Source organism: Bufo gargarizans, chromosome 2, assembly GCF_014858855.1.
Source record: "Bufo gargarizans isolate SCDJY-AF-19 chromosome 2, ASM1485885v1, whole genome shotgun sequence".
NCBI classification, from domain to species: Eukaryota; Metazoa; Chordata; class Amphibia; order Anura; family Bufonidae; genus Bufo; species Bufo gargarizans.
In genome coordinates this window covers 533,499,018-533,787,375 of record NC_058081.1, presented here as the reverse complement: position 1 = coordinate 533,787,375, position 288,358 = coordinate 533,499,018, and the positions used below count along the sequence as shown (strand labels likewise).

The 288,358-nt window shown below is 45.7% G+C and overlaps 5 protein-coding genes across 7 annotated transcripts; 3 read left to right on the top strand and 2 right to left on the bottom strand.

The window, feature by feature from the left end:
• The first annotated feature begins 15,194 nt into the window (after positions 1-15,194).
• Positions 15,195-28,023, top strand: PYROXD1 (pyridine nucleotide-disulphide oxidoreductase domain 1). The gene is made up of 12 exons (XM_044278052.1): positions 15,195-15,307; positions 20,431-20,511; positions 20,594-20,713; positions 20,968-21,096; positions 21,176-21,249; positions 21,757-21,926; positions 22,003-22,079; positions 22,148-22,280; positions 24,143-24,255; positions 24,402-24,524; positions 25,107-25,244; positions 27,412-28,023. The coding sequence occupies exons 1-12, from the start codon at positions 15,233-15,235 to the stop codon at positions 27,658-27,660; spliced, it is 1,482 nt and encodes a 493-aa protein (XP_044133987.1). The 5' UTR covers positions 15,195-15,232; the 3' UTR covers positions 27,661-28,023.
• A 12,558-nt stretch (positions 28,024-40,581) lies between these two features.
• RECQL (RecQ like helicase) lies at positions 40,582-57,505 on the bottom strand. 2 transcript variants are annotated; one of them, XR_006387897.1, is made up of 16 exons: positions 57,299-57,505; positions 57,161-57,198; positions 55,098-55,295; positions 51,294-51,473; positions 49,376-49,482; positions 49,084-49,282; positions 48,845-49,011; positions 44,313-44,394; positions 44,078-44,226; positions 43,654-43,771; positions 42,722-42,860; positions 42,405-42,496; positions 42,068-42,287; positions 41,704-41,833; positions 40,959-41,211; positions 40,582-40,867 (listed from the first exon to the last, which is right to left on the bottom strand). XR_006387897.1 is itself a non-coding variant. In XM_044281525.1 (15 exons), the coding sequence occupies exons 2-15, from the start codon at positions 57,180-57,182 to the stop codon at positions 41,032-41,034; spliced, it is 1,983 nt and encodes a 660-aa protein (XP_044137460.1). In that variant the 5' UTR covers positions 57,183-57,198; positions 57,299-57,505; the 3' UTR covers positions 40,582-41,031. The 2 variants fall into 2 exon arrangements, 1 of the variants encoding a protein (XP_044137460.1); XM_044281525.1 differs by having other exon boundaries at positions 40,582-41,211.
• A 177-nt stretch (positions 57,506-57,682) lies between these two features.
• GOLT1B (golgi transport 1B) lies at positions 57,683-68,851 on the top strand. The gene is made up of 5 exons (XM_044281526.1): positions 57,683-57,818; positions 59,035-59,126; positions 65,370-65,548; positions 65,636-65,717; positions 68,366-68,851. The coding sequence occupies exons 1-5, from the start codon at positions 57,794-57,796 to the stop codon at positions 68,402-68,404; spliced, it is 417 nt and encodes a 138-aa protein (XP_044137461.1). The 5' UTR covers positions 57,683-57,793; the 3' UTR covers positions 68,405-68,851.
• Positions 68,852-99,118: 30,267 nt separating this feature from the next.
• On the top strand, positions 99,119-108,156 carry SPX (spexin hormone). Its single transcript, XM_044277504.1, has 6 exons — positions 99,119-99,124; positions 102,346-102,426; positions 102,515-102,572; positions 105,754-105,816; positions 106,573-106,659; positions 108,011-108,156. Exons 1-6 carry the CDS (start codon positions 99,119-99,121, stop codon positions 108,067-108,069), a joined length of 354 nt encoding a protein of 117 aa, XP_044133439.1. The 3' UTR covers positions 108,070-108,156.
• Positions 108,157-112,131: 3,975 nt separating this feature from the next.
• GYS2 (glycogen synthase 2) lies at positions 112,132-223,817 on the bottom strand. Of its 2 annotated transcripts, none has more exons than XM_044278050.1 (16): positions 223,521-223,817; positions 214,758-214,939; positions 213,343-213,534; positions 202,653-202,838; positions 198,774-198,918; positions 198,305-198,422; positions 191,221-191,341; positions 187,573-187,679; positions 187,419-187,478; positions 187,125-187,203; positions 164,495-164,608; positions 164,228-164,354; positions 137,163-137,258; positions 136,750-136,913; positions 115,566-115,646; positions 112,132-112,503 (listed from the first exon to the last, which is right to left on the bottom strand). In XM_044278050.1, the coding sequence occupies exons 1-16, from the start codon at positions 223,639-223,641 to the stop codon at positions 112,279-112,281; spliced, it is 2,118 nt and encodes a 705-aa protein (XP_044133985.1). In that variant the 5' UTR covers positions 223,642-223,817; the 3' UTR covers positions 112,132-112,278. The 2 variants fall into 2 exon arrangements, with proteins under 2 accessions (XP_044133985.1, XP_044133986.1); XM_044278051.1 differs by having other exon boundaries at positions 223,503-223,639.
• Between the last annotated feature and the right edge of the window lie 64,541 nt (positions 223,818-288,358).

Sequence of the window (288,358 nt, the reverse complement as noted above, 5' to 3'; positions counted from 1 at the left end):
ATTGATAATGCGAGGCTGCATTTTACAAACCTCACCCCCTAACCCAATAGACCTTTATCACATATAAGGGTTGTATGAGAAAAGGGGCGAAAATTTAAAAAAAATGAAAAATCCAATTTGCTCCTTGCTACATTTTGTCAATGTAGACTGTTCAGCTCACAGAGGACTAAGTACTGATTGGGGGCACCATACACCAGAGCTGCATATATAGCATATATCCTAGTATTCCCTGCCTGTTCAGGGTTTCTTGACCATTTCCAATTATAATTATCAGAATTGTAGTAATTTAAAAACTGTACATAATATGGTTGTAGCGGGTATAAAATTATCGATACCCAATTGATACTTTTGTACCGGTATCGATTCGATACCGGGATTTGACATTTACTGATACTAGGCTGCGCTACTGCACTGCGCTGATCGCAGCGCCCCGTCATAGAGGTCGGGTGCCGTCACCCACCTTCTGTATTTGTATTAAAAGGTTACTTATCTTCATTGGTGGCGCAGTGCGCACATCCCCCTTCCCCCAGTACTAAAAACATTGATGGCGCAGTGCGCCCCCCCCCCCCAGTATTATAATCATTGGTGGCAGTGGCCATAGGGTCCCCTCTCCCCTCCTCCTCAGTGGCAGTTCCGATCGGAGCCCCAGCAGTGTAATCCTGGGGCTCCAATCGGTTACCATGGCAGCCAGGACGCTACTGAAGCCCTGGCTGCCATAGTAATCTACCTGCTGCTGTGTGCACTATACACAGGGCAGCAGGGAGAGTGTCCTATTAACACTAATAGAGCTCTGTCGGGGTGATTAGGACAAGGGATGAAGAGATCCCAGGTTCTAGCCCCTAAGGGGGCTAATAGTTATTAAAAAAAATGTAAAACAAAACCCACCAAAATATTAAGTATTAATCACCCCCTTTCCCAATTTTACATATAAAATATATAAACAATAAATAAATAAACATATTCGAAACTATTATAATATAAAAAAAATCTCCTATGTAGCGAACGGCGTAACTATTATTATTTTTTTAAACGCGCAATTCGCCATTTTTTTGTCACCTTGTCCACCAAAAAATAGGATCGGACTGTTCGATTATGGGCCAGATGTTCCATAAAATGTAGAATGCACGCTGCTTTTTTGGTGTTTTATTTTTTTCGCGTGGTATCGAGTATCGCAATACTTTTTTATGGTATTGAAATCGAATAAAAATTTTGGTATCGCAACAACCCTAGTACACAATAACACCGTTCTATATGGAGATTGATTCCCAATAGGGATGAGCTACCACTTGAAACCGAACCTGAGTTCGGGAAATGTTATATTTTTTTTGCAGTAGAAATTAATTTTTGAAGTTATTAACCGAAGTCTCGCTAGACTTCGTGAAGTAATAACTTCGGCTCATAGGAGCCAATACATTCTAATACTGTACGGAGCACTTGCGCCGTACAGTATTGAAACTAAGTATTATGCAAATCGATTTTTCATCCAAAGTCGATTTGCTCATCCCTAATTCCCAATGTAAATTGTGAACTGTTCCATGTTATATCATCCTCCCATAGCAGTCTTACTTATAGAGGAGGATACAAAACTGCAAGGAGGCATCAGACAGCAACATATAGAGTGCCCACGGATCCAAAATACTCTAAACCTGGTCCAAGAGGTTAGAGAGCTGCATTTCATATATTAGTCATTTACTATCCACTGCCCTCACTGACTGACCTATTAGCCATGGGGCCAGCTTCAGTATGTTGCACTGGAGATCAGTAGAGACATTTAGTTCCCCTTCATACCCACTGTAAGGCCTCCTGCACACGAACGTGTGCTGCCCGTTGTCGTATTGCGGACCCGCAATACACGGGCGCCATTCCGTGAGCATTCTGCATCACAGATGGGGACCCATTCACTTCAATGGGTCCGCAAATCCGGAGATGCGGAACGGAAGCACGGAATGGAACCCTACGGAAGCATTAAGAAGTGCTTCCATGGGGTTTCATCCCGTACTTCCGTTCCGCAAAAATATAGAACATGTTCTATCTTTTTGCGGAACGGGCGGATCGCATTAAAGTCAATGGGTCCACGATCCGCTGCGGCTGCCCCACAGTCAGTGTCGTGACTTCTTGTCTCTAAAAAGTCGCGCAACATTTTTATAATGATAGTCAATGATGTCACGCTGCGACATGCTGCAAATGTGGCACAACAAAAAAGTTGGATTTCTGTGCGACTGTCGCATCGCAGCATGTCGCAGTGCGACACCATTGACTGTCATTGCAAAAAATTTTGCACGACACATTGCGCAGTATAGTTGTTCCCTTTTTGTCATTTCGACACCAGCCCTAGCCATAGGCTACATTCACACGACTGTGTTTTGCGGCTTGCAAATTACGGATACACAAAAACACGGATACCGGACTGCACATGGCTGGCGCTATATAGAAAATGCCTATTCTTATCGACAATTACGAAAGTAGTTTCGCGCCAGGGACTTAAGGCTGGGAGTGGAGGAGTTTTAGGTTAGTTTGAATCGTGGAGAGAAGTTGGCAGACTGACATGTCCTCCCTGGACCAACTGATTGAGCAGGGCCGCGGCGCGCAGACGATCCAGGAGACCATGCGGGCAGCATCACAAAGGGGGCAGGCAGGCGGAGATGGCCCCGGACGTTAGGGAGAGGGCGAGGAGATCTAGGCCCCCTGAGCGTTTAAGCCCCGATAATACCCCGCGTGTGCGGCGGTGCCTAAGGAGCCCCCTTAGGGACCCTCCAGCCGGCAGGCAATCGTACTTGTTCTATTCTGCTACACACGGTGGAGCACGTAGGTCCCGTTGGAGCCGGAGAAGACAGAAGGCCTGGCGACTTCTGTAAAATTCTTGGGCATAGTTATTGATACGGTGATGATGGAATGTCGTTTGCCTGAAGAAAAATTGTCTGACCTGGTAGCAGAAGTTGTGGGTTTGTGGAGGGTTAAGAAGGCACAGTTGCGTAAGATCCAGTCGGTCGGTATTGGGTAAGCTGTACTTAGCTTGCCGGATTCTGCCTGTGGGTACGGTTTTTGTCAGCGTTTGGCCAGGCCGACGGCGGTGGCAGCAGTTCCTTCCCATTACGTGAGATTGTCTGCGGAGGTGAGGGCAGATCTGGCAGATTGGGAGCAATTTTTATCACAATACAATGGAAGGTCGGTGTGGATGGGAGGGCAGATTTCTAATGTCGACTTGGAACTTTTCACTGATGCGTCAGGATCTTGCAGATATGGTGCGTTTTGTCAGGGAGAATGGAGTGCGGGGGGGGGTGGCCTGAAGAATGGCGGCGGGCGGGCTTCCTTTCTAATCTGGCACTACTGGAACTGTTTCCTATTGTTTTGGCGGTTGAATTATGGGGGATTTGCTACGGAATAAGCGGGTGTGATTTTGCTGTGACATGGGTGTAGTTCAGGCTATTGATTCACAATCTGTAGTTAACCGCCGGTGATTCGCTTGTTGCGACATTTGGTTTTGCAAGGTTTGTTTTTAAATGCGTGCTTTGTGGCGGTCCATGTGCCAGGTGTGGATAATTCGGTACCTGACACTCTCTCTCGTTTTCAGTGGGATCGTTTTTGCCAATTGGTGCCCGATGCGGTAGAGCAAGTGTGTCCTTGTCCTCAGTGGCTCTGAAGCGTGGCCTCGGGGTCTCAACAGCGTTTATTAGGGAATCCGTGAGTACCGGTACGTGGTTGGCTTACACCTCTGTGTGGTCCTTATGGGAGCGATTGATAGAGCAGGTTGGGGGTTGCAGTGCGGCAGATGTTTAGAGTGTCGGAATTGTTTGCGCTGAGTAAATTTGGGTCAGGCGGTTTGCAGCGCGGCAACGTTTTGTGGTGTGTGGATGTGTTACAGTGTTTCTTGCGGCAATCAAAAACGCATCCGGAGGGTAAAGGGACGCAGTTTGTATTGCGGTCACTTGGGGGGTCGGTTGTTTGTCCGGTCCGATGTGTTGATGATTTCTTGGCAGTAAGGCCGGATATTGCTGGGCCGTTGTTAATACATCAGAATGGGGCAGCCTTGTCTCGCTTTCAGTTTGTTGCAATATTTCGGAAATGCTTGGCGGACGAAGGCCTGGCGGCGGATGAGTTTGCTTCTCATTCATTCAGGATAGGGGCGGCCACTGAAGCATCCAGGTGGGGTCTGGGAGAAGATATGATTCGACGAATCACGACGAGCTCTATTAAGGTGAATAGGACTTTACACTCTCTCTGCTGCGCTGTGCTTTGTGCACACAACAGCAGGGAGCTGACCATGGCAGCCAGGGCCTCAGTAGCATCCTGGCTGCCATGGTAACCGATCGAAGCCCAGCGATTTCTCTGCTGGGGCTCTGATCGGAGGCTGCCACTGCCACCAATGAAGGGGGGGAGGGGACCACCAATAAATAAAATTAACCCATTAATTCAAGTGTAGGCAGTGGGTGCCGGCGGCAGTATTAGATACCTGGCCTCTATGACAGGGTATTTGATACCGCATCCTACACTTGAATTAATGTGTTAATTACATTTATTAGTGGTGCACACAGCCCCTCCCCTCCTCCTTAGTACTAACCTCCCATTGGTGGCAGCAGCGGCATAGCGGGGAGGGAGGGACTGCCTCCTTCTCCACTGTGCTGCTGAGGAGAACATGGTGCGCACTGAGAGCAGCGAGTGCCATGTTCTCTGATACTAGGCCGCGCAGCAGCACGGCCTAGTATTGTTAAATAGTAAAACCAGGCATCGTATCGATCTGGGTCTAAAATTATCGATTGGGTATCGCTACCTTGATACCCGGTGCAACTCTAATTGGTTACACTGTCTGGAATATGCCTCTCAGCAGCAGATGCCCTGGCGCTATTGAAGGTACAAGGAATCTGAGGGGCACAAGATCGATTTGTATAGAACAGGCCAGAAATCATACACAAAGTCATAATCAGATAATAGTATAAAAGAATGGAAGTGGGGCACTCACTAAAAGTATAGGGATCTTTAACTACATATATCACAACAATACACACAATATAATGTTGACAATACAATAAAAGGAGAGCAGATAAAAAATTGGTACTGGCAAAGATATAGATAATAAAATAAAACAGATAAAAAATAATTAAATTAAACAATATGAATAATTAATATAAAATAGGATCCCAATGTATACAATTGAGGATAGGATGGTAAATTCAAATGTAAAGCAATAGTGATATTCACTCGTTAAATTCTAATGAATAGTTCCATATGTGTGCAACACGCCAGACCTGCAGGGTATAGCGAAGTGAGGTCACGGTTATGGGCAAACGAGGGTTGCTCACTGTATTGGAGAAGCCTGGGCAGGCATGTGGCAGTGAAGGAGAGGTAGACACGGTTCCTCTGGGGCACACTCTGGATGTAGGGACCAGGCCTGATGGTGGATGAGGTGCCCTGGATGTTACGGGTATTTTGAGTGCCTGGGGCAAGGTCCCTTTAGGTTCGTGACGCCAGTGCCTGTGACGGTGGCACACCAGTTTTCAGTAGCAATAAGTGAGGTACACAGGTGGTATAGTGAACCAAACGTTGCTTTACTTAACAGTCCAACTTTATACATCAAGTACAGAAGGGGTTAATGCAGTCCTTTACAGTTCCAAGAGTACATCAGGTTGATATCACAGCAGATTGCAATCTTGCAAGATACTTGGAGGGTATATATAGTTAATGCTTTGCAGTGCAATGCTGCTCTATCCCCACAGCTATTCTAGCTGGCTGGATCCCAAGGCCCGGATGCCTATTCGCTGGCTTAAATCCTTGGTATGAATTCCTTCCTCCAGTATTGGCACTTGCTTAAGGTTACAGTACCTTCTTTTCCTAGCTGTCTCACTGCTGGATGGGAAAGGTGGCTGCAGGTTTCTCCCAGGAGGTGCTGTCCTACTACTGGGGTATCTCAACTGAGCTATCCTTAGCCTCAGGAGCTTCAGGCTGACGAGGTAACTCCTCTAGTCCCCTGGAATACACTCGGTCTCCAAGCAGGCTTACTTCTTCTAGCCTCTTGGTACAGCTAGGGACTAGGACTGTCCAGCTGCATGTCAGGAGGAGGCCCTCAGCATATCCTGGGCTGGTGCCTTCTCACTTCTGTCTCCACAGACTCCTGACTATGACCTGACCACTCCCTGTCTGGGCCTGGACATTTATACTAGGGGCTCCCTATCTCCCTCTAGTGTCTGGGAGGCTAAATTACACCCAACTAGGCCTGATAAACATATGACAGGGGAAACATAGCATGTAAAACACACAGTAATTTACATTAAATGCATAGATCAATACAATATCACTGTCCCTTGCGAGTAGAAGTACACGCTACCCAATTGACCCTTGTGTAGTGCCCACCCCTACCTAGTGGGATACTACATGTGGTGATCCACTCAGGCAACCAGTCCTTATAGCAGGTCTCTCATATATGATATAGTAGAGTCCCGGGCGTATGCAGCTGTAAGATTTTACTGAACAGTAGTTCAGCTGCTAATACGCGCAGCGGCGTCCCGCTGTATTAATAGGAAGCGATCGCTTTAGGTGGGATGTGCAAGGATCCTTTGCGCTGGATGATAGCCCCTCGACTCGGCGTATTGTGTCTAACTCCGGTCTCAAGGGTTGGTGTTCTGATTCAAATTTGGCGCCAGTGGAGATGTTTGCTATACGTGGTTGGATTGCCTTACGTGTAGTGACGTCGGTATACTCCGGTAATTTTCTGGCCCACAAAGTATGTTCTCCAGGCTTCCTCGGACTTGCAGTTCCACTCCTCTTGGTTGGGGGGATACTGGTAAAATCTTACAGCTGCATACGCCCGGGACTCTACTATATCATATATGAGAGACCTGCTATAAGGACTGGTTGCCGGAGTGGATCACCACATATGGAACTATTCATTAGAATTTAACGAGTGAATACCACTATTGCTTTACATTTGAATTTACCATCCTATCCTCAATTGTATACATTGGGATCCTATTTTATATTAATTATTCATATTGTTTAATTTTATTATTTTTTATCTGTTTTATTTTATTATCTATATCTTTGCCAGTACCAATTTTTGATCTGCTCTCCTTTTATTGTATTGTCAACATTATATTGTGTGTATTGTTGTGATATATGTAGTTAAAGATCCCTATACTTTTAGAGAGTGCCCCACTTCCATTCTTTTATACATTTATTTCTATCAGACTGGGTGTTGTCTGTTAGTGGGTGCACCTCTGTTGGATCCCCATCTCATTTTAGTGCGACATTCTCTATATTTATTATAATTAGATAATACATTGCATGAAAACACAAATAAAAGGAAGCGGCGAAACTTTCCAGCTTATGTACAGAAGACAGCACTTTAACCCAATGATCCTAATAACTGACATTACTAATGATGCCTCAGACCAAGGCCCAGGAAACGTAATAGCAGCGGGATCCCCCATTCCTGGCTGTCAGCAACATTGCCCTGCATGCTGCACGTTCTACAAATGGATCCTGACAGGGCCAAAGAAATTCAGTTTTGCTGGTGTGTAATTAACAAGGTGATAATCACACTTTAAATCCAGAGTGTCACTAATGATTAACTAGTGGCGGGAGTACACTGACACTCCAGGAAACTGGCAGGATGGAAAAGCCATCCACCCACACCTGGAATCCTATATCATCATATACTCAACGTTATGGGAGACAACAAGGGGTCTGGGGTCAGACTTAGGGCTCATTCAGACGGCCGTATGCTGTCTGCAAAAATGCAGGTCCGTTTTTTTGCTGATCCATAGACTTCAATAGGGCCATGTCCTGATTTTCATGTATAGGACAGGTTTCATTTTTTTGCTGAGCCGTGCAATGGAAGAAAAGGGCCCCATAGAAGTGAATGGGACAGAATCTAATCCGCAAAAAAAACGGATTAGCATTTTTGTGGACAGCATATGGCCGTCTGAATGAGCCCTTATACTACAGTAACAGCTATTCCATCTATTACTGCTGACAACCAGCCTCTATACCATGTCTGAGAGGTTGTCACAGCCCCGCCCCCTGTTACTGACATCACTGAATATAATAGTAATATAATTACACTGTGATCAGACATGAGATCCACACACCTTATACTACAGTAACAGCTATTCCATCTATTACTGCTGACAACCAGCCTCTATATCATGTCTGAGAGGTTGTCACAGCCCCGCCCCCTGTTACTGACATCACTGAATATAATAGTAATATAATTACATTGTGATCAGACATGAGATCACACACCTTATACTACAGTAACAGCTATTCCATCTATTACTGCTGACAACCAGCCTCTATACCATGTCTGAGAGGTTGTCACAGCCCCGCCCCCTGTTACTGACATCACTGAATATAATAGTAATATAATTACACTGTGATCAGACATGAGATCCACACACCTTATACTACAGTAACAGCTATTCCATCTATTACTGCTGACAACCAGCCTCTATATCATGTCTGAGAGGTTGTCACAGCCCCGCCCCCTGTTACTGACATCACTGAATATAATAGTAATATAATTACATTGTGATCAGACATGAGATCCACACACCTTATACTACAGTAACAGCTATTCCATCTATTACTGCTGACAACCAGCCTCTATATCATGTCTGAGAGGTTGTCACAGCCCCGCCCCCTGTTACTGACATCACTGAATATAATAGTAATATAATTACACTGTGATCAGACATGAGATCCACACACCTTATACTACAGTAACAGCTATTCCATCTATTACTGCTGACAACCAGCCTCTATATCATGTCTGAGAGGTTGTCACAGCCCCGCCCCCTGTTACTGACATCACTGAATATAATAGTAATATAATTACACTGTGATCAGACATGAGATCCACACACCTTATACTACAGTAACAGCTATTCCATCTATCACTGCTGACAACCAGCCTCTATATCATGTCTAAGAGGTTGTCACAGCCCCGCCCCCTGTTACTGACATCACTGAATATAATAGTAATATAATTACACTGTGATCAGACATGAGATCCACACACCTTATACTACAGTAACAGCTATTCCATCTATTACTGCTGACAACCAGCCTCTATACCATGTCTGAGAGGTTGTCACAGCCCCGCCCCTGTTACTGACATCACTGAATATAATAGTAATATAATTACACTGTGATCAGACATGAGATCCACACATCTTATACTACAGTAACAGCTATTCCATCTATTACCGCTGACAACCAGCCTCTATGTCATGTCTGAGAGGTTGTCACAGCCCCGCCCCTGTTACTGACATCACTGAATATAATAGTAATATAATTACACTGTGATCAGACATGAGATCCACACACCTTATACTATGGTAACATATATTCCATCTATTACTGCTGACAACCAGCCTCTATATCATGTCTGAGAGGTTGTCACAGCCCCGCCCCCTGTTACTGACATCACTGAATATAATAGTAATATAATTACACTGTGATCAGACATGAGATCACACACCTTATACTACAGTAACAGCTATTCCATCTATTACTGCTGACAACCAGCCTCTGTATCATGTCTGAGAGGTTGTCACAGCCCCGCCCCCTGTTACTGACATCACTGAATATAATAGTAATATAATTACACTGTGATCAGACATGAGATCCACACACCTTATACTACAGTAACAGCTATTCCATCTATTGCTGCTGACAACCAGCTTCTATACCATGTCTGAGAGGTTGTCACAGCCCCGCCCCCTGTTTACATGCAGCGATCACCTCCACAATGTGAGGACGAGGGATTCCTTCTGTGATCGCTCGTCCTCATACAGGTGCACTGTTTCCGGGCAGCCGATCACTGTTTAGACCGAACGATCTGCTGCCCAGAAACCATAATTTAGGTGCCTGCATGAACAACAGGATCACTTGATGAACCAGCGTTTAATTCATTGGGATCGTGGCCCCTTTACACGGGCAGATTGTCAGGAACAAGTGTTTGCAAAAACGTTAGTTCCTGATAATCTGCGCGATTATTGCCCCAAGTCCACCTTCACTGACATAACTAAATATAATTACACTGTAATCAGACATCCATTTGAGAACTAGATAGGAAAGTTGTAGAACGTCATTATACAAGGAGGCATGAAGGAGTGCGGTATGCAAAGTCTAGATAGGGTTGGGGTCATATAGCAGCACTATATAGCGGAGCAGTGACTGTTGTGATAAAACGTGGTGCCCGGGCTGTGATCTCCTTCTCTGCCAGAACAAATTGCCGGACATGTGTGAGATTAATTGTCCTGTCACTTCATGATGGGCACACCAACCACAAAATGTATCTCGCTGCCGTGACGCAAACCGTTAAACAATTCATTATGAGAGCAGTGATGGTGGGAGTCTGTGTGAACAGTAATAACAAGTGACCGGCCGCCTCTGCTGTGATGACAAATGCCATTTACTGCTGCGGGCCACATCGCCTTGGCTATTAAGATTTCACCGGCACTACCAGTTACACGCCATAGTTATTCTCCACCGGAACTGCCTGAAATAGGAAATATGTCTTCTGATTGCTGCTCGTGAGAAGCTGGAGGCCACACAGAGAGATGCCTAGAAATGACCGAGCACAAAGTAATGTATCAAACATATATTACAGATATAATGGGGAAGAGGATGATTGAGCCGCCAACATGGAGAAAAATAGGAATGCAGAAAAAAGAAAACAAAGCACATCCAAAATGTCCAATAAAATTTTAAATAAATACAAAAAAATATAAAATAAAATATAAAAACAAAATAAAGTTCAACAAAAATTTTTAAATGAAATAGAATAATACACTAGTGGAAAATGAAAAAAAATAAAAATAAAAAATCACACCTGGAAAACTTAAAGGGCTTTTGTTGCCACTTCAGCAAATAGCATTTATTATGCAGAGAAAGTTTCCATGGTTATGACCACCCTGCAATCCATCAGTGGTGGTCGTGCTTGTACACTATAGAAAAAAGCACCAGCCTACGTGAGCTCCCAAGGTCCCGGCCACCATTTTTTCTTATAGTGTGCAAGCACGGCCACCGCTGATAAATTGCAGAGTGGTCATAACCGTGTATAATGTGATAGAAAAATGAACCAAGCCAGCAAAAGAAGCATTATGGATAATAAAAATACATTAGTAAGTGCCTTGTATTAACTTTCTCTACATGATAAATGCCACTTGCTGAAGTAAGACAGCCCTTTAAGACCGCTCCCGGTCAACTGTCAGTGACTGAGAGCTATGTACATATGTATACACACTTAGGCCTCTTTCACACTTGCGTTGTCCGGATCCGGCGTGTACTCCACTTGCCGGAATTACACGCCGGATCCGGAAAAACGCAAGTGTACTGAAAGCATTTGAAGACGGATCCGTCTTCAAAATGCTTTCAGTGTTACTATGGCACCCAGGACGCTATTAAAGTCCTGGTTGCCATAGTAGGAGCGGGGAGCGGTATACTTACAGTCCGCGCGGCTCCCGGGGCGCTCCAGAATGACGTCAGAGCGCCCCATGCGCATGGATGACGTGCCATGCGTTTACGTCATCCATGCGCGTGGGGCGCCCTGACGTCACTCTGGAGCGCCCCGGGAGCCGCACGGATGGTAAGTATACTGCTCCCCCGCTCCACTTTACCATGGCTGCCAGGACTTTAGCATCCCGGCAGCCATGGTAACCATTCAGAAAAAGCTAAACGTCGGATCCTGCAATGCGCCGAAACGACGTTTAGCTTAAGGCCGGATCCGGATCAATGCCTTTCAATGGGCATTCATTCTGGATCCGGCCTTGCGGCAAGTCTTCAGTTTTTTGGGCCGGAGCAAAAAGCGCAGCATGCTGCGGTATTTTCTCCGGCCAAAAAACGTTCCGTTCCGGAACTGAAGACATCCTGATGCATCCTGAACCGATTTCACTCCATTCAGAATGCATTGGGATAATCCTCATCAGGATTCTTCCGGCATAGAGCCCCAACGACAGAACTCTATGCCGGAAGACAAGAACGCAGGTGTGAAAGAGCCCTTAGACCTCATGCACACAAACGTATTTTCGTTTTGCATTTTTTATGGATCAAATGCGGACCCATTCATTTCTATGGGGGTCGCAAAAAAATGTGGACAGCACACGAATGTTATATGTGTGCTGTCCGCATCCATTTATCATGTACAGAAAGTTAATACAAGGCACTTACTAATGTATTGTTAGTATCATTATTGCTTACTTTGCAAAACAAACCTCAATATGAGGCCTCATGCACACGACCGCGGATCCCCAAAAAATAGAAGCCACCAGTGTGCATTCCGCAATTTGCGGAACGGGCGACCCATTGTAAAAAAGCCTATTATTGTCCGCAAAATGGACAAGAATAGGACATGCTATATTTTTTTTGCGGGGCCACGGAACGGAGCAACGGATGCAGACAGCACACGGAGAGAAGGAGCACTAAACTATATGGCTTTTGGAGGGCAGATTTTGCTGTAATGGTTTTCGGCACCATGTCACATTTGAAGAGAACCTGAGGTACCCCAAAAAGGAAACTCCCCAAAATTGACCCAATTTTGCAAACTACAACCATTGAGGAATTTATCAAGGGGAAAAAAGGAGGCACTTTGACCTCACAGGCGTTTTATAGAATTTTGAAACACTTGGTTGCGCTCATTAGTACCGAAGGACCAGGAAGCGGTGAAGCCTCTGTACTCACCGCTTCCTGGTCCTCTGCTGTGCAGTGGCTGCACACAGCGTGAGGGCGCTCTGTGACCTCACGCTGTGTGCGCCAGTTCACAGCACAGCCGACGGCAGGATGAAGAGGATCGCGCTGGAGGAGAGGAGTGGCAGCGTCCAGGAGCAGGAGAGGTAAGTGGTTTATTTATTTTGTTATCTGAGGCTGGGGGCTGCTGAATAATGGCTGGGGGCTGATTATATATATGACTGGGGGCTAATTATATATGGCTGGGGACTAATATGAGGCATGGAGGACTGATATGAGGCATGGAGGTCTCATCTGAGGTCTGATTGGGGGTCTTCTTTATATTGGGCTCTGATCTGAGGTCTGATTGGGGGTCATTCACATTGGGGTCTAAGCTGAGGTCTTATTAACATTGGGGATCTGATTGGGGCTGTGAGCTGAGGTCTGATTAATATTGGGGGTCTGACCTGAAGTTTAATGAAAAAAATTTTTTTCTATTTATTGTCCTCCTTTAAAACCTTATGGGTCGGTGCTTGTTATAGGGCGAAAAATACGGTACATTTTTTCTAATAAAATTTTGCTTTAGCCCCAGATTTTTCATTTTCACAAGGAGTAACAGGAGAAAAAGCACCCCATAATATGTTGTGCATTTTTTCATGAATATGTGGTCGTAAACTACAGTACGGGCACACAGCAAGGCTCAGAAGGGAAGGAGTGCTATTTGACTTTTGTAGGGTAGATTTTGATGAAATGGTTCTCAAGTGGTTCTGAAGTGAGACAACCCCTTTAAATTGATAGACAGATTCTACTGAGTATGGACACAGCAAGGCTCAGAATGGAAGAAGCACCATTTGGCTTTTGGAGAGTCGATTTTGCTGGAATGATTTTCAGGTGCCATGTCACATTTGTAGAGACCCCAAGGTACTCCTACAAACGAAACCTCCAGTAAATGACCCCATTTTGTAAACAACGCCCCTCATGGTATTTATCAAGGGGTGAAGTGAGGATTTTGACATCACAGGTATTTTGCACAAATGAACGCGCAGTGGACTGTGGAAAGTGAAAATTCCAAGTCTTCCACAGATATGGCATTTCAGTGCCCAATATGTTGTGCAGAGCTTGTGCCATTTCAGAATCACAATTAAGTTGTAAGGCGAGTTCTTCTGGATACGGAAATGCCATGGCAAGCATAGGCTCCAAGCGATCGCATCAGATGGAGAGAGGGAGGCCCCTCCCTCTGCAAACTGCTTTTGCTGACTGTTGCATCTAAGGCAGGCATATCCAAACTGCGGCCCTCCAGCTGTTGCAAAACTACAACTCCCAGCATTCCCTAATAGCTGTAAGCTATCCAGGCATGCTGGGAGTTGTAGTTTTGGAACAGCTGGAGGGCTGCAGTTTGGACATGCCTGATCTAAGGGGTTAGGCCGCCGCCATTGGAGTTATCCCCCATGTCGGCAATTACACAGGTGCTTAGCTGTCAGTAACAGCAAGGCCCCTGTCCTGATCGAGCGAACACAACTCCTGAGCCCTGGCGATCTGTGTGCTGTACAAGACAAGGTACATTGGTGGTCAAGATGGTCGTACTGGTCTTCTATTAGAAGGTGTACACATTGCTTATACCCTGGACCATGCTCCGTTTGCAGTTTTCATTGGATTATGGTACTGCGGACCACCTGGTGGTTGATGGTAGTGAGAAGTTGTTTCTTCTAGGCTTTCTAGGTTGGTTCCCCTGAGGAGAATGGATTTTCAGTATCTCTAGTGGGACCCTATCAGTGAAGGGACTAGTTGTCCCTACCAATGCCAAACCATTCAGAACTCTGCAGAGACTGCCTGGCAGCCATACTGGTTGTTACTCACCTCTCTCTGAACCAGCTAAAAGTATGAAATGGCTCCCCTCTCCCATGAGCTAACAGGCTTGTCTGGGTATTACATGGCCTCCACAGCAGGGCTGCCCAACGGTTTTATATTGATGACCTAGCCTCAGGATAGGCCATCAACATGTGATCAGTGGGGGTCCAACTCCCAGCACCCATTTTTACTCCTCTTTTCCAGGCGTAAATGTTAGTAAATTTGCCATCAAGCCCCCGCCACTCACAAGTCACTACGTCTTGAAAATGTCTTAAAGCTAAAAACTGGCGCAGTAAAATTAGTAAGTGACCCCCAAGGACTCCAGGACATTTAGGAGCAGTTCACATGTGGAGGCTTGACAAGATGTAGCACCTGTTCCTCCACATTACCTCTCAGTGTGTTGCAATATTTGCTTTCAACCTGTCTGCTCCTATGATTTGCATTAGCAAACGCAGACCTGCTCTGCCTCCATCTCTGCCGCCCGAATTCACACATTTTATAACCAGGAACAAGTCAAGATAAAGTGGCCGCCATCTTCCCGAAGGTCATAGTCAGTGCTAGGTGCGACACGTTATATTACGGCTTTCCCTCTGGTGTCTGTAGCGTCCTCACTGCACCTGTTACCAGGGAAACCAGAGATAAACAATCAGCTGTAGACCAATGGGAGGGGTTTGACGGGAGGAGAGCGCGCCCTCTTGTGCCTGCGTCACCCAAAGACGGAAGTATGGCGGCGGCCGCTTTGAAGGGAAAGTTCGTGGTGGTGGGAGGTGGAATAGCTGGAGTCACCTGTGCAGAGCAAGTAAGACCCTGAGACAGGGACAGCACTGACCACATAGCATTGCCAAGATATACTGTCAACAGTGACGTCACTCATTACAGTCTAGGATGGTGACGTTAACTATAATCATTCTTCTGGCATGTCATTGTGGTATAACATAACTTGTAGAGAGGCGATTTCACCTCTTGGATAGTACAGTATATATCTGGAGAGTGATGATGTCACAACTATATAATATAACTGATATCTGGAGAGTTGTGACATCAGCACTTTTATAGTATAGCTTATATATTGAAAACAGTGGTGCCACTGATGAATTATATAACTTATCTGGAGAGCGGTGATGTCACCTCCTGTAGAATATAACTTCTATCTGGAGAGCGGTGATGTCACCTCCTGTAGAATATAACTTCTATCTGGAGAGCGGTGATGTCACCTCCTGTAGAATATAACTTCTATCTGGAGAGCGGTGATGTCACCTCCTGTAGAATATAACTTCTATCTGGAGAGCGGTGATGTCACCTCCTGTAGAATATAACTTCTATCTGGAGAGCGGTGATGTCACCTCCTGTATAATATTACATGTATCTGGAGAGCGGTGATGTCACCTCCTGTAGAATATAACTTCTATCTGGAGAGCGGTGATGTCACCTCCTGTATAATATTACATGTATCTGTAGAGCGGTGATGTCACCTCCTGTATAATATTACATGTATCTGGAGAGCGGTGATGTCACCTCCTGTATAATATTACATGTATCTGTAGAGCGGTGATGTCACCTCCTGTATAATATTACATGTATCTGGAGAGCGGTGATGTCACCTCCTGTATAATATTACATGTATCTGGAGAGCGGTGATGTCACCTCCTGTATAATATTACATGTATCTGGAGAGCGGTGATGTCACCTCCTGTATAATATTACATGTATCTGGAGAGCGGTGATGTCACCTCCTGTATAATATTACATGTATCTGGAGAGCGGTGATGTCACCTCCTGTATAATATTACATGTATCTGGAGAGCGGTGATGTCACCTCCTGTATAATATTACATGTATCTGGAGAGCGGTGATGTCACCTCCTGTATAATATTACATGTATCTGGAGAGCGGTGATGTCACCTCCTGTATAATATTACATGTATCTGGAGAGCGGTGATGTCACCTCCTGTATAATATTACATGTATCTGGAGAGCGGTGATGTCACCTCCTGTATAATATTACATGTATCTGGAGAGCGGTGATGTCACCTCCTGTATAATATTACATGTATCTGGAGAGCGGTGATGTCACCTCCTGTATAATATTACATGTATCTGGAGAGCGGTGATGTCACCTCCTGTATAATATTACATGTATCTGGAGAGCGGTGATGTCACCTCCTGTATAATATTACATGTATCTGGAGAGCGGTGATGTCACCTCCTGTATAATATTACATGTATCTGGAGAGCGGTGATGTCACCTCCTGTATAATATTACATGTATCTGGAGAGCGGTGATGTCACCTCCATTACATGTGATAAAGTTCATTATTTTCTGTAATGTACTGATAAACATTAGACTTTCATATATTTTTGATTCATTACACACCAACTGAAGTAGTTCAAGCCTTTTATTGTTTTAATATTGATGATTTTAGCATATTTCATCCGACCAATAAAAGAAAAGTGTTTTTAATACAAAAAAGTCATCCTTCAAATAATTATGTTCAGTTATGCACTCAATACTTGGTCGGGAATCCGTTTGCAGAAATGACTGCTTCAATGCGGCGTGGCATGGAGGCGATCAGCCTGTGGCACTGCTGAGGTGTTATGGAGGCCCAGGATGCTTCGATAGCGGCCTTAAAGGGTTTCTACCACTTGCATATGACATATTTGGTGATCAGACACTAGCGATCCGCTAGTGTCTGATGTAGCTTACAAGCTAATTATTACCGTAATCCGTTCGGCCCATACCTCAAAAAAAGCACTTATATCTTTATGCAAATGAGCCTCTAGGTGCTATGCAGGCGTTTTTCCAGCACCTAGAGGCTCCGTCTACCTTGCAGTTTGCCGCCCATCGCCTCGCTCCAGCACGCCCATCTCTTACCGTATTCGATCCTCCCCCTGCTTCAGCCTTCAGAAATCCCGCGCCTGCGCCGTTCGTCGCGGCATTCGGAGGCATTCGGCGCAGGCGCAGTCAATGTCTGACCGCTCCGTGCTCAGACATTTCCACTGCGCCTGCGCCGATGTCATCGGCGCAGGCGCAGTGGAAATGTCTGAGCACGGAGCGGTCAGACATTGACTGCGCCGAATGCCGCGACGAACGGCGCAGGCGCGAGATTTCGGAAGGCAGAAGCAGGGGGAGGATCGAATAGAGTTGAAGATGGGCGTGCTGGAGCGAGGAGCTGGGCGGCAAACTGCAAGGTAGACGGAGCCTCTAGGTGCTGGAAAAACGCCTGCATAGCACCTAGAGGCTCATTTGCATAAAGATATAAGTGCTTTTTTTGAGGTATGGGCCGAACGGATTACGGTAATAATTAGCTTGTAAGCTACATCAGACACTAGCGGATCGCTAGTGTCTGATCACCAAATATGTCATATGCAAGTGGTAGAAACCCTTTAAGCTCATCCAGAGTGTTGGGTCTTGAGTCTCTCAACTTTCTCTTCCCAATATCCCACAGATTCTCTATGGGGTTCAGGTCAGGAGAGTTGGCAGGCCAATTGAGCACAGTAATACCATGGTCAGTAAACCATTTACCAGTGGTTTTGCACTGTGAGCAGGTGCCAGGTCGTGCTGAAAAATGACATCTTCATCTCCATAAAGCTTTTCAGCAGATGGAAGCATGAAGTGCTCCAAAATCTCCTGATAGCTAGCTGCATTGACAAAACACAGTGGACCAACACCAGCAGCTGACATGGCACCCCAGACCACCACTGACTGTGGGGACTTGACACTGGACTTCAGGCATGTTGGCATTTCCCTCTCCCCAGTCTTCCTCCAGACTCTGGCACCTTGATTTCCGAATGACATGCAACAGTCCAGTGCTGCTTCTCTGTAGCCCAGGTCAGGCGCTTCTGCCGCTGTTTCTGGTTCAAAAGTGGCTTGACCTGGGGAATGCGGCTCCTGTAGCCCATTTCCTGCACACGTCTGTACACGGTGGCTCTGGATGTTTCTACTCCAGACTCAGTCCACTGCTTCCGCAGGTCCCCCAAGGTCTGGAATCGGTCCTTCTCCACAATCTTCCTTAGGGTCCGGTCACCTCTTCTCGTTGTGCAGCGTTTTCTGCCACACTTTTTCCTTCCCACAGACTTCCCACTGAGGTGCCTTGATACAGCACTCTGGGAACAGCCTATTCGTTCAGAAATTTCTTTCTGTGTCTGACCCTCTTGCTTGAGGGGTGTCAATGATGGCCTTCTGGACAGCAGTCAGGTCGGCAGTCTGAGGCCCCTTTCACACGGGCGAGTTTTTCGTGCGGGTGCGATCCGTGCGGCGAACGTATAGCACCCGCACTAAAATCTGACCCATTCATTTCTATGGGGCTGTGCACATGAGCGGTGTTTTTCACGCATCACTTGTGCGTTCAGTGGAAATCGCAGCATGCTCTATATTGTCCGATTTTGACGTGACGCAGGCCCCATAGAAGTGAATAGGGTGCGTGAAAATCGCATAGCATCCGCAAGCAAGTACGGATGTGGTGCGATTTTCACGCACGGTTGCTAGGAGACGATCGGGATGGAGACCCGATCATTATTATTTTCCCTTATAACATGGTTATAAGGGAAAATAATAGCATTCTGAATACAGAATGCATAGTAAATCAGCGCTAGAGGGGTTAAAAAAAAAAAGAAAAAATAATTTGACTTACCTTAGTCCACTTGATCACGAAGCCCGGCATCTCCTTGTGTCTCCTCTGCTGATGAACAGGACCTGGGGTGAGCTGCTCCATTAAATACCGGTTAAGGACCTTCGATGATGTCACTCCGGTCATCACATGGTCTTTTACCTAGGCGAATCACCATGGTAAAAGATCATGTGACGTACCATGTGATGACCGGAGTGACGTCATCGCAGGTCCTTAACCGGTATTTAATGGAGCAGCTCACCCCAGGTCCTGTTCATCAGCAGAGGAGACACAAGGAGATGCCGGGCTTCGTGATCAAGTGGACTAAGGTGAGTTAAATTATTATAATTATTTTTTTTAACCCCTCTAGCGCTGTTTTACTATGCATTCTGTATTCAGGATGCTATTATTTTCCCTTATAACCATGTTATAAGGGAAAATAATACAATCTTCAGAACATCAATCCCAAGCCCGAACTTCTGTGAAGAAGTTCGGGTTTGGGTACCAAACATGCATGATTTTTCTCACGCGAGTGCAACGCATGACAATGTTTTGCACTCGCACGGGAAAATCGCGCATTTTCCCGCAACGCACCCGGCTCTTATCCGGGCAAAAAAACTGACGCCCGTGTGAAAGAGGCCTTACCCATGATTGCGGTTTTGAGTAATGAACCAAGTTGGGAGTTTTTAAAAGCCTCAGGAATCTTTTGCAGGTGTTTGGAGTTAATTAGTTGATTCAGATGATTAGGTTAATAGCTCGTTTAGAGAACCTTTTCATGATATGCTAATTTTTTTAGATAGGAATTTTGGGTTTTCATGAGCTGTATGCCAAAATCATCAATATTAAAACAATAAAAGGCTTGAACTACTTCAGTTGGTGTGTAATGAATCTAAAATATATGAAAGTCTAATGTTTATCAGTACATTACAGAAAATAATGAACTTTATCACAATATGCTAATTTTTTTAGAAGGACCTGTATTACATGTATCTGTAGAGCAGTGATGTCACCTCCTGTATAATATTACATGTAACTGTAGAGCAGTGATGTCACTCCTGTATAATATTACATGTATCTGGAGAGCGGTGATGTCACCTCCTGTATAATATTACATGTATCTGTAGAGCAGTGATGTCACCTCCTGTATAATATTACATGTATCTGTAGAGCAGTGATGTCACCTCCTGTATGATATAACATATCGGGAGAGCAGTGATGTCACTCCTGTATAATATTACATGTAACTGGAGAGCGGTGATGTCGCCTCCTGTATCTGGAGAGCAGTTATTACATTTCCTTATTATCCGTTTTTCAGCTGTCGCTGCAGTGTCCCGCTGAGGTGGTGTACCTCTTGACGGCATCTCCGCTTGTTAAGGCTGTGACGAATATAAAGCAGGTAAGCAGCCCCCCCGTGTTGTATTTGATGTCACAGTTTTAATTGTGGGGTGTGATCCCTGTACACTTGTGTCATGTCTTAGGTCTCCCGGACCCTGGAGGAGTTTGATGTGGAGGAGCAGACGAGCAGCGCCCTGCAGTCTCAGTATCCGAATATCAAAGTTGTGCACTCAGCAGTGAAGGAGTTAAAGGCGGATAAACAGGTGAGCGCCATTAGCATGACCCTGAGATCGCGGTTTCTGGGGGGCGCTTATGTGGTAGCAGGGGGACCTCGTAGCCATGAAGTTACCACACATGGGGGTAGACACCATCCTGTGGTCCTCGTGTCACCCAGCTTTCCCAGACTCCTGGCGCTGTGTGGCTACATGAGTTGTGTCTCAGCCGCTGTGGTCGCCACCCAGCTTTCCTGGAGTCCTGCATGGTGACTGTGCTGGGTACATTGTGTGATGTTCTGCAGGTGCTGATCACAGAGGATGGCACATGTTACAGCTACGAGCAGCTGTGTGTGTGTGCTGGAGCCCGGCCCCGGCTCATTGTGGAGGAGAATCCATATGTGCTCGGTATCCGTGATACAGACAGCGCCCAGGTACGTACCTACCTTCCTGCCCCTTCCCTCCTCACCATGTTACTGGCTCACCCGGTGATCCTCTCTGTCCGTGTTACAGATGTTCCAGCAGCATCTGACCAAGGCGCGGCGGGTGCTGGTCGTGGGGAACGGCGGGATAGCGCTGGAGCTAGTGTAAGTAGAGACACCGCTATTGACTTCTATAGGAGTTCCAAGAACAGCCAAGCATGTTTGCTTGCTGGGAGTTGTAGTTTCACCACAGCTGGAGTGCCGGAGTTTGCTGATCCCTGCTCTAGAGTCTAGAGAGAATTGTGTGCGCTGATACATTGTAACAAACCCACAGCTATGAGGAGTATTAGGTCAGGAAAGGATTTCAGCCCCATATGAACAAGAATGCCCAAATTCACTGACAGCCAGCAGAGATCATGAAAATGCAGAGGGATAGTATATTGGAAAGCTGCAGAACTTGTCATTGTGTCCATTACTGCAGCAAGGAGATTGTATTTCGGACATTTCTCTGCGGCTTTGCCGATGTACAGAGGTAATAAGGAGGGCGCCCCCCAGTGGAGCAAGCTGCTTAGTAGAGGCTGGTCAACAGTCCTTCGCGGCTGAGCACATCAAGGCATCTTTATTGCGTTAGTCAGGGGGCGGTCTCATGGCTACCGATAAATGTCTCCTCAGCTACGAGATGGAAGGATGCGAAGTTGTCTGGGCCATTAAAGATAAATCCATCGGAAACACGTTCTTTGACGCCGGCGCCGCAGAGTTTCTCATTCCACAACTAAATTCTGAGAAACCGCAGACCCCCCTGACTTGCAGAAGAATGAAATACACCACGGAGGGGGGCGCAGGTGAGCGTTGGAGATGTGTACGTTTTCGGGCGAGGGGGCGCTCCGTGGCTGTGATCGGAACTGTTCTTGATTTCAGGGCAGGAGGACAGCTGGCTCGGCAGCGCTCTGGGTCCGGACTGGCATGAAGGGATGAATCTCAAAGCCTGTCAGGAGGTTGGTACCTGACTGAACCCTGGGGGGAGGTGTTTATACCGTGTGGTCACCTCTAATCTCCCCTTCAGATCTCGCGCTGCGTCCACATCGAGGCAGAATGCGAGGTTCAGAGGATCCTCCTTCACCAGGACTTCAAGGCCTTAAATATTCCATCATTACCTGTGTCTAGAGGCATGAAAGACGGCGCCACCTCTGACCCAGGTAAGTACTGCCTGCGGTAGGGGGAGGGTGCTGTCTGTGCTCTGTTAGCTCTACACCCACTTACTCAGGGCCGTCTTTAATATTGATTGGACCCCGGGCAAAAATTTACTTGGGCCCCCTGGATCCCGCCTTCCCACACCTTAGCAGGCAATCACGCCCTCCACCACAACACACCCACAAAAAATCCACACATCTGGTAGAGTCCAGTGAATGACTGTAAATACTTCTAGTTCTGAAGACTCCAGCGGCTCAGGAGCAGTGCTCTGGGCAGCTGGGCTCAGGCTGGCACCGCTCTGCAGGAAGAAGACCAGGGCTCGGCTCACCCTAGTGTTACAGTGCACCCCAGCACCCCACAGTATGCAGTATAGCACCCTATAGTATACAGCACCACACAGTATGCAGTTTGGCACCCCACACTATACAGTACCCCACAGTATATAGTAGAGCAGTATAGCAGCCCACAGTATACAACACCTCACTGTATACAGCACCCCAAACTATACACGATACAGCCCCCCACACTATACAGTACAGCAGTATAGCACTCCACACTATACCGCACCCACAGTATACAGACCCCCACAGTATACAGTACAGCAGTATAGCACTCCCCCCCCCCCCCCCCCACTATACAGGCCCCCCCACACAGTATACAGGCCACCCTCCCCCCCCCCCCCCACAGTATACAGCCCACCACACAATATATAGCCCATTACACAATATATAGCCCACCACACAATATACAGCCCACCACACAATATACAGCCCACCACACAATATACAGCACCCCACTATACAGTAGTTTACAGTATATTAACATAACAGCCCCTGTCACCTTTTTCTGATGTAATCTTTACACAAAAAAGCTCCACAGTTAACTTCTGTAGGACCTGTGATGACCTCATAGCCATGTGACCAGTAATTGCTAGGTTACTGGTCACATGGTAATGATGTCATTAAGGTCCTAAAGCAAAACTCATTAAGGTCCTAGAATTAAGATCATTAACACAGTACGATCATGATGCCTGTGTAGCCGACAGCCTGACACCCAGGGCAGTAGCTAGCAGGGCTCAAGAGGCAGCTGCCTTGGGCCCCCCAGGAGCAACTGGGCCCAGGGCAGCTGCCCCTTTTGCCCCTTGGTAAAGACGGCCCTGCACTTACTGGATCCTTTTATATGAAGTCTGTTCTCATCACATGCCTGGAATATTATACTCCAGAGCTGCATTCATAATTCTGCAGGCTTCGGGGCTGAATCCTTTTTATTCACCGGGCCTACATTCAGCCTTTCCCCATGGCTTAAGATGCGGCAATGTGCACCCAAATTTTGGCGCCAAGTGAGCCCCCTGATAGGTGGTACAAAGTCATATATAGGAGAGTCCAAAGGTGGTGGGATAAATCACTGTCTGAAAATTAGGATTAGTAAATGTGCCCGTGTCCGGCTGTAGAACAGGAGACTACAGTCTATTGCTCCCCGTTATCACCCATCTCCCACTTAGCCGCACCCTTTGTCGGAAGAAGTGGGGGGAAAAAAGTCTAAAACTGTGGTGGAGTTTTTTTGGGAGTAACTTGCCCCAGAATTCTGCAGCGTTTTGATAAGAAAGTCTCCGCCATAGCTGATAACAGAAAGAGATTGCATTGTGTCCCTGTTCTGCATATCTCATCAGTCTCTGGAGCCCTCTAGTGGTGCGTCCAGGAACTGTAGATGTCGGTCACTGCAGTGTGGAATTTGTGCAGTGTTGTTTAGACGATGAAGCTTTTGCTGGAAGTAGAATCTTCCAGATCACCTATTTCACTGTATCTACTGCCCCTCAGTGTGTTGCATTAGTTGACACACCCCTGTCCGATTTGTCTTTGTTTTTCAGCTGATTGGCCGGTATACGCTGAACTGACCAATGGTAAAATCTACGGTTGTGACTTCATCGTCAGCGCCACTGGGGTGTTCCCCAACGTTGAGGCGTTTGTCAGTGGAAATAATGTGAGAATGGAGATTATTAGGGTTTTACGCAATCTTCGCTGTTGGGTTTCTGAATCGCAGTGTGGCGATGTGGCAGCAGAATACAAGATGTCCGCCAGCAGTGAGACTGTAAATATTTCATGGCTGTAACAATGGCTGCTTTGCAGTTTGATTTAGGAGACGATGGAGGACTGAGGGTCGATGATCACATGAGGACATCGGTGAAGAACGTGTATGCAGCTGGGGATGTATGTACCGCTGGCTGGACGCCCAGCCCCCACTGGCAGCAGGTACAGCACCATCTGCATCCATTAGGGAAATGTGTCATCCAGAGGCACAATGTGCAGGAGATTATGTGATCACTGCCATCCAGGGTGCTGATCAGGCGGGTTACATGACCACGGCCACAGTGTTAGGGCTCATGCACATGAACGTTTTTTGCGTTCCGTATACGGGCCGTATTTTGATTCCGTATGTGGAACCTTCATTTCAATGGGTCCGCAAAAGATGCGGACAGCACTCTGTGTGCTGTCCGCATCCGTTGCTCCGTTCCGTGGCCCCACAAAAATGATGAGGCATGTCCTATTCCTGTCCGTTTTGCGGACAAGAATAGGCATTTCTATAATAGGCCTCCTGTTCTGTTCCGCAAATTGCAGAAGACACAGGGGCGGCATCCGTTTTTTGCGGATCCGCAATTTGCAAAGCGCAAAAAAAGGCACGGTCGTGTGTATGAGCCCTTAGGCTGTATTCACATGTTGCGGTGTGATTTCCTTTTCTTTTTTGCAGCAGCATTTTTCTGCAAAATAGCATTGAAATCCTTTAGATGTGTGAACACAGCCTAAATCACGGATCATATGATTGGTTTCTGACAGATGAGGCTCTGGACTCAGGCGCGGCAGATGGGCTGGTATGCCGCAAAGTGTATGGCGGCTGACCGACTGGACGAAGCTATCGACATGGATTTCTGCTTTGAACTCTTCGCCCACGTCACGAAATTCTTCAACTATAAGGTGCGTTATTATCCACCGTGCTCGACGGATAGCAGCGATAGGTCTCTGCAGAGCCTCACATAGCGCTGACATTTACTGATTACTAGGGGCCCCCCATAGATACAGCATAGCTGATTATATCACAGGGTTATTAAATATCATGGATACATTCTATCCTCATGTGCACACCCATCCTAAGGCGTCGCGGCCAAGGTCTCTGAGTAGTGGTGGTCCTAAAGAAATGAATGGAATCACCGCGACAGTTGCAAGAAATCCAGCCGTGTTGGATTTCTTGCGACTGTCGCAGCAACCCTATTGATTTCTATAGGATTGCCGCCACTCTGTGATCCTAGGCGCGACAGGTGTCGTCGTTGAGCCCTAGCCTAATAATCCGCATGTGACACGTTTTATTGTTCAGATTGGGGCGGATTGAGGTGCCAAATCATGCTGTCAGTACAATGCTGTACAGCCGAGGTCAGGCTGGAACACGCAGCATTAGAAATCATTATAATGCTGTGTGTTCGCGTCACAGAAACAGTGTTCAGTCCGGGAAATACCACATACGGTACTTCAGACTGAATACACTTGTGTGAAATTGCCCTTAGGGCTCATGTACGTAAACATATTAAAAAATTTTTTTCCTGTATTTGTTCCGTGTTTTTTTTCTTTTGTGTGGCTGCAAAAAAATATAAAAATGGAAATGACATATGCATTCTGTGTCCTTATGGCCGTTCTGCAAAAAAATAATTGAACATGTCCTATTATTGTCCGCGTTATGGACAAGGAAAGGACTGTTCTATTAGGGGCCGGAAGTTCCGTTTCACAAAATGCGGAATGCACACGGATGGAGTTTGTGTTTTGCGGATTGCAAAACGCATACGGTCGTATGAATGCACCATTAAAGGAAATCTGTCACCTGGATCATCGCTATTCATGAAAAAATATTACCTAATAGTGCACAGAACCCCATTTCCAAATGTACCTTTGTTTCTATGGTTCTTGTTTTTTATCTTGAGAAAAGCCACTTTGTTCGGTATGCAAATCGGCTAGTAAGGTGCCCAGAGGGGCGTTATTTTCTAATGAAGGAGCCATCTAGCGCCCAAGCCCGTCCTCATGCAGAGCCCAAGCACGCCTTCACTTTACTCAGATATGACACCCCTGCTGCACCATGTCCACCCACCCCGCCGCTCGGTCAGTCATATCATAACTGCGCCCACCTTCTCCTTGCATCATCTCTAACATATCTTGCGCATTTGCTCCTGCATTCCTCGTCTCCAACTGAGGGCATCTGCCTCAACTACGGAACTGGGCATATGCCAAGCAAGGAGATGGTAGGCGGGGTTATGGTCTGGTTGTGACATAGTAGCGGGGTGGGCGGGCATGGTGCAGCTGGGGCGTCATATCTAAGTGAGGAGAAGGCGTGCTTGGGCACTAGATGGAGGCATATCTGGGCACCTTACTAGCTGATTTGCATACCGAACAAAGTGGCTTTTCTGAAGATGGAAAGAAAGAAAGGTACATCTGGAAATGGGGTTCTGTGCACTATTAGGCAATATTTTTACATGAATAGCGATGATCTAGGTGACAGATTTCCTTTAAAGTGAAAACTGACAAATACCGTACACAGGCTGAATGTGATATGCCGATCAGTAAGGCTACTTTCACACCTGCGTTCAGTGAGTATTCATCTTGTATCTGCACAGACGATAATGCAAAAGCTTGTATCTGTTCATAACGGATCCGTTTGCATTATTCTTTCAAAACTGATCCGTTGCACCATATTGTGTCAGGGAAAACGGATCCATCCCCATTGACTTACATTGTAAGTCAGGACGGATCCGTTTGGCTCCGCATCGCTAGGCGGACACCAAAATGCTGCAAGCAGCGTTTTGGTGTCCGCCTCCAGAGCGGAATACAGGCACAACGGAGCCAATTTGTATTCTGAACGGATCCTTATCCATTCAGAATTCATTGGGGCTGAACTGATCCGTTTTGGGCCGCTTGTGAGAGCCCTGAAACGCCAGTGTGAAGGTAGCCTAAGCCGTTCAGGGTCTCTGGGAAGCTGGGGGATTCCTCCTCTTGGAGGAGAGGCGTATAGCTGCTGTCCTCTTGTGGGTCCAGTTATCAGTCTTTATTACACAGGTATATTCTTAGTATTTGCGGATACTGATTACTTTTTCCCTCGCAGGTGATCTTGTTAGGCAAGTACAATGCGCAGGGTCTGGGCACCGATCACGAGCTGCTGCTGCGCTGCACCAAGGGCCAGGAGTATGTGAAGGTGGTAATGCAGAACGGACGCATGATGGGAGCAGTGTTAATTGGAGAGACCGACCTGGAGGAAACGTTTGAGAACTTGATTCTGAATCAGATGGATCTGTCAGCGTACGGAGAGGATCTGCTGGATCCCAACATTGACATTGAAGACTACTTTGATTAGAAGAGACAGTGATGACACAGTCCATTGTTTACAGGTGTCCATTTGGGGGAAAGGGGAGGTTCATGTTTGTACTCCTCGCTCCTGGAGGGGGCGCCACTGCTCTGGTGAGCTATAGCCTGAGCCATATCAGCAGAGATTGATTGACCTGGACGGCCCCGATTTCTTCTTTCCCCGCCTGTGGTTCCTCCTTCATGTTTTATCTTGAGTGTACAATGACATCTCTCCTGGGAGGGAGAAGCTGTGAGCATCAGGGGTTCAAATGATGTGGCTAAACTGCGCAGGATATACTGCAGGTTTATGGTGTGGTTACGTGTCTAGTTTTTAGTTTTAACCGTGTACCTGATAAAGACATCACAAAACGGAGGCATTGTGTCGTTTTTCCACTTTAGGTGAGAGCCCAGCCTTCCATGTAAAAAGCTGATAATATTCATACATTTGAACCATGCGTTGATCTTAAAGGGAACCTGTCATCACCTTCATGCTGCCCATACTAACGGCAGAATAAAGTAGAGACAGGTGAGTTGATTTCAGCGGTCTGTCATTTATAAGTTAAATGTAAGTGGTTGCCGAGAACCAACATCACAATCATTGCAGACCGGGCCTGGAAAAGAGTCCGGCAACCTAAGAAGAGTCCTGGTTATTCATGACTTCCTGCTCTCCCGCCCACCTGCTGCTGATTGACAGTCTTCTATCTAGTTTTCTCCCTTCTCCTCTAGGAGACAACTGCCAATCATCAGCAGGTGGGCAGGAGAGCAGAGATTAGGAATAACCAGGACTCTTCTCAGGTAGATGTGACTCTTTTCAAGGCCTGGGCTGCAAGGATTATGATGCTGGTTCTCAACAACCTCTTACTTTTAGCTCATGAGTGACACACCGCTGAAATCTGCATTTCTGTCACTATTTTATACTGCCCTCACTGAGGTCAGCATAAAGTTGATGACAGGTTCCCTTTAAAGCAGTTCTCTTTTGCTATATTGATGTCTTATTCTCAGAATAAGTCATCAGTATTGGAACACCAGGGGCCTGACTGCGGCCACCCCTGCTGATCAGCTGTATGAAGAGAACGCAGCACTTGTACGAGCACTGCCTTCTCTTCACTGTTTACCTGCTTGCCATGAACACTGACCAATGTAATTACAGCTCTATCGTGCCATTCACTTCAATGGGCACTCGTACGAGCACTGCATTCTCTTCATACAGCTGATCGGCAGGGGTGTCGGAACCCTCCTTCTCCATAACTACCAATGTAAAGGATCCTTTAGGGTTCATACAGAGAATTTTCTGCCCGGATGTTACTCTGTATCCGCACGTGTTAGGGCCGCTTCACACGAGCGGATGCCGTGCGTGGCATCCGCTCCGTGAAAGAGTGCCAAGACCCGCTGCAGACTGCAGAGGCACGGAGCGGTAACATGACTGTTAATGCTCCGTGCCTCTCTGTGATCTCTTTACTACGAAATCACAGTTGTCACTGTGATTTCGTAGTAAAGAGATCACAGAGAGGCACGGAGCATTAACAGTCATGTTACCGCTCCGTGCCTCTGCAGTGGGTCTTGGCACTCTTTCACGGAGCGGATGCCACGCACGGCATCCGCTCGTGTGAAGCGGCCCTTACTATAAATTTTCCCTATATCTTTGCATTGCAAAGGGTAAAATTGCACTGAAAATCTGTACGAAGAAGAGACATGCTGCGGCTATGAAAATCTGAACCGCAGATCACTTTCTTTACGGTGTAGGTGAGATTTTGAAATTCATCTACTTAGCTGGTATTGTATTATGCCGCGGATTATCCACCCTGTGAGCAGGTGGCTTTAGGCTTACCTCATACACAATTTTTGTGTCAGTTTAACCCTTTCGCTACCAGCACCAAACAGTAATGTGCAAATATGGTGCCCACGTGCAGCGGACGTCATGGCCAGCAAGTCTCTGCTGTTTCAAACAGCAGAGACCTGCGGCTAATTACCGTGGCTGGAAATATTTTATCACGATCTCCTGTTTGTATGTTTCTTGTGCTACTGCCAGCACGGTAAAGCAGGGGGTTCAAGCTTGGGTAGCGCTGCAAACTGCTGCAGATCGCGGGTTGTGGTCTGCTAGTGGGTCTAGATGTGAATCTTATTGTCATTTATGTACCGATATGGCACTAGCAGGCAGGGAGGGGAGAAAAGAAAAAGGCGCCGCTCCGATCGCAGCATTGTATGTGGACGCGGCAATGTTCTAGTGCTTATCCTTAAAGGGAATGAATAATGTATCCTTTGGATTTGTTTTTTTGTTCGATCGGTACATTTTTGTTTTGTTTCTGATTTGTTTCAGGACCCATTGAAAATAAATGGGTCCAGATCTGTTCCGCAAAAAACGGAAGAGATCAGGAAAGAAAAAACGGACGTGTGAATGGACCCTTACAGACACTGTTCTAGTAACATTGGAAGGACCCGGGTGCTTGGCCGGAAGTTGACATGAGCGGATGCGTTTAGCAGAGCTCCAGCCCTCATACCCTAAGGCTGGGTTCACACCTGAGCATTTTACAGCACGTTCCTACGCACTGTAAAATGCTCAACAAGGAGAAACCAATGCTTCCCTATCGGCATGGTTCTCACCTGGGCGCGCTGTAAAACGCCCGACGCCCCAAGAAGTACATGAGCTTCTTTGGGGCGTCTTGTCGCGCGTTCCCGTACATAGACTTTCGGGAACGCGCGACAATGGGCGTTCGCTTGTCTCTGTATGCGCGATTGCAAACGCCGGTACAATCACGCATACAGAGTGCTCCATCGCGAACGCTCAGGTGTGAACCCAGCGTAACTTCTATATTATCCTGACAGTTACCGATCGCAAACATTTCTGTGCCGCCAGGAAGACCCCGAGCTCTGAAAATGTCCAGAAATAAGGCCTTATCGGCAGCGGAAAAACTCCAGGAGTTTGCCCGCTCAGATGGTAAAGATGGCGTCGTCGCGGGAGCGCATCCGCGCGCTCCATTTACCTCAAGTGAGTCACAGCCTGCGGCGGAGGACACGGCTGAGGATACCGAACCCTCGCTCAAACAAGTTACAGACCAGCTGTTACAGGCTATTGCGACCTGCCGCTCCTCTGTCGGGAAAGTTGGAGGCGGTGAAGGTGGACATAGGCCTTCTAAGAGCTGATATGCAGAATATGCGGGAGCGCATCAGGGAATCTGAACAAAGATTATCTGATATAGAGGACCGGGTTAACCCTATCGCTGCCCAAATATCTGAACTGGAGAAGAAAGTGGACAGAAATGTGACGACTATGAGAATCATACATGCCGCAATAACCTGCACATAGTAGGATTACCAGAACGGGCAGTACTGACCCCTGTGCTTTTATTACAACGTGGCTCACTTCCAGCTTCCCATTTGCCTTCATCGTGAAGAGGGCACACAGAGTCGCCGCCAAACTACTACCACCGGGAGCTCCTCCGCGACCGATGCTGGCTCGTCTGCTGAATTCCACCGATAGCGACCTTATCCCCCAGCTGGCTCGAGGCAAACAAAACCTATGCTTCGAAAACTCCCCGATTATGCTTTTCCCGGATTTCTCTGCGGAGTTACAAAAGCGCAGGGCTTCGTTCACTGCAGTGAAAAAGCGCCTCCGTGATCTGAATATACCTTACTCCATGGTGTACCCAGCGTGGCGGAGAATAACGGATGGAGAGAGCAGCAAGTTTTTCAACTCGCCAGGCGAGGCTGTCAACTGGCTAGGCAGCAAAAACTGTCCTGCTAGGGCCCCAAGATGAAGACCTCTACCAGAATAGACATTGTCCACAGCCCTATTGCGAGAAGTCAATGCTGTATCAAGGTCTCCAGTCATATTACTGGGACTTCTACTTCTGTCTCTATATTGCAGTTACTTGCCCCTTCTGGGATACTCTCTCATGGTTTTCGAGGTGCTTTAATGGGAGTGGGATCACCTTATTGGGTATTACCCTCTCATTAGAGGACTTTACCGCCTTTTATCTGCCTAGATTGGGCTCCTACATAGTGCTCATTTTGATGTTCAGAGGTTGGGTATGTGTTCATTGTTCATATATGTTTATACTGTAAAATTCTAGCATTAGCACACCCTGTTCTATTACTAGCCACAGGAACACCAACGCCGTTCTTGCTTTCAGTAGGGAACATTGAGATACCTGCCAAGTCTCGGTCCAAGGTCACCTACACTACATTATGTTTGCTGTTTATATGTTAACTGTTCTGTACTATGGTCTTGCTATGCAACAGCGGTCGCTGGGATGTGGGATGGTATCCGGGTGGGACTGTGAGGTATTGATACTCAGATTTCTAGGCTGGATCCGAGATATTTGGTTATATTTGCCAAGATGGCTGACATACGTGTGAGGTCGTGGAATATACAGGGTTTGGGGAGTGTCAGGAAACGTGACATGGTGTTCTCAGTGGTTAGAAAATTCAATCCACACATCATGTGCTTAAAGAAGACCCATCTGACTGCAGTGACCACCAAAAGGCTCCAAAAACCCTGGATACAATGGGCACAACATTCATGTCATACCAATATGTCCCGGGGTGTATCCTTATTGGTGCACAAATCTTTACGTTGGGAACGTGAGAAACTGCAGGTAGATCCTGCCGGACGGTACATATTTGTGGCGGCATACAGTCACTGTATCTTATATGTGCTTATTGGCATGTATATACCTCCTCCTTCCGCTCTACAAATTATTCATCAAGCCATAAAGCGAAAATTTACTTACCGAAATTTTTGTTTCCTGGAGTCCGTAAGCAGCACACACCAAAGCGTTAAGTCCCCTAGGTACAACCAGAATAGAGACCAATTAGCAAGCAGTAGATTGATTAATTACTTAGTACCTCCCAGTATAAAGCACCACAGAGCCATGTATTGTATGCAGCAATAATTTATTAAGGGTGGGCATATTGTGCTGCCTACGGACTCCAGGAAACAAAAATTTAGGTAAGTAAATTTTCGCTTTCCTGTTCGTCCTTGGCAGCACACACCAAAGGGATTTCTAAAGCAGTACTCAAAGGGGGGGGGGAGCACTGGCCGCCAACTGTAGCACTTGTTTGCCAAAAGAAGCCTCTTCTGCTGCCTGAATGTCTAGCCTGTAGTGTTTAATGAAGGTCGATGATGTAGACCATGTTGCGGCTCTGCAGATTTGTTCCAACGGGACTTGTGCCAGTTCAGCTCAGGACGAAGCTGTAGACCTTGTTGAATGGGCCTTTAATAATAATGGACATTGTAAATCAGCCATTGAGTAGGCTAACTCTATAGTTTGTTTGATCCACCTCGCTAAAGTTGCTTTACTGGCCCTTTTACCCTTACTAGGGCCCTGGTGCTGTAAAAAGAGACTTTCACATCCTCTGAATGATGAAGTGACTTGTAGGTAGAACAGAAGTACTCTTCTGACATCCAGGAGATGAGTTTATTCCTGGTGTTGGACTGGATTACTGGGAGTGTATCTCCTGGTTAATGTTGGTAGTCGAAGCAACCTTGGGCAAAAAACCTGGCATTGTGCGTAGAACTAAGGAGTGGCCTAAGTCCCTGAAATATGGTTCTCTGCAGGATAGAGCTTGTAGATCACTTATACGCCTTGCAGATGTGATTACTAGGAATAAGGCTTTTCCAGACAGATGTTTTATGGAAGCTTCTTCTAGGGGCTCGAACTGAGGTTTACACAAGGCAGACAACACCACCGACAGGTCCCATGATGGAATTGGCGAATGGAAGGAAGGATTAATATTCTTCAAGGCTTTGAAGAACGTGCGGATTAATGGATTGTTTGAAAACTTTCCTTGTTGCTGTGCATTTATTGCAGTAAAGTGAACCTTCAAAGTATTCGTTTTCAGACCTTTTTTGAAGCCCTCATGAAGAAAGCGAATTGTATTTAGTGATTCTGGGTCTTCTGAGTTACTTTGACATGATGTTTTAAAGATGCGCCAAACTCGATTGTAAACTTTCACTGTAGCCGGCTTTCGAGCAGCTAGGAGAGTATCGATCACTTCGTGGGAAGACCTAGATGAATTAAAGAATCCCGCTCAGTCTCCAAACCGATAACTTGAGGTTGTTTGGATTCGGATGAAAAAACCCGTTCTGACTGAGGAGGTCCCGTCTGGGTGGAATCTTCCAAATCCTCCCTTTGGATAGACTGAGAGCTAGGGAAAACCACGTTCTTCGTGGCCAATAAGGCAGGACCACAATTGCTTCTGCTTGGTCCTGCTGAATCTTCTTGAGTACCATTGAGATCATTGCAACTGGTGGAAAGACATACATCAGATCTTCCTTCCAGCTGACTAATAATCCGTTGATTGCAAATGCTTGACTGGAGCGGTAAATGGAACAGAATATTTTGGTCTTTCTGTTCTGTTCCGTTGCCATTACATCCATACGAGGTTCTCCCCACCGATTCTTGATCTCTGCAAAAACAGCCGGATCGAGACTCCATTCTCCCGGATGTATCTTCTTGCGACTGAGTAGGTCGGCCATGACATTCAATGCACCCTTTATATGGACTGCTGTTATTTCTCGTGTCCACACTTCGGCCCACGCCATCAGAAGACTGCATTCCCTGGAGAGACTGCTGTTTCTTGTCCCTCCCTGTTTATGTAGTACACCGTGGAGACGTTGTCTGACTGGATTAAGACCCTGCGGCTCCTTAGATGATCCTGGAAATGAACCAAGGCTAGGCGTACTGCCTTTAGTTCCCTTTTAGTTCTCCAGTGAGGAGAATCTGGGTTTGAGATTGCAGACTTCTGCCTTGTTGAAGGCGTTTGGGTGACATCCACCACCTGAGATGATGACACGTCGACACTGGTATTACAAACTTCCTGTCCAGGAAGTGATAACTCTTGTCCCACGCTGTGAGGATGGCATGTTGTAGCTCTCTGAAGTGAGCTCTTGCCCATGGAACTGCATCCACTGAGGAAGTTAACCGACCCAGTAGAGACATGGCCTGACGAAATGTTACCCTGGAGGCAGATATCAGGTGTGAAACATGTTTCTGGATAGCAATTATCCTTTCTGTGGATAGCCTGACATTCATTTTCTTTGAATTCAGTATGAATCCCAGAAACTGTATCTCCTGAGAAGGAACAAGTTGAGATTTTTTGTGGTTTTGTGGTATTTTTAAGAAAATTGCCAAAACCCACTTTATAAGGACCAGTTCAGGTCTGAAGTCACTTTGTGGGGCCTACATAGTGGATACCCCCATAAATGACCCCATTGTAGAAACTACACCCCTCAAGGTATTCAAAACCGATTTTACAAACTTTGTTAACCCTTTATGCGTTCCACAAGAATTAAAGGAAAATGGAGATCAAATTTTTAAATTTCACTTTTTTGGCAGATTTTCCATTTTAATCCAATTTTTTCTTTAACACATCGATGGTTAACAGCCAAACAAAACTTAATATTTATTACCCAGATTCTGCGGTTTACAGAAACACTCCACATGTGGTCATAAACTGCTGTATGGGCACACGGCAGGGCGCAGAAGAAAAGGAACTCCACGTGGTTTTTAGATGCCATGTCCCATTTGAAGCCCCCTGATGCACCCTTACAGTAGAAACTCCCAAGAAGTGACCCCATTTTGGAAATTAGGGGATAAGGTGCCAGTTTTATTAGTACTATTTTTGGGTACATATGATTTTTTGATCATTCATTATAACACTTTATGGGGCAAGGTGACCAAAAAAATTGGTTGTTTTAGCACAGTTTCTATTTATTTATTTTTACAGCGTTCACCTGAGGGGTTCAGTCAAGTGACATTTTTATAGAGCAGATTGTTACGGACGTGGCGATACCCAATATGTATACTTTTTCTCATTTATTAAAGTTTTACACAATAATAGCATTTTTGAAACAAAAAAATTATGTTTTAATGTGTCCATGTTCTGATAGCTATAGTTTTTTTATTTTTTGAGAGATTTTCTTATGTAGGGGCTCATTTTTTGCAGGATGAGTTGACTGTTTTATTGGTACCATTTTGTGGGACATACGCGTTTTTGATCACTTGGTGTTGCACCTTTTGTGATGCAAGGTGACAAATTGCTTGTTTTGACAGTTTTTTTTTAGCTCATGTGATATTTTTATAGAGCTGGTTTTTACGGACGCGGCAATACCAAATATGTCTATTTTATTTAATTTTTTCTATTTTTAATTTATTTTTTTTATTCCTTACTTGGGGACCTTTTTTTTTTTTTTACGTGTGAAACTTTTTTTAATTATTTTTTCAACCCTTTATTTTTTTTTACACTTTTCGTCCCCCATAAGGTCATACAAGACCTCTGGGGGACATTTGCTTCACTTTTTCACTGTTGATTTCTCCTGTAACTGGGGCTGACATAGTAGCCCCAGTTACAGAAGAAATGCACCCCCCAGAGAGGCTGTACAGCATGATTCTGCGCCGTACAGCCTCAGAGCAGGGCTGATCGAGGTCTCTGAAAGACCTCACAGCTCCTGCACTCTCTGGTCCCGGCGGTCATATGACCGCCGGGCCGGAACAGGAAGCGCACAGCGCTTCCTGCTCTGCATACACAGCGCTCAGTGAGCGCTGTGTCTGCAGCGATCCGGAAGGCAGGGACACCTGGGAACTGTCCCTGCCTTATCTCTGGGTTGCCCTGCTGTCACTGACAGCGGGCAACCCGATCAGCAGCTGCACGATTAGCGTGCAGCTGCTATTTCTGAAAGGACGTTTTAAAACGTGCTTTCAGAAATAGAGGTCCACCCATAGGACGTTTATATCCTATGGGCGGACTTAAAGTGGTTAAAAACAGAGGACAGCTGATCCTTAAACCAGTGCAGAAAGTAATTAGTCTGGGAGGGAGGAGACTCAGAATGTACAGAAGTGCAGCCCTGACACAGATCAGAAAGGGCATCATCTGGCATAGGTTGTTCACAATTCCTGCAGGAGCGGTGTCTGGATTTTCTTTTTCGCTTAAGAGTTTCCTCTGGGGAGGCAGACATCTAATAATAGATAAGGAGTATCAGTGAAAAAATTCATTCCTATACCCCAACACCACCGAGGAGTGTGCACAGAGGAAGGGACAGCCGCATCAAACCTATGTCAGATCTTGCCAACATGTTATCCCCGTACGCCAACCTTACTTACCTCGGTAAGCAGTGGGAGTAGCGTCCTGGCGAGCGCCCATAGTAACGGTACCACTGAGTTTAAATACTTCCGGGACGCACCAGCGCGAGACGTCGCGATTCCCCAGTATCATCTCGCGCGGGCGCCTCCGTCATAGCGCGCGTCTCTGCTGCCTCAACCCACATCCTGCAGAGGGAGGCGAGCAGAGAATGGAGCGAGGTGCTGCCGACTGCACTGGGGAAAAACACACTCGCAACCATCTTCAGGGTGAGGGACTTAAAAGTATCACTCCTGGGAGGGGATAACTGTGGGAGCCGGTCTCTTCAAGTTACCTAGAGAAAATAAAATACATGGCTCTGTGTGTTCTGTGGTGCTTTATACTGGGAGGTACTAAGTAATTAATCAATCTACTGCTTGCTAATTGGTCTCTATTCTGTTTGTACCTAGGGGACTTAACCCTTTGGTGTGTGCTGCCAAGGACGAACAGGAAACTTTGCTGCCTTATATCCAATGTCTAGAGTGTTGTGTATGGGAGATTACAATATGACTGTGTCGAGCCTCTTTGATAGGTTTCATCCGTTGGGGGCCGCAGGTGGCCCTGATTTGTCTGACTCCCTGCTAGCCAAATTAATGGATGAGATCGGGTGGACGGACTTATGGCGCCTTAAATACCCTAATGGTGAGACATACTCTTGTCATTCTGCCAGTTATAACACTCTCTCTGGGATAGATTATGCCATGGGGAATTCTGCTCTTTGCTCTACAAATTTTCAGATTAAATATGGAGCAAGAGGAGTTTCTGATCATTCACCATTGAACTTGACTTTTCTGTCCAGTTCCAGGAAGGATGGTTACTCAATTAAAATACATCCCTTTTGGCTTACCCTATTCACCCCCACTGATCGTACACCAGATCAACTGACAATATTCCTAGAGGGCCATGTTGATAATGCCGACACCTCGATGATGTGGAATACGTTAAAAGCATATTTACAAAGTTGTCCATTTCTTTGTGAAGCGGGCCTTGGCTAAATTAGAAGAAGACCTGGCATCTGACTGCTCTAGGTTAGAGAGGCTGTATGTTAATGACCCTACAGACCAGAATAAGCAGAATTGGCTTCTGAAAGGGAGTCAATATCTGAACCTTTTGAAAGAGAAAGCCCAACGCAAGTTATTTGTTATTAGACAAGCCTATTTTGAGCTGGGAAACCAATCTAGCAAACTTTTGGCTCACATAGTTCGGCAGAACCAGGCTTCTCCAGCGGTACTCCGTATCAGGGCTGTAGACGGAAGTTTATTAATGGAACCTGATGCTATTACGCATAGATTTTGAGAATTGTATCAGGAATTAGACACAGCTAGGGCAGAGTATACTTCAGAAGAAGTTCTTGCCTATCTGGCTGACATAGAGATGCCCAAGCTATCGCAGGAATCGGGGGACCTATTAGAAGCCCAAATTACTACCCAGGAAATTATAGATGCCATATCTCTTCTAGCGAAGGGGAAAAAAAATATTAAAAAAAAATCACCCTCCCCGGATGGGTTACCATTGGAAATATACTCCAAATATGCTGCTTCTCTGACTCCGCCTCTGTTACATATGTATACCGAGTCCTTTTTACTAGGTAGTCTACTACCGTCCTTGTACGAGATCACCATTGTGATCTTGCTGAAGCCAGGGAAAGAACCCACTGAGTGCACCTCTTATAGGCCAATATCTCTGCTAAATCTCGACTATAAAATATTGGCCAAAATACAAGCGTTACGATTGGGCAAAGTCATCAGTCCACTGGATCAATCTGTGTTCCTACCTGGCAGATCTATTTCCGATAATATTAGGAGGGTCCAGGTGATTACTCAGATAGGCCTGTCTACAAAACAAAAATGGGCCTTGGCTTCTTTAGATACGGCCAAAGCCTTCGACTCGGTGGAATGGCCGTACCTATTGGCGGCTCTCAGCTGTTTCGGGTTCGGTCCTAACTTCATTAAATGGGTCTCTATTTTATAGAAACACACAAAATCTAACATCTTGGTGAATGGCCTGTGCTCAGACAGTTTTAGACTAGGCAGGGGTGCCTGCTCTCTCCCCTACTCTTCGCCCTAGCCATAGAACCCCTAGCTCTACGTATTAGAAGCGACACGATCTTTAAGGGTGTGGGGCTGGGGCAAGACAAAGCAGGGTTATATGCAGACAACATGGTCCTCTTCATGTCAGAGGTGGAAATCACACTTCCCAGGGCCTTATCACTAATTGAGGAGTTTAGTCATTTTTCTGGCCTAAAAATCAACTGGTCCAAATTAGTACTTTTTCCATTATACACTGTGGATACCATGCACCTCAATGGAGAACTGCCTCTAGTGGCCAGTTTCAAGTATCTAGGTACCAAAGATGCAGATACCTTCCATGCCTCTAACATTCGGCCTCTTTTGGATTATAGCAGAGATAAGTTTAAGCTATGGGGCGATTTACTGCTTTCGGTATCTGGTTGTATCCATTTAATTAAGCTAATTGTATTACCTAAGTTCCTATATGTGCTGGAGCACGCTCCCTTCATCATACCTAAAAAGGGTTTTCAACAGTTCAATTCTATGCTGTCGCCATTTATCTGGGGATCCAAAAGGCATAAACTTTCCTTAGACAACCTATGTCGTCCGAGAGGTGCTGGGGGTATGCCCTTACCGGATTTATATATCTACCATCAGGCAGGACAGTTACGGTACCTGAACGCATGGGTGACACCAGATGGCCAGAACAGAGCAATATTTGGCTGTATCTCTGAATATAAAACCATTATGGCCTGTTCTTGAACAGCCACGTCTCTTTCCTGGACAACTGGTTACCATTACATAGGCTAGGTATACAAATATGGAGAGCTTGCAAAAATCTGCATAACTTTGAAGGCCACATTTCTGACACTCCTTTATGGGATAACCCTATGCTCCCTTCCCTGGAAGCAGCATAATGTCTGCATACTGGGGGATGTTTATAATGATAACATTTTCTGCACCTTTGACACCCCGCGTACTAGACATGATATGCCTAGAACCTCCTTCCATAAATACCTACAAATTCGACATGCCCTGCAGTCACATTATGGAACCAATCGAGTTGCTATTACCAATTTCCCCATGATTGGAGTGATCCGCTCTCAAGGCCCCAAAGGATTCATCTCTGCACTATATACCCATCTTCTGAATACAAAGCTTAAATCCAACCCATAAAAGATAGTCTCCAAGTGGAAGACCAGATCTCACTGACGAGGATATTGGAATCACCCTTGCTGGTATCTCCAGCTATAAATAATACATTCATACAGCTTTGTATAATACATCCAAAGTTATCTCTCTCCTTTTCGCCTATTTAAAATCACATTCTAGATGCCATAGGTGTACCGTGGAGGGAGCTGACCTTTGGCACCTAAAGTGGGCATGCCCACGCATTCAGGTGTTTTGGTTAAGTGTCACAGATTTCCTCTTCGATCTCCTGGGACATACAGTCCCTATGACTCCTAAATTTTGTCTTTCTGGTATTATTGACGAAGAAACCTGTGACCATTATGTCAGAATATTCTTGAGAGAAACCTTATTTTTGGCTTATTTTTTAGTTGCAATTAGATGGATGGGGGAGAGAGGTCCTTCGCTAAATCAATGGAAGACACTGGTGAACACTGTTAGTCCATATGAAAATATAGTATATAAGAATAGGGGTTGTGCCTCCAAGTTCTCGAAAATATGGGGAATGTGGCACTCTTCCCCACAGTCCATGTACTCACCTCGATTGTTAACAGACTCTCTTGCTGCCATGTCTCAGTGATTGTGATCTTGTATAATACAATGATACAAATATTATGTAGAAACATTGCTTAACTATAATGTGAACAGATTTTGACATAGTACGACTTGTTTTGGTTGTGCATGCTATTTCATGTGTACTTTGTATAAAACTTGTATACTTCATTCGTTCAATAAAACGAATAAAAAAAAAAAAACATTGGAAGGACCCTGAAATGGCAGCTGAATCCGTAGAGGACCATTCTGTGTTCATCCATCATCAGCAGACTGTGCCCTCTCCTCCGCCATGTGCCAGTCACGGGCTGAAAGTTCTGCTGCACTGACCACATGATCATGCGGTGATTCCTAAGATAAGAAGCAGCATGTACAGCGCCTCGCGTGACTGCAAGCTCCTGACCGGCACTTTGGGCTATTTAGTAAGTATAAATGTACTCACTATGTCATTAGAGATCATGGTGACACCAGCTGAACCCCCCCATAGTGAAGAGGGGTGACTTGTTACAAAGGCATTAGTCTATGACAATGGAAGCATCAGGGGACCTGCGACTCTTCTTGGCCTTGGTGCTGCTTGGTGGAGGAGGACGCTTGTGCTCGCCGCCTCCCTTTTTCGGCTGTGATTTTGTGTCACTTGCCGGGCTATTGTGCGTCGAGTTAGACTCCTTCGATGATGAAAACTTGGGAGATTTTACCTTTTGAGGACACAAAATACAAAATGAATGCTACAGAAGATAAACTTCTAAATCATACGTGATATATCACCATGTAGAAGATGCAGATACAAACAGCTGGTCGGCCTGAACCGCTCTCCAGCAGTGTTACCCAACCATTCCATCTTAAATATGTTAATTCCAGTGGCTTATGCCTCATTACAGCCAACGCGTTTCGATCATAGCTCCAATATTAGTGCCAAGGTCGAAACATACTGCCGTAATGTGACAAAAGCCACTGAAATTTTTAACATCATTAAGAAAGATGGAACGAGTTTGATCCGTACGCTGGACAAAATCACTCCCATCATCCTTGAGCTCATGCTTGGATCTCCCAATCTCACACGCTGGAGTTCCAGTTATTTTCAGTCGGGAGAATACATGACCTACATACCAGTGTGACCCCTGGTCGATTTGATCCCCCCCCAAGAGAACGTAATAAGGCGGGTGGAAGGATAGCACAATACTCGTCACCTTAGTCGCGGCGTTTCCTGCGCTTCTCATGTGGATGGGGATTGAGTGTTCCTCGCTCCGCAGTGCGCTCGCTTTGGGGCCCTCTTTGATGTAGGATATCGTGGCATAAGCAGTGAAGCTGAAATCTTCCCTGAGGAGAGAATATATTGACCATCCTGATACAACAGAATAAAAAGGGCCAGTCCAATAGAAATAACATCGATGGATAACGCTGTAGCTTTGTGTTTTAATTCCACACTATGTTCATGATCTCCGCTTGCTGTTGTAGTTTACATTCTACTTCTCACAGCTGAGGGTTTGCTACAGTGACTCAGTAAACACAGCAGCTGACGGAGCCTATGCACACTGGTAGGGTTTTCCTTACCTGATGTATTGCTGAAGCAGCAAGTGGGTAATGATTCTCTCCAGCTCAGTGCGGGGCAGTTTTGGGGGTAGGACTTGGGCAACACGCAGCTTGGAGGCACCTTTTCCAGTCCATGCATCGATGAGCTTCAGCGGTGTCAGCTTTTCATCCATCTGATCAGCTTGCCGCAGGATTTTCACAATGTCTCTGCCATAATCCGAGATGTCAACTTTTTCCCAGCCTGGAAACAATGTATAGAAGGTGACATCAGACCCGCTGGTGACATACAAACCTCGCTGGTGGTGATGAAACAAGCTCAGTCACATCCTTGGGGTGTAAGTGGCCCGCACAGACTTACTCTTCTTGCTGTGGCAGTTATCGCACATCTGATTACACTGCGTCGAATCCCAGACTTCATCAAAATGCTTAGCGATGAGGACACGTCGGCACCTGCACACGACATAAGAACACGCCTCACATGAAACGTGGGCAGTGACTCTTAAAAGACTGCTGGCAAATCATAGAAGTCAACAGTAGGCGACAATGACTTTGGGAGCAAGGATGGAAGCCATATTGGTTGTCTTCCTATTTAAGAAGCAATGATGTCACTGTGGTGGATGAGCCAATACTTCCCCCACCTCTAATACATTCCCATCCCTTACTGTAAGAACTGACCTTTCTAAGTCCTGGCAGTATCGGACCATCTCATAGAGCTTCTGCTGCCCAACGTTCTCCATAATGACCATCGAACTTATCCGGAAAATATCGCTGAACCCCGAATATAATATACAGTCTGCCCGCTGGTCATTCCGGCCTGTGAAAATATATACAGTCACTGTGTGCGGGTAACAACCACACGAGGGACTATGTAATTATATTACTATTATAATCAGTGATGTCAGTAACAGGGGGCGGGGCTGTGACAACCTCTCAGACATGATATAGAGGCTGGTTGTCAGCAGTGATAGATGGAATAGCTGTTACTGTAGTATAAGGTGTGTGGATCTCATGTCTGATCACAGTGTAATTATATTACTATTATATTCAGTGATGTCAGTAACAGGGGGCGGGGCTGTGACAACCTCTCAGACATGACATAGAGGCTGGTTGTCAGCAGTAATAGATGGAATAGCTGTTACTGTAGTATAAGTTGTGTGATCTCATGTCTGATCACAATGTAATTATATTACTATTATATTCAGTGATGTCAGTAACAGGGGGCGGGGCTGTGACAACCTCTCAGACATGATATAGAGGCTGGTTGTCAGCAGTGATAGATGGAATAGCTGTTACTGTAGTATAAGGTGTGTGGATCTCATGTCTGATCACAGTGTAATTATATTACTATTATAATCAGTGATGTCAGTAACAGGGGGCGGGGCTGTGACAACCTCTCAGACATGCTATAGAGGCTGGTTGTCAGCAGTAATAGATGGAATAGCTGTTACTGTAGTATAAGATGTGTGGATCTCATGTCTGATCACAATGTAATGATATTACTATTATATTCAGTGATGTCAGTAACAGGGGGCGGGGCTGTGACAACCTCTCAGACATGATATAGAGGCTGGTTGTCAGCAGTAAGATATAAGCATCAGGTTTGTTACCTGCTCGTCCACTCTCCTGGTAATAGTTTTCCATTGATTTACTCATTGTGTGATGAATTACAAATCGTACGTCTGGTTTATCGATTCCCATACCAAACGCCACAGTGGCCACAACAACCTGAGGAAGACACAGCCCCACGGTCAGCGAGGACATTATTATACGCACCCTCCCCACATGAAATCAGTCGTCAGCAGTTCTAGGTCTACAGTAAGTAATTATGTGCAGACAACAGCGCCACCTACAGGTCATAAAGCTAAAATCACTAAATATATAAAACTGACCGTGGAAAAACTGAGTGACAACCAATTGCTTCAGAAGGAACTGCCATCCAGCTTTCCCAGACTGCCAGTTCTGCCACCATCACCCAGCTTTTCTAGAGGCAGATAATGTAACGAGGGTCCAGATATATGAAAGTGAGCCCACCTGGATCTTGTTTTCAGTCCAGAGCGTGTGGACTTTGGTCTTGTCCCGTGCTTCCATGTTGGCATGATAGGTTCCAGCTTGAATGCCTAATTTCTGCAAACTCATTGTAACTTGTTCCGAGTCTTTCTGAGAAAAACAGTAAATAATTCCTGAAAAAGAATAAAAAGCGTCAATCAGGGAATTGTGTGTGAGGCTGCAGACTGTATGAGGGGCCACTGGGACCTGTACACCTCACCTGACTGCCCCTTGTATCTGCCATTAATCAGCTTCACGATGTCCTCTATAAAGTCATTGGAGGAGGATGGTTTCTGCCGAACCTGGAGGACAAAGCCCCGTGGTAGGTGATCTGAGGTTGTACTACCGAGAGCAGTATATTGAGCAGGCTGTACGTATCGATGGTATTCACACCCGAACTGCAGCTCACCGATGTCAGAGTTACCAGAATTTCACTAGTGCAGCCTCAGGCCTTGCGCCTGTAACTTCATATGGCCTCTTTCACACGGGCGTCATTTTTGGCCCGGATAAGAGGCGGGTGCGTTGCGGGAACATGCGCGATTTTTCTGCGCGAGTGCAAAACATTGTAATGCGTGAGAAAAATCGCGCATGTTTGGTACCCAAACCCAAACTTCTTCACAGAAGTTCGGGCTTAGGATCGGTGTTCTGTAGACTGTATTACTTTCCCTTATAACATGCTTATAAAGGGAAAATAATAGCATTCTGAATACAGAATGCATAGTAAAATAGCGCTGGAGGGGTTAAAAATAATAATAATTGAACTCACCTTAATCCACTTGCTCGCGTAGTCGGCATCTCTCCTGTCTTTCTTTGCTGATTGCAGTCAAAGGACCTGTGGTGACATCACTCCGGTCATCACATGGTCCGTCACATGATTTTTTACCATGGTGATGGATCATGTGATGACCGGAGTGACCGGAGTGCACCCGCGCGGAATACTCGCCCGTGTAAAAGGGGCCTATTTGTTGTACAGGAGATGATGGATATTTAGGGGGTACAATATCTGTGTTAGGCTGCTTTGATATCTGTGCTAATTATTTCTGTTCTGCTGCTGTGTTATAGGAGCAGAGGAACAAATAGAAGTGAAGTGTTATATTCGGCCCATAACTCAAGTAAACGAAGCCCGACAGAACCCTAATAGAATGACTATAGTGAGGCTTCTGTTCAGAACATGCATGCAGGGCTTCTCCCCACTATTTTAATGATGTCTGAGACGGAATCCCCGAACGCAGCTTCCGCTGCAGATGTGAAAGGAGCCTTAGGGTCCATTCACACGTCCGCAATTGCGGACCCTTTCATTTCTATGGGTAGGGCTGCAGCTAACGATTATTTGAATAATCGATTAGTTGCCGATTAATTTCTACGATTAATCGGGAAAAACGACTAAATTACAAAAACAGAGAGGTTTATATGATCTTACTTGAAAAATGATGTTCAAAGGCCATATTAAAACAAATTGTGGATGACACTATTATGGGGGATCTGTGGACGGCGTAGTTATGGAGAGGGGGATCTGTGGACGGCGTAGTTATGGAGAGGGGGATCTGTGGACGGCGTAGTTATGGAGAGGGGGATCTGTGGACGGCGTAGTTATGGAGAGGGGGATCTGTGGACGGCGTAGTTATGGAGAGGGGGATCTGTGGACGGCGTAGTTATGGAGAGGGGGATCTGTGGACGGCGTAGTTATGGAGAGGGGGATCTGTGGACGGCGTAGTTATGGAGAGGGGGATCTGTGGACGGCGTAGTTATGGAGAGGGGGATCTGTGGACGGCGTAGTTATGGAGAGGGGGATCTGTGGACGGCGTAGTTATGGAGAGGGGGATCTGTGGACGGCGTAGTTATGGAGAGGGGGATCTGTGGACGGCGTAGTTATGGAGAGGGGGATCTGTGGACGGCGTAGTTATGGAGAGGGGGATCTGTGGACGGCGTAGTTATGGAGAGGGGGATCTGTGGACGGCGTAGTTATGGAGAGGGGGATCTGTGGACGGCGTAGTTATGGAGAGGGGGATCTGTGGACGGCGTAGTTATGGAGAGGGGGATCTGTGGACGGCGTAGTTATGGAGAGGGGGATCTGTGGACGGCGTAGTTATGGAGAGGGGGATCTGTGGACGGCGTAGTTATGGAGAGGGGGATCTGTGGACGGCGTAGTTATGGAGAGGGGATCTGTGGACGGCGTAGTTATGGAGAGGGGGATCTGTGGACGGCGTAGTTATGGAGAGGGGGATCTGTGGACGGCGTAGTTATGGAGAGGGGGATCTGTGGACGGCGTAGTTATGGAGAGGGGGATCTGTGGACGGCGTAGTTATGGAGAGGGGGATCTGTGGAACGGCGTAGTTATGAAGAGGGGGATCTGTGGACGGCGTAGTTATGGAGAGGGGGATCTGTGGACGGCGTAGTTATGGAGAGGGGGATCTGTGGACGGCGTAGTTATGGAGAGGGGGATCTGTGGACGGCGTAGTTATGGAGAGGGGGATCTGTGGACGGCGTAGTTATGGAGAGGGGGATCTGTGGACGGCGTAGTTATGGAGAGGGGGATCTGTGGACGGCGTAGTTATGGAGAGGGGGATCTGTGGACGGCGTAGTTATGGAGAGGGGGATCTGTGGACGGCGTAGTTATGGAGAGGGGGATCTGTGGACGGCGCAGTTATGGAGAGGGGGATCTGTGGGCGGCGCAGTTATGGAGAGGGGGATCTGTGGGCGGCGCAGTTATGGAGAGGGGGAACTGTGGATGGCGCTGTTATGGAGAGGGGGATCTGTGGGTGGCGCTGTTATGGAGAGGGGGATATGTGCACTGTTATGGGCATAACAGTGCACAGATCCCTTTCCTCATAACAGTGCACAGATCCCCCTTCCCATAGCAGTGCCATACACAGACCCCCCCCTCCTCCCCATAGCAGTGCTATACACAGACCCCCCTCCCCATAGCAGTGCTATACACAGACCCCCCTCCCCATAGCAGTGCCATAGACAGATCCCCCCCCTCCCCATAGCAGTGCCATAGACAGATCCTCCCCCCTCCCCATAGCAGTGCCATAGACAGATCCTCCCCCCTCCCCATAGCAGTGCTATACACAGACCCCCCTCCCCATAACAGCCCCGGCCCCAATGCTTATAAGTCTGACTAATCACTGCATCTTTAGTTTACCTTTTTACAATGACGCTCCTGTAACAGCCAGGCAGAGCGGACGGCGGCGTAACGTCACTCACTCACGTGACGCACCTGCTCCGCCCACTTCATGAATGAAGGAGGCGGAGCAGGCGTGTCACGTGAGTGAGTGACGTTACGCCGCCGTCCGCTCTGCCTGGCTGTTACAGGAGCGTCATTGTAAAAAGGTAAAATAAAGATGCAGCGACCGCCCGCCCGCCCGCATAGCAACGAATCGGCGATTATTCGATAACTGGATTCGTCGACAACGAATCCAGTTATCGAATATAATCGATTACATCGATTAATCGTTGCAGCCCTATCTATGGGGCTCGCATGATGTGCTGACTGGATACGGATTTGAGGATCCTGCAATTCCGTTCACGAAAAAAAATAAAAAATAAAAATAGAACAATTGCGGACAAGATTAGGCATTTCCTTTTAAGCGCCGGCAATGTGCGGTCCGCAAAACACACACGGACGTGTCAATGGACCCTTAGGCCGAGTTCACACATTTCCGCGCGGGTGCAATGTGTGAGGTGAACGCATTGCACCCGCACTGAATCCGGACCCATTCATTTCTATGGGGCTGTGCACATGAGCTGCGATTTTCACGCATTACTTGTGCGTTGCGTGAAAATCGCAGCATGTTCTATATTGTGCGTTTTTCATGCAACGCAGGCTCCATAGAAGTGAATGGGGCTGCGTGAAAATCGCAAGCAAGTGCGGATACAGTGCGATTTTCACGCATGGTTGCTAAGATGAAAGTCTATTCACTGTATTATTTTCCCTTATAACATGGTTATAAGGGAAACTAATAGCATTCTTTAATACAGAATGCTTAGTAGAAGGTCAATTGAGGGTAAAAAAAAAATAATTAACTCACCTCCTCCAATTGATCGCGTAGCTGCCGGTCTCCTGTTCTTTCTTCAGGACCTGTCAAAGGACTTGTGGTCACCATGATGATGGACCATGTGATGAGCTCAGTGACGTCACCACAGGTCCTGAAGAAAGAACAGGAGACCGGCAGCTGCGCGATCAATTGGAGGAGGTGAGTTAATATTTTTTTTTATTTTTTAACCCTCAAATGACCTTCTACTAAGCAGTCTGTATTAAAGAATGCTATTATTTTCCCTTATATCATGGTTACAAAATAATTACATCTACACAACCTTGAACCCAAACCTGAACTTCAGTGAAGAAGTTCGGGTCTGGGTACCACATTCAGTTTTTTATCAGGCGTGTGCAAAACGCATTGCACCCGCGCGATAAAAAACTGAACAACGGAACGCAATCAAAACTGACTGAAATTGCGTACCTACTCGCGCGAGTTTGCCGCAATACACCCGGGACGCATCCTGAGCCAAAACGTGACGCCTGTGTGAACCCAGCCGTTATAGCGACTACATCCTCACTTATTGGTAGCTGGTGTATGGAGCAAACAGCAAGGGGGGTCCCTGATCTATGTACCAGAGGAGAAGACTCTGGAGGACTTTGTGCATCCATATATTACCCCCATTGACATCAGCAATGATGAGAAGTTCAGCAATATCCTGGCACTGACGATTGATCTTCAAGACAACCTGTAGCTAATAAACCTGATATACCTCATAGAACAGGTTGGGTCTATTGAAGGAGGCAGTGAATGTCAGTGGCCTTTGCACACAGAGGATTTTCTGAGCGTCCTTGAGAACATGACTGGTGGCTGTGGCGGTCAGTCCAATCAGCGGAGCATTGGGGAACTGGCGCTTCAGGATGCCCAATGTCTTATAATCTGGAGGGAGACAGACAGTCACATGATGATCATCATCACTACTGAGCTCCAGGGAGCCTATAGGGTGCTCACCAGGTCTGAAGTCATGTCCCCACTGGCTGCAGCAGTGAACCTCGTCAATGGCGATACGAGCCAGCCGCCCTGCCTGATACGCCTTTTCCAGCCGAGACATGAACAGTTTGCTCTTTGCGATTTTTTCTGGAGTTACGTAGAGTAATTTCAGTTGGGAATTCTTGTCAATCATCTCCCCATGCACCCACTTCACATGATCCTGCAGCGCAGACACAGAGGTAATGAGATATGCAGGGCTCTGCATGGGTTATGTCCTCCTAGGGACCTCTGCACCCATATCTTAGATACAGACCTTACTACTCGCAGCATTGAGGGAGGTGCCCGAGACTCCCAGGCGCTTAAGAACCATGTGCTGATCCTCCATAAGAGACACCAGGGGACAGATCACCAGTGTGAACCCTGAAAGAGAAATGGGGGACAATGTAGGTGACAAAAAGACCCTCGCCCAATACCTTTCCGATGAAGCCCACTAAATACGAATGTCGAATTGCTGTAAAACTTAGCATGCAGTTAGGTCTCAGACAAATATGTAAATGATTACAGGTGTGGTCCGATTAGAGATGAACAAGTCCTTCCCCCGCTGCCCTATAAAAAGTCTCTCAGAAGCCTCTTTTGGGTAGTGCACCACCACCCACTGTTAGACATGCCTGTATGATGCACTCAAAGATTTTGCCCAGTTGTAGACTTTGAGAGGAAACATCATTGGACTGAGAGAAGCAGGATGATCATTTCAACAAACTGCTAGCCACCTAGGCTGTTAGGAGGTACGCACACATGATGAACAAACGGACCAGACAGACCACCAGTAGAGAGGATTGTTTGATCCACTGACAAGCATGAGCAGCTCCCACAGTTTCATTGTCCACCATCCAGACACAGGTGACACCTTCATTACACGTCCTTGTCTCTGCCTGAACCCTTCCCAGAAGCTAAACAGAAAGAAGTTTGGTGTCACGGTGCCCATTAATAGTCCTGTTATTGACAGTCAACCACCGTTGTTTGCAGTGGCGTCGTGAACGAGAAACCTGTATCGTCTTTAGCAATGAATCCAGGTTCTGTTTGGAATCCGATGATGGTCAGGTTCAAGTATGGAGGCCTTGTGGTGAGCTCTCAAATCGTGTCTTGCTGTGGAGCAACACACTGCCCCACCTGCTGGTGTGATGATCAGAGGAGCGATCGCATATGACCCGGTCATCCCTAGTAGTGCTATGAGGGACACTAAGGCCAGACACCCACGAGCGAGTTGTATGTGAGGAACAGAATAGGTCAATGAGGGGTCCTGTTCTCACCTGTGCTCCTCTGACAGGATCACACAGCATTATACGGATTTATAATGCTGTGTGACCCAGAGAGTCCAGAAATCTATTGGCAGCATTATGCCAGTGTAATTCAGAAGATTTCAGATCTGTAACATTGTAATCTCTTACATATACCATTACATTCACATACAGAACATTTAATTCCATTCCAACAGCTCCTTCTTGGTGCATTACATTTTTGACAATGAGTGCACATACAGGTCTGGACCTCCCACAAAATTATATTATGTATTCACTGTAACAGGGGGCGGGGCTGTGACAACCTCTCAGACATGATATAGAGGCTGGTCGTCAGCAGTAATAGATGGAATAGCTGTTACTGTAGTATAAGGTGTGTGATCTCATGTCTGATCGCAGTGTAATTATATTACTATTATACTCAGTGATGTCAGTAATGGGGCGGGGCTGTGACAACCTCTCAGACATGATATAGAGGCTGGTTGTCAGCAGTAATATATGGAATAGCTGTTACTGTAGTATAAGGTGTGTGGATCTCATGTCTGATCACAATGTAATTATATTACTATTATACTCAGTGATGTCAGTAACAGGGGGCGGGGCTGTGACAACCTCTCAGACATGATATAGAGGCTGGTTGTCAGCAGTAATAGATGGAATAGCTGTTACTGTAGTATAAGGTGTGTGATCTCATGTCTGATCGCAGTGTAAGGCCTGTATTACACCAACAGATTATCTGACCAATATCTCTCCAATCTGACCAATAGTTGATGTGCATAACAAAAGATCTGTGCGTGTAATTGGCCATCTGACCAATGATAATCTGGTGCACTACAGGCCTTATTGTGTTATGTCAGCGACATCTCAGACATGATGGACAGGCTCATTTTCAGCAGTAATAGTTCTGTAAGCAGCAGGACTTTGGGGTCTCACCTTTCGAGCATACCGCCGGTAACTGGTAGCAGAGACTCTTTCCACCACCCGTTGGCATAATCAGGAAAACATCTTTGCCAGCCATTGTGGCATTGATAGTTTCTAGCTGTAAGTTCCGGAAGGTATCAAGCTGGAAAGAATTCTGCAGCTCCTCCTTCACCTTCTGTGACCATGAGAAGTCTAGAAGAGGACAACAACAAAAGAAGAGCACAATATAAAGGTTCAGGATGTACACGACCTCTGGTGTACAGAAGTTATGGTAGGGACCATGAGCAATACAATGATCTCTTCTAAGAGGACCTCTCCCCACAAGATGCAGTGCAATCTTAAAGCAGGAGGAGCCGCGTAGTATGATATATATTTTAGTGGGAAGAGATTCAGTAAAACTTGCAATGTATATCTTGGCTTTTTATTTACTTCTTGTGAATATCTCCTGGTACAAGAGGGAGGTGTTATCCGTGATTGATAGCACTGTGTGTATAGGTGTGCATAGAGCTAGCTGTCACTGATACCGCCTATGTGTACCGAGCCCTGTGAAAAGCTGAGATTTACGTGTATAAATTCCAGGCTTTGCTGAATCTTTTTCCACAAACCTATCGCCCTGATTTATCATAACTTCACTCCAGAAGTCAAAAAGTCACAAAATAGGGCTTTTGTGACTTTTTTGCACTCACTCGCGCAAATTTTTTGCACTTGTGCAATAATTTGCAACTTTCTACACTCACTTGGGCAATTTTTTTTTTTTTTTTACATCACTCACTCCAGTTTTGTAATATGGGTGGCAAAGTGGGTGCGGTAAGCTATGTTAAAAGGGTTCTGCAGTTTCCTCTAGATAGATCATCAGCATCTGATCGGCGGAGGTCCAACACCTGGGACCCCCGCCGATCAGCCTGTTTGAGAAGGCAGCGGCTCTGGCAGTAGTGCCGCGGCCCTCTCACTGTTTACCGCAGGCCCAGTGATGTCACAACTAGTATCAATGGCCTGGGCCGGGATAAGCTCCATTTAGATGACCAGAGCTTAGCCCTCCCAGGCCATTGATACTAGTTTTGACGTCACTGGGCCTGTGGTAAAAAGAGAGAAGGCCACAGTGCTACTGCCAGCGCCGCTGCCTTCTCAAGCAGCTGATCGGCAGGGATCCCGGGTGTCGGACCCCCGCCGATCAGATGCTGATGATCTATCCAGAGGATAGATCATCAGTTTAAAAAAACTGCAGAACCACTTTAAAGAGTTTCACTCCAGTCGCAATCTCACTCCAGGAGGGTGGAGTAGGAAAACTGGGGGAGCTTCTCTAGACAGAAGCGTTCGGTTTAAGAACAAGCCAAATTTATCAAACACGTGACAATTGATAAATGCCCCCCTATATATCTGCTCTGCTTCTCCTGCTCTATAACCTGCTTCTTTTATGTTGCGTTGCATTTTGCAGTGACACGTGCACAACCTTTTCTTGTCCGATTCCCTGTCAGATTATACAACTCCCTAGGGCCAAAATAAATATACCATATAAATACTAGGTCACACATCTTCAGGGGTTTCCACCTATTAGGTGAATGGGGGGTCCACTACTTCCCTGTTTGCCCCCCCATAGAAGAGCAGAGTGTGCATGTAGTTCAGAGATGCACACATGTGCAGTCTTCTGCTCCCTTGGGGACTGAATAGGGAACCAGGGACCCACATTCTCCTGGTCTATCCTGAGAATACACCATCAATTTCCTAAGACTGGAATACCCAAGGGGTGGAGCATGACAAAGGAATTCACAGATCCCCACACAGAATCTCTCTCCCCCTCTCAGGACTACACCAGGCAGGTAACAGTTTGGTCTGGATCTTTGACCGCCACCGGGACACAGACAGCAGTACAGGTTGTGTACCCCTGGTGTATAGGAATACTGCCATGCTGAAAAATCACCGTCTGGGACTAGACATCACATGACAACTGGCGCCCCGTAGGACTGTAGACTTTGTGTAGCCATCGACTCCCGTCACATTCAGATCAGCATCACTCAGTCTCCGTGCTCTAGGGTAAAGCTGGTGCTTTTCCATGTCTATTAGGGCTGCACGATATGGGAATTTTGTGCGATTGCGATTAGGGCCCTAAAAATTGCGATAACGATATGCGATGCAATATTTTAAAGGAATTGTGCTAGAGGTCTATTTGCTTGGATTTTCCCATATGAGCCGCTGACGCGGCTGGGTATGACATAGTTGTGGGGGACCCGTGGGGGACGCCGTTATGTGGGGGACGCGTGGGGGACGCCGTTATGTGGGGGACCCGTGGAGGACACTTATGGGGGACCCGTGGAGGACACTTATGGGGGACCCGTGGAGGACACTTATGGGGGACCCGTGGAGGACACTTATGGGGGACCCGTGGAGGACACTTATGGGGGACCCGTGGAGGACACTTATGGGGGACCCGTGGAGGACACTTATGGGGGACCCGTGGAGGACACTTATGGGGGACCCGTGGAGGACACTTATGGGGGACCCGTGGAGGACACTTATGGGGGACCCGTGGAGGACACTTATGGGGGACCCGTGGAGGACACATAGGGCCATGAGGGGGGCCAGCTTAAGACATATAGCATCTTATGCTGGTCCCCCTCATGTGTCCTAAATTGGGCACATAACTGCCCTTTGCGTGTAAAGTGTTTTACTAGTGTGTGTGTGGGTGAAACAATCTCTCTCCTAACAGGTCCGGCCTCTGTACTCACTATGAATGCAATGCACTGCAGCGAGGTGGCCGGCCGGCGCGTGACTGACGTCACTTAGTAACGCTCCTGCTTCCTGAAGTGGGAGGAGCGTTACTAAGTGACGTCAGTCACGCGCCGGCCGGCCACCTCGCTTCAGCTCGCTGCAGAGCATTGCATTCATAGTGAGTACAGAGGCCGGACCTGTTAGGAGAGAGATTGTTACACACACACACACACACACACACACACACACACACACACACACACACACACACACACACACACACACACACACACACACACACACACACACACACACACACACACACACACTAGTAAAACACTTTACACGCAAAAGGCAGTTATGTGCGCGGGGCCCCTTTTATATATAATCGTGGCATTTTCCGGTCGGCCAAATCGCCATATCGCATTTGCCGATTATCGCGATTCGATTATTTTTTCGCTTTATCGTGCAGCCCTAATGTCTATGTATCACAAGGGCTTTATCGACATAGCAAATACGTCAAAACTATATGATCTGTGATCAATAAGGGTTAACAAGCTCAGGCAACAGCATATATCCCCATCAAGCATAACTTTCTGACAGCAGCCTGTGCCATGTGGTGCCACAAATTACAGTGCATGGCGGCTGATCTTGTCTTCCTGAGTAGCCACTACAGGTGCCAGCAACTGGTGCTCCCAGGCTGTGGGCACAGACCTGCCCTACCTCCTGTGTTCTCTATGGTGCAGAGGTGAGGAGACCGCTGACCAGCATCCGAGTGTGTCAGGCCAGTATAAAGCAATGCGCCTGCAAAGGCTGGCACCAGCGATCTTTATGCTAAGACACAGCTGACTGCACAGGCTTGAGATCAACGTGCCAGCCCAGGAGGAGCCCGTGGGCTGCGCAACCTTGCTCTAAGGGCTATAGCTACGTGGCAGTGTTTTCTTAGATCAGTAAACCAGTCATGTTATACAATCAGGGCTCTCCTATTCTGAAGCATAACAAGCAGCATTACCCTTCAGTAGTGTAAGACAGCTGGGTTACGACCAATATGGCTGCATTGTCACCCAGCACATGACCCCTCACCCACCAATATGTGACTACAGGACGCACCTTGTCTGTTCCAGTTCTCAGAGGACGACTCTGCCTCAGCGCTGGTCCCGGCCTCTGCGTCCTCTGACAGCCTCTGGATTTTCTTCTTCAGCGCGCTCTTCCTCTGGGTCAGCTCCTGCTGTCTTTCCAGCAGCTCCTGGACCTGGACCTCTATGGCCTGCAGCTCTGTGGTCACATTCTCCAGTTCATCCACAAGCGCTGGGGCGGGAACAAGCAAGGAAATTCACCAACTGTCCAGTCATCCCTTCCATACGCGAATCTGCTTTAGGCCTCATGCACTTGAATGGGTCCGCAATCCGGAAGGTGCGGTGCGGCACCCCGTGGAAGCACTACGGAGTGCTTCAGCGGGTTTCCTGTCCGTGCCTCCGCACCGCAAAAAATAAGTGCATGCACTACTTTTTTGTAGGATGCGAATAGCGGACCCCATTTAAGTGGCAGGCACATGGACAGTGCCGGTGCATTGCGGACCACAATTTGCGGTCTGCAGCACGGGCACAGGCCAACGATGGCAGTGTGCATGAGGCCTTAAAGAAATCTTCACATCTACATAAAATGCGTAGTGCACTGCGCTCTATGAGGTTTTCTTCTATGTTGATATCTAAAGTGAAAGTCAAAACTTCGCTGGCTTCTTTTTCTTTGACCTAACACCGCTAAGGTTTTGTTCACACCTTCTTTCCGAGGTACGGGTCAGGATGACTCCCCACATATCTCTCTGTTTGGCATACAGATGCTATGCACGACTACATGTCATCCTCCGGTCCGTGCTCTGCGGGTACTAGGCTCCCTCCTCATCACTGTTGTGTCCTCTGGTTGGCCACCACCAACGTGTACATCAGGAGCTTTCGCTAAACGCAAATGAAAGCCCAGGGGTTCTTCAGGCTTTTCTAGAAAATCCCAGAGTTTTAGCACTCCTGGAAATAAGAATATTTCCTCAGTACTTACCCGCCATCTCCGTTGCTCTCACAATGGCTCTTCTGCTCAGGTCCCAATCAGAAGTGTTCCAGAGTCTTCCTGTTCAGCCGTATATACAGGATATGCAGCTGAACAGGAAGACTCAGGAACATATCCACAGCCAGTCTGAGTGCAGAGGAGACGGTGACACAACGGGCGGGTAAAATCCTGAACACTTGCCTGAATGCCGGATCCGGCATTAATTTCCATTGAAATGTATTAGTGTCGGATCTGGCATTAAAATTGCCACGGATCCGTTCTTCCGGTCCGTGCATGCGCAGACCTTTAAAAATGTGAAAAAATAATAATAATAAATATCGGATCAGTTTCTCCGGATGGCACCCGAGAGACGGATCCGGTATTGCAATGCATTTGTCAGACAGATCCGCCTCACAAATGCATTCGTTTGCGTCTGGATTGCGGGATCCGGCAGGCAGTTCCGGCGATGGAACTGCCTGCAGGAATCCTCTGCCGCAAGTGTGAAAATAACCTAAGAAGACTGGAATTTTCTAAAAAAAAAAAAAAAAAAAAGAAAAAAAAAAGCCTGAAGAACGTCTTTAAAGGGGTTGTCTCACTTCAGCAAATAGCATTTATCATGTAGAGAAAGTTATTATAAGGCACTTACTAATGTATTATGATCACCCATATTGCTTCCTTTGCTGGCTGGGTTCATTTTTCCATCACATAATACACTGATCGTTTCCATGGTTACGACCACTCTGCAATGCAACCGTGCTTGCACACTATTGGAAAAAGGTACGGGCCTCTCTGGTGGTCAGGTCCATGGGAGCACATAGGCTGGTGCTTTTTCCTATGTTGTGCAAGGACGGCCACCACTGCTGGATTGCAGCGTGGCCTGTAACCATGGAAACGTGCAGTGTATAACGTGATGGAAAAATGAATCCAGTCATGAAAGGAAGCAATATGGACAATAACAATACATTAGTAAGGGGCTTGTACATGATAAATACCACTTACTGAAGTGAGACCACCGCTATAACTTTCATAACGCACTGCTCTACGGAGACAGGAAACCAGCAGGACGGTGACTTTAGCTCTGTGTGTGAATGGAGAACAAGCCCAACAACATTCTCATGAGGAGCGGTACAAACCTGAAAGGTCTCCAGTCGCCATGTTCACCTATACGTCACTATAAATAAATCAGAAAAGAAGCAGTCAGCAAACCGTGCCCGAGGACACTGGCAGGGTGGGGGTGCAGGGGCGCTCCTGGGTGACTGGGAATGTCCTACCTAGTTAACAGGCCAGTCGTACTTAAAGGGGATTTCCACCAAGGAATACATCAGATCAGTGATGCGCTTGATGATGCAACCATTACTAAAGGGCACGATGTATGATAGGACCCAGACAACCAAGCCTAATGTGTACCGGACGTTAGCAGGAGAATATGACAGCCCTTCTCCACAGGTTCCAGCATCCGCAGGCAGCCGGCATCTTTCCTAATACTGACCAATCACAACACAAAGCGCGCTCTATTTACGCGTCACGAAAACTGCCGCTCCTGATTGGTCAGTCTGACAGAGCCGCTCCAATCTCCAATTGGCTGCTGCGACGCATTCTCTCTTCCCGCCGATGGGAGGGGCTTGTGACAAAGAGTCCTGATTGGTTGGCGGCTCGGCGCTGCTTTGCGTGTTTCCGGAAGACGTGGCTGTTGTGTCCAGCCGGTTTATTCCCCTGGTTCCCGGACACCCCGAGATTTTCCGGTCATCCCTCAGGACTCCGCCATCATGATCTCCCTTACCGACACCCAGAGTAAGAGATGCTTATCATTATGTTTGTATAGCGCCGCCTGATGGGCAGCATGGGGCTGACAGGCACTGCATCTTAGATGGAAAGAGGGTTCTATTCCCCAGAACTCCCTATTATATGTCTGTACTGTGATGGGGACCTGCGGCTCTACAGGAGAGGTGTAACTACAACTCCCAGCATGCAGTGATAGCCTTCAGCTCTGAGAACTTGCTGGGAATTATAGTTCTACCTCAGCAGCCCAGCAGCTCACCAATAAATGCACTCTGATGAGCCCCAGGATCACTGTGTACCTTGTCCCAGGAGCTGACCCTCTAAACTGGTCATTGTTGTATGAGGAGAGTCATGAGATTGGCTGGGAGTCATCATCAGACAAGTATGGCAGGAACCCTTATACTGCGCCTGTCGCCAGGGATTGTGTGCGCGAGCGGATGAGAGAGACTGGATATGATCAGTAGGTCCAGGGGCCACATATAAGTGTCAGGGGCCCATACACATTTAATGCTGGAATGACATATCTGGGACCCCTCCACCACATGACACAAGGTCTGTTCACTACGACTGAGCGATAAGGTGTGAGAATGTAGTGACGGTGTGACAGGTGTGAGTGGAACGCCCCTGACACAAACACGTGTCCAGTGAATATGGACCTGTCACTGCCGATTTCTAATAGACTTTGGGGGAGATTTATCAAAACTGATGTAAAGGAAAACCGGCTTAGGTGCCCACAGCAACCAATCAGATTCCACCTTTTTTCATTTTTCATCTGATTGGTTGCTGTGGGCACCTGTTTTCCTTTACACACATCTTGAAAATGGTGAGGAATAGAAATAAAAAGTCTAGACAGCCAGGAAAAGGAATTTGGCAATAACAAATTGGCGCTAAAAAAAATGTTGACAGCCTCATAAGTTGTAGCCGTTGACTGGTGTAAACGTTGGGGGGATCAGTATGTGATGTCATCAATATGACGGGTCAGTGTGTGACATCACAAATCCCTGTCCCATAGTGATTCCAGCGATGCTCAGGGTCCACGCCCTTCCCAATTCATTCAACTTGGCCCCTTTGCTCTGATTCTCATTGACTTCTCTGGGTCACACCCCTAATGACTGGTGCCTGCTCTGGCTTTGCTCAGAAGGCGGCGCCCACTAGTGATCAGCAGCGGGAGCACAGCCTGCATCATCATCATCACACAAGAAGTAATTGTTTTTCCCTCTTTCTGCAGAGATCGGGATGGGCCTAACCGGCTTCGGCGTCTTCTTCCTCTTCTTCGGGATGCTGCTCTTCTTTGACAAGGCTCTGCTTGCCATAGGAAACGTGAGTGTGGGGGAGGGGGGGATGTGGAGGAGACCGGACCAGAACCATTGAGAACGACACAGAACAAGATTTTGATCTGCTACACCAGAGATCAGAAACTACAACTCCCAGAATTCTTTATTCTCTTCTATGGGAGTTAGAACAACCATGCATGTTTGCATGTTGGGAGTTGTAGTTTCACAGCTGATCCCCATGCTACACATATAAATAGACGTCATTTTGCATAGAGCTTTCTCTCTGCAGCACTGCATTGTGGGAGAATTCATGTTTAACCCTCTCGCCAAATGCCCCTCCCCATACTGACATATTTTCTGAAAGTAGACACCTGGCACAATGCCAAAATGCCACTCAGTACTTTATACACATAGACACATTCATGCAATTCTGCGTCAAATTGGAATTTTCCTAGAATGTGCATAAAAGTTGATATTAGTGGGTAAAAGTGAGACCCAAGCGGAATGTTATATGGACCACACCTCCTACAACATAACATTTCAGCCTGTGCAGAGCTTATATATACCACTTGGGTGTAAAGTCGGGTCTAAATGACCAGAACTGGAGGACCAAAAATCTAATTTTAAGCTGAAAATTTTATTAAAGAGAACCTGTCACCGGGATTTTGTGTATAGAGCTGAGGACATGGGTTTCTAGATGGCCGCTAGCACATCCGCAATACCCAGTCCCCATAGCTCTGTGTGCTTCTATTGTGTAAAAAAACGATTTGATACATATGCAAATTAACCTGAGATGAGTCCTGTCCCTGACTGACTGAGGTTAATTTGCATATGTATCAAATCTGATTATTTTTATACAATAAAAGCACACAGAGCTATGGGGACTGGAAATTGCGGATGTGCTAGCGGCCATCTAGCAACCCATGTCCTCAGCTCTTTACACAAAATCCCGGTGACAGGTTCCCTTTAATAAAAGGAACAGCTTGTAAAATACAGGGATTACAGTCCTTGAAAAGTAAGTGCACCCCAAGACCTATGTACTTCCTGGAAGCAGACAACCTGATGATTGCAGGGGCCTTGATGACAACTATGACTACCTTCATGTAACTTTGTGGAAAGGAATTAATTTTTTTTTTTAATGCAGTGAACATTTTCATCTAAAACTAATACCCAGGCAGAAGGAACGCAATGTAAAAATAATAGGTGCGCAGACCTCATGTGTACCACAAGCATGTACATGCTTAAAGAAAACTGGAACAGCGGCCTTGTCATATATGGTCATCATGCACACATAATAAAAAAATAATAATATATATATATATATATATATATATATATATATATATATACAGTACAGACCAAAAGTTTGGACACACCTTCTCATTCAAAGAGTTTTCTTTATTTTCAGGACTATGAAAATTGTAGATTCACACTGAAGGCATCAAAACTATGAATTAACACATGTGGAATTATATACATAACAAAAAAGTGTGAAACAACTGAAAATATGTCATATTCTAGGTTCTTCAAAGTAGCCACCTTTTGCTTTGATTACTGCTTTGCACACTCTTGGCATTCTCTTGATGAGCTTCAAGAGGTAGTCACCTGAAATGGTCTTCCAACAGTCTTGAAGGAGTTCCCAGAGATGCTTAGCACTTATTGGCCCTTTTGCCTTCACTCTGTGGTCCAGCTCACCCCAAACCATCTCGATTGGGTTCAGGTCCGGTGAGTAGGGGTGGGCGATATGGCCTAAAATCTATATTGCGATATAATTTTAAGCATATGCGATATATTGTTTTCTATATTTGGGGGGGTGTTTAAACTTTTTTTTTTTACTTTTTATATTAACTATTGGCCTCCTTTAAGGGCTAGAACCCTTGTCATATTCACCCTAATAGAGCTCTATTAGGGTGAATAGGACTTTACACTCTCCCTGCTGCCCTGTGCACACAACAGCAGGGAGCTGACCATGGCGCCAGCCTCTCATGTGCCCCCCCCAGCCTCTGATCTGCTCCCCCAGCCTCTGATCTGCCCCCCCCCCCAGCCTCTGATCTGCCCCCCCCCCCCCAGCCTCTGATCTGCCCCCCCCCCCAGCCTCTGATCTGCCCCCCCCCAGCCTCTGATCTGCCCCCCCAGCCTCTGATCTGCCCCCCCCCCCGCCTCTGATCTGCCCCCCCCCCAAGCCTCTGATCTGCCCCCCCCCCCCCAAGCCTCTGATCTGCCCCCCCCCCCAAGCCTCTGATCTGCCCCCCCCCCCCAAGCCTCTGATCTGCCCCCCCCCCCCAAGCCTCTGATCTGCCCCCCCCCCCCCAAGCCTCTGATCTGCCTCCCCCAAGCCTCTGATCTGCCTCCCCCCAGCCTCTGATCTGCCTCCCCCAGCCTCTGATCTGCCCCCTCTGGTAACACAAACCCCCCCTCCCTCCCCAGTATTAATCATTGGTGGCAGTGGCCACAGGGTCCCCCCCGTCCCCCCCCCCATCATTGGTGGCAGTTTGCAGTTCTGATCGGAGCCCCAGCACTGCAATGCTGGGGCTCCGATCGGTTACCATGGCAGCCAGGAGTCACGCTACTGAAGTCCTGGCTGCCATGGTATGTTAGTGAGCAGAGAGCAGCGCATTATACTCGCGTGCGCCGTGGCCGCCGGTCGCTCCTTCTTCTCATAGGTCTGTGCGGCGCATTGCTAATGCTGTAAGCATTAGCAATCCCCGCACAGACAGAAGAAGGAGCGACCGCCGGCCACAGCGCACGTGAGTATAATGCGCTGCTCTCTGCTCACTAACATACCATGGCAGCCAGGACTTCAGTAGCGTGACTCCTGGCTGCCATGGTAACCGATCGGAGCCCCAGCATTACACTGCTGGGGCTCCGATCAGAACTGCAAACTGCCACCAATGATGGGGGGAGGGGGGGACCCTGTGGGATATGGCCGGCACATTCATTGGTGGCGCAGTGGCCACAGTCCCTCCCCTCCTTCTCCCACTCTGTCCTCATTGGTGTTCAGCGGCAGCCGCGCACAGTGGGGAGGGAGAGACTCCCTCCGCTGTGCCGGCCGGCTCAGGAGAAAATGGTGCGCGCGATCATATCGCGGTCCTGCGATATAGGCGATATGGCGAAAATCCATATCGTGGCCCAAATTCATATAGCCTATACCAGTGATGGCGAACCTATGGCACGGGTGCCAGAGGCGGCACTTAGAGCTCTCTTTGTGGGCACCCACGCCCTGGAAAAAGTCTTACTTTTCTATGGTGTACCAATATACTCTGGACTTTACCAGCCATTCATCAGCGCTGGGCACACTATGAACAGCACATTGAATGTAGGCAGGTCATTATACTTAAATGATAAAGTACATGGAAAATATACTATACTGGACTGTAGTATTCAGGATAAATTGCCGTGTTGGCGATAAATAAGTGGATTTTGGGCTGCAGTTTGGGCACCCGGTCTCTAACAGGTTCACCATCACTGGCCTATACCGCCCACCCCTACTGTGGAGGCCAGGTCATCTGGCGCAGCACCCCATCACTCTCCTTCATGGTCAAATAGCCCTTACACAGCCTGGAGGTGTGTTTGGGGTCATTGTCCTGTTGAAAAATAAATGATGGTCCAACTAAACGCAAACCGGATGGAATAGCATGCCGCTGCAAGATACTGTGGTAGCCATGCTGGTTCAGTATGCCTTCAATTTTGAATAAATCCCCAACAGTGTCACCAGCAAAGCACCATCACACCTCCTCCTCCATGCTTCACGGTGGGAACCAGGCATGTAGAGTCCATCCGTTCACCTTTCCTGCGTCGCACAAAGACACGGTGGTTGGAACCAAAGATCTCAAATTTGGACTCATCAGACCAAAGCACAGATTTCCACTGGTCTAATGTCCATTCCTTGTGTTCTTTAGCCCACACAAGTCTCTTCTGCTTGTTGCCTGTCCTTAGCAGTGGTTTCCTAGCAGATATTCTACCATGAAGGCCTGATTCACACAGTCTCCTCTTAACAGTTGTTCTAGAGATGTGTCTGCTGCTAGAACTCTGTGTGGCATTGACCTGGTCTCTAATCTGAGCTGCTGTTAACCTGTGATTTCTGAGGCTGGTGACTCGGAAGAACTTATCCTCCGCAGCAGAGGTGACTCTTGGTCTTCCTTTCCTGGGGCGGTCTGCATGTGAGCCAGTTTCTTTGTAGCGCTTGATGGTTTTTGTGACTGCACTTGGGGATACTTTCAAAGTTTTCCCAATTTTTCGGACTGACCTACCTTTATTTCTTAAAGTAATGATGGCCACTCGTTTTTCTCTACTTAGCTGCTTTTTTCTTGCCATAATACAAATTCTAACAGTCTATTCAGTAGGACTATCGGCTGTGAATCCACCTGACTTCTCCACAACGCAACTGATGGTCCCAACCCCCATTTATAAGGCAAGAAATCCCACTTATTAAACCTGACAGGGCACACCTGTGAAGTGAAAACCATTTCAGGTGACTACCTCTTGAAGCTCATCAAGAGAATGCCAAGAGTGTGCAAAGCAGTAATCAAAGCAAACGGTGGCTACTTTGAAGAACCTAGGATATGACATATTTTCAGTTGTTTCACACTTTTTGTTATGTATATAATTCCACATGTGTTAATTCATAGTTTTGATGCCTTCAGTGTGAGTCTACAATTTACATATATATATATATATATATATATATATATATATAAATACTGTACATGGCAAACGTCTTCTATGTTACCAAAATCTACACACGGCATGTATAAAAATATAAAATCTTTGCAGTGAACAATGATTAGCAAAAATTGGAGAATAATTCTAATTTGCATCTACAAGACATACTCTAGCAAATAAAATATAGTCTGTAAAAAAAACTGTAAGATGTGAGGATTTAATACATGTCGCACTGTAGGATGTGAGAAGGTCATACATGTCGCACTGTAGGATTTGAGAAGGTCATACATGTCGCACTGTAAGATGTGAGAAGGTCATGCATGTCACACTGTAAGATGGGAGGAGGTCAGACATGTCGCACTGTAGGATTTGAGAAGGTCATACATGTCGCACTGTAAGATGTGAGAAGGTCATGCATGTCACACTGTAAGATGGGAGGAGGTCAGACATGTCGCACTGTAAGATGGGAGGGGGTCATGCATGTCGCACTGTAAGATGGGAGGAGGTCATGCATGTCACACTGTAAGATGGGATGTCGCACTGTAAGATGGAGAGGTCATGCATGTCACACTGTAAGATGGGAGGAGGTCAGACATGTCGCACTGTAAGATGGGAGGGGGTCATGCATGTCGCACTGTAAGATGGGAGGAGGTCATGCATGCCGCACTGTAAGATGGGAGGAGGTCAGACATGCCGCACTGTAAGATGGGAGGAGGTCAGACATGTCGCACTGTAAGATGGGAGGGGGTCATGCATGTCGCACTGTAAGATGGGAGGGGGTCATGCATGTCGCACTGTAAGATGGGAGAGGGTCATGCGTGTCGCACTGTAAGATGGGAGGGGGTCACGCATGCCGCACTGTAAGATGGGAGGGGGTCATGCATGTCGCACTGTAAGATGGGAGGAGGTCATGCATGCCGCACTGTAAGATGGGAGGGGGTCACGCATGCCGCACTGTAAGCTGCTGTATAGCTATGAGCACCACCATCCCAGTATTGTTTTATAGCTTAGAGTTTCAGCTTTAAAGGGGTTGTCTAGGATTTTGACATTTAAGGCCTATCTTCAGGACACTTGGCACCCCCGCCGAATAGTGTTTACCTTGTAGTGTAGGTGCCGTCCGTGGCGTAGTGTACGGATCTGGTCATTGCCACGCAGGGGTTACCATCTCCGTCCAGTGCACAGAGCTGTGTAGTTCAGGTGCCAGAGCTACAAAATACCAGCCTGCAGGGTGGCGGATGACCGCCGATCTGATATTGATGGCTTATCTGGACTGCCCCATTGAAACAAGACCTGCTATGCAACCTGCGATACAGTCATCAACAGCAAGGATGTTCTTGGCTATTGACGTGGCACCTTGCAAGGATGTACGAGAAACGTCCCTGGCAGGGAAAGAGTTACACCAAGCACTGTTCATTACTCTGATCCAGATGTGGTTACCTGTCAGCACAGTGCAGGTGCAGCCTAATAGGACATAACTCTCAATGTAAATGTAAGTGCAGCTCTAGATGTGACAGGAGTATGACATGAAGGAACATCAGAACTGTGAGAGAATCTCTGGTTGTGATTGACGTATAACTGACGTGATGGGGACAGCTGGGCCTCACTCTCATGTGCCATCTTGTTCCAGGTTCTGTTTGTGGCTGGTCTGGCGTTTGTCATCGGGCTAGAGAGGACGTTCCGCTTCTTCTTCCAGAAACATAAAGTAAAAGCCACTGCGTTCTTCCTCGGGGGAGTGTTTGTGGTGCTTATTGGCTGGCCCCTTATTGGGATGGTCCTGGAGATCTACGGCTTCTTCCTGCTCTTCAGGTAACACTGAAGGGGTTGCCTCTCGGATGGTAGATGGGGAAGGGTCTGCTCTCTGGGAATTCATATCTGCTCTCTTTGTTTGTACAGGGGATTCTTCCCGGTGGTGATCGGCTTCATACGGAGAGTCCCCATCCTAGGATCCATCCTGAATCTACCTGGGATCAGCTCGGTGAGATCTCATATTCCTATGTCTCTATTGTGATAATAGTGATTTGCGGTTTATAAGAAGAGCGGCTGATAACAGGGAGCAACAGTTTATCTGCCCGCCTTTTTCAAGCCTGAAATGACTGCCTCCAAGGAGCAATGGATTGTAGTCATCTGTTCTACAGTCGGCTTTTCTACAGTCGGAATGGCTGATATCTGGGAGCAATAGATTTTATTCATCTGTCCTACAGTCGGCTTCTCTACAGCCAGAATGGCTGATAACTGGAAGCAATAGATTTTATTAATCTGTCCTACAGTCGGCTTCTCTACAGCCGGAATGGCTGATAACTGGGAGCAATAGATTGTATTCTCCTGTCCTACAGTCGGCTTCTCTACAGCCGGAATAGCTGATAACTGGGAGCAATAGATTGTATTCTCCTGTCCTACAGTCGGCTTCTCTACAGCCAGAATGGCTGATAACTGGGAGCAGTAGATTGTAGTCATCTGTCCTACAGTCGGCTTCTCTACAGCCAGAATGGCTGATAACTGGGAGCAATAGATTGTATTCTCCTGTCCTACAGTCGGCTTCTCCACAGCCAGAATGGCTGATAACTGGGAGCAATAGATTGTATTCTCCTGTCCTACAGTCGGCTTCTCTACAGCCGGAATAGCTGATAACTGGGAGCAATAGATTGTATTCTCCTGTCCTACAGTCGGCTTCTCCACAGCCGGAATGGCTGATAACTGGGAGCAATAGATTGTATTCATCTGTCCTACAGTCGGCTTCTCTACAGCCAGAATGGCTGATAACTGGGAGCAGTAGATTGTAGTCATCTGTCCTACAGTCGGCTTCTCTACAGCCAGAATGGCTGATAACTGGGAGCAGTAGATTGTATTCATCTGTCCTACAGTCGGCTTCTCTACAGTCGGAATGGCTGATAACTGGGAGCAATAGATTTTATTCATCTGTCTAACACATCAAGAGAAGGTGCTCGGCTATTTCTAGAACTCCTGTAGAGATAAATGGGACGGCAGTTCATGTTTCCGACCTGCTGCTCTGCATTGCAGAGGGCCCTGAGGGTTATGGGGTCCCTGTTCTTGTGATTGGGGGGTCATAAAGGTAGGACCCCCACCGATGGCCCCTAACCTGTGAATAGGAGATAACTTGTCACAACCAGTATGCCCTTTTAAGTTGGCTTCAGCACCACAAGGCTGAGTTTTCAGTTTGACAGCACGCAGATATCTTTAAGGGGCTCTGTTACCCTGATCAACCCTAAACAACCAAGCCTTGTAGGGTTGCTGACGCTGATGAAAACCATGCCTATCTTTTATCTGTAGGTAGTAGTGTGGTGGAGAAATGTGAACTTTAATAAATATGCTAATGAGCTATTGGAGCACCACGGGGCAGGCTTGAAGCTGACCATGTCGCCACTTCCGGGTTCAGTGATGTGAACAGCGCATGCGTTGTATGCATCTTCTCTCATCGGGATGAAGCCGAAGATGATGTGCACATGATCCGTTCTAGACAGCGGGTGTGCAGGCACGAGATCTCAATCTAAAGGGAGGGGGCGGGGTGTGAGTTGAAGGAGAGGGGCATCGGTATGGAGCACCAGGGGCATCGCTGGAGCGGTGGTCGAACCGCATAAGCCCGTCTCCTGGTGCTCCAGGTATTGTTTAAATCAGCGTCAGCAACCCTTCCAGGCTATAGGTTGGATAGGGTTGATCCAGGTGAAGGAGCCGCTTTAAATGTTGAGGAATTGACGAATCTATTACAATGTCTAGAGCAGGGATGGCCAACCTGCGGCTCTCCAGCTGTTGTAAAACTACAATCCCCACCATGCCCTGCTGTAAGCTGATAGCTGTAGGTTAGGCATGCCTACTGTAGGTAGTCTGGGCATGCTGGGAGTTGTAGTTTTGCAACAGCTGTGTGGTTGCTACCCATGTGATAATGATGCGGGAGTTGTCCTGTAGTTGAGCCCCTCTCACCCCTAGTAGTCAGGACAGAGTGTATAATAATAAATGGAGGGAAATATGAGGGGTCCCCCCACCCCATGGCTGGGGGTGTGTTGCCTGTTGACCGTACTAAGGGCGATGTAACACCGTTCTGCATATGGAGGAATTCTCAAAAAAAAAAAAAACATATTTTTTTCTCTCCCCTCGCTGGTAAAGCCCACCTAGAGTGATCCGGAGCGCAGTGCTGGTCAGTAACGTCATCTTCTATTATTGCTGCTGCATGGGAGCTGTGTACGTGTCATCACTATCTTGTCACTGGCTGAGGCTACAGTGAGGAGGCGACTTCTGCTGCGCAGCACCGCGTTCCACAGTCACGTACTGACCCTCACATCGGAAGCTATCTAGAAAGTGATGAAAATTACGCAGTCCTAACTTATATGGAGCTCGGTTTTCAATGACTAATTCTGTCATATGCAGACCGTTGCTGGTACTGGCGGCTGCTACATTGCGCAGTGTCACGTCTGGTACTTTCCCATGGAATATAGTGTTGCACGATGGCTCCTGCCGCATAACTGTCCACAGCAGAAGCCGTCCCAGACTGTAGCCCAGATCCCACCATTTTTTATGAGCTGCTGGATTAGAAATCTTTCTATTAGATGATGGCAGAATCATCGGATGGCGATTTCTATCACCTTATCTGTTTCTTCTCTTTTCTTTCAGCTTGCAGATAAAGCCGGAGAGAGTAACAACATGGTGTGAGTGAGCGGCGCTGAAGGCGGAGTCATCTGGACACCACACTAAATAGCCTGTTACGCTCGCTCGTAGCCATTTCTGAACTTTATTCATCATGTCCGGTGGGCGGAGCCAAAAAAGTCATTGAAGTTCATGGACAAATCTTTATTTACAAGATGCTGTGTTTTTCTTTTTTATTATTCGTACATGAGTCTGTCTGAGGCCGCAGAATCCGTGGCGCCTGCGCCGTCTGCTGTATCCTGCACGGAGGACCGAAAAGAAAAAAAAAAGGAATTTTTATTTATGGAAGAGCAGAAAAAAAATCTGCGACACTCCTGTTACTGCTGCTTCCCATGAAATGCAAGGACGCTGCGTTGTATTTGGACATTTTTAAGACTCGAAAGAAAATGGATTTATAGAAAAAAAAAAAAAATCAGGTCATTACTGTGGGAATAAACCGTTTTGTAAATATGATCCTAATCTAATGCTCTGGTCATCATAGTTTATAAGGCTGAGAAAGACATTTGTCCATCCAGTTCGGCCTGTTATCCTGCAAGTTGATCCATAGGAAGGCAAAAAAAAACTGTGAGGGAGAAGCCAATTTTCCTCACTTTAGGGGAAAAAAATTCCTTCCCGACTCCAATCAGGCAATCAGAATAACCCCTGGATCAACGACCCCTCTCTAGTAGCTATAACCTGTAATATTATTACGCTCCAGAAATGCATCCAGGCCCCTCTTGAATTCCTTTATTGTACTCACCATCACCACCTCCTCAGGCAGAGAGTTCCATAGTCTCACTGCTCTTACCGTAAAGAATCCTTCTCTGTTTGTGTCCAAACCTTCTTTCCTCCAGACGCAGAGGATGTCCCCTCGTCACAGTCACATTCCTGGGAATGAATAGATGATGGGATAGATCTCTGTACTGACCCCTGATATATTTATACATAGTTATTAGATCTCCCCTCAGTCGTCTTTTTTCTAAAGTGAATAACCCTAATTTTGATAATCTTTCAGGGTACTGTAGTTGCCCCATTCCAGTTATTACTTTAGTTGCCCTCCTCTGGACCTTCTCCAGCTCTGCTATGTCTGCCTTGTTCACAGGAGCCCAGAACTGTACACAGTACTCCACGTGTGGTCTGACTAGCGATTTGTAAAGTGGCAGGACTATGTTCTCATCACCCTTCTGATGCAACCCATTATCTTATTGGCCTTGGCAGCAGCTGCCTGACACTGGTTTCTACAGCTTAGTTTGCTGTTCACTAAAATTCCTAAGTCCTTTTCCATGTCAGTGTTACCCAGTGTTTAACCATTTAGTATGTACTGGTGACTTGCATTATTCCTTCCCATGTGCATAACCTTACATTTGTCAGTGTTAAACCTCATCTGCCACTTATCTGCCCAAGCCTCCAGTCTATCCAGATCCCTCTGTAGTAGTATACTGTCCTCATCAGTGTAAATTACTTTACACAGTTTAGTGTCATCTGCAAAAATTAATATTTTACTATGCAAGCCTTCTACAAGATCATTAATAAATATATTGAAGAGAATAGGGCCCAATACTGACCCCTGAGGTACCCCACTAGTAACAGTGACCCAATCTGAGTGTGTACCATTAATAACCTCCCTCTGTATTCTATCACTCACCAAGTTACTTACCCACATACAGACATTTTCTCCCAGTCCAAGCATTTTCATTTTATATACTAACCTTTTATGTGGTACAGCGCCAGATGCTTTGGAGAAGTCCATATATACGACATCCATTGATTCGCCGCTGTCAAGTCTAGAACTTACCTCCTCATAGAAACTGATTAAATTAATTTGACTTTTTTTTTTTTTTTTTGTGTGGTATCGAGTATCGCAATACTTTTTCATGGTATCGAAATCAAATCCAAATTTTGGTATTGTGATAAACCTAAACTGGCCCATAAAATTATCCTGCAAAAAGCAGGGGGAAGAACCATGTTCCCAATCTATGTTTGCATAGTTAAAATCTCCCATTATCACCAATGTGCCAGCCTACACCGCCCGCTCCATTTGCGCATACAGTTCGTCTTCTATCTCCTCAGTGATATTGGGGGGGGGGGGTCTTGAATCACACCAAGAATAATTTTTTCATTAATTTTGTTCCACCTGTAATTCCACCAACAAGGTTTCATCATCTACAACCGTCATCTACAATTGTTTCTTTCACACTTACCTTCATATCACTCCTGGCATACAGACATACACCAGCACCTTTGCGTTTAGCTCTATCATTTCCAAAGAGTGTATAACCTTGAAGATTTACAGCCCAGTCATGAGAAGAGTCCAGTCATGTCTCAGCAACACCAACTAAATCAATATGTTTCTCCAGTACCAAGGAATCAAGCTCTCCCATTTTGCTTGCTGGACTTCTGGCATTTGTGAACATACATTTTAAAGGGGTTGTGCAGACTTGTACTATTGATGACCTATCCTCAGGATAGGTCATCAATATCAAATCTGCAGTGGTCCAACACCTGGAACCCCCGCTGATCAGCTGTCTGAGACCGCGCAGTGTGCCGTCTCCTTTCTCTATGGCAAAGACCATAGAAAGCAGCAGCGGACAGGGAGAAGGGAGACGGCACGTGCACACCGCGCTCAATCTCCTCAGACAGATCGGCGGGGTGCCGTGTGTTGGACCCCTGTTGATCTGATATTGATGTTCTATCCTGAGGTTAGGTCATCAATAGTAAAAGCGCAGATAACCCCTTTAAGTTGGAATCAAATTTTACACAGAATTTTTTATATTTTTTTTGTATAATTTTTCCTCCTTTAAAGTTGGTTTGTAACTGACAGATCTCCTTATACACTTTTCTAATCCTCCCTGCACCATCCAATTCCCCCATTAATGTATTCTGACCCCCTCTCTAACCTGTCTACCTTTTTATATATACAGTACAGACCAAAAGTTTGGACACACCTTCTCATTCAAAGAGTTTTTCTTTATTTTCATGACTATGAAAATTGTAGATTCACACTGAAGGCATCAAAACTATGAATTAACACATGTGGAATTATATAGATAACAAAAAAGTGTGAAACAACTGAAAATATGTCATATTCTAGGTTCTTCAAAGTAGCCACCTTTTGCTTTGATTACTGCTTTGCACACTCTTGGCATTCTCTTGATGAGCTTCAAGAGGTAGTCACCTGAAATGGTTTTCACTTCACAGGTGTGCCCTGTCAGGTTTAATAAGTGGGATTTCTTGCCTTATAAATGGGGTTGGGACCATCAGTTAAGTTGTCGAGAAGTTAGGTGGATACACAGCTGATAGTCCTACTGAATAGACTGTTAGAATTTGTATTATGGCAAGAAAAAAGCAGCTAAGTAAAGAAAAACGAGTGGCCATCATTACTTTAAGAAATGAAGGTCAGTCCGAAAAATTGGGAAAACTTTGAAAGTAAGGGCTGTTTGACCATGAAGGAGAGTGATGGGGTGCTGTGCCAAATGACCTGGCCTCCACAGTCACCAGACCTGAACCCAATCGAGATGGTTTGGGGTGAGCTGGACCGCAGAGTGAAGGCAAAAGGGCCAACAAGTGCTAAGCATCTCTGGGAACTCCTTCAAGACTGTTGGAAGACCATTTCAGGTGACTACCTCTTGAAGCTCATCAAGAGAATGCCAAGAGTGTGCAAAGCAGTAATTAAAGCAAAAGGTGGCTACTTTGAAGAACCTAGAATATGACATATTTTCAGTTGTTTCACACTTTTTTGTTATCTATATAATTGCACGTGTTAATTCATAGTTTTGATGCCTTCAGTGTGAATCTACAATTTTCATAGTCATGAAAATAAAAAAACTCTTTGAATGAGAAGGTGTGTCCAAACTTTTCGTCTGTACTGTATATATATATATATAGCCATATCCTACCCATCTTGTCCCTAGTTTAAATGCACTAGCCCTGTACTAGCCCTACCTGCACTACCATCCCCCTGACTATTATCTAGGCTGTTAGGGAGAACAGTATCCGCTAGGGCTGCCATTTCTGAAACTGACACCCTTGATTCATCGCCCAACTTTGCAATTTTGCTTGGAAGAACAGATTGGCCTTCCTTTTCTGGGATCCCTTACTACTCCCTGTAACTACATTAACCCAGCTACTTGCCTCTTCCTGCTGAACCAGTACCTGATCTCCAACTTCCATATCTACCCCACTGACTGCTTGCTCAGTGAGCAGCATGCTCCTCTTATAATTGTCAACCACCCTCAGTGTTGCATTTTGCTCTTCACAATCTCTGTCCTCTATGTAATGACCAACAGTGTAGTAGTTATATTCTTGTACATAGGAGGCAGTATTATAGTAGTTATATTCTTGTACATAGGAGGTAGTATTATAGTAGTTATATTCTTGTACATAGGGGGCAGTATTATAGTAATTATATTCTTGTACATAGGGGGCAGTATTATAGTAGTTATATTCTTGTACATAGGTGGTAGTATTATAGTAGTTATATTTGTGTACATAGAAAGCAGTATTATAGTAGTTATATTTGTGTACATAGGAAGCATTATAATAGTAGTTATATTCTTGTACATAAGAGTAGTATTATAGTAGTTTTATTCTTTATCAAATTTCTTTTTATTTGAGAAAAATACACAGTCATGTAGAGAGTCATACATCTTGTGACCAGACGCAGCTGGATAAGTGCATAGTCAGCAAACACAATATATTCAAGATGATTGCATACACGACTTCAAATAATAAAGTGACATATGTAAACAAATATCTGACGAGGGGGGGGGGGCTATAATAAGACAAAGGAAGGTGGGCTGGGGGAGATAGAGGGGAGGGGGAGAGTTGGATGTCAATCAAAATCTTAAGTCAAGACATGTCTAAGCCTAGAATTTGCGATATAGCTTCCAAGGAGACCATAGTTTTACAAAAACTGCTCTAGAGTCATTTTCCCAGTGGGCATATTCTTCAAACCGATATAGTTGGTCAATTTTTTCCGTCCACATCAAGAACGAAGGGGCTGATTCATTTTTCCATAAAAGAGGGATCAGCAGTCGAGCTGCTGTAATAAGCATGGTTGGTAGGTTATACTTTGAAGGAGTGAGCGTGCTATTTGGGCACCAGAGCAGCAGGAGTTTTGCATCTAAGGTAATCTGGATATTACATATCCTGTTTATAGCTGCCTCTACTTCAACCCAGAACGGTTTCATTTTCTCGCAGCTCCACCAAATATGAGATAAAGAGCCAATGTCTCCTCCACACCTCCAGCAGCCGTTTGGGATAGCGGGATTGAGTTTGTGAAGGAATTCCGGCGTCTTATACCATCTTGTAAGTAATTTATAAGAGTTTGCCTGGATTTTAATACAACGGTTGAAACCATGTGAGTGTGTGAGGATGAACGCTTTTTCAGGTTCTGACAGAGTCAGAGACAGCTCCTTCCCCCAAGCTGCAAGGAACCACAGATCTGGAGGTGCGGAGGAGAGTAACTCCCTGTAGAATGTGGAGAGAGGTTTCTTGGGGCGAAGGGCGTTAGAGATTTTCCCCTCCAACCAAGAGGGATCTACCGTGGGCCTGGGCAAAGATTCCAAAAGCGCCAAATCTTTCTTAAAAGCCATAAGCGATAGGAAAGAGGCTCCTTGAACCCTCGGGATTTCATATATTTTACTCCAATTTAAGGCACCTGATACAGTTATGATGTCTTTCAGTTTAAAGTTGGCTAGTATAGCCCAAATTCCTGTTGCATCAGAGGTGGTAGGGTGCACATATGCCTGCAGCAGATCTAAGGGGAGACTCAAGCTTGGGAACCTAAGGGTCGAGGACCCATATAGTTTGGTCCATTCCAGTAACAGACCGTAGTAGTTTTATTCTTGTACATACGAGTAGTATTATAGTAGTTATATTCTTGTACATAGGAGGCAGTATTATAGTAGTTATATTTGTGTACGTAGGAAGCATTATTATAGTAGTTATATTCTTGTACATAAGAGTAGTATTATAGTAGTTATATTCTTGTACATAGGAGGCAGTTTTATAGTAGCTATATTCTTCTACATAGGAGGCAGTATTATAGTAGTTATAGTCTTGTACATAGGAGGCAGTATTATAGTAGTTATATTCTTGTACATAGGAGGTAGTACTTTAGTAGTTATATTCTTGTACATAGGAGGTAGTATTATAGTAGTTATATTCTTAATATTCTTGTACACCGGGACAGTATTATAGTAGTTGTATTCTTGTACATGGGGCAGTATTTTAGTAGTTATATTCTTGTACATAGGTGGTAGTATTATAGTAGTTATATTTGTGTACATAGGAAGCAGTATTATAGTAGTTATATTTGTGTACATAGCAAGCAGTATTATAGTAGTTATATTTGTGTACATAGGAAGCATTATAATAGTAGTTATATTCTTGTGCGTAAGAGTAGTATTATAGTAGTTTTATTCTTGTACATAGGAGGCAGTATTATAGTAGTTATATTCTTGTACATAGGAGGTAGTACTATAGTAGTTATATTCTTGTACATAGGAGGTAGTATTATAGTAGTTATATTCTTGTACACCGGGGCAGTATTATAGTAGTTGTATTCTTGTACATGGGGGCAGTAGTATAGTAGTTATATTTGTGTACGTAGGAAGCAGTATTATAGTAGTTATATTTGTGTACGTAGGAAGCATTATTATAGTAGTTATATTCTTGTACATAAGAGTAGTATTATAGTAGTTATATTCTTGTAAATAGAAGGCAGTATTATAGTAGTTATATTCTTGTACATAAGCGTAGTATTATAGTAGTTATATTCTTGTACATAGAAGGCAGTATTATAGTAGTTATATTATTGTACTTAGGAGGCAGTTTTATAGTAGTTACATTCTTGTACATAGGAAGCACCATTACAGTAGTTATATTCTTGTACATAGGGAGCAGTATTATAGTAGTTATATTCTTGTATGGTACATAGGAGGTAGTATTATAGTAGTTATATTCTTGTGCATAAGAGTAGTATTATAGTAGTTATATACTTTTAAATAGAAGGTAGTATTATATTAGTTATATTCTTGTACATAGGAGATAGTATTATAGTATTTATATTCTTGTACATCGGGCAGTATTATAGTAGTTATATTCTTGTATATAGGAAACAGTTGTATAGTAGTTATATTCTTGTACATAGAAGCCAGTATTCTACTAGTTATATTCTTGTATATAAGAAGCAGCATACAGTAGTTATATTTTTGTACATAGGGGGCAGTATTATAGTAATTATTTTCTTGTAAATAGGGGGCAATATTATCGTAGTTATATTCTTGTACATAGGTGTCATGTTCTAGGGGTCAACAGAACCTCTGAACATATCACAAGCATACAAAAACTAGTCAAACGGAACAGAGAAGACAAAATGAGACTTTATTAAACACCAAAAACTGTCACGGAAGGTGTACAGGAAACTAGAAGACACAAAATGAATATCCGACTCACTGGATCCAAAACTAATGAACAAAAGGGAGAGCCCTGCATCAGACCTGGCTCTCTCCCTGACTGCTCAGCCTATGCGAAAATCCCAATGGTAGATGATCGCATATCCTCGTACCTCGACTGTATAACACCTGAACACCCTATAATAGTGAGGGGACACGGCCACCGGCTCCCTACACTTGATACGGAGGGAGTCAGGGTCACCTGGGATCCAGCAAACAGAAAAACACAAATGAATGAACAAAACTTATCTGTAGAAGACTCAGACGTAGGATCAGCATGCACACACTCCAGGAAGGAATATAAACCGCAAAGTGAAGCAGTCTGGGAAGGAATTTAAAGGGATGTAATGAGTGCAACTACATAACAGCTGAGAGAGGCTAACGAGATGAGAAAATGAAAGCAAAACAAAAGGAAGCTCAAGGAGGAGGTTCTGAAAGACATCTGTCAGAGCTTCTCAGATGTCTGGTGGTGACAAAAACATAATCCTGGACAAACAGGCAAGGTAAACAGTGGCACCAGGGTCACATGATGGGGCACTTTCGTGGCATAAGTTGGTTGCTTGGACTCCTTGCGACACCCACTTTACACTGAACGCAGTTATTAATGTGATAAGTAGATAAGTTATACCAGAGATAAGTTTTTTGTTTTTTTACAGTTTATGATATTTTCGCTTTATCTTCTGGTATTTCAGTTGAAAAGCACTTCGACTCCTGCTGTGGGAGGTGCCATGCAGTCTTGGTATGCACTTTCTAAGGGCACTTTCTAAGGGCTCATTCACACAACCGTATGAATGTGTCCGCACCCTTTCCAAAGTTTTGCGGAACGGGTGCCGACCCATTCATTTCAATGGGGCAGCTGAAGATGCGGACAGCACACAGTGTGCATCTTTTGTTCCGTGGCCTTTCAAATAATATAGAGCATGTCTTATTCTTGTCCATTATCGCGGACAAGAATAGGCATTTTCTATATAGCGCCGGCCATGTGCGGTCCAGAAAATATATTTTTGTGCATAGAGGCAGTATTATAGTGGTTATATTCTTGTACATAGAGGCAATATTGTAGTAGTTATATTCTTGTATATAGGAGACAGTATTGTAGTAGTTATATTCTTGTACGTAGGGGCAGTATTATAGTAGGCATATTCTTGTACATAGGGGGGCAGTATTATAGCAGTTATATTCTTGTCAATAGGGGCAGTATTATAGTAGTTATATTCTTGTCCATAGGGGCAGTATTATAGTAGTTATATATTCTTTACCAATGTTCTTTTTATTAAAAAAATATAATCAACAGGGTACATTGAAATACAGTAACAGTCATGTCTTATGCATTGACGTGTGTAACACATTCAGGGCACTTGGTTTACAGGAGGTGACATTCAATACTTCTACCAGCAGCCCAAGGAGGCACTATAATGAGGTACAATCTTATCTGGGACACAACAGATCGACTGCTATACAATCTTAATAATAGTAGAGTGTTATGGTAGTAGACACATATGGACATAGACAGGAGGAGACAAGTGACGAATGGGGGAGGAATGGGGGGGTTGGGAAAGCCTCTAATGGTCACTTAAAGGTCAGAGAAGGTTACGGAACTGTTTCCAAGGCTTCCAAATCTCGATACATTTTTGGCGAGTACCAGTTTCCCATGCAGCTAATTCTTCCAGTCTGTACAACTGGTCAGACTTCTCCATCCAATCCTCCAGTGGTGGGGGGATGTCTGATTTCCACCTCAGAGGAATTAAAAGTCGTGCCGCGGTAATTAGCATCGTGGGAAGGTTCATTTTTGAGGGGGTAAGAGATTGGTTTGGGCACCACAGCAAGAGTAGTTTAGGGTCTAATTTTATTTGCTTCTGTGAGGCGCAAACCCAATTTATAGTAGATTCGATTTGGGACCAGAAGGAATGTATTTTGTGGCAGCTCCACCAAATGTGTGAAAGCGTACCCGGCTCTGTACCACACTTCCAACACATCTCTGAGACGTTCGGGTTTAGCTTATGTAAAAACACTGGTGTCTTATACCATCTAGTTGTGAGTTTATAAGAGTTCTCTTGAATTGTTATACAGCGCGAGAAGCCATGGGAGGTGGCTAGGATGGCTGCTTTTCCTGGTGCAGAAAGTTTAACCGAGAGTTCTTTCTCCCAGGCATCTAAGTGGGGCAAGATTGGTGGTGTGGAAGAGAGCAGCAGCTTATACATGATAGACAAGGCCTTATGGGTCAGGAGTTTGGATCCTATCTTTTCCTCTAGCCAAGTCGGAGGATTACTGGGAGTGGGGGGTAGTGTTATTTTACTAGTATCATTACGGAAGCTTAACACATGGAGAAACGAAGCATCTTTTGTTTGAGGTAACTCCAGAATGGAGGACCAGTCCAGGGCCCCATCAGGACCTCTAATGCTTCCTACTGAGTGTCCCCAAAGGGAAGCCCAAATGCCTCAAGGGGCTAGTATGTCCTTATGGAGATAAGCCTGTAAAAGGGGTAGAGGGAGATTGGCATTAGGGGATCTTAGTTCTCTGCTAGTGAACAATTTAGACCATTCTGTCAACATCGCTTTCCACATAGGGGATATATTAGTAGTGTTGAACGAGCAGGGGCGGATACCCCATAAGATAAGGTTCTTCCTATAAGTGAGAAGCGTAGCTTCAAGTTGGGATCACATTGACACTGGCTGATCCATGAGTAGGTCAAGTCCTCTAGTCACTTGAGAGGCTTTGTAGTACAAGTGGATATCAGGGAGTCCAAAGCCCCCGAATCTTTTCTCCCTAGTAAGGGTCGAGTAGGCTATTCTGGCCACTTTTCCATATAAAGGATGTAAACAATCTCTTTATACTGATGAAATATGAGTTAGGCAGCCATATTGGGAGTGTTTGTAGGAGGTATATAAATTTGAGGACAATGAACGTTTTCAGATAATTTTTCCTCCCCATCCAAGATATGAATGGTAGCTTCACCGTCTGTAAATGTCTCATTTCTTTGAGTAATGGGAGGTAGTTTAAGCTAAATAATTCGCTTAAGTCGGCTGAGATATGGATACCTAAGTATTGGATTGAGTGCGGGGCCCAAGAGAACGGGGTAGAGCGCTTTAACTCCTTAATAGTGTCCTAGGGGCAGGTGATATTAATAGCCTGAGATTTACTATAATTGATTTTAAAATTGGAGAGGGAGCCGAACTCCTCAAATATGGACACAAGCTTAGGGAAGGAGGCTAGAGGGTTAGAGATCATGATAAGTAAATCGTCTGCAAAAGCCGCCGTGACATGAGTTTGGTTGCTAAGGCCTCGTATCTCAGGGTCTTGGCGGATCCTGAATAAGACGACCTTTATAACCATGATGAACAGAGCTGGGGACAGGGGACACCCCTGCCTAGTGCCATTTGAGATCGAAAAGGGTGGGGAGAGGGAGCCATTGACCTTGACCCTGGCAGAGGGGGCCGAGTAAAGTATAGTAGTTATATTCTGGTATATAGGGGCAGTATTATAGTAGATATTCTTGTACATAGGGGCAGTATTATAGTAGTTATATTCTTGTACATAGGAGGCAGTATTATAGTAGTTATATTCTTGTACATAGGAGATATTATTGTAGTAGTTATATTCTTGTATATAGGAGGAAGTATTAAAGTAGTTATATTCTTGTACATAGGAGACAGTATTGTAGGAGGAGGAGCTATACTGTATATAGGAGGAAGTATTATAGTACAGTGGCCCCCCAAGTTACAATATGAATTGGTTCCAGTTTGGGAGTACATAGAAATCATTGACCCCATAGTAAGAATCTGAATTGGTTGCCCATGCCCCATCCTGGCCTCTCTCTTTGCTCTATGAATTGTGCTTGCTGCTGCTTATCATATAGTGACCCATCAGGGTCGCTCTGGGATTACAAAACAGCCATGTCACAGAAACCTTTTTTGCCTTCCTCTGGATCAACTTGCGGGATAACAGGCCGAACTGGATGGACAAATGTCTTTTTTCGGCCTTATGTACTATGTTACTACTATGTTACTATGTTACCTCACCAACCCACATACAGTGCTGCCCATAATTATTCATACCCCAGGCAAATTTTGACTTAAAGTTACTTTTATTCAACCAGCAAGTAATTTTTTGACGGGAAATGACATAGGTGTCTCCCAAAAGATAATAAGACGGTGTACAAGAGGCATTATTGTGGGGGAAAAAAATTTCTCAGCTTTTATTTACATTTGAGCAAAAAATACAAGATCTTCCGCACTGCGGAAAATCTCTGAGAATCTCTGCTGGTGAATCTGGACTCTGCTGGTGGTAATGTCCTAAGGTAGATAACAGACACTTCACATTGCTGGGTTCCACGGATGCAGACCAAGGAGGACGCCACTTCTCCAGATAAGGCACACAAAAGCTTGCTTGGCCTTTGCAAAAGCTCATCTAGACAAAGAAGAAGACTTCTGGTCTTCTGTGTTATGGTCAGATGAAACAAAAATTGAATTGTTTGGTCACAATGATGTTTCCTTCATTTGTGGTAAAAAAAAAGGAGAAGCCTTCAACCCAAAGAACACCATCCCCACTGTCAAACATGGTGGTGGGAACCTAATGCTTTGGGGGTGTTTTTCAGCCAATGGACCAGGGAATCTAATCACAGTAAACAGCACCATGAAAAAAGAGCAATACATGAGGATTCTCAACGACAACATCAGGCAGTCTGGAGAGAAACTTGGCCTTGGGCACCAGTGGACATTTCAGCATGACAATGACCCAAAACACACAGAAAAAGAGGTGAAGAAATGGTTAGCAGACAACTACATTAACGTTTTGGAGTGGCCCAGCCAGAGTCCAGACTTGTATCTAATTGAGAATCTGTGGAGGGAGCTAAAGATCAGGGTGATGGCAAGAAGACCCCCCAACCTGAAAGATTTGGAGCTCATTGCTAAAGATGAATGGGCAAAAATACCTGTGGAGACATGCAAAAAGCTGGTCTGCAATTATAGGAAGCATTTGATTGCTGTCTTAGCCAATAAAGGCTTTTCTATTGATTATTGAGAAGGGTATGAATAATTTTGGACTGGACACTTTTTGCTCAAATGTAAATAAAACCTGAGAAATGTTTTTTTTTTCCACAATAATGCCTCTTGTACATCGTCTCATTATCTTTTGGGAGACACCTATGTCATTTCCCGTCAAAAAAATTACTTGCTGGTTGAATAAAAGTAACTTTAAGTCAAAATTTGCCAGGGGTATGAATAATTATAGGGCAGCACTGAATGATATTGCATAAAAATAATGGTGCGCAATGCACCCTGCAGAGGTGAATTTTGCTTTACTTGGTCATGCCTCTATGTAAACCATCAATACAAGAAAGGAAATAAAAGTGAAACACAAAAATGCCTAATTAGGTGGTCATGGACATGTTACCCTCCCCAACAACAGCACATACCATGATAAAGTTCAAAATACCTCCCAGCAGCATCTGATACCAGCGTGCTTTCCAAAATACCTTCCGCATTACCTAAATACCACATCTCAGCACAAATTATCTCCCCAACAGCGCCAAATAAATATCTACATGAAGAACAAAATACCCAGCATAATTGTTCCCTGACAACCGTTCTACCACTGGCAGCATAACTCCCTGCCTGCCGCCGTTCTCTTAAAAGAAAGATTTTTTAAATATGCTAATGAGCCTCTAGGTGCTATTAGGGCGTTGTCTTAGCACCTAGAGGCTCGGTCTACGCACCCTTTGGCACGCCCATGTACACTTGATTGACTTTCGAGTTCTCAAATCCCGCGCCGCCCGTTTAGTATTCGGCGCAGTGAGTGAAGGACGTGCTTCTGCTGCCGGCTTCACTCACTGCATCTGCGCCGAATACTAAACGGGCGGCACAGGTGCGGGATTTACGGGACGATGAGGAGAACTCGAAAGTCAATCAAGTGTACATGGGCGTGGCAAAGGGTGCATAGACCGGACCTCTAGGTGCAGAAGCAATGCCCTAATAGCACCTAGAGGCTCATTAGCATATTTCAGTCTTTATTTTAAGAGAATAGCAGCAGGCAGGGAGTTATAAGGCATACTGTTATGTACTGCTGACATTAGCACATCGGCACAAGTACCAGGACATCAGGGCGTACCTGTGTCCTTAAGAGGTTAAAGGAGATGTGTCCACTATCAGAAATACACTGAAAGATGTTTATGGAAGGACAGCGCAAAGAAAGCCTCTGCTGTCCAAAACACAAGACCACCTGGAAGCTCCACAATACTATTGAATGCTATGTTCTTTGGACAGATGAGACAAAAATGGAACTTTTTAGCCCAATGCTATGCTTGAAAAAAAAAAAAAAAAAAACACTGCACATGAGAACCTCCTCCAACTGTGAAGCATGGTTGAGGGTCATCATGGTTTGGGGCTCCTTTTCTGCCTCAGGGCCTGGACATCTTGTGAGCATTGTGGGAGCAATGACTTTTAAGGTGTATGAAAATATTTTACAGGAGAATGTAAGTGTCAATGACCAGAAGCTGAAGAAACATTGAGTGATGCAACAAGATAACAAAAGTAGACAAGTCAATAAAAAAATGGTTGAATAAGAATTAAGATTTGATGAACAACACAAGACTGGCTCCGGCGATTGTAGTCCTAATGACATTTGTTGTATTAACCCATAGAGGACCTCCGCTGTACATGTACAGCGCTGGTGGACGTGACTTAAGAACCAGTTCTGTACATGTACATGCAGCTCCTGCACCCACCCGATCTGCGGCATGGTCCCTGCTGCATACTCCGGCCGACATCAGTCAAAACACTGATGCCGGCATTTTAAAGGGAGTCTTTCACCTAATCTGAGCGTTTTAGACCACTCAGGTCAGGTTATAGACTCTTTGACGCTCATTTTAATGGTGCGTTTGTTTACTGTGTCCCTCATCCAGATCATAAAAAAACACTTTTTAAACGTATTCAAATGAGCTTCTGAAGGTGCCTAGAGCCAGCGTTACTGGGCAATGTGCCCAGAAAAACACATCTCTTTCAGCCCTCTGGCCCGCCCTTCTGTCCTATTATTACCTCCTCCTCTGCCTCCAGCCGGCGGATGTCACAAGCAGCAAGAGAAGAAGTCAGGCTAGGAACTGGGCCGCACCTGTGCACTGCTCTGCCCATTATGGGCAGAGGAACAGCTTTTCATATTGCGCATGCGCCGGCCAACTATAGACAGCCGGCCGGCGCATGCGCCTGTGAGACCAAGGACGCTGCTGCTCCACTGGGAACTGCTAAACAACAAGCAGACATGGAGAAATTCCTAGACAGAGTGACGGCTCATAGTACCGGACACTTACCCAAGATGGGGCAGCTTCCCACCACAGACGCCCACGGCAATTCAGAAACTAAGCTTGACTCTGCAGGCAAGTGATTCTGAGCCTATTACTAAGGCATTCCTAAAGAAAATAATACTCCATGCTTTAAGCCCTATGCTACAAGAGCAAGAGATTCAAACAATCGGCCATAGAGTGGATCATGTAGAGAAAGTAGTCTCAGATTCCCTGAACTTTTGTGATATGGCGGGTCATATGATAAGAGCACAAGAAACGCAACTCAATAAAGCTTTCCCTCTGATAGAGGACATGGAAAATAGAAGCCGCCGTAAAAACATAAGAATAAAAGGCTTACCGGAAGCACATTCAAATGACACACTAGGAGCTGTGGCGCAGAAAATATCACCTGCAATCTTTCCTCTACCCAGCATCCAAGCTAAATTTAGCCACCTTGGCCACTGGATTTTGGCGGGAAACTATCAAGGCGGGAAAAATTCCCTGCAACAAACTCAATACCAGCCCTTGGGATAATCATAATCCCATGAAGATCCCTCCAAATGGGATTTTCGGGATCCTAATATTCATGCCGGAGGCTTTGTATACCTGTGTCTTTGCATCCTACCCCGGTTAGAAGGGCATTTTCGTAATGAGAGAACACCATGTCTGCCACACATATAAATAATTCGCCTATACATAACTACAGGTTCAAGACAAAATCACACTGTGAACCTACATATTCTTTCACAATAAGTAGGAGAAGTGATTGTGCTGGGTCACGGCTCAGGATGCTCTCTTTAACCCTTTCCTCTTCTTCTTCTCCCCATTTTCTTACTGTCTATCCTTCTACGTCTCACCCACTTTGTAGTATATGGGATCCATGGGAACATATCCCATTTCAAAACTTACCTCATGTAAAACATGTTCACAATCTCACTTCTGTTTGCTCTGTTATAGGTGACATGAGGCAGCACTCTTTTAAATGTCTACTCCTGTCGCTCTTGTTATGTTATCCCACTAAGTTTGGGTTGCCTTTTGCCAAGCCGGCACACTTCCTGGGTAAGAAGCATTGTTTTTTCATTTTCTCTGTTTTAAAATGGCTGACCTAGTAATCTGTACTTATAATGTTAGGGGGATAAACTCCCCCACTAAACGTATTCACCTATTATCATTGCTAAAAAGAGACAAAGTCTCAATCCTGATGTTACAAAAAATCTATTTCAAAACGCGTAAACTGCCAAAACTGCCCACCTATTATTTCTCTTTCTGGTTCCATCACACTAATGATACATCTGCATCAAAAGGGGCATCTATTGCCCTTCATAGGGATATACCTTTTAATTAGCTCGCAAGATACCAAGACTCAAATGGCAGGGCTTTATTTCTGAAGGGCAGAATTGGCACATCTGTATATACCTTTGCAAATATATAAGCACCCAACTCTTCACAAGTCTCTTGGATGGTGGAGAAGTTTGATGAGCTACAAGCCTTCGCAGAAGGACCTATTCTACTAGGAGGCGATTTTAATCTAGTACTCAATCCTTCAGTAGATGCATCCACAAAACACTTGGTACACCCCAGAAGCAGCCTTAATAGATTATGCAACCTCTTACAGTTACTGGGACTCTCGGACGCCTGGAGATCCCTATGTCCAACTGAAGTAGACTATACGTTTTATTTGGCGCCACATAAATCCCATCAGCATTTAGACTATATTTTTACTCATGATAGTATTCTCCCAGCTCTCCTATCAAGTCCACATTGGACCATCTATGTTGTCTGATCACTCACCAGTGTTAATACACGTATCAAGCAAAGATTTACCCAGGAGAGATTGGACTTGGCGTCTAAATGAAACCCTATTGCATAACAAAAATAATGTAGAATATCCAGTGAAACAACTCCAGTTTTTCTAATACCACCCCCAAAGTCTCGGTATAGTATGGGAAACTCATAAATTGTACATGAGGGGTATTTTGATAGCACTAGGTACAAAAGTTAAAAAAGAAAGAGAAAAATACATCCTAGATCTCCTTTTCCAAGATTAGGAATCAGGGAAAATTGCATAAAAAAACTCCTACACCACCAATATTAGCGGAATTATCCAAAATGCGGGAACACTTAAGACTACTGTTAAACAAAAAGCTGGTCAAGAATATATTATATTATCAACAAAAAGTATATGCCCACGGCGATAAGTGAGGCAAATTAATGTCAGCCTTAATCAAAAAGCGAAAAGAAAAATCCTTTATATCATCAATAACTACCCAGACAGGACACAAAGTAACCTGCACCTCAGAAATCGCATCAGCATTTAGCAACTATTACTCCGCACTGAATGACTTAGCTAGCTCAGACACATCAATCAGCGACTCAGATAGGCAAAAGAGTATGTCAACTTTTTTCACAGGATTGACCATTCCCACCATCTCAGAGGCGGATAGACAAACCTTAATGCAACTGCAGCATGCCAGGACTCCCTAAGGATTATTTCAGGCATGAGCATACTAGTGAATGAGGTGCCGAGGATAGTAGTACTCACGGTTTAGTGTTCCCTTGGGGCTGGCAGTGCAGTGGATGGGAAGACAGCACGAGATCTTCCGGGGCACTCTCTATTGCAGGGAAAACTAGCCAGATGTTGGTTGAGGTGCCCTTGATGGTGGTGAGGTTCTTGTGGCTGGGCCCCTGGTTCATGACGCCATTACCGTTAGGTGCAAATGTTGAGAGTAGTAGTTAAGATGATATTGAATAAAGAGACTAGAGTTTTAAATAAATTCCTGGTATTTTATTGAAGCTGATCCACAAGTTATCAATGTATGAAAGGTAATTTACATCAGAGCAGCTTTTACAAGGATTCCCATTTGTTCTCAGAAGTTGCATGGGGAATAGTCCTTTATGACAATCAGTCTCTCTCTCTCTCTCTCAGTGCTCCAAATTGGAGTTTAGTGCTGTTTATCTCGGTGGTACAAGACGCCTGAACTTCTATTTAAAATGGGCCTCTCAGATACAAACCTATGTTGGAGATGCCACAAGCATGTAGTGCTTTAAAGTCTCCAGATTTCATTCTCACGGAGGGTTTGGTGCTTTTGGCCCAACCCACCAAACAGTACCGGCCATCTCGCAGCTTGCTGCTGACACACTTACTAGCTCCGGCCAAATGTTTAATCCCCCTATTATGGTTGCAAACACTCCCCCCGTCTGAACAGCAATGGATACCAGCTGTGTTGTATGTAGGAACTGACTAACTGGCAGACCAATAAACATGACTCTTTTGTAAGAATATGGGAACCATGGCTATGTCATACCAATAATAATAATTGACCATTTGTACTTACCTTTATCTGTAATCTTTTATACTCCATGTACTTGGAGACATATAAAGCTACCTACTTTACCAGGTTACACCTTGTTGCAGGACAGATGGCTTGGCAAATACTAGTTCAACATTTTTCAAGTTTATTTGTTAACGGTTATTTAGTTGACCAAGGTCATAATGCACATGTATTATCATAATGTACCAATACTTCTGATATTCCAAATTCTATCTGCAAATGTACAATCTACATGGATGACATATCTCTGTACAATGCCTTAATGTTCTTGTACCATCCTTATGTCCATGTTATACTCATACTGGTACTGCTTAAAAATCCCTCTATATTGTAAAACGCAATTGATACATGTCACTGAAAAACTTAATAAAAACAGATTTGTCAAAAAAAAAGTATAAAACCAAGCGATCAAAAAGTCATACGCACCCCAAAATATTACCAAAAAAAACGTCATCGCATCCCGCAAAAAATGAGACCCTACCTAAGACAATCGCCCCAAAAGTGGCAACACTTAAACATGATTTGACGGTTTCTTTGTTTCAAAAATGAATTTATGTATAAAACGTAAATACATTTAAAAAAAAGTATACATATTAGGTATTACCGCGTCCTTAACAACCTGCTGTATAAAAATATCACATGATCTAACCCCTCAAGCGAACACTGTAAAAAAAAAACGGTGTCAAAAAAGCAATTTTTTGTCACTTTACATCACAAAAACTGAAATACCAAGTGATCAAAAAGTCGTACACACCCCAAAATATTACCAATCAAACCGTCATCTCATCCCACAAAAAATAAGTTCCTACCTAAGACAATTGGCCAAAAAATAAAAAAAAAACTATGGCGACACTTAAACATGATTTTTTTGTTTCAAAAATGCATTTATGTGTAAAACTTAAATAAATAAAAAAAAGTAAACGTATTAGGTATTGCCACGTCATTAAGAACCTGCTGTATAAAAATATTACATGATCTAACCCCTCAGGTGAATACTGTAAAAAAACAAAAACAAACTGTGTCAAAAAAGCCATTTTTTGTCACCTTGCATCACAAAAAGTGTAATACCAAGCGATCAAAAATTCACATGCACCCTAAAATAGTACCAATCAAACCTTCACCTCATACTGAAAAAATAAGCCCCTACATAAGACAGTCACCCCCCCAAAAAAAGGATGACTTTCAAAAAAAAAGGATGACCCAAAAAAAATCATTTTTTTCAAAAATGCTTTATTAAGTATAAGTTTATTATGTATAACAACCGAAAAAAGTAGTCAGATTTGGTATTGTCGCATCCGTAACAACCTGCTCTATAAAAATAGCACATGATCTAACTGGTCAGATGAACATTGTAAAAAAAAAAAAAATTAAAACAGTGCCAAAACAACTATTTTTTGTTACCTTGCCTCACAAAAAGTGTAATATAAAGCAACCAAAAATCACATGTACCCTAAAATAGTACCAACAAAACTGCCATCTTATTTTGTAGTTTCCAAAATGGGGTAACTTTTTCTGAGTTTCTACTCTAGAGGTGCATCAGGGGGTCTTAAAATGTGACATGGCAACTTAAAATTATCCCAGTGAAATCTGCCTTCCAAAAACCATATGGCGTTCCTTTTCTTCTGCGTCCTGCTATGTGCCCTTACAGCAGTTTATGACCACATATGGGGTGTTTCTGTAAACTACAGAATCAGGGTAATAAATATTGAGTTTCGTTTGGCTGTAAACCCTTGCTTTGTTACTGGGAAAAAAATAGATTAAATGAAAAATCTGCCAAAAAAGTGAAATTCTGAAATTTCATCTACATTTTCTTTAATTATTGTGGAACACCTAAAGGGTCAGCAAAGTTTATAAAATCAGTTTTGAATACCTTGAAGGATGTAGTTTCTAAAATGGGGCCATTCATGGGTGGTTTCTATTATGTAAGCCCCACAAAGTGACTTCAGACCTGAACTGGTCTTTAAGATTTGCTTCTTAACTTCTAAGCCTTCTAACGTCACAAAAAAGAAAATGTAATTTACAAAATAATCCAAACATGAAGTAGACATATGGGAAATGTAAAGTAATAACTATTTTAGGAGGTATCACTTTCTGTTTTAAAAGCAGAGAAATAGAAATTTTGAACATTTTTCAATACTTTTGGTAAATTTGGTATTTTTTAATAAAAAAAATGAAATATTTTGACTCAAATTTACCACTGTCATGAAGTACAATATGTGACGAGAAAACATTCTCAGAATGGCTTGGATAAGTAAAAGCGTTTTAAAGTTATCACCACATAAAGTGACGCATGTCAGATTTGCAAAAAATAGCTTGGTCCTTAAGGTAAAAAATGCCAGGGTCCTGAAGGGGTTAAAGAAATGCACATATGAATATAAATATAGGGGGGCGTTGCCAGAGATGGAAGAGTGAGAATGTGCTCGCTGTGAGCGCCGCTGCACCCCTGCTAAGAAGGAGCATCTACCTGCCTCCATGATGGGGAAAGTATCCAAGAAGGGTAGAGCTCGTCAATCTGCTCCCCTTGCGGCATCCCGGGGCGACCTGTGTTCATACTTTGCCGGCCGGCCCTGAAGAAAGAATGCCGACAGACCGGACCAGCTCCGTCCAAGATGGCGGCAGCTCCTTTGATTCACGACGTGCTGAGGCCTCCATCCGGCCCTCGGGGACGCGATCCCCACCCGCAAGACATTGGCGCTACTGCTCTGCGCCACCTGCCGCGAGATCTGACAATGGGATCTCCACCAGGACCAACATAAATCCCGGCCCACACCCGCCAGAACCAGCAGGAAACCACAGCACCTGCCAGCACTGTGGAAGAGGCGGACCACCTGGAGGATGAAGACAGCATAACCTCTCAGGCAAGCCTTCCAATACCCTCTCCCTCCTTGCTACCCTCCTCCATTGCCCCATTGCTTCCTTTTACCGCCTCTTACACCCCAGGCTCCATGATACGGCCTGGAGTGCAAATTTTCAAGCCGCACTCCTATGCTACATCACCCTCTCACTCCTATACCTCAGTGCTCCATGTTCCTCATACAACATGTCCGACTACCGGATCTCAAGAGCTGACACGCACTGAAACAGCCAATTGCCACCAGCGAGATCAATCCTTGGCCCCAGATGAACATGGGCAGCGTCCTAGGGGCCCTCTGTCTCCACCAAAATCATCTAATCACTCCCTGGTGGCTTCTCCACATTGGTCATCAGGATTCTCTTGGGATAATCCCCAGAGTATGGCACCAGATAAGTCTCCTAATATGCACATGTTAAGCCTCAAAACCCAGGGAGCTCCCCACATCCTCCCTCATTTGCAACTCCATACAAACCACTCAGCTGTGCAATCCAGGTCACCTTCTACAGCACCTGACGAAGACTCAAGACCACGAACTATAAGTGACTTGCGTGCTTTTCTCTGCTTTTACCATCTAAGGAGGACTTTTCCGAATTTGCTTTTACTTTGATAGCAGTTCATAAAGGTCAATCAGCTTCTCTTCACTGCAATGAAGATTTCCCTGGATTTCTCCAAAGTCTCCACCTACCATTTGTGGACATTGGCCCTTGGCCGACCTTCACCCCACCTAACTCTACTCCTCAGCAAGGACTCTCGAGTTCACAAACTTCAGGGCTCTCCACCCTGCTCCCTCAGAAGACGGAACCGTCGGCCCAACGGTCCACTGAGAAATTCGAGGGCGCCCATCCTGTCCTGAGGACATTCTGGAGATGTTACACAATTTGAGTTGTTTCTTTCCCCATTATTTGATGCCTGTCAGGTTTTTTCTTTTTAGTCCTATGTTAGAGGTGATGCTGTTCCATACTTCTATACAGTAGTTAGATTTGTCTATGGGGGTGGCAGATGGACCTCCTTCTCCTGACTGTCACTTTCCCCACATAGCCTGAGACACTCTCTTGAGAGGATTTTTCTCCTGAGTGACCGTCTCTTAGGACTAAGTGGTCTTTTTACGTTTATTTCCCCTTATCTTCTTTTCTAGGTTCCTCTCCCCTCCCTTCCTCGTCTTTCTTTTCCATCCCCCCATTTCCCCTTCCCCTCTGTTTGTCCTCTCTTGTCGTTACTATCTTTCTTACATTCTGCAGTTTTGTGTAGGATTTCTACGATGACGTCACTCAAAATCGCGTCATTCAATGCGAACAGCCTTAACTCACCTCAAAAACGACATCAGGTTCTTTATAATTTCCACCGCCAACAGGTACATATTGTTTGCTTTCAGGAAATGCATTTTAGGGAGGAGTCTGTGCCCGGCGTCCAGCTTCATGAATACACAACCTGGCATGTTGCAAATAATAAACTCAACAAGTACAAAGGAGTTGCCATAGCAATTCACAAATCCTTGACTTACCAATTGCTGGATTGTGTGGTCGACCCAGACGCCAGGTACCTGATCCTCTCCTTAGGTATCGGTGGCTGAGAATTCACTTTCTTAAACATACATTATAAGCCCCTAATCAAAATCAGGTTACCTTCCTAGGTGACCTTGTTGACAAGGTCCTCCCCAAGCTAAGAGGCACAGTTATCTTATGTGGAGACTTGAATCTCACCCTCCACCCCACCCTAGACAATTCCGCAGGACGTTCTGCCATTTCTTACCAGGCAATAAGGAAGGTTAAGAAGGCCTTTTTGCAATTGCAGCTTAGCGATCCCTGGCATATACAACACCCAACAGACAGGGACTACACCTTTTAGGCCTCTTTCACACGAGCGTGTCTGCATAAGGTCCGGATGCGATGCGGCAAACCCGCGCCAGTAGGTACCCAATTGCAGTCAGTTTTGACTGCGATTGCGTTCCGTTGCTCAGTTTTTATTGCACGGGTGCAATGCGTTTTGCATGCGCTTGATAAAAAACTGAATGTGGTACCCAGACCCAAACTTCTTCACAGAAGTTCAGGTTTGGGTTCAAGGTTGTGTAGATTGTATTATTTTCCCTTATAACATGGTTATAAGGGAAAATAATAGCATTCTGAATACAGAATGCATAGTACAATAGGGCTGGAGGGGTTTAAAAATAAAAATAAAAATTTAACTCACCTTAATCCTCTTGTTCGCGCAGCCGGCATCTCTTCTGTCTTCTTCTTTGAGGAATAGGACCTTTGATGACGTCACTGCACTCATCACATGGTCCATCACATGATCTTTTACCATGGTGATGGATCATGTGACGGACCATGTGATGATCGCAGTGATGTCATCAAAGGTCCTTTTCCTCACAGATGAAGACAAAAGAGATGCCGGCTGCGCGAACAAGTGGATTAAGGTGAGTTAAATTATTTTTTATTTTTTTAAACCCCTCCAGCCCTATTGTACTATGCATTCTGTATTAAGAATGCTATTATTCTCCCTTATAACCATGATCGTCTCCTAGCAACCGTGCGTAGAAATCGCACCGCATCCGCACTTGCTTGTGGATGCTTGCGATTTTCACACAGCCCCATTCACTTCTATGGGGCCTGCGTTGCATGAAAAAAGCACAAAATAGAGCTTGCTACGATTTTCACGCAATGCACAAGTGATGCGTGAAAATCACTGCTCATGTGCACAGCCGCATAGAAATGAATGGGTCCGGATTCAGTGCGGGTGCAATGTGTTCACTTCACGCATTGCACCAGCGTGCAAAACTCGCCCGTGTGAAAGGGACCTTACTCCTCGCCGCATTTGTTCTATAGTTGCATAGCTCTCACTTGGTTAGAATCTACACAAATAGGTTCCATTTTATGGTCAGATCGCGCCCCAATCTACTGTTCATTACAACTTCCCTTTCTATGTAAAACAGGTCGTGGAGGCTTAATGGAGTCCCTCCTTCTTGATTCAGTATGTGCCGCTGAGGTATCCCAGACAATCACTGATTTTCTGGCTGACCACCTGACAGATGCCACCCCTCTGCCTATGCAATAGGAGGCTCTCAAATGTGTGATGCGGGGTGTTTTGATCAAGCATGGGACTCGCATCAAGAGGGAGATGGCCCTACAAAAGGTCGCCTCTTTGGAGCTGGCTCACAGATGCGCACTTACTCTGGCTATTTTACGAGATCTCCAGGATGCTCGTCAAGAAGCTAAACGCTTACTAGAACTGTCACGGGTAGAGTCACGGGAATCAAGATAGAGCGGAGGTGCATTCCCTGAGCTGCCACCCGGTCCCCTGTCCCTGCCTACTTGCACCACCTGCCCTAGGTGACTGAGCGCAACTGGGCGACAGTCCCTAACCTACTAAGTGCAAGCAGAGAGAAAGAGACAGCAAGGAAGAGGACAGCCACTGAGAAGTTACAATAAGCGGACAAGAGGTAGAACAAACGGGTCAACTGGCCGAGGTCAGTCCAGGAGGTCACGTCAGAACAAGGGAAGAGACAAAGACAAATCCATAAACAAGCCGAGGTCAAAATCCGAGAGGTAGCGTCAAGGTACAGGGAGCAGGCAGAAGAGGTGTCAAGAGGCGGATCAAGGTTCAATTCCAGAGATAGCTTAATAACAATAAAGTACACAGCCTAAAGGACGAAAATCACAGGCAACCTGTAGCCAGCAAGCCGCCTGTATTTATAGTGGGGAGTGAGGGTCATGTGACGTGGCCAGTGTCACATGACCGACAGACAGACAAGTCGAGCACCGAGTGATCTACTCAGCGCTCAAGGCAGACCTAGGAGCAGGGAGCCTCCCAGCTAGCAAAGGCCAAACACAGACCCTCACTTCCGAAGCTAAGCAGCAGGTCTGCGGCTGATGGGAGACCGAGTGCGCCTTCGGCGCCCCGTTACAAGAATGCTCATACCAAAAAATGATCCAAACTTGCCGTAGCAAAATCTACGAATTTGGTAACAAAAGTGGGCGCATTTTGGCCAGAGCCCTCAGGGGTCAAATGGCATTTTTTCACATCCCGGTCATTAAGACCCCGCAGGGTGTACCGATACATACTACCCCAGACATTGCATCCACTTTCCATTCTTTTTATTCTGCTTTGTATGACTTGCCATCCTCGTCTGAGCCAGGGGATTTGCCCCTATCTTCTACCGCCAAGTTGACGGCGGAGCAATCGGCCAGCCTCAAGGCTCCCTTTACTGTTGGAGAGCTTCAGGAATCTCTTCCGGGGGGTAAGAGTCCGGGCCCGGATGGGTTTACGGCAAGGTTCTACAAGGTATTCTCAGAAAAAGTAACCCCTTTTTTTCTCCGGGTCTTCAATATGGTGTCGCCTGGGCTTCCCTTTCTGGCACAGTCCACTGCAGCTCATATAGCGGTCATTCCCAAACCTGATAAGGACCCCCAGGTGTATGCGAGTTATCGCCCGATTTCTCTTTTAACCGTGGATCTTAAAATATACGCTAAACTTTTGGCTAATCGCTTGAAGGAGTTTTTACAATCTCTGGTTCACTCGAACCAGGTGGGGTTTGTGCCGGGAAGGGAGGCAAGGGACAACACCCTCAAGACATTGGACATTATATATTATGCTAAAACTCACAATATACCCCTTATGGTCCTATCTCTCGATGCAGAGAAGGCCTTTGACTGCATCTCATGGCCCTCCCTGCGCTCTACCCTTACACACATTGGCTTAGGACCCTGGTTCATGTCTAAGATACTTACCTTATACCAAACACCGTCAGCAAGGATAAAAATCAATGGGACTCTCTCTCCCTCTTTCTCCATCCATAATGGCACATGCTAAGGTTGCCCACTGTCTCCTTTATTATATGTCTTGGTTATGGAACATCTAATGGCAACAATTCGTGATAACCCCGATATTCAGGGTATCCGGATAAGTAACCAGGAGTACAAGTGTGTGGTCTTTGCGGATGACCTACAGTTGTAGGTCACCAACCCCCGCATCTCTCTTCCATGCCTACAGTTGGAATTGTCTCAATTTGGGACGTGGTCTAATTTTAAGATCAACATGTCCAAATTCCATGCCTTGAATATCTCTCTAGGACAGGATTTAGTTGCTGCACTCAAGGCCTCTTTTCCTTTCTCTTGGCCTACGAAAGGCCTTACATTTCTGTTTAATGACAACTTTGCCCCACTTCTGGCTCATTTCCAAAAAGACCTGGAGTCATGGCACCGGAAAGATTTTTCCTGGTTCGGACGGATTAGTTTATTAAAAATAAACCTTCTGCCCAGACTTCTTTACCTCCTACAGACCATCCCTATTCGGATCCCTCTCTCCTTTTGGACCCAGATTCGTAAATGTTTCTTGAAATTTGTATGGTTCCCTGGTAGACCACGAATACGTTGGGAAACTTTGACCCGAGCTAAGGATTTGGGTGGGGCTGGTCTCCCGGACTGTAGGTTATATTTCCATTCCACAGCATACGCCAGGCTTTTTGACATGCTCCGACTTTCTTCCCAGAAAGCATGGGTATGGGTTAACATAGCAAGGGACTTGTCACCCCCAGCATTGACCTCTCTCCCGTGGCTGTGGAGTGTTCTAAAGACAGAGTGATTTGCTCTTTCCTTTATTTCGAACCATACATTTGCCATTCTTGGGGGTATCAGCTCAGAGCTTTCTCTCATAGATCCGCAGGGACCCCTCACTCCCATTACTGATCACCAACTATTCCCTCCCCCCGGAGCATCCCCTAATCCTTTTCTTACAGGCACAAAAACCTCCCCTCTTCGATTCTGCCAGGTTCTCACGGGGACTTCCCTGAAACCTTTAACCTCTATATTAGGTAATACACCCCCCACACCAAAACATATCTTTGAATATCTGCAACTTCGACACTTTTTCACTTCCTTAAGCACTTCGCAGAATTTTACAAGGAATTTGACAGTCTTCGGACAAGCCTGTCTAAGCCCTCAACTGTGTCTCGAAACATATCCTTTATATATAAACTACTCCTACAGCAGAGGTCCTCCCTACCTCCTCCATTCTGTGCAGCGTAGGACAGCGTAGAACAGGTTTTAGGCATCCAGTTGTCCTCTTCTCATTTGCTCAGATGTTAAATGTTCTCACACAAAGCACTGTTAGCCACAATAGACTTGCTACAAGATCCCGTCCCGGTGATACAGAGTACTGACACTGCTTCATAAATTGTATCCCTCTGTCACAGACAGATGTTGGAAGTGTGGGACAGCTGAGGGCACGATTCTACATATTTAGTGGCAATGCCCGGCCCTTCGAGCGTTTTGGCATTCAGTCCACAAGGCTATACTCGAAATAACAGGTTTCCCATTGCCAAACACACCAGAAGCCTTTCTCCTATATGCTTTCGACCTTACTATCCCTGCATATAAAAATTCACTGCTCAAATTTCTCATCTAAGCGGCCAAGGCAGTGATTCCTGGACATTGGAAATCGGCGGTCTCCCCAACGCTCGAGGAATGGTTTAAGGAAGTAATGTTATATCAAGGAATGGAGGAACTGATAGCCCATACCCCCCAGAAACACACACGATTCCTGAAGACTTGGGGCTTGTTCCCTTCCACTTGTCTCCCCCCCCCCCCCCATACAATTATCTTATTTTTATTTTCTTTCTCCCTTTTCAATTGTTGTAGTTTCTTTTTCGAATTCTAAGGTTATGTCAATTTACAATATTGTACCTGCAATTACCTATGTGAATCAGTCATCATACTTTTGTAACCTGTACAATTCTCTATTTAAAAAAGTGTAAAACCCAATAAAGGCTTTAATGATAAAAATTAAAATATATAATGAAAAAAAATAAAAACATTCTCAGTCTCTCTGGATAGCCGCATGTGGGGCCCACACTTTTATGGCTCCATCTTTCTGATTATGTACTTATATAGTGTGACTGCTGTAATCAGCCTATGGCTATAACAGTGCAAAATATCCATCCAAATTCAGGCTTATTTGTGTTCCCACCACACGTATTGTAACTTTCCCCGTTTGTGTTAGATCAGGCCACAAACTTATTAGTCAAATGGTGGTATTTTGTATTCTTAAAAATAGTTCTGTCATATTGTAGTGTCCCACTACGTAAAGGTGGGCACTACTCAAGGGTCAATTGGGTTATGTTGTTCTCCACCTCCTGTGGAACATGGTCATGGTATTTTGTATTGCATTATAATGTATATTGTCATGTTATCTCCTGTGTACCAGGCCTGGTAGGGGTGTAGTTCCTCCTCCTAAGCTGTAGAGGGAGCTAGGGTACCCCCTAGTATATATAGACAGGTCCAGTCCAGAGAGAAGAAAGTGTGTGGTTAGAAGCCAGTGTTGACTTTAGCCAGGTAGTAGCACTAGATAGCCCCGGTTCCTAGCTTGCATCCAGGAGAAGAAGTTTCCTCCTGAAGTTATCCTGCATCTTGCAAAGTACAGAGCAGTGCTAATTTTATCCAGCCAAGTAGAAAGCTGAAGGGCAGAAGTTTATTTACAGCAAGAGGATTTATACCAGAGGAGGTTTCCCTACCCAAGGATAAAGCTAGCTATTAGGCATACGGGCCTTGGAGAAAGCCAGACAGGATTCTGCAGAAAGTACAGCCTGATCTGTGAGTTTATTCCCTCTGAGTTATCTTGCTAGGATTCTACCTGCCATTGATGTAAAGCCTGCCTGTTACCAATATCCTTCATATGGAACTGTCTGAAGCTTGTACATAGTTGAACTGTTCAGTAAAGAGGAATCCTAGTTCACTACAATCGTGTGTACCTTCATTATTCCTCCTAACAATCGGTGTGCCACCGTTACCGGCACTGGCGTCACGAATTGTAAGGGATCTTGCCACCGGCACGCTAAACCTTCAACACCCAGGGCACCTCACCTATCACCCGGCCTGGTCCCTATATCTAGAGAGTGCCCCAGAAGATCTACGTGCCAGCCTCTTCATCACTGCTGTATGCCTGCCCAGGGTATACTACAAACTGTGACTCCTAAGAGCAACCCTCGGTCTGTTAACTGACCCCCATGACCTCACATTCGCTCACCCCGAAGGACTGGCGTACTGCAATATACACATTAGTCAGGGGGGCACCTAGCCTTTCTGCTGCCTAATTGAAAACTGAAACGGCACCCCCAAATGCCAATTTCGTAACCTAAACCGTTTACCACAATGAAAGCACTCATTGCCCATGCCCATTCCGCTGCCCCCCCCCTTGCCCATACCTGGTGCTCACCTGGCCTCATTGGTGGTGCACCCCTGACATTATTTATAGTGCTAGGAAGCCCATCTCACCCTCCTCAAAGGTCTTCAGGCGATGCTGCACCCTGTAGTACCACACAGCACTGTTCTTGATTTTATCTACTCTGAAAGATTGAACTTTCTAGCGCTTGCACTCTGCAGGAACACAAATTGCTGCGACTGCCTTTCCATGAGCAAATGGAGCAAATGGGTAAGTATGTTTTTGTTTTGTTTTTACCGCCATTTCAGGAAAAAACGATTCGCTACCACGAAGCGCGAGTAAATTCGGCTTCGTGGCAAATCAAATTTTTCTTGAAATTCGGATCAAAGTCAATTAGTTTGACTTCAGTTCGCTCAACTCTACATACAGTAATACAATAAATGTAATTTAGACTACAATCTCTGGAACCAGCCTTGTGTTGTTCATATATAGATGTTATTAGGGATAGGGTAGTAGCTGACTGCTCGTAGTTGTAGCTATACTGTAGTGGTTTTTATTTTAGAATAGCCAAGTGAGAATCCTGAACTTAAGGGCTCATGCCTATGACTGTTGTTTTATTGCGGTCCGCAAATTACAGATCCGCAAAAGACGGATACCGGCTGTGCATTCAGTATTTGGTGGAACGGAACAGCTGGCCCCTAATAGAACAGTCCTATCTTTGTCCATAATGCGGACAATAATAGGACATGTTCTATTTTTTTGTGGAACGGATATACAGACACGGAATGCACATGGAATCAATTCCGCAAAATAGAATGGACACTGACAAAAATTACGTTCGTGTGCATGAGCCCTAACCCTTATTACCTGATGCCTGATTTTAGGCTTCACATAATAAGAACCTGTGCCTAAGGCCTCTTACACACAAACGTATTTTCTTTCCGTTCCGTTTTTTTTTTTGCGGACTGTATGCGGAACCATTCATTTCAATGGGTCTGCAAAAAGAATTGAAGTTACTATGTGTGCATTCTGTTTCCGTATGTCCGTTCCGGAAAAAAATATAAGAACTTGTCCTATTATTGTCCGTGTTACGGACAAGGATAATACTGTTCTATTAGGGAGGGGCCAGCTGTTCCGTTCCGCAAAATACCGAATGCACCCGAATGTCATCCGTATTTTTTGTAGATCATAAAATACATACGATCTAGAAGATTTATAAGCTCCATGGATATCTGTATTTGGGGAGCAGATCATTCCATCTCCAGGTCTGAATCACACTTGGGGAACGTCAGGGCATCTCCTGCATCTCTACTGATTATCTTTGACATCTTGATATACAATCACTGACCATGTCGACCCTCATTACAGCTGTCACCTTTAGCTTCCAGCTGTGGATATTGATCCCCGCACTCAGCAGTGACGTGATGATCGGAGAGACGATGAGGTTGATCTCTTCAAAATATGGAACATTTCCTCCTGTCCATCCCTCAATTACTTCTCGCAGTGCAGTGAGAACCCCCCGAGGAGGCTCCGTCCCAACGTCGAGTCCATCACCATAGCTGACAAGATCAATCCCTGGGACAGTGGAAGGAGGAGACTCCACCCACAGAACATTTAAAACCCTGACCGAAGTAGCGGTGTCACACAGAAAGAGTGGTCACACTGCCAGGGAACATGAAGGTGAGTGTCCTCTAAGATCCTAAACTCTGCTCCATCTCCACAAAATGCACAGAGACAGCGACCTTTAGACTTCTAATTTCTAGGACACAATGTGACAACGTACAGCAGGAAACAGAGGAAGAGGAGGAAAGTCACAGAATGTTCTTCCAGATCTTATGTATTTTTTCTGCCTTTTTCTTTTTCTTGATCTGGACTGATTCCCATCAGAATATGGATGCTTTCACACAGTGTTTGGTCAGTGATCTCCATCAGCGATTTTAAACCAGGAGTGAAGACTATACATAGATAAAATATTTTCTCCTGTTCTGTATTTTTTAACATGGTTTTGGCTCACAATCGCTGATGGAAATCACTGACCACACACTGATCAAACCCTGACAGTGTGAAGTCAGCCTAAGGCTACATGCACACAAACGTTGTTTGTTTCCGTGTCCGTTCTGTTTTTTTTTTTGCGGATAGGATGCGCACCCATTCATTTCAATGGGTCCTCAAAAAATGCGGACAGCACACCGTGTGCTGTCCGCATCAGTATGTCCGTTCCGTAGCCCACGCAAAAAAAATAGAACATGTCCTATTGTTGTACGTTTTAGGGATTGTTACAATGGATCCGCAAAAAACGGATGGCATACGGATGCGGACCGCAAAACACATACGGTCATGTGCATGTAGCCTAACTCTGCAGGTGGAGATGGATGTCTTGTCACATTAGTTTATAATATCACAATTTCTTTTTGGTCTTGGTCAGGACTCAGGAGCTGAAGGTGACGCAGAGTGAACGCTGTGTGCAGGAGGAGATAAGAGTGTATTTGGAGTCATTTATATGTCTCACTGATTTGCGCTGGGTACATTGGTTTACTTTATTTGGTGAAGGGGGATTCATTGGGGGAGATTTATCAAACTGGTGTAAAGTAGAACAGGCTTAGTTTCCCATAGCAACCAATCAAATTCCACCTTTCATTTTTCAGAGCTCCTTTGGAAAATGAAAGGTGGAATCTGATTGGTTTCTATGGGCAACTAAGCCAGCCATTGTTCTGCCTGGGGGAAGTACATTTATGACTTTATAAAGCTGCTCTATATTTTACTTCAGATACATCGCAGCAATAATATTGGTTGTACAGATGGAGATGACCACAGTGACCCGACCTCTGTGATATTCTAGAGGCTGCGGGTTGGGTGACCTGTCAGGGGGGTTAGTTAGAGTAGACCAGAGGACCAAGATTTGGCTTCCTTCTTTATAATTACAGCTGTCAACAATTTAATAGACATAATGATTAACCCCTCGTCTCCTGTTGCATGAGATGTTCTTCCCTTTGTCAATGATTCTGTCATTACAGGACATAAAGTTAAATACCTGACTTAGGGCCCATTTACACGGGCATATTATAGGGACAATGATCATGGATGAATCTTCGCTCGTTCCTGATAATTGCCCCATGTAATGCCTTATTCACACGTCAGTGTCTATGTGTGTGTTTGTCTGCCAGTGAGTGAGTGAGTGTCTGTCAGTGAGTTTCTGTGTGTGTGTTTCAGTGGGTATATATATGTCTGTAAGTGAGTGTCTGAATAAGTGTCTGTCTGTCAGTGAGTGAGTGTGTGTCAGTGAGTGTCTGAATGAGTGTATGTCTGTCTGTCAGTGAGTGAGTGTGTGTCTGTCAGTGAGTGTCTGAATGAGTGTCTGTCTGTCTGTCAGTGAGTGAGTGTGTGTCTGTCAGTGAGTGTCTGAATGAGTGTCTGTCTGTCAGTGAGTGAGTGTGTGTCTGTCAGTGAGTGTCTGAATGAGTGTCTGTCTGTCTGTCAGTGAGTGAGTGTGTGTCTGTCAGTGAGTGTCTGAATGAGTGTATGTGTGTCTGTCAGTGAGTGTCTGAATAAGTGTGTGTCTGTCAGTGAGTGTCTGAATGAGTGCATGTCTGTCTGTCAGTGAGTGTATGTGTGTCTGTCAGTAAGTATATCTGTCAGTGAGTTTCTGTGTACGTCATTCAGTGAGTGTCTGAGTGTGTTTCTGTCTGTCAGTGTGTGTGTGTCTGTTAGCCTAGGGCGGCAAAAATCCTTGCACCGGCCCTGATACAACATGTCCTATTCTTGTCCGCAAATCATGGTGCTTGGCTCGATTCAAGTCAATGGGTCCTCCAAAAAACTGAACACGTACGGAAATGCATCCGTATGTCTTCCGTATCCGTTCCGTTTTTGCTGAACCATCTATTGAAAATGTTATGCCCAGCCCAATTTTTTCTATGTAATTACTGTATATTGTACATGGCATACGGAAAAACGGAACGGAAAAATGGAAATGAAACACAACGGAAACAAAAAACGGAACAACGGATCCGTAAAAATTTTTTTACTGCAAAACACTGAAAAAGCCATAGGGTCGTGTGCATGAGCACTTAGGGCTCATGCACACGACCGTATGAATTTTGCGGTCCTCAAAACACGGATCCCCAAAAGATACGGATGACGTCCGTGTGCATTACGTATTTTGCAGCCCCTAGTAGAACAGTACTATCCTAGTCCGTAATGCGGACAATGATAGGACTTTTTTTTTTGTGCAGAATAGACATACGAAAAACGGAATATACACGGAGTGACTTCAGTTTTTTTGTGGGCCTATTGAAATGAATGGTTCTGCATATGGTCTGCAAAAAAAAGGAACAGACACAGAAAGAAATTACGTTTGAGTCCATGAGCCCTTAAGCGTGCCACCAATCACCCGACAAATGGACAAAAGGCTGGTTTGTTGGGTGATCTGTCGTTTACGCAGTACATAAAATCCTCGTTTGTCGGTAATATATTGTCCTGTGTAAAGAGGAATGTGCTACTGGCAAACAATAACCGTTCATTTCCATACAGAGAGGAAGATTATGCATGTTAATGCCGTTCACAGGGAGATTAGATGGTGAGGTACGATAGGAATAACGGTCAGCCGCCCCCCTGTACTGATGCATGCTCAGCTTGGCCAAGTGTGTATGTGTTTTCAATGGTGAGAGAAAGGAAAGCATGAGCTTCAGCTGCCAGGCAGCTCTTATCCCCTGAGAGAACAAAAAGATCAGTCGAAAAAAATTCAGTTTGTCCGATCCTTCTCTTCCCCGACATCATCTGTCAGGGGAGAGTCGGGAGCTCCCCACACACATTAGCCAATGATATTGAGATGATACGGACTAATAACACAATATGTCATATCCTTGGCTTGCATTGCTTATTCATCTCATCTGTGATTCTTCCAGGACTCTGGTCCCATCACTGCCTGCACCCTGATCCTGCTGATGAGCAGCTCCGTCATCCCCTGCTCCGGGGGTCTCCCGCAGGTAGGAGGACACTCTACATCCATTGCTCAGCTCCTTCTGCCACTGCAACTTCCTAATTTCTTTCCATATTTCTTTTCTCTGTGACAAGAGTCATTTCCAGAGACGAAATTGGACCCCGCAGGCCATGCTGTACTTAAAGGGGGCACGTGAGTGACGCTTCTCCACTTATAATAAAGAGCACTTATCTACTATATAGGGAGACAGAAAATGCCCCGGGCCCTCACACTCACAACTGTGTGTTAGTGATGTATGAAGAGTGGGCAGGTGCTGCTACCTATCCCAGATAGTCCTTTATACCAGATTTATTAAAAATAAAATGAATAGACACTAGAGGATGAGCCTCTGTAACGTACAACATAAAAAACAGCCCAAAGGCCTAGACTGAACACACAAAAACAGTACGGGAACGGTGGTATGGAAAAACAAAAGGAACGTTCTCACCCGGTTGTAGATGTAGACCAGGGGCTCTCTCGGAGGTTGTTGAGGATAGAAACGGACCTGTGTTGTTGGATCACCGTACTGGATGGTAACAGGCGTAAATGCCCCTTTAAGTAATGGGGTGACGGGGTAGGTTAACCCTAGACATTCCTAAATGGGGGACAGGGGCTAATACGCCCTACCTACCTACACGAGGATCTTGCCCCGCAAGGGGCGTCCCCGCCCGGATGCCTGACCCTGTAAGGGCAGAATCCCTAATATACCCTATAGGGAGCACCCTTATAGGGTATATTAGGGATTCTGCCCTTACAGGGTCAGGCATCCGGACGGGGACGCCCCTTGCGGGGCAAGATCCTCGTGTAGGTAGGTAGGGCGTATTAGCCCCTGTCCCCCATTTAGGGATGTCTAGGGTTAACCTACCCCGTCACCCCATTACTTAAAGGGGCATTTACGCCTGTTACCATCCAGTACGGTGATCCAACAACACAGGTCCGTTTCTATCCTCAACAACCTCCGAGAGAACCCTTGGTCTACATCTACAACCGGGTGAGAACGTTCCTTTTTGTTTTTCCATACCACCGTTCCCGTACTGTTTTTGTGTGTTCAGTCTAGGCCTTTGGGCTGTTTTTTATGTTGTACGTTACAGAGGCTCATCCTCTAGTGTCTATTTATTTTAGAATTGGCCTTATTAAATGTTAAGTCTTACCCCTCTGTCCCCTAGGGGATCAGTACATATATCAAATTAATTCTTGGGAGTAAATAGGTCCGGTCGTCAAACCTGGCCTTCTTGTGTTTTCAGATTTATTAAAAGCCTGTGATCATTTATACATAACAATATTTTTGTCTAGATGTTTTACTCCATTTTTTGTCACACTGCTGTAGGATTCCACCTTTTTTGTAAGTTTTTAAAAAGTCGCAGTTGATAAATCTGGAATAGCCTAATTGATATAGTTATGCACGACCGCTTTTCAAAAGTGTTGAGATTGGGGTATTTGCCTAAAAATGGTGTACACTAAAATTTGCAACCTTTTTCTGCCAGAATTCTGGTAGAATGGGAATGATCATTTCCCCCTGAATATATGAAGTTCACTTTAAATTGCCCTGATCATCATCACCACCACCATCATCAGAATCCCCATTATAATCATACAGTACATGGACGATCATTGCACAGCTTCCAGGTTTCCGGAAGAAGATAGGAGATTAGGTTACAGAAGCACATTTTTCACACTACGTATTGATCCTGCTCAGTGCCATATAGTAACCAGATGTATAATACATACTGTGTTGCCAAACTGTGTCTGGATTTCATTTAGTGCCCAGCTAACAAACTAGTCGTCATATAGTGTCATATTTTCCACAAAGGGTCATAAAGCGCCTAGATGTAGCCCATATAGAGCTACACTGTGTCCACAGAGCCATGCAGTTTCTACATTGTGCTAAACAGTGCCCAGAGTACCATGGTAGATTCCTAACCACTTTGTCTGGATCAGTAATGGGATCGAAGTTCTAAGAGTACGGCTGGTGCTACATGGCAATTTTGGCTGTGGCACCTGTCACATGACCAAAGATCACTGTGTACATTCACGCGATCATATGTATTTTGCAGTCTGCAAAATATGAATGGCGTCCGTGTTGCATCTGTTTTTTTGTTGCACACCAATTGATCTCAGTGGGTCAGTGAACCGCATTTTGCAGCCAAGTGTAGGACATGCTCTATCTTTTTTTTGCAGAATGGACACATGGATGCGGAAAGCACACGAGTGATCACGGATCACTGGTTACACAAGAAAAACAGATGCCACACGGACAGCATTTAGCGGATCCAGGTTTTGCGGACCGCGAAATACATACGTCGTGTGAATGTACCGTAACAGTGCAGCCATTGAACTGAATGGGTTCGCAGAGCGACTCACAAGTTGCCGCAATCCCAGCAGTGTTGGATATTTTGTGGTTCTAGGGTTGCAGGTGTTACAATCTGTGAGTGAGGCTACATGCACACGACCGTTGTGTGTTTTGCGGTTCGCAAAACACGGATGGTGTCCGTGTGCGTTCTGCAATTTTGGAATGTCACGGACAGCCTTTAATATAACTGCCTATTCTTGTCCGCAAAGTGCGGACAAGAAGAGGACAGGTTATATTTTTTTTCCGCTGACCACGGAACGGAGCAACGGAAGCGGACAGCACACGGAGTGCTGTCCGATTCTTTTGCAGCCCCATTGAAGTGAATGGGTCTGCATCCGAGACACCAAAACTGCGGCTCGGAAGCGTACCAAAACAACGGCCTTGTGCATGAGGCCTAACTATTTGACCCCGTTGATTTCAGTGGCTGCACTGCTGCACATCAATCTTTGGTCATGGAATGGGTGTTGTGGCCAAGGTACTCGTGTAGCCGTGGTCTTACCCCTCTCTGATATTTATCCATGTACTCTCCCCTGCTTGAATTTAATGAGCACATGCCTCCACCATACTACAGTAAGTAAGTGAACAATATCAGTTTTGTGCCAAACAGTGTCATATAGAGCAAATATATAGACATACTGTGCTCACATATAGCCATAGAGTGCCATTCAGAGTCCACACATAAAGTGCTAATATGGTGCTAATAACAAATGTTATAGTGTGATATAAATGTTATAAAGTAATATCAATGTTATGAAGTGATATAAATGTTATAATGTGATATAAATGTTATAAAGTGATATAAATGTTATAAAGTGATATCAATGTTATAAAGTGATATCAATGTTATAAAGTGATATAAATGTTATAATGTGATATAAATGTTATAAAGTGACATAAATGTTATAAAGTGATATAAATGTTATAATGTGATATAAATGTTATATCATGATATAAATATTATAATTCACTCCTTGTGTTCTGCAGAAGGTCGCCGCTTCATCTCAGATGAGAGTCAGAGGAAAGACTTGTACGACCGGCTGCAGCTCGGTAATGACCGGGTCTTCTACGTTTTGTTCCAGAAAGCTCCCTAAAAGAATAAAATATCCGTAGCAATCATTTCTGCCACTCAGTGTTGGCTTCTTCTAGAGGCGGACCACCAAACAGTAGTACAAATAGTAATGTGTGGTAACAATGTATACCGCACCAAACTAACCAAACCACACATATAGTTGAAATGCATACTACGTTGGGGTGGTGCCCCCCCCCCCCCCCCCCCCCGGGCACTCGGTCTGTATTTTACTTATCCAGTATGTATCTGGTTACCCACTTTTCTGCCTGTGTTTGGTGAACATACTATGGCTGTGCACTTTTATGCCCCTGTTGGTTCATATTTGTATGTGTTTTTTTATGTGATTGAATCCATTACAGGGGCTGCATATAAGATCCCATATCAGGATCATGTGGATATGATATAGACTGTTATCTGCATAACTTATTGCCCATGTGTATCACTACCCCATTAATGTATGCAAGGGGATTTCGTTTTTGGGCTTGTACAGACCTAGAGTCTGGTTGGGGCACCATTTTACATAGCACTCATCTGCACTGCAATTTGTAATTGATTTTATCTAATCACTGTATGTCTAATTTTGATATAATTCAATAAAGTATGCATTTCAACTATATGTGTGGTTTTGTTAGTTTCTTCTAGAGGTGGCAAATACTGGGCAGTATAGGGTGACTATTGTACTTGTGATTCTCTATACATTCAGCTGATATTCTATAAACCATGTTGTTTTCCAGAGACCCGGAGCCGGAATTCCAGCCCAATCACAATATCGGAGGCAGCTGCCATGTTCCTCAGCTCTCTGCAAAAAGCTCAGGAGGAAGGTATAGTGATTTCTGCACTGTATGTCATGTGACTACCTCACCTGGAGGGGGGAGCAGTGCAAGTTTTGGGAGTAGTTAGAGACATATTGAGTAAATATTAGCATATTAGTGACACTCCAACACATGTGATAAAAGAGTTTTCACAGCCTGTAGTATACTCCAGAGCTGCACTCACTATTCTACTGGTGGAGTCACTGTACATACATTATTGATAATGTACTCATCCTAAGTTTCATCTGGTATTATACTCTAGAGCTGCACTCACTGTTCTGCTGATGGAGTTACTGTGTACATACATTACATTACTTATCTTGTACTGATCCTGAGTTACATCAGTATGTGCTGATCCTAGGTTACATTAGCATTATAATCCAGAACTGCAATCACTATTCTACATTTTATTACTGGCCCTGCGTTACATCCTGTATTGTACTCCAGAGCTGCCCTCACTATTCTGCTGGTGAAGACAATTATATATCCTATACTAATCCTGAGTTACACCTGTACTGTACTCCAGAGCTGCACTCACTGTTTGGCTGACGGAGTCTGTTAGTAGTTCGATTACATTACTTACTTATTCTGTACTAATCCTGGGATATATCTTGTAATACACTCAATAACTCAATAACATATTTAACATATGTACACAGTGAACCCACCAGCAGAATAGTGAGTGCAGCTCTGCAGTATAATACAGGATGTAACTAGAGATCAGTACAGGATAATGTATGTACACAGTGACTCCACCAGCAGAATAGTGAGTAAAGCTCTGGAGTATAATATAGGATGTAACTCAGGATCAGTACATGATAAGGCCGCATTCACACATACGTGGATTTTCGTGGACCACGGTCCATGAAAACCTGGCCTGCCGTCCTGCTGAGTGCAGGAGCGCACGGCATCATTGATTGCTATGACGCCGTGCGCTGTCGCTGTACAAGTAATACACTCGTATAGATCATTTGAGTGTATTACTGTACAGTGGCGGCGGCACGGAGAGCACAGCGTCATAGTAATCAATAACGCCGTGCGCTCCTGCACTCAGCAGGACGGGTTTTCATGGACCGTGGTCTGTGAAAATCCACAAATGTGTGAATGCTGCCTTAGGAAGTCAACCAGAAGTATAGTGAGTGCAGCTCTGGAGTATAATGCAGAATGTAACTTAGGATAAGTGATGTGATATATGTTCACAATGACTCCACCAGCAGAATAGTGAGTGCAGCTCTGGAGTATTAACATGTTAACAATTTCTCTATAAGTTAGCACAAGGAAGCTGCTGATAACATTGTTATGGATGTGAATCATATCCGGATAATTAAGTCATGTTACATTTACTGGTGTTTCTCTTTAGCTGAAGATGGCGCCATGGACCACGAGGGATACCTGCCAGAGCCTTTATTCAGCTGGTGATGGTGCCACTTGTCCTCTTCTCTGGTGACAGGCAGTTCCCATATGTTATCTGTTTTATCATGGTCCTCGCATGCCAGGATCGAGGCAACATTACCGCTCTGCCGTGATCATGTCACTGGACTCTGCAGTCTTTCGTTTTGTTCATTGACACTTTGCTTCCTTTTTACTTTCTCTGAAGATCAGCAGACAGCATCAATATAATAAGGACAATGTACAAAGTGTAATATTTTCTATCCACAGATCTCAAACAATAAAGTTCATGTGAAATATTTTGGTTACATTTTGGGGACTGATTGTTACTAATATGTGAGACACCTATAGATAGGACCCTGCTGGAAAACAGTAGATAGGACCCTGCCGGAAACCAGTAGATTAGGACCATGCCACACACCTGTAGATAGGACCCTGCCACACACCTGCAAATAGGACCCTGCAGGACACCAGTAGATAGGACTCTGCCGCTCACCTGTAGATAGGACACTGCCGAACACCTGTACATAGGACACTGCCGATCACCTGTAGATAGGACCTTGCCACACACCTGTAGATAGGACCCTGCCGCACACCTGTAGACAGGACCCTGCCGATCACTTGTAGATAGTACTCTGCCGGAAACTAGTAGGTAGGATCCTGCCGGACACCAGTAGATAGGATCATGGCGGACACCAGTAGATAGGACCTTGCTGGTCACTTGTACGTAGGACCCTGCTGGACGCCTGTAGACAGGACCCTGCCGGACACCAGTAGACAGGACCCTGCCGCACACCTGTAGAAAGGACCCTGCCGATCACTTGTAGATAGTACTCTGCTGGAAACTAGTAGATAGGACCCTGCCGGTCACCAGTAGATAGGACCCTGCCGCGCACCTGTAGATAGGACACTGCCAATCACCTATTCATAGAGCCTTGCCACACACCTGCAGATAGGACCCTGCCGCACACCTGCAGATAGGACCCTGCCGCACACCTGCAGACAGGACCCTGTTGCACACCTGTAGACAGGACCCTGTTGCACACCTGTAGACAGGACCCTGCCGGACACCAGTACATAGGACCCTTCCGGACACCAGTAGATAGGACCATGGCGGACAGCAGCACATAGGACCCTGCCGGACGCCTGTAGACAGGACCCTGCCGCACGCCTGTAGAAAGGACTCTGCAAATCACTTGTAGATAGGACTCTGCAGGAAACTAGCAGATAGGACCCTGCCGGACACCAGTAGATAGGACCCTGACGGACACCAGTAGATAGGACCCTGACGAACGCCTGTAGACAGGACCCTGCCGGACACCTGTAGACAGGACCCTGCCGAACACCTGTAGACAGAACCCTGCCGCACACCTGTAGAAAGGACCCTGCCGATCACTTGAAGATAGGACTCTGCTGGAAACTAGTAGAAAGGACCCTGCTGGACACCTGTAGACAGGACCCTGCGGATCACTTATAGATAGGACTCTGCCGGACACCAGTACATAGGACCATGGCTGGCACCTGTAGATAGGACCCTGCTGGTCACTTGTACGTAGGACCCTGCCGGACGCCTGTAGACAGGACCTTGCCGGACACCAGTAGACAGGACCCTGCCGCACACCAGTAGATAGGACTCTGCCGGAAACTAGTAGATAGGACCCTGCCGGACACCAGTAGATAGGACCCTGACGAACGCCTGTAGACAGGATCCTGACGGACACCTGTAGACAGGACCCTGCAGGACACCAGTAGATAGGACACTGCCGATCACCTGTAGATAGGACCCTGCCACACACCTGCAGATAGGACCCTGCCGCACACCTGTAGACAGGACCCTGCCGATCACTTGTAGATAGGAGTCTGCCGGACACCTGTAGATAGGGCACTGCCGGACACCTGTAGATATGACAGTGCAGACACCTGTTGATAGGACCCTGCCACATACCTGTAGATATCTGGAAACCTGTATATAGACCTCTGCTAGACAATTGTAGATAGAACCCTGCCAGAAACCTGTAGATTGTACTGTGCTAGACACTTGTACATAGGATCCTGCCTAACACCTGTAGACAGAATAAGCCAGACATATGTAGATGAGGACATCTATAGAGAAGACCTTACCAGAAACCTATAAATAGGACCCTACTAAATACTTGTATATAACACCCTGCCATACATCTGTTACCTAGCCAGCAGGGGCGTAACTACGACTGCTATGGGACCCAGGGCAAGAGGGGTGCCAGTCTTAGTTGGGATTATCTCCTCTTCTACTGGAGGTGAAAACATGGTCAGAACTCTACCCTAAAGGAACAACTTTTAGCAAATGAAGCAGTAAAAAAATGGCCCAAAGGTCATTGAAAAGGTTTTAGGCAGAAACCCTTCTGTCCTGTGTGGGGGGCCTGGTTTGATCCTTGCTGTGGGGCCCTTACTTCTCTATGTACGCCACTGCTAGCCAGACAACTGTAAATAGAACCCTGCAGGCACCTACAGATAGGACCCCACTGTCAGAAACCAGTAGATGGGTTCCTTGTACTCCATTCACATCCAGAGCTGCAGTCACAAATCTAACTCTCGGACATCTACGTCTTCCTGCTGCCACTGTGTTCTATGTGTGTCCAGAGGATATTGTGCTGTTGCACTTTGTAGGAGAAAACTACTGTATATGTCCTGCTATGAAGAATGGAATCTCATAAAATAATAGAATTGCGACCACATCCCTGGATATTACTGGAGTATAGGTCAATGCAATAGAAAAAGTGTGACCACAGCTCTGGATACCACTGGAGTATAAGACATAATGTAATTGAAGAATTCTGACTGCAGAACTGGATGTGACGCCGTGCGCTTTGTGCTGCCGCTGTACAGTAATACACATAAAATTTATACGAGTGTATTACTGTACAGCGGCAGTGCACGGCGTCATAGCAACCAATGACGCTGTGCGCTCCTGCACTCAGGTTTTCATGGACCATACTGATCCTGAGTTACATCCTGTATTATACTCCAGAGCTGTACTCACTATTCTGCTGGTGGAGTCACTGTGTATCTAGATTACTTATCCTGTACTGATCCTGAGTTACATCCTGTATTATACTAGAGCTTCACTCACTATTCTGCTGGTGGAGTCACTGTGTACATACATTACATTACTTATCCTGTACTGTTCCAGAGTTACATCCTGTATTATACTCCAGAGCTGCACTCACTATTCTACTGGTGAAGTCACTGTGTACATACATTACTTATCCTGTACTGATCCTGAGTTACATCCTGTATTATACTCCAGAGCTGCACTTACTATTCTGCTGGTGGAGTCACTCTGTACATACATTACTTATCCTGTACTGATCCTGAGTTACATCCTGTATTATACTCCAGAGCTGCACTCACTATTCTGCTGGTGGAGTCACTGTGTAATACAGTGATATAGAAAGATAAAAACAAGCTGAGTGCTGATTCCAAGGAACAACCAGCAGAGTTAGAACCAAATCGTAACAGTAAAACATATGATGTAACAGCAGAATTGTGATTGCAGCTCTGGATTTGACTGGAAGACATGATATCACAGCACAGCTTTGAGTACAGATTTGTATGTGAGTGAATTATAAGAAGTGATGTAACAAAAGAACTGTGATTGCAACTCTGAATATAAAAGGAAGAACCACAGAATTGTGATTGAAGCTCGTGATGGGACTGGAGTATACGGCATAAAATAATAGAATTGTGATCACATCCCTGGATATGACTGGAGTATAAGTCAATTTAATAGAAAAAGTGTGACCACAGCTCTGGATACCACTGGAGTATATGACATAATCGAATTGAAGAATTCTGACTGCAGAACTGGATGTGACTAGAGTGTAAGAGCGGCAGAATTGTAACAGTAGCTATGGATATGACTGGAGTATAAGACAATGTAACTGCAAAATTCTTACTGCCAAATAGGATGTGAGTGGAGTATTAGAACAGCAGAACTGAGACTGCAGCTCTGGGTGTAACTGAAGTAGACAGCATGATAGAACAGCAGAATCACGTTCTAATGATGTCTGAGCCTCGGCCTCCGATCCCCAGAATAACAGAGACACAGCGCAATGAAAGCAGTCAAGGGTTTAACTATTTCACTACCACATATACATCAGATATGAGTCACATCTATATCCCACATGAGGCAGTAGCAGCCCTGCCACAGGGGGGCGCTGGTACATTATACAGCAGAATTGCACTAGAACACATAAGACATCAGTTCTTGTATTCTCCATGTTTCTTCTTCTTCCCCTGAGACACTGGGCCAAGGGCAAATGTGGACTTGATGTTCTGGCGATCCCTCTCTGCCTCCTCATCCTCATCATACCTCTCTTCATCGTCCTCCTCTTCTTCATCGTCACTTCCACGGGGGCTGGAGGGTTGGGATACTGATGGAGATGGTGGTACAGAAGATGGCCTGGGGTACCGGAATCCATCTGTCTATAAAAAGGAACCAAAGAGTATATTATTATTTAAAGTGCCGGTGACCCTATAGGGAAAGGATCAGCAACCTTTGGTACTGAGTGTGCATGCTGGCATGTACACTTAGCTATTCTTGTAACTCCCATATACAGTCAGGTCCATAAATATTCTAACATTTTTGGCTCCATACACCGGCACAATGGATTTGAAATGAAACAAACAAGATGTGCTTTAACTGCAGACTGTCAGCTTCAATTTGAGGGTATTTACATCCAAATCAGGTGAACGGTGTAGGAATTACAACAGTTTGCGTATGTGCCTCCCACTTGTTAAGGGACCAAAAGTAATGGGACAGAATAATAATCATAAATAAAACTTTCACTTTTAATACTTGGTTGCAAATCCTTTGCAGTCAATTGCAGCCTGAAGTCTGGAACGCATAAACATCACCAGATGCTGGGTTTCATCCCTGGTGATGCTCTACCAGGCCTCTACTGCAACTGTCTTCAGTTCCTGCTTGTTCTTGGGGCATTTTCCCTTCAGTTTTGTCTTCAGCAATTGAAATGCATGCTCAATCGGATTCAGGTCAGGTGATGGACTTGGCCATTGCATAACATTCCACTTCTTGCTCTTAAAAAACTCTTTGGTTGCTTTTGCAGTATGCTTTGGGTCATTGTCCATCTGCACTGTGAAGCGCCATCCAATGAGTTCTGAACCATTTGGCTGAATATGAGCAGATAATATTGCCCGAAACACTTCAGAATTCATCCTGCTGCTTTTGTCAGCAGTCACATCATCAATAAATACAATGGAACCAGTTCCATTGGCAGCCATACATGCCCACGCCATGACACTACCACCACCATGCTTCACTCATGAGGTGGTATGCTTAGGATCATGAGCAGTTCCTTTCCTTCTCCATACTCTTCTCTTCCCATCACTCTGGTACAAGTAGATCTTGGTCTCATCTGTCCATAGGATGTTGTTCCAGAACTGTGAATACTTTTTTTAGATGTTATTTGGCAAACACTAATCTGGCTTCCTGTTTTTGAGGCTCACCAATGGTTTACATCTTGTGGGGAACCCTCTGTATTCACTGTGGTGAAGTCTTCTTTTGATTGTTGACTTTGACACACATACACCTACCTCCTGGAGAGTGTTCTTGATCTGGCAAACTGTTGTGAAGGGTGTTTTCTTCACCAGAAAAGAATTCTTCGGTCATCCGCCACAGTTGTTTTCCGTGGTCTTCCGGGTCTTTTGGTGTTGCTGAGCTCACTGGTGCGTTCCTTATTTTTAAGAATGTTCCAAACAGTTGTTTCGGCCACGCCTAATGTTTTTGCTATCTCTCTGATGGGTTTGTTGTGTTTTTTCAGCCTAATGATGGCTTGCTTCACTGATAGTGACAGCTCTTTGGATCTCATCTTGAGAGTTGACAGCAACAAATTCCAAATGCAAATAGCACATTTGAAATGAACTCTGGACCTTTTATCTGCTCATTGTAATTGGGATAATGAGGGAATAACACACACCTGGCCATGGAACAGCTGAGAAGCCAATTGTCCCATTACTTTTGGTTCCTTAACAAGTGGGAGGCACATATGCAAACTGTTGTGATTCCTACACCGTTCACCTGATTTGGATGTAAATACCCTCAAATTAAAGCTGACAGTGTGCAATTAAAGCACATCTTGTTCGTCTCTTTTTAAATCCATTGTGGTGGTGTACAGAGCAAAATTTTTTAGAATTGTGTCGATGTCCCAAAATGTATGGACCTGACTGTATGTGAAAGGAGAATTCTGGAAGTTGTAGTTTCAGAACAGCTGGAGTACCGAAGGTTGCTGATCCCTGCAATAGTGTGAGGCGATGATAATAGCGCTGGAGCATACTGTGGGGAGTGGCTGATATCTGTCACACATATGGGCTGAAAAGTCTGGAAGTTTCAAGCACTAGCAATATGTGAAATAAGGGGGGGGGGGGGCGGAGGTGAAGGGCAGGCAGCATTCTGCACATCTTGTCCCTCTTCTGGTTGAAGAACACTAAGGCCATCTTCTCCCCAGCTTGAAATGGCTGATAACAGAAATATAACACAAAATAGACTGTATTCACATGTCCAGTCAGCCTGTCTGTAACATGAAATTACTGATAAAAAAAAGAGACAGACTGTATTCACCTGTATAGACAGACAGCAAACTGTGGGTGCACTGCCCCTTTAATCTTGGGTTATAATAATTAAAAAATAAATTGGAATTTCTGAGGTTGCCAAGTCAGAAGAATTTAGAGAACATTGTCACCCCATGAGAAGAACACTCCAGACCCATATGGAAGTGTGCCACCAAGTACAATACATTGTCACATATGCTTGTTCAGTATCCGTAAAGAGCACATTCTGGTCACCTACATTCTGTATAGTCTGTCCACTAGCTTACTGACCATTTCTAATAACAACCAGAAGAGTGGTGAGTGCAGCTCTGGAGTTTAATGCAGACAATTGATACTTATAGAACATGTAATGTGGGGTTCATGGTGCCAACATCTGTGATGTGGCTGATCTTCTGTGATGCAAGAGGAAATGTCTGAAACCTGAAATTGTCGGTGATATAAATAAGAAAGAATGTGAGGGATTGTAGTTGGTGACTAGAAGGAGATGACTTTGCAGCCCAGACACTCCCATCACCATTTATCACTTTTATTGTCGGATTTTGGGCTGAATTATGGTCTTGTGTTCTCACTGTGCTCAGTGCAGATTTTATGATATTATTGATCATAGACAATAAAATGTTATTAACTGAGAGAAGAGAAATCTGAGGAATCAGAGCGGAGATGATTTACTCCACCTAAGACCAAGGAATCCCCAAGAAGACTTACCCTCCCTTCCCCCGAGTCAATTCCTGGAGTCTCACGTTCAACTGATTTTAAGTCTCCTATAGAGTAACAGTAACTGATACCCGTTAATACACTCCTGTACCCCAGCTTTCAACACACTCTATAGGGAAGACCCCTGCTTTGTATAACATATCATTCCTCCTTGTCTCAAGCAAGAAACCTACAAGGATGTTGTCTTATTGATGCAAGATTCTCACCTTTGGAGGCGCGTTCGGCTCCATCTCAAACTTGTCTGGAAACATTCTACAGAGAGCCAAGTGTCTCCCGTGCATATAAAACTGTGGAGAAGAAGAAAGGAAAAATGAAGAGCCACATACATGAACCTCCACCAGAAAGTACTACTGTGCAGATACATCTACTTTTCTAGAAGAAAAGGATTACACATACAGCAGACACTTGGGACTGTGCACTGCCCATACACACAGAATAATATACTGAGAAGTGATACTGTGCAGTGCCAATATATACAGAATAAGAGCAGATACTGAGAATTACACCGATTATACAGGACAAGAGAAGTGGTACTGTGCAGTGTCCATACATACTGAATAAGAGCAGATACTGATAATTACATCCAGTATACAGGACAAGAGAAGTGGTACTGTGCAGTGTCCATATATACTGAATAAGAGCAGATACTGAGAATTACACCGAGTATACAGGACAAGAGAAGTGGTACTGTGCAGTGTCCATATATACAGAATAAGAGCAGATACTGAGAATTACACACAGTATACAGGACAGGAGAAGTGGTACTGTGCAGTGTCCATATATACAGAATAAGAGCAGATACTGAGAATTACACCGAGTATACAGGACAAGAGAAGTGGTACTGTGCAGTGCCAATATATACAGAATAAGAGCAGATACTGAGAATTACACCGAGTATACAGGACAAGAGAAGTGGTACTGTGCAGTGTCCATATATACAGAATAGGAGCAGATACTGAGGATTACACCCAGTATACAGGACAGGAGAAGTGGTACTGTGCAGTGTCCTTATATACAGAATAAGAGCAGATACTGATAATTAAACCCAGAACACAGAACACAGGACAGGAGAAGTGGTGGGAGGAGCTGCTGTTCCTTCCTGTTCCTGTTTCCTGTTGTTTGTGGGTGTGTGAGGTCCGGGAGGCTTACCAGCGCTTTGTTTGCCGGGGGAATTGCTACCCTTTCCCAAGGGGGTGGTGGTTTCTCCCGGTATGGATCCCCGGGCCTCCGGCTGCCGGCGTTCATCACCACGTGTCGGCAGCTGCGGCGGAGATGCGCGAGTGGAGAGGAGGGCCTCCAGGACTGGAGACCTGGGCTTAGATACCTCGGCGCTACTGGAGGTGGACGACGACGCGGATATGAAGACTCCGCAGCAAGCGGCCGCAAGGTCGCAAGTAATGGAGGGCAGCCCCGCAAGTGCCGCGGGCAGGAGGGGCCCTGCTACTAGGAGCGGCTGCGATCCCTGCAGTGAGCCCAATGGAGTACCAGGTGAGGTCCGGAGGGGTCCCAGGAGAGCAGCCAGCTTGGGATCCTCTCTGGACAATTTGAGTCAGCACCCAAGAAAGCAGGATGCTATGGAAAGGCCCACTGCTGCACAAGCAGCGGGTGAAAACATGAAAAGTACAGTGGCTGGACAAGCTGCCGGATGGACTGTGGGAAGGGATACAGGGAAGGCCGTGGAGAAGGTGACGAGGCCAGAGGCTGAGGTAGGTGATTCAGCATGTGGTGTGTCTGTGTCGGTGCCTCAGCTCGGCAACAAAGTTCCTGTAAAGAAGCCTGGTGTCGGGGGTCCTTCCTGCCCAGAGGCTGAGAGACTGCACAATTGGGGTACTTTGGGCCCTAAGGAGTCTTCAAAAACCTTTTCCTCCCGGGTAGCATATTTTTTGAACATGCATGAGGAGGTCAAGAGGGAATTAAAAAGACTAAATGTGGAAAATAAAAATGTACAAATGCAAGTTAAAATGGCGCCTAAAACAAAGAAGGCAATCCTCTCCTCCAGACTGGTGAAGTTGGATGAGATAATCGCGGTTTTGGAGGAGAAGAGGGCCGCCATTGAGGAAAATGGCGGCCCTTTCTTGGAGAAATTCAGGAATGACTGCAGGTTTGAGGCCATGTCTGGACTGTCCGGTACGCCTGGCCCCAGTCTGTCAGGGCAGCAGGCTGGGAGCCAGGGGAAGGTGCTTCCTGGAACACAGGATTCAGAGGCGGACTCTCTGCCTTGTGGCCAGGGGGACCCCTCAGACCTGATTGCGGCCGCCTCCGGGGATGAAAGCGGGTCTGGGGGAAGGCTAATGCTGGAAGTCAGGCAGCTGGAGTCCCCGGTGGGCAGACTGTATTTTGGGGATGAGGAGGTCCCTGAGGATGAGATGGTGAAAATCACAAAGGAGAAAAATAAAACTGTAATGGAAGAAGTGCTTCGATTTGTGCCTTTTGAATCCGCTGCTGTGCCCAGCCCGGTTCCTGTAGTGGAATCGGGTCAAACAGTGTGGGAGATTAATTCTAAGATGGTGACGGGTGGTGCCCCCCCTTCCTGTAGTGGTAGGGTGGTCACAAGAAGTGCAGGGGGTAAAACCCCAAACAGTGTGGCGGACAAGGATGTGATGATTGTGGACAAAGTTCAAGGTGGTGGTGCTGAGAAAGAGGAGAAGAAAGCATTAGAAACTGATAAAACTGTCAAAATTGCGAAAAGACCATTAGAATCAGTGGAATGTGTAAAGACTTTGGAACCTGGGGAGAACACTTTGGTCGAGTATCCCAGGACTGTGCGGGCCATGGAGGCAGTGGGGGGTGCGGGAGGTGGGGAGTCCCCTGCGGGTTTTGCGGGGGGCTCCTCAGGGCCTGCCCCCACCCAATGATACTGCGGTCTCTTTAGGGAACCCGACCAGTCCAGGGGGAGTGAAAGGTGATGCAAAAACAAATATGGATGCAAATGTGGTTGTGAATGGGATTGTGGGTAATGATGTGCAGGTGGCTGTGGGGGTGAATGAGGACGTAAACGAGGTTATAAATGAGGATAAAAATGAACTGGTGAATGGGATTGTGGATGAGGAAGAAATTGAGATGGTGGATGAGGAAGCTTTGATTGATGAGTATATTGCGGATACGGAAGTGGATGAGGAGGAGGAAGTTATGCGGAAGGAAGCAATGAGGAAGGATGTGAGAGAGAGGATGGCAAAAACAAAGAAGTATGCGGGTGTTGTTTCGGGTGACTCTTTGCCCAAGGTTTCGGGCGAGGGTGACTTGCAACGACGCCTCCTGGAGGCCCTAAAAAAAGGACCGGGGACTTCCATACAGGTAGAGGGAGGGTCGGTTGACCTAGCTTTTTGGACAGAAAGGCATGGTTTTAGGGCCTTCCGAGAACAAAGGAGGGGTGAGATCGTATGGACTCACCCCACACCGGGGAGGGACAGTAGGAATGTGGCCCGTCTCTATTGGAGGAGTAAGGAAGCAGCAGTTCCTTCTAGGAAGACTGTTGTGGAACTTCTCCTGGGGGCGGGGTTTGTCGCAAATGACATCTTTGCGCTCATACATCCCTACGGCACCGCTATGTTCGACGTCAGCTTTGTTAGGCCGGAGGGTTTGGAGCTCTTCTGGTCTAAATATGAGCTGATGAAGAACACCCCGGGGTGGCAGGGTTTTGGCGTCGAGGCCATCACCCGCCAATCGACTGTGAAGACAGTGACCGTTTTGACCTGTAATTAATCACTGTCTAGTGTAGACATCATGACTTGGCTTAGTCGATATGGTAGGGTGGGGCAGTTCCCCGCCAAGGTGCTCGATGAGCATGGCATCTGGTCAGGTGCATGGACCTTCAGCGTGGAGCTGTTTGATCGGGGCAATTCTGTTGCTCATATTCCCTCCTCTGCATTCATAGGAAGGGATAGGATTATGGTGTTCTATAGGGGCCAGCCAAAGGTCTGTCACAAGTGCGGCAGTTCCACCCACTTCAGCGCACAATGCGATGTTCGCATGTGTGCGAAGTGTGGCGACACTGGTGATCTTGCTGCATCTTGTAGGCGGATCCGGTGCAACCTCTGTGGGGACCTAGGTCACCCGTTTAGTCGCTGTCCGCTTGTCTTCGCGAACAGGGTTCAGGGCCAGGCTCAAGATCAGGCAGGCACTAGCCGCGAGGCTGGGTCTGTGGTTGGAGAGGAGCCTGCTGCCGGGACTGAATCAGTTGGTGAGGGGACGAGCGCTGGAACTACTAGCGCTGGAAGAAGCAGGCAGGATCCGAAGAAGCAAAGGCCATCCAAGATCAGGCTGCTAGAACAACGCCGCAAGGATAGGGAACAGGTGGCAGCTGACCCTTCAGCTGGTCTTTCGGCTGGTCTGGCTGAGGATCCCGGTTGTAGTGACCCGGGGTACAGTGAAGATGGGGAACCAGAGGCCCAACCTGTGGAGGCTAACCCATCAGCCAATCCTGTCTCCTCGTACGGCGAAAGCTTGGACGAGGGTGGCAGAGCGTGGTTGGAGGGTAGGAGGAACAAGCGGAGTAAGAAGAAGAAGAAAGGAGAGGGTCGTAAGCCCTCTCTGGAGTGGGACCCATCTGTCCCACTCATCCTTGACCAGAGGCCTAAGGAAGGATCAACTGGGTCCCCTCTGGTGGAAGTCTCTAATCAGTACCAGGCCCTTGACGAGGATCCCCCAACTGCTTTAGCTGGGGGGGGAGGAGGGTGTGGTGCTGGAGGGCGCGGGGGCCTCCTCGCAGGCTGCCGGGCCCTGTCCTTCAGGGGGTAAATTACCTTCTGAGGGGGGGGGGGAAAGCCTGGAACCTTGGGCAAAAAGGATGGTATGGATGTCTCTGTACAGGGAGTGCAGAATTATTAGGCAAATTAGTATTTTGACCACATCATCCTCTTTATGCATGTTGTCTTACTCCAAGCTGTATAGGCTCGAAAGCCTACTACCAATTAAGTATATTAGGTGATGTGCATCTCTGTAATGAGAAGGGGTGTGGTCTAATGACATCAACACCCTATATCAGGTGTGCATAATTATTAGGCAACTTCCTTTCCTTTGGCAAAATGGGTCAAAAGAAGGACTTGACAGGCTCAGAAAAGTCAAAAATAGTGGGATATCTTGCAGAGGGATGCAGCACTCTTAAAATTGCAAAGCTTCTGAAGCGTGATCATCAAACAATCAAGCGTTTCATTCAAAATAGTCCACAGGGTCGCAAGAAGCTTGTGGAAAAACCAAGGCGCAAAATAACTGCCCATGAACTGAGAAAGGTCAAGCGTGCAGCTGCCAAGATGCCACTTGCCACCAGTTTGGCCATATTTCAGAGCTGCAACATCACTGGAGTGCCCAAAAGCACAAGGTGTGCAATACTCAGAGACATGGCCAAGGTAAGGAAGGCTGAAAGACGACCACCACTGAACAAGACACACAAGCTGAAACGTCAAGACTGGGCCAAGAAATATCTCAAGACTGATTTTTCTAAGGTTTTATGGACTGATGAAATGAGAGCGAGTCTTGATGGGCCAGATGGATGGGCCCGTGGCTGGATTGGTAAAGGGCAGAGAGCTCCAGTCCGACTCCAAGCTCAACTCCCAGTCCTACTGCCAGTTTCTGGAAGACACCTTCTTCAAGCAGTGGTACAGGAAGAAGTCTGCATCCTTCAAGAAAAACATGATTTTCATGCAGGACAATGCTCCATCACACGCGTCCAAGTACTCCACAGCGTGGCTGGCAAGAAAGGGTATAAAAGAAGAAAATCTAATGACATGGCCTCCTTGTTCACCTGATCTGAACCCCATTGAGAACCTGTGGTCCATCATCAAATGTGAGATTTACAAGGAGGGAAAACAGTACACCTCTCTGAACAGTGTCTGGGAGGCTGTGGTTGCTGCTGCACGCAATGTTGATGGTGAACAGATCAAAACACTGACAGAATCCATGGATGGCAGGCTTTTGAGTGTCCTTGCAAAGAAAGGTGGCTATATTGGTCACTGATTTGTTTTTGTTTTGTTTTTGAATGTCAGAAATGTATATTTGTGAATGTTGAGATGTTATATTGGTTTCACTGGTAAAAATAAATAATTGAAATGGGTATATATTTGTTTTTTGTTAAGTTGCCTAATAATTATGCACAGTAATAGTCACCTGCACACACAGATATCCCCCTAAAATAGCTAAAACTAAAAACAAACTAAAAACTACTTCCAAAAATATTCAGCTTTGATATTAATGAGTTTTTTGGGTTCATTGAGAACATGGTTGTTGTTCAATAATAAAATTAATCCTCAAAAATACAACTTGCCTAATAATTCTGCACTCCCTGTATGTTTGAAAAGACAGAAGGAGTGTGATGGTTCAGATGAAAATGCTGATGGTGGTGGGATGGGGAAAAAGAAGGCTATCTAACTCGATCATCAATGATAGCGGAACTCACCCCGTTGACACTGGCAAGCATTAACGTTGCCAGTATTAAGTCTGACGCAGCTCGTTTCCTGGCCTTTGATTTTTTCAGCCGTATTGAAGCTGATATTTTGTTTTTGCAAGAGACCTGGATAACGAGTACGACTCTGCTGGCGAAAGCCAAGCGAGAATGCCGGCTAGGTCCGTCTTTCTGGTCTATTGCGGCCGAGCCACGTAGCGGGGTGGCGGTACTTTTTAAGACCGCCGAAAGAGTGGAATGCAGGAGGATAATCGAGTTAGAAATGGGAAGGTGCCTGATTTTAGATGTCCTCATGGGGAGACAAGAATTGAGACTAATAAACATCTACGGCCCTCAGAGTAAGTGGGACCGCAAGTGTCTCCTCATGAGGATTAAGCCTTTTCTTTTTACCAGCCAGCAAGTGATCTTTGGAGGGGGACTTCAACAATGTGACGAGGTCCTGTGATAGGGGAGGCTCCAAAGGTGGGCTGGATGCTGATAGCGTTGTGTTGTCTAGGATAGTTGAGGATACTCGTCTGGTGGATGCCCATTTACGGCATAAGCCAGACCACGTGGATTTCACCTTTCATCAGGGAAATCATAGGTCTAGAATATATAGATTTTATTTAAAGGAGGAGGCTGTCTTCTCAGCTTTAGAAGCCGTGGAAGTGGAATTCTCCGACCACTGTTTGATTATTTTCTCTTTGAATGTTGCAGAGACTCCCTGTATGGGCAGAGGAATGTGGAAGCTGAATTCGTCTCTCCTGGAAGAAGTGACAATAAGACAGTCCTTTAAGGATTTTCTTCAGAGCCAGGAACCCTTGGTGGACCTCTGCAACAGTAAGTCGGAGTGGTGGGAGATATTCAAAAAAAGGACGTCAAGGTTTTTCCGCGAGCTTTCTAACCTCAGGAGCTGGAACAGATACTGTCTGTACCAGGAACTGAGGAAGAAACTTGAAAGGCTGGTTTCGATGGGGGGTAGCCGTGAGGATATCTCTCGTGTGAAATCTTTGCTCAAGAGGTGTCAGTACGATAGATACGCCTCTTTGGTTGCTGAAAGGGATTTCGGGAAGTACCGCTCACCCGACCCCTTTGGAAACTGTAAGATGTCAGTAAAAAGTAAATTCGTGGTAGGCCTAGTCGACAGTACTGGTTCCCTGAATAGGTCCAAATCAGGGATCCTGGAGGTCGTCAGGTCTTTCTACTCTCACCTCTTGGGTAGGAAAGAACTAAATCGGGACAGTTTTTCAGCTTTCTTGGCTGAAGCTATTCCCAAGGCAGGAATAGACCCCTCTCTTGATGTTTTGGCAGAACCTATCAGGCAAGAGGAAATGGGACTGGCCATTGATGGGCTTAGGCCCAAGAAATCGCCAGGTCTGGATGGCTTAACATCCGAGTGGTACAAGGCTTTCAAGGAACAATTAGTTCCTCTTTTGGCCGAGGTGTTTAACGAGTGTCTTTCCTCGGGCACTCTGCCAAAGTCAATGGGTAAGTCAGCCCTGGTTATCCTGTCAAAGTGTAAAGATCCATCCCGCATTTAGAACTGGAGACCCATATCGCTTCTCAATATGGACAGGAAGATTCTGGCAAAAAAACTTTTCTGCAGATTGGTGAAGTTTGCACCGAGACTTCTTTCTGAGGCTCAGCACTGTTCTGTTCCCGGTCGGAGCGCTTTTAGCGCCGTTCTCGGTGTCCGAGAAGCTGTGGAGCGGGGCAGGGCGGGTCTTTGGAAAGGGTTTCTGTTATCTTTGGACCAGGCGAAGGCTTTTGACCGGGTGAACCATGAGTACCTGTGGTCCGTTCTCTTGTGGTATGGTCTACCCGGGAGGTTTGTAGACTGGTTAAACACTTTGTACAAAGGGAGGGAGAGTTTTCCGTTGATTAACGGTTGGTCGGGTTGACCTTTTGAGGTGGCTTCTGGTGTCCGCCAGGGATGTCCTTTAAGCCCTTTGCTGTATGTGTTTGGGTTTGATCCCTTCATTAGAAGGGTAGGTCGTGGACCATTGGCGGGGGTGGGGATGGAACTGGCGGTGCGGGGGCCATCTCTGAAGGTGGTGGCGTACGGCGATGATGTCTCCATTCTTGCCTCTTCAGAAGAGGAGGTGAGCTGGGTTATGTCGGAGGTGGACCGCTAATCAGAGGTTTCTGGGTCTCAGATCAACCGGGACAAATGTGAGACTCTCTGGCTGGGGGAAGGGGATCCTGTCTTCTATCTTCAGGGCACTCTTCCAGAACCCCAGAAGTTTGTAAAGATCTTAGGCATCAATTTTGGCCAGGATGGAGATTATCATCAGCAAAATTGGGAGAGTAGACTAAAAGATGTCGCCCAAAAGATGGACCGTTGGAAGGGATGGTCTTTATCCCTCAGGGAAAGGGTTCACCTGTGCAAAGCCTACCTGATTCCCGTGCTTTTGTATCTAAGCAGTGTTTGTGTTTTGCCTGGGTCTCTCTGGGGTACGGTCTACAGCCTCTTTTTCCAGATGTTGTGGGGAAACAGGCTGAACCTAATCAGGAGAGAGGTTACTTACCGCACAAGGATACTAGGTGGGTTGGATATGGTCAACCCGGTGGTATTCTTAACAAATACCTTTTTGAAAATTAATATTGCAAACCTCTGGAAAGAGAGGGCTCCTTTGTGGGTAATTTCCTGTAGGGAGTGGTTTCGGCCTTTCTTCCAGGAGACAGGAGGGCGAGTGAAAGACCTACGTGCGTCACATGGATATCTCCCGGCTTATGTTGCCCCGGTTCTGAGAATCCTGAGACGGTGGGGTCTGGGGAAGGGAGAGGTGGAGACCATGTCGAGGTATTCCCTTGACAGGAAGGTTCTATCTTACCTTTTTCGGGCCCCACTGGCCTTGAGGGACTGCCCAAGTCAGGATCTGGAGGGTGGGCTGTCTTTGTTGAATTCAGAAAGGATCCCTAAGAAAGTTTGGGATGTGACTTGGCGCTGCTTCCACGGTAAGCTATATGTAAGGGACAATGTGAAGTGTAGAAACTCAGAGGAAAGGGGTTGTCCCCGGGAGGAGTGTGGTAAGCTGCTGGAAACCATGGACCACTTCTTACTTCATTGTCTCTTTAATATAGAGGTATACAAAAGGGTGGGAGCTTCCATCGGTTGGCCTAGGCTGGCTCCCCTGTCCTATGTGGAGTGGGCCTATGGGGCTTTCAAAGACCTTGGTGGGAGGGACCGTCGCACTTTATTCATAGTTAGTGCAGTGGTTAGGCACCACATCTGGTGTGCACGGTGTCTAGTGTCAACGAACAGTCACAAAATCCTCCCGGTGGAGACGGTATATAGGAACATCATGGGTGACCTGGTGAAGCCCCTCGTCTGTGAAGGGGCTTCTGTTTTGGGGTTCCTTAGTTTAGTAGTACTCTTTTCCTGGTGGTGGGCTGATATAGCACACTTATAGGTTTTTGTTTTGTTTTGTAATAATGTAAGTATGGAAAGGCTTACGGGTACCGAACCATAGCTGGTTTAGGTGTAATAGTATTACGGTGTCTATATTGTATCTATATGGTATTTATAGTGTATTATATAGGTATGTTTTGTATTAAGTTAGTATTGTGATAATATATTATTATATTAGTATTATATTAGTATTGTTAAGTTCATAGTGGGGTTTAGTTAGGTTGGGAGGGAGGAGGGAGTGTATATATTTTTTCTTTTCTATTATATGTTATGTACATATATATATATATATATATATATATATATATATAAAAAATATATATATAAAATTATAAAAATAAAAAAAGGGTGTTTTTGTTTGTTGCAAACTGACTGACCCCAGTCCGACTGGGGAAAGACTAGGACTTCTCAAAGCTCGGGGTTTATCCCCTTGGAACTTTGGGGGTTATCAGTTTGCATATTTGCTGTGGACTGGTGGTGGGTTAGTTAGATTTAGTTCTATAAGTTGTATATAATTTGTATATAGTCTGTGTATAGTTTATGTATATTGTGTATATATTTTATGGATTTTATATATACGTGTAAGATCCAAATATGTAAATATGTATAGTATGGGGTTATGAAAGTGTTTTAAGTGTGAATAGTATTGTAGGTTCTAGTGGGGTGGTGGACTGGTCGGGGTGGGTTTAGTAATGTGTTTTGTTTCTGTGTATAGATATTGTTATGGCCTTTTGTTATTTATTTATTTTTCAAATTAAAAGAGTTCATATATACAGAATAAGAGCAGGTACTAAGAATTTAACACCCAGCATACAGGACAGGAGTAGTGGTACTGTGCCGTGTTAATATATACACAATAAGATCAGATACTGGAGAAGACCTGGCCACAGGAGAAGATGCAAGGCAGAGAGGATGGGAGTGGAGACTATAGCCCTGAGATGGGTAGTAGTAATCACAGTTCCCGGTGGCTGTCCTCACCTTGGTGCTACCTGGGCCGTGCACAATGAATTGAGGGTGGATCTATTCTTCCCATGGGGCACTCCCTGACTTTCTGCAGTTCATGCCTGATGGTAGTGGGGGTGACCCTAAAGTTAGGTGGTTGGCAGGGTGCAGGTTAGGAGTATGGATGCAAGGCTAGTGGATAATTGATGGAGTCAATAATCAGACCTGTTGGTTGCAATAAATAAAGTCTTTTTTTACTAAATCGATGAGAATAGTTTTACGTATAGCAGTAAAAAGCTCAGTTCCAAAGTATATCACAGTATCATCTCCTCTCAAAAGCTACAATGATGGTATTAGTATTGCTCCCCGACTTCTTAGGAAACTGGAGTTTCTCCACAGGTCCACAGGTCTGCTATTCTGTTCCTGTTAACTCTTTCTCCAATTCCCAAACTGAGGGGTGCAGATCTAGATCCAGATGGCCAATCCCATTTGATTATGTGTTGAGAGCCAGAGATAATGAACCCTTTCCACAGCATTAAAGTCTCTTGCCATAAATGATTGAATACCTTACTGATGTTATCTTTTATGGCCTTAATGGTTCCGGACCTTCTAAGTTGGCTGATCTCTTTCCTTCAGGGGTACTCTAATGATAAAAGATCTTCTCTGGCAGCTGTAGCCTCAGACATAAAGGTTCTCTGGACTTTAGCTTAGTTTGCAGGAGCTTACACATGTACAGTCATGTGAAAAAATTAGGACACCCTTTGAAAGCATGTGGTTTTTTGTAACATTTTTAATAAAAGGTTATTTCATCTCCGTTTCAACAATACAGAGAGATTAAAGTAATCCAACTAAACAAAGAAAACTGAAGAAAAGTCTTTTCAAGATCTTCTGTAAATGTCATTCTACAAAAATGCCTATTCTAACTGAGGAAAAAGATAGGACACCCTTGCCCCTAATAGCGAGTGTTACCTCCTTTGGCTGAAATAACTGCAGTGAGACGGTTCTTGTAGCCATCTACCAGTCTTCGACATCGGTCTGAGGAAATTTTACCCCACTCCTCAATGCAGAACTTTTTCAGCTGTGAGATGTTTGTATCACGATCGGCGTAACTGTCACATACGTGACACGGAGGGAGGAACAGAGGGAGGCCCTGCCCTAGTGAGAGGGAAGGTGGTGACCCCTGACTCACCTTGCGTTTGGCACCTGGCTGCCCTGTCGTCCCTAGACGGGTTCCTCACCCGTACGCCGATCACGTGCCTAAAACCCTGGCTTTCCCTAGGATGAGCCCTGGATAGTGAACAGGGCGGTGGGAACACTAGTCCGCACCACTAGCTCTAGAGGAAAACACCAAGGGGAGGACAGACAATACAAACTAAACATATAATCCCAGGTGGGCAACAACAGGAGACAACAAAAGCCCAACAGGGATCCGGAGGGTATCACTCTGGAACAACAACCAGATTCTCAGCTCCAGTGGGTCAGTATAGATGTCCAGGCAGGAAGCTCTATAACTGGCAACAAGAGAAGTGTGAGAGGAGAATATAAGGAGTTTGGGAGTGGCAGACAAGAAACAGCTGAGGAGGAGAAGCTACGGATCCCTGAGTGAGACAAAAAGGATAGCAAGGCAAACACAGAAAACAAACACTAAGAAACACCGTGATCTTTAGACATAGAGCGCGCAGCCACCCGCTGCGACTTCCTGACCCCGGGTATAACAGAGTCAGACGTGGCTCTTGACACCCTCGTGACAGTACCCCCCCTTTCACGAGGGGCCTCCGGACACTCAGGACCAGGTCTCTCCGGATGAGAGACATGGAAAGCCTGAATCAACCTGTTGGCGTTTACCTCTGACGCTGGAACCCACATTCTTTCCTCGGGACCGTAACCCCTCCAATGCACCAGATACTGAAGAGAGCGGCGGACCCGACGAGAATCAACAATTCTGGATATTTGAAACTCCAGATTACCATCCACAACAACAGGAGGAGGTGGCAGCGGTGATGGTTCTAGAGGTGGAACATACTTCTTGAGCAACGACTTATGGAAGACGTTATGGATCTTAAAAGTCTGAGGTAGCTCCAGGCGAAAAGCCACAGGGTTAATGACGGCTACAATTTTATAAGGACCAATGAACCTAGGACCCAGTTTCCAAGAGGGAACCTTCAACTTAATATTCCTAGTAGACAACCACACATAGTCATTCACTCCTAGGTCCGGACCTGGCGACCGTTTCTTATCGGCCATGCATTTGTATTTACCACTCATATTTTTCAAGTTAGCTTGCACCTTCTGCCATACCGATGAAAGAGATGAAGAAAACCGTTCCTCTTCGGGAACCCCAGAAGACCCCCCCTCTTTGAAAGTACAAAATTGGGGATGAAAACCGTATGCACCAAGAAATGGTGACTTGCCAGTGGATTCCTGACGGCGATTATTTATGGCAAACTCGGCTAACGGTAAATATGATGACCACACCTCTTGGTTTTCAGACGCAAAACACCTTAAATATGTTTCTAGGTTTTGGTTGGTACGCTCAGTCTGTCCATTCGACTGAGGATGGAAAGCTGAGGAAAAGGATAAGTGTACCCCTAAACGGGTACAAAAAGCTTTCCAAAACTTAGAAATAAACTGGGTTCCCCGATCCGAAACCACATCGGAAGGGACCCCGTGAAGCTTCACGATTTCACTGATAAACACCTGAGCAAGAGTCTTAGCATTAGGAAGTGCGGGTAGCGCAATAAAGTGTACCATTTTGCTAAACCTGTCTACTACTACCAAGATAACTGTTTTACCCGCAGACAAAGGTAAGTCAGTGATGAAATCCATTGATAGATGTGTCCATGGTCTATTGGGGATGAAAAGTGGCAATAAAGACCCTGCTGGACGTGTATGAGAGACTTTCGCGCGTGCACAAGTAGAACAAGTAGACACAAAATCTATTACATCCTGACGCAACCTTGGCCACCAAAAACGACGAGACAATAGCTCCAAGGTTGCTTTACTACCTGGGTGCCCAGCAAGTGCCGAATTATGATGTTCCTTCAATAACTCAAGACGCAGGTTTAACGGTACAAACAATTTCTCTGAGGGGCAAGAGGCCGGGGCGTCCCCCTGGGCCTCTAACACCTTTCCCTCTAGAACAGAGTGTACAGCCGAGACAACCACTCCTCTTTGTAAAATAGGTACCGGATCACTAACATTACCCCCTCCAGGGAAACTACGAGACAATGCGTCTGCCTTGGTATTTTTTGCCCCAGGACGATAGGTGATTACAAAGTTAAATCTGGTAAAGAATAGCGACCACCTAGCTTGTCTAGGGGTGAGACGCTTAGCCGATTCTAGGTACAGAAGGTTTTTGTGATCCGTAATTACCGTGACGGGGTGGATTGCTCCCTCTAAGAAGTGACGCCACTCTTCAAACGCCAGTTTAATCGCCAACAGTTCCCTATTTCCAATATCATAGTTCTTTTCTGCTGCAGATAATTTTTTGGAAAAGAAAGCGCAAGGACGCCATTTGCCAGGAGACGGACCCTGAGACAATACAGCCCCCACTCCCACCTCCGACGCATCAACTTCAACAATAAAAGGCTGGGAGACATCAGGTTGAATTAGAACAGGTGCCGAGGTAAATCTCTCTTTTAGAGAGGAAAATGCAATTTTAGCGGCGTCAGACCATTTAGAAAAATCAGTCCCCTTCCTAGTCATGTCAGTAAGGGGTTTAACGATCACTGAATAATTTTTAATAAACTTTCTGTAGAAATTTGCGAAACCCAAAAACCGTTGTAGAGCTTTAAGGTTCTCAGGAAGATCCCAATCTAAAATTGCCTGGACCTTCCCAGGATCCATACGGAAACCTGAAGCAGATAATAGATATCCCAGGAATTGTATTTCCTGAACGGCGAAGACACATTTTTCAATTTTCGCATATAATTTATTCGTCCGTAGGACCTGCAGTACTTGCCTGACATGTACTTCATGTGTTTTCAGATCAGCCGAATAAATTAAGATATCATCTAGGTATATGACTACAAACCTGCCGATGAGATGACTAAAAATATCATTAACGAAATGTTGGAAGACAGCAGGGGCATTGGTCAGACCGAAAGGCATGACTAAATTTTCGTAATGCCCCTCAGGGGTGTTAAAAGCTGTCTTCCACTCATCCCCTTCCTTGATACGAATCAGATTGTAGGCCCCCCTAAGATCAAGTTTGGAGAACCACCTAGCACCCGCAATCTGATTAAAAAGGTCAGGAATGAGAGGAAGAGGGTATGGGTCTCGGACGGTTATCCGGTTTAGCTCACGGAAATCTAGGCAAGGACGCAGGCCCCCATCTTTCTTTTTAACAAAGAAAAACCCTGCAGCCACGGGTGAAGAAGAGGGTCTGATGTGTCCCTTGGCCAGACTCTCGGAGATATAATCTTTCATGGCTTGTCTCTCTGGACCCGAAAGATTATACAACCTGGACTTGGGTAATTTTGCACCGGGAATCAGGTTAACCGGGCAATCATAAGGACGATGAGGTGGTAGCTTCTGACAACCCTTTTCAGAAAAAACGTCCTCAAAGTCCGAAATAAATGTAGGTAGGGAAGCTATGGAGGCGATTAAGCAATTGTTATTTAAGCAATTCTCTCTGCAATGCTCACTCCACTCCAATATCTCCCTGGCCTGCCAATCCACCACTGGATTGTGCGCTACCAACCAGGGAAGACCCAATACCACAGGAGAGGGAAGGCCCTCCAGAACGTAACATGAAAGACGCTCCTTATGGTGGTCCCCTACCCGAAGATGTAAGTTATGGACAACGTGAGTGAGGTTTCTCTGAGACAGAGGAGCAGAGTCAATAGCGAATATGGGAATGGGTCTCTGCAGCGTACAGAGAGACAAACCCATAGTGCGGGCAAAATGGGCATCTATCAAATTTACCCCTGCACCACTGTCTAGAAAAAAAGAAATAGACTCCGTCTTAACACCAAAAACAATAACCGCTGGCAACACAAATTGAGATGTTCGTATGGAGGAAACGTATACCCCCCGGCTGACATCCTCCGCACAGCCTGGGGTTAGTAGTTTTCCGACGGTCTTTTGTTTTTGGGAAAGGAGGGACAGACATTAATGAAATGACCCTTCCCCCCACAGAAAAAACAAGCCCCCCACCTACGGCGAACCTCAGGAGGACGGACCTGACGAGAAGTTCCTCCTAGCTGCATAGGCTCATCCAAGTCCGTACAGACTAACTGCTGCTTGGGAGAGGTTACCGATTGCTCAGGAATTTTCGATCTCTCCCTAAGACGTCTATCTATCCTGATAGAGAGGGACATAACAGCATCAAGGGAAAGGGGGGTCTCATACAGCGCCAGCGCATCCTTAACCCTTTCAGATAACCCAGAGCAGAACTGACTCCTGAGAGCCGGGTCGTTCCACTGAGTATCCGTAGCCCACCTGCGGAACTCTGAGCAATATTCCTCTGCTGGCCGATCTCCCTGTAGGAGTCTCCGTAACTTCGACTCAGCCAGGGCGACACGGTCAGGGTCATCATATATGAGACCCAAAGCCCCAAAAAATCCCTCCACTGACCGGAGAGCCTGGGAACCAGGGGGTAACGAGAACGCCCAGGATTGCGGGTCCCCCTGAAGCAGGGAAATAACAATCCCCACCCGCTGTTCTTCATTACCTGAGGAGTAAGGGCGCAGCTTAAAATATAATTTGCAGGCCTCACGGAACAACACAAATTTGTCCCTTCCCCCAGAGAATCTGTCAGGAAGAACAACCTTGGGTTCTGTAACAACCTGGTTACCCATAGCAACCGCTGGGCTTACGGTCTGCTGCATTTGCTGCTGCTGTTGGAGGACAGACGCCTTCAATCCTGCCACCTCCAAAGACAGGCCTTGAAGCTGTTTTGCCAAAGCAGCAATAGGATCCATATTGGATTCTAAGTAGAGAAAAAAAAAATTTAAATAAATTTATTTTATTTTTTTTCTCAAAAAATAAGGGCCAGTTATAATATCACGATCGGCGTAACTGTCACATACGTGACACGGAGGGAGGAACAGAGGGAGGCCCTGCCCTAGTGAGAGGGAAGGTGGTGACCCCTGACTCACCTTGCGTTTGGCACCTGGCTGCCCTGTCGTCCCTAGACGGGTTCCTCACCCGTACGCCGATCACGTGCCTAAAACCCTGGCTTTCCCTAGGATGAGCCCTGGATAGTGAACAGGGCGGTGGGAACACTAGTCCGCACCACTAGCTCTAGAGGAAAACACCAAGGGGAGGACAGACAATACAAACTAAACATATAATCCCAGGTGGGCAACAACAGGAGACAACAAAAGCCCAACAGGGATCCGGAGGGTATCACTCTGGAACAACAACCAGATTCTCAGCTCCAGTGGGTCAGTATAGATGTCCAGGCAGGAAGCTCTATAACTGGCAACAAGAGAAGTGTGAGAGGAGAATATAAGGAGTTTGGGAGTGGCAGACAAGAAACAGCTGAGGAGGAGAAGCTACGGATCCCTGAGTGAGACAAAAAGGATAGCAAGGCAAACACAGAAAACAAACACTAAGAAACACCGTGATCTTTAGACATAGAGCGCGCAGCCACCCGCTGCGACTTCCTGACCCCGGGTATAACAGAGTCAGACGTGGCTCTTGACACCCTCGTGACAGTTTGAGGGGTTTCTTGCACGTACAGCCCTTTTCAAGTCACCCCACAGCATCTCAATGGTATTCAAATCTGGACTTTGACTTGGCCATTCCAGGACTCTCCATTTCTTCTTTTTCAGCCAATCTTTGGTTGATTTACTAGTATGTTTTGGGTCATTGTCATGTTGCATGGTCCAGTTCCGCTTCAGCTTTAATTTTCTAACTGATGGTCTCACATGTTCTTCAAGCACCTTCTGATACACAGTAGAATTCATCGTGGATTCTATGATGGTGAGCTGACCAGGTCCTGCTGCAGCAAAGCAGCCCCAAACCATGACACTTCCACCTCCATGCTTCACAGTTGGTATGAGGTTCTTTTCTTGGAATGCTGTGTTTGGTTTACGCCAAACATGTCCTCTGCTGTTGTGTCCAAATAATTCAATTTTGGACTCATCTGTCCAAAGAACATTATTCCAGAAGTCCTGGTCTTTGTCAACTTTATCTCTGGCAAATGTCAGTCTGGCCTCGATGTTTCTCTTGGAAAGCAAAGGTTTCCTCCTTGCACACCTCCCATGCAAGTTAAACTTGTACAGTCTCTTTCTGATTGTAGAGGCATGTACTTCTACATCAACAGTAGCCAGAGCCTGCTGTAGTTCTCGAGATGACACTTTAGGGTTTTTGGAGACCTCTTTTAGCATCTTGCGGTCTGCTCTTGGGGTGAACTTGCTGGGGCGACCAGTCCTGGGCATGTTGGCAGTTGTTTTGAAAGCCCTCCACTTGTAGACTATCTTCCGGACAGTGGAATGGCTGATTTCAAAATCTTTTGAGATCTTTTTAAATCCCTTCCCAGACTCATAGGCTGCTACAATCTTTTTTCTGAAGTCCTCTGACAGCTCTTTTGCTCTCACCATGGTGCTCACTCTCACTTCAACAGTCAGGAGCACACCAAACTAAATGTCTGAGGTTTAAATAGGGCAAGCCTCATTCAACATGCAGAGTAACGATCTACTAATTATGTGCACCTGGTGTGATATACATGTGTGAGATCTGAGCCAATTTAAGAGGGAATACATGTGAGGGTGTCCTATCTTTTTCCTCAGTTAGAATAGGCATTTTTGTAGAATGACATTTACAGAAGATCTTGAAAAGACTTTTCTTCAGTTTTCTTTGTTTAGTTGGATTACTTTAATCTCTCTGTATTGTTGAAACGGAGATGAAATAACCTTTTATTAAAAATGTTACAAAAAACCACATGCTTTCAAAGGGTGTCCTAATTTTTTCACATGACTGTAGGTCTTGTTGGTAGTTTTGCTTAGTGCTAACTAACTAACTAACTAACTAACCAGGGGAGGGGCTAAGTCCATCACCCTGGGAACCTAACCAATCTACCAACGATAACCGTTTGGTATAAAGAAATAAGTGATTTAACAATAAATCACAACATTTAACTCAGCTACATTAAATCAACCCTTTTAACAGTTGTTAACCCTTTTCGTGTTCCTCCGGGGCACAGCACTTACATAAAAAGAGAAGTAGTACTATGCAGTGTTCATACGTATAGAATCAGGCCATAGAAGTGATGTGATACTGTGGAGTAACTTAACACACATAATAGCAGATACTGGGAAGTTGTACCATAGAGCATCTGTATATATTTTGGCCTAACGTTATGCAGTGACCATTATGCAGGGATCAGGGGCGTAGCTATAGGAGAAGCAGGAGATATGGCTACTTTGGGGATCAGACCCACATGGGGCCCCCTCAGAAGGAAGACTAAAAGATTTTATTGTCAGGGCCCCCTTAACAGTATTAGGCTACTTTCACATCAGTGTTTTCCTTTCCAGTATTGAGATCCATCATAGGATCTCAAAACCGGAGAAAAAAGCTTCAGTTTTGTCAACATTCATTGTCAATGGGGACAAAACTGAACTGAATGGGATCCACCAGAATGCATTCCGTTCCATTTGGTTGTGCTCCCATGCTGGACACAAAAGCGCTGCAAGCAGCGTTTTTGTGTGTGTCATGGGATACGGAGCAAGACGGATCCGGCATGAAACACAATGTAAGTCAATGGTGCCGGATCTGTTTTCTCGGACACAAAACAAAACTCATCCGGCGCCCTCGACTTACAATGGTTTAGAGATGGATTCGTCATGGGTATTTTACAAATAATACAACCCGATCCGTTCATAATGGATGCAGCCGGTTGCATTATCCTTTTTTTGCTGATCCCCTATGGCAGATGTGAAAGTAGCCTTATACAATGACATTATATACAGTGACACTGTAGGAAACGGATGGAGCGACTGCCAGGTCTTGTCTGAGAGCTTTATTTTTACTTGAAACAGGAGTGAGTGTTGCACGTGAGTTGGGGGTTGCAAAAAAGTTGCTGGGGGGTGGGGGGCCTGTTCAAAAATTTTCTGCGGGGCCTAGTCAGTTGTAGTTTCGCCACTGTAATGGATCATTGCTAAAAATCTAAATTGATTGTAAAAAAAAAGTTAACGCCTTAGTTATCATGCCCTACTCATCAGGAGGAAGACTGGACTTGCCCCGTCTGAGGGAGGAGCTGTGCAGTCTGATTGTATCAGCCAGTGAGTCTGGCCTAGGCAGCTGAGGTGTGAGGAGCTACATGGGTCTGTGCAGTGTGAGGCCTACTACAGGGGTTCTCCATCCCTACATGCAGAGGACAGTGTCAAGCATCTGTGGAAAGAAGTAAAGAACTTTCACAGACTGGAACCAGATGAGTGCAGATCCAAGACAGTAAAGATAACTTGCTTTTTGTTCCATGTGAAACGGGTTGTAGCTTCTGGTACCTACCATATTTTTGAGAGCCTTATGTGCTCAGAGACTCAGAGTAAGGCCCCTTTCACGCGGGTGAGTATTCCGCGCGGATGCGATGCGCGAGTTGAACGCATTGCACCCGCACTGAATCCTAACCCATTCATTTCTATGGGGCTGTGCACACGAGCAGTGATTTTCACGCATCACTTGTGCGTTGCGTGAAAATCGCAGCATGCTCCTTTTTGTGCGTTTTTCACGAAACGTAGGCCCCATAGAAATGAATGGGGTTGCGTGAAAATCTCAAGCATCCGCAAGCAAGTGCACATGCGGTGCGATTTTCACGCACGGTTGCTAGGAGACGATCGGGATGGGGACCCGATCATTATTATTTTCACTTATAACATGGTTATAAGGGAAAATAATAGCATTCTGAATACAGAATGCATAAGTACAATAGGGCTGGAGGGGTAAAAATAATAATAATAATAATTATACTCACCTTAATCCACTTGCTCGCGCAGCCCGGCTTCTCTTTTGCTGTGTGCAGGAAAAGGACCATGGTGATGGATCATGTGATGACCGGAGTGACATCACCACAGGTCCGGTTACTGCACACAGCTAAGATGAAGACAGAAGGAGATGCCGGCTGCGCGATCAAGTGGATTAAGGTGAGTAAAAATTTTTTATATTTTTTTTTAACCCCTCCAGCGCTATTTTACTAAGCATTCTGTATTCAGAATTCTATTATTTTCCCTTATAACCATGTTATAAGGGAAAATAATAGCAATCTACAGAACACCGATCCCAAGCCCGAACTTCTGTGAAGAAGTTCGGGTACCAAACATGCGCGATTTTTCTCACGCGAGTGCAAAACGCATTACAATGTTTTGCACTCGCGCTGAAAAATTGCGCGTTTTCCCGCAACGCACCCGCACATTTTCCCGCAACGCCCGTGTGAAAGAGGCCTTACACATCCGTGGTTGGCTTACTTTACACCAGAATTTTGCATAACAATATTGGCACATGCTGGCAATACAGTATCTTGATCCAAAACCAGTTTCCAGTGAAGCCACTTCCTTCTCCCAGTATGTCACGCTACTGAAAGAGGTGCAAACAATCTCTAAAACACGTAAATAAACATTTTGCAAAGCTCGTTCACCAATTTTTTGGGTACAAATTCAGTATAACTGTGGTACATTTAGCTTAGTGAATCCCCCCCAATGATGGTAAAGTAGCTTACACGACCCAGGTATCTCCAGTCCAGCAGATCTGACAGTCGTTCTGTTCGGTTCCGCTGGATGATTCTTTGTCGCCGTGATTGCTGGCAGAATGAATACAGGAACTGGGTCAGCTGATTGCACGATTCATCAGCAGAGCGGAATCTACGATCCACAATGTAAATTCCTAAAACACATAAGCAAAAAAATAATATAAAACCTCTTAAAATGAGCCTTAATAAATTTGGTGCAATCTGGGCCTCACTATCTCCACTAAACCATATCTACTTTTTCCAATTTTGGAGAGCATGATATATAAAAAAAAAAAAAAAGGTAATTTTTTTTCCTGCAAATAGGGACTTTTTTAAGTCAAGACAATGCCTCATAGGGAGGTCCACAGCATCACAGAGTACCTAATGAAGGCTGGATCTTTTACCATAAGCAGTCGGGTCTGCCACATGTTCTTGCATGAAGCAGCCAAATCCAGAGAGGTTGGTGGTGATGCTCGGGATTCCCATCACTGTGCATTCAGCTGGAAGAAATCAATACAATCTCGAGTAATTAATAAGTAACAGAGGCAGCGGGATCCAGGCAGATTGATCAGCGGGACATTAGCGTCAATCCATCATCCACTCATTAAACTCATTTCACTTTTGTCTGTGTAGGACACAAGTAACATAACATATATCAGCTGTGTATGAACCAAAGCTCTCATGTATCGCAGGGATTCAACTAAGGCCGAATTCACACTTCAGTTATTTTCATTAGTTATTGTGAGCCAGGTGCCGGTCAAAAACAAAACAGGAGGACATCTTTCCATTATACCTTATCTCTGTGTAGGCTTCACTACTGGTTAAGGCCTCATGCACACGACCGTTCCGTTTTTTGCGGTCCACAAATTGTGGATCCGCAAAACACGGATGGCGCCTGTGTGCATTCCGCAATTTGCGTAACGGCACGGACAGCCTTTAATATAACTGCCTATTATTGTCCGCAAAGTGCATTGGGTTTTTAGCCTTTACATGTAAGGGCTCTTTCACACTTGCATTGTCCGGATCCGGCGTGTACTCCACTTGCCGGAATTACACGCCGGATCCGGAAAAACACAAGTGTACTGAAAGCATTTGAAGACGGATCCGTCTTCAAAATGCGTTCAGTGTTACTATGGCAGCCAGGACGCTATTAAAGTCCTGGTTGCCATAGTAGTAGTGGGGAGCGGGGGAGCAGTATACTTACAGTCCGTGTGGCTCCCGGGGCGCTCCAGAATGACGTCAGAGCGCCCCATGCGCATGCATGACGTGCCATGCTAAAGTCCTGGCAGCCATGGTAACCATTCAGAAAAAGCTAAACGTCGGATCCGGCAATGCGCCGAAACGACGTTTAGCTTAAGGCTGGATCTGGATTAATGCCTTTCAATGGGCATTAATTCCGGATCCGGCCTTGCGGCAAGTGTTCAGGATTTTTGGCCGGAGCAAAAAGTACAGCATGCTGCAGTATTTTCTCCGGTCAAAAAACGTTCCGTTCCGGAACTGAAGACATCCTGATGCATCCTGAACGGATTTCACTCCATTCAGAATGCATTAGGATAAAACTGATCAGGATTCTTCCGGCATAGAGCCCCGACGACGGAACTCTATGCCGGAAGAAAAGAACGCAAGTGTGAAAGAGCCCTAAACTGGGTCACTTGTGTGATATTGTCTGCTAAACTGCTGCATCTAATCCTATCATATGTGATACTGTTTGATGTGCCTTGTATCTAATTCTTTCATGTGTGATACTGTCTGTTGAGCTGTATAGCTAATCTTATCATATGTGATATCTGCTAAGCTGTTGTATCATTTCCTATAGGGAGGTAGAGAAACTGGAGGAGAGGAGGTCGGGAAAAGAAAACTGGAGGTACATGAGGTAGGGGAGTCATCATCTGAGGGTGGTTATACAAGGAACTCCTCTACCTCTTCTGAAGACTCTGACCAGGAGGAAAACAGCATGGATGAAGGCGTTCAGAACAAAAGGAGCTGACCCAGGAGGAGGAGAGCTTGGAGAGTGTGAAGCTGAGACCGGGCAGGTGTGCCTGCCAATTAGCACCTCTGATAAAGAAGAAGACCATCCACTAGGAATAAATTGTGTATGTTTGAGACAGGCACTCTACACTTGAAACCACCCAGAAAAAGTATTCCCTTAAATAAAGTATTTAATGTTATACTACTACACTCACAGTAGATAAGTATTTGATATTACACATCCACATTCACAATAAATAAAAACCTGTTCTAGAACATGATTGAATACAAAATGATGCCTTAAAATAAACACAAAGACAAAAATGATATTATAAAAATAATAAAAGTGTGTAACATATAGTGCCAATATTGTTCTAGGAGCTGTATGTATGGTAGGTCCACTGGTATCTTGTAACAGTTGGTTAGTATCGTTATACACTAGCCATCTATTGTTTGTGTCATTGGTAACCACCACCCGCACAGCTACACTAAATTGCCACAATAGGTATCACATTTGCATAGGATGATATTGGTTATAACTAATAACACATTTGTATATGCTGGTATATAACAAATATCACAATTAGTTTCTGATTAGACCCACAATTTGTGGATCCGCAAAACACATACAGACGTGTGAATGGACCCTAAGTCGATATTGTATTACCAGCCGTGGCGTCCCACGTGGTAATCAGCACATTGGCCTCTACCCCCACCTCCTTTGGCTGGTTCGGGTAGTGTTACCTTTGTTCTCGGCTGCGTTCTCCGCAATTTTTAAAGTTAATACTTGGCATGCCACGTGTCTCAATGTGCCGTAACTTGGCGTCCCAAATGTCTTTATGTGCCGGTCTCAAACTTCCCAAACCTCTTGGCGAGATGGAGTATTATGGAAGGAAGATTGAGCCGTCCGTGAAGCGATTCACATAGCTTAATAATAAAGAGATGATTTTCTCATAAATACATTTATTTTAACAAGAAGTTTCGGAACTTGCAAATTTATCAGTCGCCAGACGCGTTTCAGAGTTCAGACTAACTCCTTCCTCAGTGGTTGCATACACCTGAATATCCTACTCACTTTTATAGCCATCTTTTCAGTCACCATAAAAACCCAGACTGGATTTCTTGGTTCCCTCCTTTTTTTTTGTCATCTTAATTTCTCCAAATTTTATTTATACCTTTCCAAGTGTCTCAATCATCTTCTTCTTTATTAATATATTGCTGTACCATCTCCAAAAACACATTGTGTTTACCATGCATTTCCAATGTGTTTTTTTATGTACTAATGCGTTTTTTGTATATAATTGCTTTTTGTCCTCAATTGTGGCTGTTCATAATTATTTTAGAATTATAAGACTGCATAGCCATAAATAGCATTAAAAAAATATAGAAATGAGAATAAAAATATCTAGAAATAAGAATAAAAATATCGAAAAAGTCTAAGAAATATAAATACATCCCCATTAATGCCCTGATTCCAAATGCAACCCCATGGTATTGTGTTGAATTATTATTATTCTACAATCCAAAATTGCTTATTGCACCCATTCTACACATCCATCTGTTATGATCCTCAAGGTCCAGGAAGAAAAGAAACCTAGAACAGAGTGCATTTAAAAACAAAAATAAAAATAAAATTGATAAACTGTGAACAAATATATATTAGTGACTATACCACAGTAAGATAGGTAGTAGTCAACATAAAAATAGAATAAGCAATTTTGGATTGTAGAATAATAATAAATCAACCCCAATACCATGTTTTTTTTAATATGCATTTTAAATCAGGGCATTAAAGGGGATGTATTTATATTTCTTGTACTTTTTTGATATTTTTATTCTCATTTCTATGTTTTTTATGCTTTTTTATGGCTATGCAGTCTTATAATTAAAAAATAATTATGAACAGCCACAATTAAGGACAAAAAGCAACAACAAAAAACGCATTAGTACATAAAAAAAACGCATTGAAAATGCATGGTAAACGCAATGTGTTTTTGGAGATGGTACAGCAATATAATAATAAAGAAGAAGATAATTGGGACATTTGGAAAGGTATAAATACAATTTGGAGAAATTAAGATGACAAAAAAAGGAGGGAACCAAGAAATCCAGTCTGGGTTTTTATGGTGACTGAAAAGATGTTAAATTCATTGTTAAAATCAATGAATTTATGAGAAAATCATCTCTTTATTATTAAGCTATGTGAAGCGCTTCATGGACAGCTCAATCCTCCTTCCATAATCCTCCATCTTGCCAAGAGGTTTGGGAAGTTTGAGACCGGCACATCAACACACGTGGGATGCCAAGCACCGACACATTGAAAAACGTAGAATGCCAAGTATTAACTTGGAAAATTGCGGAGAACGCAGCCAGGAACAAAGGTAACACTACCCGAACCAACCAAAGGGAGGTGGGGGTAGAGGCCAATGTGCTGATTGCCACGTGGGACGCGGCTGGTAATACAATATAAACTAACAGTGAGTATTTAACGCTGATCACTGTTAGGACAGCACCTCTACTAACATAGCTGAATGATATAAAATGGAGACATAATTATACAATGGATACAATATAAAATAGGAGACATTCAAATGTATCATTCCTGTATCTAATATGATTAACTAATCAACAGACTTTTTATTACCATTGGTGGACTATTTTTAAAGGAGGCAGCACTTCTAAAAGAGACAGAATTTTTGTGGGCCTAATCAGAAACTAATTGTGATATTTTTTATATACCAGCATATACAAATGTGTTATTAGTTATAACCAATATCATCCTATGCAAATGTGATACTGTCACGGATGGTGTTACAGAAAACTAGAAGACACAAATGAAGATCCGACTGACTTGATCCAAAACTAAGGAACAGGAGGGTAAGCCCTGTAAGAGCCCTAGCTCTCTCCCTTACTGCTCAGCCTATGCAAAAATCTCAATGGTAGAAAATTGCATATCCTCGTTCCTCGACTGTATGCACCTGAACACCCTATAATAGTGAGGGGACACGACCACCGGCTCCCTACACTAAATAGGGAGGGAGTCAGGGTCACCTAGGATCAAGCCCACAGGCAAACATAAATAAAGAAAACAGACTTATCTTGTGGATGCAGTAGTAACAGCTTCTAGCATCAGCACACTCCAGGAAGTTGTATAAACCGCAAAGTGATGCAGTATGGGAAGGGATTTAAAGGGATGCAATCAGTGCAACTACATGACAGCTGAGAGAGGCTAACAAGATGAGAAAACGAAAGCAAAACAAAAGGAACCTCAAGCAGGAGGTTCTGAAGAACATCTGTCAGAGCTTCTCAGATGTCTGGTGGTGACAGATACATATTGTGGCAATTTATTGTAGCTGTGCGGGTGGTTGTTACCAATGACACAAACAATAGATGGCTAGTGTATAACAATACTAACCAACTGTTGCAAGATACTAGTGGACCTACCATACATACAGCTCCTAGAACAATATTGCCACTATATGTTACACACTTTTATTATTTTTATAATATCATTTTTGTCTTTGTGTTTATTTTAAGGCATAATTTTGTATTCAATCATGTTCTAGAACAGGTTTTTATTTATTGTGGATGTGTAATATCAAATACTTATCTACTGTGAGTGTAGTAGTATAACATTAAATACTTGTTTAAGGGAAACCCTCCCCTATGACGGCACCCATGCGAGGAGGACCTCCTATCCGGGACAGGAAACCTGAGGATATAAAAATGTTCACACCCCCACCAGACCTCAGTTCAGGTTTCCTGTCCTCCGGATGGGAAATCCTGAGGATCCTTACCAAGTTCACATCCCAGGAGCTGGGGAGGTCCAGGTCCGTGCACCGCAATGGACGCATCCCGGGCAGTGTAAGACTCCTGGGGGAGCAACTGCCAAAGACTGCTTCCCTCCTGGCCTCTGGAGGAACCGCTGTGGCCGTGTTCAGGTGGTCCCTGGTCCTGGGCGGGGGTCCGGCGTGCAGCAGTTGCCGAGCACTATCCAGAGGCAGCACGGCCCTTCTCCAAGATGGCGGGCGGAGCTGCCGGTGGTCACTGCGCATGCGCGGACCACGCAACTTCCGGCACGTCACTTTCGGTGACGTCACAAACCCGGAAGTACCGGGATTAGGCGCTGAATTTAAAAAATCTGACAGGAAGAGGCCGAGACGCGCTACAAATGCGGCAGCAGGAGGGGACAGCCAGCCTACAAGCAAGAATCCGAACAGAAGATGTCAGAACCTATGGATTCAGGTCGTGCCGACCCCAGTGAAGCCTCAAGGCCTTCTAGTCCGGTACTGGTCCTGAGGAGTGGGGGACAGCCGCTCGGGGTAAGATCCATCCGTATTTCCCCTAATTTATTGGCGGTTTGTGTTATTGTTTACTGCAGATTCCCAAGGTTCCTAAAAAGGCATCAGGGAAGTCCAAGCACAAGGAGTGTGGGGGATGCAGGGTCCCGTTACGCCAAACCTCTTTGCCAGTCATGCATTGGAAAATTGGTAATGGAGGAATCACAGAGCCTGTCCAAATCTTTTAAGGCTTTGGTCAAATCGGAGGTCAGATCTTCATTAAAGGCGTTAAGGCATTCGCATCGCAAATCCCCTGTTAAACAATCCGCAGCCTGGGAATCCGACTCAGATCTGTCCAACATAGAAGAAGTTATAGAATCAGGGGAGCTCTCCTCTGACATCTCTTCCTCTGACCAAGATGTGGCAGGAAAGTCCTTTTTTCCCCTAGAAGACGTGGAACCCCTGTTGAAAGCTGTTAAGTCCACGATGCAGCTAGAGGACATAAAGAAACCCAAATCCATGGCTGATCAAGCCTTTGAAGGTTTAGGACCCAGATGTCATAGAGCGTTCCCTGTTCACACAAATATCGAGGCTCTGATCAAAAAAGAATGGAAGAACCCCGATAGGACATTTTTCATCCCTAATTCGGTTAAACGTAAATATCCATTTAAAGATTCAATTAACAGCGTCTGGGATAAAGCCCCTTTAGTATATGCTCCTGTGGCTAAAATAGCAAAAAGAGAGGATCTCCCCTTTGAGGATCTGGGGGGCCTGAATGACCCGCTAGACAAAAAGCGGATGTGTACCTCAGGAGATCTTGGGAAAGAGCGCCCACCAGCCTCAGACCCGCCATTGCAGCCTCATGGGTTTCTAGATCCCTAAAACTTTGGTTGGGCCAATTGGAATCCCATATTAGGGATAAAACCCCTAGGGAGGATTTATTAGCTTCCCTCACGACTTTCCACAAAGCAGCGGACTTTCTGGCCGACGCCTCCACAGATGTTGTCCGATTTTCCGCTAGGGCTGCCGCCCTTTCAAATGCTGCCAGGCGGCTGCCAGGCATACAGTTTGGTTAAGACCCTGGAAGGGGGATCAAGGGTCTAAAGCCCGCCTTTGCTTCCTCCCTTGCGAAGGTCTTAGGCTGTTTGGGTCTTCGCTAGATGATATTCTAGAGAAGGCCTCAGACAATAAAAAGAGGTTCCCTACTCTACAAAAAATACCTTTTTTTCAATGGCGCCAATCAGGATTTAAAAATCTAAAAAGTAAACAGAGGTCCAGGGGAGAGAGAGAGAGAGATTTCCCAGAAAGTCGGGAGGTTTTCTCTTCAAATCCAGTGACAATAAAGGAAAGGATAAGTCCCAATGACGCCAGAAGCCAGATAGGAGGAAGACTTGCCTATTTCCTGCCGGCCTGGAGCACAATCTCAAAAAATGGTTGGATTCTGAATGTGATAAAGAGTGGGTTCTGGCTAGAATTCCAGTCCTTACCGGCATATTTTTTTTGTTTGGACCATCTGCCCCCAAAACAAAGAAAAAAGAGAAGCTCTGGATAAGGAAGCACTTACCCTCCTGGAGAAAGGAGTAATGGAAGTGGTACCCAGTGCAGAAAGAGGCAAGGGATTTTATTCCCCCTTGTTTCTTGTAAGGAAACTCAATGGTTCCTTCAGGGTCATCCTAAATCTCAAGTCTCTGAACAAATCTCTGAGATACAAGAGATTCAGGGTGAAGACATTAAAATCCACGGTGAATCTCCTTTCCCAGGGGTGTTGGATGGCGACCTTGGATTTGGAGGACGCTTATTACCACGTCCCTATACATGCAAACTCCTGGAAATTTCTACGAACAGCAGTTTGGGAAAAAGGGGAATGGTGGCATCTCCAATACAAGGAGTTTCTCAAGGAGTTTCTCAAGTCCAAGGGTCTTTACCAAGATCGTGGCAGAGGTAGCTGCATTTCTAAGAATGAACAAGATCTCTCTAGTACCATATTTGGACGACTTTTTGATTCTTTCCCATTCAGAAGAACAACTCAGGAAAGACATTTTATTTGTCTGCAACACTCTACAGGGTCTGGGGTGGAAAATACACTGGAAAAAGTAATGTCTAACCCCCTCTCAGACCTGTGTATTTTTGGGAATACAGTTAAACTCCAGACTTCAGAGAAGCTTCCTACCTCCAGACAAAGTGGCCAAGACAATAGAGGTGGTGAGGGATCTCTTCCTATCCTACCAATGTTCTTTCAGGGAGGCTATGGCAGTTCTAGGTCGACTGACGTCGGCCATTCCAGCAGTTCCCTATGCACAATTCCATTCTCGAGAGCTGCAGACAGACATTTTGTACAAATGGGACTGGTCTCAGGAATCACTAGATCAGTGTCACAACCAGACAGCTGAGAAGCTCTGACAGAAGCCTTTCAGAACCTCCTCCTTGAGTTTTCTTTGTTGTGGTGTTCAGTTCCTCATCTCGTTAGCCTCTCTCAGCTGTCATGTAGTTGGACTGATTGCATCCCTTTAAATTCCGCCCCATAATGCATTACTGGGCGGCTTATACTTCTTCCTGGAGTGTGTGTGCATACTGATCCTGTTTCCCAGTCTGCTACAAAGTTAAGTGTTGTACATTTATCTGTTATTTTCTGTTTGCTGGATCCCAGGTGACCCTGACTCCCTCCGTGTCTGGTGTAGGGAGCCGGTGGTCGTGTCCCCTCACTATTGTAGGGTGTTCAGGGGTTATATAGTCGAGGTACGTGGATATGCAACCATCCACCTTTGGGATTTTTGCATAGGCTGAGCAGCCAGGGAAAGTGCCAGGTCTTGTGCAGGGGTCTCCCTTTTGGTTCCTTAGCTTTGGATCCAGTGAGTCATATATGCATGTTGCATTGTCTTGTTTCCTGTACACCATCCGTGACAATCAGTATTTCCATCTGTCCTCAAGAGCAAGAGCGTCTCATTTGTCGATAGGGAACCCGTGGGTTTATCAGACACAGACCATTCTATCGACAGATGCCAGTCCCTGGGGATGGGGCGTACATTCAGACAACAGATGTTGGCAGGGGAGATGGGATCTAACGGCCAGAAGACAGTCTTCTAATTTCAAGAAGTTGAAGGCAGTTCAGATGGCCCTATCCAGAGCTCTTCCCCATCTAAGAAACCAAAAGTTGCTCCTTTACTCAGACAATTGTGAACATTTTTATATCCTAAGGGTTCCTGTCCCGGATGGGAGGTCCTCCTGGGTATCGAGAAAAACAATTACCGGTAAGCAATTATTGTTTTCCGGTGATTTCAACTGTAGAGTGCTTGGCTCAAACATACACAATTTATTAATCGTTTTGACAGGGTAAGTCAAATTGACAAGAGCACCATTTCTTTAGCAACAAGAGGGTGAACCAATAAAACCCTTTTATTCCATCCACCAGGAATGTTGACTCAGATCTGCGCCTTGAAATCACCAGCCAGAGTGGGGAAGCTGTATTTTGGGTCAGAGTTAGGCCTTATTCACACACTCAGTGTTTGGTCAGTGATTTCCATCAGTAATTGTGAGCCAAAAACAGGAGTGGGTCCTCTACCAAGATAAGTTATAATGGAAGCATTTACAATTCTGAGTTTTTGGCCCGCACCTGGTTTTGGCTCATAATCACTGATGGAAAACACTGACCCAAAACTGTCATGTGAATAAGAGTAGTAAAGGGAGGGATGTGTTGTCAAATCAAAAGTGACAGGTAAACACGCCCCTTTTCCCACCCATAACCCACAACCCCTCCCAGTCCCTCCCAAAGCGTCAACCATCGCACGCCCCAAACCATGCCTAAACACCGCCCATTCAACACCCCTTATTCTGTTAGATCTGATATTACATCAGTAATTTAATTAAGTTTTAATATTTTTAAAAATAAAATGTTATTAAGCTTGTATTAACCACTTTCTAAACCATTATAAATATTGACAATGGCTAATTGATCCGTCTATTTTTCTAAAGCTAAAGGATCTTTAATGATGTCACCACAAGTCCTGGAAGTGAATATTTATAAAACTTTGATTATGTTTAATTATATACGATCGTATATTGTTAGATCTGATATACTGTCAGTAATTCAATAAAGTTTTAATATCTTTAAAAATAAAATGATACTAAGCTTGTATTAACCTCTTACTAAGGGTACGTTCACACTTGAGGCAGAGGAATCCGGCAGGCAGTTCCGTCGCCGGAACTGCCTGCTGGATCCGTCAAAACGTATGCCAACTGATGGCATTTGTAAGACGGATCAGGATCCTGATCCGTCTTACGAATGCATTGAAATGCCGGATACGTCTTTCTGGTGTCATCCAGAAAAATGGATCCGGCACTAATTACTTTTTTTTCCAGTCTGCGCATGTGCAGACCGGAAGGACGGATCCGGCATTGCGGTATTTTGAATGCCATATCCGGCACTAATACATTCCTATGGAAAAAAAGGCAGGATCCGGCAAGTGTTCCGGATTTTTGGCCGGAGATAAAACCGTTGCATGCTGCGGTATTATCTCCATCCTGAACAGTCAAAAAGACTGAACTGAAGTCTCTCCATTCAGAATGCATGGGGATAAAACTGATCAGTTCTTTTCCGGTATAGAGCCCCTAGGACTGAACTCAATGCTGGAAAAAAAAAAACTATATTTTGAAAGTACCCTAAACCATTATAATTAATTGCGGCACCCATTTTTCCCGGGTGCTGATAACACGTTGAAGCCATATTCGTCCTTAGCGTCTTTCTTGTCTAGTCACAGCCACAGCCACAGCATCTGCGGCAGAAACATCAGAAGTTGTGTCAGCCGCAGCACCCAACTTTCCCGGGTGCCAATTCTGTCTTCCCATTTTGTCCTATTTCACAGCCGCATCTATCACAGATATTCAACATATCTATCTAACGTAGATATGTATCATTTATAAATATTAACAATAGCTAATTGTGGCACCCAACTTTCCCGGGTGCTGATAACCCTTAGCTATTTTCTAATACGACAGCTGTTGATCAATTTGTACAAACACGTACCAAATTTAGAAGTACACAATGTTTGTACATGTGTTACGAGACATAGTCAGCCTAACGTACGAGCAGCTCTGACAATAGCAAACAGTTGTCAAAACATGCCCCTGACACGTCCTAATATCTTTAAAAATAAAATGATATTAAAGGGGTTGTCCGAGTTATGAAAAAAAAATATATAGCACTGAAAATCTGATGGGCAGCAATACATAACTAAGCTAAGCAAGTTTTATGCAAAAAATAAATAAATATATATATATATATTTCCTCATTTCCCTGGTTCTTTTCTGGCCCTTTGTTTACATGCAATAAAAACAACCTCTGCCCCTCCCCCTGCACTGCTAAGGGAGTGGCTACAAGAGCTGCTCTAAATGATATGTCTGCCTGCTGGAAGACTCTGCAGCATGTTGTATGTGTAGGACTACAAGTCCCAGCTGTATAATGACACTGCTAAGGGAGTGAATACAAGAGACATAGAAACATAGAATGTGTCGGCAGATAAGAACCATTTGGCCCATCTAGTCTGCCCAATATACTGAATACTATGAATAGCCCCTGGCCCTATCTTATATGAAGGATGGCCTTATGCCTATCCCATGCATGCTTAAACTCCTCCACTGTATTTGCAGCTACCACTTCTGCAGGAAGGCTATTCCATGCATCCACTACTCTCTCAGTAAAGTAATACTTCCTGATATTACTTTTAAACCTTTGCCCCTCTAATTTAAAACTATGTCCTCTTGTAGCAGTTTTTCTTCTTTTAAATATTCTCTCCTCCTTTACCGAGTTGGTTCCCTTTATGTATTTAAAAGTTTATATCATATCCCCTCTGTCTCGTCTTTCTTCCAAGCTATACATGTTAAGTTCCTTTAATCTTTCCTGGTAAGTTTTATCCTGCAATCCATGTACTAGTTTAGTAGCTCTTCTCTGAACTCTCTCCAAAGTATCAATATCCTTCTGGAGATATGGTCTCCAGTACTGAGCACAATACTCCAAATGAGGTCTCACTAGTGCTCTGTAGAGCGGCATGAGCTCCTCCCTCTTTCTACTGGTAATTCCTCTCCCTATACACCCAAGCATTCTGCTAGCATTTCCTGCTGCTCTATGACATTGTCTGCCTACCTTTAAGTCTTCTGAAATAATGACCCCTAAATCCCTTTCCTCAGATACTGAGGTTAGGACTGTATCACTGATTTTATATTCTGCTCTTGGGTTTTTACGCCCCAGGTGCATTATGTTGCACTTATCAACATTAAATTTTAGTTGCCAGATTTTTGACCATTCCTCTAGTTTTCCTAAATCCTTTTCCATTTGGTGTATTCCTCCAGGAACATCAACCCTGTTACAAATCTTTGTATCATCAGCAAAAAGACACACCTTACCATTGAGGCCTTCTGCAATTTCGCTGATAAAGATATTAAACAATATGGGTCCCAGAACAGATCCCTGAGGTACTCCACCGGTAACAAGACCTTGGTCTGAATATACTCCATTGACTACAACCCTCTGTTGCCTGTCCCTCAGCCACTGCCTAATCCATTCAACAATATGGGAGTCCAAGCCCAAAGACTGCACTTTATTGATAAGCCTTCTATGTGGGACAGTATTAAAAGCCTTACTAAAGTCTAGATAAGCGATGTCTACTGCACCTCCTCCATCTATTATTTTAGTCACCCAATCAAAAAAGTCAATAAGATTAGTTTGACATGATCTCCCTGAAGTAAACCCATGCTGTTTTTCATCTTTCAATCCATGGGATTCATGGAAGAGCTGCCTTGAGTGACATGTCTGCCTGCTGGGAGACTCTGCAGCATGTTGTATGTGTAGGACTACAAGTCCCAGCTGTATAATGACACTGCTAATACACACAGGATCTTCCCCCTGCCTTCTTGTGCAATGCTCTCTCTAGTCCTTCAGCTCCTGTGCCCAGAATTGTCACTGCCTGCAGCTACCCAGTCTGTGTAGCTGAAGGTGTTAAGAATCCTAGGAACAAGCAGACAGCCCGGCAGTGAAGGGGGCGTGGCGAGCACGGTGTCAGGCTTGTGCAACGAACTTTATCAGAGCAGGGAGAGAAGCTGACATCACAGGTCATGTGACCCTCAGTGAAATCTGAGAAACCAGCCACTGGAGATAAAGTGAGTTAATTGGAAAGCTGTTATATTTGCCCAGTTAGGAACATAGAAAGAACAAAAAAAATAACTCGGACAACCCCTTTAAAGATCTATTAACCTCTTTATCAGGCTGTTGTAATTCTATTCATCTCTCCTATGAATCTTTTGAAAACCTAATCTATCTATCTATCAATCTATCTATCTATCTATCTATCAATCACATATCTATCTTTCTATCTATCTACCCATTTATCTTTCTATATACCAGTTATTTATCTAGTTACCTATCTATCTAGCCCAAATCTATCATTTAATAGATACAAATGTTATCTATTATCTAATCAAGCTATCTAGCTATCACATATCTATCTATCTATTAATTTATCTATCTAGATAAATATTGTATCTATTATCTATCAAGCTATCTAGCTATCACATATCTATCAATTTATCTATCTAGAGAAATATTTTATACAGTGGCGTACATACAAAAGTAAGGGCCCCATAGCAAGGATCAAACCAAGCGCCACACACAGGACAGACTCTTGGGCCATTTTTTCCACTGCTTTTTTTGCTAAAAGTTCTTTCTTTAGAGGGTACAGTTCTATCTATCCATCTATCTTCTAATATCTATCAATTTATCGCCCAAATCTATCATTTAATAGATAAATATTTTATCTATTAGCTATCTAGCTATCACATATCTATCTATCTATCTATGTATTTAATAGATAAATATTTTATCTATTATCTATCTACCCATTTATCTTTCTATATACCGGTTATTTATCTAGGTACCTATCTATCTAGCCCAAATCTATCATTTAATAGCAATTTTCTTTTTATCTATTATCTATCAAACTATATAGGTATCACATATCTATCTATCTATCTATCTATCTATCTATCTATCTATCTATCTATCTATCACATATCTATCTTTCCATCTATATATCTATCTATCTACCCATTTATCTTTCTATATACCGATTATTTATCTAGTTACCTATCTATCTAGCCCAAATCTATCATTTAATAGATAAATATTTTATCTATTATCTACCAAGCTATCTAGCTAACACATATCTATCTATCTATCTATCTATCTATCTATCTATCTATCTATCTTCCTAACTAACTAACACATATCTATCTATCTAACTAACTAACACATATCTATCTATCTATTATCTATTTATCTATAAAATAATACTATAAATATTTTATCTGTTATCTATCTATCTTTTATCTATCTATAAGCCGGCATAATAAAATAATACTATAAATATTTTATCTATCTATATATCTAGCTGTTATCTATCTAGATATCATGTTTAATAAAATAGTATTATAAATATTTCATCTATTATCTATCTATCTATTTAATTAAAGGGGCCTAGTCACCATGAAAAAAACTGATTGATATATAGTTTACTGGGTAAAGATACAGTAAAGCTTATCATTTATGATGGGCTGGGGGTTATCACTGATAGCAGGCGCACTGTATACAGAGATAGCTGTCAGGCACTGCTATGGGTGTCTGTCTATACACCCTTTAAATAAATGTAAATACTAATAATAATTTGTGTTAAAGAGGCCTTGTTATCTCTCATGAAGTGTCTTTTTTTACTAAATACTCATGAAATAACAAGGCTGTTTCCTTTTTTCTTAGAACTCTATATTGTTTCTCTGTTATTCATCCTAGAAATTAAGATATAAATGAATAACTGACACATTAATATTTATGTCAGCTGTGTGGCCCCTACAATTACATATTTATAAATAACTAGACGTTATGTCCCGTTACAAAAACTTGCGCTAGAATTGGCCGGCGCGAAGACTAATCAGATCTAACAGAATTAGGGGCATTGAATGGGCACTGTTTGGCCGTGGTTTGGGGCATGTGATGGGCGGCGCTTTGGGAGGGACCGGGAGGGGTTGTGGGTGGAGTGGGTGGGGTTATGAGCAGAAAAGGGGCGTGCACACCTGTCACTTTTGATTTGACGAAACTTCCCTCCCTATACTACTAATAAGGCCTTACCTGCAGAAGAAAGAGCCAAGAAAAACAAAACGTGCAAGAAAAACAAGAAATAGAAGAATACATAAAGGTCAGGTGAGACTATGCTATATATCACAGTCTTCCCCGTGCTCTGAACCAACTGAAAAGTCAGTTCAGGGTACAAGTTACATTTTCCCCCCAAGTTCTGACTCTGAAGTGAGGCTTGAATGTAGGAGTGGGAAGAGCAGAGCGAGTGAGGCCAAGATGGTGCCGGAAGCTGTCCTCAACAGTGAGGGTTGTGCAGCTTGTGCAGAAGGCACAGACCGTTAATCGGCATATGGCATTCGCCGTAAGTCAGCTGATGGGGTAACCCTGAAGTTGGTTGATGGCGTGGGCGGTAGGTCGACAGACGGGAACTTAGGGGTCGACTGAACAATCGCATAAGCAGCGTGGCAGAAGCGTGGGTAAGAAAGTGGGAGGCTCTGTTGCTGTTGGCCATTCCTCAGTGGAAGTGTGGACCTGCGTGGGAAGTGGCTCCGGTGACCTCAGAAGCCCTATTGTTTAAACTACCGCATAGTAGTATTGCATTACATGCAGGCAGAGGGGTCACTGGGGTTGTGGGTTGAGGTACCCCTTCTCCCAAACAGCCCATTTCACAGCCTGGACCTATGTCAAAGAGAAACAGATTAAGTGCCAGTCTGGACAGCATTACAACAGTGCCAGTGGTAAAAACACTGGGCCAGGGCAATAAACAAACCTAAAAGCGGAGGGTGCTGTCAGAGGCACTGAGGCACCACCCATGACATCTGGTAATTCCTCTGTACAAGCACCCAAGGATGTCAAGGTTTCATTAAAAATAAGGTCAGGAACATCTGGATGACCAGCCCAGCCAGTGTGAGTGATGGTGAGATGTCCAGGCTTGAGAGTGTGGAGATAAATGCTAATGTTAATGCTGCTGCTGGTAATAATGCTTCTGATGTGAATGCCGCTGTTGCTATCGGTGATGTTGGTAATGAAATACGGGCATCTGTAGTTCCTTCTGGTCCGGTTGCTGCTCTTCGTATGCTAGTGTTGCAGCAGGAGGACCACAAGGCCCCCCTCCTCATCTTTAGGCTCCAGCGATGGCATTTTGCAACAACGCCTACAGGGTGCTCTACGGGCTGGGGAACAGTCCATATCAGTAGGGGGTCAGCAGAGAAACTTGTCCTTCTGAATTAGCAGACATGGACTAGGAGCTTTCCGAGAAAAAAGGGTGAGATTAGTGGTCGCTCCCAACAGCTGGGCCACCTGGTACCAAGAGGAATGTAGTCCATCTCCGGTGGCGTAGCAATGATGCATGCCCTCCAAGAAAGAGGGTGGTGGAACTGCGGCCGGAAATGGGCTTCAAGGCAAGTGACATCTTTGCCTTGATACATCTTTATGGTACGGCTGAGTTTGACACCAGCTTTGTTCACTCAGGAGGCCTTGATGTCTTCTGGGGGTATTATAAGATGATGAAGCCTGCCAAAATGGGGTCAAGAAAAGTAACTGTTTTGACCTGTAATGAGTGACTTGGTTAGGAAGATATGGTGATGTTACGGAGATGCCAAGGAAAAATCTGGATGAGTTTGGCGTCTGCTCAGGGGCAGGGACCTTAATGGTCATACTTAAACATCTAGGCAACTCTGTGTCCCACATTCCTTCTTATCGCCTCGTCCAGTATCTCATCCCCAAGAGCCTCAGCAGTAGAAGCTATATCCAGGGTCGAGCCAGTCGTCTCCTCAGCAACTTGGGGTTTACTTCAACATCAAGGCAACTCTGTGTCCCACATTCCATCGTCAGCCTTCCTCGGTAGGGATCCTATCCTTGTCTTCTACCAAGGGCAGCCAAGGCTGTGTCATAACTGTGGCAATCCCTCACATCTAAGCGCCAAGTGCAGAAGTGCACTGTGTTTGTGTGTGGGGGGGGGGGAGGATCCAGAGGGAGAAGAGGGCAGATTACTCTCATTCCTCCCACTATGAATACATGGATGATGAGGAGATGTCAAGGCCCAAATTTAAGGCTGGGACAGGGAGTAAGTAGAAGGGCTCAAACAATTCTGGCCTGACCCTGGCCAAGACCAAGGAATGCAGTACTAGCAGCCTTCTGGTGCTGTCCCCTAACCGGTACCAAGTCCTGAGGATAGGGAACAAAATAAGAAGAAGACGAGGATATGGATTCCTCCATATCCGAAAAACAAAATAAAGATGGTTCCTAATCAGACTCTGGGAGGGATGGGAAGAATCACGCCATTTAACTTAATTATGCATGATGGCAGCACAAACTTCGTTGACCCTGGCATCCATTAACATCGCCAGCTTTAAGTCTGATGCGGCTAGGTTTACAGCCTTTCATTTTCTCATCCAGGTTGATGCTAATATTTAGTTTTTTTCAGGAGACTAGACTGTCACTTTTGGCAGAAGTCATAAAAACCAGGAGGGAATGGCGACGAGGGCCCTCCTACTGGTCTCTTGTGGCTGAGCCAAATAGCGGAGTGGCAGTTCTTTTTACTGCACCGGTAGAATACCGATGGATAATCGAGTTAATAATGGGAAGGTGTTTAATCTTAGATATTCTCATGAAGGGACAAGAGTTTAGACTCATTAACATATATGGTCCCCAGAAAAATTGGGACTGTAAAAGTATTTTCATAAAATATAAGCCTTTCCTTTTTACAGGTTGACAAGTTGTCTTTAACACTGTCATTAGGCCCCAAGATAGAAGAGGTTCCAGAGACAAATTTACGTATGATGGTATGAATTTTAAATAGAATATCTAGGGAGGCTGGGATATCCACATCTGGCATACCCCAGGCCACTTGGGTGCAACCTATCACAGAGGTAATTGTAGTTCTAGAATAGAAAGGTTTTATTTGAAGGAGGAAGCTATCACTTCGCCAGTGTCCGTAGTTGAGGTACAAATTCTCAGATCACTGTATGATTATATTTTGTCTGAATGTTGCAGAATCTCTTTGAATAGGAAGAGGTATATGGGGGCTGAATTCATCTCTCCTGGAAGAAGCAGCGATAAGACAGGCTATTGATTATTTTCTTCAAAGCCAGGTACCTTTATTGGATCTTGGAGGCACTAACGCAGAGTGGTGGGAACTGTTCAAAGTACGGGTGGCAAAGTATTTCCGCCAGCTCTTGTGCCTCTGGTCTCTGAATAGGTACCACCTATACCAGGGCCTGAGGAGGAAACTCAAGCATTTAGTCTAGACCGGAGGTAGCTGAGAGGAGATCTCTGGAGTGAAATCTTTGCTAAAAAGGTGCCAGTATCAGTAAAGGGGTCACAGGACTGGTTGATAGTACAGGCTCCTTGAAGACATCCAAATCAGGGATCCTGGAGGTTATCAGATCCTTCTACTTGCACCTTTTGGGAAAGAAGGCTAAAAATCGAAAAAAAAAGTGTCAGCTTTCCTAGCTGAAGCTGTCCCTGAACCAGGAGAAAACCCCTCTCTTAATGTTTTGATCAAGGAAGAAGAAGTCAGACTTGCGATTGAAGGGCTTGCCCCCAAGAAATCGCCAGGTCCATCTGAATTCTATAAGACCTTTAAAGGAACCTCAATTCCCCTCTTGAGTGTTTTTCCTCAGGCACTTTGCCAAATTCAATGATGAGGTCTGCCTTGCTCATTCTGTCGAAGGGTAAGAATTCAACCCGTATTGAGAACTGGCATCCCATAGTGTTCCTCAACACAGACAGAAAGATTCTGGCAAAAGTACTGTTTAATTGGCTGGTGAAGTTTGCACCCTGGCTTCTTTCGTCGTCCCAGCATTGCTCTGTGCCAGGCTGCAGTACTTTTAGTACTGTGCTCGGTGTCCGAGAGGCAGTGGAGTAGAGTAATGCAAGCTGCCTGAAGGGATACATGCTGTCCTTAGACCAGGCTAAAGCTTTCAACCAGGTAAACCATGAGTGTCTTCTGAGGTATGGCCTACCTGGGGAGTTTGTGAATTGGCTTCAGACCTTGTATGCTGGGACAGAGACTTTCTCATCACTATCTTTGTGTCCGCAAGAGGGGAGGCAGAGTGGGTCATATCTGAAGTGGAACATTACTCAGAAGCATCTGGGTCCAAGATTAATAGGGATAAATGTGAAAGTCTGTGGCTGGGATGAGGAAATTCTCCCAGACACCCTTCCAGAGCCTCAAGAGTCTCTACTAAAATCCTAGGCATTGAATTTTAATGAAAAACTGGGAGGGTAGGCTGAAAATAGCTGCTCAGAAGGTAGGCCAGTGGAAAGTTTAATCTTTGACCCTTCAGTAAAGGGTTCACTTGGCCAAACATTACCTATTACCATTGTTAATATACTTGGGCACTGTATATATTTTACCAGAACATTCCTGGACTTGAGTATATAGCCTGTTGGGGGAATAGGGTTAATCTAATCAAGAGGGAGGTTACTTACCTACCAAGGAGACTAGTAGTGTTAGGTATAGTTACACTATGGTGTTCCTTGTGAACACCTTTGTCAAGATGAATCTGGCAAACCTCTAGCAAGAGAGGGCTGCTCTGTGGATATCCTCTTGTAGGAGATGGATTCAGCCTTTCTTCCAAGAATGGAAGAATGGAGGGCAAGTGAAAGATTTGCATGCAAGTTAGACATACAAGTTACTTGACAGTAGAGTTTTTATGACCCATTTGCAGAATCCGCTGGCCCTCAGAGACTGCACAAGTCCTCGAGTTAGGAATAAAACTTTTTAATTAAGTGAGGAACCCCCAGAAGTACTGGGATCTGGCTTGGCGTGGCATCCATGGGAGGCTGTATGTAAGGGGCAACTTGAAGTACAGGAACTCTGATGAAAGAGTTTGTCCTCGGGAGGACTGTGGCAACATGCTGGAAAGCATGGAGCCCTTCCTGCTTCATTGCCCTTTTAATACAGAGGTGTACAAACGGGTTGGTTCCTCCATCGGCTGACCTGGTCTAGCCGGCCTCTCTTATGCGGAATGGACCTATGGTTCTTTCAGAGGTCTGGGTGGTAGGAATTGGTGCACTTCTTTTCTACTCAGAAAAAAATCCTCCTGGTGATTAGGTTTGTAGCAACATCTTGGGTGACCTGGTGATGATCTGCTCTATGGAGATTGAAAGGTTGGGTGCATCCAAAGCCTCTCGCCTTTGGAGGGGTTTTTCCTTTGAGGTGCCTTGACTGAGTAGTTCTCCTTGAGAGGGGTTGGGGGTTCCTCCTGCAGGGTCTGCGGTTGCCTCACCTCACCTATTTGGAGGTGTGGCCCTGTAGATAAGTGGATGGCGGCAGCAGGGTCGAGGGAAATGAGCACTTCCATTGTGGGTACTATATGGGGAAGGGGCAGAGGAGCACTATGGGGGCATCTACTGGGGGCACTATATAGGGGAATTTATTCTGCCACATATTATGGGGGGCACTATGAGGAAGGGGTCATTGGCACATGTTATGCGAGTACTATGGGGACATTGGCTCTACTAGGGGCACTAAAAAGGGGTATTTTTTGCACTGGCACACAACGGGAGCATTTTCTGTACTGGCACACAACAGGGACAATTTTTGTACTGGTACACAACGGGGGTCATTATGGAGTCCGTTTTTTGCACTGGCACATATTATAAGGGACACTTTTTGTACTGGTGCACTTTATAAGGGGGGCATTTTTGTACTGACTCACATCGGGTGCCATTTTTCTACTGTCACACATTATAAGGAGAATTATTACTTCTGGGGGTCATTATGGTGAGCTTTACTACTTTTGGGGTCTATGGGAAACATGATAACTATAGTATGGGCACTATGGGAGCATTATTACTTCTGGGGCTCACTACTACTACTGAGTGCACTCTGGCAGAGAATTATTATTATTGGTGGGACATTGGGGAACACTCTTACTGTGGGGGGCACCTTGGCACAGTATCATCTTAGCACTACTATTTTGGGGGGGCATTATGTTTACACCTTTAGTGTCAGGGGCACTATTTGCTGGGCAAAGTTATTTTTTAGGGCACTGCTTGTCAATAATTATTGAAGGGGCACTATCTGTGTTCTACTAGTATTTTCAGGGGGACTGTTTCTGCAGTATAATTTTGGGGAGCACAGTGGGCACAGTATTGGGGATGGAAGGATGGGGTGTTCAGAAGGTGGGAGGATGCTGGAAAAGTAGAAAAACTAAGATGTCTGTCAGTCTCTGCATAGAAAGAGTAAAGAGAATATCTATATCAGAGGAGACATCACTGGATGTAAGAGGCATGAGGCAATGTATTGCCCTGTATGTTTTGTAGTGTTTTATATAATGTTAGGAGGGAAGAGGTAAGGTTAGGAATTTAGCATAGGGATGGGGGCATTTCACCTCAGGCAGCGGAAAGGCTAGGTGCACCCCAGGGATGTGTATTGGAGGGGTTTCCCTTTTCCCTTTTTCTGGGGGTGGGCTGATTTGATGCCACTATTAGAATTTTTTGTTTTGTTTTGTTTTATTGAAAATTAAAGGCAGAATAAAGGCTTATAAGTACCAAAGTTGTTGGTAGTCAAATGTTTTCTATGGTTTTGTTATAAATTTGATGTTTATGTTGATATTGTTTTTATAATTTTATGTTGTTTTGATCTTATTGGGGGTTTAGATTAGGTTGAGTGAGGGTATAAAGGGGAGGGGGGATTTTTTTTCGGGATGTGTGTGCTCCCGGGCCCAACCCTGGACTATGCAGACATGCTGCAGACATGAGGGGAGGGGTTGTGCTTGGATTTTGGGTTGTGGTGGTGGGGGCTAGTATCTGGAATATGCGGACATGAGAGGACATGAGGCGAGATACTGGCCGGGGTATGGTGGTGATTTACATTAGGATGCATTTTGTTTGTTGTGGATAAAAAAATTCATTTAGTATTTATATTTTTTTCAAAACTCTTTATTGAGTCTTAAAATTATATAGACATTCTGAACAATATTCAATGCAAAACACATGTATCGCAAGTTTACAAGTGTAAATAAAAGCGATATGTGTAACGCCATATAATAGAATGTTATTATATCCTGTTTCATCTTTTAAGAATGGCAGTCAGACCTCCCTTAACCCCTTAGTGACCAGCCTGTTTTGGGTCTTACTGATTAAGCGTTTTTCTCCCTTTTTTCATCGTCGCCTTCCAAGAGCCATCTCTTTTTAATTTTCTGTCTATATCGCTGTATGAATGGCTTGTGTTTTGCAGGACAAGTTGTAGTTTTAATGGCGCCATTTTGAGGTACACATAACTTTCTGATTAACTTTCACTTATGGACATACCTCCATTTTCACCCTGGCAGCCCTCCGGGCAAAGGCATTTTTTTTAGATCCAGTGACGTACCGGGGCTCTCCATGGGGCTGCCAGGAACCCCGGTGACGTCACCGGCTCTGATGGGCGGGCTTTAGCGCTGCCCTAGCCATTTTACTGTCTGCTCAGCTGTGCATTAAATCTTATCATGTGTGATACTGTCTTCTTAGCTGGGTATCTAATCCTTTTATGTGTAATACTGCCTGTTTGGTTGTTGTATCAAATCATATAATATATAATACTGTCTGCTTAACTATATATCTCATCCTATTATGTGTAATACTCTGCTTATTTTCTGTATCTAATCCTATCATGTGATGTTATCTGCTGAGCTGTGTATCTAATCCTGTTATGTGTAAAACTGTCTGCTGGGTTTTTGTATCTAATTATATCATGAGTGATACGGTTTGCTGGGCTTTGGTGTCTAATTCTAACCTGTGTGATACTGTCTACTGTCCCATGTATCTGATGTGTAATACTGTCTGCTGAGCTGTGTAGCATTTATCTAATTCATAGGCGTGCGCAAGCTTGTGTGTGTATATATATATATATATATATATATATAGCCTTTATGCCTCATTAGCCCAAATTATCAGCCCTTATGCCTCATTAGTCCCCATTATGCCTATCATTAGCCCCCATTATGCCTATCATTAGCCCCCATTATGCCTCTCATTAGCCCCCCATTATGCCTCTCATTAGCCCCCCATTATGCCTCTCATTAGCCCCCATATGCCTCATTAGCCTCCATTATGCCTCTCATTTGCCCCCATTATGCCTCTCATTAGCCTCAATTATGCCTCTTATTAGCCCCCATTATGCAACTTATTAGCCCCCATTATGCCTTTCATTAGCCCCCATTATGCCTCATTAGCCCCCATTATACCTTTCATTAGCCCCCATTATGCCCCCAGCAACCTAATTTTTTTATAAAATAAAAAAACACCTACCTCTCTGCTCCTAGACGCCGCCGCTCCTCGCCGCCCGCAATTTTCTTCCTCCTGATGTCAGCTCTCAGCTGTGTGCTCTGAACTGGTGCGCACAGTGTGACGTCACAAAGCTCCTCACGCTGTGCGCAGCCCTGCATAGCCGAGGACCAGGAAGCGGTAAGTACAGAGCGTTCACTGCTTCCTGGTCCTACGGTACTAATGAGCACTTTCAAAATGGAAGAGCTTCATTAGGATTCGCCATCCAGCATGCTTGATTAGGGTTTGTATCATCTGTAACATAGCCAAGACGGATCCGTCATGAACAATGAAAGTCAATTGGAGATGGATCCATTTTCTATTGTGCCGTTTGGCTCAGTTTCGTCAAGCGGACAGCAAAACGCTGCAGGCAACGTTTTGGTGCCCGCCTCCAGAGCGGAATGGAGACTGAACGGAGGCAAACTGATGCATTCTGAGCGGATCCTTATCCATTCAGAATGCATTAGGGCAAAACTGATCCGTTTTGGACCGCTTGTCAGTGACGGATCTCAGAAACGGAAAGCCAAAACACGAGTGTTGAAGTAGCCTAAGCTGTGTATCTAATCATATTATTTGTGATACTGTGTGGTGTAGCATATATCTAATTCCTTTGTGCGTGATACTGCCTGCTGAGCAGTGTATCTAATCATATCATGTGTGTTACTGTGTGGTGTATCCCAGTGGTTGCAGCCTCTGCAGAGTTTAGATAAGGCTACTTTCACATCTGCTCTTTCCCTTTCCGCTATTGATATCTGTCATAGGATCTCAATAGCGGAGAAAACGCTTCTGTTTTGTCCCCATTCATTGTCAATGGGGAAAAAAACGGACCTGAACGAAACTGAATGTTCCAGAATGCATTCCATTCCATTTGGTTGCGTCCCCATTGCGGACAGAATAACGCTGCAAACAGATGGTTGTATTATCAGTAACGGAAGCGTTTTTGCTGGACCCTGCTGGATCCAGCAAAAACACTAGTATGAAAGTAGCCTTAGCTGCGTTTTCCGTTTCCGCTATTAAGATCCGTCAAAGGATCTTAATAGTGGGGGAAAACGCTTCTGTTTTGTCCCCATTCATTGTCAATGGGGACAAAACTGAACAAAACGGAATGCACCAGAATGCATTCTGCAAGCAGCGTTTTTCTGTCTGCGATTTGATGCAGAACAAAATGGATCCGTCATGACACACAATGACACACACTATTACATGCAGCGATCTCCTCCCCAGCATGAGGAGGAGCGACCGCTATGCCATAGCTCGTCCCCATGCTGTCTAGTGGTTTGCTATGTTATTAGACACCACGCTCTGCCGCCTGCAAATTATGATTTTTAACATGTCAAAAGATTTGGATTGCCTAATAATCATGCGTTTGCTCGTTCCTAGGGCAATTGGTGGCAGTATTTCACTGCAAGATGATCGCTAACGAGCATTCATGCGAACGGTTATCCGATGAAAAATCGGGCAGTGTGAGGCTAGGTCTACACGACGACATTTGTCGCGCAACATTTTGTTGCACTAATCGCAGAATCCATTCGAGATGGATTTTTCAGCCACAGTCGCAGCATGTCGCATGTTACAGTGCGACACCATAGACTGCCATTATAAAAATTGTCACGCGGTCGCCCGACAAATGTCGTCATGTAGACCTAGCCTAATACTGGCTTTACAGAGAATGGAACAGCAAAAGCTGCATCACAGACTGAACATCGCTGGCTGGCTAAATTATATATAAAGGAAAATGATGTTAATGATACTGATGATGGGAGTGATAGTGAAGATAATAATCATCCTCATCTTCCTTTGCGTTCATGTTGATAGATCAAAAGAAAATCTGAAATATACTTCTGAACTACTGAATAAGCAGCACAGATATGCTGGTGGTTGTAGTGCTACTGTCTGACTGATGAGATCACATCCTTTGGATCTATCATGTGGGGGAGTATATGCTGGGCTCATATTTCAGGTGTATACTGCACTTGCTCATGGCTGTGAATTCGTCACTGTGGACACCTTTGATTATCATGTGGGTGTTTAATTCCTGGATATGCTGGATATAATGTGAGATGAGCAGGTCAATAATGTGATAGATTTAATGACCTGTGACTGATTGTATCATATGAAGCTCTGCAGATGTAATGAATCTAAGTGCAAATTCCAGGGTCACTGACCAAGGACCATCAGGTGTATACACCCAGGACCACCACTCACCAGCAGTGTATACCTAGGACTACACTCACAGGTGTATATAAGCCAGGACTAACACTCACCAGCAGTGTACACTTAGGACTACAGTCACAGGTGTATACATCCAGGACTACCACTTACCAGCAGTGTATACCTAGGACTACAGTCACAGGTGTATATAAGCCAGGACTAGCACTCACCAGCAGTGTATACCTAGGACTACACTCACAGGTGTATATAAGCCAGGACTAACACTCACCAGCAGTGTATACCTAGGACTACACTCACAGGTGTATATAAGCCAGGACTACCACTCACCAGCAGTGTACACCTAGGACTACAGTCACAGGTGTATACACCCAGGACTACCACTTACCAGCAGTGTATACCTAGGACTACACTCACAGGTGTATATAAGTCAGGACTAACACTCACCAGCAGTGTACACCTAGGACTACACTCACAGGTGTATATAAGCCAGGACTAACACTCACCAGCAGTGTATACCTAGGACTACAGTCACAGGTCTATATAAGCCAGGACTAACACTCACCAGCAGTGTATACCTAGGACTACACTCACAGGTGTATATAAGCCAGGACTAACACTCACCAGCAGTGTATACCTAGGACTACACTCACAGGTGTATATAAGCCAGGACTAACACTCACCAGCAGTGTACACCTAGGACTACAGTCACAGGTGTATACACCCAGGACTACCACTTACCAGCAGTGTATACCTAGGACTACACTCACAGGTGTATATAAGTCAGGACTAACACTCACCAGCAGTGTACACCTAGGACTACAGTCACAGGTGTATATAAGCCAGGACTAACACTCACTAGCAGTGTATACCTAGGACTACACTCATAGGTGTATATAAGCCAGGACTAACACTCACCAGCAGTGTATACCTAGGACTACACTCACAGGTGTATATAAGCCAGGACTAACACTCACCAGCAGTGTACACCTAGGACTACAGTCACAGGTGTATACACCTAGGACTACCACTTACCAGCAGTGTATACCTAGGACTACACTCACAGGTGTATATAAGTCAGGACTAACACTCCCCAGCAGTGTACACCTAGGACTACAGTCACAGGTGTATATAAGCCAGGACTAACACTCACTAGCAGTGTATACCTAGGACTACACTCATAGGTGTATATAAGCAAGGACTAACACTCACCAGCAGTGTATACCTAGGACTACACTCACAGGTGTATATAAGCCAGGACTAACACTCACCAGCAGTGTACACCTAGGACTACAGTCACAGGTGTATATAAGCCAGGACTAACACTCACTAGCAGTGTATACCTAGGACTACACTCACAGGTGTATATAAGCCAGAACTAATACTCACCAGCAGTGTATACCTAGGACTACACTCACAGGTGTATATAAGTCAGGACTAACACTCACCAGCAGTGTACACCTAGGACTACACTCACAGGTGTATATAAGCCAGGACTAACACTCACTAGCAGTGTATACATAGGACTACACTCACAGGTGTATATAAGCCAGGACTAATACTCACCAGCAGTGTACACCTAGGACTACAGTCACAGGTGTAGCTAGACAGGACTATCACTCACAAGGCATATATACATATTACTACCACTCACCAGGTGTATAAATCAAGGACTAATACTTACCAGGTGTGTACCCCCAGGGCTCATAGTATGATGGGAAGACTCCCAGGTGACAACCTCGTACAAATTCCTCATAGTCTAGTGGAAGGAGTGGGCTTGTGGAGGACAGGAACTCCGGGTGCAGGATCACCTGTGAGACATAACTAGATTCACTGTAGTGGACCCCACCATGGAGCCTCATCATTCCACATAGGCCACATGATCATGAATCTTTATAATCCAAGACCCCAACAGGCAAGTTTTAGGGTTATGTTAGGACAAGTAACCAACCTTCACTCTGTCCGTCCGGCTGTTGAAGAGACCGATGCGCCGGACTGTGTTTAGAATGGGATCTGCGGAGTCGTCCACCATGTTGTGTGTGGTTACTGGAGGAAGTGACTGGCGCTGAAATTAAAGTAAAATTACGCTGATTTAAAGCGATACAGTCTGGGTCAGGCTCATCAGCTAAGCTGTGTCCTAAATGGTATCCAAAAGCCAGCCTGCCATATATATTATGTCCCAATGGTCAAAGGTCACCATAGATATGGAGATGGTTATATCTATACAGATCAGAAGGCGAGCTTCACTGCTTGGTTAGCTATTGTATTACGTTGCTACATTGGTACTGCTTGGCTCTGTTAGGGCCCATTCAGACGGCCATATGAACGGGTCCGCATTCATTCTGCAATATGCGGAACAGGTGCGGACCCATTCATTTCAATGAAGCCGCAAAAGTTGCGGACAGCACACCATGTGCTGTCCGCATCCGAGGTTCCGTTCTGCGGCTTCGCGGAAAGGATAGTGTGTCCGCGGACACGAATAGGCATTTTCTAATATGGTTGCAGCCATATTAGAGATCCGCAATACACTGCGGCTGTCTGAATGAGGCCTTATTTTGTCCCCATATAGCGCTGTTAGGTGAGTACTTTATGGAACTGTTTGATAGGCACTGTCTGGCTCTTTTTTACGTGTACTGTATGGCACATATATATTGTTTAGCACTATTATATAGATACTGTGAAACCATTTAAGGTGCAGTACAGCATTGTTACTTGAACACTGTAAGGAGCTATTACATAGAAACTGAATGGCTCTTCTTTATGGGAAACATACGGTGGTGTTATTGGCCATTATTTGCTTTATCTGCACTGTATGGTAGTGATATATATACACCTATTCATGAGCACTATGTGGATACTGTATATGCAGTACCCCAGAATAGGGTATTTGCAAAATTGTTTCTTTTTATGTAATGTTATTTGATGCATTGGATCGTACACATACAGTATATGGTCTCATTGATCAAACTAGTGTAAAGTAGCACTGGCTTAGCTTCCTATAGCAACCAATCAGATTCCACCTTTCATTGTTGACAGCCCCTTTGGAAAATGAAAGGTGGAATCTGATTTGTTGCTATGGGCAACGAAGCCAGTTCTATTTTACACCAGTTTGATAAATCATCCCAATAGTTCTGTATGGATAAGTCAGAGTTAACTATCCTAATTCTGCCCTGGAGGCTAGGAGATGGATTTAGGTCCGCCCCTAGTTTAGTGTCGGTTTAGTGTTAAAGGGAGTCTGTCACCACAATTTGCCCTTATAGACCACTTACATAGCACTGTAGCATAACTATAGATCAGTCAAATGGTACCTTTGTCTTTTTGTTTAGATGTTCACCAGGGGCAAAAACAGAGTTTTATTCATATGTAAATGAGGGCTCGCAAGTGCCCAGGGGCGGCGTTCGGGCGGTAAGTGCCCAGGCCGCTCTTCCTTCTTCTCACATAACCCCTGCCCAGCCTGTTGTTTGGCCCGCCCTGTAAGCCTCTTATGTCATCCAGTGTACTGGCCGATATCCCGCCGGCGCATGCGCACTGTAATGATAGTGGGCACAGAAGGGATACTGAATGCCCACCATGGTGACATTGAGCATCATGGTAAGGGTATTTTAATTCATAGTTCTCTCATTTTCCCGCCTTTTGTATTTCTAATAAATGTTCATTTTACATTTTCTGAGGTGATTGTAACCCTGCGTTTTGATTGGTACCTGGTTGCCTACCTGTTGCTGAGGTACCTGTTTCTGCCCGTTTCCTGATTGGTGTTTAAGATGGCTTGGGCGGGAAATTTGAATATTTAAGAAGGGTCGCAGCAGGTCCGGAGCTTGTCCGCCGCGGAGCCTGGAAGAAGAGGACGTCGTCGTCTGAAGCCCTAGGAGGTGCCGGCGTAGCTGCAAAAGAGCTATTTGGCTTCGCCGTCACTACTAGGCAGAATTCGGAGAAGCGGCAGCGAAGCAGCGGCGGTGACGAAGCCGGCGTTTGAGCGGGGAAGCAGCGCTGCTGTGAAGAGGTAGCGGCGGTGTAGAATCGGCGGCGTGGGAGCGGCAGTGAAACCCGGCAAGCAGAACCGGCGTCGGAGCAGAGGGTCAGCGCTGCTGTGTGAAGGACGGCGCGGAGTTCCGGAGGTTCGTGCCGCCCTAAGGCTGTGGAGGGGAAGATTTGCTGCGCTAAGGCTGAATTGGGAAAGAATCGACGAAAGAACTTACCGGTCGAATGGAGGAGCTCCTGAAGAAGTTGATCCAGCGCGCCGAGTCAAGAGGAGGGGAGGCGTGGCTACAGCGTTGTCTGGCAGAGGGCTTGGCTGGCGAAGAGGAAGAGGCGGAGCCACGTGACGTCGCTCGGTGTGATGACGTCACGGAACATGCGACGGCGTCGGGCACGTCATCAGGAGGCGCTCCTACTAGCGCTGAAGTGAGGAGTTCAAAGAGGATGAAGAGGCCGAGGAGGGCGTATTCACCTGCAGAATCCAGAAGCCGGAAAGGTGGTAGTGTGCGCTCCTCCCCTAGGTGTGCGGTATCGCAGCCTGGGGTTTTGAGTAGAGCGCAACTGCCGGCCTCCAGTACCCCCAGCATGGACCATGGACCGGAGACTGGTGAGGAGACATGTGGGCAGAGCTTGTCTCTGCCTACCAACATGGGTAGTCAGGATAATAAGTTATTGCTTAGTTTAGCTAAGTTATTTTCAGAATGGGCTTCAGCTAGTGTGCCTGTGTCTGTAGATCAGCCTGCATCAGTGTGGAAGGATGTGCCAGCTGATGCAGGAGCTGATATTATGAGTGTTAACAAGTCAGTGAATTCATTAGCTTTAGATAGAGGTATTGGTATAAGTGAAACTTGTTTAAAGGAAGCGTTAACGTGTGACGGCTCCCCTTTAGGGTTTCATTTGTCTCAATCCGTTAAAGAAAAAATTTGGAGAAGGGAGTATATTGATATTTTATCATTGCTCCCTTCTGCCAAAGAACCTTTTAAAAGCGATAAAAAAGTAGTTGAAAAAGAGGAAGAAAGGAAAAGGTTGGCGCCAAGATCATTTAATAATTGGCTGCAAGTAGAGTTGAGCGAACACCTGGATGTTCGGGTTCGAGAAGTTCGGCCGAACATCCCGGAAATGTTCGGGTTCGGGATCCGAACCCGATCCGAACTTCGTCCCGAACCCGAACCCCATTGAAGTCAATGGGGACCCGAACTTTTCGGCACTAAAAAGGCTGTAAAACAGCCCAGGAAAGAGCTAGAGGGCTGCAAAAGGCAGCAACATGTAGGTAAATCCCCTGCAAACAAATGTGGATAGGGAAATGAATTAAATTAAAAATTAAATAAATAAAAATTAACCAAAATCAATTGGAGAGAGGTTCCATAGCAGAGAATCTGGCTTCCCGTCACCCACCACTGGAACAGTCCATTCTCAGATATTTAGGCCCCGGCACCCAGGCAGAGGAGAGAGGTCCCGTAACAGAGAATCTGTCTTCATGTCAGCAGAGAATTAGTCTGCATGTCATAGCAGAGAATGAGGCTTCACGTCAGCCACCACTGCAACAGTCCATTGGCATATATTTAGGCCCAGCACCCAGGCAGAGGAGGGAGGTCCCGTAACAGAGAATCTGTCTTCATGTCAGCAGAGAATTAGTCTGCATGTCATAGCAGAGAATGAGGCTTCACGTCAGCCACCACTGCAACAGTCCATTGGCATATATTTAGGCCCAGCACACACACAGGCAGAGGAGAGAGGTCCCGTAACAGAGAATCTGGCTTCATGTCAGCAGAGAATCAGTCTGCATGTCATAGCAGAGAATGAGGCTTCACGTCAGCCACCACTGCAACAGTCCATTGGCATATATTTAGGCCCAGCACACACACAGGCAGAGGAGAGAGGTCCCGTAACAGAGGATCTGGCTTCATGTCAGCAGAGAATCAGTCTGCATGTCATAGCAGAGAATCAGGCTTCACGTCAGCCACCACTGCAACAGTCCATTGTCATAAATTTAGGCCCAGCACCCAGGCAGAGGAGAGAGGTCCCGTAACAGACAATCTGGCTTCATGTCAGCAGAGAATTAGTCTGCATGTCATAGCAGAGAATGAGGCTTCACGTCAGCCACCACTGCAACAGTCCATTGGCATATATTTAGGCCTAGCACACAGGCAGAGGAGAGAGGTCCCGTAACAGACAATCTGGCTTCATGTCAGCAGAGAATTAGTCTGCATGTCATAGCAGAGAATGAGGCTTCACGTCACCCACCACTGCAACAGTCCATTGGCATATATTTAGGCCCAGCACCCAGGCAGAGGAGGGAGGTCCCGTAACAGAGAATCTGTCTTCATGTCAGCAGAGAATTAGTCTGCATGTCATAGCAGAGAATGAGGCTTCACGTCACCCACCACTGCAACAGTCCATTGGCATATATTTAGGCCTAGCACACAGGCAGAGCAGAGAGGTCCCGTAACAGACAATCTGGCTTCATGACAGCAGAGAATCAGTCTGCATGTCATAGCAGAGAATGAGGCTTCACGTCACCCACCACTGCAACAGTCCATTGGCATATATTTAGGCCTAGCACACAGGCAGAGCAGAGAGGTCCCGTAACAGACGATCTGGCTTCATGTCAGCAGAGAATCAGTCTGCATGTCATAGCAGAGAATGAGGCTTCACGTCAGCCACCACTGCAACAGTCCATTGGCATATATTTAGGCCCAGCACCCAGGCAGAGGAGGGAGGTCCCGTAACAGAGAATCTGTCTTCATGTCAGCAGAGAATTAGTCTGCATGTCATAGCAGAGAATGAGGCTTCACGTCAGCCACCACTGCAACAGTCCATTGGCATATATTTAGGCCCAGCACACACACAGGCAGAGGAGAGAGGTCCCGTAACAGAGAATCTGTCTTCATGTCAGCAGAGAATTAGTCTGCATGTCATAGCAGAGAATCAGGCTTCACGTCACCCACCACTGCAACAGTCCATTGGCATATATTTAGGCCCAGCACCCAGGCAGAGGAGGGAGGTCCCGTAACAGAGAATCTGTCTTCATGTCAGCAGAGAATTAGTCTGCATGTCATAGCAGAGAATGAGGCTTCACGTCAGCCACCACTGCAACAGTCCATTGGCATATATTTAGGCCCAGCACACACACAGGCAGAGGAGAGAGGTCCCGTAACAGAGAATCTGTCTTCATGTCAGCAGAGAATTAGTCTGCATGTCATAGCAGAGAATGAGGCTTCACGTCAGCCACCACTGCAACAGTCCATTGGCATATATTTAGGCCCAGCACACACACAGGCAGAGGAGAGAGGTCCCGTAACAGACAATCTGGCTTCATGTCAGCAGAGAATTAGTCTGCATGTCATAGCAGAGAATGAGGCTTCACGTCACCCACCACTGCAACAGTCCATTGGCATATATTTAGGCCCAGCACCCAGGCAGAGGAGGGAGGTCCCGTAACAGAGAATCTGTCTTCATGTCAGCAGAGAATTAGTCTGCATGTCATAGCAGAGAATGAGGCTTCACGTCAGCCACCACTGCAACAGTCCATTGGCATATATTTAGGCCCAGCACACACACAGGCAGAGGAGAGAGGTCCCGTAACAGAGGATCTGGCTTCATGTCAGCAGAGAATCAGTCTGCATGTCATAGCAGAGAATCAGGCTTCACGTCAGCCACCACTGCAACAGTCCATTGGCATATATTTAGGCCTAGCACACAGGCAGAGGAGAGAGGTCCCGTAACAGACAATCTGGCTTCATGTCAGCAGAGAATCAGTCTGCATGTCATAGCAGAGAATGAGGCTTCACGTCAGCCACCACTGCAACAGTCCATTGTCATAAATTTAGGCCCAGCACCCAGGCAGAGGAGAGAGGTCCCGTAACAGACAATCTGGCTTCATGTCAGCAGAGAATTAGTCTGCATGTCATAGCAGAGAATCAGGCTTCATGTCAGCCACCACTGCAACAGTCCATTGGCATATATTTAGGCCTAGCACACAGGCAGAGGAGAGGTTCATTCAACTTTGGGTAGCATCGCAATATAATGGTAAAATGAAAATAAAAATAGGATTGAATGAGGAAGTGCCCTGGAGTCCAATAATATATGGTTATGGGGAGGTAGTTAATGTCTAATCTGGACAAGGGACGGACAGGTCCTGTGGGATCCATGCCTGGTTCATTTTTATGAACGTCAGCTTGTCCACATTGGCTGTAGACAGGCGGCTGCGTTTGTCTGTAATGACGCCCCCTGCCGTGCTGAATACACGTTCAGACAAAACGCTGGCTGCCGGGCAGGCCAGCACCTCCAAGGCATAAAAGGCTAGCTCTGGCCACGTGGACAATTTAGAGACCCAGAAGTTGAATGGGGCCGAACCATCAGTCAGTACGTGGAGGGGTGTGCACACGTACTGTTCCACCATGTTAGTGAAATGTTGCCTCCTGCTAACACGTTGCGTATCAGGTGGTGGTGCAGTTAGCTGTGGCGTGTTGACAAAAGTTTTCCACATCTCTGCCATGCTAACCCTGCCCTCAGAGGAGCTGGCCGTGACACAGCTGCCTTGGCGACCTCTTGCTCCTCCTCTGCCTTGGCCTTGGGCTTCCACTTGTTCCCCTGTGACATTTGGGAATGCTCTCAGTAGCGCGTCTACCAACGTGCGCTTGTACTCGCGCATCTTCCTATCACGCTCCAGTGCAGGAAGTAAGGTGGGCACATTGTCTTTGTAGCGTGGATCCAGCAGGGTGGCAACCCAGTAGTCCGCACAGGTTAAAATGTGGGCAACTCTGCTGTCGTTGCGCAGGCACTGCAGCATGTAGTCGCTCATGTGTGCCAGGCTGCCCAGGGATAAGGACAAGCTGTCCTCTGTGGGAGGCGTATCGTCATCGTCCTGCCTTTCCCCCCAGCCACGCACCAGTGATGGACCCGAGCTGCGTTGGGTGCCACCCCGCTGTGACCATGCTTCATCCTCATCCTCCTCCACCTCCTCCTCATCCTCGTCCTCCTCGTCCTCCAGTAGTGGGCCCTGGCTGGCCACATTTGTACCTGGCCTCTGCTGTTGCCAAAAACCTCCCTCTGAGTCACTTCGAAGAGACTGGCCTGAAAGTGCTAAAAATGACCCCTCTTCCTCCTCCTCCTCCTCCTCCTCCTGGGCCACCTCCTCTTCCATCATCGCCCTAAGTGTTTTCTCAAGGAGACATAGAAGTGGTATTGTAACGCTGATAACGGTGTCATCGCCACTGGCCATGTTGGTGGAGTACTCGAAACAGCGCAACAGGGCACACAGGTCTCGCATGGAGGCCCAGTCATTGGTGGTGAAGTGGTGCTGTTCTGTAGTGCGACTGACCCGTGCGTGCTGCAGCTGAAACTCCACTATGGCCTGCTGCTGCTCGCACAGTCTGTCCAGCATGTGCAAGGTGGAGTTCCACCTGGTGGGCACGTCGCATATGAGGCGGTGAGCGGGAAGGCCGAAGTTACGCTGTAGCGCAGACAGGCGAGCAGCAGCAGGATGTGAACGCCGGAAGCGCGAACAGACGGCCCGCACTTTATGCAGCAGCTCTGACATGTCGGGGTAGTTGTGAATGAACTTCTGCACCACCAAATTCAGCACATGCGCCAAGCATGGGATGTGCGTCAAATTGGCTAGTCCCAGAGCTGCAACGAGATTTCGCCCATTATCACACACCACCAGGCCGGGCTTGAGGCTCACCGGCAGCAACCACTCGTCGGTCTGTTGTTCTATACCCCGCCACAACTCCTGTGCGGTGTGGGGCCTGTCCCCCAAACATATGAGTTTCAGAATGGCCTGCTGACGTTTACCCCGGGCTGTGCTGAAGTTGGTGGTGAAGGTGTGTGGCTGACTGGATGAGCAGGTGGAAGAAGAGGAGGAGGAAGCCGAGAAGGAGGAGGTGGCAACAGGAGGCAAAGAATGTTGCCCTGCGATCCTTGGCGGCGGAAGGACGTGCGCCAAACAGCTCTCCGCCTGGGGCCCAGCTGCCACTACATTTACCCAGTGTGCAGTTAGGGAGATATAGCGTCCCTGGCCGTGCTTACTGGTCCACGTATCTGTGGTTAGGTGGACCTTGCCACAGATGGCGTTGCGCAGTGCACACTTGATTTTATCGGATACTTGGTTGTGCAGGGAAGGCACGGCTCTCTTGGAGAAGTAGTGCCGGCTGGGAACAACATACTGTGGGACAGCAAGCGACATGAGCTGTTTGAAGCTGTCTGTGTCCACCAGCCTAAATTACAGCATTTCATAGGCCAGTAGTTTAGAAATGCTGGCATTCAGGGCCAGGGATCGAGGGTGGCTAGGTGGGAATTTACGCTTTCTATCAAATGTTTGTGAGATGGAGAGCTGAACGCTGGCGTGTGACATGGTTGAGACGCTTGGTGACGGAGGTGGTGGTGGTGGTGTTGGTGGTACATCCCCTGTTTGCTGGGCGGCAGGTGCCAACGTTCCTCCAGAGGCGGAGGAAGAGGCCGAGGCGGCAGCAGCAGAATAGGCCGAGGCGGCAGCAGCAGAAGAGGTAGCAGGGGGAGCCTGAGTGACTTCCTTGGTTTTAAGGTGTTTACTCCACTGCAGTTCATGCTTTGCATGCAGGTGCCTGGTCATGCAGGTTGTGCTCAGGTTCAGAACGTTAATGCCTCGCTTCAGGCTCTGATGGCACAGCGTGCAAACCACTCGGGTCTTGTCGTCAGCACATTGTTTGAAGAAGTGCCATGCCAGGGAACTCCTTGAAGCTGCCTTTGGGGTGCTCGGTCCCAGATGGCGGCGGTCAGTAGCAGGCGGAGTCTCTTGGCGGCGGGTGTTCTGCTTTTGCCCACTGCTCCCTCTTTTGCTACGCTGTTGGCTCGGTCTCACCACTGCCTCTTCCTCCGAACTGTGAAAGTCAGTGGCACGACCTTCATTCCATGTGGGGTCTAGGACCTCATCGTCCCCTGCATCGTCTTCCACCCAGTCTTGATCCCTGACCTCCTGTTCAGTCTGCACACTGCAGAAAGACGCAGCAGTTGGCACCTGTGTTTCGTCATCATCAGAGACATGCTGAGGTGGTATTCCCATGTCCTCATCATCAGGAAACATAAGTGGTTGTGCGTCAGTGCATTCTATGTCTTTCACCGCTGGGGAAGGGCTAGGTGGATGCCCTTGGGAAACCCTGCCAGCGGAGTCTTCAAACAGCATAAGAGACTGCTGCATAACTTGAGGCTGAGACAGTTTCCCTGGTATGCATGGGGGTGATGTGACAGACTGATGGGGTTGGTTTTCAGGCGCCATCTGTGCGCTTTCTGCAGAAGACTGGGTGGGAGATAATGTGAACGTGCTGGATCCACTGTCGGCCACCCAATTGACTAATGCCTGTACCTGCTCAGGCCTTACCATCCTTAGAACGGCATTGGGCCCCACCATATATCGCTGTAAATTCTGGCGGCTACTGGGACCTGAGGTAGTTGGTACACTAGGACGTGTGGATGTGGCAGAACGGCCACGTCCTCTCCCAGCACCAGAGGGTCCACTAACACCACCACGACCATGTCCACGTCCGCGTCCCTTACTAGATGTTTTTCTCATTGTTATGGTTCACCACAACAACAAATATATTATTTGGCCCAATGTATTGTATTCAAATTCAGCGGGATATAAATTTGAGGCCTAGTATTTAGGCGCTGGGTGACCGGTATGGATTTAGTGACAGAATTAGACTTGGAAATGCACAGAAGCGTGTGTGTGAAGTTATTCTGAATGACCCTATGTGCACCTTCAATATGATCTACCCTTTTAGGGATAGATTTCAAATAGCTCTGATATAGCAGAAACGACTAAATTATGAAATTGCTAAATTGGGAATTGTATTTCAACCCAGAACAAAAAATGTGCTTTGACGGACACTAAATAACTTTCCCAGCCACAACAGGACAGCGGTAACGAGAGATTTAGCGGGATATAAATTTGAGGCCTAGTATTTAGGCGCTGGGTGACAGGTATGGGTTTAGTGACAGAATTAGATTTGGAAATGCACAGTAGCGGGTGTGTGAAGTTATTCTGAATGACCCTATGTGCACCTTGAATATTATATACCCTTTTAGGGATAGATTTCAAATAGCTCTGATATAGCAGAAACCACTAAATTATGAAATTGCTAAATTGGGAATTGTATTTCAACCCAGAACAAGAAATGTGCTTGAACGGACACTAAATAACTCGCCCAGCTACAGCACTAGGGACAGATTTAGCTGGATATAAATTTGAGGCCTAGTATTTAGGCGCTGGGTGACCGGTATGGATTTAGTGACAGAATTAGACTTGGAAATGCACAGAAGCGTGTGTGTGAAGTTATTCTGAATGACCCTATGTGCACCTTGAATATTATATACCCTTTTAGGGATAGATTTCAAATAGCTCTGATATAGCAGAAACCACTAAATTATGAAATTGCTAAATTGGGAATTGTATTTCAACCCAGAACAAGAAATGTGCTTGAACGGACACTAAATAACTCGCCCAGCTACAGCACTAAGGACAGATTTAGCGGGATATAAATTTGAGGCCTAGTATTTAGGCGCTGGGTGACAGGTATGGGTTTAGTGCCAGAATTAGACTTGGAAATACACAGTAGCGGGTGTGTGTGAAGTTATTCTGAATGACCCAATGTGCACCTTGAATATTATATACCCTTTTAGGGATAGATTTCAAATAGCTCTGATATAGCAGAAACCACTAAATTATGAAATTGCTAAATTGGGAATTGTATTTCAACCCAGAACAAGAAATGTGCTTGAACGGACACTAAATAACTCGCCCAGCTACAGCACTAGGGACAGATTTAGCTGGATATAAATTTGAGGCCTAGTATTTAGGCGCTGGGTGACCGCTATGGATTTAGTGACAGAATTAGACTTGGAAATGCACAGAAGCGTGTGTGTGAAGTTATTCTGAATGACCCTATGTGCACCTTGAATATTATATACCCTTTTAGGGATAGATTTCAAATAGCTCTGATATAGCAGAAACCACTAAATTATGAAATTGCTAAATTGGGAATTGTATTTCAACCCAGAACAAGAAATGTGCTTGAACGGACACTAAATAACTCGCCCAGCTACAGCACTAAGGACAGATTTAGCGGGATATAAATTTGAGGCCTAGTATTTAGGCGCTGGGTGACAGGTATGGGTTTAGTGCCAGAATTAGACTTGGAAATACACAGTAGCGGGTGTGTGTGAAGTTATTCTGAATGACCCAATGTGCACCTTGAATATTATATACCCTTTTAGGGATAGATTTCAAATAGCTCTGATATAGCAGAAACCACTAAATTATGAAATTGCTAAATTGGGAATTGTATTTCAACCCAGAACAAGAAATGTGCTTGAACGGACACTAAATAACTCGCCCAGCTACAGCACTAAGGACAGATTTAGCGGGATATAAATTTGAGGCCTAGTATTTAGGCGCTGGGTGACAGGTATGGGTTTAGTGCCAGAATTAGACTTGGAAATACACAGTAGCGGGTGTGTGTGAAGTTATTCTGAATGACCCAATGTGCACCTTGAATATTATATACCCTTTTAGGGATAGATTTCAAATAGCTCTGATATAGCAGAAACCACTAAATTATGAAATTGCTAAATTGGGAATTGTATTTCAACCCAGAACAAGAAATGTGCTTGAACGGACACTAAATAACTCGCCCAGCTACAGCACTAAGGACAGATTTAGCGGGATATAAATTTGAGGCCTAGTATTTAGGCGCTGGGTGACAGGTATGGGTTTAGTGCCAGAATTAGACTTGGAAATACACAGTAGCGGGTGTGTGTGAAGTTATTCTGAATGACCCAATGTGCACCTTGAATATTATATACCCTTTTAGGGATAGATTTCAAATAGCTCTGATATAGCAGAAACCACTAAATTATGAAATTGCTAAATTGGGAATTGTATTTCAACCCAGAACAAGAAATGTGCTTGAACGGACACTAAATAACTCGCCCAGCTACAGCACTAGGGACAGATTTAGCTGGATATAAATTTGAGGCCTAGTATTTAGGCGCTGGGTGACCGGTATGGATTTAGTGACAGAATTAGACTTGGAAATACACAGTAGCGGGTGTGTGTGAAGTTATTCTGAATGACCCAATGTGCACCTTGAATATTATATACCCTTTTAGGGATAGATTTCAAATAGCTCTGATATAGCAGAAACCACTAAATTATGAAATTGCTAAATTGGGAATTGTATTTCAACCCAGAACAAGAAATGTGCTTGAACGGACACTAAATAACTCGCCCAGCTACAGCACTAAGGACAGATTTAGCGGGATATAAATTTGAGGCCTAGTATTTAGGCGCTGGGTGACAGGTATGGGTTTAGTGCCAGAATTAGACTTGGAAATACACAGTAGCGGGTGTGTGTGAAGTTATTCTGAATGACCCAATGTGCACCTTGAATATTATATACCCTTTTAGGGATAGATTTCAAATAGCTCTGATATAGCAGAAACCACTAAATTATGAAATTGCTAAATTGGGAATTGTATTTCAACCCAGAACAAGAAATGTGCTTGAACGGACACTAAATAACTCGCCCAGCTACAGCACTAGGGACAGATTTAGCTGGATATAAATTTGAGGCCTAGTATTTAGGCGCTGCGTGACAGGTATGGGTTTAGTGACAGAATTAGACTTGGAAATACACAGTAGCGGGTGTGTGTGAAGTTATTCTGAATGACCCAATGTGCACCTTGAATATTATATACCCTTTTAGGGATAGATTTCAAATAGCTCTGATATAGCAGAAACCACTAAATTATGAAATTGCTAAATTGGGAATTGTATTTCAACCCAGAACAAGAAATGTGCTTGAACGGACACTAAATAACTCGCCCAGCTACAGCACTAGGGACAGATTTAGCTGGATATAAATTTGAGGCCTAGTATTTAGGCGCTGGGTGACCGGTATGGATTTAGTGACAGAATTAGACTGGGATATGGCCAAAAAATAAACAGACTATTGCTGGTTAAATGCACTTGGTGTGACAGCTTCACCCTGATGTAGGCTTTAGCCAAAAAACAACCACACCATTGAGGGTTAAATGCACTTGGTGACAGGCGCAGCTTGCCCCTGATTTAGTATATGGCCATAAAATGAACAGACTATTGCTGGTTAAATGCACTTGGTGTGACAGCTTCACCCTGATGTAGGCTTTAGCCAAAAAACAACCACACCATTGAGGGTTAAATGCACTTGGTGACAGGCGCAGCTTGCCCCTGATTTTGTATATGGCCAAAAAATGAACAGACTATTGCTGGTTAAATGCACTTGGTGTGACAGCTTCACCCTGATGTAGGCTTTAGCCAAAAAACAACCACACCATTGAGGGTTAAATGCACTTGGTCGCAGCTTGTGCTGGCGCACCACAAGACACAAAATGGCCGCCGATCACCCCAGAAAAATGTGACTGACAAACGGTCTGTGCAGCCTAAAAACAGTGAGCAATTGAGGATCAGCAGCTCAATGATCCACAGCTGCAGATCGATCAGTTAATCAAGTCCTTTGGAGGAGTTAATCTGCCTAATCTCGCCCTACTGTCGCAGCCGCAACCTCTCCCTACGCTAATCAGAGCAGAGTGACGGGCGGCGCTATGTGACTCCAGCTTAAATAGAGGCTGGGTCACATGGTGCTCTGGCCAATCACAGCCATGCCAATAGTAGGCATGGCTGTGATGGCCTCTTGGGGCAAGTAGTATGACGCTTGTTGATTGGCTGCTTTGCAGCCTTTCAAAAAGCGCCAAGAAAGCGTCACAAAAGCGCGAAGAAAGCGACGAACACCGAACCCGAACCCGGACTTTTACGAAAATGTCCGGGTTCGGGTCCGTGTCACGGACACCCCAAAATTCGGTACGAACCCGAACTATACAGTTCGAGTTCGCTCATCCCTAGCTGCAAGCCTTTTTTATTTATGCTTCTGTGTTTTGTGCGAAACATCCTCAGAGTTCTGTTGGCTTGTTTCAGCATATGGATTCCATTCTGGAGGCTTACCGTAATTTTGGTGGCTTCGCATGGTTTACATATGATGAGACTTTTCGTCAAAAGTTAGCGGTACATAGTAATATGAATTGGGGTTCTAAAGATGTGGGTCTTTGGCTTAGCTTGATGTTGCCGCAAAAAAGTGGTTTTCAAGCTAGGCCAATTAATTCAATGGTGTCTGGAGCTACTATTAAAAAAGGGTTTTGCTTTGCATATAATGAGTCGGCATGCAGATGGCTGAGCAATTGTAGGTATAAACACGAATGTTCTTTTTGTTCGGGTGCGCACCCTATGTTTCGGTGTTTTAAAAAATCTAACCAGTCCTTTCTGCAAAATCAATCCAATAGGGATTTTTCAAAAAGCTCAGACACCAGTGAATTGGGTAAGAATGCTTCCATGGCTAGGTTTATTTCCAGACCGTCTGAAGGCGGAGCTAATCCTTAGAGGTTTTGTGGAAGGTTTTTATGTTCCAAAATTTAATGGAAAGGGTTGTTTAGTACATGATAACTTGCCATCTGTGAATAAGCATTTGTATATTGTTGAAGCTAAGATTTTGAAGGAATTGCAGGAAGGCAGGGTAGCTGGCCCTTTTCCTTATCCACCTTTTTCGGATTTTAGGGTCTCTCCTTTGGGGATTGTTCCAAAGAAGAATCCTAATGAATTCAGATTGATCCATCATTTATCATATCGGGCTAAAGAGTCGCTGAACGATTCTTTGGATAAGGAAATAGCGTCGGTTGTGTATACTTCTTTTGATGATGCGGTTTCTTTAATACGTTCGGTAGGGAATGGGTGTTTTATGGCAAAGGCAGACATTAAGGCTGCGTTTCGTTTGTTACCAGTGGATCCGGCAGGATTTAACTCATTAGGTTTTCAGTTTAATAGTCAATTTTTCTTTGATAAATGTTTGCCGATGGGATTTTCTTGGTCATGTTTTTATTTTGAGTCGTTTTCTTCATTTCTGAATTGGGTTGTAGTTAGGGAGTTAGGTTCTGTGAATGTGTTACATTATTTAGATGATTTCCTATTTGTTGGTTCTTTTGATGAGTGTTCTAGTTTAGTAGAAGGTTTCACACAGATTTGCAGGTATTTTGGTATTCCTTTGGCACAAGAGAAATCAGTTGGTCCGTGTCAGGTTATTGAATTTTTAGGTATTATAATTGACTCGGTGAATATGGAAGTCAGGTTACCCATGGAAAAAGTGGAGAAGGCAATATCATTGATTAGGAGATTTGGGGCTGTTAAGAAAGCTCAGTTGCGTGAAATACAGAGTTTATTGGGTGTTTTAGCTTTTGCATCAAGGGTCATTCCTGTGGGTCGTGTTTTTTCTAGGAGATTGTATATGGCCACAAAAGGGTTAAAATCTCCGTATGCGCATGTTAGAATCACAAAAGTGCTCAGAGATGATTTAGCGGTGTGGGAAGAATTTTTAACAAATTTTAATGGTCGTTGTGCTTGGCAGGAGGAATTTCAGGAAGCAGGTGCAATAGGTTTATTTACAGACGCTTCAGGGTCTTGGGGTTATGGTGCATTTTTTAATGGACAGTGGTCTGCTGAGCCATGGCCGGAGTGGTGGGTTAAGCTGGGTTTAAATAAGAATTTAGTGTTATTAGAGTTGTTTCCTATAGTAGTTTCATTAGTGATTTGGGGTGAGGTTTTTAGGAATAAAAGACTATTAGTTTTTTCTGATAATAAAGGAGTGCTATTTGCGATTAATTGTTTATCATCACATTATGAAATTCCATGTCCAGAACAGGTTTGGAATCTTATCCGGAGATAATCAGCAAGTTTATTCAGGAGTCTTTAGCACCCCGCACATGGGATGGATAGTCATTGGCTTGGAAGAGGTGGTATCAATTTTGCTTAGTGAGGAATGTGTCGTGTTTTGTGTTTGATTTAGATGTATTTTTTCAATTTCTTTGTTCATTATTAGATGAGGGTTTGGGTTACTCAGTCCTACACTTGACTGTGTCAGGTGTGTCATTCTTTTATAAACTAGCTGGTTGTCAGTCATTTTCTAATCAATTCGTAGTGAAACAGTTTTTGAAAGGGGTTAAAAGATCACTTAAGAGTGTTGATTCCAGAAGACCAATCACTTTTGAGTTGCTTGGTTCTTTGGTATCAGTTTTGGAAACGTGTACATTTTCTAAATTTGAGGCAATTCTTTTTAAGGTAGCTTTTGTTATAACATTTTTTGGGGCACTTAGGATAGGAGAGCTAGCCGCGGCTAATAGAGAATCTTTGTCGCCCCTGGGAGTCAGTGATATTAGTTTATATAGTAATTCAGTAGGAATTTTTATAAAAAAATCAAAAACAGATCAGCTTGCGAAAGGGTCTTGGATTAGGTTAGCAATGTTAACTGATTCATCATTGTGCCCGGTTAAGACGGTTAAGGAATATTTTGACATTAGACCTCAGAAGGAGGGTTCATTTTTAATTCATGAAGATGGTTCGGTATTAACAAAATATCAATTTAATGCGATTTTAAGAAAGTGTTTGGGATTATTAAACTTATCTAAAGAAAAATTTTAGTCTCATTCCTTTCGGATTGGTGCTGCAACTGTTGCCGCTAGTTTGGGACTGAATGAGGCGGTAATTAAGAGAATCGGTCGCTGGGAATCTGACAGATTTAAATTGTACATTAGACCTAATTTGGTGCTCTAATTTTATTTGATCTTTTTCAGGTTCTGAGCAAATGGTCATATGGATTCTGGGCCATTCTTTCGTGTTTTGGGCAGAAAGAAGGGCTGCGGAGCGTAACTATTTTAAAAAAAGTTTTATTGGTTCTATTTCTGTTACTATTGTTTGGTTAGGTTTTAGGGGTTTAAAATGGTATCAGATCATTCCGATCCTGAAAGGTGAGCTGAGGTCTTTAACACATCCTGATGTATTAATAATTCATGCTGGTGGTAATGATTTGGGGAAAATTAAAACGTTAGATTTATTGGAGCATATGAAATCAGACCTGTTTCATATTAAATCTTTAATCCCGCAGGTAACCTTAATTTTTTCTGAAATTATTCCAAGATTAATTTGGAAGAGTGAACAGTATGGGTTTATGGAGAAAATTAGGAAGAGGGTGAATAGAAGTTTAGAAAAATTCCTTCCTAGTCTAAATGGATGGTCTATTAGGCATACCGAGCTGGAAGGCTTTATTTCTGGTCTTTATCGGAATGATTTGATCCATTTGTCTGATATAGGGCTAGATATTTTTAATTCAGGAATGCAGGATATGATTGAGAAGGCCGTGGTTTTTAGGGGGGGACATGTGGGATAATTCCCTCATGTCTGGTGGGTTAGTCACCCAGCTTTGCTGGGGGGACAATTGTGGACTCTATGAATTTTAAATGAGTATTTATTTATTGATTATTTATTTATTTAATTATTATGGTGATTTATCATTAATATTATATTTATGTAACCCTTAATAAAAGACCACGGCCAATTTTCTACCACAATATTGTTTTGTGTTCATTTCAATTAGTTAGGAGTTAAGTTAATTTAATCAATACGAGTAATTGCTCATATGGCACCATGATAGTGGGCACAGAAGGGATACTGAATGCCCACCATGGTGACATTGAGCATCATGGTAAGGGTATTTTAATTCATAGTTCTCTCATTTTCCCGCCTTTTGTATTTCTAATAAATGTTCATTTTACATTTTTTGAGGTGATTGTAACCCTGCGTTTTGATTGGTACCTGGTTGCCTACCTGTTGCTGAGGTACCTGTTTCTGCCCGTTTCCTGATTGGTGTTTAAGATGGCTTGGGCGGGAAATTTGAATATTTAAGAAGGGTCGCAGCAGGTCCGGAGCTTGTCCGCCGCGGAGCCTGGAAGAAGAGGACGTCGTCCCGCCCGCCCTCCCCCTTTTTTAATAAAAGTCGTGGTCTGATATTGAAGGGGGGTTAGTCACCCAGCTTTGCTGGGGGGACAATTGTGGACTCTATGAATTTTAAATGAGTATTTATTTATTGATTATTTATTTATTTAATTATTATGGTGATTTATCATTAATATTATATTTATGTAACCCTTAATAAAAGACCACGGCCAATTTTCTACCACAATATTGTTTTGTGTTCACTTCAATTAGTTAGGAGTTAAGTTAATTTAATCAATACGAGTAATTGCTCATATGGCACCATGACCATTGTGGGCAGCAGCATCATTCCATGCAGTGCGCATGCGCCGGCGGGATATCGGCCAGTACACTGGATGACGTAAGAGGCTTACAGGGCGGGCCAAGCAATAAGCTGGGGAGGGATTATGTGAGAAGAAGGAAGAGCAGCCTGGTGAACATCCAAACAAAAAAACAAAGGTACCGTTTGGCTGATCTATAGTTATGCTACAGTGCTATGTAAGGGGTCTATAGGGGAAAATTGTGGTGACAGACTCTCTTTAACTGAGGATGAGTGAGGAGTTACATGTGCTCATTTTTCAGAGGACTAGGCTTAAGTCCCAGGGAATCTTTATTTCTCAGAATATGTGTATCAAGAAAGCCATCTCAACTCTACAGTACTCCAGATAATGAAAGAACTAGAAGGTCCAGAATCTGCATGGACAAGCATTGGAGTCAGTCTGTATGGTATAAATTATTTAAAAGGGTTCTCCAGGAAATAAGAACATGAAAATACATAAATATTACTTTATTATAAATATATTCCCAAATACCTTTCATTAGTATTTAGGGGAAATAAAATGGCCGCCATCCTATTAGTACACAGAAAACCTGTCCTAATCATACAGGAGGACAAGTTACTTCACAACACTGAGGTAAAGAGCTGCCTCATCTGCTCCACTTATCAGGGATTATGATGTTAAATACAGTTTAATATGATCTTAAACTGAATCTCTGTGGTAATGGAGTTCATGATGAGACATGAAGTACAGAGAGGTGGGTGTGTGTGACTGATGAGCAGCAGCACTTGTATGCTGTCTCCATTACCACAGTCTATCCTGTCCGTCATGTCTGTACTTCATGTCTCCTCATGAACTCCAGTCCTACCGAGATTCAGCTCAAGATCTAATCAGCTATATTTAGGATCATAATTCCTGACAAGCAGAGAGGAGAATGAGGTAGCTCTTTAGCTCAATGCTCTGAAGTAAGTTGTCCAACTGTGTGATTAAGACAGGTTTTGTGTGTACTAATAGGACGGCTGCCATTTTATTTTTCCTAACAATTGCTCCCTAGACAAAATGAGCCACTATAACTAATCAAAGGTATTTGGGAATATACTTATGTAACACCCCAGAGTTGTGTAACGAAACTCCTTTAACCCGCTACAAACTGTTAAGAGATTTTATCTTGTCATCTGATATGATTTTTATGTCATTCACAAATGTGCATAAACCATGTTAAATGTAAATTATTGTTGTAAATTTCCATGTTCACCAGCAGGTGGTAGCAATGTGTTGGTAAGGATCTAGGTTCAGTTTAGTACATCTAAGCTGGAATAGCTCATTCCAGCTTAGCTCCCCCTCTGTGGAGGTGTGGACTATTCCCACAGCCTACACCCTGGGTGAAGGAAGTTAGTGAGGAGTGTAGACCATCCCCTGATTGGGGTAGGGTGTGTGTGTTAGGAGCTCCCCGATATAGGGAAGAAAGCCAGGATCTTGTCTCGGCTGAGACATTGATCACATCCCCAGCCTGAGCCCTGCAGCCTCAGCTGGATGAAGCAAGCAGACAAACTCCAGTTCCAGGAAGAAAGCATCCCCCGAGAGTCTAACTGTGAGTAATGTCCAGAGACCAAGGGGAAGCCATATTCCTCTTCAGCTAGTCAGTCCCCATACAGCAGATGGTACATTTTAGAGCAGAAGATAAATTCCTGCCTTAGTTACAGAGCTGCTAAGCAGACATCTTTTCCTGCAAGCTCCAGATTGACAGTGCAGAAGATTCATTCCTGCTAACCATTGCCAATACCTGCTGGGACCCAAGACCAAAGCTGTATTCCGCTTGGATGAAAGTTGCCTTCAGTAAAGACAAGTTTGAACTTCACCTAAAGGTCTGGACCTCAATTTCTGCAGCAAAATTCCTCTATTACTCCTACTATCACTGCACTCAATTTCTAACCTGGGATGTGCATCATAACACCTTGGGAGGGCCCTGTGATAGTACCCTGCGCACGCTGCAATTGGCGTCACGACAAATACTGAGCATTTTAACAACCCGTTCCTGGCCACTGCCCTTATAATAAATAAAAAGATTTTCCTGCAGTGAGAGGGACATTGCTAATACACCCTTCACACTTTGACACTGTCCTGGCCAGCTATATCTGAATCCTGTACCTCTCAGCCTGGGGATTACAGCTACGTTTCGCAAGAACCTTATTGCCAGCCTTAAATTCTGCAGAAAGAGATTTTGAAAAGATAGAGAAGGAATACAATACAACCCTATCCGTGCTCATATCCATACACTGCTATTTGGGAAAATTTGCACTGTGAATTCTATGGAAATGTGTTTTGATACTGTTGGATGTACTACAACTGCCATTCTGCACTTTAGTAAATAGAGACTTCATAATATCAAGGGCACCCCAACTACCATCAGACAGGAGCCCCAACATCAGGATGTGCCCTGAGGGAAGAAAGGATGCTCCATCCTATCACTGCCCAGCCCTAGGGAGCATCAGTGTGAGGATTGCAACTGTGATGTATGTGAATTGGTGTTGCAGCCAGAGCCACTACCACCCCCATCCTCCCACTCCACTCATCCTGGGCTACGGCATATAAAACCATTATATAAGCATTACTTTATATAGCACTTTTATTTGGGAACAGTGTTGTATCAGGAGAAACAACCCCAGATATATACATAAGGGCTCATGCACATGAACGTATTTTCTTTCTGCTTCCGTTCCGTTTTTTTTTTGTGGACCGTAAGCGGTCCGCAAAAACAACGGAAGGTACTCCGTGTGCATTCCGTTTCCATATTTCCGTTCCGTGAAAAAAAAAGTACTGCGTGTCCTATTATTGTCCGCAAATCACGGTCCGAGGCCCCATTCAAGTTAATGAGTCTGCAAAAAATATGGAAAACACACGGAACACATCCGTATGTCATCCGTATTTTGCAGGATCCATACTGTAGAAATGCTATGCCCAGCCCATATTGCTCATGTGTTTGGTGATTAATAAGTTATTGTTTCCGTTCCGCAAAAAATGGATCGCATACGGAAACAATACGGATATACTGTATTTTGTGGAATAACGGAACGGAAGAGGACTTAAATCAGAGAAAAGAAAAACTCAGATATGGAACAACGGATCCGTGAAAATGGACCGCAAAACAACAGCGGTTGTGTGCATGAACCCTGAGGCTGAGTTCACACTTCAGTTAGGCCTCATGCACACGACCGTTGTTGTTTTGCGGTCCATTTTCACGGATCCGTTTTCCTTTTTTTTTTCGCGGACTCATTGACTTTCAATGGGTCCGTGGAAAAATCGGAAAATGCACCGTTTTGCAGCCGCATCCGTGATCCGTGTATCCTGTCCGTCAAAAACGAATCACTGTGCTACCAACGAATTATTACAATAGAGGGAGGAAGGGTGGGGCGGGGGGGGCGCACACTGTGCCACCAACCTATTATTACAATAGAGGGAGGAAGGGGGGGGGGGCAGGGGGGCCGCACACTGTGCCACCAACCTATTATTACAATAGAGGGGGGGGGGGCGCACTGGCCACCAATGATATTCAAACTGGGGAGGGGGGGGGGGGTCTGCCCCCTGCTGCCTGGCAGCCCTGATCTCTTACAGGGGGATATGATACGTACAATTAACACCTTCAGGTGCGGCACCTGAGGGGTTAATTGGGCTGATCAAGGCCCCCTGTAAGAGATCGGGTGCTGCCAGGCAGCAGGGGGCAGTCATGTACACAGTTTGTAGTATATTCTAACTAGAAGCGTCCCCATCACCATGCGAACGCCTCTGTGTTAGAATATACTGTCGGAAATGAGTTTTCACGATCTAACTCATATCCGACAGTATATTCTAACATAGAGGCGTTCCCATGGTGATGGGGACGCTTCAAGTTAAAATATATCATCGGATTGGAGAAAACTCTGATCCGATGGCATAAAAGGGACTCCTGACTTTACATTGAAAGTCAATTGGAACGGATCCGTTTGAAATTGCACCATATTGTGTCAACGTCAAACAGATCCGTCCCCATTGACTTGCATTGTAATTCAGGACGGATCCGTTTGGCTCCGCACGGCCAGGCGGACACCAAAACGACTTTTTTTTCATGTCCGTGGATCCTCCAAAAATCAAGGAAGACCCACGGACGGAAAAACGGTCACGGATCACGGACCTACGGACCCCGTTTTTGCAGACCGTAAAAATAAAACGGTCGTGTGCATGAGGCCTTATTTGGTCAGTTATTTCCATCAGTTATTGTGGGCCAAAAGCAGTAGTGAAGCCTCCACAGAGATAAGGTATAATGCTCAGGAAAGATTTGCTCCTGTTCTGTGTTTTTGACCCACACCTGGTTTGGGCTCACAATAACTGATGGAAATAACTGATCTAATAATTCAAGTGTGAACTTAGCCTGACACTTAGGTGCTCTTGCCCCTGGCATGGTAAGTTACAGTAAGAACTTCTTGTACCTGTGTGGAAAATATTGCCCTCTTCATGATGGTCAGGTCATCCCGGTCCAGAATCTTGTTGAGATCAGGTATTTGCCCCCTGATGAGAGACATATTGTAAGATATTATATATCACCCCCCCCCCCCCCCCACACACACACACACAGCACAGATAATGTCCACATGATGAATGTTATGTGAAAAAGCACTAGATTTAAATGAGGAATGGCAGCCATAACTCATCACTCAGCTTCCCTAGACACAGATATTTGGTGGGGTTTCTGGAAGAATGCACCAAATTAATGAAAGACTTACCTTAACAAAGCTTCATATAACTTTTTTCCAAATTTTTCCTTCACAGTGTGGGCAGTGTCCCTGAAACCAACACATGAAGTCTTAGAACATCTTACAATTGGTGCCCCCTCCCCGCGCGCCCGACAGGCGGCACAGTGCAGGAACGTGGACTCACCACAGCTGCTTCCTGACTGCTTGACCCTTCAGCGTCTCCACATTAAAGTTATTTGTTTTGGCCGGCATAATGAAAAACACCACAACAGTAACGTCACTGCGATGGACCTGCAGAGAGCAGACAATTATAATGTATAGGATGTTATAAGAGATGTAAAACAATGTACAATCCCCCTATTTCATTGTTATCCCTGATGCTGACTGTCAAGAGATCCACACACCCTATTCTACAGTAAAACCTATTCTCCATCTTACTGTGAAGTTGTCACAGCCCCGCCCCCTGTTACTGAAATCGCTGAGTATAATAGTAATATAATTACACTGTGATCAGACATGAGATCCACACACCTTATACTACAGTAACAGCTATTCCATCTATTACTGCTGACAACCAGCTTCTATATCATGTCTGAGAGGTTGTCACAGCCCCGCCCCCTGTTACTGACATCACTGAGTATAATAGTAATATAATTACACTGTGATCAGACATGAGATCCACACACCTTATACTACAGTAACAGCTATTCCATCTATTACATCTGACAACCAGCCTCTATATCAGTGATGGAGAACCTTTTACAGACTGAGTGCCGAAACTGCAACCCAAAACCCACTTATTTATCGCAAAGTGTCAACACGGCAATTTAACCTGAATACCAACAGGGCCGGTGCAAGGATTTTTGTCAACACAAGCGAATCTACATTTTTCATGTCCATTTCTTGCCTCCCCCCATCATTCACATTTCTGCCCCTCATAATTCATGTCCATTTCTTGCCTCCCCCCATCATTTCACATTTCTGCCCCTCATGATTCATGTCCATTTCTTGCCCCCCCCCCCCATCATTTCACATTTCTGCCCCTCATGATTTATGTCCATTTCTTGCCCCCCCCCCCCCCCCCCATCATTTCACATTTCTGCCCCTCATGATTTATGTCCATTTCTTGCCCCCCCATCATTTCACATTTCTGCCTCTCATAATTCATGTCCATTTCTTGCCTCCCCCCATCATTCACATTTCTGCCCCTCATAATTCATGTCCATTTCTTGCCTCCCCCCCCATCATTTCACATATCTGCCCCTCATGATTCATGTCCATTTCTTGCCCCCCCCATCATTTCACATATCTGCCCCTCATGATTCATGTCCATTTCTTGCCCCCCCCCCCATCATTTCACATTTCTGCCCCTCATGATTCATGTCCATTTCTTGCCCCCCCCCCATCATCTCACATTTCTGCCCCTCATAATTCATGTCCATTTCTTGCCTCCCCCCATCATTTCACATTTCTGCCCCTCATGATTCATGTCCATTTCCGACGGCTGGTCTGTGTGGCACACAGGCTCAGCGGGGCAAGTGCAAGTTAGCAAGTTAATTGTTGCGCCGCCCCCCCCCCCGTCTCTGTGGGCCCTGCATACCAATACAGTATATCTTCCATGTACTTTATCATTTAGCTATAATAGCCTGCCTACATTCAGTTTGCTGCCTGTGCTGTCCCTGCGCTGATGAATGGTAGGAAAAGTCAAAGGCATACTGGTACACCATAGACTTTTTCCAGAGTGTGGGTGCCCACAGTCAGGGCTCCGAGTGCCACCTCTGGCACCAGTGCCATAGGTTCGCCACCACTGCTCTATATCATGTATGAGAGGTTGTCACAGCCCCGCCCCCTGTTACTGACATCACTGAATATAATAGTAATATAATTACACTGTGATCAGATATGAGATCCACACACCTTATACTACAGTAACAGCTATTCCATATATTACTGCTGACAACCAGCCTCTATACCATGTCTGAGAGGTTGTCACAGCCCCGCCCCCTGTTACTGACATCACTGAATATAATAGTAATATAATTACACTGTGATCAGACATGAGATCCACACACCTTATACTACAGTAACAGCTATTCCATCTATTACTGCTGACAACCAGCCTCTATATCATGTCTGAGAGGTTGTCACAGCCCCGCCACCTGTTACGGACATCACTAAATATAATAGTAATATAATTACACTGTGATCAGACATGAGATCCACACACCTTATACTACAGTAACAGCTATTCCATCTATTACTGCTGACAACCAGCCTCTATATCATGTCTGAGAGGTTGTCACAGCCCCGCCCCCTGTTACTGACATCACTGAATATAATAGTAATATAATTACACTGTGATCAGACATGAGATCCACACACCTTATACTACAGTAACAGCTTTTCCATCTATTACTGCTGACAACCAGCCTCTATCTGATGTCTGAGAGGTTGTCACAGCCCCGCCCCTGTTACTGACATCACTGAATATAATAGTAATATCATTACATTGTGATCAGACATGAGATCCACACACCTTATACTACAGTAACAGCTATTCCATCTATTACTGCTGACAACCAGCCTCTATCTGATGTCTGAGAGGTTGTCACAGCCCCGCCACCTGTTACGGACATCACTGAATATAATAGTAATATAATTACACTGTGATCAGACATGAGATCCACACACCTTATACTACAGTAACATAGAAACATAGAAACATAGAATGTGTCGGCAGATAAGAACCATTTGGCCCATCTAGTCTGCCCAATATATCTGAATCCTATGAATAGCCCCTGGCCCTATCTTATATGAAGGATGGCCTTATGCCTATCCCATGCATGCTTAAACTCCTCCACTGTATTTGCAGCTACCACTTCTGCAGGAAGGCTATTCCATGCATCCACTACTCTCTCAGTAAAGTAATACTTCCTGATATTACTTTTAAACCTTTGCCCCTCTAATTTAAAACTGTGTCCTCTTGTGGTAGTTTTTCTTCTTTTAAATATGCTCTCCTCTTTTACCGAGTTGATTCCCTTTATGTATTTAAAAGTTTCTATCATATCCCCTCTGTCTCTTCTTTCTTCCAAGCTATACATATTAAGGTCCTTTAACCTTTCCTGGTAAGTTTTATCCTGCAATCCATGTACTAGTTTAGTAGCTCTTCTCTGAACTCTCTCTACAGTAACAGCTATTCCATCTATTACTGCTGACAACCAGCCTCTATATCATGTATGAGAGGTTGTCACAGCCCCGCCCCCTGTTACTGACATCACTGAATATAATAGTAATATAATTACACTGTGATCAGACATGAGATCCACACACCTTATACTACAGTAACAGCTATTCCATCTATTCCATCTGACAACCAGCCTCTATATCATGTATGAGAGGTTGTCACAGCCCCGCCCCCTGTTACTGACATCACTGAATATAATAGTAATATAATTACACTGTGATCAGACATGAGATCCACACACCTTATACTACAGTAACAGCTATTCCATCTATTACTGCTGACAACCAGCCTCTATCTCATGTCTGAGAGGTTGTCACAGCCCCGCCCCCTGTTACTGACATCACTGAATATAATAGTAATATAATTACACTGTGATCAGACATGAGATCCACACACCTTATACTACAGTAACAGCTATTCCATCTATTACTGCTGACAACCAGCCTCTATATCTGAGAGTTTGTCAGAGGGCCAACCTCCTGTTCCACACATCGCTGAAATTAATATGATCTTTTTAAGGTCCTGACTTGTAGTAATGTATGATTACATTTTTATGCTGACATGTCATGATTCTAATAGCATACATACCCGAAGCAGGAAATTTAATCTAGACAGAGACTCTAGGAATATGTCAGCCCCTTTATTTGAATATTCGTAGCGACCAGCAATGAAGAAAAACAGTGTCTTGTCCAGGTTAAAATCCAGGTGTCTGAATGAGGAGATCACAAAGCAGAGGTAAAAGTTAAAGGAGTCTTTCTGCTGCAGATATTCAGCATATATCCAAATAACCCTCATAGGTTTATGAAAAATTCCATTTAGTCTTCTGTCAGACCTCAGAGGCCTCCCAGTCCTCTCCACAAATACAGTAGATGGGGGGGGGGGGGGGGGGGCAGGGCAGGCTGGTCTTGTCCCCCAGAAGATGTTTAGGATCGCCCTGCACCAGGATTTTCACACTGTCTGAGGGCATACTTTTTGTTTTCGACATTTTGTGGTTCTGCCTTGAATGTGGCTTGCGCTTCCAATGTGGCAGTGTAAATTACAGCAAAACCACTGGATTTTTGCACTGGTTTGTTGAAATCACAGCACCTGAAACTAGTAGAGGTGCAGGACCTTTGGTGATATTATAGTCACATGATTAAGGTCCTGCACCACAGAGGAAGATGAGGTAACACCATAAAGGAGGTAGCACCACAGAGGAAGAGGAAGTAGATGCTGCGGTGGAAGATAATGAAGGCACTGAGCAGTCTGTATGAGATAAGGGGAGGTATGAGATAAGGAGACATGCGGATCAGTTTATTAGACGGGGCATGGAGAGTAGTGAGAAAGGTGCACATGGGGAACAGTCTGTAAGAAAGAAGCATTAGGAGCACTCTGTGTGATAAATGGAGGAACCAGGGGCGCAATCTGTGTGAGACAGAGGGTGGCATCGGCAGTTAGTCTATTTAAAAAAGAAGTTTGCAATGGCAGCAGCTTTTGCCAGAAATTAGTCAGTATGGGAAATTATATTTGTAATAAAGGGGGCAGCCATCTAATATACACTCACCTAAAGAATTATTAGGAACACCATACTAATACGGTGTTGGACCCCCTTTTGCCTTCAAAACTGCCTTAATTCTACGTGGCATTGATTCAACAAGGTGCTGATAGCATTCTTTAGAAATGTTGGCCCATATTGATAGGATAGCATCTTGCAGTTGATGGAGATTTGAGGGATGCACATCCAGGGCAGGAAGCTCCCGTTCCACACATCCAAAGATGCTCTATTGGGTTGAGATCTGGTGACTGTGCGGGCCATTTTAGTACAGTGAACTCATTGTCATGTTCAAGAAACCAATTTGAAATGATTCGAGCTTTGTGACATGGTGCATTATCCTGCTGGAAGTAGCTATCAGAGGATGGGTACATGGTGGTCATGAAGGGATGGACATGGTCAGAAACAATGCTCAGGTAGCCCGTGGCATTTAAACGATGGCCAATTGGCACTAAGGGGCCTAAAGTGTGCCCAGAAAACATCCCCCACACCATTACACCACCACCACCAGCCTGCACAGTGGTAACAAGGCATGATGGATACATGTTCTCATTCTGTTTACGCCAAATTCGGACTTTACCATTTGAATGTCTCAACAGAAATCGAGACTCATCAGACCAGGCAACATTTTTCCAGTCTTCAACAGTCCAATTTTGGTGAGCTCGTGCAAATTGTAGCCTCTTTTTCCTATTTGTAGTGGAGATGAGTGGTACCCGGTGGGGTCTTCTGCTGTAGTAGCCCACCTTTCTTTCCCATTCTGACATTCAGTTTGGAGTTCAGGATATTGTCTTGACCAGGACCACAACCCTACATGCATTGAAGCAACTGCCATGTGATTGGTTGACTAGATAACCGCATTAATGAGAAATAGAACAGGTGTTCCTAATAATTCTTTAGGTGAGTGTATAAAGCTGAGTGTATGTATGTGTGTGTGTATGTATGTCCACTAAAAGAAATCTGCAATGTCGCATTTACAATCACAAAATTTGGCACACATCACATCAGGTGTCCGGGAAGGTTTTAGACCAGTTCTCAGCTCTCTAGCATGTACCGTTCCTGATATATTCCCCAAAAATGCTAATATGGCACATCACATGACCTACATTAGCCAATAGAAGTGTCACGAATAATGGGGAGGGACACCAGAACAACAACAGAAGGGGAAAGACAAAGAACTAGGCCTCAATGCTAGGGAGAGGGGTACGGTCACCCCCTAAACCTGGCCCTGACTCCTATGTATGTATAGACCCTGAAGGTGGGAAAATACATACGTCGCAACCTAGGCCCTTGGAGCCCTGAAATTCCCTAAAGGTAGTGAGAGGGAGAGAGACAACTGGTTCCTTCACTGGTGAATGGACCAGCATCTCCCTGAGGCCTAGTAAACAACAAGAACAAGGGAACAACCCAGTAGAAAGAGCAGGACAACTTATCTTATAGAAAATGAATGAGCAGGAACACAGGAAAGGTCCACACACCAACTCTTCCAAATCCAAGCAGAGAATATCACCCGCATGGAATAAAGTGTGAGACCAAACTAAATAGGGAATGCAGTAATGACCACAAGCTGCACCTGACAAGAGGTGTGGTCATTACCAAACATACAACACTGAGATTCAAGAGACTGTCAGTTAACCCCACGTGCAGCCAGCCTCCCAGATCTTCTAACCTCTAAAATGGGAGGTACCATGACAGTACCCCCCTTCTACGAGTGACCTCCGGACACCCAGGACCGACCTTATACTATGTGGAAGGCTTTCACAAGGCGACTGGCATTAACGTCGGCCGCTGGAACCCTAATTATCTCTACTGGACCATAACCCCTCCAGTAAACAAGATACTGGAGGGATCTACGAAGAATTTGGGAGTTCTCTATCCTGGCGACCTGAAATTCCAGATTACCGTCCACCATGACAGGAGGGGGTGGCAGGGAGGACGGTTCAGCAGATGAGACATATCTCTTCAGTAATGATTTGTGGAAAACATTATGAATCTTTAAAGCCTGCGGAAGGTCAAGACGAAAGGCTAACGGGTTAATAATGGTAGAGATCTTATATGGACCAATAAACCTTGGGCCCAACTTCCAAGAAGGTACTTTCAACTTAATGTTTCTTGTGGACAGCCACCCAGAATCACCCACTCTCAGGTCCGGACCATTCATACATCTCTTGTCAGCCATTCATTTATACTTTTTGCCCATCTTTTTCAGATTATTTAGAATTTTCCACCAAATAAATGACAAAGAAGAGGAAAATCTTTACTCTTCAGGTATACCAGAAGTCTCAGAACCAGAAAATGTGCCAAACTGCGGATGGAACCCATATGCCCCCAAAAAACTGCGACTTATCAGTGGACTCCTGCCTACAGTTATTTATGGCAAACTCAGCCAAAGACAAAAAAGAAGACCACTCCTCCTGATTCTCTGAGACAAAACATCTCAGATAAGTCTCCAGATTCTGGTTAATGCGCTCAGTCTGTCCGTTCGACTGAGGGTGAAAGGCCGAAGAGAAGGACAATTGTACCCCCAAGAAAGTCTTCCAGAATCTGGAAAAAAAACTGAGTCCCCCTATCAGACACCACTTCACAGTGGTACCATGTAGCTTCACGATGTTGTCAACAAACACTTGTGCGAGAGTTTTAGCATTAGGTAGCCCTGGTAATGCTATAAAGTCCGACATCCTCCTGAAGCGATCAACTACTACCAGAATCACAGTTTTTCCTGAGGAATTCGGCAAATCTGTGATAAAATCCATGGACAAATGAATCCAAGGTCTGGACGGGATGGACAATGGAAGTAGAGATCCTGAAGGCCGAGTATGTGTCACCTTAGCACGTGCACAGGTACTACAGGCTGACACATAGCCCTCCACACATTTACACAACCCCGGCCACCATAATCTACGAGAGATGAGATTGACCGTGGATCTGCTTCCAGGGTGTCCTGTAAGAACTGTCCAGTGATGCTCCTCGAACACCTTGTGCCATAATTCAGAAGGAACAAACGACTTCCCCGGAGGACAAGAGTCCGGTGCATCTCCCTGGGCCTCCAACACCTCTGCCTCAAGGTCGGGATATAGGGCGGAAATTACTACCCCTTCAGGACCAGGATCTTCCGAATCCCCCCCCCCCTTAGGAAAGCTACGCGACAAGGCATTCGCCTTGACGTGATTATTCCCAGGGCAATAGGTGACAATGAAATTAAAACTGGTAAAAAACAATGACCATCTGGCCTGCCTAGGGTTCAGACGTTTAGCCTACTCCAGGTAAGCCAGATTTTTGTGATCGGTAATTACAGTAATAGGATGAATCGCTCCTTCCAACCAATGACGCCATTCCTCAAAAGCCAACTTAATGGCCAGCAATTCTCTATTGCCTGCGTCATTATTTCTTTAAGCAGCCGAGAGTTTCTTAGAGGAGAAAGCACATGAGTGCTATTTACTAGGTGAAGGACCTTGCAACAAGACTACTCCTACCCCTACCTCGGATGCGTCAACCTCCACAATAAATGGTTGTGACACATCCGGCTGCACCAAAATAGGAGCAGAAGCAAAACACTTCTTCACTGCTAAAAAGGCTTGCAATGCCACATCAGACCAAACTGAGACATCCGAACCTTTCCTAGTCATATCCATTAAAGGTTTAACCACAATCGAGTAGTTCAAAATACATTTACGGTAATAGTCGGTGAACCCCAAAAATTGCATAAGCGCTTTCAGATTTTTGGGTCGATCCCAGTCCAACACAGCACAGACCGTTTCAGGATCCATATGAAAATCTGAAGATGAGAGTAGGTAACCCAGGAATTGTACTTCCGTAACTGCAAATACACACTTTTCCATCTTAGCATACAACTTATTCTCTCTTAGGATCTGTAACACTTGTCTCACGTGATACTGATGAGTTTCCATGTCTGGAGAATAAATTAGTATATCATCCAGATATACCACAACAAACCTGCCCACCAGATAATGAAAGATTTCATTAATCAAATGTTGAAAAACCGCAGGGGCATTGGTTAACCTAAAAGGCATGACCAGATTTTCAAAATGACCCTCAGGGGTATTAAAGGCCCTATTCCATTCATTCCCCTACTTGATCCTTACCAGATTATATGCCCCCCTCAAATCCAGTTTAGAGAACACCTTGGCACCAACAATCTGATTGAACTAATCAGGGACCAAGGGAAGGGGGTAAGGGTCACGGACAGTGATACAATTAAGCTCACGGAAATCCAGACATGGCCTAAGCGTTCCATCCTTTTTCTTAACAAAGAAAAACCCTGCATCAACTGGGGATTTGGACGGTCTAATATGTCCCTTAGCCAAACTCTCGGTACTTACTCTTGCATGGCTGCTCTTTCGGGTTCAGAAAGATTATACAACCGAGATTTGGGCAATTTTGCTCCGGGAATAAGGTTGATGGGGCAATCATACTCACGATGTGGGGGTAACTCCTGGTCTCCACTTTCAGAGAATACATCAGCAAAATCAGAAATAAAACGAAGGTACACCTTTAGTGGTTACAACAGAAAGCGGTGTGCTAAGACAGTTGTCTATGCAATAATCACTCCAATCAAGAATCTGTCTCGCTTGCCAATTGATGGTAGAATTATGTTTACATAACCTTGGTAAACCTAGCACCAATGGAGCAGGCAGACCCTCCAGCACAAAACATGAGACAGATTCTTTATGAAAATCACCCACTTTTAAACGGATGTCCTGCACAATTTGTGATAAAATTTTTTGAGTGAGTGGAGCGGAATCAATTGAAAACACCAAAATATTTTTGTCTAATGCACTTGCTGTCAAACCATGCATACGAACAAAATGACCATCAACTAGGTTAACCCCTGCCCAACTGTCAATAAACACCTCAATTCAGGGAGTCTGAAAGCCGGACATTAATAAAGAGCGCAGGCTGCTGTGGAGGTCACTGTTAAATGGACGGGATGCTGTGGAGGTCACTGTTAAAGGGGTGGGCGCTGTGGAGGTCTCTGTTACGGGGACAAGGAACTGTGGAGGTCACAGTTCAGGGGCGGGGTGTTGTGGAGGTCACATTTTAAGGGAACAGAGCTCCATAGAGGTCACTGTTAAGGGCGCGGGTTATTGTGGAAATCACTGTTAACGAGACGGGGTACTGTGGAGGTCACTAATAAAGGGGCGGCCGCTGTGGAGGTCACTGTTAAAAGGGGCGGGGTTCTGTAGATGTCACTGTTATAGTAGATACTGTCGATATCTTTTAACGACACACACACAAACATTAAATGAAATAGATGAAATATACACTTGCGAAGCCGGGTCCTTCTGCTAGTTTAATTAGAAAATGTAGCCTCACATATCAGCCTAAATCTGGGCTGTATAGCTCACAAAGCTTTACAGCCCTAGACTGGATAATATTGTAACAAACCCTTAGCTGTGAGAAGTATTAGGTCCTCACAAGTTTTCAATTCTAGATATTCATTAATAGCAAACCAGGGTCTTAGAATTGGGGAAAAGGTGAAAAAAAAAAACTAATGTATCAAGATGCATGTCATACGCCAGTCTTGATGTAGTTTGTTATGGAGTGATATGCACCTATTAAGAAGAAGGCCTCCTAATAAATTAGGTACATCTCTGGCCCTCTGCCTGCAGAAAGTCAAATAAAGCCAGATTTTGGCGTAAATTATAGTACATGTGCTGGGCCGCGAGCAGCCATGCTCCCCTGAGAAGACCAACTCACTTTTTGGAAAAGTGCCATGAGCAGAGTAAATGCACAAAAAGTTGCACATTTTTGTGCAAATAGATTTGCGCCAAAATATACAACTTTTTAATGCCACAAATTCGGCTAAAGTCATTTCTTTAATTTCCACTGGTGTCTTTTAGTAAATTGTTAAATGTTACACTATTTTACACAATGTTTAAGATTTGTGGAAGAACCCTTTAGGACATTAACACATCTCTTGTACTGCTCCTGAGTGATATCATATCTTATACTCCATTTGCCTCCAGATCTGCACTTACAATCCTTCTGTCAGATCACATCTTATTTTTTGGAGTATGACCAGAGTATACAACATGATGTAACAGCCGAACTGTGACTGCAGCTCAGGTTGTCACTGAAGGATGTGATAAATATAACATGAAGCTGTGACTGATTTATCTGTACCCGTAGAAATGTCCACGGACGAATTCTTGAATCCTGGACTTGTAAAGAGAATGCAGGTTCTGAAACTCGTGCGTCGCAGAGAACTTCTTAATATTTAATCCATTTGGAGTAATTACATCTGTAAGAAATCAGAAAAGGGGAATAATGTACTATTATCACCATTATCACCATTAGCATCAACATCACTATAATCAATCATTGTCATCATCACTGTCATCACCATCTGCATCATCATCATCATCATATCTTCATCAACATCACCATTGTCATCATCATATTCATTATCTCCATCAACTTAACTATCATTATTATTATCATCATCATCAGATCATAGACTTGTTGGAGGATGACACTGATGAGTCGGTCATTTCTGCAGAACACTTAGTTGCCCGACTTTCACCAAATTAAATTTGGTAAAATCTCTATCACATCGTTCTATTGCGCTTCTAGGTACATTTCCCTTTTATACCTGCTTTCTTCTTCAGCATGTGCTCTGCCTCGATGCCAGTGATCTGTGAGACTGTGGTAAAGACATGGGCACAGTGGGCAGAGGCGCGCTCCATGCAGTAACGGTGATAGATCTGGCGCTCTCCAGCTTCTTTATCTATATCAAACTAAAACAAATGGTAACTTAGTTATAATCAGCCTATAGACAAATGTGAGGCACAAAGAAACTCATACCTCAGTCATATCACTGGTTCCAATTGAATCAATGGAAAAACACCCCACAAATTATATATTTTCCTAGAAAGGACATGAAAAAGCTGCATCCACAGTGATTACTACAAGACATGGGGCCTCGTGCTTATTTTTCATCGGTGGTAGCGCTTACTTTTCTCAGGACGTACAGTAACCTGATATTTTTGATGGGGTTTGACATTTCCAATGTAATAATAGGTGCAGTGATTGTGTTCCTCTATTTGTCAGGTAACTTTCTGACAGTTGTTAACATTTTCTATGTGATCAGATGTCCTAATGAGGGGAGTCCAGGGCTGAGGAAAGGTCAACATAGCCCAAAGGCCATGGAGTGAGCGAGCGCTGTGGCTGAACCGGAGAGAGAGTGATGGGGAGGGCAGTCTGCACGGCATCGTCACCTGCGAAGGTCAGACAAGTCATCTACTTCATGTGAGCTATGAACCGCCGCCCGGACTGCTCCATATTTAACCTTTAAAGGCCGAAAACCTACAAAGGGCAAAATCCTCTCATTTCTGATATGACTAATTTCATGTTTGTGAAGCTGATCCACCCACGGAGAGCGGGGTCCATGACACCGCAAGTGATGCTGAAAAATAACAATGATGGCAGATGAACACGAACAGGATACATAATAACATCACTGCGTCCAAATGTGGAGAAATTGTACCTTCAAACATTTTAATTCCCAATTGTGCGATTACCACTCCCATTTTGTGTCACATTTGCATAATCCCAAATAATTCTGAGGTGCAACCACTTGGGCCATTGTGAATTAAGGATGCAAATTACAATGCATACTCTGTGACTACGTTCATATAAACATAACTGAAGGAAGAGTAACCCACAACAGCCAATCAGGTTCCAGCTTTCAACTGTTTTGAGTATGCTTGAAAATGAAAGCAGTAATCCAATTGGCGCTGTAGGTCACTTCTCCACTTATGTCTGCTTCAGTAACATAAGGCCTGGTATAGAATGTTCTGTGCCCTAGGCCTATACAATAACCTTTATTAATAAAATGCTTGAACTACAAACACATAGACTATGTTCAAACGGCAAATTACATGTGCTGAATAGCCAGTGGCAGATCAGAAACTAATCTGCTTCTGAGAACACAGTAGAGGAGATTTATCAAACTGGTGTGAAGAAAAACTGGCTTACTTGCCCATGGTAACCAATCAGATTCCACCTTTCATTTTTCAGAGCTCCTCTGGAAAATGAAATAATTAATCTGATTGGTTGCAATGGGCAACTGAGCCAGTTTTCCTTGCACCAGTTTTGATAAATCTCCCCATAGTTTTTTGGTGCCAAACACATGTCTAAAACATATGAGTATACTTTATTACATATCCGTTGAATTGAATGCGAAATGCAGCATCAAAAGTGCTTCAAAGAATTAGCAATACTTTTCTGAAGCATAAAAATACCCATGTGCACTAAAGCATGTCTAAGTCAATGAGAAGCTGTTTGGTAGCATCTTGAACGCGTTTATGAGGTGGAATACAAAGTGTTTCTTTGCCATGTGAACATAGCCTTAAAGGGGTTGTCCAGCTGTTAGTATTGATGATCTATTGTCAGGATAGGTTGTCAATATCTTATTCGTGGGGGCCTGACACCCCCGCTAATCAGCTGTGAGATGAGGAGACGGAGCTCCATGCGAGCGCTGCTTCCTGGTCTTCACAATACCCCTCATCTCCTGTGGAGCGGTGGTGGAATGTAATTACAAGCACTCACTCCATTTACGTGAAAGGAACGAGCACTTGTATTACACCACACTTCAGAGACGACGTGCAGGGTAATGAAGAGGAAGTGGTGCTCAGATGGAGTGCCGCCTCCAATTAAAACAGCTGATCGGCGGGGGTGACGGGTGTCGGACCCCCACCGATCTGAGATTGATGACCTATCCTGATGATAGGTCACCAATATTAACGGCTGGACAACCCATTTGAGATGCTGCTTTTCTGTTAGCCCTCAGGCTGCAGGACCTAACAGCTCACTGCTGTCCCCTGCTGATTTTGAATCAATACAGGGCTTTCTCTGTTGTTTTGCATTGTGGTAGATTTTTTTTCCACAGAAAATAAAAAAAAATTAAGTTTTCGCCCTATATCCTATACTTCATAACAAGAAAGTGAAAACAGAATTTTAGAAATGTTTTATAAAATAAGAATAACATTTTTTTTTGCGTGGTCATAAGTTTTCAGACCCTTTGCTATAACACTTGAGATTTAGCTCTGGGGCCTTCTATTTCTCTGCATCATCTTTGAGATATTTACACATTGATTGGAGTCCACCAGTGGTAAATTTGGTTGATTGGACATGCTTTGAAAAGACACATCCCTATCTATATAATGTCTTGCAGCTGACAATGCATATTAGAACTAAAACTAAGTTGTGAGGAAGAAACAACTGCCTATAGAGCCCAGAGATAGGATTTTGTGTGGAGGCACAGATCTGGAGAAGGGTACAAAAAAATTCAGCTTCACTGAAAGTTCCCAAGAGCACATTGACCTCCATAATTCTTAAAAGGAAGATGTTTAGAACTACCAGAACTGTTCCCAGAGCTGGCCGCCTTTTCAAGTTAAGTATTTAAAGAAGGGCATGGGAATATAGGTGACCAAGAAACTGATGGTCACTCTGGCTGAGCTCCAAAGACCCTGTGTGCAGAGACACTTCCAGATAGGCAATCATCACTGCAGCACCCCACCAAATTGTTTTATGGCAGAGTGGCTAAAAGAAGCCTCTTCTCAGTAAAAAGACATATGAAAGTCCACCTAGAGCTTGCAAAATAGCACATAAAGGACTCTCAGAATGTGAGAAACAAGATTATCTGGTCTGATGAAATAAGATTGAATGTTCTGGCTTCAATTCTAAATGTCATGTCTGGAAGAAACCATTACCTGCCCAGTACCATCCCTACAGTGAAGCATGATGGTGGCAGCATCTTGCTGTGGGGGTATTTCTCAGCGTCTGGGACGGGGAGACTGGTCAGGGTTGAAGGAAGGCTGAATGGAGCAAAATATAGAGATATTAATAATGAAAACCTGATCTACAGCAGTCTAGACCAGTGTTTCCCAACCAGTGTGCCTCCAGCTGTTGCAAAACTACAACTCCCAGCATGTGCGCACAGCCAAAGGCTGTAGTTTTGCAACAGCTGGGGACACACTGGTTGGGAAACACTGGTCTAGACATCAGACTGGGCTGAAGGTTCATCTTCCAACAAGACAATGACCCTAAGCACACAGCCAAGACAACACAGGAGTGGTTTAGGAACAACTCTGTCAATGTCCTTGAGTAACCCAACCAAAGCCCTCACTTGATTCCAATTGAACATCTCTGAAGAGAACTGAAAATGGCTGTCCACCAATCGTCCCCCACAACCTGACACAGCTTGAGAGGCTCTGCAGAGAAGAATGGCAAAAAATCTTCATCATACACAAGAAGACTCAAGGCTGTAATCTCTGACAAAGGTGCTTCAACTAAGTCCTAAGTAATACTTATGTCAATGTAATATTTTCATTTTTACCTGTCAATAAATTAGCTAAGATTTTGAACATTCTTTTTTCACTTTCTTATTATGGAGTATTGAGTGCAGAATGATGGGAAAAAAGCGAGAGGATCTGAAGACTTATAGGGAATGCATTGTAGGCAGCCTTACCTGATCAAGCCTGTTGTAGAAGTCTACACTGGCCGCACACAAGTACCGCCCCAGCAGGGTGGCGTGGGTGGTGAATATCGTAGCCACAGGCAGTTTGCGGAACCTTGATAGTATTAGCCCAGCGCTGGCTTGCCACTCATGGAAATGAGCGATAATATTCGGCTTGTCATGGAACTGATCGGTCAGCTGAAAGAAACAGCCCAGATATGAATGCCTGTGTGACTGGTCCTAAAGTGGTCATTATGGCTGGAGAGCTTGTTACGGTAGGGATAGCAGGATGTGAGCATATTATTATTATTTGTATAGCACCATCATATTCTGTGGTGATATACAATGGGCCCCATACAAGCAAACTATGTAGGCTTCCCTCAGCCTTTCTTCCTACAACCTTAGCTATAACAGCCATAACTTTATTTTTTAGGTTAGGCCATTTTGCCATACAAGTAAGTAACGTTTTAATTTCTGCCAACTTTTATTATGAGCTAAATGGGGAAATGGGGAAAAAAGTTTGTTTTAGTTATATAATGTTTACCACTCACCATACATAATGTGCTCACTATATTGTATAGGTCAGGGATCAACAACCACCGGCACTCCAGCTGTTCTGAACTACAACTCCCAGAATCTTCTTTTCACTTCTATGTCAGTTATAAAACAGCTGAGTAAGTGTACATGTAGGGAGTTGTAGTTTCACAGCATCTGGAAAGCCAAAGGTTGCTGGTCCCTGGTGTAGGTTATTATAATTACAGGGATGAGAAATACAGTTTTTCTATATTTAATTGTAAGTATGTTACAAAAATGTCTTCGTTGTTAAGGGTTTGCTCTGTTATTTTTTAGTAACAATAAATTTGAAGAAAAATGTACTTTCTACCATAAAATAAAAAGTTCAATTTTTCTGCCATAGCATTTAGTAAAGAAATTATTTCACAGGTTTCTGCTGGGAATTGAACCGCACATATCCTGTACAGGCCGCAGATTTACCATGTGTACCATACTGTACATAGAACAGCTACGTTGTACAGGTAGGGCCTGTGCCTATCTGACACTGGCGGCATATCCTAGCGATATTTCACCAATGTCTGACATGGGAATATGCCTTTAATATTATGACTGTAATACTTTTTAGGCACAGAAAATCCTTCTATAGAGTATTGTGTGTGCATGTTGTATTTGTGTGTATGCTGTGTATGTGCGTGCATGCCTGTTCCTGGCTGTCTGTATGGCATGCACTCAGCTTCCACCATCCTAGTCATAGACCAGTGACTTGGGCAGACAGCGCTGGAGCCTAAAGGTACCTTTACAGGAGCTGATTATCGCGTAAATTAGCAAAAAACTGCACGATTATCGAGTAGTGTAAATCAATAAACGATAACGTTTACGATTAACGATTGTATGTGTGTACTCTGAGTGCCATTCACCTAATGATATGCACTCAGACTTGAGCTATCTGGGAATATGTTAAATGTCTGTGTTTGCTGGGAGGGTGTGACATTGTGTGTTTGGGTGGTGATTCCTGTCCTGCTGTTCCCACATGTGTATTGGTGATTTCCCTCTGTCCTGAGAGATAATTGAATTACTCTTCGGGTGTCCCCAGGGCAGAGAGGAGGAAACCATGATGCATTGTGGGGATGTGTTGTGTCTGTGTATCCTGAGTGCTACGTATCTGTCCTGTGTCACAGTCTCCCTTCTGGGCCCCTAGGGGCGTGTACACCAGATGGGGACCTGCATAAATACGGGCGGGTAGCCCTCAATAAAGTGTTCGTGTTTTACCCTCAAGGTGGAGCTTGGTCTCGTTATTGGAGCATTAGGGATCGGTCTAGACGTCAGACGATACTAACCTTCCTTACTTCTCAGGTTGCCGACGTTTACATGTTGCAGGAGTGTGCTTTGCCCCCCTCTAGGTCCTACAACCACCTGGCCAGGCAGTGGTCCCAGGGCCCCTCCTACTGGTCCGGTGGCGGCAGCTGTAAGTCGGCTGGGGTTGCCATCCTCCTCAGGGGAAACGCGTTCACACTTGACTCCGTCCAGGAGCTCGTCTGCGGCAGGCTTCTTGTCGTAGACGGCTCCTGGGCGGGAGAGCCGGTTAGGCTCATCAACGTGTACGCCTCCCCTGACAAGGGTGAGCGACTGGAGTTATTCCAGGCCCTACGACCGCAGCTCGCTACCACCAGGGCTGTAGTGATGGCCGGGGATTTCAACTGCCCGATAGAAGGGGACGGACGCAGCTCCGGGACCTCAAGCAAGCTAGACGTCACTTCCAAACTGCTTATCGAGATGGTGACCGAAGCGTCCTTGCAGGATGTTGTGGGATCCATGGGGAATGGCTCCATTAATTATACATGGTGCCGGCCCGATGGCTCACTCCGTTCTCGGATCGACTTTGTGTTTACCTCTCGGGCAGTCAGGCGGTGTGGGCACTCTATGGTCCCCTGCTTCTTCTCCGACCACAGGGCCATTCAGGTCCAGTGCACCCTAGGCACCGGGTTTCCCCCGGGCCGTGGGTCCTGGAAGCTGAACAGCGCTCTGCTGAGTCGGGAAAATGTGCTGGCGGAACTTAGAGAGGTCTACATAGCCTGGCGGAACGACAAATGCTTGTTTAAATGTACTAGTGACTGGTGGGAGTATGTTAAAGTCCAGTTTCGTTGTTTCTTTCAGGCCAAGCAACAACATCAGGCGTGTGAGAAAAAGAAGGCCTTCAGAGCACTGCAGCGTGAGTTGCGGTCCCTGCAAGATCTTCATCGGTGCGGCTGGGACGTGAGAGAGGACCTGGATAAGACCAAAAAGAGCCTGAAAAGGCACTTTGAGGAGGAATCCAGACGAATCGTCTTCCGTTCCAAAGTGGAAAACCTGGACAAGGATGAGAAGTGTAACTCGTTCTTTTTCAGGAAACTCCACGCCGGCCACACGCCCTTGAATGAACTCCGAGACAAAGACGGCAACATGCGTTCAGGGAAGGAGGAAGTAATTGGAGTCGTCACAGACTTCTACAGCGACCTCTACTCCCTGAAGAACACCGACTGGAAGACCACCGATAAATTCCTGTCAGGTATCACTAACCACCTTGATCCGGCAGGTGCGGAGGCCATGGATGACCCTCTGACGGTGGGGGAGGTGCTCTCTGCCGCTAGATCCTTTAGGTCCGGCAGGACCCCGGGCAGTGACGGCCTCCCAGCGGAGCTCTATGTAGCTCTGGGGGACCTGATCTGTCCGGACCTGTTGGAACTCTATGAGGAGATGGTGGTGGAGGGTACAATGCCCCCATCCCTGAGGGAAGGAATGATCACGATCCTGTATAAGCGGAAGGGGGAGAGATGTGACCTGAAATACTGGCGTCCCATCTCTCTCCTGAACGTGGACTACAAGATCCTCGCCAAGGTACTGGCCAACCGGCTGAAGGTCGTCATCAGCGGAATCATCCACCCGGACCAAACCTGTGGCATTCCAAACCGCAGGATCGCAGACAGCCTTGCTCTTGTGAGAGACACGGTGCACTACATCCAAGACCGCCGTGTTCATGCCGCTCTGGTTAGCCTGGACCAGGAGAAGGCATTCGACCGGGTCTCTCACGAGTTTATGGGCAAGGCGTTGCGCAGGCTAGGTCTAGGCAGGAGGTTCTGTTCTTTTGTTGACCTAATGTACCTTGATATTTGCAGCACGGTGCTGGTGAACGGTTGGGAGACTGACCCCTTCCCTGTCCTCTCTGGGGTCAGGCAGGGCTGCCCTCTTTCACCTCTCCTTTTTGTTTGTGTTATAGAATCCTTCGCGGAGGCTATCCGGCAGAATGGGGAGATCAGAGGGTGCACCGCACCAGGACCTGGACACTACGAGGTCAAGTGCTCGCTGTACATGGACGACGTGACCGTCTTCTGCGCTGACCAGCGTTCGGTGTCTGCACTCGTCCAGACCTGCGAGGAGTTCGGACAAGCTTCAGGGGCCAAAGTCAACTGCGGCAAGTCAGAAGCCATGCTCTTCGGGGACTGGCAACTGACCTCTTCTGCCCCCTTCCCATTCAACATCAAACCAAACTTCATCAAAATCCTTGGAGTCTGGTTCGGGAAGGAAGGCGCAGCCCTCAAGTCTTGGGAAGAACGCTTGGCCAAAGTCAATCAAAGAATCGGACTGTGGAGCCTTAGACACCTCACGATTGAAGGGAAAGCACTCGTCCTGCGCAACGAAGTTTTGCCTGTGCTCCAGTACACCGCACAGGCATGGCCCCCTCTCGCCACCGTTTCCAGGGCCATCACCAGGACAGTCTTTAGCTTCGTCTGGGGATCTAAGATGGACAGAGTGAAATGAGCCATCGTGTACAAAGAGCCCCGCAAGGGCGGAAAGGGCATTCCGGACCTGCCCACTTTACTGCGGTTCGCCTTTGTTTGTGACAGCGTTCGTCGGACTCTAAGAACTGCTAACGGCTCTGCGGGCAAGGCTATGTCTCGCTTTTTCCTCCTACCCCTCTGGAGGGGTCTGGGCTGGGACAAGTGGGACAGCTCCATCCCTTACAACTGGCATGCTCCCTGGTTCTACGGGGACGCTGTCAGGTTTGTGAGGGAACATCAGCTGGAGGGCCTCAAGCCCGACCTGTGGAAGCCAAAAACTATCCACAAACTCATCAGAGCAAAGGATGTGGTGGAGTCAATTCCAGGGATCCACGACGACACCGTAGAGACAGTTTGGACTAATGTGTCGTCAAACAGGTTGACCAACGGGCATAAGGACTTGTCATGGATGGCCATACAGGGAGGACTGCCAATTCGGTCATTCATGCATGCCCGCAACCTGTGCAAAACCCGGTACTGCCCCAGGTGCCCTTTCGCGGAGGAAACAACTTACCACATGTTTTGGGAGTGCCGCTTTGCACAGCGCCTGTTGGACGCGCTGGAACATGAACTCAAAGACTCGGTGCCCAGGAACAGCCTGCAATGCACTTCGGTGCTGTATGGACTATTTCCTGGGATTCATACGGTTGAGGCCATCCAGGAGGCCTGGCGGCTTATGAACTGTTTTAAGGACGCTATTTGGGTCTCCAGGAACCGGCTCGTACTGAGGAGGGAGAACATGTCCGTCCTTGACTGCCGCAGACTTATCCATAGCCTGCTGCAGGATTACAACATCTCCGAGGACGTCGAAGAAGAAGAGGACTGAACCCCTCTCCACCCCCCCCCCCCTCTCCCTCCGTGTGTTTTTATGTCAATAAAGCTTCAGGCACGTGATTTCCCCCTCCCTACCCCCTTCTTCCCACCTCCCCACCCACCCACATCACTGTCTGAATGCCTTATTGTAAGGTTTATTGTGATTGAATAGGTGTGATAGTGTAGCATGCATTGCGATGTACAGCGTAGGTTAGCCTATGTCCTTATATAACAATGCCATGCTCGCAAAGACGAATACTTGTAATTTATTGAGTGCTGTGCTGCGTCACAGTACCAAAGTATGTATGTATGACGACTGATTGTAATAAAGACGTTTCAATCAAAATTGGGGGGGGGGGGAGGGGGGGTGCAGGTACCGTAACAACTGGTGGCTAGCGACGGGATGATCCTCAGCGCCCAAAGAGACCACTACAACCAGGATCAAATGGAATTACAATACCAAAACCTGAGAAGAGCTACCCTAAAAGATTTATTAGAGCAAAGAGGCGGACAGGCAAGTAACCTCAGGAAGAGGCACATTATTGCGTTATTGCTGGAAATGGATGGAGTACCAGCGGCAGAGGGAACCAATGGACCCAGCACAGCTGACAGAACCCCCGAGGAGGCAAGCTTTGACCGGGCGGTAAGAATCAGGCTGGCCCATTATGGTCCCAACCCATCTGCAGAGATCATCACCCAGGTCATGGCCGCTGTGGAGGCCAACCTGCTACGCCAAAACGGGCACACCCGGGGGAAAGAAAGAAAGTGCCGTTTACCGCATTTAAACCCTTCAGTGAGACAGAAGGAGAGATTGATGGGTACCTTGCTGATTTTGAGAGGCAATGTGCCCTGCACAAGGTAGCCCTGGAAGACTGGGTTACTATATTGTCCGGCAAGTTATCTGGCCGGGCCAGCGAGGCTTTTCGGGCCATCCCTGATGAGGAGATCGGGGTTTATGTGCCCGTCAGGGAAGCTTTACTCTCCCGGTATGCCGTTACACCCGAAGCATACCGGAGGAGGTTCCGAGACACTGTTAAAACAGCTGGGGACTCTTTTGTTGAATGGGCCTGTAAGGTGCACCGCACAGCTGCCCACTGGATGGCGGGGTGCCAGGCTGGGTCCGGAGAAGAGGTGCTACAGATGTTTCTATTGGAACATTGTTTTGACAAATTACCAGCAGGGGTCAGATAGTGGGTACGGACCGTAAACCCTCCACTCTACATGAAGCAGCTCGCTTGGCGGATGAGTATACAGATGCCCGCAAACTGGACAGTTCCATCAGCAAGGCTCCCGCCAGAGTGGAATACAGGCCAGCAGCTACCATCTATCAGCCTCCAATGAATCGGCCATCAGCACCCCCTTCGTCTGCCCAGTATCAACAGCCACCCCAGTTTAACTCACGGGAGTACTCCCAACCCATTCGGTGCTACCTATGCAAGCAGCTAGGGCACAAGCGACCGGAGTGCCCGATGAACAGTGCCAACCAGAACCAGTCCTGGAGGAGACCCGCAGGGGGCAATCCACGACCACCTCTCCCAGCAGCTCACTGTGTAGAGGAAGAGGAGTGCTGGGGCATCCTGCATGAGGCAGACCCCATTCAGGCTGCCCACCGGGATAACAGACAGCACCACCGGCAATGTGTAAAGGTCAACGGGAAGGAAGTCAGTGGTATCCGAAGCCCAACATACCGGGGACACGGTCGCAGTGCGAGTAGCCGGGGGTGCTGTGTTTCGTCTACCCGTTGCCCGGGTACATTTGGATTGGGGAGTGGGCGCTGGACATGTAAATGTGGGGGTCATGAAGGATTTACCTGCAGATGTCCTCCTTGGCAATGACTTGGCGCCCCTCGTTTCAGCCTTCGCTCCCATGGGTCCCGCTGAAGTGGACGCGGTCACGACCCGTGCCGCCGAGGCCGGCCCACCTGCTGCTGAGACCCAGGTAAGACTCTCTACCCCGACTTGTACCTTAGATCAGGCCCCTTTAGGCTGGGATACCCCAGAGATGTACGGGAAGGTAACTAGGGAAGACCCGACGTTAGCGAAGTACAGGGCCAGAGCCGACTCTGGGGGAGAAGGAGTAGATGGGGAGCACTACGAGTGGGTGGGGGATAGGCTGTACAGGATCCCGAAACCGTCCCAGAAACCGAGTACCCCTCCGCAGAATCGACAGCTAGTGGTACCTGCAAAGTACCGGCAGGAGATTCTGCGGATTGGGCATGATGTGCCGTTAGCGGGCCATCTAGGTTCCCGCCGCACAGCTCATAGATTTACCCAAAACTTTTTCTGGCCCAATTTTAACCGAGATGTGCGGGTTTATTGTAGCACGTGTGACACCTGTCAACGGGTAGGTAAGCGGGGGGATCACCCAAAGGCTAGGCTTCAGTCGATGCCTATCATTGGAGAACCCTTTTCCCGCATAGCCGTTGACATTGTGGGTCCACTGGCCAGGGCTAGCCCATCAGGTAAGAAATACATTCTTACCGTGGAGGACTATGCCACACGTTATCCAGAGGCAGTAGCGCTGTCTAATATAGAGGCAGAGATGGTTGCTGATGCCCTGGTTAAAATTTTCACTAGGGTCGGGTTCCCTCAGGAGATCCTCTCTGAACAGGGAACTCAGTTTACCGCTGTGCTTACCCAGCAGCTGTGGAAGGTGTGCTGCATTAAACCGCTGCTGAGCTCACCTTACCACCCACAGACAAACGTTCTCTGCGAACGATTTAACGGCACCCTCAAACAGATGCTGAGGACCTTTACTGACACTTGCAGAGACTGGGGATGATTCCTGCCTCATCTGCTATTTGCATACAGAGAGGTGCCACAGGAATCTACTGGGTTCTCCCCCTTTGAGTTACTCTATGGGAGAAGGGTCCGTGGACCCCTAGATCTCATTAGAGGACACTGGGAGGGGGAGACAGAGCAAGAAAGGACCCCCATAGTGCCATATGTCCTGGAACTCCGGGACCGCATGGAGAGACTATCCTTGATGGTAAGGGAGAATCTCCAGGCGGCCCAGGGGAGACAGAAGCGGTGGTACGATCGGGGTGCCTGACAGCGGGTCTTCCAGGTTGGGCAGAAGGTTCTAGTGCTCAAGCCTGTGAAGGCAAACAAGATGTAAGAATCTTGGCAGGGCCTGTATAAAGTGTTAGCTCAGGTATGTGATACTACCTATCTTATAGCCAGCTGTGCAGATGAGAGGATTCAGCGATCCTTTCATGTGAACATGCTGAAGGAGTATCAGAAGAGACCAGAGGATGTTGCGGCAGTATGTGCCCCAGCTACTGACAACCCCGAGAACTTACCTTTACCTGACTTGTTAGAGAAGGATCCCCAGACTGACCTTACTAGTCTTGTGCAGCTAGGGGACCGGCTAAACCCGGCAGAGAAGGTACAGGCAAGACAGCTTCTGTGGGAGAAGCAGGCGACAATCTCCCAAGAACCCGGGTACACCACCCTAGCTGTGCACAAGGTCGAGACACCCGGACAGAACCCCCTACGACAACCCCCATACCGTATCCCTGAAGCAGTCCGAGAAGGAATGCGGAAGGAGATACAAGAGATGAGCAGGCTGGGGGTTATCGAGCACTCAGACAGCCCTTGGGCCTCGCCTGTAGTCCTGGTGCCTAAGAAAGATGGGACCACCCGGTTCTGTGTGGATTACAGGCGGCTCAACGAGCGGACCACCACTGACGCCTACCCGATGCCCCGGGTAGACGAGTTATTAGACCACATTGCCAGGGTGCGATATCTGACCACCATTGACCCGTGCAAAGGTTATTGGCAGATCCCCCTGGCCGAGGATGCTATCCCTAAGTCGGCATTCGTCACCCCATTTGGCCTGTACCAGTTTAAGGTTATGCCATTTGGGATGAAGAATGCTCTGGCTACCTTCCAGCGTATGGTGGATAGGCTCCTCGATGGCTTCAAGGAATTTGCATGTGCATACCTGGATGACATTGCGGTCTACAGTGAGTCCTGGGAAGACCATTTAGTACACGTGGGGGTGGTGCTGGACAAGATTCGGGCCGCCGGCCTGACCTTGAAGCCAGACAAGTGCCATTTAGGCATGGCAGAAGTGCAGTACTTGGGTCACAGGGTAGGATGTGGGAGCCAGCCAAGGTAGAGGCTGTAGCTAACTGGCCCACACCTATCGCCAAGACCCAAGAGCTGGCCTTCCTGGGGACGGCAGGGTATTACTGACGTTTTGTCCCCGACTACAGTACGGTTGCCCAGCCCTTGACTGACCTGACTAAGAAGAATTTACCTAAGCAGGTCCTGTGGTCTCCAGCTTGTGAAGCCGCGTTTCAGGCCCTGAAGCAAGCTCTTGTGAATGTCCCTGTCCTGGCTGCCCCAGTCCCGAACAAACGTTTTCTTGTGCATACAGATGCTTCCATGTATGGACTGGGGGCTGTGCTGAGCAAGGTCGGGGAAGATGGAGGAGAGCACGCTGTCGCATATCTCAGCAGAAAGTTACTACCTCAGGAAGTGAGTTATGCGGCAGTGGAGAAAGAGTGTTTAGCCCTGGTCTGGGCACTGAAGAAGTTGAGCCCTTATTTATACATACAAGAATTTTCCCTCATTACAGACCACAATCCCCTTGTCTGGCTTAACTGGGTCTCCGGAGACAATGGCAGACTGCTGAGATGGAGTCTGGCACTGCAGCCTTACAACTTCACCATCAGCTACCGACCCGGTAAGCAGAATGGGAATGCGGATGGGTTATCCCAGCAAACAGACGTCCCTACTCCGTCCCAGTCCGGTCATCCCCAAGTTGACCTGCCAAAGGGTCAAGCCGGGTCTGCCGGAGTGTTCCACAAGGGGGGAGCCGTGTGACAGACCCATCTGTATGGACTAAAAAATGGTACCCAGATAGCTAATTTTATTGTATGTGTGTACTCTGAGTGCCATTCACCTAATGATATGCACTCAGCCTTGAGCTATCTGGGAATATGTTAAATGTCTGTGTTTGCTGGGAGGGTGTGACATTGTGTGTTTGGGTGGTGATTCCTGTCCTGTTGTTCCCACATGTGTATTGGTGATTTCCCTCTGTCCTGAGAGATAATTGAATTACTCTTCGGGTGTCCCCAGGGCAGAGAGGAGGAAACCATGATGCATTGTGGGGATGTGTTGTGTCTGTGTATCCTGAGTGCTACGTATCTGTCCTGTGTCACAGTCTCCCTTCTGGGCCCCTAGGGGCGTGTACACCAGATGGGGACCTGCATAAATATGGGCGGGTAGCCCTCAATAAAGTGTTCGTGTTTTACCCTCAAGGTGGAGCTTAGTCTCATTATTGGGGGAGAGGGGGGGCAGGTACCGTAACCCTTGGGTTTTGCCATTAAATTTTCTAAGAATCTGACCATGGATTTTACCCTTAGCATTTCAAAGTGCCAGACTGGCAGCAGCCTTCTACTAGAACATCTAAAAAAGATCTATAGAAGTCCTATCCTCCTGTGTGAAATGAGTTTCTGACATGTCAATTGTCTATTGGCAGTCTGCATCATTAGAGTTCACTTTTCACTTCAGGCATCAGAAAGGGTAGGTACGTTCATGAGCAGGACTCACCTCCTTTAGGAACCAGGCTGTCAGAGACCCAAACAGTAATGCATCATTAGCCTCTCGGTCATTGAAGGGGATCCCCACATTACAGGCCTCCCAAAATTCTCCTTTCCATCTGTCAAGATTCCAAGCAGCTGAGCCAATGTCGAACAGCAGGACGTATGGACTGCCCTCAATCAGCCAGCGGCCAAAGTACACCTGGGAGAGAGCCAATCACAGGTGAGATTACATGTTGCCCGCTTTATATCATGGCACAGACCCTTCCTAGTTGATGAACCAGAGGATTCTCATGCCAGGGCCTTCACAGGATGACTGCATCTATACACCCTATATACCCCAAATACCAATAGGAGCTGTGTAATGCTAAATCTCTTCTGCAACAAAATGGAGTATTCTCCTACTCAGCTATAGACAGAAAGTTCTGCACTAATTCACCCTCATAATGTTCAACGTCACTTCTTGGTGTAAATACATTATTTCAGAAGTTTAAAGGGAACCTGTCACCATGAAACTGCTAATTAATATGAAAGCAGCATGTTATAGAGCAGGAGGAGCTGAGCAGACTGATATATAGTTTTATGGGAAAAGATTCAGCAGAACTTGTATTTTATTCATTTAAATTCCTGCAGACTCTTGGCTTTGAAGTCCAGGAGGCGGTCCTATCAGTGATTGACAGCTGTCTCTGTATACACAGTCATAGGACCGCCTCCTTCACTTCACAGCCGAGAATGAGCAGGAATATAAATGAATGAAATACACGTTATACTGAATCTTTTCCTATAAAACTATATATTAATCTGCTCAGCTCCTCCTGCTCTATAACCTGCTGCCTGCAGCTCAGATACTGTGTTCAAGATGACAGTTTCCCTTTAAATTGCTAGTCCTGCGCACACATCTGATTGGAAGGACTGTTTTAAAATGTTGAACCCAGTAAGGTTTAAACTTGTCCTTCTCCTTTCCTTACCCCTCAGCATTTAAAAATGTCTACACTGAGACACTCTGAGGAACCCTCAGCTGTTTGAGTAGGAAGGGTTATCAGATTTGACTTTAAAAAAAGGAAAATGTTTCAATTCACTGAAAACAAGCAGAAATGTAAGAAATTGGGTGCAATTGAAACAGAAATTTGGGCCTTATTTATAAAAAAAAAAACACAGTGCTCCTCTGCTTCTCTCTTGCTCCAGATCATCAAGACGGCACACATTATGAATGGTGGAGTGTCGCTTTAAGCACCTGCTCACAGAGCACACACATAATTGCAGATTCGCTGCCGGTCAGCTTTGTATGTAATTGGATACTTGTCAGGAAAATAAATCTCTAATAGGATCTGCGGACGTTTGATTTAATTTATCTGCTGAAAATAAAAAAAGATTCCCAATTGTTAAGACCCCAAGTAATCCTCTGTAATGAAGAGATTACTGTACCTGACATCCCTGAGACTGCAGCGCGTCCATGGCTTTCTTGAGTGCTGGCAACGGAGGGTCACAGATTTCAACCTGCGTCCTCACATTTTGCTCATAGTATGGACCCATCATAAAGTAGTTGTCTCCCCACTCATCCACAGTTATTTTAGCTTTAGTTTGGATCACTGTGTAGATGCCTCCAACTGAGAGTAAAAGAGTTATAATAAGCATACTATATATGCAGACATAGATCATATTACTTATCCTGTACTAATCCTGAGTTACATCCTGTATTATACTGCAGAGCTGCACTCACTATTCTGCTGGTGATGTCACTGTGTGCATACATTACTTATCCTGTACTAATCCTGAGTTACATCCTGTATTATACTGCAGAGCTGCACTCACTATTCTGCTGGTGTAGTCACTGTGTACATACATTACTTATCCTGTACTGATCCTGAGTTACATCCTGTATTATACTTCAGAGCTGCACTCACTATTCTGCTGGTGTAGTCACTGTGTGCATACATTACTTATCCTGTACTGATCCTGAGTAACATCCTGTATTATACTTCAGAGCTGCACTCGCTATTCTGCTGGTGGAGTCACTGTGTGCATACATTACTTATCCTGTACTAATCCTGAGTTACATCCTGTATTATACTCCAGAGCTGCACTCACTATTCTGCTGGTGGAGTCACTGTGTGCATACGTTACTTATCCTGTACTAATCCTGAGTTACATCCTGTATTATACTCCAGAGCTGCACTCACTATTCTGCTGGTGGAGTCACTGTGTACATACATTACTTATCCTATACTGATCCTGAGTTACATCCTGTACTATACTCCAGAGCTGCGCTCGCTATTCTGCTGGTGGAGTCACAGTGTACATACATTACTTATCCTGTACTAATCTGGAGTTACATGCTGAATTATACTACAGAGCTGCACTTGTTATTCTGCTGGTACATATCCTGTACTGATCTTGAGTTACAACCTGCTTTGCGTCACCCTCTCCATAAATCACATCTTTGCCTCCCTTCCATTCACAGCCATGCCTCAACCTACACAGTAGTGACATCAGCGCCTCTCTGTGGTCACAGCAGGGTTTCACTATTCTACAGTAATCAAAGCAGTTCATCACCTTCTCCAGATGTGACATCAGTGCCTCCCTTTCCCCCTGTAATCATAACAGGGCCTCACTCTTCCACAGTAATCAAAGTAGTGCCTCACCTTCTCCAGTAATCACATCAGCATCTTCCCTTCCTCCTGTAATCACAACAGTGACTCACTGTCCCCCATTAATCAGAGCAGCTCCTCACTTTTTCCAGTAGTCACATCAGTGCCTCCCCACCCCCAGTAGTCACAGAAATGCCTTCCCCTTCCCCAGTTATCATAGCTGTGCCTCAACTGCCCTGGTAGTCACATCAGTGTCCCCCCAAGTCACTCTGTAATCCCTGCAGAGACTCCCCAGTACTCACGGCACACAGAGCTATACTTATGCAGCATCCTGCTCCTAAAGGTCGCTGTATACTGCAAACTGCAGAATTAATAAAATGTATATGCTTTAATATGTAATATCTGCATATGTATGTATTTGTACAAGGTAACCACAGGCTATATTAATAGCCACCATTAGATTGGGCTGGTGTCACCCTCCATGTAAGAGGGCAGAACATGGAGAAGCCCCCACCACCACCCCACCCGCAGCTCACTCTACGCTCTTCCTGTACTTTTTTCCCTTCGCCGGCAGGACGCGTGGCTTAGCGGAGTCGGGGGTGTGGCTAGAATGTCTGGCTTTTGGGGGTGAACCAAGTGGTCATCCTATGGTACCTCAACCGCCAAGAACCAGAGTGTGCCCCAAAGGGAACAATCAGTGCACCCTTCCAGTCACCGCATGTTGGTCCAGGGAGCTTCAGAACTGTGAGTACTGCTACTACACCTATCTGGCCATTTCTGCACTCACTCACACCACTGCGGCCTGGTCGCTGCACTTATCTGATAAAAAAAGGTCTGGAACCAGAGCTGCCATAGGCACATAAATCTTCTATCTAATGGAAACTCCAGCCTAGGTGAGATGCCCTGACCATTGTAGTTGGTTGACAATATTATAGCTGAACATTTTATTCACAAGACAAGACGTTATTGTTAGACTATTTGCAATTGCTTATATTGATTGCTTGTGCGTGACTTTTCTAATCTGTGGTTTAAGATTGTAATAGTTGTAAGTGCTCATCTCCTGGCTGACAGTGCTGCATAGTTTTTACTCTATGACTGTACTAGTTTCATGCAGTCATCTGCTGGTGGTCGTTGCCCATTGGTTAACTCTGTGGTTGTAGGTTGTCATCACCTTTTGGGTCATTGCCCTGTGGTTCTAGTAATGTAAGTGGTCATCAACTGGTGATCATTTTTCTTTGGTTGTAGTAGTTGCTAGTGGTCAACCTGATGGTCTTCAATTTGTGTCTATCATTCTATGGTTGTAGTAGTTGTACAGTAGGTGGTCATTACTTGGTTGTTATTGCTCAGTGATTGTCCCTCTGTGATTGCAGTACTTGTAAGCGGTCTTAACTCCATGGCTGTACCTCTGTGTTTTTACGTGATCATCACCAGGTGGTCCTCATTCAGTATTTCTTTGTTCATGACTGTCCATCTGTGGTTATTATACTTTTATGTGGTTAGCACCTATAGGTTCTCGTCCAGTATTTGTTGGTTCATATGGATATCCCTCACTGAATGCATTAGTTGTACGTAGGTGGACATCTTCTGGTAGTCATTGGCTGTTCCTCTGTAAATGTAGTTGTATGTGGTCACCACCTGGTGGACCTCACTCTATGGCTGTTCCTTGGTGAATTTAGTACATGAAGATGGTCATCACCTGGTTGTCAATGCTCATTGATTGTCCCTCTGTGAATGTATTAGTTGATTGTGGTCACCACCTGATGGTTGTCACTCTGTGGCTGTTCCTCTGTGGATGTTGTATTTTATTACTACTTCGTGGTCCTTACACCATGGCTTTTCCTCTATATTTGTAGTAGTCATAGGTGATCATCATCTAATGTGTAGTTTTGAACCTTACCAACTATATCATCTCTTAGTGATTGTGGTTCTGTGGATGCAAAACCTGTGGTTGCTCCTTGTATTTCTGTAATACTTGTAGTTTTCTTCCCTAGGTTTTCCTCAGTGGTGTTTATTCCTCTGTGGGTGTAGTAATTTCATGTGGTCTTAACCTGGTTATTATAACTCCAAAATTCTCTCTCTTTGGTCATAGTAGTTGTAGGAGGTTATCACCTGGTGGTCACCGGCTAGCTTTGTGGTTGTCCTTCTGTGGCTGTAATACTTGTAGGAACTCATCACCTATTGGTCATAGCTCAGTGGTAGATGCTTTGAAGTTGTAATAGTTGTAGGTGGCCATCACATGGTGGTCACTGCTCCATGCCTGTCCCTCTTTGGCTGTATTAGCTGTAAAGTCAAGGAGTCACCTGGTGGTCGCTCCATGGTTTTCCATGTTTTGTTGCAGTAGTTGTTGGTGGTCATCACCTGCTTTTTCTCAGTGGTTATGTAACGCCCCAAAGGTTCATTACCACCTTTGCACCCCGTGACTATCTCCTATGGTTAACCAAATGTCATTCTGTGTATTTATTTCTAGGTCCTATATAATGTGCATATCTCTTTCCGTGTAAGGCCTCTTTCCGTGTAAAACTTGAAGCGTCCCCATCACCATGGGAACGCCTCTATGTTAGAATATACCATCGAATTTGAGTTACATCGTGAAAACTCATATTCGACAGTATATTCTAACACAGAGGCCTTCCCATGGTGCCGCACCTGAAGGGGTTAATTATGCGTATCATATCCCCCTGTAAGAAATCAGGGGCTGCCAGGCAGCAGGGGGCAGACCCCCCTCCCTCCCCAGTTTGAATATCATTGGTGGCCAGTGTGCGGCCCCCCCCGGCCCCCCCTCCCTCCTTCTATTGTATTTAACTCATTGGTTGCACAGTGTGCGGCCCCTCCCTCTATTGTATTTAACTCATTGGTTGCACAGTGTGCGGCCCCCCCTGGCCCCCCCTCCCTCCCTCTATTGTATTTAACTCATTGGTGGCACAGTGTGCGGCCTCCCCCCCCCCCCCCATCATTGGTGGCAGCGCAGAGTTCCGATCGGAGTCCCAGTTAAATCCCTGGGGCTCTGATCGGTAACCATGGCAACCAGGACACTACTGCAGTCCTGGTTGCCATGGTTACTTAGCAATATTAGAAGCATCATACTTACCTGCTGGCTGCTGCGATGTCTGTGACCGGCCGGGAGCTCCTCCTACTAGTAAGTGACAGGTCTGTGCGGCGCATTGCTTAATGATCTGTCACTTACCAGTAGGAGGAGCTCCCGGCCGGTCACAGACAGCGCAGCAGCCAGCAGGTAAGTATGATGCTTCTCCGCTGCCACCAATGATCGGGGTGGTGGGGAAGCCGCACACTGTGCCACCAATGAGTTAAATACAATAGAGGGAGGGGGGGGCGGGGGGGGGGCGCACACTGTGCCAGCAATGAGTTAAATACAATAGAGGGAGGGAGGGGGGGCCGCACACTGTGCCACCAATGAGTTAAATACAATAGAGGGAGGGAGGGAGTTGGGGCCGGGGGGGGGGGGCACACACTGTGCCACCAATTAGTTAAATACAGTACATGGAGGGATGGGGGGGCCGGGGGGGTATATCAGTGATATAAATACAATAGAGGGAGGGGGGGCCGCACTGGCCACCAATGAAATTGAAACTGGGGAGGGAGGGGGGTCTGCCCCCTGCTGCCTGGCAGCCCCGGATCTCTTACAGGGGGCTATGATACGCACAATTAACCCCTTCAGGTGCGGCACTCGAGGGGTTAATTGTACGGATCACAGCCCCCTGTAAGAGATTGGGTGCTGCCAGGCAGCAGGGGGCAGTCATGTACACAGTTCTCAGTATATTCTAACTAGAAGCGTCCCCATCACCATGGGAACGCCTCTGTGTTAGAATATACTGTCGGATCTGAGTTTTCACGGATCCGTCTGTATGAAAGTAACCTACAGTCATGGATCACGGACATGGATGCCAATCTTGTGTGCATCTGTGTTTTTTCACGGACCCATTGACTTGAATGGGTCCGTGAACCGCTGTCCGTCAAAAAAATAGGACAGATCATATTTTTTTGACGCAAGAGAAAATAGTCGGCACTCACTCTGTTTTGCACGTTGCACGGGATAGGAATAAATCCACGTATATTCAAGGAAGAGTCCCAGCAGTCGTGTCTTCAATCAATCAATAGGATATTTATTTCAACAAAGAAATGTCCACAATCCTGGACGCGTTTCAGCTAGCATGCCTTCATCAACGATGAAGGCATGCTAGCCGAAACGCGTCCAGGATTGTGGACATTTCTTTGTTGAAATAAATATCCTATTGATTGATTGAAGACACAACTGCTGGGACTCTTCCTTGAATATTTTTTTGACGGACAGGATAGAGTCAGACTACACAGAGAAGTTTCAGAACCCAGAGAAAGCTAAGTTATTAACCTATCCTGTCAGCACAGCAGAGCCTGAGAGCAGCAGATGTAGCAGAGAGGAGTTTGCCTGCAACAGTTAATGCCAAAGCCTGCTGGAACCAAGATAAAGCCTGAAACTGTTTGGAGAAACATTTATGCCAAGTAAAGCTGTTATCGACTCTATCACAAGGTCTGGACTCAATTTTATTCCTCATCCCCTTCATCAACTACCCCCTTTTCATTGCTGCAGACCCAACGCCTAGGGTCCAGCGTATCCAGGTAGGAGCACCGTGATACATGCACCAACATTAAGGGACATTATAGGCTACCCTACACCACTGCTTCACTGCAACTGGCGTCACGAAAAACAAGTACTCTTTTTCTCTCTTAAAGGGCCCTGGGGGGAGGCGCCCGCCGCAGTTATGACTGTGTGGCATGGCAGGTGCTTAGTTGTAACTTAATCACAGGATTTATGAAGTAAAAGCTTCCTCAGCAGTTGTCTCCAAACCAAGGGAAGGAAATTATGAGAGGATTTTCTATTCCCTGAAGTGGGGGTAGGGGAGAGTAGGGATTTCCACACAATACTATAAGAAGAATATTGCACAATGCACAGGTGTTTGAGTGCATCTGGTGCCTACAATGGGCTTCTAAGTGTTCAAACTGAACCACAGAGCAATGAAAGAAAGTGGCCTGCTCTGATTCTTTTACAGTATGTGGACAGTTAGATGCGTGTGTGTCACTAGGGGCTCGTTCACATTGTCATACATCTGCTTACCAGTTCTGCTGTTCTGTTCCATCATAGGAGAAACACAATAAAAATGATGGCAGTCCCAAATCTGTCAGATGATGAACTGCAACGGCCCTTGAAGGACCCCACTAACTACAAAGAGGTCCATCAGATTTCTATCATGGTGTCCAGCATTTTACTGGACAAAATAACGTGGCTTACTGCACTATTTTGTCCTGTCTTTTTTTAAGCAGGATCTGCAATGGAGCCACCATTGTAGATCTAAACACACCTTAGGCCTCCTGCACACGAATGTGTGCACCACATGGCCGTGCAGCGGGCCGCAATGCACGAACAACGACCGCGGGGCAGCCGCAGTGGATCGCGGACCCATTCACTTTAATGGGTCTGCAATACGACCGTTCCGCAAAAACATGTTCTATCATTTTGCGGAACGGAGGTACAGGACGAAACCCCACGTAGGGTTCCGTTCCGTGCTTCCGTTCCGCACCATTCCGCATCTCCGGATTTGCGGACACATTGAAGTGAATGGGTCCACATACGTGTGCAGGAGGCCTTAACCTGGGGATGAAGACAAGCAGGTGGTGTAGTCGCATGATGCTTTGGGCAATGCTCTGCTGGGAAACTTTGGGCTCTGGCTTTCAGGTGAATGTTACTTTAACACATACTACCTACCTAAACATTGTTGCAGACCAAATATGCCCTATCATGATGGCAGTGTTCCCTAATGGCAGTGGCCTCTTCCAGCAGGTTAATGCTCCCTTGCCACACTACAAAAACTGTTCCAGAATGGTTTGAGTTCAAGTTGATGGCTTGGACTCCAAATTCCTAGATTTGAATCTGATCAAGGATCTATGAAATATACTAGAAAAATAAGTCAGATGCATGGAGGCCTTGCCTCACATTTTACAGGAATTACAGGGCATCTGTACCTATTGTATGACACCGACTGAGCCATTGTATGCACGCTTGGCAGCTGAAGGCATCTCTGTTGGTCCCCTGCTCATATGTGCCAGCATTGCAAAAGAAATTATGTTTTAATATATGCAAATGAGCCTCTAGGAGCAACGGGGGTGTTGCTGTTACACCTAGAGGTGCTGCTCTCTGTGCAACTGATTGACAGGGCCAGGCCGTGTAAATGTCATCATTAGTGAAAAGAGGGGTAGCCGTGCATGCGCTATGTCTTTGCCTTTTTACTGCTATGGCACTTCCCATGCGTGCTCGGCTATTTTTTAAAGTCCCATAGCAAGAATGGAAAAGATACTGCGCAAGCATAGTGTGCTCGTCATTCACATTAGGGCCCCATTCTTATATAGGAGAGGGTCCCAGCACACATCAGCCATTTATGGCAAATCATATCGGTACCCAGACGGGATGACCCCTTTAAAGGATCTCCTGCTAACATCTTTGTGACAGATACCACAGGACACCTTAATGGGTCAGAGATATTTCGGTAGCACAGTGGGGACCTACATGATGTTAGGCAGGTGGTTATAATGTTGTGGCGGACTGGTATATACATGATAGGTAGGTAAATATATTACTTAGTGATAACTCCTTCTCTCATACACAGTGTTTTGGCGCCACCTAGTGTCAGGGACTAGGTCATACATGTGATGAGCAGGAGTCCCTGGCTCAGATCCCTGTCCTTCTGTGTCACCTCTTCTCCTCTATTCTCATAACCTTTCATCCTTCACTTCAACATTTCTGTCAATAATCACGTATTTAAATCATTAACCAGAGGAGACAGCGCTGCCCTGCTCAACCACCGCTCCCGATGACGAGGAGGAAGATGAGGACCATTGTTCACCCTTTATACAATACAGATATTTCACTTTATATTGTGTATTCACACATCCTACGTAGGACATAGTGAGCCAAGGCTTGTCACAAAAGCTCACAATCTAAATCTAATGGGATCCTATGGGATCAGTCTTCTCTCCATATCCACCAGACATTTCACTGTAGGACAAACTCATTCTGTATATTGATCCCCGATATCAGGCAAGTAAAGCTGGCCATACACATTAGCTGATTTTGGTGGGTTCGGCCAACCATCTAATGTGTATGGGGCCACCTGACTCACTCATCCAACAGTTAGTTATCCTATGTCTATGTCTGTAGGCTGGGGTCAGCCTGACTGTAGGACAGGAGAATGCAATCTATTGCTCCCTGTTATCAGCCATTTCGGGCTGGGGAGAAGTTGACAGTAGGATGGGTGAATACAATTTACTGGTTTCTGTTATCAGCCATTTCTGGTTACAGACAGGCTGACTGTAGGACAGGAGAATACAATCCATTTCTCCCTGTTATCAGCCATGTCAAGCTGGGAAGAGGCTGACTGTAGTTCCCCTAAATGGGATGAGTGACAAAAAATGCAGAAACCTCCCCGCCCGCCATGATCACTATTTTCTGTCTTGATATCTCCAGTGCTGTCATTTAGATGGAGCGCCCCTTTCACCCTTACAGTTACAATAGGATTGACCCCTCCTTTCTCACCTTGAGATGCTTACAAACCTTTATTGGTGATTTCCCATGATATCTCAAAGAGCAGGAGGTCTTCTATAGGCAGATCCTCCTCATCCCATTGAGGGAGGCCATTGAGGGACGTGACGGAGAGGGACCTGGTGAGTGGCATGGTGTCCTGGAGGTTCTGGCCAGAGAGGAGCAGCCTGTGCCTGGGTTCTTGGCCTTTCTAAGACATAAGAGATTGAGGAGAGTCCTTTTCCTAGTTAATCCACGGCTTAGAGCTTCACGAGCTGACACCACGCATTACACACACAACCAAATCCGACATGGACCTGTTAAGTGGACAGATCCCCCCCCCCCCCCAAGCTGATCAGAGGTCGTTGTTCAGTCAGTTCCCAAATCCTTTCCTGGACATTGTCCAAGCACACAGACCTTGAATTGTATGAACCCAAGTGGTGGCCAATGTCCTGGGGCGATCAATAACCAATCATGAGCGGTGTCAGGTGGCGATATGTAACTATTTGTTTGATGTGACAGAAACCGCACAGAGCAAATAGACAGAAGAGCTGGCAATCATTAACCGGGAACTTGTTATATAATAGGGCGCAACTGCACAAAATTCTGGCAGCTTACGAGGCCCCTGGTTCATACACATCTAAAGGAAACGGGACAGTGTCAGGGTCATTTTCCTGACATATGTCAATATCTGATACTATGAATGTATCCCAGCAGATATAGATGTGAAGAGCACTCCCCATCCCCCTTTATTGCTATCCTAGACTCCACTGATTTATACCTTGTCTCAAACGGCAGACTTCTTACTGTGGCACCTTCATCCAAAATATGTGATAACATTCAGCAGTCATCACTAGAAGGAGCTGAAGAGCTCGCTGTATATTGTTTATCCCTAGAAGCCAATAATAAATCTGTAAACATTGAGCTCCCTCTAGTGGTAACTGCAGGCAGCTGAATGTTATCATTTAACTTTATCCCTGTGCAAGGAATTTGAAGAAACAGAAAAGCAGATCTGACCACTATAAAGCAGATCTGACCGATATAAAGATATCTTAAGAAATTATTCAGAAGAGATAGAAGACAGAGATTACATTGTTGTTGTAGCTACAGCTGCGATCTGCTACTGTGTTCCTAGGTCCATCACCATTATCCATCCTCATCATCTTTTTAAATTAATCACCGCTTGTTGTCAGTAATTAGAAACATCCTTAATAATAGCCAAGTGCTGGAAACCTGTACAAACCTAGTACTTCTCGCAGAGGAAGGTTTGTTACAGTTGTACCAATGTGGAGCTAAACACCTTAGGCACCAGACCATGCAGTACTTGTTACCTGAGCTGATACATTGTAACAAACTATCAGAACAGGAAAGAGATTTGAGCTGCTACTGTCTTCAGTTCACAGAGAAAGCTTGTTTCACCAAACAGACACAGACTAGATTGTGAGCTCCTGGGGACAGGGATGATAGGAGCAATACGTTGGGTCTGCTATAGGGAAATTAGAGTGTGAGCTCCTTAGACCAATAATGAAAGTAGTGACAGATAATGGGTCACATAGATGAATTTGTATCTGAGCTCCTGAGGTCAATGATTAAGGCAGTGATATAATATGATACAGAGAAATTAGTATGTGAGATCCTGGGGTCAGGGATGATGGGAGTAATACATTCTGTGTGAGATAGATTAGAATGTAAACAGCCGGGGAAGATGGGCATGATACATTTTAGGGAGGTGAGGCAATGGGAGTGATACATAGTGTAAAAGGCAAATAGTGTATAGGCTCCTGGGATCAGGGAGGACAGGAGTAAAACACACTGTGAGATAATGATATTTTATTATCTCCTAGGGGTCAGGGATGATGGGGGTGATACAGAGTGTGTGGCCGGGGGATTAGATTGCAGGTGTTGCATTGTGTATAACATTTGGAGTTATCTTCCTATACAATTTAGTTACAGATTATTGTAAATGCTCGGGTGCAGGGGGCTTCATGAAGGGATCAAACCTGCCTCCCGCAGTGACTGACACTTCACTGATGTGACAAGTAAATGGCGGTAATGCACGGTGAGGAGTCTTACATAATAACCCTTAATAGGCGTATTATTTGTTTCTTTAAAAGCCTCTTAAAGAACAAAATGTAAAAAAAAAACATAAAAAAATTCTGGAACTACAAGTCCCCAAGTTGTATCTGTCAGGCTGTCAAACATTGTGATATCTGTTCCTAGGAAAGCTGGGTAACAGCTAATAAGGCGGCCATTGCAGATGACAGAGGTTGTCACACAGCTTTTCTGCTTAATGTAAATTTATACAGAACCAGTGATATATTCTTCCATAACTGGGCAGATTTAACATAAGGGAGTGTGGGAAAGTTGGGTGATAAAAAAACTCACAGAAAAAAGTGGCCTAAACAGGTGGAAATGCTCCAAACCCAATCACTGTAGCGCGGAGGAATTGCTCCCCCGGTTATAGACACGCTGCAGTGTCTGGGTTGGAGCATTTCCACCCGTTTAGGCCACTTTGACTTTTTCAGTGAGTTTTTGTCTTTATGTGTATGGAAGGTGCCACTTTATTTTGCTGGTAACGTTCTTTTGCACCTGGTAGCTTCTGTGTCACATGGTCTGTTGTGGGTGCGGCTTCTGTGTCACATGGTCTGTTGTGGGTGCGGCTTCTGTGTCACATGGTCTGTTGTGGGTGCGGCTCACAGCTTTATCCTACCTCACAGTGCATTGGTGATACCACTATGGAGGCACGTGAGGGCCTGGCTGTGAGTGGGTTTCTAGCACTGTTCAGACCCTGTTCACACACCACGGGTGTTTTAGTGGTAGGACCCCATGCGTCCTGAGACACCGTGATGTGGTGCATGAGGGGCTCCGATATGTTCCTGATATTGGCAAAATTCTCAGCTTGAGGAATTAGCTAGTATTGTCAGTTGCGTATGATTTTGGTGCATTTTTTGTTTGTTTTAAAATTGTTTTTATTGTTTTCCAACAAGAAATACGTAACAAAGAGGTCAGCATTGTTCCAACCTTTTTGAGGTATACACATAGCCTGCTCACACATTATAAACATATGATTGTAATTGCAAATGATTACCATATTCAGTCTCATCTAGATGAAATTTTCAAATACAACTCATCTGCTTATCGCAATAAACAGACACATGAGTATCCATTAGAGATCTAGTCGGATTACCTCTAAACACAACAATGTATAAAGGAACAAAGACAGGGATGGGGGGGGGGGAGTAAAAGCAAAAGGGGGAAAGAAGAGAAGTGGGGAGGTGGGGGGTAGAGATTAGCATTGCAAAACACAGAATTCCATCGAGGCAGGCGCAGAGTGTAATGTCTTGTACGGACTCCAACTAGGAGCAACCATAAAAGAGTGCTCACAACCAAAGAAAATCCATTCAAAGGGAGGCAACTCAAAGGGAGGGGTCTCACTTTCGCAGATAGCTCCACCTACTGTAAGGACTCATGTCCCGGAAAAATTTCTAAACGTTTTCCATGGATTCCAAACGTGTTCGAACTGCATAGGGGTGCGAGCATCCCAATGTGCAATCTGTTCGAGGCGATAAAGTTGATCACATTTGAGGATCCAATTTTGAATAGTTGGCGGGTTTGGTTGTTTCCATGTTATTGCCAACATAAGTCTAGCTGCCGCTAGCAAAGTGTTACATAGCAAACGTATATGTTTGGGGCACCTGAATTCCTCTAAGACTCCTAAAAGGCAAATCTTCGGGGAAATAGATAGTTTCAAGTTACAAATGTCAGATATATGTTTACAAATCTCATGCCAGTAATAAGTTATCTTGGTACATTTCCACCAGATATGTGTGTGCGTACCTATTTCTAGGTTGCATCTCCAGCACATAGGGCTACACTCAGGAAACATGCGATGAAGTCTTTGAGGTGTATAATACCATCTTGTTAAAACTTTATAGCTGTTCTCTTGCAGTTTGACGCACCTGGACACCTTAAGAAACGCTCTGAGCGCATGTTTTACTTCTAAGGGGGATAATTGAATATTCAGTTCTGCCTCCCATTGCTGAATAAATATAGGAGTCTCTGAACCTTGGTTGGAGAGTAGGGTGTCATACAGTTGGGAAAGTTTACCTTTTGGTTCCTTCATTTGAAAAGCTAATTTTTCAAATGTGGAGTAGGCCATATTCCTCTGGAAGATTGTTAAGTGTTTTTTTATCTGTTGAAGTAAATAGGCCAAATGGAAAGTGGAAAGGTTAGACAACGCCGGATGAGAGCGCAAATCTTCATATGTAGGAATATCCTCCTCTTTACATAAGCTTAAAATAGGTGTTGTAATAGATTTTGTCCTAACTGGAAGAGTGTCTAGAAACTGTATAGGCGCCTGAAATAATATATCTCTCACTTGTATTAATGCAGGATAGTTTGGGACTAATGAGGTAAGCCATTTAGATTCTGACCATACCCTAATCGTATATAAGGTTATAGAGCTGACTGTCTTGAATACCTTCCTAGTCACAGAACTATCCATAAACAACAGAGAGTGCAAAGAAACGTTAGCCATATTGGCTTCAATCGAAAGATCTAATCGGTTTGTATACTTTCTCAGCCATTCCAAACAGCGCATGCATAACACTGCTCTGTGGTAAAGGAATACATCTGGTACTCCCATGCCCCCTTTAGCTGTCCGTTGCTTGACTTGTTTAAAAGGAATCCTAGCTTTTTTCCCACTCCATAAAAATTTCATAAGGATGCATTGGATTTTCTTAAAGAAGGCTCTGGGAATTGGAATAGGCAACGCCTGAATATAGTATAAAACCGTTGGCATAAGAATGGTTTTAATCAAAGTTCTACGGCCAAACCATGACACAAATGGAATATCCCAGGAACTTATAAGATCCTCTATACGTTTCGAAAGACTATGGAAGTTCTCGTGAAATAACCGGGAGAAATTAGGAGTAGGGATGAGCGAACCCAAACTGTATAGTTCGGGTTCGTACCGAATTTTGGGGTATCCGTGACAAGTCTAATTCTGTCAGTAAACCTATACCTGTCACCGAGCGCCTAAATACTAGGCCTCAAATTTATATCCAGCTAAATCTGTCGTTACTGCTGTACTGTTGTGGCTGGGCAAGTTATTTAGTGTCCGTCAAAGCACAGTTTTTGTTCTGGGTTGAAATACAATTCCCAATTTAGCAATTTCCTAATTTAGTGGTTTCTGCTGTATCAGGCCTACTTTAAATTTATCCCTAAAAGGGTATATCAGATTCAAGGTGCACATAGGGTCATTCTGAATAACTTCACACACACACGCTACTGTGCATTTCCAAGTCGAATTCTGTCAGTAAACCTATACCTGTCACCCAGCGCCTAAATACTAGGCCTCAAATTTATATTCAGCTAAATCTGTGGTTACTGCTGTGCCTGTATTAGTGTAATACGGTACCTAAATAGATAGTCAGATAGTGTTAGGTGTCTGTAAAAAAAGGCCTGAATTTGAATTCAATACATTGGGCCAAATAATATTTTTGTTGTTGTGGTGAACGATAACAATGAGGAAAACATCTAGTAAGGGACGCGGACGTGGACATGGTCGTGGTGGTGTTAGTGGACCCTCTGGTGCTGGGAGAGGACGTGGCCGTTCTGCCACATCCACACGTCCTAGTGTACCAACTACCTCAGGTCCCAGTAGCCGCCAGAATTTACAGCGATATATGGTGGGGCCCAATGCCGTTCTATGGATGGTAAGGCCTGAGCAGGTACAGGCATTAGTCAATTGGGTGGCCGACAGTGGATCCAGCACGTTCACATTATCTCCCACCCAGTCTTCTGCAGAAAGCGCACAGATGGCGCCTGAAAACCAAGCCCATCAGTCTGTCACATCACCCCCATGCATACCAGGGAAACTGTCTGAGCCTCAAGTTATGCAGCAGTCTCTTATGCTGTTTGAAGACTCCGCTGGCAGGGTTTCCCAAGGGCATCCACCTAGCCCTTCCCCAGCGGTGGAAGACATAGAATGCACTGACGCACAACCACTTATGTTTCCTGATGATGAGGACATGGGAATACCACCTCAGCACGTCTCTGATGATGACGAAACACAGGTGCCAACTGCTGCGTCTTTCTGCAGTGTGCAGACTGAACAGGAGGTCAGGGAGGAAGACTGGGTGGAAGACGATGCAGGGGACGATGAGGTCCTAGACCCCACATGGAATGAAGGTCGTGCCACTGACTTTCACAGTTCGGAGGAAGAGGCAGTGGTGAGACCGAGCCAACAGCGTAGCAAAAGAGGGAGCAGTGGGCAAAAGCAGAACACCCGCCGCCAAGAGACTCCGCCTGCTACTGACCGCCGCCATCTGGGACTGAGCACCCCAAAGGCAGCTTCAAGGAGTTCCCTGGCATGGCACTTCTTCAAACAATGTGCTGACGACAAGACCCGAGTGGTTTGCACGCTGTGCCATCAGAGCCTGAAGCGAGGCATTAACGTTCTGAACCTTAGCACAACCTGCATGACCAGGCACCTGCATGCAAAGCATGAACTGCAGTGGAGTAAACACCTTAAAAACAAGGAAGTCACTCAGGCTCCCCCTGCTGCCTCTTCTGCTGCTGCCGCCTCGGCCTCTTCTGCTGCTGCCGCCTCGGCCTCTTCCTCCGCCTCTGGAGGAACGTTGGCACCTGCCGCCCAGCAAACAGGGGATGTACCACCAACACCACAACCTCCGTCACCAAGCATCTCAACCATGTCACACAGCAGCGTTCAGCTCTCCATTTCACAAACATTTGAGAGAAAGCGTAAATTCCCACCTAGCCACCCTCGATCCCTGGCCCTGAATGCCAGCATTTCTAAACTACTGGCCTATGAAATTCTGTAATTTAGGCTGGTGGACACAGACAGCTTCAAACAGCTCATGTCGCTTGCTGTCCCACAGTATGTTGTTCCCAGCCGCTACTACTTCTCCAAGAGAGCCGTGCCTTCCCTGCACAACCAAGTATCCGATAAAATCAAGTGTGCACTGCGCAACGCCATCTGTAGCAAGGTCCACCTAACCACAGATACGTGGACCAGTAAGCACGGCCAGGGACGCTATATCTCCCTAACTGCACACTGGGTAAATGTAGTGGCAGCTGGGCCCCAGGCGGAGAGCTGTTTGGTGCACGTCCTTCCGCCGCCAAGGATCGCAGGGCAACATTCTTTGCCTCCTGTTGCCACCTCCTCCTTCTCGGCTTCCTCCTCCTCTTCTTCCACCTGCTCATCCAGTCAGCCACACACATTCACCACCAACTTCAGCACAGCCCGGGGTAAACGTCAGCAGGCCATTCTGAAACTCATATGTTTGGGGGACAGGCCCCACACCGCACAGGAGTTGTAGCATGGTATAGAACAACAGACCGACGAGTGGTTGCTGCCGGTGAGCCTCAAGCCCGGCCTGGTGGTGTGCGATAATGGGCGAAATCTCGTTGCAGCTCTGGGACTAGCCGGTTTGACGCACATCCCTTGCCTGGCGCATGTGCTAAGTTTGGTGGTGCAGAAGTTCATTCACAACTACCCCGACATGTCAGAGCTGCTGGATAAAGTGCGGGCCGTCTGTTCGCGTTCCGGCGTTCACATCCTGCCGCTGCTCGCCTGTCTGCGCTACAGCGTAACTTCGGCCTTCCCGCTCACCGCCTCATATGCGACGTGCCCACCAGGTGGAACTCCACCTTGCACATGCTGGACAGACTGTGCGAGCAGCAGCAGGCCATAGTGGAGTTTCAGCTGCAGCACGCACGGGTCAGTCGCACTGCGGAACAGCACCACTTCACCACCAATGACTGGGCCTCCATGCGAGACCTGTGTGCCCTGTTGCGCTGTTTCGAGTACTCCACCAACATGGCCAGTGGCGATGACGCTGTTATCAGCGTTACAATACCACTTCTATGTCTCCTTGAGAAAACACTTAGGGCGATGATGGAAGAGGAGGTGGCCCAGGAGGAGGAGGATGAAGAGGGGTCATTTTTAGCACTTTCAGGCCAGTCTCTTCGAAGTGACTCAGAGGGAGGTTTTTTGCAACAGCAGAGGCCAGGTACAAATGTGGCCAGCCAGGGCCCACTACTGGAGGACGAGGATGAGGAGGAGGATGAAGCATGGTCACAGCGGGGTGGCACCCAACGCAGCCGGGCCCATCACTGGTGCGTGGCTGGGGGGAAAGGCAGGACGATGATGATACGCCTCCCACAGAGGACAGCTTGTCCTTACCCCTGGGCAGCCTGGCACACATGACCGACTACATGCTGCAGTGCCTGCGCAACGACAGCAGAGTTGCCCACATTTTAACGTGTGCGGACTACTGGGTTGCCACCCTGCTGGATCCACGGTACAAAGACAATGTGCCCACCTTACTTCCTGCACTGGAGCGTGATAGGAAGATGCGCGAGTACAAGCGCACGTTGGTAGACGCGCTACTGAGAGCATTCCCAAATGTCACAGGGGAACAAGTGGAAGCCCAAGGCCAAGGCAGAGGAGGAGCAAGAGGTCGCCAAGGCAGCTGTGTCACGGCCAGCTCCTCTGAGGGCAGGGTTAGCATGGCAGAGATGTGGAAAAGTTTTGTCAACACGCCACAGCTAACTGTACCACCACCTGATACGCAACATGTTAGCAGGAGGCAACATTTCACTAACATGGTGGAACAGTACGTGTGCACACCCCTCCACGTACTGCCTGATGGTTCGGCCCCATTCAACTTTTGGGTCTCTAAATTGTCCACGTGGCCAGAGCTAGCCTTTTATGCCTTGGAGGTGCTGGCCTGCCCGGCGGCCAGTGTTTTGTCTGAACGTGTATTCAGCACGGCAGGGGGCGTCATTACAGACAAACGCAGCCGCCTGTCTACAGCCAATGTGGACAAGCTGACGTTCATAAAAATGAACCAGGCATGGATCCCACAAGACCTGTCCATCCCTTGTGCAGATTAGACATTAACTACCTCCCCTTAACCATATATTATTGTACTCCAGGGCACTTCCTCATTCAATCCTATTTTTATTTTCATTTTACCATTATATTGCGAGGCTACCCAAAGTTGAATGAACCTCTCCTCTGTCTGGGTGCCGGGGCCTAAATATATGCCAATGGACTGTTCCAATGTTGGGTGACGTGAAGCCTGATTCTCTGCTATGACATGCAGACTAATTCTCTGCTGACATGAAGCCAGATTCTCTGTTACGGGACCTCTCTCCTCTGCCTGGGTGCTGGGCCTAAATATCTGACAATGGACTGTTGCAGTGGTGGCTGACGTGAAGCCTGATTCTCTGCTATGACATGCAGACTGATTCTCTGCTGACATGAAGCCAGATTCTCTGTTACGGGACCTCTCTCCTCTGCCTGTGTGCTGGGCCTAAATATATGACAATGGACTGTTACAGTGGTGGCTGACGTGAAGCCTGATTCTCTGCTATGACATGCAGACTGATTCTCTGCTGACATGAAGCCAGATTGTCTGTTACGGGACCTCTCTCCTCTGCCTGGGTGCTGGGCCTAAATATATGCCAATGGACTGTTGCAGTGGTGGCTGACGTGAAGCCTGATTCTCTGCTATGACATGCAGACTAATTCTCTGCTGACATGAAGACAGATTCTCTGTTATGGGACCTCTCTCCTCTGCCTGGGTGCTGGGCCTAAATATATGCCAATGGACTGTTCCAATGTTGGGTGACATGAAGCCTGATTCTCTGCTATGACATGCAGACTGATTCTCTGCTGACATGAAGCCAGATTCTCTGTTACGGGACCTCTCTCCTCTGCCTGGGTGCTGGGCCTAAATATATGACAATGGACTGTTGCAGTGGTGGCTGACGTGAAGCCTGATTCTCTGCTATGACATGCAGACTGATTCTCTGCTGACATGAAGCCAGATTCTCTGTTACGGGACCTCTCTCCTCTGCCTGGGTGCTGGGCCTAAATATATGCCAATGGACTGTTGCAGTGGTGGCTGACGTGAAGCCTGATTCTCTGCTATGACATGCAGACTGATTCTCTGCTGACATGAAGCCAGATTCTCTGTTACGGGACCTCTCTCCTCTGCCTGGGTGCCTGGGCCTAAATATATGACAATGGACTGTTGCAGTGGTGGCTGACGTGAAGCCTGATTCTCTGCTATGACATGCAGACTGATTCTCTGCTGACATGAAGTCAGATTCTCTGTTACGGGACCTCTCTCCTCTGCCTGGGTGCCGGGGCCTAAATATCTGAGAATGGACTGTTCCAGTGGTGGGTGACGTGAAGCCAGATTCTCTGCTATGGGACCTCTCTCCAATTGATATTGGTTAATTTTTATTTATTTTATTTTTATTTTTATTCATTTCCCTATCCACATTTGTTTGCAGGGGATTTACCTACATGTTGCTGCCTTTTGCAGCCCTCTAGCCCTTTCCTGGGCTGTTTTACAGCCTTTTTAGTGCCGAAAGGTTCGGGTCTCCATTGACTTCAATGGGGTTCTGGTTCGGGACAAAGTTCGGATCGGGTTCGGATCCCGAACCCGAACATTTCCGGGAAGTTCGGCCGAACTTCTCGAACCCGAACATCCAGGTGTCCGCTCAACTCTAATTAGGAGTCAACTTAATTCCTAGAAAAGTGATATGGTCAGTTGTCCAATGGAAGGCTGTATCGCTTTTTAAACTGGCCACAGTTGTCATTGGTAAAGAAACGTTTAAAATCGTAGACTTAGATAAATTAACTAAGAAATTGGACATTTCGTGAAAATCCTGAAGCAACGACTCAATCTCTTTAAAGGCCGAATCAGGGTTAGTAATGAACAGCAACACGTCGTCCGCAAAAGCTGCAGTCTGATGAGTCTCTGCACTAATCGTAACACCTTTAATTGCAGTATTGTTCCGAAATGCTTGCATAAGGGATTCTATCACCAACACAAAGAACAATGGGGAGAGAGGGCAGCCCTGTCTCGTCCCATTCGATATACTAAACGACGGAGACAGTGTGCCACTCACCAACACACGCGCTGTAGGCTTTTGATACATTGCCATTACACTCGTAATGAAAGAGTCCGGAATACCGAATGTGGCCATGATTTGGTTCATGAATAACCAATTCACTCTGTCGAACGCCTTTTCTGCGTCCATGCTGAGAATTGCTAGAGGGATTTTCGAATGTTGAGCCCACTGCATCAGTTGGATAACCCTAATAATATTATTTTTCCCCTCCCTACCTGGTATAAAACCCACTTGTTCAGCAGATATAAGTTCTGGTAAGTATAGCTTTAATCTATTTGCTAGCATTTTAGCATACAATTTAAGATCATTGTTGAGTAGCGAGATTTGGTGCATTTTTTGCAGTGATTATTGCAATGTATCATTTTGTGTAAGATGTCATTGTGGTGCATGCGGTCCGCCCCGGCATCCTCCATTGTACGCATTTTTTGCTGGGGATTGCCTTGGTCTGCGGACCGCATCCGGAGGAATTGCTCACTCGGTTATAGACGCGCTACAGTGTCTGGGTTTGGAGCATTTCCACCCGTTTAGGCCACTTTTTTCAGTGAGTTTTTGTCTTTATGTGTATGGAATGTGCCACTTTAATTTGTTGGTAACGTTCTTTTGCACTTGGTAGATTCTGTGTCACATGGTCTGTTGTGGGTGCGGCTCACAGCTTTGTCCTACCTACATCTGCCGGGACGGTTCGCAAACGCGATCAAATCTACGCGAACTGCAAGTTCGCGGCAAGTCCCATTCATTTTAATGGCAGGCGAACCTGAAAAACCTTCAGCTCATATTTGCAGCCAAGAAATAATTACTAGAAGTGCACAAATAGTCCCACAACATGGACAGTGACATACCAGATGTATTATTCGAATTTGCAATCTCCATTCATTATTTTTTTCAATGCAAAATATCGGCAATATAATTTTCGCGTACGCGCATGCGCACACCAGTTATAATTATTTTTTCCAATACCGTTTGTCACTGTGTGTAGCAGAGGGAACGCAGCAAAACCGCAAACAAATGCTGCTGTACCCAAATGCACTATAAAGAAAGTAGATGATCGGTATATAACACCCCGCTTCAATCAGTTTTTTGGGGGCGACTGGTATATCACACCAGTTATAATTATTTTTTCCAGTACCGTTTGTCACTGTGTGTAGCAGAGGGAATGCCGCAAAACAGCAAACAAATGCTGCAGTACCCAAATGTACTATAAAGAAAGTATATTGGTATATAACACCCCGCTTCTATCATCTGTTTTTGGGGGGGCGACTGGTATATCACACTAGTTATAATTATTTTTTGTAACTGCGTTTGTCACTCCAGTCACTACCACTGCTGCACAATACAAATCCACTATAATAAGTGTATTACACCCCTCAGTATGTCACACCTATCAATAGAACACCTATACCAGTCCTTAAAAGGACTTTTGTGGCCCTATTAGCTAGCGATTTGTGTCCCTAACAGTCTGACCCTGCTCCACACAGCAACCTCTCCCTACACTGACAAAAGACAGAATGTAAAATGGCGGCCAGATCAGGTCTATTTATAAGGTAGGGGGTATGTCCATGTGCTGAAACTTTTTAATTGCCTGTCCTGTACCACCTGATGGATGTGTCATGGGTCAGAGTTCTTCACAATGTAAAAGAATATGGCAGGCGCGAATATCGCCATATGTTCGCATGTTTGGCGAATCATGAACAAGCAAAGTTCGCCGCAAACCAACCGCCGGGCGAACCGCAAGGCCATCTCTATGCACCACCAGCTTTACGTGCATTTTGCAACCTCTGAGCACTGATCAGTAGTGTCCATTACTGATTGCGTCTGCTTAGTTTGCGCTGCAAGTTTTTTTTTCTGCAGAAGACTTTTTCTGACACTAAATAAAGGTTTACACTTTTCACACATCACACCCCAATAAAATAAAAATGGCCCTTCCATCCCAAGTCTGAAGAGGCATACACCATCCTTGCCTCCGATACTAAGTCTGCCAGTGAGGGAGAAGAAGATGCCACTTTCCTCTATTCCTCTAGCCCTCTCATCATCATCATCTGCTGATGAGGGACCCTCTAGAAGGCACCCCAGGGTAGCAGCGGAGGCAGCACCCCAGAGTGAGCCCACATAGACCCCACCCCCTGATGATTATCAGCCCCAAATTCCTGAGTTTGTGGGCAACTCAGGAATTTTGAAAGATTGTGCGAGCTTCACTGAGCTAGATTTTTTCAAAATCTTCTTCTCTGAAGATTTTGTAAGTCTAATGGTGGCCCAAACCAATTTCTACACCCAACAATTCATTGCTCAGAACCCTAGTTCGCCATACGCTAGACCCCTAGGTTGGACACCAGTAGATGCAGCAGAGATGAAGAAGTTTTGGGGACTCATGCTGCATATGGGCTGCATATGTCATGCTGACATTTTCTACCAGACTCCAATTTACAGTCAGACCATGACCCGGAATCGATTTGAGTCAATTAGGAAATTCCTACACTACAATGATAATGCACAGTGCCCACCCCAAAACGACCATTTGACCGACTGTTCAAGGTTAGGCCTGTCATTGACCACTTCAGCAACAAGTTTGCTGAGGTGTACAATCCCGATACAAATGTTTTTGTAGATGAGTCCCTATTATTGTTCAAAGGGAGGATTAGATTCCGCCAATACCTGCCTAGAAAACGGGCAAGGTATGGCATAAAAATATACAAACTCTGTGAGAGTAGATCCGGGTACACCCACAAATTCCACGTTTACGAAGGGAAAGATTCCAGAATAGAATCCCCAGAATGTCCCCCCGTCCTAGGAGTTAGTGGGAAGATTGTGTGGGAATTACTGCACCTCTACGTGGATAACTATTATACCAGTATCCCCCTATTTAGGTCCCTAACTGCCAGGGATACTGTGGCTTGCGGCACAGTATGCAAAAATCAGAGAGGCCTCCCTAGATCCCTGGTAGGGCAACCACTGAGAATGGGTGAAAGTAGGGCTCTCCACAATGAGAATATTCTGGTGGTTAAGTACAAGAACAAGAGGGACGTCCTTGTACTGACCAACATTCACACTAACACCAGCTCCCCTGCCGCTGTTTGAGGCACCACTACCACTGTCCCCAAACCAGACTGCATCCTTGATTACAACAGGCACATGGGAGGGGTGGATCTTGTAGATCAACTTATGAAGCCCTACAGTGCCACACGAAAAACAAAAGTGTGGTACAAAAAGCTGGCCGTACACATTGTACAGAAGGCAATGTGCAATGCGTACATCTTATTTCAATCTTCAGGCCACAGAGGAACTTTCCTTCAGTTCCAAGAGGTGGTAATCAAAGCCCTAATTTTTCAAACCCAGGCCGGTGAGGGTCCCAGTACTTCTGGAAGTCATGGTGCCCGAGTTGTCCCGGGACAACATTTTCCAGGTCAAGTCCCCCAGACAGCAAGGAAGGGAAGGACCCAAAAAAGATGCAGGGTGTGGCACAAAAGAGGGATAAGGAAAGACACCATTTACTAATGTGAAACCTGCCCTGAAAAATCTGGCCTGTGCATGCAGGAGTGTTTCAGAATCTACCACACATCCATGGAATATACATTTTTATGCTCCCTGAAATATTTCCACTTTATATCTGATTTAGTCCACCATGCTTAAATATCCACTTTCCAACAACCACTACATATTCTTTTCTGTGAGACACTGTTTGGTAAAAAGTACACTTTCCACCACTTAAAATGTTCGTATGGGGGTGCTGTTTCCGAAATGGGGTCACTTATTGTTTTTTTTTTTACTTCTGGAGACCTCAGGAATTTTTCTTAATATGGCAGCTAAAATCCATGTCTGCCAATTCAGGCCTGCAAAAAACATATTTTGCACTTTGCCTGTAGAGGCCTGGTGTGTGCCAATACAGCAGGCTATGAGCACATATGGTGTGTTCGCAAAATGAGGAGAAAATGTGGAAAATATACTGGGGTGCATTTTCTCCCTTAACCCCTTGTCAAAGTAAAAATTGTGGTCTGCTAGTAATTTTTAATTTTTACAAATGTGTGCTTTAAAAACCTCACTCTAGTATTTCTGCCTTCTGTGAGACACCTGTTTTGTATAAAGTACCCTATCCACCACCTAAAATGTTCGTACAGGGGTGTAGTTTCCGAAATGGGGTCACTTTTCGGGGGTTTCCACTCTAGGTCTTCATATGCGACATAGCTCCCAATTACTATTCCAGCTAAATCCTCTCTCCTAACCGCCATATGGTGCTCCTTCCACTCTGAAGCCTGTCATGCGGCTATAATTTTTTGAGCACATATTGGGTGTTGGCGTATTCAGGGGGAAATGGGTAACAAAATGTGGGGTGAATTTTGTCCTGTTAAACCCTTGTGAAAGCACAAAAGGAGGTGTAAAATCACCCATACATTTTCAGAAAAAAAGCCTGTGTCATAAAGAATTTCACCACTAAGTAATTCAGTCCATATCACAAAAGGAGGTGTACAATCACCCATATATTTTCTGGGAAAAAAAGCCTGTGTCACATAAAAAGTTTCACCGCAAAAAGGGCTTTACCACATATAACTGCACCGCTGAACGGCAAATAGGTCCTTATTTTTTTTCAACTTTTACACTACACAAGGCTTTTCAACATATAAGTGCAACTCTCACGGGTAAGGAAGGTAGAGAGGAAGTGCACCCTCAACCCTGTCCCTGCCTACTTGCACCACCCACCCTAGGTGACGGGGCGCAACTGGGCGACGGTCCCTGACCTATGTAAGTGTAGAGCAGAGCGAACAGAGAAGAAGAGAAACAGACAGCCAAGGCAGAAGGTGGTACACAAGACTAAGGCAAATGGATAGACAGGGAGGTAGATAAGACAACAGTACCCAGTGATGGGAAAGGCAATGGCGGGTCAACTAGCCGAGGTTGGTCCGGGAGGTCACGTCAATACAAGGGATGAGGCAGGAGATGAAGTTGAAGACCCCTGGGAAAGAATGGCGACCACACCATCCTCCGAGGCATCCACCTCCACCACAAAAGGTTCCTCAGGATTAGGCTGAAACAAGACTGGGGCCACTTGAAAACAATTTTTTAAAGTCTCAAAGGCCTGACAGGCCTCCAATGGCCAGTTGACAAGATCAGACCCTTTCTTATTTAAATCAGTAAGGGGCTTAGCGATAACAGAAAAATGATTTATGAATTTACAATAAAAGTTGGCGAATCCTAAAAAGCGTTGAAGTGCCTTTAAGGAGGATGGTCTTACCCAGTCTTGAATAGCCTGAACTTTACTGGGATCCATTTTAAATTAATGTGAAGTAAGAATGTACCCAAGATAGGGAATCTCTTGAACTCCAAACACACATTTCTCCAATTTAACGGACAGATGATTCTCCCTGAGGATTCTAAGAACAGATCTGATTTGAGATACATGGGTATTCGAGTCAGGTGAAAAGACAAGAATATCATCAAGATAAACAATCATAACTTTGCCAATAAGTTCTCTAAAAATGTTGTTCATAAAGTTCTGAAACACAGCTGAGGCATTACATAGACCGAATGGCATAACAAGATACTCAAAGTGTCCCTTTGGGGTATTAAAGGCCGTTTTCCATTCATCACCTTCCTTAATACGAATCAAGTTATAAGCCCCCCTCAAATCGAGTTTAGAAAACCAAGAAGCACCCAAGATCTGGTTAAATAAATCCGGAATCAACGGGATGGAATATTGATTTCTAATAGTAATTTTATTCAAGTTTCTATAATCAGTACAGGGTCTGAGACCACCGTCCTTCTTAACAAAAAAGAACCCAGCTCCCAAGGGCGAGGTGGAGGGCCTAATATGTCCCTTCTTAAGACTCTCCTTGATGTAGTCTCTCATGGCAGTGCGTTCAGGACCAGAGAGATTGTAAATGCGTCCCTTAGGAAACTTTAACTCTGGAACTTACTCGATAACACAGTCATAACGCCTTTGGGGAGGGAGAGTGTCGGTCTCAGCAGTGGAAAAAACATCAGGAAAATCAGCAATAAAGTGAAGAAATGCATCAAAAGAAACTCCAGCTTGAACTACAGTCAAGCAAGAACTACAGTTGGAACCCCATCTCTCTAACTCGCCCGAACTCCAGTTTATGACCGGATTATGTTGCTGAAGCCAGGGCATGCCACAAACTACTTGTACCGGAAGATTCTCTAAAATGAAAAAAGAACATTTCTCAGAGTGGCAGACCCCTACAGACAGGGTAATCTCGGGAGTACGGAGTTTTATCGTGCTCCCCAGGAGGGGAGTAGAGTCGATAGCAACCACCTGGACCGGGGTGGACAATTTTAGTATTGGGATCCTTACCCGTTCAACAAATTTGAGATCAACAAAACTAAATGCTGACCCAGAATCCACAAAAGCACTTCCTGACCACTTTAAGACCCCAAAGGAAATTGAGAAAGGCAGCAATACTTTGCTTCTTACCACCTCTGGAAATACCTTGTCCTTGGATCCCTCTGACTTGGACGATCTTTCGGAAGGACATTGACGGACATTGACGAACCCAGTGGTTGGAATCGCCACAATAAAAACAAGAGCCGCGACGACAGCGTAGTTCTCTTCGCGTCTTCCCGAGCTGCATGGGCTCGTCCAACTAAGCCTCCATCTTGGGTTCGGTAGGAGAAGTCTCAGGCTTGAGAAAGGGATGAGGAGAAAACAAATGCCCCTGCTCTCTCTCTCTAATCCGTCTGTCTAATCTGATGGCTAAGGTCATGGTCTCCTCTAAAGAGTCAGGACTGGGGTAGCAGACCAGCATATCCTTCAACCTGTGTCAACCCTGCTCTAAATTGGCATTTAAGAGCAGGTTCGTTCCAGCCCGAGGGAACGCACCACTTGCGGAACTGGGTGCAATAATCTTCCATGGGCCGCTCTCCCTGGGTAAGGGCCTTTAGATTAGAGTCAGCCACAGATGCCTGGTCAGGCTCATCGTAAAGGATCCCTAGTGCCTGGAAAGAGAGGCTGACAGAATTGAGACAAGGGGAGTCAGACGGCAAAGAAAAGGCCCACTTCTGGGGGTCCCCTTGAAGCAAAGAGATAATTATCCCAAACCTTTGTGGGTCAGGGCCCGAGGAGTGAGGTCGTAGTCAGAAATAAAGTCTGCAGCTCTCCCTGAAGGCTAAAAAATTCCAGCGGTCACCCGAGAACCGGTCAGGTAATTTAATATGCGGTTCTACCTGAATGGCGGCAGGAGCAAGAATGTCTGGGCGGTCTCCTGTACCTGTAACCTCTCCCCTAATTCTTGCACAATTTGGGCAAGACCCTGCACATGCTCGGTGAGACTCTGTAGAGGGACCATGTTAATTTGAGGCCTATGATTTTGTCACGGGTAAGGAAGGTAGAGAGGAAGTGCACCCCCTAAACTGCCCCCCTCAACCCTGTCCCTGCCTACTTGCACCACCCGCCCTAGGTGACGGGGTGCAACTGGGTGACGGTCCCTGACCTATGTAAGTGTAGAGCAGAGTGAACAGAGAAGAAGAGGAACAGACAGCCAAAGCAGAAGGCAGTACACAAGACTAAGGCAAACAGATAGACAGGGATGTAGATAAGACAACAGTACCCAGTGATGGGAAAGGCAATGGCAGGTCAACTAGCCGAGCTCGGTCCGGGAGGTCACGTCAATACAAGGGATGAGGCAGAAGACGAAATCCGAGAACGAGCCGAGGTCAAATCCAAGAGATAGTGTAGGTACCAAGGGAGCGGGCAAAGCGAGGTCAGGAAACAAATAAGGTCAATACCAGAGGTCAAGTAGGAAGCAATAATAATACTACACACAGCCTTAGAGACGAAAATCACAGGCAACCTGTAGCCAGCAGGCCGTCTGTATTTATAGTGGGGAGTGAGGGTCATGTGACGGGGCCAGCATCACATGACCGACAGACTGACCAGTCGAGCACCGAGTGATCAGCTCGTCGTTCAAGGCAGACCTAGGAGCAGGGAGCCTCCCAGCTAGAAAACCACCCTGGGAACGAGGCCAAACACAGAACCTTGCTCCCGAAGCTAAGCAGCAGGTCTGCGGCTGATGGGAGACAGAGTGCATCTTCGGCGCCCCGTTACAGTACCCCCACTTTTTCGAGAACAATGTTTCAAAGAAAGATTCTTAGTCGACAACCATACTTTATCGCTGAGTACGAAATTTACTTCCTTGGAACATTTCTTATTTGCATGTCTACGCTGAAACTCCTGGGCCTTTTTCAGGTTCGCTTGAACCTGCGCCCAGACTGTGCACAGTCTAGAGGTGAAAGCATCTGCCTGTGGGTTGAGTGAGAATGCAGAGGAATTAGAGCTAAAACGAGGATGTAAACCACTATTACAAAAAAAAAAGGAGATACTCCCGTGGACGAATTAACCCGATTGTTAATGGCAAACTCTGCCAACGGGAGATATCTCCCCCATAAAAGCTGATCGTGCGATACATAACACCTCAGGAAAAGTTCCACTGCCTAATTTAACCGTTCCGTCTGCCCATTAGTCTCTGGATGGAAAGCAGATGAAAAGGATAAAGAGATGTCGCATCTTTGACAAAAAGCTCTCCAGAATCCGGAAACAAACTGAACGATATTTTCAGGGACACCATGCAGGTGTACCACATGTTCAATAAACAAGGATGGTAGGGTTTTTCGCATCAGGGAGCTTACTTAAAGGAACAAAATGCACCATCTTGCTAAAACGGTCAACCACTACCCAAACCACTGACTTCCCCTCGGAGGGGGGCAGGTCAGAAATAAAATCCAGGGAAATGTGTGACCATGGTTTGCAGGGAATGGGTAGAGTGGTTGTAGTTCACCAGCGAGATGTGTTCTCGGGGTCTTAGATCTGGCACATACCTCACAAGCCAAAACATAGGATCGTACGTCCTTAGACAAAGTAGGCCATCAGAAGGACCTCAGTAGCAATGCCTTAGTGGCAGGGAGCCTCCCAGCTAGCAAAGCTGCCCTGGGAACGAGGCCAAACACAGATCCTTGCTCCCAAAGCTAAGCAGCAGGTCTGTGGCTGATGGGAGACCGAGTGTGCCTTCGGCGCCCCATTACAGCAACACTAAACGACAAATATATTTTTCTTTTGCCTACGGAGTCCTTTTGTTATGGCTGTGCACAGGATGCAAGAATGATACACACAATTCTGCAGGAACTCCTGATCTTAAGAAACCCAACTTGAACTCCAAAGCAGAGGCTCTCCTGTCATGTCTTGTGTGCTGTGGAGATCGCATGCAGATGGATCAGATAAAAACACATTAATGTTTTCAACCTACTGAAGCTGCTTGATTTAATTGTGAATAGATAGTAAAATCAAAGTCTGCTGGTGTGTTGTCATCAGTGTCTTCATTATGTTTACTGCAGGACCCACTACAACGTAATTCGGTCCATACAGCAAAAGGAGGTCTACAATCACCCATCAATTTTCCCCACAAAATCCTATTTCACATAAAAAATGTCACCACTACGTAATTCAGTCCATACAGCAAAAGGAGGTGTACAATCACCCATCAATTTTCCCCAAAATAAATGTTGAATTAAAAAAATTCACCAATGAAAGGATAATGGAATTCGATTCATACAGAACAAAGTCTACAATCACCCATCAATTTTCCCCCAAAAAGCCTGTTTCACTAGAAAAATTTCACAACTACGTAATTCGGTCCATACAGCAAAAAGGGCTTCACCACATATAACTGCACCGCTGAACGGCAAATAGGTCCTTATTTTATATTTTTTACTTATACACTACACAAGGCTTTTCAACATATAAGTGCAACGCTGAACGACGAATATATTTTTCTTTTGCCTACAAAGTCCTTTTGTTATGGCTTTGCACAGGGAGCAAGAATATATTTTTATTTCGCCACTAATACACGGCAAAAAGGGCTTTAGAGTATATCACTGCACCGCTGATTGGCAATTAGGCCCTATTTTTTTTCTACTTTTACACAACACAAAAGGCTTTTCAACAGATAAGTGCAATGCTGAACGGCGAATATATTTTTATTTCGCCACTAATACACGGCAAACAGGGCTTTATCACTGCACCGCACAAGGGCAAATAAGACGTACTCTAGAAATATTTCCTTGTAATAAACCCTGTTAATGGCTGTATCAATCAGCACTTGTACCCCAATAACAAGAACGGTTTTCTAGAATGATGTATAATGGCAATTTGGATCCCCAGTCAGTGCAGCAAGGTGTAATAGGATTGTTCCTATTACCCAGGCTGTAACCTCCACTACTGAACCCTGTTCTACATAAATGCTGTGGAACGATTCCTCCCTATTCTTTCCTTGCACTTATAAATCGTTTTTTCACCACGATCAAGTCTTTCCTAGCACTGTCCCTAGCGCCTGTAGACGTCTCTCCTTGCACTAAGTACACTGGTAAACGGCAGAATCTAAGTTGGCTGCCGCTTTTTATAGGGCTGTGACATAACAAGGCTGGCTGGCTGCTGATTGACTGCATGCATGGCATTATGGGTGATCCCGCCTTGCCAGAGTTCCTTTCTCCATGTCCTCACACGTGCAGCAGCCATTTTAGGAAAAAATTTGATTCGTTACCACGAAGCGCAAGGAAATTCGGCTTCAAATTTTTCCTGAAATTCGGATCGAATTCCACTTTGGCAGCTTCGATTTGCTCATCTCTAAAAGCAACCAATCAGAGCTCAGCTTTCATTTTATCCAAAGCTGCTTAAGAAATGTAAGCTGAGAGCTGATTGGTTGCTATGGCTAACAGAGACACTCTTACTTTCAGATTGACAGATAAGGCCCAATATGTTTGTAATAGTGGCCATTTTCATTGTCACACTAGTCCCCCCCCGTCCCCCCCCCCCAAAAAAAAAAACCAAAAAAAAAAAACCTAATGATGAAACAGCTGAAAAACAACCAGTTTAGGTTACTTTCACACTCGCGTTTGGTGTGGATCTGTCATGGATCTGCACAGACTGATATGTTCAGATAATACAACCGTCTGCATCCGTTCAGAACGGATCCGTTTGTATTATCTTTAACATAGCCAAGACGGATCCACCCTGAACACCATTGAAAGTCAAAGGAAGACGGATTGGTTTTCTATTGTGCCAGATTGTGTCATAGGAAACGGATCCGTCCCCATTGACTTACATTGTGTGTCAGAACGGATCCGTTTGGCTCAGTTTTATCAAACGGACAGCAAAATGCTGCAGGCAGCGTTTAGGTGTCCGCCTCCAGAGCGGAATGGAGACGGAACGGAGGCAAACTGATGCATTCTGAGCGGATCCTTTTCCATTCAGAATGCATTAGGGCAAAACTGATCCGTTTTGGACCTCTGGTGAGAGCCCTGAACGGATCTCGCAAACGGAAAGCCAAAACGCCAGTGTGAAAGTAGCCTTAAGCTGCCATTAAAGGGCCCACAGTGGTTGTCTCTCATCTTTCCTGGGCCCCTGAACAGCATTGAGAATGTCCATGATTAACCCTTATAGAGATGTAATGGTGGCAGTGTTGGTTATCATCCCCCTTCCTGGATAGTAAATGCAGAGGTACAGGTGCAGTGATGTGTTACTGACAACCTCTGCTGAAGCAGTAACTGTTGTCACATTGGTTGTCACCCAGCTTTCCCAGACAAAAGATAAAAGCAGCTGAACACAGTCCTTGATAGCTTGACAGGAGACATCTCCTGCTGGATTGTCAGGGGAGGCGCTCTTTAAGTGACAGATCTGTGGTTCCTCTTGCTGACATGAAATTGCTTGTTTTGATGTTGGAAGCCATTTCTGGGAAGAATAGCTTTTAAGATAATGTTGCTGTAAATGCTGTTCCTCGTGACGTTCGAGTGTTATCTGCACACAACAGACAGAGAGGGTAGGGGGAGTCATACACATGTCCCAGCTGCCATGTTTGTTGTGTTGTGCTGCCCACAACCTCATTCCCATTAATATTCACCCCCGTGCGCCCTTTTCCAGGCTTCTATCCAAAATCACAGTTTTCATTTGAAAGTTGAGTAAAGTTTAATTATTTTGATGCCTGCTCGGATCCATTTGTGGCCCCTGAGAACCGCTACTGCAGCACAAAATTATTATATTCACTTAAAAGTTTCTGATTACTATATACAGTAATTAATAAGTTTCCTCATATGTTGCCCAGGTGAATAAAGATGGCTGCCCTGTTCTCTCCAATGTAGATCTGTAATTAGGTATACGGCACAGAAGTGTTGTAATTAAAGGAGAACTCCAGTCATTTCCCAGGATTGCCAACTGTCCATAAATTCCTGAACATACAAACTGATGCAACACGGATGTCACACAACGTCATCCGTAAAAACTGCCAACAGTAGCAGCCTTGTGCATGAGCCCTAAATCACAAAAAATACTGATATAAGGTAGCAACTTAGTCTGTACTAATCCTAAATTACATCATGTGTTACACTTCAGTAACATCATGCTTATACACTATACACTATACACATTTAGGCTAGGTCCTCACGATGACATGTGTCACGCGACACATAGGGCACAACTACACTGCAACATGTGTCGCGCAACATTTTGTCACACCAATGTCACGAAATTTTTTATAATGACAGTCTATGGAGTCGCACTGCGACATGCGACATGCTGCGACTGCGACGCGACTGTCACAAAAAATCTATTTCAAATAGATTTTTTTTTACTGTCACGTCGCAGTCGCAGTATGTCGCATGTCGCAGTGCGACACCATAGACTATCATTATAAAAATTGTTGCACGACATTGGTGCGACAAATGTCGTCGTGTAGACCTAGCCTTAGAGATGCATTTACAATTCTGCTGCGATGTGATATATGAAACTCCAGTCACAATTAAAGCTGCACTCACAATTCTGCTCTTATATTATGTCTTATACTAAAGTCGCTTCCAAACCTACAGCAATAATTCTGTTGTTATATCTCATTTCATATTACAGTCACACCCAGAGCTGCAGTTACAATTCTGCTATTGTGATTCTTCTGTTGCATCTTCTTATACACTAGTCACATCCAGAGCTCTATTCACAATTCTGATTGTGGGGCAGTATGAGCTTACATCCTTAGGCCTAGTTCACACAAACGTATGGCTTTTATAGTTTTTTGCGGTCCGTTTTTCACGGATCCGTTGTTCTGTTTTTGAGTTCGGCCTCATGCACACGACCGTTGTGTGCATCCGCGTCCGTTCCGTCATTTTTCACAGTTTAGCGGAGGTCCAATTCATTTCTATGGAGCTGTGAAAAATAACTGATAGTCCTCAGTTTTTTCTCCGCGTCCGTGATCCGTGATTCCAGTCCGTCAAAAAAATATAACCTGTCCTATTCTTGTCAGTGAAAACAGAGGACGGACCCATTCAAGTCAATGGGTCCTTTAAAAAAAAACGGATGCACAACTGGTATGTCATCCGTGTCCGTGTCCGTTTTTTTTCTACAAGACCTTGGTGCAATAAAATTACACTTTTCATTCACCTTCCTTTTTTTTCCCGTCAGACAAAAAAAAAAGGAAGACACATGGAAACACAACGGAAGCAAAATCGGACACGGACCACTGAAGCCAAATCCCTGACGGTGAAAACTGTCGTGTGCATGAGGCCTTCCGCTGTGTTTCCGTTTCATTTCCGTTTTTCCGTATGCCATGTACATTATACAGTAATTTCATAGAAAAAATTGGGCTGGGCATAACATTTTTAATAGATTGTTCAGCAAAAACGGAACGGATACGGAAGACATACGGATGCATTTCCGTATGTGTTCAGTTTTTTTTTGCAGACCTATTGACTTGAATGGAGTCACGGAATGTGATTTGCAGGCCAAATATAGGACATCTTTCAACGGAATGAAAAAACGGAAATACGGAAACGGAATGCTTACGGAACACATTCCATTTTTAATGCGGATCCATTGAAATTAATAGTTCCGTATACGGACTGTATACGGAACACAAAAAAAGTCCCCTACACTCGCAAAAAAACCGATCGTGTGAACTAGGCCGTAATTCTTTAACAGAGCTTGCTGTGTTTCATGTAGCAAGATGAAGGTTTACATCAGGCACTGTATAGTAGTCTGATTTACCAAATTAGGCCATGTTCACACGTCAGTCATTTGATCAGTTATTTCCTTCAATAATTTTGAGCCAAAACCAGGTGCGGGTCAAAAATGCATAACAGGTGCAGATCTTTTCATTATACCTGATCCCTGTAGTCTCCACTCCTGGTTTTGGCTCAAAAAAATGATGGAAATCACTGATCAAATAACTGACGTGTAAACTGGGCCCTAGGGTACTTTCACACTAGCATTTTTATTTTCCGTTATTGAGTTCTGTCACAGGGGCTCAATACCGGAAAAAAACTGATCAGTTTAGTGCATTCCGTTCAGGATGCATCAGTTCAGTCCCTCTTACGTTTTTTGGCTTGAGAAAATACCGCAGCATGATGCAGTTTTCTCTCCGGTCAAAAATCCTGAACACTTGCCGGAATGTCAGATCCTGCATTAATTTCCATTTTAATGCATTAATGCCAGATCCTGCCCCAAGTGTTCCGGCCAAACGGATCCATTCTTTCCGTCTGCGCATGCGCAGACCATTAAATCTGTGAGAAAAATAAATACCGGATCCGTTTTTACGGATGACAACTGGAAAGACGGATCCGGTATTGCAATGCATTTGTGAGACGGATCCGCATGCGGATCCATCTCACAAATGCATCCGTTTGGGTTCAGATTGCAGGATCGACGGAACTGCCTGCCGGCATCCTCTGCCGCAATTGTGAAAGTACCCTTACTTGACATTACGTTTACACTTGATAGTGCAGAGCATTGTGGGATTTACTGTATGCTGAGCTGCTAGCCCCCTTTTACACGAACGATACGGATTGGCTCCGGATGCGTTCAGGGAAACTCGCACCATTTTCTAAGCAAGTTCAGTCAGTTTTGTCTGCGATTGCGTTCAGTTGTTCAGTTTTTTTGCACGCGGGTGCAATGCATTTTGATGCGTTTTTCACACGCGCGATAAAAAAAACCGGAAGGTTTACAAACCTTCCTGATGCAATGCGTTTTTCACTGAAGCCCCATTCACTTCTATGGGGCCAGGGCTGCGTGAAAAAACGCAGAATATAGAACGTGCTGTGTTTTTCACGCGACGCAGAACTGATACAAGACAAAAAAACGCTCATGTACACAGACCCACTGAAATGAATGGGTCAGGATTCAGTGCGGGTGCTATGTGTTCACGTCACGCATTGCACCCACGCGGAAAACTCGCTCGTGTGAAAGGGACCTAAAAGCACTTATGTTACTCTTTCGCAAATATGCAAGAAAATGATAAAGGCTTTAGGAAGCACAATGTCCTTTAAAAGCAAAAATAAATAAATGGGAGAGGGAATTACAATGGCGGAAAATATATAGGAACATAAGAGAAGCGTCAGTATCAAGTAACCATAGACTAAGGCCTCATGCACACGACCATAGTTCGGTTACGCATCCGAGCCGCAGTTTTTGCGGCTCGGGTGCGCACCTATTCACTTCAATGGGGCCGCAAGAGATGCGGACAGCACTCCGTGTGCTGTCCGCATCCTTTGCTCCGCATCCTTTGCTCCATTCCGTGGCCCCGCAAAAAAAATATAAAATGTCCTATTCTTGTCCGTTTTGTGGACAAGAATAGGCATTTCTAAAATGGGCTGCCTGTTCCGTTGCGCAAATTGCGGAAGGCACACGGGCAGCTTCTGTTTTTTGCGGATCCGCGGTTTGCGGACCGCAAAATACGGAACGGACGTGTGCATAAGGCCTAATGCAATTTAACATTTTGCGTGGCCTATATTATACCCGCGCTCTACTATACAAAATATAGATCATACAAGAGATAATAGATATGCAAAGTGCTCTCTTGAGCAAGCAGATTTTCCCATCTAATGTGATGTCCTATACTGCACGACTATTGGTCCGATATTTTTGATATAATTGGTAGAAAAACAGATATACAGTAAAACTTCTTTTGGTGCCAGAAGTTGCCGTACTAGGGGACCTCGCCAAACACCCTGAGTTAGGGATTAAAAGAAAAATATAGTTAAGGCTACTTTCACACTAGCGTTTTGGCTGGATCCGGCAGGGTTCAGCAAAAATGCTTCCGTTACTGATAATACAACCATCTGCATCCGTTATGACAGATCCGGTTGTATTATCTGTAACATTGCCAAGACGGATCCGTCATGAACTCTATTGAAAGTCAATGGGAGACGGATCCGTTTTCTATTGTGTCAGGGAAAAACGGATCCGTCCCCATTGACTTGCTCCGCATCCCATGACGGAAATAAAACCATATGAGAACGCAACCAAACGGAATGGAATGCATTCTGGTGCACTCCGTTCAGTTACATTTTGTCCCCATTGACAATAAATGGGGACAAAACTGAAGCGTTTTCTTCCGGTATTGAGACCCTAGGACGGATCTTAATACCGGAAAATAGAAACGCTAGTGTGAAAGTAGCCTAGGATAGCACGACTTATTATTGTTAGATCATGGTGTTCAAAAAAAGATTTTGAATATAAAAAAAAGCAACTGGTGTTTTTGATGGGTTAAATGAATTTGGGGCACTGATCTCGCAGTGATAACACATAGAGGGTGATGCTCTGTATGTTGGCCATGCGAGATCAGGGCCCCAAATTCATTTAACCCATTAAAAACACTGGTTACTTATTCAAATCAGTAAAAAGTATCAGTTTGCCCACTTTGATGCTAGTTTTTGTGCCCAGAACACAACTGTATCTGATGCGGACATCACCCTCTGTATGCTGGCAGTGTGAGATCAGTGGCCCTTAATTATTTAACTCTTTAAAAACACCAGTTACTTATTCAAATCAGTGAAAAGTGCCCACTTTGATGCCAGTTTTCATTGCACACAACCTGTTCAGAACAGGCTAAACTCAACTGTATCTGATGCAGGACAAACCCCCCCTTCCCATATGTTGTCAGTGCAAGATTACTGGCTCAAATTCATTTATTTCTTCATAAATTCATTATATAAATCACACTTTCTTTATGCCCATTTCATGCCCATTTGTATTTTAATGCAGCATTCCACTGATTTACTTTTAGGGCAGGCTAATTGCAACTTTTTTTATTTATTTCAGGCTAACGTCTCCTCAAAAGCCTGCTGCTACTCTATATATTTCAAGTTCTACACTGCACTTAGTAAAAAAAGACGGTTACTTTTAACTCTGGACTCATTCTTCAGTACTATACTTCCACTTCATCAGGGTCACTACCACTCCTATCCTCTACCGGCTCCTGAAGGGGATTGCTGCACCTGCAAGACACTTGTGCACACATGAAGACCAGTTAACATATATTCAGGCCTTTAGGGATCAAGCAGGTCCCAGATTTTGGAGCTTTCCAGGGTGCACCCCTTCCACCTAAGTCCTGTAGATTCTCAGTAATACAGCGATATCCTCTGTAGCTATAGTGACTGATGCCAGCAGAGGGCAGTATAATGCATCTGGACATTGCAGAGGAGGCATGCCCTGGAGTAGGAATCTTAACTGGGAAAAAAGCTTCCTCTTTAGGCTACACGCACATGAACGTACAGTACAGACCAAAAGTTTGGACACACCTTCTCATTCAAAGAGTTTTCTTTATTTTCATGACTATGAAAATTGTAGATTTACACTGAAGGCATCAAAACTATGAATTAACACATGTGGAATTATATACATAACAAAAAAGTGTGAAACAACTTAAAATAGGTCATATTCTAGGTTCTTCAAAGTAGCCACCTTTTGCTTTGACTACACAGACTAACCCCTCCCTGTCTGGGCCTAAATATATATACTAGGGGCTCCCTATCTCCCTCTAGTGTCTAGGATGATAAACTACACTGTGAAAGAGATTTCTTAAAGCGTACCTGAATTTGAAAAAAAAATTGCATAATGGTTATGCTTCTTTATACAATTATATCTGTGAAGGAACAGGAAGGAAGCTTCCCTTAGGTTTTTTTTTTTAGCCATATAATTCCATTTCAGCTGCACAGCTAGATGCATTTCACTCAGAATCTGGTGTCGTCTTCTTGCCAGCACTGTATTGCTGTGACATCCTTTCCCTTATTTCCCACTATGTTTGTTTTCAGCTCTGGAGCTCACAGAACAGATAAGGAGAGGATAATCACACTTAGAAAGGCAATAGAAGCTGTGTAGAAGCAGTTGTTTTATCAGGCTCAGGAGCACAGCTAACTCTCACACGCCCCCACTTCCTCTCATCTGTCTTTTGTGTCTCTGTTACTAGGGACAGATCTTGCTTGACAAACTGGAAGTGAGACCCCTAGTGGCCATGACTTTACAGCTTTTTTTCAGGTGGATGCAGACATATTTTTTAAATTACCGAATTTTTTGCCCTATAAGACACACCGGCCCATAAGACACACCTAGGTTTTTGAGGAGGAAAATAATAAAAAAATATTTTTAACCAAATCGGGTGCTTTTGGTGGGTTTTGAACAAATGGAGGTCTGTGAATGACACTATTATGGGGGCATCTGTGGATGGCACTGTTATGGGGGCATCTGTGGATGGCACTGTTATGGGGGCATATGTGGATGGCACTGTTATGGGGATCAATGTGGGGGGATCTGTGGATTGCACTGTTATGGGGGCATCTGTGGATGACACATATATAGCATCTTATCTAATGTGTCATCCACAGATCCCCCATAACAGTGTCCCTGTGTAGTGAATGGGGGCTGGCATCTGGTTGTCACGGATGATGTTGCAGATAACTGGAACTTATGAATAAACGTCCGACTGGCTTGATCCCAAACTAAGGAGCATATAGGTGAGCCCTATAAAACCCTAAGAGCTCTTCCTGACTGCTATGCCCATGCAAGGGTCTCAATGGTAGACGATTGCATGCCCACGTACCTAAGACTGTGTGACACCTGAAAACCCTATAATAGTGAGGGGACACGACCACTGGCTCCCTGCACTTAATACAGACGGAGTCAGGGTCACCTAGAATCAAGCCAACAAGGAAACGCAATAAAGTAAAGGACTTATCTGAGCAAACAGCAGCAGCAGCCTCCAGCAGTGAACACTTCATCCAGGAAGTAGTATAAACTGAAAAGTGAGGCAGTATGGGAGGGAATATAAAGGGAGACGATTAGTCTAAATAGGTGACACCTGGGAGAAGAAAAGGAGATGACAAAGTGAAACCAAAACAAAGAACATCATGCAAGAGGTAGAGAACAACGTCTGCCAGACCTTCTCACAGAACTGGCGGCGACAGTACCCCTCCCTCTACGGGTGAACTCCGGACACTCAGAGCCCACCTTTTCAGGATGAGACCTATGGAAAGTCCTGATGAGACGAGTGGCCTTAATGTCCGCTACTGGGACACACATCCTCTCCTCAGGACCATAACCCTCCCAATGAACGAGGTATTGGAGAGAACCGCGGATAATGCGAGAATCCACAATCCTAGAGACCTGAAATTCAAGATTACCAAAATGGTGACTTATCAGAGGACTCCTGGCGACGGTTATTTAAAGCAAACTCAGCAAGGGACAAAAAAGAACACCAATCCTCCTGATTCTCCGCCACAAAACAGCGCAGATATGTCTCCAGATTCTGATTGATGCGTTCGGTCTGACCTGTCGACTGCGGGTGAAAAGCAGAAGAGAACGACAACCGAATCCCCAAGCGAGAACAGAAGGCCTTCCAGAATCTGGAAACAAATTGCGTGCCCCTATCAGAAATGATGTCTGAAGGAATGCCATGCAATTTAACAGTGTGATCAACAAACGCTTGCGCCAACGTCTTAGCATTGGGTAACCCAGGAAAGAGAGTGAAATGCGCCATTTTGCTAAAACGGTTCACTACCACCAGAATCACAGTCTTCCCCGAGGAACAAGGCAGGTCTGTAATGAAGTCCATGGACAGATGCGTCCAAAGATGGGAAGGAATGGGTAATGGGAGGAGAGAACCCGGTGGCCGTGAATGAGGGACCTTGGCACGAGTGCAGGTCTCGCAGGCTGCCACAAAACCCTCAACCGTCTTACGAAGAGCCGGTCACCAGAATCTTCGAGCAATGAGATCCACTGTGGCTCTACTCCCCGGGTGCCTAGCAAGGACAGTATCGTGGTGCTCCTTAAAAACCTTGTGTCGTAAAGCGAGAGGCACAAACAACCTCCCAGGAGGACAAAGTTCAGGAGCCTCTGCCTGGGCTACCTGAACCTCTGCCTCCAAATCAGGATAAAGAGCAGAGACGACCACCATTGCTAGCAGAATTACAATGACAATTAACACAAAATTAACCATTCACAATAATGCCTCATTCACACGTCAGTGTTTGGTCAGTGATTTCCATCAGTGATTTTAAGCCAAAACCAAGTGCGGCTCTAAACACAGAACTGGTGCAGATCTTTCCCTTATATCTTATGTCTGTTGAGGCTCCAGTCCTGGTTTTGGCTCATAATCACTGATGGAAATTACTGACCAAAACACTGACATGTTAATGAGGCTTAAGTGATATCACAACTTATCTATTCCCTTTGACCTCTGAACAGGTCACAGAGCATGCCTACAAACATTTCCGATAGAAGTCAATGAGGTCCACTCTTTTCCATTATGTCTTTGACCCAGGGTGGCTGCTTTCAAAGAAGAGGGGGTCTTGACATTGTTTAGTCCTATTAGCTAGTGTGTAAACTTTTTGTATTATTTATTTAAAAATAGAATCAATTAACACTGAAATAACAACATTTAGGTTTGGACAACAGTGGTATCAGCAGGTACACGGCACGGCGATGGGGACTCTAGTGTCGTGTACCTTCGCCAATATATACCTCAATAACCTGGAGAATAGATACAGTACAGACCAAAAGTTTGGACACACCTCATTCAAAGAGTTTTCTTTATTTTCATGACTATGACAATTGTAGATTCACACTGAAGGCATCAAAACTATGAATTAACACGTGGAATTATATACATAACAAAAAAGTGTGAAACAACTGAAAATATGTCATATTCTAGGTTCTTCAAAGTAGCCACCTTTTGCTTTGATTACTGCTTTGCACACTCTTAGCATTCTCTTGATGAGCTTCAAGAGGTAGTCACCTGAAATGGTTTTCCAACAGTCTTTAAGGAGTTCCCAGAGATGCTTAGCACTTGTTGGCCCTTTTGCCTTCACTCTGCGGTCCAGCTCACCCCAAACCATCTCGATTGGGTTCAGGTCCGGTGACTGTGGAGGCCAGGTCATCTGGCGCAGCACCCCATCACTCTCCTTCATGGTCAAATAGCCCTTACACAGCCTGGAGGTGTGTTTGGCGTCATTGTCCTGTTGAAAAATAAATGATGGTCCAACTAAACGCAAACTGGATGGAATAGCATGCCGCTGCAAGATGCTGTGGTAGCCATGCTGGTTCAGTATGCCTTCAATTTTGAATAACTCCCCAACAGTGTCACCAGCAAAGCACCCCCACACCATCACATCTCCTCCTCCATGCTTTCTGTGTCGCACAAAGACACGGTGGTTGGAACCAAAGATCTCAAATTTGGACTCATCAGACCAAAGCACAGATTTCCACTGGTCTAATGTCCATTTCTTGTGTTCTTTAGCCCAAACAAGTCTCTTCTGCTTGTTGCCTGCCCTTAGCAGTGGTTTCCTAGCAGATATTCTACCATGAAAGCCTGATTCACACAGTCTCCTCTTAACAGTTGTTCTAGAGATGTGTCTGCTGCTAGAACTCTGTGTGGCATTGACCTGGTCTCTAATCTGAGCTGCTGTTAACCTGCGATTTCTGAGGCTGGGGACTCGGATGAACTTATCCTCCGCAGTAGAGGTGACTCTTGGCCTTCCTTTCCTGGGGCGGTCCGCATGTGAGCCAGTTTCTTTGTAGCGCTTGATGGTTTTTGTGACTGCACTTGGGGACACTTTCAAAGTTTTCCGAATTTTTCGGACTGACTGACCTTCATTTCTTAAAGTAATGATGGCCACTCTTTTTTCTTTACTTAGCTACTTTTTTCTTGCCACAATACAAATTTTAACAGTCTATTCAGTAGGACTATCAGCTGTGTATCCCCCTGACTTCTCCATAACGCAACTGATGGTCCCAACCCCATTTATAAGGCAAGTAATTCCACTTATTAAACCTGACAGGGGACACCTGTGAAGTGAAAACCATTTCAGGTGACTACCTCTTGAAGCTCATCAAGAGAATGGCAAGAGTGTGCAAAGCAGTAATCAAAGCAAAAGGTGGCTACTTTGAAGAACCTAGAATATGACATATTTTCAGTTGTTTCACACTTTTTTGTTATGTACATAATTCCACATGTGTTAATTCATAGTTTTGATGCCTTCAGTGTGAATCTACAATTTTCATAGTCATGAAAATAAAGAAAACTCTTTGAATGAGAAGGTGTGTCCAAACCTTTGGTCTGTACTGTATGTATTTAGTCTTCATGGTGTGGAGGGGAACTCGTGCATTGTGTGAAGAATTTGTCTCCTATCTAAATCGCGAGAATGACATGAACATGCGTTTGACCCTAAATTTTGGGGGGGAAACTTTGGATTTTATTGATGTCCGTGTCATTATACACAATGGGGAAATTGTAACAGAGGGGTTCCAAAAACCCACTGCTTTGAATTCCCTTCTGCACCATGGAAGCTTTCATCCACGTAGTGTGAAGGAGGCCATACCATATGGACAATTCACACGGTTAAGGCACATCAACAATAGTATAGATGGGTATGTCAGACAGGCCACTGAGTTAAAAAATCGTCTACTGAAGAGGGAATATCCTTTGAGAATGCTTGATGAGGCGTTTATTAGGGCAGATAAAAACACACAAAAGGAATTATTACACCAAAATAAGAAATTTGAGCAAGATAACCAATTTGTGTTTGTATTTAAATATAGCCCCATGGCCAATTTAATTTAAAAAATCATCCACGACAATTGGGATCTGTAAAAGAATGATAGGAGTCTAGATGAATTTGTGGATAAGAAACCCCTTATTGCTTTTCGAAAAACACATACCCTGAGAGATAATTTAGTCAGCAGCCGCATGAAGTGTGAACAAAACCCAAGTCAGTGGCTAGGCGTGAAAAAACCCTCAGGGAACCATCGATGCGGTAATTGTTCCTTCTGTGGATACATTCTCCGGGACAAGGTCCTTTCCATAGGGAATGTGTCACACGGAATGAGATAATTCTGCACATGCAAAACCGCATATGTCGTATATGTGGTTAAATGTGAATGCAGAGCTTTTAATATAGGTAAGACAATCAGGCCCATGTTAGAAAGGTTCCGTGAGCACCTCAACTCCATCAAAACAAGGAAAGGCTGCCCCCGTCTCATAGACCATATATGGCAAAAACACAGAGGAGATAAAAAATGACTGGGTTTTGCTGGCGTTGAGGTGATCCCACCCATGACACAAGGAGGTGATAGGCATCTCCTCCTGTTACAAAAAGAAGCACAATGGAAAATTCGCACGGATGCCATGGGACCCCTAGGTCTAAATGATCAAAATGATCTTAGTGTATTTATCTGAGATGTTACTTGTTTGCTGTGGATGATTTTCATTTGTAATACGCACATAGGTGATGCCCTCTTGCGTTTGAGAATTATATACCCCTTATGGGGTTAACCTCACGCTCCTCCTTAAATAGGCAGGCACACCTGTTTGCGTCATACAGGTAGCCGGAAGAAGCACAATCGTGCGAAACGGCCGTCGCTGCCGTACACCGCTTTAGGCGGTTTTTGTTCTAAGTGAATGTTTGTCCGCCCCAGCCCTGTGATGCTTTTGTGCACGATTTGAAAATCGCAATAAAGAATGGAATGATGACATCCTGCAAGTGGTGAGTGCCTCTGATTTCCTTACTTCTTCGGATTGGGAACTGATATAACAACACCAACAACGAAAAGTCATGGATTTCTGAAAATCATTGAATCAATAGACATTTTAACAGCTTGCCAACCTACGGTAGGACGAGAATGCCCCACATGCGCTGCCGTGATCAGCAGCAGAGGCCCGGCTGATACTGACAGCTGGGCCCCTGCTGTATCCGCCAGCATCTGTGAAAACAACGATGATGGTGGATTAACCCCCTATATGCCGGGATCACGCTGACCACAGCATACAGTGGGTTTGCGGCAGCTTGTACTGTACATCCCCATCGGGTCCCCGTGCTGCAGTGACAGGGACCCGATGGTTGCTATGGCAGCCCCGATGCCTACTATAGGTAGTATCGAGTATGAGCACCACACTCAGAAAAACACGCTCTTACACGCCATGGCATGCTATTAATTAGGTTATTACTGGTTTTCTAAGCAATGTTCTGTGACGCTGAATGCACTTCGGCACACAAATCATCAAGATCTGCTGCTGGAAACTCCCTTTGTAATAACTATCCAATGATGTCATAGATATGCTCCATAGGAAGCAAATTCGGAGACGCTGCAGGCCATGGTAGGATGTTTACACTATGCAAGCTGCTTACAGTAGCACAAACGACATGGCTACATAGTTAGCATGGTTTAAAAAAAAGTCCATCAATTTCAACCAAGAGATAGGTAGGGTATAGTGATGAACGAACATTGGTTGGGACTTTTCGCAAACCCGCGTTCGCGATCAAATGTTCGCAAACCGCACGTTCGCGGCGTGCCCCGTTGACTTTAATGGCAGGCGAACCTGAAAAACCTTCAGGTCATATTTTCAGCCACCAAATACTTGCTAGAAGTGCACAAATAGTCACACAACATGGACAGTGACATACCAGATGGGGATCATTGGCAAAAATTCCCACAAAAAATATGTATTTTAATCAGGGGACATTTTTATGCGTCTTAAAGGAAAACTCCAAAATATGCCCTGCTGTAGCCTAGAAAAAAATTATTTTAGGCCACGAGAGTACAGGCCCCAAAAATTAGGCATTCGCCTGACAGAAAATAACTTGTGATGATGTGACTGGAGGTGAATTAGGCGGTCACTGGATACAAATTTTACTGTAGGCCAGTACAGACCCCAAAATTAAGCATTCACCTGACAGAAAAGGTATTTTATGCCGATGTATATACATAAGACAAGGACCATTCTTTGTTCTGGGTTCTGGCGGATATGTGTGAGCTGGCATTAGGAAATTCAATTACACATGGTCGTCCCAGGTGTTGAATTCCTCAGAGATCCATGCCTCATTCATTTTTAGAAATGTGAGGTAGTCCACACTGTCGTTAGCTAAGCGAGTGCGCTTATCGGTCACAATCCTCAATGCTGCGCTAAACGTCCTTTCGGACAGGACACTCAACGAGGGGCAAATCATAAGTTCCATGGCAAATTGTGCCAGCTCTGGCCACAGGTCAAGCCTGTACACCCAGTAGTCCAGGGGTTCCCTGAGGCTGGAGGCGGAGGGCGGCTGTCAATGGGCTGGCTTAAAGAATGATCTCATATCCGAAGTGACCAACACATGGTCAAACCGCCCTCTTCTTGCAGGAATGGTAGGATTGGTACCCGCACCTGTTTCACTGTGGGTGGAAATTCCTTTACCAGCACCCGCAACAGAAAAATGCAGCATTTCTCGCAGCAAGGTCTGGAAATGCTGCATTCTGCCTGCCCTCTGTGATGCTGGTAACATGTCCGCCATTTTGTGTCTAAGTACGTTGCCACCCAGTACTGGTCCTTGCCCTTTATGCTTTTTTATACAGGGTCCCTCTTCAAACATTGGAGCATGAAGACCCCCATTTGCACTAAATTGGAAGTGGTGGAGCATCCTGGCTCCTGTGCATCGCCCAGGAGAATGTCGCTCGGTCTCCTCCGCCCAGCCACGGACAACACCAGGAATTCCCGAAATGTTTAAATTCCCCCTCAAAGCCTGCTCTTATTGCTCCTCCTCCCCCCAGCCACCATCCTCCTCTGACTCCTCTTCAGACTCCTGCTGACTTGTCTCAGATGGAGAAGGCCCCCCTGGGAATTCATTCAGCATTGCGACTTCCTCATCTTCATCTTTCTGCTACGACGGCTTGATCAATGACACTACGCAATGCACACTCCAGAAAGAAGGTGTAAGGTACAATGTCACTGATGGCGCCCTGGCTGTGACTGAACAGTTTGGTGATCTCATCAAATGGCCGCAGAAGTCAGCATGCGTCGCGCATGAGCAGCCACTGGCGCGGTGAAAAGAAACCAAGCTCCCCAGAACCTGTCCTGCTGCAGAGTTCATACAGGTAGTCGTTAACGGCACGTTAAGAATATACAAGGTGGAGTTCCAGCAGGTCGGGCTGTCACAAATCAGACGTCTGACAGGCAGGTGGTGTCGCCGCTGAACGTCAGCAAGGCGAAGGAGGGGAGAGAGGAGAAGGAGAAGAGGCAGGACGTAGAGCGCCAGGAGTGTGACTTTGTGGGTTCTGACGGCGTTGCTCCCACTGGGCTCGGTGATGGGAGGCCAGGTGCCTTTTTAAGGCGGTCGTCACTAGGTGAGTGTTGGGCTTACCCCGACTTATGTGTTGACAGCACAGGCTGCAGATGGCAACACGATTGTCAGCAGCTGGCACGTTAAAAAAATCCCACCCTGCGGAGGCATGTGCCGGCGTCCTGGGAACGCCCGAAGTGACCGTGCATGGTGGATGGCTCGCTCCAGATACATTTGCAGTCTGCTTTTTGCCTCCTGTGCCCTACGAGCTCTGCCTGCTTCTCCTCCTTCTCCCCCCTCTGAACTCCCCTCCTCTTCCTTTCTTGTGGGCACCCATCAGTTCAATCACATCAATCCCCTTAATCAGTATTTTGTGGAAGCAGGAATATCGCAGGCCTCAATCAATATATGGTGGAAGCAGGTATATCAAACCCCTTAATCAGTATTTTGTGGAAGCAGGTATATCTAACCCCTTAATCAGTATTTTGTGGAAGCACAACAGTTATATCACACCACCCTGTTTATTTGGGGCAACAGGTATATCGCAACCCTCAATCAGTATTTTGTGGAAGAAGGTATATCACATCCCTCAATCAGTTTTTTGTGGGGCAACGGGTATATCACACCCATTGCAAATAGTTGTTCCAATAGCGTTTGTCCCTCTATATAGCTGCAGTATCGCAGCAGAACTGCACACAACTGCTACACAATACAAATGCACTATATACTTTCTATGTTAGGAATTATATTATAGGTATATCACACCCTCAATCATATTTTTTGGGGGCAACAGGTATAATACACCCATTGCGCAATTAATTTTTCTAATAGCGCTTGTCCCTTTATATAGCTGCGGTATTGCAGCAGAAGTGCACACAACTGCTGCACAATACAAATGCACTATATACTTTCTATGTTAGAAAGTATATTATAGGCAGGGGCATTGCTAGGGTCTCAAAATATCCAGGGCCCAAGCCCAATAAATATGGCCCAGTTCTCTAAGTCGCCACCCCCCTCCCCCCACACACCGCATTTTGCTGTACTTGCTATACAGCAGCACATACCTGTCACATCTAGAGCCTCCCAGACGACGTCTCCTCCGATGTAGATCTTCTCTGTCATCATCTTCTCCATTTGGCTGGGACAACTTCCTCTCTGCAGAGTGTAACACACAGACATCTTAGCTTCCTCACTTTTCTATCATCATCCCCCGACCTGGAGCCCCCATGGTGTTATCCTGCTACTCACTGTGCTCCCCAATACCCCCAAATACTATCCTGAAGAAATATGAATCCCCCCCATAGTAATAGTGCTCCTCCAAATCCCACCAATAGTAATTCCTTTCTAGAATGCCCCCAATAGTAATACTGCCCCCTACAGTGCCCCCAACAGTGATAATGTTCCCCAAGAGTGCCCATATTAGTAGAAGAGCTCTCCAGTATTAATAATGCCCTCACAGAGCCCCAGTAGAAATAAGCCCCCCTAGTGTTCCCCAGTGGTAATAAAACTCTCTACAGACCGCTCAGTAGTAATAAGGCCCCCATAGTGCTCTTAGTAAAAACAAGGAGGATCTATAAGTCCCTCCTATAGAGCCCCCAGTAGTATTAAGAACACCTATAATATCCCCTGGATTTACAGTACCTCCTGTAGTGATATTCCTCCCTCCACCATACAGTTCCATGTAAATAACATCACACCATCTCTCCTGCTCTCTCCAAAATACAGTCCTATGTAAAGAGAAAGAAGAAGAAGAAGAAAATCCCTTTATTGTCCCTCAGTGGGGAAATTTTGGCATAACAGCAGCAATCACATTCACAACAGGAGCAAAATATGAGTAATTAGAAATTAAAGAGTAAAATGCAAGAAAAACATAACAGAATTTACTTAAAAAATTCACTACTGGCTTTCTGGGAACAGTGGTTATAAATCCTAACCGCTGCTGGGAGGAAGGACCCCCGATAACGTTCCTTCGTGCACCTAGGATGCAGCAGTCTGCATGGGGTGGGAGACATTGTCTAACAATGATGTTAATTTTGTTAGAGTTCTTCTGTTACCCACCTCCTGCACTGGATCAAGGGGACAACCTAGGACAGAGCTGGCCTTCTTAATGAGCTTATCTAATCTCTGTCTCTCAGCCACAGATAAGCTGCTCCCCCAAAAAAACCACACCATAGAAGATGTCTGATGCCACCACTGAGTCAAAGAAGGTCTTTAGGAGCGTCCCCTGCACTCCAAAGGACCTCGGTCTCCACAACAGATAGAGTCTGCTCTGACCCTTTTTGAAAAGAGCATCAGCGTTAGGCCTCATGCACACGACCGTTGTGTGCACCCGTGGCCGTTGTTCCGTTTTCCGTGATTTTCTACGGATCCATTGACTTTCAATGGGTCAGTTGAAAACTCGGAAAATGCGCCGTTTGTCATCCGCCTCCGTGATCCGTGTATCCTGTCCATCAAAAAAATAGGACCTGTCCTATTTTTGTGACGGACAACGGTTGGTTAAAGTCAATGGGTCAGTGAAAAAACACGGATGCACACAAGATTGGCATCCATGTCCGTGATCCGTGGCCGTAGGTTACTTTCATACAGACGGATCCGAAGATCCGTCTGCATAAAAGATTTTTCAGAGCTGAGTTTTCACTTCGTGAAAACTCAGATTCGACAGTATATTCTAGCACAGAGGCGTTCCCATGGAGATGGGGACGCTTCTAGTTAGAATATACTGAGAACTGTGTACATGACTGCCCCCTGCCGCACCTGAGGGGGTTAATTGTGCGCTTCCAGGCAGCAGGGGGCAGACCCCCCTCCCCAGTTTCAATTTCATTGGTGGCACAGTGTGCGCCCCCCCCGGCCCCCCCACCCTCCCTCTATTGTATTAAAATCATTGGTGGCACAGTGTGCGGCCCCCCCCTCCCTCTATTGTATTTATATCATTGGTGGCACAGTGTGCGGCCCCCCTCTCCCCCCCCCGATCATTGTTGGCAGCGGAGAGTTCCGATCGGAGTCCCAGTTTAAATGCTGGGGCTCCGATCGGTAACCATGGCAACCAGGACGTTACTGCAGTCCTGGTTGCCATGGTTACTTAGCAATATTAGAAGCATCATACTTACCTGCTGGCTGCTGCAATGTCTGTGACCGGCCAGGAGCTCCTCCTACTGGTAAGTGACAGATCATTAAGCAATACGACGCACAGACCTGTCACTTACCAGTAGGAGGAGCTCCCGGCTGGTCACACACAGCGCAGCAGCCAGCAGGTAAGTATGATGCTTCTAATATTGCTAAGTAACCATGGCAACCAGGACTGCAGTAGCGTCCTGGTTGCCATGGTTACCGATCGGAGTCCCAGCGATTAAACTGGGACTCCGATCGGAACTCTCCGCTGCCACCAATGATCGGGGGGGGGGGGGGAGAGGGAAGGCCGCACACTGTGCCACCAATGATATTAATACAATAGAGGGAGGGGGGGGGGCCGCACACTGGCCAACAATGATAATACAATAGAGGGAGGGGGGGGCCGCACTGGCCACCAATGATATTCAAACTGGGGAGGGAGGGGGGTCTGCCCCCTGCTGCCTGGCAGCCCCTGATCTCTTACTGGGGGATATGATACGCACAATTAACCCCTTCAGGTGCGGCACCTGAGGGGTTAATTGTGCTGATCACAGCCCCCTGTAAGAGATCGGGTGCTGCCAGGCAGCAGGGGGCAGTCATGTACACAGTTCGTAGTATATTTTAACTAGAAGCGTCCCCATCACCATGGGAATGCCTCTGTGTTAGAATATACTGTCGGATATGAGCTTTCACGATGTAACTCAAATCCGATGGTATATTCTAACATAGAGGCGTTACCATGGTGATGGGGACGCTTCAAGTTAACATATACCATCGGATTGGAGAAAACTCAGATCCGATGGTATAAAAGGGACTCCTGACTTTACATTGAAAGTCAATGGGGACGGATCCGTTTGCAATTGCACCATATTGTGTCAATGTCGAACAGATCCGTCCCCATTGACTTGCATTGTAATTCAGGACGGATCCGTTTGGCTCCGCACGGCCAGGCGGACCCCAAAACGACTTATGTCCGTAGATCCTCCAAAAATCAAGGAAGACCCAAGGACGAAAAAACGTCACGGATCACGGACCAGCGGAACCCCGTTTTGCGGACCGTGAAAAAATACTATCGTGTGCATGAGGCCTTATGGCTTTAGTCCAGTTTGTTGTTCAGGTTAACACCCAGGTACTTATAAGAGTCCACCACCTCAATGTCCATTCCTTGTATGTTCACCGGAACCAAAGCAGAGGGCCTGTGTCTGCGGAAATCCACCACCAGCTCCTTGGTATTGCCTGCGTTGATCTGGAGCTGGTTCTGCTGACACCAGTCCACAAAATCCTGTGTCCCCTGTCTGTACTCTGAGTCGTCCTCACCTGTGATAAGGCAGACTATGGCAGAGTCATCAGAGAACTTCTGTAGGTGGCAGCCTGGGGAGTTGATGGAGAAGTCTGCAGTGTAGAGGGTGAAGAGGAACGGTGCCAGCACAGTTCCCTGTGGTGCCCCCGTACTGCAGATCAGCTTGTCAGAGACACAACCCTGAGATTTAACAACCTGTGGGCGTTCTGTGAGATAGTCAAGTATCCTGCCATCTCCAGCTTGTCCCTCAGAAGTTCAGGTTGGATGGTGTTAAAAGCACTGGAGAAATAAAAAAACATGATGCTCACAGTGCTTCCAGGCCTCTCTAGGTGAGTTAGAGCTCGGTGCAGGAGGTAGATGATGGCATCATCCACCCCGATGCCAGGTTGGTAGGCAAACTGCAGTGGATCCAATGAAGACCTCACCAGGGGGCGAAGATGGTTGAGAACCAGCCTCTCGATGGCCTAATATGAGGTCAGTGCTACCGGCCTATAGCTAAAGAACGTCACTACCCTCCCTTCAGCTCCTCCAACATACAGTCCCATGTAAATAACACTATTTCCCTCCTGCCGCCATAGAGTCCCATGTAAATAACATCACACCATGTCTCCAGCCCCTTCCAATTTATAGTTCCATGTAAATAACATCCCTCTCTATCTACAGCCCCCTCTAAAATACAGCCCCATGTAAATAACATCACCTCCCCAGCCGCCTTCAACATGTGATCCCATGTAAACATCACCCCTTCAACATTCAGTCCCATGTAAATAACATCGCCTCCTCAACATTTAGTCCAATGTAAATAATATCACTCCCTCCCTCAGACCACTGTAACATTCAGTCCCATGTAAATAACTTCACTCCCTCCCACAGCCCCCATCAACATACAGTCCCATGGAAAAAACTGCACTCCCTCACCCAGCCCCCTCCGTCATACAGTCCTATGTAAATAACATCCCTCTCTCTCACAGCCGCAATCAACATACAGTCCCATGTAAATAACATCACTTTCTTCTACAGCCACACTCAACATACAGACCCATGTAAATAACATGACCCCCTCCCCAGCCACCTCCAAAACACAGTCCCATGTGCTGTAAATAACTTCCCTCCCATCAGCCCTAACATACAGTCCCAGTTAAATAACCACAACTCCCAGCATTGCTCTGCATCTCCCTTCACTAACCTCTCCTCCTGTAGCAGACATTACCACAGCTTCTTCCCCCAAGACTTCTCCTCTTCACTGCCATCCTCCCCTGCACTGGTCACATGATGGTGACATCATGGCAGGTCCTTCTCATCTACTGCTTGTTTTACTGGTCACATGACCTGTGATGTTACCACAGGTCCTTCAGCTTTTCCACTGCATTAGATTCAATTGTATTGCCGTTGTGAGGACGGCAATACAGTTGTATCTAGCTGGCAGGCAGGACACTCGGGGCCTGGGACAAAACATCAGCGGCACAGGCCCTGAATATTTTGACCTAACAACACCCCTGATTATAGGTATATCACACCCCCCAATCAGTTTTATGGGGGGGCAACAGATATATCACACCCGTTGCAATTAGTTAATCCAATAGCTTCGGTATCGCAGCATAAACGCACACAACTGCTGCACAATACAAATGCACTATAATATACTTTATATGTTAGAAAGTATATTATAAGTATATCACACCCCTCAGTATGTCACACCTATTGATAGCACACCTATACCAGTCCTTAAAATGACTTTTGTGGCCCTATTAGCTAGCATTTGGTGTCCCTAACAGCCTGTCCCTGCTCCACACAGCAACCTCTCCCTACACTGGCAAAACACAGAATGTAAAATGTATTCAGAAACCAGATGGATGGCACTCTAAACATTTGTCAAGCATGAATAGAATGTTAATTTATTAGTAAAAAAACAAACAATACTTCCAAAAGAGGAAAAGAAGAGAGGAAGGGAAGGAATAGTATTGTATATATATCATTATACAATAAATAGAGGACTTAGTAATTCGTATATGAAAAGGGGGGTGGATGATGAGTTTCACCCTCCATCCATACATCAATATATATATATATATATATATATATATATATATACAGATTAAATCACATCAATTTAAATAAATAGTATACAAAGGTAATACAAATTATAAGAAAGTAAGAAGTAATGATAAAAAGGTAATAAAAAAAGTAGGACCGCAGTCAATCAATGTTAGCTTTTAGTAGCAATAAATAGATGACATCATAAATGGCTGGAATCCCAAGTAGCTTTTTGAGAATATATGTCTCGATGGCAGTATGGGTAATAATAAAAAAATATTAATAATAATAATAATAATAGCAGCAGCAATAGTAACAATAGCAGCAATATTCAGTCTGTATGCTAGGTAAGAGGCTTGTACCTGCAAATAACAAAGATTCAGGTCTTGAGGGGGAATATCCCACATCAGGATATATTGTATACAGAAATAAGAAGTTATTCCCTTTTTGGAGCAGAGCGCAGTAATATTACCCACTGAGGTAGGAGCTGATAAATGGTAATAATAGCCATTTAGCCACAACAGGCCAACTAAAAGCAGTATTGTCAAAGATACCGGACTAACTTCAAAAATCCGGGCAGCATACAAGGGAACCAACTCCCCCCCCCCCCCTTTTATCAGCAGGATCTCTTCTGTCTATATCTTAATTCAAAAGTCCACTCCCGACCACGTGGAACGCCACGTGGGACGCCGAGCTGGGACGTTTGGGGGAGAGTACAGCGCTAGCAAGGTCACCACGTGGGACGCCGGTACTCTGAGGAGAAAAGACATTACCAGCATCGCCGCACGGACCCACATTGCGGACCTCTGCTGCTACAACACTACAGGAGCGGTAATGTACTACTAACAAGTCCAAGATAAGAAAGGAACATTATTATCAATTCTATTATATTATCTCCATTAAGTATCAAGGACTCTGGCCTATAAATATAATATTATATCAAGTGCGTGAGACGCCAGGCCGAGGCTGAGACCAATAAGCATTACCGTTCTATATCGCAGATAGATGATATACAACTTATGAGTGGGATTGTACCCTCATTTTTTAAAGGGCCCATATTACTGCGCACGCTCCAAAGAGGGAATAACTTCTTTTTTCTGTATACAATATATCCTGCTGTGGAATATTCCCCCTCAAGACCTGAATCTTGGTTATTTGCAGGTACCAGCCTCTTACCTAGCATACAGACTGAATATTGCTGCTATTGCTACTATTATTATTAATATTTTTTATTATTACCCATACTGCCATCAAGAGACATATATTCTCAAAAAGCTACTTGGGATTCCAGCCATTTATGATGTCATCTATTTATTGCTACTAAAAGCTAACATTGATTGACTGCGGTTTTTTACTACCTCTTTTATTACCTTTTTTATTATCTTTTTATCATTACTTCATTACTTTTTTATAATTTCTATTACCTTTGTATACTATTTATTTAAATTGATATGATTTAATCTGCATATATATATTTATGTATGGATGGAGGGTGAAACTCACCCCCCCCCCCTTTTTTTTTTCATATATGAATTACCAAGTCCTCTATTTATTGTATACTGATATATATATATATATATATATATATATATAATGGAAAAAAATCGGACAGCACTCCAGACGGTTTCTTCAGTAAAGCAAGTGTCTTTAATCACCCATGTGGTGGCAGCAAAAAAGCAACGTTTCGGCTCAACATGAGCCTTTCTCAAGCAATGACAAAAAGTGCTAAGCATACATATATCTATGAGCCAATTACATCAATTATATAACAATGTGATTAATACTTAATGAATACCAGTATAAAAACATATAAATACAGATACAAAATAGTCATCCTAGTGATCATTATTAAAGTGCCAAGTGCTAACAGTGCATAAAATTTATGATCTAACAGACTGTCTTATATTACAGTCTGAAATCCATAAGCATTATCAGCTGCTCATAATTAAACCACGATTATTCAAAAACATTAATGGTGCACATGTGCAAAGGGGGTATATTAGTGAGGATTACCGGAGAAAGAGATGCGTCCCACATATACTATCGCGCCGTTCAGCGCATCTCTCTGGTGTCAGTGCGCATGTTCCAGTCGCATATACTACGTCAGAGCGGCACCACGTTTGTTAGAGATGTCGCTCCTACATGATGTCACAGGCACGTCACCAGTGCTTCTCACTCTCCATGAGCGCTACCGTTCGGATAAGGAAGCGCATGCGCAATTCCACATTTGATGCCTATGATCACCATGTTATTAAGAGGAATGTGGCCAACATATGTATTTTTAACTACCGCATTTACGGCTATCATTTGGCTGAAATCCATATTAGGTCACAGTGGATAATTACCACCTAGTCGCAGCTAAGATGAAGGTCTCCACTTTTCCAAGATAGGCGACCATCCTCTATGTATGGCCTCGATGCTGTCAGCACGTTAGTGTCATCAGCACCTTCGGTCAATTTATCGCTGCATCTCATGACCTAGAGGGTTCTCCTCTAATAATGGATCAGACCAAAAGAATTATGCGTTAGGTAATCAGCACTATATCTATATAATCCACATTATTCCCTTGTATATGCCAACGGGACAGTAACACCATTCCATAAGAGAGAAAAGATATACAAGAAAAAACAAATAATTCTTGTACACAGGTTTGCAAAAACAAACGATTACTTAGTGGGATCCTCATCCACCTTCTCGGTTCATCCTTATTCTTTCTTGTCTTCCCCCGAAATTCCATTGTGTCTGAAATGATACATAATATTAGTGTTATATGTGACACTCAAAATTGATAATGACCTTGTTTTACACTTTTCTGTTATATTTTTGTTATTGTTTTTTTTAAAAAATTTACAATTTTTTTATAAGATATTTTTGTCAATGAACATGTCCTTCACAGGAGGTAATATATGAGCACATCAAAGGTAGCACTGCAGAAGGCACCCCTCCCACCTCATATCCCACCTCCATACCTATAGTCAATATTCAGGCCATTAGGTTGTAAACTATTTAAAGTACGAATCCAATATAATTCTCTCTTTTTGAGCAGCGATACACGGTCACCCCCCCTACGAGGCATTGGTATCTGGTCAATGATCCAGCATCTCAGGTCCTTTTCGTTATGTTTTTTTTGGGAAAAATGTCTCGGCACAGGCAGATCAGTGCGACCCTTTCTGATGGTGAATCTATGGTTGTTGAGTCTGGTTTTTAAATCAGTGCCTCCACTGATATAAAAATAATATTATGTACACTAATATTATGTATCATTTCAGACACAATGGAATTTCGGGGGAAGACAAGAAAGAATAAGGATGAACCGAGAAGGTGGATGAGGATCCCACTAAGTAATCGTTTGTTTTTGCAAACCTGTGTACAAGAATTATTTGTTTTTTCTTGTATATCTTTTCTCTCTTATGGAATGGTGTTACTGTCCCGTTGGCATATACAAGGGAATAATGTGGATTATATAGATATAGTGCTGATTACCTAACGCATAACTCTTTTGGTCTGATCCATTATTAGAGGAGAACCCTCTAGGTCATGAGATGCAGCGATAAATTGACCGAAGGTGCTGATGACACTAACGTGCTGACAGCATCGAGGCCATACATAGAGGATGGTCGCCTATCTTGGAAAAGTGGAGACCTTCATCTTAGCTGCGACTAGGTGGTAATTATCCACTGTGACCTAATATGGATTTCAGCCAAATGATAGCCGTAAATGCGGTAGTTAAAAATACATATGTTGGCCACATTCCTCTTAATAACATGGTGATCATAGGCATCAAATGTGGAATTGCGCATGCGCTTCCTTATCCGAACGGTAGCGCTCATGGAGAGTGAGAAGCACTGGTGACGTGCCTGTGACATCATGTAGGAGCGACATCTCTAACAAACGTGGTGCCGCTCTGACGTAGTATATGCGACTGGAACATGCGCACTGACACCAGAGAGACGCGCTGAACGGCGCGATAGTATATGTGGGACGCATCTCTTTCTCCGGTAATCCTCACTAATATACCCCCTTTGCACATGTGCACCATTAATGTTTTTGAATAATCATGGTTTAATTATGAGCAGCTGATAATGCTTATGGATTTCAGACTGTAATATAAGACAGTCTGTTAGATCATAAATTTTATGCACTGTTAGCACTTGGCACTTTAATAATGATCACTAGGATGACTATTTTGTATCTGTATTTATATGTTTTTATACTGGTATTCATTAAGTATTAATCACATTGTTATATAATTGATGTAATTGGCTCATAGATATATGTATGCTTAGCACTTTTTGTCATTGCTTGAGAAAGGCTCATGTTGAGCCGAAACGTTGCTTTTTTGCTGCCACCACATGGGTGATTAAAGACACTTGCTTTACTGAAGAAACCGTCTGGAGTGCTGTCCGATTTTTTTCCATTGTCTACTAGTGGGTAAGCTCCAGTTACCGTGCTCGGACTCTGCACCCGCTTTTTGTTTCACTAGTGGTGCTGCCGGTAGATTTTCATATTATATATATATATATATATATATATATATACACAATACTATTCCTTCCCTTCCTCTCTTCATTTCCCCTTTTGGAAGTATTGTTTGTTTTTTTACTAATAAATTAACATTGCATTCATGCTTCACAAATGTTTAGAGTGCCATCCATCTGGTTTCTGAATACATTTTTGTTTCAATAAGGTAGTGGATAGAGCACCTTATCCATTAATCCAAATAGGTGAGCCGCTGACTCTTTTTATTAGACAGAATGTAAAATGGCTGCCAGATCAGGTTCTGTGATAGGGTAGGGGGTATGTCCATGTGCTGAAATGTCTCAATTGGCTGTCCTGTCCCACCTGATGGATGTGTCATGGGTCAAAGTTCAGCGCAATGCAAAAGAATATGGCGCCGGTGGACATCTCCATATGGTCGTATGTGCGGCGAATCGCGAACGTGCAAAGTTCGCCGCAAAACGACCGTCAGGTGAACAGCAAGGCCATCTCTAGTAGGGTAGACCCAGAATTCTACATATTTAGGCCTCTTGCACACGAACGTTGTGCGCCCGTGACCGTATTGCGGCCCATATATGGCGGATCCGCAATACACCAGCATTGGCCCATGTGCACTCTGCATCACGTATGCAGACCCATTCACTTGAATAGGTCTGCAATTACGCAGATGCAAAACAGAAGCATCTGTTCTATTTTTTTTGTGGTGCGGACGTATCACGGACCCATTCAAGTTAAATGGGTTTCGATCCGTTCCGGCCGCCGCACGGATGTTGCCCGTGCATTGGGGAATGCAAATTGCGGTCCCCAATGCACGGAACGGATGCAGAACGTTCGTGTGCAAGAGGCCTGACATAAGCATTAAAGTAATTTTGTTCTAAGAATTAAAGAGATTCTCCAGGTGCACTGCGGAATAAGAGCAGATACTGAGAATTACACCCAGTATACAGGATAAGAGAAGTGGTACTGTGCAGTGTCCATATATACAGAATAGGAGCAGATACTGAGAATTACACCCAGTATACAGGACAGGAGAAGTGGTACTGTGCAGTGTCCTTATATACAGAATAAGAGCAGATACTGATAATTAAACCCAGAACACAGAACACAGGACAGGAGAAGTGGTGGGAGGAGTTGCTGTTCCTTCCTGTTCCTGTTTCCTGTTGTTTGTGGGTGTGTGAGGTCCGGGAGGCTTACCAGCGCTTTGTTTGCTGGGGGAATTGCTACCCTTTCCCCAGGGGGTGGCGGTTTCTCCCGGTATGGATCCCCGGGCCTCCGGCTGCCGACGTTCATCACCACGTGTCGGCAGCCGCGGCGGAGATGCGCGAGTGGAGAGGAGGGCCTCCAGGACTGGAGACCTGGGCTTAGATACCTCGGCGCTACTGGTGGTGGACGACGACGCAGATATGAAGACTCCGCAGCAAGCGGCCGCAAGGTCGCAAGTAATAGAGGGCAGCCCCGCAAGTGCCGCGGGCAGGAGGGGCCCTGCTGCTAGGAGCGGCTGTGATCCCTGCAGTGAGCCCAAAGGAGTACCAGGTGGGGTCCGGAGGGGTCCCAGGAGAGCAGCCAGCTTGGGATCCTCTCTGGACAATTTGAGTCAGCACCCGAGAAAGCAGGATGCTGTGGAAAGGCCCGCTGCTGCACAAGCAGCGGGTGAAAAAATGAAAGGTACAGTGGCTGGACAAGCTGCTGGACGGGATACAGGGAAGGCCGTGGAGAAGGTGATGAGGCCAGAGGCTGAGGTAGGTGATTTAGCATGTGGTGTGTCTGTGTCGGTGCCTCAGCCCGGCGACAAAGTTCCTGTAAAGAAGCCTGGTGTCGGGGGTTCTTCCTGCCCAGCGGCTGAGAGACTGCACAATTGGGGTACTTTGGGCCCTAAGGAATCTTCAAAAACCTTTTCCTCCCGGGTAGCATATTTTTTGAACATGCATGAGGAGCTCAAGAGGGAATTAAAAAGACTAAATGTGGAATATAAAAATGTACAAACGCAAGTTAAAATGGCGCCTAAAACAAAGAAGACAATCCTCTCCTCCAGACTGGTGAAGTTGGAGGAGATAATCGCGGTTTTGGAGGAGAATGACGGCCCTTTCTTGGAGAAATTCAGGAATGACTGCAGGTTTGAGGGCATGTCTGGACTGTGCGGTACGCCTGGCCCCAGTCTGTCAGGGCAGCAGGCTGGGAGCCAGGGGAAGGTGGTACCTGGAACACAGGATTTGGAGGCGGACTCTCTGCCTTGTGGCCAGGGGGACCCCTCAGACCTGATTGCGGCCGCCTCACGGGGATGAAAGCGGGTCTGGGGGAAGGCTAATGCTGGAAGTCAGGCAGCTGGAGTCCCCGGTGGGCAGACTGTATTTTGGGGATGAGTAGGTCCCTGAGGATGAGATGGTGAAAATCACAAAGGAGAAAAATAAAACTATAATGGAAGAAGTGCTTCGATTTGTGCCTTTTGAATCCGCTGCTGTGCCCAGCCCGGTTCCTGTAGTGGAATCGGGTCAAACAGTGCGGGAGATTAATTCTAAGATGGTGACGGGAGGTGCCCCCCCTTCCTGTAGTGGTAGGGTGGTCACAAGAAGCGCAGGGGGTAAAACCCCAAACAGTGTGGCAGACAAGGATGTGATGATTGTGGACAAGGTTCAAGGTGGTGGTGCTGAGAAAGAGGAGAAGAAAGCATTAGAATGAAAGCGACGGAATGAGGCGCAGCCATAATGGAGTGCGGATTGACTTAGGGGGAAGACCGCAGGATGGGAAGGGTTAAGGTTTGGAAGCATGGCTAGGGGTTGGTTTAAGGGAGGAAGGGGAGGATCAGCAGATTCGTGGGCAGTATATATATGTATGTATAGGAGGCGCTTAAGGCAGTGATAGGATAGAACGAGCGCGTTTGGTAAGATGTAGTCTCTGGAAGAGTTAATGGATGCGGTTAGGGCGGTGGTGCAGGTGCACGGTGCTGCACGTTTGCAGGAGTCTATGTTGTCGGTCCTGAACCCCCCCCCTGCGTCTGCTGTGGCTGCGCGTCCCTGCCGGGCTAGGCGGTCGGTCCCGCCTGAGCCCGGAGGCTACACCGCATGTGCGCCGGCGAGTGAGGAGCCCCCCCAGGCACCCTCCGCTGCGGTCTGCGCGGTCTGATGTGGCTCCCAGGCGCAGCGGGAGGGCTCCGGCGAGAAGTGTTCGGCTGGCGGGAGAGGGACAGTCTGGTGCGGGTCCCGTCTCCCGGTCTCCGAGGGGGAGAGATGGTAGGCGTGCGGCTGCCTCGCCGCCGGAGGAGTCGCGGGCAGCGTGAGATCGGGGTGGCTTACCTGTAGAGCGCGGCGGCGTGGCTGCTGGGTCGCTTGCTGGCCTGGGCCTTGTGGATGCCGGGGAGGAGGTGTTGCCTGCGCCGCGGTCGGTGTCCTCTGACCGGCGGCTTCATCGCGGCAGGAGTGTGGAGCGGAGTGCTGCTGCTGGTAGGGTGAGCGCGGCGCGACCTCTAGTGGTGGGTCGGCGTCATAGCATCTTGCCCAGGACTGCTGAGGTGGTTGCGCCCCCTGGAGTGGAACGTGGTACTGCGGCTCACAGTGTCCCTGCTGTGGAGCCTGGATTTCCAGATGTTGCGGTGAGAAGGAGTTTGCGGCCAGGTGTGGTGGCCTCTGCTACAAGGGGAGTTGAGGATGTCCGGCTTCAGCAGGTGGAGTCTGAAGGGGAGTCGTCGCAGCTGGAGGACGGTGAAGTGGACCCAGGAGAGGAATCTGCGGCTGGCGGTCTGGCCATCTCCTTAGGGGGCGACGCTGAGCCATCCAGGAGTGACGTCCCGTTGGTGATACCCGAGGGAAGGCTTGCGGCTGCCGGTGGAACTGCCCGGGGATGGCCAGGTGAAAGACCTTCGTGTCAGGTTCCTGTTGGGGGATTTGGGGGTGCTGTAGTACATGGTGGGGGGGGTTCTGAGGTCTTGGTGCGGGATGTATTGTCTGGTATGCTCGCGTTGCTCTCGCGGTTGGGCCCGGGTTCGGCTGGGTCCCCGGCGGCTGTGTGGTCTCCTGCTCCGGAGGTGGCGCTGGTTCAGGGGGCGGCGCGGGGTTTGTTGGGGGCGGGTGACGATGGCGCGGTGGCTGGCGTGGTGGCTTCGGGTTCAGGAGTGGCGGCTGGGCCTAGGGGTGATGTGGGTGATGGTGTTCGGTTGGCGGATGCTGCTAAAGGTGAGATTTACGTGTGTTTTGAGGGGCCGTTGGGGGCTCATTTGAAGCAGGAGGTCAGGGAGAAGATATGGAAGGATGAATACGTTGAGATTTTTTCTTTGCTTCCGTTGGAGAAATTAAATTTGGATAGGGGTAAGCCGGATGAGAGTAAGAAGGAGGAGGAGGAAAGGAGGCGTTATAGGTTGATTCCACAGACTTTTCAGAATTGGCTGCAGGCCTTTGCGATTTTGGCCAGCGTGGTGGGGGAAAAAGCGCCTGAGCACTGCTCGGCTCTTTTTTGCTATATGGATGCTATAGGAGAGGCTCATCGGACGTATGGGGGTGTGGCGTGGCTCAGGTACGACGAGCAGTTCCGGTAGCGGAAGGCGGTCAGGCCTAGCATTCGTTGGGACCACAAGGATATTGGTCTCTGGATGCGGTTGATGGCGGCGCCCCGGGGGGGGGTCTCAGCCCTTTCGTGGAAGGGTAAGGGACCCGAGGTTATGCCGAAAAGGGGTGACGCCGGTGAGAGTGGGAGAGATGGAGCCATATTTAAGGACGTACCCAAATAGGGATGCGGCTCGGTTGTTGTTGGAGGGGTTTACCGTGGGGTTTGTTATTCCTTGTGGTTTGGTCGGGGCGCAGGTTGCGTCCCGGAATTTGTCTTCGGCTTTGCGGTATCCTGATGTGGTGAGGGAGAAGATTGTGAAGGAGGTTGCGGCTGGTAGGGTTGTCGGCCCCTTTGCGGAGTCTCCTTTGCCTGATTTGTGGGTTTCCCCTTTGGGTTTGGTTCCTAAGAAGGAGCCCAATAAGTTCAGGCTCATTCACCATTTGTCTTTTCCGGTGGGTGGGTCAGTGAATGACGGGATAGCGGACGAGTTGTGCTCGGTGTCATACACGTCTTTTGACGAGGCGGTGCGTTGGGTGCGGCGTTTTGGGCAGGGCGCCCTGCTTGCTAAAACTGATATCGAGGCGGCTTTTCGGTTGTTGCCCATTCACCCTGATAGTTTCCATTTGCTTGGTTTTCGGTGGGAGGGTTGTTTTTATGTGGATTGCTGTTTGCCCATGGGGTGTGCGATCTCGTGCTCTTTGTTTGAATCGTTTAGTTGTTTTCTTGAGTGGGTGGTGAAGCAGGAGGCGGGGTGGAGTTCTTGTTTTTGGGTCCGGCTGGGTCCAGGGTGTGTGCTGTCTTGCTGCATACGATGGAACGGGTGGAGGCGCGATTTGGCGTTCCGTTGGCCGTGGATAAGACGGAAGGTCCGTCCACGGTCATCAAGTTTTTGGGGATTGAGATTGACAGTTTGGCTATGGAATGTCGTCTGCCTGGCGATAAGGTGCTGGATCTGTTGCAGGAGGTGGCGTTTTTGAGGAGGGCCAGGAAGGTTCAGCTCAAGCAGGTTCAATCGGTTTTGGGTAAATTGAATTTTGCTTGTCGCATTTTGCCGATGGGGTGGGTTTTTTGCCGTCGTTTGGCTTTGGTGACGGTGGGTGTTAATGTACCTTTTCATTATTTGCGGTTGCCGGGGGCTGTGAAGGATGATTTGGCGGTGTGGGAGTCCTTTTTGGTGGATTACAATGGACGGTCTGTGTGGATGGAGACAGTGGTTAGTAATGTGGATTTGGAGTTGTTTTCGGATGCGTCTGGTTCGTGTGGTTACGGTGTTTTTTGTAGGGGGCAGTGGAGTGCGGAGGCGTGGCCGGCGGAGTGGAAACAGGCTGGTTTTCTTTCCAATTTGGTGTTGGAGCTTTTTCCTATTGTTCTGGCTACTGAATTGTGGGGGCCTGGCTCAGGAATCCGCGGGTGCGTTTTTACTGCGATAATATGGGTGTTGTTCAAGTGATTAACAGCCAGTCCGCTAACTCACCGCCGGTGTTGAATCTACTGCGGCATCTGGTATTGCGGGGGTTGCGGTTGAATGCCTGTTTTGTTGCGGTACATGTCCCGGGTGTGGATAACTCACTTGCTGATTCCCTTTCTCGATTTCAGTGGGAGCGTTTTCGAGGTTTGGCGCCGGGTGCCGAAGTCCGAGGGCTGCCCTGTCCCCAGTGGCTCTGGAGCGTGGCCTTGGGGTTTCAGCGGACCTGATTAGGAGGTCGATTAGTAGCGGTACGTGGTCGGCTTACTCTTCTGTGTGGTCTTTGTGGGAGGATTTGATTGAGCAGGTGGGTGGTTGTAGCTCGTTGGAGGATTTTTGGACGTTGTTGGTTTTCTGGGTGGGCACGTGTTATGCTGCAGGTTTGTCCTTTTCGGTGGCGTCGAAGAGAGTGGCGGCGGTTGCCTTTTGGTTGCGGTTGCGGGGCATCGCTGATGTGTCTCGGTGTTTTATGGTGTGGCAGGCGTTGAAGGGTTATCGCCGTGGAGAGCTGCGGAGGGACACCCGTAGGCCGGTTTCATTTGCGGTGTTGCAGAAGCTGTGGACTGCGGCGGGGTCGGTTTGTGAGTCGGCATTCGAAGTGTGTCTGTTTAGGGCGGCGTTTGCATTGGCTTTTTTCGGAGCGTTTCGCATATCGGAATTGGTGGTGGCTAGTCGCAAGGGCAATGGGGGTTTGTTATGGGAGGACGTGGAAGAGGTGGATGGTGTTTTGCGGTGTTATATTCGCAGGTCTAAGACGGATCAGGAGGGTAAAGGGGTTGTTTTGTGGTTGAGGCCGTTGGTGGGGTCCTTGCTTTGTCCAGTGCGATGTGTAGGGGAGTTCTTGGAGGTTAGGCCCGGTGGTTTGGGGACGTTGCTGGTTCATCGGGATGGTTCGCGGTTGTCGCGTTTTCAATTTGTCGCTGTTTTTCGGAAGTGCTTGTTGGCAGCGGGTTTACCCGCTAAGGAGTACGCCTCTCACTCGTTTCGGATTGGGGCTGCGACCGAGGCGGCCAGGTGGGGCCTGGGGGAAGAGGTTATTCGGCGTATTGGGCGCTGGGAGTCGGATTGTTTTCGATCTTATATTCGGCCTCATCTGTTGTGAAGGGTGTGGGTTGGGCTGAGTGTTGGGGTGCTGTGAGTTGTTTGGTTTTGGTGGATGTGGTTTAATTGTGTTTATTTTGTTGCAGGGTCGGCGCCTTGTTTGGCTTGGATTTTCGGGCACTCGTATGTTCATTGGGGGGCCTTGCGAGCAGATGTCCGGAGGAATGGATGTCAACTGGGCTTCTCGGCGGACGAGATGCAGATTAGGTGGTTTGGTTTGCGGGGGCTTTTTTGGGGGCGGGTTTTGCCCGAGTTTCATTTGAATGTGCGGTTGGATTGGCCTCCGAATATTTTGGTTCTGCATGTTGGTGGGAATGATTTGGGGGTACGTCGTTCGCGTGATGTAATTCGGGATATTAAGCTGGATGGGTTGCGGCTGTTGGCGGATTTTCCGGATGTTTTGTTGGTATGGTCGGAGGTGGTGGCGAGGAGTAGCTGGGTAGAGTAGAGTGGGTTAATAAAGCTCGGGCAAAACTGAACAAGGAGGTAGGACGATTTGTGCGCAGGCAAGGTGGGATAGTTGTGCGTCATAGGGAATTGGAGGCGGCGTCGCCTCAGTTCTTGAGAGCGGATGGAGTGCACCTCAATGATGTCGGGATGGACATGTGGGCATTGGGCATTCAGGAGGGTCTGGAGACGGCCCTTAGGGTGTGGCAGGACGCCCACAGGTGAGGTGTCACCGGTGGTCTTCTGGTGGCTGATTTATATGGGATCCTGGGGAGCAATACAATGGTTAAGAGATGCGGGACATGTTGGAGCCTGCATCTCATGTGGTTTGTCAATGCTGAGGATGGGGCTCCTGTTTGGGCTAAAAGGCCTACAGGAGGAGATACGTGGATACTTCAAGGATTTGGTGCTCTTGGGTCGGTGAGTGCGGCCAAGGGTAAGCTTGAAGTATAAGGTGAGACGGTTAAGGAAGATGACGCTTGTTTGGGTTGCCCTCCAGGGTCCTTGTTATGGTGCAGTAGGTCATGACGTTGAAGGTTGTGTTAAAGTGTCTGTTGTTATTATTGTTATTATTATTATTGTATGTGAATATAAAAGATCGGCCGTCATGGTCAATTTCTCCAAAGAAAGAAGGTGTCGGTGTGGTTATTGAAAGGTATAGGTTAGTATGAAAGACGGAGGAAGTTCTTCCATCCTATTAAGTCAACTGATAAAACTGTTGATATTGTGAAAAGACCATTAAAATCAGTGGAAGGTGTAAAGACTTTGGAACCTGGGGAGAACACTATGGTCGATTATCCCAGGACTGTTCGGGCCGTGGGGAGTGCGGGAGGTGGGGAGTCCCCTGCAGGTTTTGCGGGGGGCTCCTCAGGGCCCGCCCCCAGTGATTCTCCGGTCTCTTTAGGGAACCCGACCAGTCCAGGGGGAGTGAAAGGTGATGCAAAAACAAATATGGATGCAAATATGGTTGTTAATGGGATTGTGGGTAATGATGTGCAGGTGGCTGTGGGGGTGAATGAGAACGTAAATGAGGTTATAAATGAGGATACAAATGAACTGGTGAATGGGATTGTGGATGAGGAAGTAATTAAGATGGTGGATGAGGATGCTTTGATTGAGGAGTATATCGCGGATACGGAAGTGGATGAAGAGGAGGAAGTTATGCGGAAGGAAGCAATGAGGAAGGATGTGTGAGAGAGGATGGCAAAAACAAAGACGTATGCGGGTGTTGTTTCGGGTGACTCTTTGCCCAAGGTTTCGGGCGGGGGTGACTTGCAACGGCGCCTCCTGGAGGCCCTAAAAAAAGGACCGGGGACTTCCATACAGGTAGAGGGAGGGTCGGTTGACCTAGCTTTTTGGACAGAAAGGCATGGTTTTAGGGCCTTCCGAGAACAAAGGAGGGGTGAGATCGTATGGACTCACCCCACACCAGGGAGGGACCGTAGGAATGTGGCCCGTCTCTATTGGAGGAGTAAGGAAGCAGCAGTTCCTTCTAGGAAGACTGTTGTGGAACTTCTGGGGGCGGGGTTTGTCGCGAATGACATCTTTGCGCTCATACATCCCTACGGCACCGCTATGTTCGACGTCAGCTTTATTAGGCCGGAGGGTTTGGAGCTTTTCTGATCTAAATATGAGCTGATGAAGAACACCCCGGAGTGGCGGGGTTTTGCCGTCGAGGCCATCATCCGCCAATCGACTGTGAAGACAGTGACCGTTTTGACCTGTAATGAATCACTGTCTAGTGTAGACATCATGACTTGGCTTAGTCGATATGGTAGGGTGGGGCAGTTCCCCGCCAAGGTGCTCGATGAGCATGGCATCTGGTCAGGTGCCTGGACTTCAGCGTGGAGCGGTTTGATCGGGGCAATTCTGTTGCTCATATTCCCTCCTCTGCCTTCATAGGAAGGGATAGGATTATGGTGTTCTATAGGGGCCAGGCAAAGGTCTGTCACAAGTGCGGCAGTCCCACCCACTTCAGCGCACAATGCGATGTTCGCATGTGTGCGAAGTGTGGGGACACTGGTCATCTTGCCGCATCTTGTAGGCAGATCCGGTGCAACCTCTGTGGGGACCTAGGTCACCCGTTTAGTCGCTGTCCGATTGCCTTCGCCAACAGGGTTCAGGGCCGGGCTCAAGATCAGGCAGGCACTAGCCGCGAGGCTGGGTCTGTGGTTGGGGAGGAGCCTGCTTCCGGGACTGAATCAGTTGGTGAGGGGACAAGCGCTGGAACTACTAGCGCTGGAAGAAGTAGGCAGGATCCGAAGAAGCAAAGGCCGTCCAAGATCAGGCGGCTAGAACAACGCCGCAAGGATAGGGAACAGGTGGCAGCTGACCCTTCAGCTGGTCTTTCGGCTGGTCTGGCTGAGGATCCCGGTTGTAGTGACCCGGGGTACAGCGACGATGGGGAACCAGAGGCCCAACTTGTGGAGGCTAACCCATCCGCCAACCCTGTCTCCTCATACGGCGAAAGCATGGACGAGGGTGGCAGAGCGTGGTTGGAGGGTAGGAGGAACAAGCGGAGTAAGAAGAAGAAGAAAGGAGAGGGTCGTAAGCCCTCTCTGGAGTGGGATCCATCTGTCCCACTCATCCTTGACCAGAGGCCTAAGGAAGGATCAACTGGGTCCCCTCTGGTGGAAGTCTCTAATCGGTACCAGGCCCTTGACGAGGATCCCCCAACTGCTTCAGCTGGGGGGGAGGAGGGTGTGGTGCCAGAAGGCGAGGGGGCCTCCTCGCAGGCTGCCGGGCCCTGTCCTTCGGGGGGTAAATTACCTTCTGGAGGGGGGCCAAGCCTGGAACCTTGGGCAAAAAGGATGGTATGGATGTCTCTGTATGTTTGAAAAGACAGAAGGAGTGTGATGGTTCAGATGCAAATGCTGATGGTGGTGGGGAAAAAGAAGGCTATCTAACTCGATCATCAATGATGGCGGAACTCACCCCGTTGACACTGGCAAGCATTAACGTTGCCAGTATTAAGTCAGACGCAGCTCGTTTCCTGGCCTTTGATTTTTTTCAGCCGTATTGAAGCTGATATTTAGTTTTTGCAAGAGACCTGGTTAACAAGTACAACTCTGATGGCAAAAGCCAAGCGAGAATGGCGGCTAGGTCCGTCTTTCTGGTCTCTTGCGACCGAGCCACGTAGCGGGGTGGCGGTACTTTTTAAGACCGCCGAAAGAGTGGAATGCAGGAGGATAATCGAGTTAGAAATGGGGAGGTGCCTGATTTTAGATGTCCTCATGGGGAGACAAGAATTTAGACTAATAATCATCTACGGCCCACAGAGTAAGTGGGACCGGAAGTGTCTCCTCATGAGGATTAAGCCTTTTCATTTTACCAGCCGGCAAGTGATCTTTGGAGGGGACTTCAACAATGTGACGAGGGCCTGTGATAGGGGAGGCACCAAAGGTGGGCTGGATGCTGATAGCGTTGTGTTGCCTAGGATAGTTGAGGATACTCTCTGGTGGACGCCCATTTATGGCATAAGCCAGACCACGTGGATTTCACCTTTCATCAGGGAAATCGTAGGTCTAGAATAGATAGGCTTTATTTAAAGGAGGAGGCTGTTTTCTCGTCTTTAGAAGCCGTGGAAGTGGAATTCTCCGACCACTGTTTGATTATTTTCTCTTTGAATGTTGCAGAGACTCCCTGTATGGGCAGAGGTATGTGGAAGCTGAATTCATCTCTCCTGGAAGAAGTGACAATAAGACAGTCCTTTGAGGATTTTCTTCAGAGCCAGGAACCCCTGGTGGACCTCTGCAACAGTAAGTCGGAGTGGTGGGAGATATTCAAAAAAAGGACGGCGAGGCTTTCTAACCTCAGGAGCTGGGACAGATACTGTCTGTACCAGGAACTGAGGAAGAAACTTGAAAGACTGGTTTCGACGGGGGGTAGCCGTGAGGATATCTCTCGTGTCAAATCCTTGCTCAAGAGGTGTCAGTACGATAGATACGCCTCTTTGGTAGCTGAAAGGGATTTCGGGAAGTACCGCTCACCCGACCCCTTTGGAAACTGTAAGATGGCAGTAAAAAGTAAATTTGTGGTAGGCCTGGTCGACAGTACGGGTTCCCTGAATAGGTCTAAATCAGGGATCCTGGAGGTCGTCAGGTCTTTCTACTCTCACCTCTTGGGTGGGAAAGAACTAAATCGGGACAGTTTTTCAGATTTCTTGGCTGAAGCTATTCCCAAGGCAGGAATAGACCCCTCTTTTGATGTTTTGGCAGAACCTATCAGGCAAGAGGAAGTGGGACTGGCCATTGATGGGCTTAGGCCCAAGAAATCGCCAGGTCCGGATGGCTTAACATCCGAGTGGTACAAGGCTTTCAGGGAACAATTAGTTCCTTTCTTGACCGAGGTGTTTAACGAGTGTCTTTCCTCGGGCAGTCTGCCAAAGTCAATGGGTAAGTCAGCCCTGATTATTCTGTCAAAGGGTAAAGATCCATTCCGCATTGAGAACTGGAGACCCATATCGCTTCTCAATTATTTTTTTTTATATATTTTTTACATATATATTTTTGTATTATTATCTAATATGTTTTATATAATATATTATGTCTTTAGACACGATACTTTATGTATAAATCCTCTTTCACATCATTATGGCATTTTGGTTCCATTTATATGGATCCCCGACACATGGCACTTTAAGGTAGATGGCACTCTGGCCATAATTATATGGTCTGTATGACATGTTCTTCACTTTAGCTGTGATCTGTGCGGGCGGGCTAGAGCAACCAATTGATCATGGACGAGCTCTGCCCCGCCCCCACACATATACGGCGGATTTGATGCACTATACTGTGTTTATTTATTTATTATTTGTATATGGCTGTTTGTCACTTATGGCATCAATTGCCGATTCCAGGCTTAGTTCAATTTGTGTATGGGACTCAATATGGATGTGTCCAGTGGCGTTTCCGGTACCCCGTCACAGTCATCCATATGACTGTGACGCTTCCTGTTTTCTTACCCACGCACCACCAGTTGCGGGTCACCTGCGTTCCACAGGGCCGCGGACTGCGCATGCGCTACACGGCGCCATCTTGACGCGCTCCGTGACGTCTTAATTTCGCACATGCGCGATGACGTGGATGCGCCGAGAGATGACGTCTTGCATCATGGAGCCTTCCGCGCCCGTGCATGTGGACCGCAGGTGTACCATATAGAGGTAATTCCCTTCCACCCACCCACTCCTCCTTATATATACCCTGTCTACACATTATTCAGTACCTCCTGACGAAGCCGTAGGGCGAAACGCGCGTCGAGGTTGTGCGCCCAGGGTCCAGACGCCCACTCACCACCATGTCTTCAGGTACGTTCTGAGCCAGTATTTTTCCAACACTGTTGTTTGGGACCTCTGCACACATCCATAGTGAGTCCCTCTACATACCCATGGTGGATATTGTCTTTATTGCCACTCTTATCTGAGTACTTACTATTTCCATGGTTTGCTTTCACTGTCCTAGTACTATGTGTAGAGTTATTGAGCTCTTCTCTGTACCCAGTATGGTCATCTGCATGACTCGTGCATAGTATCTGTGCGGAGACATTGCATTTGGCCATCCAGGTTATCTCTGTACCTACATCATCAATTATCGATTGTACCTGTCTGTGTGCCATAATCCACAGACACATTGGTGTGTTGTGGTGTCTGTGACCCTGTGCTTCTCCAGTATTCTTGCAATTCTGTGGCTGTTCCATTCTTTATACTTTATAATAAATTTATACCTTTTTATACCATTTCCACTTGTTCGTTTTCGCTTCTCAATGTGGACAGGAAGATTCTGGCAAAAATACTTTTCTGCAGATTGGTGAAGTTTGCACCAAGACTTCTTTCTGAGGCTCAGCACTGCTCTGTTCCCGGTCGGAGCGCTTTTAGCGCCGTTCTCGGTGTCCGAGAAGCCGTGCAGCGGGTCAGGGCGGGCCTTTGGAAAGGGTTTCTGTTATCCTTGGACCAGGCGAAGGCTTTTGACCAGGTGAACCATGAGTACATGTGGTCCGTTCTCTTGTGGTATGGTCTACCCGGGAGGTTTGTAGACTGGTTAAAAACTTTGTACAAAGGGGTGGAGAGTTTCCCGTTGATTAACGGTTGGTCGGATCGACCTTTTGAGGTGGCTTCTGGTGTCCGCCAGGGATGTCCTTTAAGCCCTTTGCTGTATGTGTTTGCGATTGATCCCTTCATTAGAAGGGTAGATTGTGGACCATTGGCGGGGGTGGGGATGGAACTGGCGGTGCGGGGGCCATCTCTGAAGGTGGTGGCGTACGCCGATGATGTCTCCATTCTTGCCTCTTCGGAAGAGGAGGTGAGCTGGGTGATGTCGGAGGTGGACCGCTACTCAGAAGTTTCTGGGTCTCAGATCAACCGGGACAAATGTGAGACTCTCTGGCTGGGGGAAGGGGATCCTGTCTTCGATCTCCAGGGCACTCTTCCAGAACCCCAGAAGTCTGTAAAGATCTTAGGCATCGATTTTGGCCAGGATGGAGATTATCATCAGCAAAATTGGGAGAGTAGACTAAAAGATGTCGCCCAAAAGGAGGACCGTTGGAAGGGATGGTCTTTATCCCTCAGGGAAAGGGTTCACCTGTGCAAAGCCTACCTGATTCCCGTGCTTTTGTATCTAAGCAGTGTTTGTGTTTTGCCTGGGTCTCTCTGGGGTACGGTCTACAGCCTCTTTTTCCAGATGTTGTGGGGAAACAGGCTGTACCTAACCAGGAGAGAAGTTACTTACCGCACAAGGAGACTAGGTGAGTTGGATATGGTCAACCCGGTGGTATTCTTAACAAATACCTTTTTGAAAATTAATATTGCAAACCTCTGGAAAGAGAGGGCTACTTTGTGGGTAATTTCCTGTAGGGAGTGGTTTCGGCCTTTCTTCCAGGAATGGGAGACAGGAGGGCAAGTGAAAGACCTACGTGCGTCACATGGATATCTCCCGGCTTATGTTGCCCCGGTTCTGAGAATCCTGAGACGGTGGGGTCTGGGGAAGGGAGAGGTGGAGACCATGTTGAGGTTTTCCCTTGACAGGAAGGTTCTATCTTACCTTTTTCAGGCCCCACTGGCCTTGAGGGACTGCCCAAGTCAGGATCTGGAGGGTGGGCTGTCTTTGTTGAATTCAGAAAGGATCCCTAAGAAAGTTTGTGATGTGACTTGGCGCTGCTTCCACGGTAAGCTATATGTAAGGGACAATGTGAAGTGTAGAAACTCCAAGGAAAGGGGTTGTCCCCGGGAGGAGTGTGGTAACCTGCTGGAAACCATGGACCACTTCTTACTTCATTGTCTCTTTAATATAGAGGTATACAAAAGGGTGGGAGCTTCCATCGGTTGGCCTAGGCTGGCCGCCCTGTCCTATGCGGAGTGGGCCTATGGGGCTTTCAAAGACCTTGGTGGGAGGGACCGTCGCACTTTATTCGTAGTCACTTAGAAATATTTTAACAATATAATGCAGACGGATCCGTACTGAACGGAGCCACCGTCTGCATTATATGAGCGGATCCGTCTGAGACGGATCCGCTCTGAACGCAAGTGTGAAAGTAGCCTTAGAGCAGATACTGAGAATTTCACCCAGTATACAGGACAAGAGAAGTGGTACTGTGCAGTGCCTATATATACAGAATAAGAGCAGATACTGAGAATTACACCCAGTATACAGGACAGGAGAAGTGGTACTGTGCAGTGTCCATATATACAGAATACAAGCAGATACTGAGAATTACACCCAGCATACAGGACAGGAGAAGTGGTACTGTGCAGTATCCATATATACAGAATAAGAGCAGATACTGAGAATTTCACCCAGTATACAGGACAGGAGAAGTGGTACTGTGCAGTGCCTATATATACAGAATAAGAGCAGATACTGAGAATTACACCCAGCACACAGGATAAGAGAAGTGGTACTGTGCAGTGTCCCTATATACAGAATAAGAGCAGATACTGAGAATTACACCCAGCACACAGGATAAGAGAAGTGGTATTGTGCAATGTCTGAAGAGCCTGGGACTCCTCCTTTTTACATTCAGCAACAGAAGGCGCCAGCTATCCCCGATTGTGTTTCATGTAAACTGTACTTGTAAATTTGTTCTCATAAAGTTGCATAGGAGGGGGAGGTTCTAACAGGCCTCCCAGGGCTAACCCTGCCCCACACTCAGTGCACATTGCAGGAAGAAGAAGGTCAGTGTGTCATGTCTGAGGACAAGCTGAACCTCAGCAGCCATTTTGCAGAGATATAAAAGCTCCATACTTAGTTCCATGTACCAGCCAATAGAAGGGAAAAGATTACAGTATCTCCAGGCTCCCCAGAGAGGGAATGAGGATATTGAAGAAGGAAGGTAACTGTCATTTATCAGACTCCAGACTTCTTTGCTTCAGGTGGAGAGATTCAAAGCTACAAGCTACCCACCATAAATAAAGACAAAAGGCCATTTGTCCGAGTATAGTAATCCTAGAAGAGGATACAGAGGTACAGCATTATACAGTACAACCGAGATAGTTAACCCTTCCTACCTGGAGAAATAAGAGAGAGAAAGACTGATTGTTATAGAGGACGATGCCTTATGCAACTTCTGGGAACTAATGTGAATCACTGTGAAAGCTGCCTTTATGTAAATGACTATTACATACCTTGATGATCTGTGGATCAGCTTCAGTAAAGTATAATTTCAACTACTACCACCAACATTTGCACCTAATGGTGCTGGCGTCACGAACCAGGGGCCCAGTCGCAAAAGCACCTAGCACCAATTACCATCAAGGGCACCTCAACTTCCATCTGGCTGGTGTTCCCTGTACCCTGGAGGATTTCATGCTGTCTTCCCATTCACTGTACACCGGCCCAGGGAGGCATCTGCTAACCATGAGTACATGAACTATTGCACCCATTGGCCCACCGTGAGCCTCACGTGTTTACCCTGTAGTTTGGTATGCTACACTCTTACTTATGCAGTGACCCAGAGGAGAGGCGAAGATGGGAGTAGTGGTAGTGGCTATGATGGTGGTGGTAGTACTCACAGTTCACGGTGGCAGTCCTCCATCTGGTGCTATCCCATGCTGTGCACAGTGAATGGATGGCGCACCCTTTGTATTCTCAGGGAATTCCCTGT

Excerpts from the sequence above, each read along its gene's own strand:
- GOLT1B (XM_044281526.1), top strand. The coding sequence starts at position 57,794 with ATGATCTCCCTTACCGACACCCAGA. Across the intron at positions 59,127-65,369 it reads CTCTGCTTGCCATAGGAAAC|GTTCTGTTTGTGGCTGGTCT; the intron begins GTGAGTGTGGGG and ends ATCTTGTTCCAG. Across the intron at positions 65,549-65,635 it reads GGCTTCTTCCTGCTCTTCAG|GGGATTCTTCCCGGTGGTGA; the intron begins GTAACACTGAAG and ends TTGTTTGTACAG.
- GYS2 (XM_044278050.1), bottom strand. The coding sequence starts at position 223,641 with ATGCCACTCACCAGGTCCCTCTCCGTCACGTCCCTCAATGGCCTCCCT. Across the intron at positions 191,342-198,304 it reads GTCCGTGGACATTTCTACGG|ACACCTGGATTTTAACCTGG; the intron begins GTACAGATAAAT and ends CTCCTCATTCAG. Across the intron at positions 187,680-191,220 it reads GATTAAATTTCCTGCTTCGG|GTCCATCGCAGTGACGTTAC; the intron begins GTATGTATGCTA and ends TGCTCTCTGCAG.
- RECQL (XM_044281525.1), bottom strand. The coding sequence starts at position 57,182 with ATGGCGACTGGAGACCTTTCAG. Across the intron at positions 49,012-49,083 it reads GGGACATGACTTCAGACCTG|ATTATAAGACATTGGGCATC; the intron begins GTGAGCACCCTA and ends GTCTCCCTCCAG. Across the intron at positions 44,227-44,312 it reads CAGATACAAGGGGCAGTCAG|GAATTATTTACTGTTTTTCT; the intron begins GTGAGGTGTACA and ends ATTCTTTTTCAG.
- PYROXD1 (XM_044278052.1), top strand. The coding sequence starts at position 15,233 with ATGGCGGCGGCCGCTTTGAAGGGAAAGTTCGTGGTGGTGGGAGGTGGA. Across the intron at positions 21,097-21,175 it reads GTGATACAGACAGCGCCCAG|ATGTTCCAGCAGCATCTGAC; the intron begins GTACGTACCTAC and ends TCCGTGTTACAG. Across the intron at positions 24,525-25,106 it reads CCAGCCCCCACTGGCAGCAG|ATGAGGCTCTGGACTCAGGC; the intron begins GTACAGCACCAT and ends GGTTTCTGACAG.
- SPX (XM_044277504.1), top strand. Across the intron at positions 102,573-105,753 it reads GCTGTACTTAAAGGGGGCAC|AAGGTCGCCGCTTCATCTCA; the intron begins GTGAGTGACGCT and ends TGTGTTCTGCAG. Across the intron at positions 106,660-108,010 it reads GCAAAAAGCTCAGGAGGAAG|CTGAAGATGGCGCCATGGAC; the intron begins GTATAGTGATTT and ends GTTTCTCTTTAG.